The sequence below is a fragment of the Anguilla rostrata genome, chromosome 1, assembly GCF_018555375.3.
Source record: "Anguilla rostrata isolate EN2019 chromosome 1, ASM1855537v3, whole genome shotgun sequence".
Classification (NCBI taxonomy): domain Eukaryota; kingdom Metazoa; phylum Chordata; class Actinopteri; order Anguilliformes; family Anguillidae; genus Anguilla; species Anguilla rostrata.
Window position 1 is genome coordinate 46,653,709 of NC_057933.1, and position 212,127 is coordinate 46,865,835.

General features: G+C 40.7%; 10 protein-coding genes across 19 annotated transcripts; 5 read left to right on the top strand and 5 right to left on the bottom strand.

Moving 5' to 3' along the window:
- Positions 1–4,005: 4,005 nt before the first annotated feature.
- On the top strand, positions 4,006–30,693 carry LOC135256560 (zinc fingers and homeoboxes protein 2-like). Of its 2 annotated transcripts, XM_064338454.1 has the most exons (4): positions 4,006–4,439; positions 11,161–11,271; positions 26,545–29,180; positions 29,768–30,693. In XM_064338454.1, the coding sequence occupies exon 3, from the start codon at positions 26,723–26,725 to the stop codon at positions 29,168–29,170; it is 2,448 nt and encodes an 815-aa protein (XP_064194524.1). In that variant the 5' UTR covers positions 4,006–4,439; positions 11,161–11,271; positions 26,545–26,722; the 3' UTR covers positions 29,171–29,180; positions 29,768–30,693. The 2 variants fall into 2 exon arrangements, with proteins under 2 accessions (XP_064194524.1, XP_064194531.1); XM_064338461.1 differs by lacking the exon at positions 11,161–11,271.
- Positions 30,694–42,619: 11,926 nt separating this feature from the next.
- tbc1d31 (TBC1 domain family, member 31) lies at positions 42,620–60,677 on the top strand. Its single transcript, XM_064338593.1, has 23 exons — positions 42,620–43,073; positions 43,646–43,792; positions 44,675–44,790; positions 45,175–45,353; positions 45,674–45,825; positions 46,684–46,843; positions 47,428–47,550; positions 47,585–47,671; positions 49,317–49,484; positions 49,870–49,949; positions 50,044–50,190; positions 50,549–50,682; positions 50,771–50,904; positions 53,040–53,219; positions 53,866–54,098; positions 55,225–55,377; positions 55,906–56,041; positions 56,711–56,803; positions 57,238–57,378; positions 57,708–57,902; positions 58,528–58,663; positions 58,774–58,929; positions 60,074–60,677. The coding sequence occupies exons 1-23, from the start codon at positions 42,997–42,999 to the stop codon at positions 60,265–60,267; spliced, it is 3,321 nt and encodes a 1,106-aa protein (XP_064194663.1). The 5' UTR covers positions 42,620–42,996; the 3' UTR covers positions 60,268–60,677.
- Positions 60,678–60,825: 148 nt separating this feature from the next.
- Positions 60,826–68,289, top strand: LOC135256642 (protein FAM83A). The gene is made up of 4 exons (XM_064338605.1): positions 60,826–63,267; positions 64,664–64,831; positions 66,028–66,152; positions 67,407–68,289. Exons 1-4 carry the CDS (start codon positions 62,752–62,754, stop codon positions 67,927–67,929), a joined length of 1,332 nt encoding a protein of 443 aa, XP_064194675.1. The 5' UTR covers positions 60,826–62,751; the 3' UTR covers positions 67,930–68,289.
- A 672-nt stretch (positions 68,290–68,961) lies between these two features.
- Positions 68,962–73,853, bottom strand: zgc:101716 (uncharacterized protein LOC492784 homolog). The gene is made up of 6 exons (XM_064338530.1): positions 73,542–73,853; positions 73,220–73,315; positions 72,984–73,127; positions 72,241–72,713; positions 70,503–70,635; positions 68,962–69,663 (listed from the first exon to the last, which is right to left on the bottom strand). The coding sequence occupies exons 1-6, from the start codon at positions 73,644–73,646 to the stop codon at positions 69,466–69,468; spliced, it is 1,149 nt and encodes a 382-aa protein (XP_064194600.1). The 5' UTR covers positions 73,647–73,853; the 3' UTR covers positions 68,962–69,465.
- On the top strand, positions 70,504–185,326 carry LOC135256575 (tumor necrosis factor receptor superfamily member 11B-like). Of its 9 annotated transcripts, XM_064338486.1 has the most exons (5): positions 171,184–171,294; positions 174,955–175,324; positions 182,799–182,999; positions 183,908–184,132; positions 184,801–185,326. In XM_064338486.1, exons 1-5 carry the CDS (start codon positions 171,262–171,264, stop codon positions 185,190–185,192), a joined length of 1,221 nt encoding a protein of 406 aa, XP_064194556.1. In that variant the 5' UTR covers positions 171,184–171,261; the 3' UTR covers positions 185,193–185,326. The 9 variants fall into 9 exon arrangements, 1 of the variants encoding a protein (XP_064194556.1); XR_010330474.1 differs by lacking the exons at positions 171,184–171,294; positions 182,799–182,999; positions 183,908–184,132; positions 184,801–185,326 and adding exons at positions 70,504–70,643; positions 72,498–72,681; positions 77,991–78,097 and having other exon boundaries at positions 174,955–174,980; XR_010330469.1 differs by lacking the exons at positions 171,184–171,294; positions 174,955–175,324; positions 182,799–182,999; positions 183,908–184,132; positions 184,801–185,326 and adding exons at positions 70,504–70,643; positions 72,498–72,681; positions 77,987–78,097; positions 162,659–164,905.
- Positions 75,084–87,768, bottom strand: LOC135256568 (zinc fingers and homeoboxes protein 1-like). Its single transcript, XM_064338472.1, has 3 exons — positions 87,341–87,768; positions 83,495–86,369; positions 75,084–77,248 (listed from the first exon to the last, which is right to left on the bottom strand). Exon 2 carries the CDS (start codon positions 86,236–86,238, stop codon positions 83,515–83,517), a length of 2,724 nt encoding a protein of 907 aa, XP_064194542.1. The 5' UTR covers positions 86,239–86,369; positions 87,341–87,768; the 3' UTR covers positions 75,084–77,248; positions 83,495–83,514.
- Positions 91,423–95,468, bottom strand: LOC135256606 (CCN family member 3-like). The gene is made up of 5 exons (XM_064338542.1): positions 95,310–95,468; positions 94,953–95,181; positions 93,863–94,117; positions 93,326–93,540; positions 91,423–92,893 (listed from the first exon to the last, which is right to left on the bottom strand). The coding sequence occupies exons 1-5, from the start codon at positions 95,364–95,366 to the stop codon at positions 92,600–92,602; spliced, it is 1,050 nt and encodes a 349-aa protein (XP_064194612.1). The 5' UTR covers positions 95,367–95,468; the 3' UTR covers positions 91,423–92,599.
- Positions 113,745–125,054, bottom strand: mal2 (mal, T cell differentiation protein 2). The gene is made up of 4 exons (XM_064338581.1): positions 124,660–125,054; positions 123,502–123,672; positions 116,205–116,390; positions 113,745–115,040 (listed from the first exon to the last, which is right to left on the bottom strand). Exons 1-4 carry the CDS (start codon positions 124,777–124,779, stop codon positions 114,963–114,965), a joined length of 555 nt encoding a protein of 184 aa, XP_064194651.1. The 5' UTR covers positions 124,780–125,054; the 3' UTR covers positions 113,745–114,962.
- Positions 129,104–137,788, bottom strand: colec10 (collectin sub-family member 10 (C-type lectin)). Its single transcript, XM_064338569.1, has 6 exons — positions 137,643–137,788; positions 136,750–136,821; positions 132,579–132,650; positions 131,139–131,192; positions 130,917–131,012; positions 129,104–130,011 (listed from the first exon to the last, which is right to left on the bottom strand). The coding sequence occupies exons 1-6, from the start codon at positions 137,755–137,757 to the stop codon at positions 129,608–129,610; spliced, it is 813 nt and encodes a 270-aa protein (XP_064194639.1). The 5' UTR covers positions 137,758–137,788; the 3' UTR covers positions 129,104–129,607.
- An 11,321-nt stretch (positions 185,327–196,647) lies between the features above and the next one.
- Positions 196,648–198,628, top strand: LOC135256612 (tumor necrosis factor receptor superfamily member 6B-like). The gene is made up of 4 exons (XM_064338556.1): positions 196,648–196,791; positions 197,057–197,438; positions 197,728–197,910; positions 198,136–198,628. The coding sequence occupies exons 1-4, from the start codon at positions 196,789–196,791 to the stop codon at positions 198,474–198,476; spliced, it is 909 nt and encodes a 302-aa protein (XP_064194626.1). The 5' UTR covers positions 196,648–196,788; the 3' UTR covers positions 198,477–198,628.
- Positions 198,629–212,127: the final 13,499 nt, after the last annotated feature.

Here is a 212,127-nt window from a genome sequence, read left to right on the forward strand (position 1 = left end):
TTCGCTTACACCAAGATTAAGCATATTGAGCAACCTTTCTGCCATCTACCAAACTGCTCATCTCTCTCTAAATGTATTTGTTCCTGACAATATTGCAGAGCTCGAGATTCAGGGTGAAGTAGTAATAAACTATTAATTTAATATGCTGCGTGCTTTTCTTCCACGCACCCGTTTCGAAGATCACAGTAAAAACCCCTCAAGATGTGTAGCGTTGCGGAATACATCGTGGCACGTTGCGTGGAGACTTTGATTACACTGTACGGGGCTGACTTAACAAGTGGAGTGAAACAGCCTTCTTGTGTCTTTTAATCGTCTGTGTCAATATGCGAGGTGAGTTATAAATCTATGATCTCACTGGCTCCAACTTCAGATTAATGCAGCCCCGGATGGGGAAACCCTGACCTTGGAGGTACAATAAATATCGCTCCGTTCCAATTTTTTTTTTTTTTGAGCCGGCGATTTGGCACCGCTCATTTTCTAAATTCTCTCAAGAGCGATGCAGAGGCTACCTTAGATGTCTCACAGGAAGGTAGGCTACACGAATGGGCGGAGGAGAGAATGACAGAACGTTATGGAAAGTGGGACTCCTGAGGTCCGCCCCAAATCCTGGGCATTTCGTGATCTCGGCCCATCACGGGGGGTGGGGGTGTTCCCTGTGACCTGGTCGCCTCCGTCCCCTGCCAATCTCAGATCACTTTCTTTCCATGTGACATTTTCCCCTCAATAAAACGATTGTACAGATGACTTTCCATCCTGTGCGTTGCTCAAACGCTGTATATTGATTCATCTTTGTATCTGTTGAAAATGTTGGAAAAAATATTACGTTGAATATGATGTAGCCAGTGCGTGCATGTTCGTCTCTGTTTTTTATTTTTAACGGGAAGGCATTTTTAAATGTTAAAAACCAGTCTACAATGTGTTAGTAACTTACATATAATTGAATGTTGTCACATCGTAGCCTACGTCTTATGTGTCGTTATATTACTGTTACTGCATAACCTTCAAATACATGTTTAAACTATGCTAAATATCAGTAGAGTCAAGTCTTTTTTTTTTTCTTTTTCTTTTTTTAAATCGACTCTAGACATAGCCCACAAATAAATGAGATAGTGGTTTTAAGGTGACTTGCCCTCTGGCACCATCTATGGGAAAAGATATAATACAGCATTTATTCTGTACATCAATTCCAGTTGATCTAAAATTAAAGTATAATTTCCTTAAACTGTCATTTAATCTTTAATTGTCAATTCCTATACAATTGCATAGGTGTTTTGATCGAAATTCCTCAGTGTCTCAACTTTCATTGCAGTTCACCAAATATTGGGGGTCATATACTGTCACATTGTAATATTATAGGAATTAATATAGTAACACACACATGCACATTTATTTGAATGGAACATATATGGAGTAATTTTTTTATGGAACTTTGCTCTCTTTTATTTTCCTTTGATTAGGCTGTATTTAGATTCAGTGTAGCTCACAGCCCATGACTATCATAAATAAGGACCCTCTCCCTTTAAATCACATATTTTCTTTCAGTTTCAGCATTCAAAAATGGGCTTGACTCACTTCAAATAAAAAATAGGGGGACGTTTTCTTAGAAATAACATTTCCTTCTCTTTGCTTTGAGGAACCAGATGTAAAATATTATAGGCTTCAGTGCCCCACTTTGAGATGTTTTTTGCTCATTATCCTGAGCAAAGTCTTTCTCAAATAGTCACCCTTTGAGGAAACAGTCATTTGGCATGAGCAATGTGAGGATTATCAGAACAGAAAATGAGAATTTAGAAGCATGAATAAAGGAGAGTGCATTTCAAACAGAGGACAGAAATGGACAATGCAGATGGCCTGATTTACATACTAAATCTCTGCACTTTTGATGTTTCCAGCATGTGTACTGTGACACATGTCGACTGTTTTAAGCATACAGCATATATGTGTATGAGAGAGAGAGCAATAAATATGTTTTCAAATCAATACATATATTTTAATATTTGTATACTTGTGGCCCTTTTAGTTGGTTAAGGGGAGAGATTTTAAGCATAATTTTTGATTTTAGAATATGTGTCGTCATTGTATGTAGGTCCATGAATGTGCTACTATATATTACTACTATAACTGTCAGATTGAAGTGTTGGTCAAAAAGACAGTACATACTGTAACTGACCCAGTTTATTGATGAGCGGGTAGCAGGGTGAAGGTGTACTATACTACCAGGTGATAATAGTGCAGCTCCTAGAGACATGCCGTACAAACATTAAACTTTGGATGTCAGAAAATACATTCAGGTTAAATGAAGACAAAATGTCTGACTTATTATGACTTATGACTTATGACTTATACTCCACAACACAAAGATAGCTTGCAAAATTACCTTGGACCCCTGGCTTCAAGCAGCAAACCCCATGTCAAGGTGGTTAGGGGTTATTGTTGATACAGAGCAGAACTTCAAAGCCCATTAAAACAATGTGACAAATCTCTCATTAATTTTGGTTGTAGCCACATGTGCACTCATCTGATTGAGAAAATGAGGCCCTTTCTCAATTGACTGTGTGTGAGTGTGTGTGTGTGTGTACAAGTTAGGGTGGATGAAAGATCTGTAAAAAGGCAGCACCACAGTGAAGATAAGAAAAGAATTGTTAATAATGCATTAGCTGCTCATTTGTATGTAAATGTGTCCACACACCGTAGCGGCCCGGTTCCGACTCCTGAATAATGCATGAAGTAAGCCTTCTACCACTGCAGAGAACGATGAGCAAGCAATTATCAAAACCTCACCCAATTAACTTTCTTTTCCTTTGAATGTAATTAAATTCAGAAAACCTTCGTTAAACATTGGTAGTCAGTACAACTAGCTTTTATATTTTTTTTGTGTAGCCTACTTTAGGCTACTTAGGCCTATTGCCACGAGTAAGAACTCGTTAATACCCTTACCCTTGAAAATAGAGGGTCTTTATTTAATTTGCACATCCGCTGTGATGCTGTAGTGTTAGATAGGCTATACAAGATCATCAGCTTACAATACAATTCCACTGATCGAGGCAATATGTCGAAACGTTTAAATATTGTATCCAATTTTTATTTCATTTTAACGCTGAGTGCGGATCTTTCCTGAATGTAATTTATTCAAGTATGCATTATTACAAAATTCCATATTTACTGGACAGTGTTATTGAGACTTTATTTACATAAATTTCTTGAATGTAAATTATAAATGATAGATTTCAACAAAATCGGAGTTTCACAATGATTTTAATCAAATGACTTGTTTTAAATGATATCAAACTTTTAAAAAATAGACCTTCATAAGCATTGAACACAAGAATGCATTTTTCAATTATTTGAACAAGAGAATGCATTTTTCCATTGATATTTATTTATTTATTTATTTATTGCCGTTAGTTTGGGAACAAAAACGACCTAACTATAGTTTACTGTTCTCAGAAATAACCACAGGGTGTCGCTGTTTACCGTATTTTATTTATTTATTTATTATTTTTAATTCATTTATTATTTGTTTGCTTATTCATTTATATATTTGTTTATTTATTTATTTACAAACGTGTAGTTAATATACAGCCTATAACCTATATGTAGAGGGATGCTTCTTATGCATCGTTTTATTGGAGCATCTGTTAGCTTATTTGGAAAAAGTATGGTGTGCCTGGTGTGAATACATATTTATTCCTTTTCTTAACTATATCAAGATTTTCTGCTACCTCTCTTGATATTTTCTAAAAATATATGTTTTATTTTCAAAAGTAACAAATACATTTTACGTTCTGTGGAAAGACAGAAAGCGCCACTTTCCATTTCCAATTTCCATTCATGGCACAGATATAGAACGATCCAGACACCTGCCAAAACTACAAGGAAAGGGGCGAGAGGGGAGGGAGGGAAAGAGAGAGAGAGGGGAGGTGGGTCCGACGTCTCAATGGTATATTAACCTGAAACATTCAAGAATGCAACAGTTCAGAGAAAATACAGAAGGGGTGCCCCTTGCACTGTCTGCAACTCTAGGTTGCGTACTTAATATTCAATTACGTTGTTTACTGGTACAGGGGCCGTCAAAACAACAGCAATTCATTCATTTTCAAGGAGGAAGCTCTGTTGCAGCAACCACTTTCTTTGCACTCTTTGCCAAGGATAATTACTCGGCTACCTGCCCTAATTTACAACTTTTAAGCACAATTATCTGAACTCTAGATTGGAAATGCTTCTGGTATCGTATGCAAATACGTATGCTGACGTAGGTGATCATGTGGTTTTTGGCGTAGATCCCCCAGTGATCGAGGTTTTTTTTCTGCTGTTGTCTTTAGGATTCGGTAGAATCTTTAGAATTAATCCTCGTATTCGGTGTTCACCTGGCCAAGAACCTGTTTTGAAACCCCGGTGTCGTTGTCTCATCATTCCAGCACCTCATTATCTGTGGGCAGGTAAGGATCTGGTAAACTTAATATTTACCGAATGATGAAGGATATTGGCTGAACAAGTCTTAAAGTTAAAAGCCGTGTTGGTCGCTAGCTAGTTAGCATGATATTCCATCACAGTTCTGCACTGTTAATATTTTAACTTAGTCGCTGAACTTTGGTTGTCCCGGCCATATTGTATGAAGTGGACACCTGAATACCCGCGCATAGTTAGGTAGCGACCTAGCAAGCTATTGATTTGATCTCACAATCAGGAAGTTTGACTGAATTGTTATTGCAGACGAGACGAGACGAGACGTCCGAAAACATGTCTACTTTTCACCGATGTCGAAATAACCAGCAAAATATGGCTTCCAATTTCGACATGGCGTTACGTCGTTACGAACGATTATCGTAGTTAGCTATCTAGAGAGAGCCATTTGTACATTGCTGCTGGCCCTCACGGTAATGTGTACTCACTAAGATGTATACCGTTAGTTACATGCCAATAATGCACACGCTGGCATGTGTAGCAACACAGAATGCACGTTATGCAGGCAGCTAACTTTGATTTCGGTTCGTGTCGTATGATGTAGGCAGCGGTGACGCCTTCCACGACCATACTGCATGGCACGCAGCAGCAGCATAACTAGCCCCACTGCAGCAGCCATCATCAGAACGAAAATAGCTGAAGTGCAGTACAGTTAGCTAGATAGCTAGCAAGGTGGTTGACGTTAGTTGTAGACGCAGTAAGGTTCCACCTTGTATTTCTCATAAATCATTGCTAAGTTGACGTGATGGAAAGGTATATCTGAAGGTTCTTGTCTTGGAAAAATCCCTCCGTATTTGTCCAGGTCTAAGAATTCTTAACGTAATCGTTTTCGTATTGATTTTTCCTCATTCAACAACATAACCGCTTCTACGTGCTGCCAGCTTGCAGTCCCCCAAAATCGGTCAGTATTATTGATTGTACCTAGCTAGAGCGAGATGAGGTTTTCTACCTTGACAATAAAGTTTCCTCTTCCTAAGAAATGGCACAGTTTCCTCTATTGCAGTCTTGGTGGCTTGTTTTATTTCCTGTCGTGCCCCTGAAACAGCTCACTAATAGACACCAAACCCGGGCTAGAAACCACCGCTATAAATTTCTCGCATTGACGTCTTGTGCTATTTGAACTTGTCCGCAGGAAGTGAGGCTGCGATTTGTTGAAAAAGTTCCACTTGATTGATTTGGTTCAAAGCCGTGTGGGGTGAAGCAGCGCAGTGACTTGTCTTGACTACCTTATTTACGCTTCATATTATAATTTAAGGAAACCCTTTCTGATTAATTTGTGGCCTTTTGAAGCAATGTGCCGTTTACCCTATATCACGTATCGCATGAAAAGCCGAGGTGTTTCGTCTTTGCCCTTGGCGTATATTGCAGTGTTTCCCCCCGATGCAATTCAGTTCAAGCTAATTTACAATCAAATTAAACTTTCCCAGTTATCTCATAATAATTTACACTGGTAGCTATTATTAACATAATGGAATTCTCATTGTGGGTAGTGTTCATGATGATCACTAGTTATTCAACGTTTCTGATGTTCTTAGTGTTTGTTTATTATTCGTTGTTTATTTGCATACGTGAGTATTTATTATTATGAGCACTTGTGCCCAATATGCAGTTAGAAAGAAAGAAAAACATTTTTGATGTTCAGGAAAGAACCTTGAAGGTCAAGTTAATCCTTGTATTTGAATGTATGAATTGAGTAACCTGGAAGTCAGTTTTAAATACTAACATACGTTGTAGGAGGATGAACTATGTACTGTGTATCATTGTAATTTGTGTGTGCTGTTGTCTTTGAACTAGATGCTTTGTGGTATCTATCACAGCATTATTAGTGTGTGCAATGCATCTTTAATACAATGAACATTGAAGTGTAAACTACGCCAGTCTAATCAGTGTCTCTGATCTTCATAAAATCTGAAGAGAATGAGAAGACATAGCTTAGACTGTGCTGTGCCCACTTTATACCTAGCTGCAGTTCCCCAATTACTTTGAAGTTCACTGTTCTCTGGGACAAACCCCAGTGGCGTAGCAGTGATTCCCCCCTACAACAGGAGGTTAGTCTGTTGAGATGCCGTTGAGTTTGTGGTTAAAGTCACGGTAAAGCTATCAGCAGATTCCTGTAACCAATGGGAATATCTTACTCAAGTATTTTTTTTCACTTTGTGCTAGTGCTATCTCCACTTTGGATTCCTAGTTTCTTTTTTTTTTTGAGTAAAGGACCTGTAATTTACTTGGTTAATTACTTAGTAATTGCTGGCCTAACTCTTACACTGTAATGGATTGTGCAATTCTGTCTGACTTGGTGCTGTTATTCTCATTTACAACATTCCCTGCTCAGAGAATTACCTGAAGACACCTGGCATATGTGCCATGTTTTGCTCTATACTGACAGCTGCTGAGAGAGAGAGAGAGAGATAGACAGACAGAGAGAGAGAGTGAGAGAGACCCATCCACGTAAGAAACACTAATTTATTGTCTCTTCCTTTATTAATTTGTATGTAATCATCTAGTTTGCATGGAACTTCAAAATACTGCTAACAAGGTTTGGGATGTAGTATGTTCTCTAAGTATGCCCGATATATTTTTAGTCTGCTCTATTTTAGATGGGACTGTCTTGAGTTTTGCACTCAAATTCTGCTGCAGGTAGCAGAACAGAGTTTCACCTTTTTTTCGCATTCATTTACAATGCAGTGTGATATTTTTGACCCGGTTCCTAACTTCTTCAAGGCAATGATGTGAAGTGCCATGCTTAGTGATGGAGAAAGTGGCATTTGTGCATTTCTGAAAACCCTTTTTCCCAGGTTGCTTCAGTGTGGGTTTGAGTCATTCTCATGCTTGTGTCGCACTGAAAGGGGGGCAGCGGTTCTGCAGAGGAGCGCGGACAGACAGAGCAGTCCCTCGTCACAGCGGCTGCGTGCTCAGCTCACCCACTCTTGCCCATCCTTGACTCAGGCCTGCTCGACTGCACGACGCAGCGCTGACACATTTTCGTCAAAATTTTCCGGACCGACCGAGTCAGCCTTTTTTTGTGCCTTCGTTCCATCTCCGCTGCCTCCACCGCAGGCCCCATGACATTAAGTCGCCTTTCAAAGCGTGAGCCTGTGGAGATTTATGTCCTGTGATAAGAGTGCAATTTATGTAGCCAAACACTTACATAGGTAAGCCTAAATCCTGCGTGAAAGTCTTTTAAAAAGTGAGAAAACGGAGTGCCCTCTAGCCCTCCCGGGGATGGTGCTGCTTCAGGTGAATCCCAGGACAGTCAGGTTTAGAAGTGTAAAGCGGTTTATAGTACTTTACTGGGAGGAAGCACAGTAACGCCCACAGTCACCAGTAGGCTGTGTTGTTCATGTTTTTTATTGAATTGTTAGGCCCTATGTTATGAATGGCTCCCAGTCCATTCTTAACCTATGTGATTGTTTTCTAGATTTTGTGTGCTGTTGTATTTTATTTATTGCAGTTGGAAGTCAGGCATGTTGATGATTGTATAACATGATAATAAAGAATAATAACAGGAAGCACAGAAAGAGTATCCTTGCTAGCCTCAATTCTTTGTCTTTTGAAGTGGTCATCGGGGCCTCCAGTGGCGTAGCCCATAGAGCGCTTTCCACATGCTCATCGCAAGCTGCGACGTCGGCGGTTCGAGTCCGACCTTTGTCGCATCTCTCTCTCTCTCTCTTTCTCTCCTCCTAGTTCTTCCTGTCCTTCTACACTGTCCTGTCTAATAACGCTGAAAAAATCCCAAAAAAATATTTAAAGAAAGAAAAAGAAGTGGTCATGGATCGAATACTTTAAATGTTTTGGCAAATAAAATGGCAGCCCTTTGGTGCTAGTCAGCTGACTCGTTTACAGCGAGACCTTTCGTCAGATGAACTGGCTGATTTAAGATGGCTGCCTGTGTGGGCTGTGCGTCACAGGGGTCTTTGCGCGGGTTTCTGTTCCTGCCTCTGCTACCTAGACACTGCTGTAGGTGACTAAGCCAGTCAGGGCCGATGATGTCATACCTGTGGGAAGAGTCGCTCTGAAAAGCCTGCTTCTCCCCGGTGGCGGCGGCAGCTATGACTTCATTCAGAATAGAGATGCACTGTACGTCTTCCCACATTCAGGAGCCGTGGTGCGCTTACTCATGCCATAAAGCAAATTTAGATTTTGAGCATGAACAGTGCCCAGGATCTAACCTTTTAATGTTTAAGTATTGGCTAACGAACACAGTAACCACAAAGTCCGAATTTGGTGTTCTGCGTTTTAATGTGGATTCAAATAGGACGTTGAGATGTCTGCATTTGTGGATGCGTGAATCACAATTGTCTCATTGCAATTTAAACATTTTTGTCTTATTTATATACAATTTCTTATTTTTTGGTTCTCACTTCAAATGTCATACACCTTCCTCTAGAATTTTTGTTCACTGTCGACATGTAGTTTTAATTGACTCAGCTTTTTTAATGAGTAAGTTTCAGCAATGAACATAGCACTTTGTGTGTGCGTGTGCGTGTGTGCGTGTGCGCGCACATGTGTGTGTGTGTTTGCACATGCATGTGTGAGCCTGAGACAAGAAACTGCTCAGTGTTTTCTGTCCAGAAAAGATTCCCTTTATTTCCAGTCAGTGGTCTTTCTTTGAAGATGAATATTTGAATATCGATTTCAGTCCCACAAGGGTGGGGTGATTAGTTTCCTGGCATGAGCCATCCACAGGTCAAAGGTCATAGGCCGAACAGCAAAGATCAGGGTTCCAAGTTCAAAATACTGATTACTACCCCTGTTGAATTGGTGTGGCTCTTTCAAATTAAGTCAGGTGTGAAGATCATCTGCAACCCTGGTCCTGGAGAGCCAAAGTGTCTGCTTGTTTTGTTTACTTCCTTAAAACAGCAGCCAGTTCAGACCCAAGAAAGCAGGTGGGGTGAGTGAACTGTGTTATAAGCAGCTCTGATTGATCAGTGAAGTGCTGAGTAACAATAAAACCACCAGAACCTGCGGAACCGAAGGCCTGAGTTGCAGAGGTCTGTGCAAATGGAACAGTAAAATGGGACTGTGCACAGTCCAGTTTTTAAAGGGCAGGGCCCAGCTTTCTCCACTCTCAACAGCATGTCCCTGAAGGACTTCTGAATGTACCAAGTGGTTTTAAAACCACTCTGACAAGATGGGTACCTTGATCTGTACCAGTCTTTTAGCAAAGATATGCTAGATGTTAGTGTAGCACTTAGTTTTGGTATTGGTGTCAGGGAACAGAAATTATTCATGATGTTTTTAAGCCTTTTTTCAGTAATACGATTTCGATCGTGCTGGCTATGACATGGAAATGAGAATGTCGTAACCATGACGTAATACCTGTCATGAAGCGTCATGTGCATACATAACTATGACATACTGGCGTTTTTATAACACAATCTGAGGTTTGCGTTATGACACAACTGACATAACAAATCTGCAAGGAAGGCTCACTATGACGGGTATCATAACATTGATTCACTGTGACCCCCTCCCCCATCCCCTGTGACCATGACCTGGAATAAGCAGTTTAAGAAAACGGATAGATGGATGGAAGCTACTGTATGTCAGCATGTGCTAGCTTGTCAAATATTGTTACTTCATGCAAAGGCACCTTGTCATGAGTTTATATTCTTTTATATGTAGGTTGAGATGAATGTTCATTTGCTGTGAAACATACCTTAACCTCTGGACCTCACAACCACAAAAAGAAAATCACAGCCCAAACCAGGAATCTGGAGTCATAAAAAAGCAACATATTAATCTCATTAATTGTAATCTCATTCACTTGTGTCATTGGCTTGATCTTGTTGATTTGAGTCATCTGTCTTCCAAATTCATTGCTTTTCGGCTGATAGCTACTCATGTTAGTGGTGAGTAGTCTAGTGTTTACAGAGAAGGCCTTTCTATTGGAAACCAATACAAACCAGAAATCTGTACACAGAATAACAAAACATGGCCATGTCATAATTTCTGCCAAAAAATAAGGTGAAGTTGAGCTGGAGTAGCTGCCTCAAAGGTTATTTAGCATTGTGGCACCTGGGATTCAATCCCATGATCCTTAGAGCCAGAGTTCAGGACCCTAGCTATTGCTCCAGACTGCTGTTCTTTTGTATTCCTGCCTCAGAGTGTTCAAATCGCATCCTTATTATTGTGTGACCTGTTCAGCGTGGCTCTTACCTCACTAAGGCAGATAAATGCCTGTTTATCACCATTAAAGGCGTGAGATTCACAATGGAGACAAAATCATAAGCACAGGAGGATCCGCTGATCACTCATTAATAGGCACTGGATGAGCGGTGTCTGAAGAGCTTTCGTCAGAAGGAACGCTTATTATTAAAATGGAGTGCCGTTATAAATCCTGAGTGACATTCCAGAGGAGGAAGAAGCAGTCTTTTATCAGTAGCATAAGTCATGCATACAAACAGAGGCAACAGAAATGACCACAGAATGCATCAGTCCTTGTACCGGTTCTGTAAATTTCAACAACATTTATGACGACCTCAGCTGCTAAGGCAAGAGCTGCCACATGATATGTTTTTGCAGATGGTGTTTGGTAAATATTCATCTGAAGCCGCAAGGCTTTCTTAGCAACATGGGTTTCCTAGGAAACAAACCTTTTTTGGGGGGAATTTTTTTTTCTCCAAAATTAAAGTAGCTAGTGTCTGTCCCTCACAGACTATACCTCTCCCTCCCTTCATGGGTGCTTTTGTTCAGGTTGTGGAGGACACCGCCCCCCTGAGAACTGTTTCACCAGAGACGAAGGGAGGACAAGGGGCGGAGCTCTTCCTCTGGGCCCCGCCCTGCTGCAGGTGCACGACCAATCTGGTGAGTCATTACTGAAGAGCAGTCTTAAGCTGTGGGTGGTTCTAGGTCACTGATGTAATTAAGCTTGATCCTGTAAAACCCAGAATGGTAAATAAGCATCATTCTATGCACTGTTAAAAAATGTTCTATCAAATATTTCATTACATCTTAATGATGCCACACTGTTTCAACATTGGGTCTCAGAATAGCCGTTTATTTGCATAACTCTCTGTTAAAACAGAGGGCATTTTTCTGAATTTATACATCTTTTTTTGACTGTTTTTAATCTGTTCACCTTGCCTTTCATCAGGTAATAACAGTGAACTTTAGCTTTAAGTTTAACTTAAATTTTGGCTTCCTATGTTTCTTGTTGAATTACAGAAATACTTTTTAGTATATCGCGTTACTCATCTTAAAGGCATACTGTGCAGGATTTGTACCTTGGAATTTTTTTTTAAATAACCATGCTAAGGCAGATTTATTATTTATTAATCTCTGTCTTTATGCACTTTTGCCAAATTCGTGTGCAGTTTACCTGTATTTGTGATTCTAAAATGTGTTCGGGACGTGTCTGGGCGTGGCACTCTTTTCTGTGTGGAGAGGGGTGGGTGTGGCTACAGAGCCTGTGGTTTGGGATCATATTTGTGGTTTGTTGCTAGCTCGCTATCCACTGCAATGCAGATACAGCTAAGAAAAATATTGGATAACAATAACCTTGGAATTGCTTCTCCTCTGTGGCAGCAGCAGAAGTTTTCCAGGGGAATGAAAAGCAATGCGGTGTTGGCTTGTTTTCTATTGGACCTGTAAGTAACGGTAGCTATCTGGTTTGGGTTGCCAGACGTCTGTTTTGTAGACCGGATGTCCCATCTTCAAATTATATGCACATGTCAGGTTTGTGACCTGACAATGCACTGTCGGTCCGAGTAATCGATGGGAGAAATTTACCGGTAGTGTCTGATGAATTTGCGTGTCAGTGACTCGGTAGACACTTTAACACAACTGTCATGCGTAAATATTCATAGGTCAGCACTGCTGGGCCCCACGTGGATTTGGGTCCAAAGTTTTACTGCTCTTCAGGTCCACTTTGAATTCAGGCAGAATGCCTGAAGTCTTGCTACGCATTAGAATGCAAGAGACAGAAAATTCCCTGTCTCTTGGTAAATGGACTGCATTTATATAGTGCTTTTATCCAAAGCGCTTTACAATTGATGCCTCTCATTCACCCATTTACACACACACTCACCACACCAATGGTGAAAGGCTGCCATGCAAGGTACCAGTCAGCTCGTTGGGAGCAATTAGGGGTTAGGTGTCTTGCTCAGGGACACTTCGACACGCCCAGGGCGGGGGATCGAACCGGCAACCCTTCGACTGCCAGACAACCGCTCTTACCTCCTGAGCTATGTCGCCCTGTGTCTCTGTCTCTGTGTCTGTGTCCCGCACTCTCTGCTGCTGCTTGCTCTCACTTTAATGCTATGTTAATCAAACTTTTATTTTTCAAAAATCTGATAGTATGTATTTTTAATTCACTAAACTGTATTTTGAGGTCAAGATAGGAATACTTGTGTACACTGCCATGCATTTTATTTTGAAATGGACTGTTGTCAGTGTAGCTAACTATGGTTCGGATCTGTTTCAGTTGTGGTGTCTGGAAGAGCAGGATTACGTCTCGTGTCGCTGAGTGAAATAGAAATGGCAAATAGCTCCTGTTCTAGCTAGAGTTGCGTCAGTGCCACGGCCGGCGGTAGCTATGGGCAGGGGTGGGCTCCAAAAGCAAAAATAGACATGTTATACATCGTTAGAAAGCTTATACTCTCACCTACTGAATAAATGAATTGTCAATCAAGCCAGACCGTACTAAAAAGGGCGACAACGCCGTAATCAACACGTGTGGTATTATGCACAGCTATTTTGGAAGGCACCCAGGCGTCACAAATGCACATATATTTCACAAACGAATTGTCCAATACAATATATGACCACTCAGTCTCAAAAGCGACATCTCTACGCGTAAAACCAATGGTAAGGTTGTATGTTTATTCAATAAAGACTGTAGAATGAACACGTATCTATGGGCGTTAGCTAACAATATTAACGCTGTGTTCACATCACAACATTGTAAAGTTTGCTATCATGTATCAGGCTATAACAAAACTAGTATTGGTTGTCTAATACCGGCAGGAGTATTTTGTAACAAATGCAGCAGTGAAGTCCCCTCTCTTCACCTGCACAAAACGCACACAGGCACGAAAGCTAGCACCGTTCCTTTTCCTGTTAGGAAAATTGTGTGCTCGATGTCCTGACAGGCTGGAGTTTGTGCAAACTGCACAAACACAATAATTTACCATGATGATACATGGTGAAATGCAATATAAAACTACTGAAAAAAAAACCAACTCACTATATCACTACCACTAAGACTCACTACTACTGCACATTGGGCTAATATGACGAAATGTTGAGGAAAAAAAAGGCGTTTTTAGGAGCCCCGAACAGTGTCCAACGGCACCCTGTCCCCCCGTCGAGCGCACTGGGTGACACCATTCCTAGTGACGAAACTGCGCCCAAGTTGCCCACCTATTATTTCTACCAGCCCACCCTAATACAGCAGGCTAAAACCGGCCCTGGTCAGTGCTACTTGTTGATATTGGCTATGTCAATCATGCCTGATTTTCATGATGTGTAAATGGTTCAGCAAAGTGTGCTTTCCCTCTGTGGCTACTACGACACACAAATTGCTTTCTGCACCAACCATTCAGTTGTATCGTCCTATAAAAGATTATGGCCAATATGATGTTGCAGCATACATGTGCCAGAGAGGTGATACATTTGATGCATTGCTGATGGTGTAAATCAAGTGAAAATGTCATTCTCAAAAAATAATCTAATCATAGTCATCTGAAACTTCATGTGTGTGCTCATCTACTTCTTCCATAAATGTGGAACCCATGTCATTATTGTGCCATAATTAAGGCTCATTTATGTTTTTACCTATTTTCACAGCTGATTGGTTTAAACTGATTGGTGTAAACTGCTTTTACCCTAATTTTATGTTTCCACACATCAAAAAATGAGTTGCTGTTTCTACAATAAAGTGTGCATGTGCTGGGCTACGTCCCTGGATCTCAATTTTTTCTATATTGCTTGGCTATGTTGTCTTCCATCTCCTCACATTGAATGCACAATTGAATGAAGACATGATTGTCCTGCGACAGTATAGCTGCAGATTTGAAGCAAATGGAGTAGATGGCTAGCTAGACCATTTTTACCCAAGATGAACACGGAGGTAAAGAACCACCTGTCACTAAGTGAAGTGCATTACAGTCATATAACCACACAAATTCCAATGGGCATACTCAATGGAAAAATCGATATCATGGAAGGCATACCGTTTTTCTGTGAAATGTTCCATAAGAAAATAGGAAGTTCTTTCCACAATGTTGGAAATTTATACAAGTATTTCTTTATCTTTGAACTCTCCATTTCTCTCTGTCAAGTCAGTCACTCATGACAGCAGTGACTTCATGCACATGTAACTATGGAGATGACACGTAGTGTAGCTGTATTGTTGTGCAGGTACAAACAGTAGAATTTTTTTAATTGTGGGGCCTACACGCTGCACAGACAGGTTGTGCGTATCGTGAAATACGGGAGAAATTGTGATCCCAGGAGGACACTGGGTGAGGGCAATTAATTTCTCTCGGGAAAATCAAGAGTATGCCAATACGGCCAATCAAATATCAGTTATTGATATCGGCCGCAAAATTTATTTTATTATGATCCCCTGATAAACCCCCACCCTGGATATATTGCTAGCTAGCTAGCAAAGTAATGTATCTAGTAAAGTGAACCAATTTTGTTAGCTAGCTTGATATCTTGGTATTTAATCTTAATTTCTAATTTTATATTGACTGTAATTGGTTTCCATTGAATGAAAGATATTGATTGTCCCATCATCAGCATCAGATTAATAGGTGTGTTATTCCCAAATCAGCATAATTTCTGTTACATTATGTCTTCTTCACATTGATGCTGTTACTCTGTTCCTGTTTTCAGATCAGCATTCCAGAATGTTTAAACTAACAAAAGTCTGGTTGTTGGCTAACAAACTAACACTATTTAGCTGGTTAATTAGCTAGCTAGCAAGCTTTGTGCAAAGAAATGTGATTCAGATTCAGATCCAGATTCAGATCAACTGTATTATCCCACACAGGGAAATTCATTTGGCCCAGTGCTCCAGACATATAAACACCATAAAATCCACAGTAAAACAATAGAATGCACAGTAAGACCAAAACATAATCGTAATAAAATACATTAAATCACATTGAGACAGAATAAAACCATAAAGTCAAATAAAAACAGTCAATCCAAATCAGTAAAATCAAGTTTGATATAAAAGTGCAAGTGACCAGCTAAAAGACCTGTTGATTAAACCTGCATGTTATACAGGCTGATGGCTTGAGGAATAAAATAATTCTTGTATCTCCTTGTTCTGAGTTTTTTTTTTTTTTTATAGAAGTCTTTTTCACTGGGTCAGGTTGCTGCTGCGACTGAATTTGGAGTGAAGGGGATGGGTACCATCCTGTAAAAATTTTTTTGGAGGTTGAGGTTGAGTTTGGTGTACAGGCTGGTGGCTGTTTCTTGGTCAATGCCTATGATTTTTCCCGCTGTCCTGATTTGTAAAAATCTGCCAGTTTACATTCAAATGGTAAAGTTTGCATAAAAAGTACATTGTCTGCTGCAATTTCCAGATTTTTGAAGTGGCACAGTCCCTGAAGTTCAGTTTATTATCTATTTCAATTCCGAGGTATTTGTATGTTGTGATGTGTGCCAGTAAAGCCCGGATTGTATTATGTTTGGATTGGATTAACTGTAGCGTTAAATCTTATTAATTTATGATAGTTTTAATTGATTGTTGTGTAACTATGTTTATGCTGTATTGAATATGTTCAGTATTTCAATATTACTGAAATTGTCATATTGTCAATATCAATATGAGCTTCATATCGAAAAATATCTATATACACTCTGTGACCAAAAGTATCTGGACATCCCTTTGCCTGCAGCTGTTTTTCATGGTTTGGGCTATGCCCCTTATTTCCGGTGAAGGCAAATTTTAATACTACAGAGTAGTCACATTCTAGACGGTTCTGTGTTTCCCCAACAGTTTGGGGAAGACCCTTTCCTGTTTCAGCATGACAATGCCCCTGGGCACACAGCAAGGTCCATATAGAAATGGTTTTGTCAAGAATGGTGTGGAAGAACTTGACTGGCCTACACAGAGCCCTGACCTCAACCCCATCCAACACCTTTGGGATCAGTTGGAAAGTCAACTGCAAGCCTGGTCTAATTGCCCAATCAGTGTCTGACCTCACTAATACTCTTCTGACTGAATGGAAGCAAATCCCTGCAGCAATACCCCAAGATCTAGTATAAAGCCTTCCCAGAAGAGTGGAGGTTGTTATAGCAGCAAAGGGTTGACAAACTCCATATTAATGCCCATAATTTTGGATGAGATGTTGGATGTCAGGTGTCCACTTACTTTTGGCCATGTAGCGTGTCAAAATATGAACCCTAATTAAAGACTTCAAGAACTCTGCGTTCCCAACTCCCATACCACTGTATGAGGTCAGTTAAAAACTGTGTTGTGCAACAGTTGAGAGCAGTTTCTCCAAACTGTAAATGTCCAACAATTTCAACAGTATCCTAAGCTTCTTTATCTCCATATACCTTGAATAAAACCAGATTTATTTTGAATGGTTCTCTGCAGTAGTATACCCAGTTCCGCATCTAGTTATGATGGTTCAGGGGGACAGTCTTGTTGGTAGAGAACATCCTTTCTGTGTAAATGTAGGTTTCCTGTATCCATTATTTTCAAACTAGGACAATGTTTTACTGTGTTTACCACATACCACATTTAAAAATAAACATTATCTTTGGTGACCCGTGTTGCAGTAGGAGTATTTGTACTGACCAGCGCCATCATTAAATCATAATTTAATTAATGCCACCTGTCACTGCTCTCTTCCACCATATGGGTTTTTTACAGGACAACAGACCATATGCTCTTGGATTTTTCTTTTTTTTTTTTACTTTATTTTGATGGTTGAAACAGAGACGGTAACTAACTGATAGAGAAGGGATCGCAGTGCCGAAAGTGCCATGACAGTGAATCAAACCCCCAGCCACACAGAGGGATTCGTATTTGTTGAGAGTTGGCCGCCATACGGACTGTACCAATGCACAGATGCACAGAATAAATTAAATCTACCAGTGTGCAATGTACCAGCAGGACGTAGGTTTACTCTTATTATTGGTCTTGATGTTGTTTGTGTGCACGTGTCACTTCCTTGACACTTACAGTAGGTATACGTAGCGGCATCCTTTCGTTGTTAGTCCCTAATTGCACTATTAGTCATGTGATGTGTCTGTGCTGATTTCCAAACAGTTGCTGAACTTGGAGTGTATACTGGGACACCTGCAGGGTAATTGCTGAAATTGGAACTGCTGCTTGACAGCCCAGATGGCCATGTGCTCAATTATTTCTCCAGGCCCTAAATATAAATTATGCAAATTAACACAGACACAATTTGTTAATTTGAATTATGGCACCATTTTATTTAAGGGACATCCTGGCCATGTGATAAAACTGTGGTAGAGAATGTTACTAACAGTTCTAATCCATAAATGATTCAAGGTTTAAAAAATAAATTTAAAAAGCCCTCCAGTGCCCTGATATAACTTTCACTCATACTCCAAAGAAAAAAATGTTTGATCATGTGTGGTCTGCATACTTCAAATGGGTATGCATTGAATGTTTTGAAGATTGTTAATTTCTTTTAGTTAAAAAAGTGTTCTTCTGACTGACATAAATGTATTCCGATTGCTAGAATGAAATAAATATTGTGCAAAAGAAATAAGCTCTATAACTTGCCTTCATCAGACAACTAGCTTACAGCTGACTTTCAAGCATTGGCAAAACGTTCAAACTGCAGCCGAACTTTCAACCAAATATTAGCCTACACATTTTTCTGTGGATATCATGAATGGTAACTGAAAACCGACGACTAGTTGCCATTGCAGGCAACGTCACAACCCACAGGTAGGCAGTTGCACCAAAATGTCTGGGCGGAGATTGCCCTCTGCCCTCTGCCTGTGAGACTTGAGAAGACAGGTTACAGTTCTTACTTTTTTTCTGCCCTTAACCTGAAGAAAGCTTTGCATAAGCGGTTCAGCCTCCACATTTTATTCTGTGTATAAGAATTTGAATTGGATCTGTGAGAAAATAAATGTTGCTGTCAAACATAAAAAGAAAAGGAATTCACACCTCAAAAGTGGACTTCATTGGTAGATGTTTTGCTGGAAAAAAAATAAATTTATCCAAAAAATATATCTTTTGGCTTTAAGTGTCTCTTAAAGCCATGCTGTCAGAACTTTGTGAGAATGCTCTCTGCTCTTATAAACAACTGCCCCGGACAGAGGAGGCATTGGTCACATTTTCCCCAGTAATCATTTTACAAGAAAATTCTGGACATCAGTATGTCTTGTAAAAGCCTCATTTTTATTTTTTCAGCACTGTGCGTAATGGTCCCATGTAATCTTCAGTACCTACCCACAATCCTTTCATTTGTGCTTGTTTTACTTGACGTTCCCAGATGGTTGGCAACCATCTCTGCTCAGCCAAAATCTCAATGCTTGGCATGTGAAGACTTCCTTCTCTGAGACAGTAACTTGGGTTTAGTAACATCTCATTGCAGGAAAAGGAGATTACATGATTCAAATAAGATTCTTGGAGAACTGTGCTTTGTTGCAATTTTGAATAGTGCCACAGTGAATACAGGTTTAATTCCATACATGTCATTCTTATGTTTTAATCTTACTAATACCTCTTGTTCCTGTAGTTTATGATGTGAAGACGTGCCCATTATTTTCAGCATTCAGTAATTGACAGCTGCATGATGCACAGTCTCGGGGGGGACACTGCTATTGTAGCCCGCATTGTCTCATAACTATCCTGCTGTGAAAATGGATGATATGTAAAAAATTATTTGTTACGTAAGTGGCCATGCATAAAAACGTCTACTGATGAGCCTAATTATAATAATAATAAAATAATTACGGGAGACCGTTTGTGCTCGGCGGACGCCGTACGGCGAGTCGGTGGAATTCTCGGCCGATTGCCATTTTAAGGGCGAAAAATCTCCCTTTTATGTTTGAGCCGCCTTCGTGTTTAAAGACCTCCCCGGTCGGCAGATCGGTGCACAGATCCATGGGCGGTGTTTGATGGCTCTCCAGGAAGCGGGCCGCGGGGAGCCAGGGAGCCGGGGAGGCAGGGATTCGGTTTCTGCTCCTGCCGGAGAAGCCGCATGCGGCCTGCGGCCCCCCCCCCCCCCCCCCCCGGCAGATGGCTTTAGCAGACGCCACGCCTCCGCCTCCGCCGCGCCGTCCCAAAACGTTCCCTGACCGAGTATCCGGTTTCTGCGGCAAAATGGTTTCTGCAGATCCTAAGTTTTTTTTTTTTGCTTTGTCATCGTTCGCCGTGCGTGTGGACCCCGTCGATTCTCGTCTTGTAAGTCCGTGCTGGATTTTTCTTTGCTTGCGTGCATGAGAAATTTATTGCGAGTCGAAATGTTGCTTCACCACAAAAAAGGCTGCTAAGAATTGATTTATACCCTTGGGGCTTTAGAAAGGGAAGAATTGCTTCCGGTTTTTTCATAACCCAGCCATAAACCAGCAACACACAATGCGCAGCCAAACTGTTTGGCTGCTTTGCCACTCTCTGAAATAAGGCACTTTAATGAGGCTTGCAGAGGACCCGGTCAAGTTAAAGTTAGTATTCCCGCACGGATACAGTCGCTGCAGGGTGTACAGCCCACTGCAGGGCCTCTTTGGCTGACATGACTGTAAAGAGTGAAAAATGATTGTGCTCTAATGACCCGATATTATTGTCCTGTAGTGGCTTGCATAACTGTACTGTAAATCCACCCTCTCTTCTCATCATTTCAATCACAATTTTTTTTGTTTACAAGGGCCGTCTTGTAAAACTGTTATTTGGATGTTATCATCTGCATGGCTTTTGATACTTCACCAAGGCATTGTTGCGTTCTGTTGGTGTGTGGATTTGATTTTGTCTTAATTTAGCTAGAAATGATTAGCCTACATTGGATAAACGGTCACGCTGAAGTTTTATTCGTCCGTCCTCCCTCCCCAGTTGCTGTTTGCTTGTTTCCACGGCAACGCTTTTGTCTGGATTTCCACCGTCGTGTCTCAAGTCGGCTCCCCCAGGTATCGGGAAACAGAGCCACCTGTACGGTTTAATTGTGCCAATCGGAGACGGCGGGAGGTGGTGCCCTGAGGGAAGTCTGGCTCCGGGTCCCACCTGTGAACAGATTCCCCTCCATAAACAACGGGCGTGTTTATGCTCTCCGTCTTTGTGTCAAGGCCTGAAATCAATCGGCCCGCCATGACACTTAAAGCTGTTTGCTGATATGGAGAAACAAATAACTCTTCCAGGCTAAGTGTCTTTGTTCACACACTGTGTCCTCGTGTAGCTTCATTGTCCCTGAAGCAAGAGCTCACACGTTATGTGTTATCCAAGCTCTTGGGTGCCACATGGATTTTATGTACTGTAAATGATTTGTTACTTTATACCTGTAATATTACCGTAATCATTGGCCTGTTGTCACAACCTGATTTTGATAAATATGTACAGAATGAACATTTGTGAACAGAAATATTCCAATAAAAATTTGTATTAGAATAGGTAGATATGTCCAACTAATCTGTGAAAGGTCCCAAGGTCCTCCATCACTCAGAGCAAAGATGGAAGCCTGCTGTCAATCAAGGGCCCTAACCTTGGTCCAAAGATTAGGGGGAATTTTCTCATACAGCTTGTGAGCTCTGAGAATTAGACAAGCATGACTCCAGTGAACTATTGACTAAGGACCGCAAGATTACATTCTTTGTGAGACTGGCTGCAAAGCTGCTTTCTGACAGACTGAACTGAATTTATTTTACATAGCATCACAGTAAGGTTTGCGATCGAGGCTAATGTACACCATTCACAAGAGACTAATTGGCTATTAGCAGGCTTGCTGTTACCCAACTACAGTTTGCAGGCATTTTATGTGCTCTGGATTTCCAAATGTGTGGCTTTTCATGAACAGACTGTGGTACTGAGGCACGCATTAAAACAAAGTTGCTTGTTTTCATTTTAAGTAAATAAATGAACTATCAATTGGTGGGCAATTAACTTTCCAACTCACCTCTGACACTGTCAAGTACTCTCTCACAAAAGCTAAATGCTGTAATCCTTCTGGGATAAGTGGACTGAATGGAGACGGGAAGTATTTCTTGCAAGATGAGGCAGGGAAACCACAACTGATTATTACTCGCTCTCCCTGGTCAAAGAGGAAGCAAGTGTTTGAGCCCAATTCCAAACCTCCAACTCAATAAAATTCACAAGATTTTTTTAAGGAAAATACCTGAAACAAGACCGGGTTAAAACCTTGTATATGGCTGGACCTAACATACATGATCCGGCCGACCAATGGTGTAACTTCATAACTCGGCCGGCCAATGGTGTAACTTCATCACTCAGTCACTCAGTCACAGACATTTGCGTTTGTAGGGCTGGCCCCGCTATTGTGGTCCAGCCAAAAATAGGCACAAGAAAAATGTAGAAATGTTCTCATCCATTGCATCCATTTATTTTTTGTGTCACATTTTCTCTCTGAAATTTGTAAGGCGGACATTTTAATGTTCTCTAGAGTGCAAGCTCACAGGAAGGAGTGGAATGGGCCTTCTACAGTTCCTTAGTGGGTTCCACCCACATGACCTCAATTACAACTTGTTATAAAACATGGAGACAGAAGTCATCACCGTTTTCTGTGCTGAAATGTTAAAGGATTAAGGGCCCATTTGATGAGATTTAAATGAATTATGCATTGATTCCAAATTTAGCCCTCCTGCAGAGAAATGCGGCATAATGTAAGCTCCCTCTCGTCCCTACATGCAGCGGTTGAAGATATTCTTGGGGATGGGGGGGAGGGGGGGTGCGGCAGCAGGACCATGTAAAGGTCGATTGAGTGCATGTTCATTGTTATAATGCAACAGATGCAAAAATGCCTGCCTCTCCCCATCATCAGTTTGTCTTTGATGCACAGTTGTGCCTGTGAATCTCTGCATGTGCACAGATGATTGGATGTAAATGGCATCTGTACATATCAAAGTCTGGGATTAAGTTACCGAACGCTACACTTAAGCCGGGACAACGTCTGTATTGCTGAATTTTGCTCTCCAGACTGAAATCCTCAGATGAACCAGGAAGCAGGTTCTAAGCCTGCATCCTCACCCTGTGGAGATCTTGTATTCTGTCACTGTTCCTCTTTGCGGGGCATCAGTATGTCATGCCCCCCCCCTCCCACAAATGTTTGTTGTCATTGTGAGGACGGAAATCATTTTTTCATTAAGTTTTTGCTACTTGGCCTTAAGTATATTTCAGTATATTTTATCGGCTCTTGCCTATCATCACCGCTGTCCGCTTGTGGAGCGTGTCTGGCTGCTTCCTACAAGAGCATCTGGATTGACGTGTGATCTTATTAGTTTTTAAAGCATGTACTCATTAAGGTTAAGGTTGTTTAATGTTTTTGGTTAATTGATTTATTTATTTATTTTGGTTCGTTTTGCAATTTGCAATCGATTTTTTTTCATTAAAGTCTTTTTTTTCTTATTATTATATTATCGACTGCATGGGCAGGCTGTCATTCTTGGATTCCAGGATTAATTTCAGTATGCAGTTGTGCATGCAAGTAATTTATACACCTACATATCAATCAATATTTAAAGTTTAACTTTTTGACAAGTGCATTTTGAAATTAATGCATATATATTGCACATAAATATTGAGAAAGTTGACATCATCCCCCTTTGCATTTGTTCAGTAGCTTAGGCCATTTTATCCCATTTCTGTTGTGTGTGCATGCACAATAACCATATTCCTTTTGGTTATAAACCATGATAAAGTTCAGATGGTGTTAAGGCCAGGGATGTCAAGTGATGAGGCTGAGAGAGAAGACTCTCTCCTTTGCGGTGCACTCTCTGCACTCTCCCTGCCCATCCATGTGATCACTGTGAGATCAATAGAAGGGGCAAGTGAGTGAAACCGTCTGGGGAAAATCGAGGCTGCTGAAGTATTGACCTGTAACCTTAAGGCTTTCTGAAGTTTTCTAAGCATAACACTTCTACCACACAATGTCTGAGCAAAAACAAAACTGATATTCCAAAACATTTTTGCCCTATAATAATGATATAAAATATGGTATAATATTATAATACCACATTGTTGTTGTTGTTGTAATAGTAATAATGATAATAATAATAATTATTATTATTTGATCATAATAAATAATACATTATAATCATGAGAGGACCAGATATTCCTATGTACAACAGCGACATCTATTATTTACTGCGTTTCACTGTTGAGTTGTGGCTGCAGTGATTGAAGTTGGGTTGCGGAAAGTGCCGGGTCATTCCAGAGCGCAAGGCTCCTCAGACAGGCAATTGGAGAGCGTACGGGGGACTCAGAACAAGACTAGGGCTCATGCATGTTTAATCAGGGACCTACCTCAGTGAGGTCCGCCAAGCAGATGCTTTAGACCGGGACAGAACCATCCCAAAACAGGATGGTTGGATGTACAAATGGGGGGGGGGGGCTTCACGCCAGACCCTCATCGCCACTGCAGCTCTCTTCCCTCCCCCACTGCATTGCGCCTAATTAATACCTGTGAGAAAATCGTTAATATGCAGCAGCGAGGTAACGCAAGGGCATCTCAATGTCTGCCGTTGCCATGGCTACCACATGGAAATGAAGCCCCTCTTAATGTTTAATGAGAAGCCTCTACTGCGACCAAAGTTAGAATCTAGAAATTTCCAGCGACCGGGACAGACATGCAGGCGATGTTTGCAAGTTTTTTTTTCTCCTTGTAGGCGAATAAATTCATAAGCTGTAAGCTTCAGACATTTCTCATTTCTCTACTGTAGTGAATTCCCTCTACATGTTAATGCAAATTAACTGCTGTATGCAGATAACCTACCGCAGTGAACTGTAACCTGCTCACACATTTCAGTTTAACCATCAAAGTACCTGTCTGAGTGATTCACAGACTATGAGTACAGTCTCACTTCTGTCAGTAATAGCTTTGTCATCCAATACTAATTTGATTTCAGTATGTCTCCATAAGCATATTTATGTTGCCTTCCATTTGAGTGTATTTCCCATTCACATATACTCTGTTTTTAAACCACTCCATGCTGGTTATACAGCTGAACTGCAATAAGAAAAAATGGCTCTGGTTGTCATGGTGGACCCTCCATGGAATGAATAGATTGGGTCTTGGCTGATTTGCATTGCTGTGGGCGCATCAGTATTGGGGAGTGATTCATTTTAGGTTCACTGCCTGCTGGGAGATGGAGCTCTGTGGGCTTCGCATATGAAAGGGTTTTATTAGCAGTATTTTATCTGCTATTGAGTGGGCCGCAAAGTGATCCAGTTCCAGTTACAAAAACAACGCGTGCCCTACAGAAATAGGGCAGTCGTGCTTCAATACAAACAGCAAGCGCACATTTCAGCACAGGCGCCAGAGAGAACACATTTGTGCAGTGTGACAGATAGACAGATAAATTGTAACGTATGGCTCTCAGGCCTACACAGGCCCTTTATCAATGGACTGAAGAAAGTCCCACTTTTCTTTCTATTGCTCTTTGGGACCAAGATCATGACATCATGAAATCGGATCCACTTTGGCATTGCCTCATCAGATGTTCTAGAACTTTGATGGCACATACATTTCTAAACTAGGTGGCTGTTTGTCCTTAAAAGCTAAATTACTGGATAATTAAAAGCGCTTTTTTTGATGCCAAATATATAACTGACATAAAGTTTAACGGTAGCCTTGACAGGCAAAATAATAGCTATTAAACGTAACAGTTATTTAGAATATGAATGTGTGGCCTGAAGAATGGAAGCCTATTGCTGGCTTGCAAGCGCATTCATCGGGGAAGTGAACGAGTTTCACTGGCAGTATGCCTTAGGTGGAGTGTGGGTGCCACAGCAGTGACTTGAATTGAGCACAATTTTGATTCCAAATTTGGGTGTAAAATAGTGATTTTTTTTTTCCTTTTTTTTTTTGTTTTAAATATTTTAATCTTGTGATCCACACTGATTCAAGTAGTGCCGTGTTTTTTTTAGTGGTGTCCTATGTCAGATGGTAAAAAAAATCTATTGTCAGTTTCAGACAGCAAGTAATCGAGGGTCAGAAATGTGTGTTGTTCATCTTCCTCTTTCTTCCAAAAAATTGTATTCCATCCCCTATCCTGACAGAAGAACCTTGACTGGACACTTGCAGTTAAAGGCTCTGTACCAAAGATCTGGGAAGTTGCAAGTGTCCTCAAGAGCATGGTCTGCCTATTGGTGGTCTCTTATTGTAATCCATAACATTGTCAGGTCATTGGTCAGCACTTAAATCTCTTGAGCCAAGATGATGCAGCCTTATGCATCCTCTTTTAAGCTTTAAATTAATTTGGAAGGAATTTTGAAATTTAACACTTGAGAACTAGAATATTACAAATTAATATTTTTCACACTTCAGTGTCTTGAATAAAAAAATGCCTGCAGTGATTAAATCCATTTGGAGAGATTATTTGTTTTAAATTCTTTAATAGGGCAAATGTTGCCATTTAATGTATGTAAAATGCTGATGGCCAGAATTTTTCTGCTTTGATGCTGCATAACTTCATATCGTGTTCTATTTTCGATGGCAATTGTGCAACTGCTGAGCTCTTTTATGTAATGTCTGTACTGAAAACTTCCGATCTGGCTTGGCACTCCGAGAGCACAGATTTTGAGACTCAGAAAGATCAGACGTAATCTTTAGTGGATGTGACAAGACTGAAGATTGCTCTGAAAGATTTTTAACAGTTGTTAGCTTTGGATGTGTGCATGCTTCAGTGTAATGTGGGAAGATGACTTGTTATGTGCTGTGAAATAAAAGTTATTGCTGTTTATGAAGCACTTGTTAGTATGTAACTGTATTTTTAGTGCCTGGCTTATTGTCAAAAATATAGATTTTTTGTAGCACAAATGCATGACACATATGCCTTTTTATTAAAGTTACAGGAGGGGCTGCTTTTGATTGTGGGGTTTTCCTGTCATTTGAAGTCTGGCCTTTCAAACCAGTACCTGAGTATTTGAATCGCTGATTGACTGTTATCTTTTTCTCCTTAATTTAGGTCAGGCTGCCTGTGATGAAGTCTGATGAAGTCCCCAACTGGAGCTGACAATTACAGTCAGCAGAAAACTGTGGTGCAGGAGGAAGGGGACAGAGAGCAGGCCCTTCGTCATCCAGCGCAGACTTGTCCCTTCCTCTCTGATTCCCTTCCTCAATAAGGCCAATTTCAGGACCGTGTTATGGCCAGTCGGAGGAAGTCAACGACCCCTTGCATGATCCGAGCTAGTGAGATGGTGGAGCAAGATGACTCAGATGAGATTGACACTTCTGCTGACGGCGTGCTGGAAAACGGGTCTTTGGAGGCGATGGGCAGTGAGGACTGGGCTTTGACAAAGGACTGCGGTAGCGCAGGAAAGGAGCCGACCGATCAGGAGAAATCGGAGGCGGATGTTCGGCCGCAGCGGAAGCTGCAAGGAGGCTATGAATGCAAGTACTGTCCCTTCTCCACGCAAAACCTGAACGAGTTTAAAGAGCACGTGGACTCGAACCACCCCAATGTCATTCTCAACCCACTGTACCTGTGCGCAGTCTGTAATTTTAACACAAAGAAATTTGACTCCTTAACAGAGCACAATGAGAAGTGTCACCCCGGGGAGAGCAACTTCAAGTTCAAACGGATCAAGCTTAACAGTCAGACCATCCTGGAGCAGACAATCGAGGGAGCCAACAGCGCGGTCATCTACGATGCGACCAGCCCCCAGAATGGGGAAGACTTGACCACTTTTCCCTTGAGCAAATCAATAGCTGCGAAGATGGGCAAGCCAAAAACAGACGGCAAACGGATATTCCGCAAAGGGGATGAAGTCGAAAGTCAATTGGATGCTTTTACCGCGGAGCTCCCGAAAAAGCCAATCATTGCCATGAATGTGCCCAGGACAGTGATCATCCCAGAGACCACACTCAAAGAAGGCCTTTCTCACATAATGCCGTCATTACAGCGTCCACCCAACTTCAACTTGGTACCAAAAATTGCAGTCCCTCTGAACACCACTAAATATAATCCTTCATTGGATGGTAATGCAACTCTCATCACCTCCTTTAATAAATTTCCGTACCCGACACAAGCTGAGCTGTCCTGGTTAACTGCAGCCTCCAAGCACCCAGAGGAGCAAATAAAAGTATGGTTCACCACCCAGCGGCTAAAGCAAGGCATCAGTTGGTCCCCTGAGGAAGTAGAAGAGGCTCGTAAGAAAATGTTCAATGGAACCATCCAGCCAGTACAACACACGTTTACTGTTTTGCCCGCCCAGTTGACTCAGTCTGCCAAAGCTTCACAATCTCTTTTTCAGACCCTTCCCTGCCATCTTCTTGGGCAGTCCAGTCTGGTCTTGACTCCTGTTGCCAATGGGTCCCCAGTGACCTGCGCTCCTATTGCTCTGACAATAGCCAACCAGGTGGTGCAGGCTCTCAAACGGCCTCTTGCTGCCCCAGTGGTGGCCCCTGAAGTGAAACGGCCCACCATAATTCAGTCAGTTCAAACTCCGCCCAAGTCTGCTTCGCCCACTCCCAGTTTTTCTCTGGACCGCAAGAAGACCCCGGATCAGATAACGACACTGAAGGCTAGCTACAGTCAGAGCCAGTTTCCGGATGATAAAGAACTTTACCGTCTCATTGAGGTCACTGGCCTTTCCCGGAGTGAGATCAAAAGGTGGTTCAGTGACCAGCGCTACCGTAACCAAAAAGGCATCCTGCAGCCCAGCAATGAGTTTCTGCCTAAAGACGTACTCCAGAAGTCAGTCCCCACTCAGTTCCCTCTTCTCGAGAGGGTGAAGGGGAAAACCACTGAGCAGCTAAAAATGTTGGAAGAAAGTTTCCAGAAGACTAGCTTCCCGACCCAGGCTGAAATCGACCACCTAGTGGCCAACACCAGGCTCTCCAAAACCGAAATAGACAGCTGGTTCTCGGAGCGCCGTGCATTGAGGGACAACTTGGAACAAGCCTTGCTGAACTCCATGGGATCTAAAAAGGTGGATGAGGAGGATCTGCCGCAGCAGCGAGGGTCTCTCAATGGTGTGCAAGAAAAGGAGAGCGTCTCCAGGGCTTCTCCTCTCCCTATCATTGCCCCTGCCTCTTGCCCTGTGCCTATTGACAGCAGATCACTGGAACTTCTCAAAGATGTTTTTGCACAAACTCAGTGGCCATCGCCCGAGGAGTATAATCAGCTGGAGGTTCAAACAGGCCTGGCTCGCACAGAAATAGTCCGGTGGTTCAAGGACAACCGAGCGGCCCTGAAGAATGGGACCCTGGAGTGGATGGACCATCCCCAGAAGCAGAGCAGCAATGGGCGAAACGGGCAGAGCTCGTTGACAAGCGCAGAGCGTGCCCAGAGCGTCCTTCAGCAGTACTTCCGGGAAGTGAAGACCTTGAGCGGGGAGGACGTTGAGAAGCTGTCGGAACGGTCAAAGCTGAGCAGCCAGGAAATCACAGACTGGTTTGCCAGCAAGCTGATACAGAATGCGTCTGAGGCCAACAAGGGTGATGATCAACACAGACAGGCACGAGAGGGTCACGGGAGCTGCTTGAAGGAGAATGAGGGGATGACAAATAGGAACACTGGCCTGGAACAGGAGCTGGTCTCTAATGCTGAGGGAGTGATGGGAGAAATCTCTGGCAGAGTGATGGGATGAAGTGTTCAAAGTAAGTTATTTTTCTTAAGGTGGCATAACTTCCTCTCTTGTGATGAATTTCTGCTCTAAACTGCTTTGTTTCACCCTGACGCTTGAGTGAGTCGAGTGGGTTCTATGTAACAATATAAAACAATCCTCCATTACTTCCTTTAATGTTAAAGCTGATAGCTGAAGAGGGAACAAATATGTCTGTTGTTAGTTCACTTTGCCTGAAAGGGAGACCATTAACAATCCAAGAGAAATGCTATAGCTGTACCCTGGCTACCCAGAATGCTGGCAGGGCACAATTCAGTCGGATTGCACCTTCAGAAAAGCAGCTTGGCAGGGAAATGCCCAGCACAGCCAAGCTCTGTGTGTGAGGATATTGCACATTCTCTTCACGTAGTGGCATTTTCCAGGTGATGAGCAACTCTCCAGTTTTCCAGCTGTTCTGACCTCAGTGGGTGGCTGCTCACCCATGAGCTGGAACTGCTGTAAGCCTCACAGTCTCTGTCATCAGGAACATGTTAACAAGTGTATGTACACATCCCTCAATGGGACTATCAATAATGTGTAGACGGCAGTGTTGAATGTGTGCTGTAATTTTGCCTTTTGCAGGTCTTGAGTGGTGGCTACTCTGTTGACATAGGAGATGAAAAAGGAGGTGGACTATTTTCATATGAGGAACCAATGATTTCACACCAGCATTGTGAAATCAGAGCACGCCTGACACACTGACCAGGAGGTGATCGCGAGTGCCAAAGCTGGACTGCTGCATTATTACACTTTTAGAAAAAAGGGCCCTTGTAAATATTTTTCTGTACTACTACAGATTTGTACCATTTTGGGGGGAATTTTGTTACATTTATAATTGGAGCAACATGTTCCTTTATGTTCTGGTTAGTTCCTACGGTGGAATGTTCTGCATTTTGTAAAAAGACAGTGAACCACTACATATGTTGGCAATACTATATTCAAATTATTTTACAACACAAAAGTCTTTCTGGGTTTCTTTTTTTTTGTATGAAGGACATTTCTTCAGAAAGTGTTGGCTGTACTGAGGCAGAGATCGTCCAAAAGAACAAGCAACCCCTCTTGCTAAGACCACCCCACTTGAGGTGACATGTTTTTGGGACAGCTGACTGACTCATAAATCCTGTCGGGCAGATGCATTCTACTGGGCAACTAGAGTTACAAACAGGACGATAATCACACTGAATTCAACCCAAAACCATACTGCACTAGCCATCTGTCCATTTTTTTCTGTAACTGTCATTTTATTATTTTCTGTTAAACAAGACACATTACCAGTCTTATATGTGTTTTCTAGGTATCCTAGTTCTAGTTCTGTTTCAGCTGCAGATACAAAACCTGCTTTTCCGATAGCTCTTGTGTTTCACTGCCGCTGTACTGTCATGTTCAGACATGTATTGAGAATACTGTACTGCTTCAGAGATCCTGCTTGCTTTTTTTATTTAAAAAAAGAAAGAAAGAAACAGTTGCTGTCTGCTGTAACCCAATAAAATGCAGTCAATTTAAAGTTAGCATTGAGCCACTTGAGTGTTTTAGCACCTGCTGTAGCAGCACAAATCAGCTAGTCCTGCAGATTAGCTGGTTTTCTTTAACTTCTACACTTTCCTAAACTGGGAACATCAGGATTGTAAGGCCTACAATTTGGACAACATTAAGATTGTATGTTTTTTTTCAGCCATTATTCACATCATTTTAACAGATTTAGATTCAACTGTTAAGACCAATGGGACAAACCTGAGTAGAACTCATCAATGCAGGAAGATTATTATTCATATGTAGGTAGTTGGATAAAGTATACCCATGTAACCCATGACTACTGAAGCCCATGAATTTAATACTTTTTTAACAACAAACTTTTCACACCCTGTAGGTCTCACAGTACTACAGGACAGACTTAGCACTGATTGGAGGAGAGGCCGATCACTCACTGATTATCTGAGTGGTATCATATGGACAACTAGTGCTTGTTGAAAGGAACTAATATAGTGGTAATTTAAAAGGCACCTTACTGCTGGTGGGGTGACACCTATCGTAGCCTACTGCTGCAGAATCATTCATAGTCGGCTAATAGTGAGGCAAATGTTGGGCCCAGCCTGCACTCTTGGGGAGTGCCTCTTCTGCCTGAGCCTGTAGAAGGGGATTTCCAATACCTGTTTAAATGCATTATCATTAGAACAATGGGGGGAAAGTGCAATGATGAAGCAAACCACAAGAAACATCCTGGGTTTGGGTAACTGGTGAATTGAGGCTGCACAAATCTTGTGCTTGCTGAATAAATTGGCTGTCTTTTTAAACACAGGTTTTCTATAAGATAAACATTTAATGGTAAAAGCAAACGGAGAGAACAGTAATATTTTAGGACCTAATTAAAAACTGGGGAATTGCAAGATAGACTATATGAAAATATGTGCCATCAATTTAAAGATGTATTCTTGGTATGTTTTTGCAGAGAAATACTATAAGGATTTGAACATAAGACGGCAGAACATAATCAGTCTCCTGTGAAAGCATTTTAAAATTCGTATTGTAGTTTGTATCAAAGATTTATTTAATCTCTTAGAAATGTAGTCACTGCAAGAAAGGTTGTTGAAAACTGCTCTAGACTGTTTTAATATAATATTTAATTTTTTGTAGTGATTTAACAGCAGAGAGTCCTCATATAGGATAATTTACTTATATTCTGTCCAACCACTCATGGATTAAAAAGGGAAAGTGTAAACACACAGTCATTACTAGATAGTTTGCTATAGTTTTAAATTGGGTACCAGTAAGGTAAGTTAAGGATGGCATTTGGTCTTATGTTGCCTTCAACATGGTTTTTTTTTTCAGAAGTGTCACTGTTTTTCAGCACTTGAAATTATTTCAGTGCTTCAGTGTCATTTTTAAACTATTAAGGAATGCCAGTGTATCACTGCTGCAGTCTTTATTAAGCCACTCTTTTCCAGATAGTGGAAAGTCATGTGATGGGCATCATTTGGCAGCTTATTGAGAGCTTGGCTTCCTCTCCTCTGCTCCTGGCAAATTGCATAAAAAGTGCTTTATGTGGGGATCCCAATGGTAATGCACTGGGCTGAGTTCACCCAACTGGACACTGCAAGGGTGAAGTAGATCCAGCTTAGTGCTGACCTTTTACCAATCAGATTCTGTGAAACACGTTTGCCGTTAAATCTTTGGTGGGCTGTATTCACATCATAATTTCTCGATTTCTCCACACTCAGACCAGTGGGAGCTAACCGAAGGATTATGAAACAGCTAATACAATCATACAATGTCAACAAAAGCATTGAACAAGCCTGCAGCTGTGATACTAGTTTAAAAAATCTGCTTCCTGTAAACAGTCCAAGGAAAAAAAATGATACATAAGCCTTGTGCTGCATCATGTCCATTTCAGTTATCCCGTGAAGATTGGAGGAAGAACCAAACTGAACTCCCCCCCATCTCAGTCCTCCCCTAGCTGGAAACTCTGACCCCAGTTTTGCCCCTCCACCCCCCCCCCCCCCCCCCCACACCCCACACCCCCACTCCCTTTTGCTTTTGATTTCTAAACTCCTGCTTGGGAGATAGGACGCCAAAATCTGATACTTTGTCTTGTTTGCTGAGCAAAAGTCATGAGGTGAGACATCACAGAGGTATTTTTATGCTACATAACATCACACGAGTGGATGCTGGAACAGAAACTGTACGGGCTGTCAAAATTCCCAAATGTTGGTTTTTGTGCAGATGTTTCTGGGATCTCCTGAGGTGTTAATTGAGCTGTAGTCTGTATAGGGGGCTGTAATGTGTACACATCTTTACTTTTCTGACATTTAACAGATGGTCTTGTCCAGAGAGATTTACAATGCAAACACAAGTGCAAACAAAGGGATGGACATGCAGCAGTTCCCCAGAGGGGGGGAAATATAGTCCCAGGAGACGCAGAACGTCCAAGAAGTGCTAATTAAATTTACAACTTGTTGCCTATGCAATTGAACATTGAACTAAGTTATACTGTACAAACAAGAACAAAATTACCTGAATGAGCATCAAACCCTGTAGTTACATAAAATTAACAATACACAATTCATTTTGTACTGTGCCATAGTCCATCTCTGCTGAGTCTACTACTCCTTAATTTCTCCTTCCAGGTGACAAGTACAGCAAAAGGAACAGCACCTGCAGTCAACCCTTCTACTCCATTCTACATCTGCTGGCTGCCTTACTCTCCCTTCAGTTAAAGGTCCCTGTAACAATGTATAATGTAATAACTTACAGTGAATTGAACAATACATAATGACGGTGATTTTGCTCAGTAATTACATTTTTCATTTACGTTAATTACATTATTCATCAGAAATGTTTTGCCCACCTGATAATATAACTACCAGATAATGTTATACGTTGTTACATTACCTAGAAAACGTTATGGCATTACCATTCAACATATACAGTATTTAACATTATTTGGCACATTTCTGGTTTTATCAGATGATAAATGCAAAAGTTATCACGTTATGACTATATTTACATTATCCAGTGTCATTACATTGTGTTATTACAGTTCCTCCTCTGTCACAACTTTTCTCTACTGTGGCCCCCAGTGGTGGAATAAGAACTCCATTATAAGCAGGACAGCAGAGTCACTGTCAGTCTTCTGCCATAGACTGAAAACACACTAAATTGCATCTTGGCTCACCTCATTATTTTTTGTGGTTTTACTAGCCCCTCCTATGCTGCATCTAAAACTTTATTCTCAAGCCCAGTTGCTATTTGAAGCACTACATTCCCAGTCTCCTTTCTGTATCTACAATAGAATTTAACTATGTTGTAGATTTATGTATTAATTACTTCTAAAGTATGTATTATTCAAACTGTCTCTGTACTATCATGAGCTCATGGACACTGACACAGGCATGATTTGAAATATACTGATGGAGTGCGTCTGAACTTGAACCTGAACTTCAGAATGTAGTACAGGTGGTCCATCTGTTTTCCAATCAACTCATTCACAAAACTGGTGGGGTAGGGCAGGGGGTGGGGTGATAGGCAAGGTGGGGGAACAGTTCCAGCAAATTGATTTCACATTTCAAAAAAATTGGCAAAATTGGCTTGTGCCGCCGTGGTGCCAAGTCTAAGTCCAAGTATGAAATAGCAAATTGTATATTTAGGCTATAAGATTATGGGCCAGTTTTGCAGACACAGATTAAACCTAGTCCTAGATTAAATTCTATTTTGAATGGATTTTTCATACAAAACTCAATTTAGTCCAGGACTGAGCTTAATCTGTCTCTGGGAAACTGGCTCTATATTTTTTCTGTAGTGTGCCTTGAATCTTGGTGGACTGCTATACTCTATGGTCACAAAACCAGTGGAATTTTGCAGTGCAATAGAACTGTCTTAAACTGAATTGACCTCAAACTTGAAGAGTCTTTAAATGTAGAGAAAGGGAGGGTGGGTGATCAAGACAATGCCCACTGCCCAGCTTACTGTTTCAATATTTTATTAGGCTGAACGGCGTGTTCTTGTCATCATATCTAAGTTTATGGTAAGAACTGCAGTGGGACAGAATTAAATCTATTGTCAGTCCTGTAATATGTGTATGACATCAGGCAAATCGCTTTAAAAAGAATATCACAAGTTGCCCTCAAACTGACTCAGAGGTGGAAGAACTTTGCATGGGGATCAACCCAGCACCACATGAGCAAATCTGTTTACAGATAAAAACTGAGATGTAATTCACTTTCCCGAGCAATTGCTATTGAATACAAAAAGAGAAAGAACGCATCAGACTGTTTGATAGCAGCCAGCAGTAAAATGGACCTTAAATCAGTGACATTTGAGAAGGTTAAAACAGCATGACTGAAATGTCCGCTCAGGAAGTAGGCTTTGATGTCAGCTGCCATCCAGGGAACCCCTTCATAACCCCCTGCGATTCCAGAGAGAGCACACGGCAGTGGCACACTATCTGACTGAAACCACTCTAACACTAGACAGAATAAAGTCAGACAGTGAAGGTTACACACCAGCTTTTCCCGTGGGGTTTTGAGGTACGCCTATGGCATGGTGTGGTAGGGCTGCCATAGGGATGAGCTGGCCTCGGCGGTCACTGCTGCAGGTGTCACCGGCTGGCCACGGCCGGCTTACCACGGGCACAGCTGCTGAAGGGACCGGATTTGCTCACAGGGGTGTGTCAAGCCGGAGAGAGAAAACTAAGCATGATCAATGAGAGAGACTGTTCCAGGAGAGTCACAGGCTGGCATTCAAGTCCCTGACACTAGGAAGGCAACCTAGTGTCTGTCTGATGAGCAGTACGGAGTTTTGGCTTGTCACCAGGCCCATCAATCACATTTTTTACTGCACTGATGGACATCCCCTTCCCAGAAAACATCAGATGTGGTTCCACAGAATGCGTTTTCATTTTGTAGGGGGAATATTAATGTAAAAATCAGGACACCTTACCTAGTCTATGTCACAAACAGTAGACTGATATATTCAAATGTAATTTAATTGCTTGTCTTTCAAATTGACTCTGTTGTGAAATTGAATACTGTGAAAATGACAATGAGAAACAATGCCAAACAATGGCAATATTTTTATCCAAATCTAAATATCGTCATGCAAACCTATAATTTCCAGTTTATTCACCATTTAGACCAGTGGTCACTATTGCGCATTTAGAAAACAACACTATAAATCCAGATAAAGAAGAGGATTAATATGTTCGTGACTGGCCTTCCATCAAAGGCACCTGGAAAAGGCAGAGCATTTTTTGTTTTTTAGAGTTTGAGTGTCTTCTATAAAGTGCGTGTATCTCAATAATGTGATTGCAAATCATTTGTATCTCCATGTTTTGGAATGCTCAATCATATCCCATTGCCCACATGTCCTCCGAAATGCATTCAGTCTGCCAGCCACTTCTTTTCACCTCGACAGTCCTGCAGCTGAGCTTCTGGTGGACTGTGGAGTTGGCAAAGGAAGGCTGCAGGTGGCAGTTCAACCAGAGGAATCATTAGTGAGCTATGTTATTGGCTATTGGCTTTGGCTAATTATTGGTTGCTATGCAGGACTGATAGCTATAGCTGATTCTGGCATGTTCTGCATTCACCCACTGCACCTCATCACATGTGCCTCAGCTGGATGTGCCGAAGGGAAACCCCACAATCTGTTTTTATCAGGAGACTAGAACAGTCAAGGACGATATCTACTCCTTAATACACAATTCAGCATGTGCTAAAGCTTTATTTGAAATGCCACGTGGAAAACAAATATTGCACCCTGCCTGAATGAGGTCTTTGTCTTATCCAGGCACCCAACAGTTCCCTTATTATGTATTCATAATTCATTGTGAGCCTGATTGCTTATTGCATTGTCTCGGTGGGCTTAAGGTCTGACACCAGGATCTTTCAGCCCATAAACTGATCTCTCTTACTCGTTCAGACTAATAACACTGGCACTAATTAAATTATTGTTGGCCTGTGGGTGCAATGTCCAGACTGTTCCCAGGCTGGACGAGTACTGGCATAGAAAATGCAGGTTGGCGAACTATGGAAAAATCCTGTTCAAGAACCTATAGGGAATGCAGAGCTGAAGATACCAGTTGCCATTTTTGCAGATAAAGACAACAGTTGTTGAGGATTGTTTTTATTAATCAGGCCATTTATTCTTTGCATACCAGTGTCATTACAAAACTTTAGTTGAATGCAAATGGAAGTGTTTAACCAGTCATGTATGAAAACCATTCTGAGCGGCAAGAATTGGGAAAAATGTGTTTTTTCTTTTCACCAGAATGTAGGCATTTAGCTGCTGTGACAGATACAGTAGACCTGTGGAGTCAATGCTGCCACAAAAACAAGACATAATAAAATATCAGCATCTAAACTTATGTCACCCAGCTAGTGTCAGACAAGTCTTTTATCACTGTGCACAAGCGTGACTGAGGCGGAGGCTCGATGACAGCACAGACAGGACGTTCAAGAAAAATGGGCGAATGTATCTGCTCCGTCATCCATATCTGCTTCATAACTCCCTCCTTGGCATAGATAACTGGGTCAGTAAGCAGACGTTACCCCCTCCATCAGAGACTCACAGCCAGCCAGCCAGCCACTCGTCTGCATGCCCACTGAACATTAACGCCGGTGGCCGCTCGCCAAGCAGTTGCACCTCGTGTAGTACACGCATGCAAAATATTCCTGACATTTATCAACAGACACAAATCCGAAAACGGACACATTTCCTGCCGTGGGTGGCATGTGTCTACGTTGGAAACCACATGTCGGAAACGGACATAATTTTGTGCACGGAGGTGTTCTTGTCTAGAAACCTGGCATAAATTACCAGACATGACCGTCCACGTCCATGACACGCCGTGACATTTCAGTACAGGCAGAATCCATTAAACGGAAATGTCCGAGTCAATAGCCTACATCCCTTATCGTAAAACTGCCGCGGTAGTGTGCAGAAGTTTCTGGAAATACACGTGTTCACACTGAGAAAATACAGATCACGACCGACACACCCCAAATTACACTGAAATTTAACAGGTCGGATATCTTAGGAACTTCATGCGGTATTCCCAGCGTGACCAAAGTGCCACAGTGGCTGGTGTGACAAATAATGTAGCCTCATTAGCCAATTCTGCAGTTTGTTCAGAAACTGCAAGGAAAGAAATAAGGGCTGGGTGTCTTAGTTGCACTAATGACATTTAAATTCCAAATGTGACATATGAATACTGTTCGGTTCTCAAGAAGAACTGTAAGAATAAAAATCCCTCTGCATTTTTGCGTAGGTCTCGATTCTGTCCCAGACTTCCTGACGTTAATAATGAGACAGAATAAATAATTGTTGTTTTTTTTATTTTATTTAATTTTATTTTATTTTTTAACTTTTCGTCAGTTAATCAGCTAAATACAATACATTATAACGTATTTGCTTAACGGGCAATTTAGTCATGGCTTGCATGGCTTACGTTTTTACTGTATACATGCATCCATTTGTGCATCTGGAGAATTACTGAAGCAGTACAACCAACCCAGTGATCAATTAGTAGCATTGTATCTATACAGTATATTTAGGCTTAATAACTAAATATTTGTATTATTCCTATACAGAAAAATATGAATCTGTCTGTTGTGGCAATTGATTCGGTAGGCTGGGTAGTGTATCGTTTCAAGCACCCACCCCCGGGACTTTTAACCTTGTGGTCCTCCCCCAGACTTGTACGTCCTCTTCTTCATCATGGCTCCCACGAAACATCAGTTATAGTTATCCATTGTTTAATTGTTACAGAGGTGAACTATAAAGGTTGTTGGTCTACAGCGCTACGTGCAAATTATGAAATTTAAGGGTGAGCTGCAATTTGCGATTGTGGACCAGCAGTACTTGCATGGCTGGCTCATTGGAAAGTTAGTTAGGCAATTAGTTTGTGACTGATGTTATAGGCCTACAATGCCTGCTGCAAACTAAATGGCTAATTAGCTTGCAAAGCAATTGTTATATAGTTCTCATTTATATGGTCACCATTATGCTTTCTGCAAGATGGGTATACAGCTAACGAATTTGTCATTTTGTGTCAACTGCTGCAGCACTCCTGTTATGTTTCCTGCTCATCAAATTCCCCAAACCGAAAACTTGAATTTTATTTTGTGAATTAATTAATGCTTAGGCCTATTAGATTCAGGGAACTGGTCACAATGGCCTCTCTTATGATCAGCAGTATGAGAGATAAAGTCGGGAGACGTTCTAGAGTTCTGTATTACTGTGGCAGCCAAAACAGCAATTATCTCTGTACTTGTTTAATCAAGTTTCACAAAGAAGTTACATTTATTGTATCAATGGACACTTTTTAGAATGTCAGGAGTTTGTCACATTGACTCCACTGGCGTTTTGGCCTTTGTGACCTTGAAGTAGGCCTATGTGCACATCGCAAGCAGAGACTAGGGCTTGTCAGTGTGTATGCTACATTATTCATGGGACAAAATGTTCCAGTGTTCTGACAAATAAACCTACCTACCCAGGATGACTCAGGATGATTTTACCCAGTAGCTCAAATTGTGATCCTTACCTTGGCTGTAGTGTACAATAGACCTGTATCATATATCTGACATTATCAAATTATTCTGCACATGACTCTTGAAGTTAAAATGTAATTTTAAAATAAAATGTAAATGATTATTTTATATTTTCTTCATTATATAGAAATATGATCACATTTTCTCAATCATGCCTTTCCTAAATGAACAGGCACTGAATGGCTTAAGTATAAATATTTCACAGAAGCAGTCTGTGTATTTTATCTTAACCTAGACTATTGAGGCATACAAATGTGTGGTGTGCCTAAGGGAATACTCTTGATACCAGCTAGCTAGTTAGTGGTAAGCTAACTAACATTAGCTATGTAACCTGTGCTACATTCCGACAGAAAACTGTAATGTTACATCGTTTCATCATAACTTTAAAACTTAAAAAACAGAAAAGCATACCATTTCACAGATTTTCAGGCAGTTTTCCAAAATGGTTGGTGGCACAGCAGCGCAGAATTATGGGCAGAATAAACTGTAAAAGAGAGCAACGTGAAAGCCTGTGAAGCACCTGCGTAGTTTGCATAGGCAGGTCATCCTGAGGGGTAGATCTGTTTGTCAGGACATCGCCTTTAAATCATTGTACCCCATTAGGAGTCCCTCCCCCCCCCCCCACCCCCCCACCCCACCCCTAAAGGATTAACTTTCCAAGCAAAACACCCCCCCCCCCCCCACCCCTAAAGGATTAACTTTCCAAGCAAACCCCCCCCCCCCTCCAAAGTGGTGTTTTCTTTTCAGGATCTGAAACTGCTAGATCATGGATAATGGTGCCTAGGAGATAAGGATCATTAGCTAGCCAGGCCATCTAGATTTTTGTTGATTTGTGTTGATATTTGTTCCAACCAAGAATATGAGGAACGAGTTATTCTTTCTGCCTACTGGCTGTGGCCCAGAAAGGGATAGCTCATCAGATATGACAGTGCTGTGGGGAATCTATTTTTATTTATACACACTCATTCCATGACATGCATTCACACATAGACTTCACATCAATATCAATTCACATGGCACAACCACAGCACATAATTCACCTCTGAGGTTCTAAGCAAGGCACCTTCATACAGTCCTGGCACGGGGTTGCCAGGGCTGTTCTTTCACATTAATGTACAAGGTGTTATAACGAGAGTTCTGGATGTCCCCACGCCAAGCTCAAACACCAGGGCATGCCAGAGCTGGTCAATGACTCAGTGCTCAGACACTGATGTTGTGGTAATGTGCAAATGCCCGGATAATGCAGGTAATTTAGGCTGCTATTATGACAACATTTCAGGTGAGAAGCTAGGTTTCAGTTATGGCTGTTTGATGTGTTAAGACCAACCTTTGCAAGGTGTAAAATTTCAAATGAATTACTCCTTTTGCTTCTTAATATGTGAATGGAAAGTTCTGAAGCAAGAGCAGAACACCACACTAGTCCTAAAAGCAACTGCTAATACCATTGTTCCTAAGTCTGGTTGCCTCCCAGGGTGTCATGAAGCATTTCCTTAGGTGCTTTTATTGACAGTCCCATACAGAACATTGTACAGCAGGTATCTATTGACCACTGTAAGTATGAAATGGGAGTACCAACAGTACAGTAACAACTGTAATGCCCTGAGTCATTTGTTTTGTCACATTAATTCCAATCTGGAATTCAGTCTGACACCTGAGTGAATCATATTCATATCATATATGGAACCGAAATGACAATTACAATACTGTACAATACAGCAAGCCAGAGGCTTTCTGGTGTAAACCACTGTTCAACACATCCCCAACTTTTAACTTTAGCTGAATTGTCTCAGCTGTAAATCCAGAGATTGCAGAAAATTGGTATGAATGGCTCCACCTTGTGGCCTTTCTGTTACAGCCACGAAAGGGTTCAAACCAGAACTCAAGGCTACTGCCAATGTTCAAGCATCAAAAAATTAAAACTAACTAACCTGTTTATATTGGGCTTTATATAAAAACATATCAGGTATAACAAAATGTGTACTCCTGTAAGGGAAGAGTGCTCTTAATCTGTCATATCAGAGCAATGAAAAGGGCCAAATGTTCGAGCTGTGATTTTGTCAAATTTTATGTGTGCTATATTGTTGCAATGAGGTTGCTGCAAAATACAAAGTCTGTGATGTTATTTTAAAAATATTGTGAAGACACATTTTTTAACAGTGTTTCACATATCTTGAAGATGGACAACTCCAACAAAGTCACATAGCAATTGTATTATTTTTCATTTTTGTTGTTCTTACTACCTATTCATAATCAACACTATTATCAATACTATTACCATTATTTTTTATTATTCAAATAACATTAAATGTATTATTATTATTATTATTGTTATTGTTGTTGTTGTTGTTGTTGTTGTTGTGGTGGTGGTGGTCATAGTGGTTCCCAGTTGCATTTATTCCAACTGAATGCATGTTTCACAGGTAGCTCAGTCTGTTGTTGCTAGAATGATAAATCTAACTCACTGGGTGCAAGCCATGCTCAAAGGATATAATGAAATCAATAATGTTAAAAGTCTTCAAAGTGTAATTTAATATGCTTATATTCTTATTTGTAATCAACTGAACACACTGCACTGATGGGGTAGTGTGTTCAAATTTTGGATTTTGAGTTCCGTGAAAGGACAAAAGGCGAATATTCTTTCACCTCCTAACTTTTAAAAAATCTGTTTAATGCCTACATGTTCTTTTTAAATGTTTGTTTTAACCCTTGCTGCAATCAAATTTCCCTCTGTGGGACAATAAAATGATTTGTTGATTGAACATCATTTTTTGTATGTTCCATTGTGCATTCAACTTGAATTCAACACAATGCCCAGACAAAAGCCATGGAAATCCCTTTTTAAATAAACCTGTCTTTGTGTGAGTTCTCAAATTGTCCCTGATAAGGCACCATAAAAATCCAAAATAATAATTGTGAGTAAAAATGCTGCTATGTGACACAAAACTCTGACAAACAATGTTGTACCAGGTACAGTGCAGGCATACATATTACGTACAATTAAAACCAATAGCTCTAAAGTAAACTTGAGACAATGCAATGTTATATTGGCAGACATGAATATGTGGGTAAGATAATACGAGTTCACTTTAACATTATGTTTTGAGTAGTGAGTGAGTGGTTGTGATTTTTGTGTTTGAGTAATGAGTGGCTGTGGTCTTCATGTTTGACTGATGAGTGGCTGTGGGTTTTATGTTGCCATTCCACAGGTAAGCTGGTTGTTAAGACTGCATAGTAAAAGCACACAACGCTCCGATATTACTGTGTGACTCCGGATCGGAACATATTCCTAAACCAAGCCTAAAATCTACAACACACACGCGACCCTTGCGTCTGACGTTTTGTAGGCTAAAGTGTTACGCACCCACGAAGAATACGACAATACCCACAATGCTCCTGAGTATTTACCTGTTTCGTAACTTCCTTGTAAAACGAAGTGAGATTCACTCAACTGAGATATTAGCAGAAGAAATTTACACTTAACCTTATTACAAGGTAAACTTACTATAGTGAAATTGTTTTGCAGGGCGTTCGTGTTTTATGTTTGTAACTAAAGCAACTTCTACCGCTGTACAATTGTAGCTATAGCTAAATGTAGGTAGCTACAAGTCGGTTCAAATTTCCCGCTGTATTCACCGCCAGCAACACTGGCGTAGCTAAATACAGGTAGCTAACTAGCCGGCTTGCGCCGGTGAAAGGCATAGCGACGGTAACTTTAATCAATTCAGAGTCTCTATATAGCATTAGAGTATTACGTTTGTTTACTACGCCAAAATGCAGACAACAGACGTCGGGAACAAGGAGAGTGGAAAAATATGGTATCGAAACCCAGGAACGTCACCAAGTAACGGGTAATGTTATGCTAAGTCTGATTTTTGTTTACATCTGTTGCATGCCTGCCTGTTAGCTTGTTAGTAAACTTTTACCTGTGCGTCGGCGTTCTCGTCACGGAGAACTGCAAAAAAGTTTACTTATTTGAATAAGTAAAAAATATTAAAGATGTCTTTCTGCCACTTGGTTTGCTACTTTTTAAATCTCACATTTAAAGTGCTTTAATCATCTGTGTTTTATAATATAAAGTGTTCTTACTCCCGAATTTTTCCACAGTGCCGTTTTTAGATCGTTTTATTCAACAGCACATTGTTCGATATGGCTGTCCTTCGTACCGGAGCAAATCTGTAGTTAGTTTATTTCAGATACCGCGGGGTATACTGTATTTAAAGTAAAAGGTGCACGGTTAACGTTAACTGGAAGCAGTGTTCAGCTATGCCGACAACACACGATTAGCTATATACAAACACAACGGTATTAAAATGGAAAGACTTCACATTCAGTGTGATAATGTAAATATAAAGGTCAAATATGTACATAAATTGGTAGACGCTGTCTGTTTTACTCATCTCTCTCTGGTTATTTTCCACAGGGCCATTGTCAACATTATTCGCAGCACGGGTGGTCATCGAAGCAAAACGGTTCGCTTTCTGCACGTGGCCTTTGACACAACGGGAGAGGAATTTCTGGCCGGGGACCACCATGGAAATATCTACGTTTTTGACATCATCAGAAATAGGTAATAACCAGCAGTTCATTGTGGCTTCAGACATGTTAATTATGGAAGCAGAAAACAAGTAGATTAAGTTACTGCACTGTCATATTCTCAGTCTAAAGACCTGCACTTACAGTTCACTCAAGGGGTATGATATACACTACAATAGTCTGAGGGTACCCACAACCCAAATAATGTATGAATACATTTCTTTGATGAACCTCCTAAAATGCAACTACACAAGTTGTGGAATTCAAATGTTTTTAACAGTTAAAAACAATTATATTCACACCCTGACTACTGCAATGGAGTGTTTTGACTGAAGTGTGTGAATGGGAAGTGATTACAAAATTTTTTCATGATTTGTCTCATGACACACTTCAACCCTTCCCATGGCACAAGACTCAGTCCAATCCACTGTTTGGAGATCACTGTGCTGGTGAACGCACTGTCCTCTCATAAAGCTAACTAGGATTTAGCTAAAGTGAACTCTCTTTATCACTTGATACACTTTTGGGAATGATGTCATTTTGTAGCACTTAAAAATTTTGTTTTAGTTTGCTCCCTTGATTTATTTAGTCATACACAGTTTCAGGCATGTTATAAATGGTTTGATTGTCTGAACAACTTTTCATCCAGCTTTTTTAAATATGCAAAAATACTGTATATGCTGCTTCTGCCAATTGAATGAATAATCATAAATCAAAGCAAAATGTAAAAAAAAATTTTGCCTGTCATCAAATCATGAAAATGTGTGAGTTGAGGTCACGCTTGTTCTTTATTCAAACAAATGATTCTTCTTGGTCCATAAGTGTTATTTGTTTGAGCAGGTTAAATAAAGCAGGTTTGCGTTTTGTGCAGCGTATGGAGTTGAACCCCGTACCTCTGGTTTGGGTATTTTGATAGGTTTCGGCTCGTACAGAAAACGGCTCAGGCCTGCACGGCTCTGGCCTTCAACCTGCGGAGGACCTCAGAGTACCTGGTCGCTCTGGCAGACTACTCCATCAAGTGCTTCGACAAAGGTACGCTCCCTGGACGCACAGTTTGCAGCCTTATTGAATGTGGCTTTCCAGCCAATCGTCCTGCTGACTATAGGACGGCCTTTCATTCATCCTCAAGTCTAAGTGCTTTGTGCCAACTGCCAAGCCATTGGATCAAGTGAGTGTCAGTGACAGATTTAGAGAGTGTTAGGTACAGATTGAGATGGATCTGTATTGAATGTGTATGTCAACTCTGCCATTCAGCACAAGAACATTGTTTTTCCTAACAACCCAGAGCAGGAGTTAGTGCTTACAGAATAACGAGAGAAGAGGACTATGTTTCTTTTGAAGGAAACTTGGACTCTTGCAGAGACCTAGCAGTATTTTGTATGGCGTGCTCTCCGACCTGCCCTCTGTTTGTATCAGACACCAAGCAGCTGGTGAGCTGGATGCGTGGGCACGACTGCTCCGTGTCCTCGGTGTCGGTCCACAGCTCTGGCAGGTACGCTATCACCACCTCGGCCGACACCGCCCAGCTGTGGGACCTGGACACCTTCCAGAGGAAGAGGAAGCTGAACGTGCGCCAGTCTGTGGGCATACAGAAGGTGGGGTGCCCAGGGGAATGAGGGCAGGGTGTGAACATGGACCATCCTCTTCAGATACTTTTACATAATGACAGCAGATACCTAATGAATAATTATGCTACTTGATGTTTTGTGTTCTATGAAATTTAGCGAGAAGTCATACTGTGTAATACAAGCAGATCCCCTATGTGAAAGGCTTGATGTGTATTGATGGTTGGGTCAAATTTCAGTATGTATGAAGGTGTGTGTGTGTTTGTGTGTGTGTGTGTGTTTGTGTGTGCATGCATGTGGACAAGCCTGTGTACATACACAAAGATTAATTCTTGGATGTTCTGTTCCAGGTGTTTTTTCTGCCTTTGAGTAACACCATTCTCAGTTGCTTTAATGACGACTCCATCTTTGCCTGGGAGAGCGACACGTTGTGCTGTAAATACCAGTTACCAGTGCCACAGGAGGGGCCCAGGCTATACTACAGGGCTTTCGCTGTCACACGGTGAGCAGAAAGAATCCTAATAGTAACAAGCATAATAACCTCAGTAATGTTAGCATGTTAGACTAATAGTAATTTGTGTTATATAGGCAAATTAAAATATAAGTATTCATGATAATAATAGCAAAAATGCAGTGTTTTCACACAGTGAGTGTAAATAATAATTGGAATAAATATATAGCTGCAAACGGCCATTAAATGGGCCGAGCAAGAATAATCAACTAGAAAAGTTTGTGGAGAGACTTTGGAACTGTTCTCTGTTTGATGCAGCAGTCAGTGAGAGGAGCAGTAGTTTATTTTTGTTTAGTGTTTGTTCAGTACATTTCACTGGTTTCACATGCAGATATTTCAGTTTGTAGGCTTGTGCAGGTTTGTACACCCATACATGTAAAGTGCCTTGCAAAACCCTGGACTGCGTTTACATTTTACTAGAGTACCAATGATATATTCCTGTGTTTATCAATTTAATACTTTTATTCTAACCTCATGCTCAGAAAAAAACCTGGCCTGCATAGTGTGGTGGCAAGAAAGAAGCCATTACTTAAACTCATCTGAAACCTGCAAGAATACACAAGTAACCCACCTAAAAACACAGAAAAACCTTCTTTTTCTTCTGAGGAATTGAACTTTTTAGTCTGGTGCCGACAACAATGCACAAGTCCCACTTACCACTAGTCTTACAGTGGAGCCTAGGCATGGCAGAGTCATAGCATGGGGATGCTACTCTTTGCAATGACCGGGCAACAGAACTGAAGAGAAAATTGACAAAAATTGTGCAAAGAACGGGTAGCAGGTGTGTGCTGAATTGAGGCAGGTGGAGAGAGGCTCGGCAGTAATTGTTTTCCGAAATGTTCTGCACAGGGACGGACGCACTCTGGCCGCGGGGGGCCGGTCCAACCTCCTGCACCTCTGGAGCCTGGACAGCCGGCAGCTCCTGAGGGTCATACAGATGCCGCCCAAAGTGCGCACGGTGCGCCAGCTGGAGTTCCTGCCCGACAACTTCGACGGCGGGTCCAGCCAGGTACGCCAAAGCACGTCAGAGCGCCCACACATCACACAGACACAGCCTGAAGACTTTTATCTGGACCGCAGGGCTATATGCACCTAGACATTGCTCTCTCAATAGAAACACAGTGAGAACTAACAAAGAAATGCATTAATCGTGCCCTCAGTTAAATGAAGGGATTCATTCTGTGCTACAAATTAGGGATTCCCAAACCTATTAATGTCTAAGCCCCTTAAAATGACAGCCCTGTTTCTGCGGGTTGACCCCCTTTATATAATTACCACTTCGGATTGCATTGCTGTAGCTATGTAACCCATAAGTAAATGGGCTCCTCGCTGAATTGTGATAGTCCCAATATGATATATTTATTTAGAACAGTGTCACTATTCAATAAAGACAGATATCATATTACAAAGTATGCATGTATCATAGATTGGTTAGCTCATGTAAAATCAAAAATATATAATTTATGAAATATGGAAATGTTTAAAAAAGCTGAATATTCTCTTAGGAGAATAGTTTTCTGCTCTTTCATGGAGCCCAGTTTGGGAACTGGGTATAAATTATCTGGTGCTTCTTACTGATCTGTATGTCCTCAGACCCTGGGTGTGCTGAGCCAGGACGGCATCATGCGCTTCATCAACATCCAGACGTGCAAGCTCCTTTTCGACATCGGCACCCTCGAGAGCCATCAAACTGGGCCTTCCCGATGCCCGACCTGGGTGTTGGCACGGTGCCTCACATCCAGCGTGCAAGCCCGACCGGACTGCGATCACCGGTGGATGGACCAGCGGGGGCCTCAGCATCTTCAGCGTGCAAGCCCTGACCCAGGAATTCAACAAGGTAATGACCCGTGTCCGCAAGCCCCAAGCCAGCCTCCCGCCCCGCACTCACACACAAAGACCATCTGTTCCAGGAACCCCCTCCCAAAATGACACTCAGTGTTATTTTAATTTTGGTTATGGAGGCACAAAAATATTGGTTGCCATCACTTTGTTGGGTAAGGAGGTTTTCTTACCGTCCACCCACAGGGGGTGGTAAAGTCAGTCTCTCAGTTCAAAGTTTCTTTAGCTGGTTTAGCAGTCCCACTGTTTTAACCAGGCACAAATATGATATAAAAAGGTTATGTTGACTTGATTAAGCAGATGGCTACAGTTGTTAGCCAAAGCACTGCTACCGTGAATATCACCTCTGTTTCAATAAAGAGTTCAAATAGTATTCTAAACGGAGAAAAAGGATGCTTTATGAGAACGTTTTGGCGCAGTTGTTTTAGTTGGAAACAAAGTTCTCCCGTTTGAGGAGTCGTGGGTAAAACAAGAGGCATTGAGAGCTACTCAGCCACGGTGGTGCCAAGCCCTTCACCTTTGTGAGACACAGCGCAGATGGGCGATTTGGCTTCTGGCGCCGCGCTGGAAAGGCGTCGCCTGTTCGGCCGTGCCAGCTGGCTTCGCCCGGCACACATGGCGGAGCGAGCCCGGGCTTGGCACGCCGAGCGGCTGGAGGCCCGCTCGAGTGCCGGAGAAGTTCTGCTCCTTAACTCTCTTCCACTTTCGCTAATTCTGTCAGAAATGATCACATTATTAAAGTACTTCAAAGAAGTTGTTGCCTCCATTTTGATTTTATTGTTTCCCATTTTGCTAAGTTATTTGCTACTTCTGACAGTGTAAGAATTAGTGTGTCTTGTTGAAGGAAGGCACGCTAAAAGTTTCACATTTAAGTGAAGAATGCAATACTTAAATTGTGTATGTAAAAATACAAGTGACCTATTGCAGTCTATAATATTACAAAATATTTTGAGATGGCAACAATAACAGACACACATTTTTGGAATTCTGATAAGTGGCTATCATAGCAAGACACCAGAATGGTTTGTATAATCTCTCTGGGGAAAGGAACCACAGAGTCACCCGGAACGTTTTAGGCAGTAAAGCACAAATCGCCCCCCTCCCCAGGGTCTGGGAGGGCACTGCAGGAGGGCGGTTAGAAGCAGTGGAGTGAAAGGTGAAGAAGCAGGGAAACGCAGCCAGCAGGCAGTTTGGTTTGAGAGCGCAGGCCTCAGCTCTGACGGCCTGGGTTGGGCTGGCAGGCACACAGCGGCTGTTGTTTATTTGCAGCCAAGCACAAAATGGGCTTGGGGGAAGGGGGGGGGGGGGGCGTCGAACCTCCTTGTCTTCCAAAACTAACATTCACAGCGCACATGATTAGCTCTTGGACATTACATTTGAAGTATACGTATATTCGGGGCAGCTGACTAAGCATTGCAGCTTGAAAGCCAATGTGTTACATATCCTCAAATCTTTCTCTGGAAAGCCTTTTTATTTTCCTTCTTTTTTTAAAAGATCGGTTTTTGACGTTTTAAATGAAGCTGTTCATGGGTCGGACATTCAGAGCAGTATAATGAAATGGATTTGTGTATGTCCCGTGCGTGGCGTGGAACGGTTTGTGCGATGCTGCGCCCTGTAAATGAGTCGGCCTTGTCTCCGCCCAGCCTCCCCCATCCCTGGTGAAGGTCGTGACGGGCGTGAACGGGGAAGAGCCGGGTCCGAGGGTGAAGGTGCGCGCGGGAGCGGTCCAGAGGCCAGCCAAGACATCCGGCCGCAGGGTCAAGGCCAAAGTCCTGAGGCCTCGGGACCTCCCCTCTCCAGATGACAAAGAGGTAATTTATACCCCCCCCCCCACATTTACACATCCCACATGCACGCTGTTTATTCTCTGAAAGCCACATCCGTATTACTAACATAATAAATAGGTATCTGATACCTGCAGTGTAAGCACCTGCAATGTGTATGTAATTAACTTCTGTACATTGTTATAGCAATTTTATATGTAACTGTCAAAGGCATATTTGAATTCTGCCCTCCCAGTGTTTTTTTCTCATAGCTGGAACAAGCAGCTGATCGAGTGCCACAGTGTTTTTAGTCCTTGTGATGTATTCCCACTCATAACATTCCCTTTGAAAAGGAGAGTGGCTCAGTTTGTCTTGGCGGAACACGCCACGGAGAGAATTTTTGTTTTTGACAGAATAAGCTTTTGCCTTGCAGAACGAATTGCCCGACGGATTAAACAAGAGGAGGCTTCAGGGTTTGCTGAAGTCTTTTGGGGAATACCCAGCCAAATACAGGTAGCAGGTCTTAAGCAGTCATTGTAAGCTAGGATTTTTATAAATGTGGCCAGGAAGTGCAGGCTGAACACTTCCTGTCGGCCCTTACTTCCAGGATGTTTGTGTGGCGTTCCCTGTTGCGCCTGCCAGAGAACCACTCCGCCTTCAACAGCCTGATGGACAAGGGCGTACACTCCGCCTTCCTCACCCTGCACGAGCGCTATCCAATCAAGAGCCAGAAGCTGCACCGAGGCCTACAGAGGTACCACGCCCACCAGTCGCCCCCTGGGGACACATCTGGCACTACGCCCAACCATTATTGCCCCTAGCAACTCAAAATGGACAGCGTTCACCACGCCCACCCTGTTGTTGCCCCTGGCGACGACAGGCCAGTTTCAAAACATCCACCCATAACTGCCTGAGGATACAGCAGGCACCAGACCTGTCCTGCCCTTGGCAACACAGGGGGACAGCTTTTCTCCCACCCTCATTCCCTCAAATCTGCTGCACCAAATTGAATTGAATTTTGCTACATTTTTCTTCCTTTTTTTGAAATCTATCTGTCCACCTATGTCTCTCTATCTCTCCCGCTCCCTCCTTCCCCCCCACCCCCCGTACAGGTTGTTGTCAGCTCTGACTTACTGGTCTGCCATTTTCGGAGAGACAGACTACCTACCTCTGATGGCATTCCCATTTGTCAAGCTCTTCCAGAACAATCCGCTCATCTGTTTTGAAGTGGTCGCCACCTTGTTAGGTAAATGCCCAGTGGACCAAAATATTTGAAACGGGTGCCTGTGTAGATTGTGGGATTTTAACAGTATGGACTCCCCCCATATTTACAGTGAACTGGTGCCAGCACTGGTTTGAGTATTTCCCCAACCCGCCCCTGAACGTGCTGAGCATGGTGGAGAATGCCCTGGCCCACCATGACAAGGAGCTGCTGCAGCATCTCATGAACTGCGGCATCACATCACAGGTGGGCCTCCTGCTTCCTATCATTAAACTACTGCTTCTGCTTTGACTTCTGTTACTGCTTCTACTGCTACTCTTCTGCTATTGCTTCTACTACTGCTACTACTACTAATACTACTATTACTACTACTGCTACATTATAATAGGATTCTAAGGCAGGCGTTAGGAACAAATGATTTTTAATTTCTTTCTATAATCAGACCTTGGTCAAATACGTGTTTGTTTTGGATTCAAATACTTTTCTACACTTTACTGATCTTCTGTGGTGTATTGGAACCAATTAAATACTCTCAAAAGCCGCGTTTCCACCAAAATTACCCGGAACTTTCAGTCCCAGGAACTACTTTACCAGGAACTAAAAGGTTCCTTCAGCCAATGGTTGTCTGCGTTTCCACCGGGGTCTAAAGTACCGCGAAGATTAGGCAAATTAGCCCACTGACGTTGTCGTCGGTCCATCTGTCATATGATTTCTTCTGTAACCCCATACTACCACCGAAGTAGCCTACATTATTTTCTAATAACCGGGACAGCCCGGAGGGGTTTATTCCACTTATATACAACGGGTTACCAACAATGACTATATATGGTTACTTTTGTATTTATTGATTTTCATATATCCTCTCAAACACATTCATTAACAGCAGAAAACATGCACACGTTGTAAACAATTTGCTGTTTTATTACTTTCTCGTCGTCAATTCCATATAGGCTAATCGCAAAATGACAAGAATAGAACGAAAACTCGGACTTGCGTGAAAATGTAAATTAGTAGTGGTACAGCCACCGTTTGCTTTCCTTCGAAGTTACTGCTAGCCGAGCAGCGAAGTGTGCCCTCCAGATGCGAACCATGCACCATAAATGAGTCCATAGTCTTCCTGGTCTTTTCGTGGAATTGAAAAATGGCAGTAAAATTGAGTAAAATTACGGCAGTCTGAAAAAGCTAAAGCGAAGATTACTAGAATTAACCTGTTATTTTACCCGGATAAAAAGTGCGGAAGGTGATTTCCAGTTTGCTTGTACTGTATCACCAATGTTAATGAGTTTTGAGTCAGTTACAACGGGCTAACAAAGAAAATCCGGAAGAAAATATTCAGCAACCGAATTAATCCGTTTGAATGTTTTGGTAGCCTACGTAATATGCTGTCCCAGCACGAATGCTTAGCATTTTATAAAACGAATACTAAAGCAAGAAAAGAACAGAAGAGCACACGTTATAATTCCAAGACGTTGACAGGCTATAACCAAAAGTAGGCTACTGCGCCGCATAACATACAAGTTTGATTTGAAGTTATTATGAAAATAAATTGGTTTGCCGCTGCATATTTTCAAACAAGGCGGGTAATGGCGGAAAATAAATACAACACAAATGCTACGAATACTCGACCAATCAGAAATGTTCAGCGCTGCAAGCTCCACCCAAAAGGTTCCTGTACTTTCGGAAAGTACTACCCCCCGAGCAGGAACGTTTTGGGGGGTAAAACAAAGCCCCCAGAACTAAATTTAGACCCTAGTTCCTGCGGTGGAAACGCACCGAGTTCCTCAAAAGGTTCCTAGTTCCGGGGTATAGTTCCTGCGGTGGAAACGCGGCTAAAAAGTACAAACCCCACCTTCTGGTCATATTGGCAGGCTCAATTACACCAGGCAAGATCAACAGAGCACAGAAATGTATTTGAATCCAAAACAAATATGTATTTGACCCAGGCCTAGGTGTAATTATGTTTCTGTTCACCATTCACATAAATTAATGGAATAGCTGATATAAAAAAATAAAATAAAAACCAGTTAACAACTTTCTCATGATCCAAACAAGGAAAGTGCAACAATCTGTGAAAGTGTTGTCATAGCAACAGTAAATAAGTCCCAAATTCAGAACTTCTAATTATTGCTGGAAGGTGCTTTCTGTGGAGACCGCAGGCCTAAAGCCGACACTGCTGAACATTTAGGTCCTCTATCAGTCCGTGCTAGTCGTTCAGTAAATTCTTTGGATTTTATATGAATTAATTTTCCTTTTTGGCAGCATACAGTAAGGAACTATTTCCATATAGTCACACTGTTTGTGTTCATTAATCCCAAACTGTTTGTGTAAACATCTGTCTCAGTCACGTTCCCTCTAACTCTTCCTGTTCGTCTGTCTGGCAGCTGTACGTCTGGCCGCTCCTGGAGACCCTGTTCTCGGAGGTCCTCACCCGGGAGGAGTGGCTGAAGCTCTTCGACAACGTCTTCTCCAATCACCCGGCCTTCCTGCTGATGGCGGTGGTGTCGTACGTCACCTGCTGCCGGGCGCCCCTCCTGCTCTGCACCCAGAGGGAGGACTTTGAGGTGGGGCCATACGCGCGTATACACAAGCATATGATTTAGGGGGAAAGTGGGATGGATGTAAGTGTTCACTTTCACTAGGCTGTGCCCCATATTACAGAGATTAACTATGTTGTTAGTACAATCAACTGTATGTGCATTCATGTTGGCTACCATGTGGTATTGAAGAAGTTTGAGAACTGAGAATGATCCTATAAAGCGAAACTTGTATCTAAAATGCAATCAGTGTGGAAAGACTTGCCATGCTAAATTACAATGACCAAGTTCCTATAAAGCGGTATTTTTTTAGTGGTCTGATCTTGAAATTATGTATTTTTCAAAAGACATATGAAAGTGAACACAGTAAGGCGTAAGAACACATAATAAGCTGTATTTGAATTGAGGTTGGATTCATATCAAAGCGGGGGGGACAACTGTAATGTTGGTGAATTGATGTACAAGGACTTGTATTTGGATCGCTCTGCCTTTTCAACTTCCATGAACCTGAGTAAAATAAAGTCATGGAATTCTGACGCACAAAGTGGTCAGCAGCGAAGCTACGTATTTCAGATGCCCGGCTAAACAGAGGCGTCCCGTTCTGTACCAGCAACCAGCTACTGTGGAAAAGCTACTGGAAAAACCCCTCTGTCCCCTGTCCCCTGTCCCACAGTACTTCTTCCACCACCGCAACCACCTGGACGTGGCCGCCGTGATCAAGGAGACGTACCGGCTGATGGACACCACCCCGGCGGAGCTCCACCCGCGCTCCATGCTGAGCGACTTCGAGCCCCTGACCAAGGGCCAGTACCCCGTCTTCAACAAGTACCCCACCTTCATCGTGGAGCACCAGTCGCGGGAGCGCGAGAGGATCCGGCAGCAGGAAATGGAGTACCTGAGAGAGAGGTAGGGATGGCGCTCTTCCACACGTCAGCGTATGCAGAACGATAATCTGAATGTCATGACACAGACCAGTCTCTTCATCCATATGTCGCCATTCACATGGCCTGTGCTTGGCTCCTGAGTATCTCAGTGGGTAAAGGCGCAGTGCAGGGTAGGGCCTAGAGTCGCAGGTTCATTCAGGCTGTGTCCTTAACTCAGGGGTGTAGGAAGCAGAGGGGATAGGGGGAATGTAGAGTAGCTCTTCTTCAACCTTGTTCAGATGGCACCCCACACTGTGTAAGACACACTTATAGCACATTTATTATGTATGCATTTAGTCATGTGTCTAAAAACAGAACGTTTGTGATGTATTTAATTCAGGAATTTCAGTATTTGAGTGTTAAATCAGTTTAATTAAGTTGCTTTAACTTAATACTTTAATTCTGGTGCCCTCTTGAGAGTGTCTGTTGTTAGCCTATTACTGACTATGAGGTATCTCACATACTGTACATACAGAGCAATAAAGAGACAACAAAGCTAGCCAGCTCTTGCAGGTGGGAATGGATGAGCCTAGCATGTGTCTTCATCTTTAATACTTTAATTGGCTCTAGTGGAACCAATTAAGTTTTCCACTAACTATTATATGTATTGTGGCGACGAGCAGGTAGGGGCTGGGGAGAAAATGTCCCCCCCCCAATGTCAGACTCACTCAAACGCCCCTACTTTAACTGGATATGATTTCTGTCTGGGGATGGGGGAGGAATTGGGGGGGGGGGGTTCTGCCAGGGGCATACCGGGTTTAAGTTGACCTTGGCAACAGCCTGTAAGGTGTAAAATTGTCAGGTGCATTGGTGGAGTCTAACAAAGGCTTAAAATAATTGTGTTGTTTGTGCAGTTTAAATTATGAATGTGCGGTTTTCAGTGTGAGAAACAGCTGCTGGTTCCTGCTTCAGGGGAGAGCACACACAGCTGCAGTGGTACTAGCATGGGGGGAAGGTGGAACAGACCCAAGTAACATAGCAAATCCTAAGAAAAAAAGAAGTCAAAAAAGTAATAAAGTCATTTCAATAAATGTATAGATATGAGTTATGTAATCACCTGTATGAGTTTGTGATGGAGGCGAGCGCGTGTCTGTGTGGGCGGGCTGCAGGCAGATGGTGCAGGAGATGCAGGCGGAGACGGTGCGGAGGCAGGCGGCCGACCAGGCCTGGCACGCCCAGCAGGAGCTGCTGCAGCAGGCCGAGGAGCAGCGCCAGGGCATCCTCCTGGAGGAGGAGAACAAGCTGGCCGAGCAGAGAGCCAGGTCAGCGCGCCGCTGCCGCCCCCCCTCTCCGAAATCACTCCCCTCCGCTAGGGTGCCGCCCGGCGAGGACGTAACGCTGAAAGAGAGCCAGAGACCCGATCGGGTCACTGAAGATCCGGGGCCGTATTAATAAATTCCCCCCGAGTAGCAGTGCTGATTTCTTATTGGCTCATGACAGTTGGGATATTGACAAGGGAAACCTAATCCAGGATCAGCATTCCTACTTGAGTGCCTTTCGAATCCAGACTTTATGTAGCGGCTGTAACGTTTGCTTCGCACTGCAGAACCAATATGGCTGTTGTTCTCCTAGTACTTGAAATTGAAGATTTCATAAATTAGAAGGTATGTTTTTCTGCAATAAGTTAGGAAAGGATAGAACAAGCTGCATATGTTATTTTAAAGAATAACATATGCAGCTCGGTGGAGCCAAACTGTACCGTGTTTGTGTTGACTGGTTCGGGCCCCAGCCTTCCCCTGTACTGGCAGCCCCGCTCCCCTGGGGTAAAGTCCTTCTGCTGCTCTGCTCAGGTTGGCTGCCATGAAGCGTGAGCTGAAGCTGAAGGAGCTGAACCTGATCGACGCGGCCAGGAGGCGCTTCCTCAAGCACCAGCACGACCAGAAGAGGGTGGAGCTCCGCCGGCTGGACGATGAGATTCGGAGAAAGGTGCGCGCCTGGTGTGTGTGCGCAGAGGCGTGCACACACTCGCGTACGCACACACACACACACACACGCACTCAGTCTCGCACACTCATACATGCACGCACACACAGTCTCTCACACGCAAGGATTTCCAACAGTCCTGTATTAGCCAGGACGTTATGCATTTCAACCAAGAATGGTTTGTACAGGGTGTTCAAGCATTTCTCATGTCCTGTCATCCATAAATGACTATGATTTAGCTTTATAATAGAAATGATGATTGTTTTTTTTTCATTCCGTGTCATATAACCGAATAAATTTTGGTTGCTATGTGGTACCCCCCAATATTTGAGCAAAATAGGTTTGGCAACCATAACACGCTCAAGTTTGTGCTTATGTACACACGCATTCACACACACACACACACACACACTCTTTTTGTTTCTGTCATTGAAATATTTGACTTTGTCCCGAATTCCTCTCAGAAAATGTGTGGTATGTATAAAACAGTCTTTTCCTCAACCAGATTGTTGCTTATTTTACACAAACCGTCTGATCACTATTTGCAGTTTTATTTCAGCACCGTTGGCAGACAACAGAGTGAAATTTTGGTCCTGCCTCCCAGTTAGCGCATCACGCTTTGTCTTACACAATCTCCTTGGAAATCCAGCAACGGTGTGCCTTTGCCCGTAGATGACCCTCAGAGACCAGGAGACCGCGATCACCATGCAGGACCTGGAGCTGCGGCAGATGGAGCTGGAAGCACAGAGAGGGCTGTTTGAGCAGGTCTGCATCTCAGTGCTGGAGAAACAGGCTCAGAATACCACAATGTAATCTTGGGTGTCTGCGCTTTCAAAAGTGCATTAAGAGTGCAAGTACACTAGCCTGTGTGATTGTCAAGTAACCATAAGCTTTGCGCATTCAAATATTTCCAGTTACCTTACTTGGAAGTTCACAGCATGAATTTTAAAAATATAATACTTTCTGAAAGACCGTGCATCAAGGATCAGGTTGTCAGGTTGGAGTTTTCCTAGTTTTTTTTCCTCCAGTTTTCCTGTTTGCTTCTGTGATGTTAGACATCGGTTTGGTGTTTGACGGTTCACAGAGGACTTCTCCCCCATCGCCTTATTTTACTGTGCTTGAATTCTGTGCATAAGAGCAGCTGATCAGGCAGGTGACACAGCGTGAATTTACCCCCCCCCCCCCCCCCTTTCCGGCAGCAACTGGCCAAAGAGCAGGACAGAGTGACGCAGGAGGTGAGGGCGGAGGTGGCGGCGCGCAGGCACGTGGCCGAGCTGGAGGATTCGGCCTTTCAGCAGGCGCTGGACGCAGACTCCGCCCACAACGTGAAGTCCAAGAAGGTGCGCCGCTGTCGCTCGGTGTCAAGCCTTTCATCCTCAAACGATACATTTTGAAAAGGGTGTATCATACACTTTGGATTGCATGTTTTTTTTTTGTGTGTGTTTTTTCACCCGTTTCCTCTGGGATTCTGTCTGATTTTTGAATAGGGTGTATTTTACATTTAATGTTTATGTGTTTTTTATGTGCGTGTTGGCTAAAGAAATTTCATTCATGTCATGCAGAAAGTGCCTGGAATGGTTGTATGGTTAGTGGGAGGAAGCTAAACCCTTAAACCCTTGTGGCTCCCTCCCCAGCATGACTTCAGTTAGACTTTTTTCCCACCCCCCAGCTGCTGGAGGAGTCCCTGGCCGAGGCTGAGCAGCTGAGCTCGGACGCAGACTGGAAAGCGGGGGTCTTGAGGCGCCTGGACTGGGTGGGAGGCGAGCAGGAGAGGCACCAGCAGGAGCTCTCCCGCCTCAGCAAGCAGATGCTCGACAAGGAGGAGCAGCTCATCCTCGCCATGAAGGAGGTGGAGGGCAAGAAGGTGAAGCTCCCTGTACTCAAGCACTCTTCAGAGAGTCACTGGAGTGAAGATTTCCTCATTTATCTGTAATGTTTTACTAGGACGTTGCATAGGAGATACTGAACCTCTTTTGCAAGTGAGACCTTGCTAAGATGGGGCAAAAGCACAAGAACAGGAGTACAAAGGAGATAAAAGCAGTAAGGCAAAGATCAGGAGTGCCATTGGATTGATTATTGGTTAACTTATACTATAGTTTATAGCTAGAAAATTATAGTAACATTAAGGTAAATGATAACTACAATAAAATAATTCAAATCCTTAACATTGTATCACTTCCAAAGTGATTAAGGCTCTCCATTATTTAGAAGACATCCAGCAGTCTGTGAGCTTGTCCAGTAGCTTGTTTGAAATGTCCGTGGTATAAAAGACTATCCTTCATTTTGTTGGCTGATCATTCAGCTTTGAAATGAAACCAAGAAAAGAGTTTCAGTAATCCCTATAGAAGGGACCTGACTCTTGTGTTTCTGGTCCAATCTTTGGCTGTGTGGTTGGGAAACCGCGGGGTCCAGCCTGCGCTTTGACCGTGCGGTCAGAGAGACCGGCCGTGGGCCGCTGTGTGTCTGAAGCCTTCCTCTGTCCCGCGCAGTGGGAGGACGTGCTGGAGAAGAGGGCGCGGCTGGCAGAGCAGAGGGAGGCCAGCCAGGGCGACGGCCCGGCCTGGGAGGCCGAGGAGAGGGGGGAGCACCTGGACCGGCTGCGGAGGAGCCAGGAGGAGCCGCCACGTGAGTCCGGCCTGGGCGAGGGGAGGGAGAGGAGAGCCGGTAACGCTCTGACTGTGTCCTCTGTGTGGAGAGGGGGATAACGAGCCTGTGTGTGTGTGTGTGTTTTGCAGAAGGGAACTGGAAGCTGGATCTAAGGTCTCCCTGCTCTGTCAGAGGACTTCTGCAGAAACCTACCCCAGCCCACTCGCAGTCCAAGAACATCTGTCTGAACAGCACGTCCCCGCCTGTTTCCCCTTCCTCGTCCATTTCCTCCAGTTCAGCACAGTGTGAGTGCCGCCTGTGGCCAGTTCACATGATGACCATTTAGCACGTGCTCTTATTCAGAGCCATTTACACTGCTTATTCTTCTTATACATAATCCATGTATATACAGTAGCTTGATATTCACAGAAACAATTCATGTTAAGTTTCTTGTTCAAGGGTACACTGGCAGTGCCCAACCTGGTATTCAAACATATAACCCTGGAGTTGCAACCCTGGTTAACTATTGTGCTACACTTATACCCCAGGGAAATTCCATCAAATGGTTTTATTCAGTCTCAAATTCAGTGTGCATAGGTTTTCCCTTCAATCGCTTAAAGCAACGGATTACAGTTAACGCCTGACCTCATCCCTTGGGTCTGATCTGGTTGCTGGTTTCGGTTTAAAACCAAAACCAGCCATCCTGTGGGGCTCAAAGGATAAGAGTGGAGACCAGGGCAGCTTCTGGGTGGCATGTTGTGTTAAGGCATCCTCCAGTAGGAATATTAGAATGGATGAACTAACTGATTGAGTTCCTGCGGACAACATGTAGCATTGTGGTGGATGTTCTTGGGTTGATTTGATTGCTCAGGACCTGGCCATTGAGTCAATCAATGAGGCCACCACGTATTTCTCACCGTACCAGAATATTCTGGAGCAGAATGCTTTGCAGAGCTGTACATGCAAGTGAGCTAGTGTTGAAACAATTCTGTAAGATGGGGTGGTCCTGAATTTCTCCCAACCAGTGTGAGAGACTGAACAACACTTAACAACACAGTAAATGTTTACTTAATATTATTGTTGCTAAAGGAAGTTTTTTTAGGGGTAGGACCAAAAAACAAGAAATGTACCAAAAAACAAGAGATTAGCAGAGAGGCACTTATGTTTTCCACAGTCCTGAATAATCACAGCATATATATTTCAATAATCCTACTAGTCCACTTTTATCCCTTCAAAGACATTCAGGATTCCGCTAGCTTCCCATAATCTTGTCGAATGGAGGGCAGAGCAGACCTCTTCAGCTGACAGTTCATAGAGCTCTCACTCTCGTCTGACACTGATTGCCTGTAACCCCTCATTCCTGTCTATACAGCCGTAAATTGCTCCTGCGACCCCCTTCCCGTTCTCTCTCTGTCTGACCCCGATTTACCTTGCGACCCCTCCACTCAGTTTCCCTGGACCGTGGCAGAAGGGAGCTGGAAAGCAAGGAGCGTGAGCTGATGCGGGACGTCCGGGAACTCCGACGGAGGCTCGCCGACCGCTCCAGAAACGCCAATTCCGTCACGTGCTCGGCCAGCATTCAGCCCTCGATCACATGTGGGAGCTTAGCCTCGGAGGACACCATCACAAACACTCTGGCGTAGCTTACGGACCTCAACTCCATATTTCAGACTGGAGAACGATGGACATCAGTGGACATCTAGTCAACAGGCACCCAATATGTACAGCCGTTGTTATTCAAAAATAGATGTAATTAAGTTGTAGCATCAATGTGTGACTGTTAGCTCATTCTGGTTTCTTTTTTCTGTTGACGTTTTTAATCAGTAACGGTCATTACTGAAATTCCTTACGTTTTGAGTGTTCACTAGTGGTTATTGCTAGTGGTAGCCGCACAGAAAAAGGCTATCAATCAGCATTCAGGGAGTTGGAATTTTAAATATTAAATGTGATTGGTTTAAGGTGTCAATGTATTGGTGTTTTTCTGTGTCCATTTTACACTGTACAGAGGAATGCATGAATGCACTTTAAATACAGCCAATCTGTTCATTTCTTATTATGCTTTGTTTTTGCTTTTTTCCATAATCCTCTCTTCACCTTTTCACTGTTTTGTACTCTATGGCTTAGGTTGCCTCAGGTACGTTATATAAGAAAATATGCAACTAATATACTGCAAGCGCCATAAAACATTTTTTTCTTGATTTGGCTGTGTACTCAACAATTTTAGTTATAATCGAACAATTCACATGTGGTTAAGGTGCACATTCTCAGCTTTTATTTAAGGGCATTCTTTATACATTTTGGTTTCACCATGTAGAAATTACAGCACTTTTTATAAATAGTCCCCCCATTTTGGGGCGTGATAATGTTTAGGACAAATGGCGTCACAGGTGTTTCTGATTAGTCAGGTGTGGTAAATTGTTCCTTTAGTGCAGGTATAAGTGAGTTTTCAGTATCTAGTTTTTATTATAGCATTTCGATTATTTTTGGAGTCTCTTCTTGGTGTTTGTCAACATGAGGACTGGAGCTGTGCCAATGAAAGTCAAGGAGGCCATTAGGAAGCTGAGAAATAAACAGTCAGAGACATAGGCTAAACTTTAGACTTACCAAAACCAACTGTTTGGAACATAATTGAGAAGAAAGATGACACTGGTGAGCTCAGTAATCACAAAGGGCCTGCTAGGCCAAGGAAGACCTCTACAATTGATGGCTGAAGTATTCTCACCATGATGAAGAAAAACGCCTGTCCGAACAATTGGAAACACTGTTCCGGGGAATGTAAATGACTGGATCTGTCAGTGACTACTGTCAACAGTAGACTTCACAAACAGAAATACAGTGGCTACGATGTACCTAAAAAAGCCTGCAGAGTTCTGGAAAAAGTGGATAAATTAGACCAATATTCACTTGTGAATATTGGTCTAATTCAGAGTGATGGCAAGAGCGAAGTGTGGAGGCCAAAAGGAACTGCCCAAGACCCCCCCGCCCCACCCTTATCTGTGAAATGTGGCGTTATGGTTTGGACATGTATGGCTGCCACAGGTGCTGGCTCACTTGACTTCACTGGTGATGTAACTGCAGATAACCGTAGCAGAATTAATTCTGAAGTGTACAGAAGCATCTTGTCTGCTCAAGTTCAACCAAATGCCTCCATATTTATTGTATTCTATTCACCATAGAAGTCTTGGCTTACCAGTCTCTTTGTATACTCACCAGTGCTCTCTTAATGATGTTCCAAACAGTTGGTTTTGGTAAGCCTAAGGTTTGTCCTCTATCTCTGACTCTTCTTATTTCTCAGCCTCATAATAGCTTCCTTGACATTCATCAGCACAACTCTGGTCCTCATGTTAACAAACACCAATAACAGACTCCCAAGGCAATCAAAAGGCTAGAATCAAAACAAGGTACTGAAAGCTCTCTTTCCTGCACTAAGGAAGCAATTGAACACACCTGACTAATCAAATACCTGTGATGCCATTTGTCCCAAACATCATGGTGCCCTGAAATGGGACCATTTATAAAAAGTGTGGTTTGGTTACATGCTCAAACCAAAATTTATTAAAATATCCTTAAATAAAAGCTGAGTGTGCATTTTAACTGTATGTGAATTGTTTGATTATAAATCCAAAACTGTAGAGAACAGAGCCCAATAAAATATATGTCTTTGTCCCAATCATGGCATTCACTGTATATTGAATGTTTTGACATATTTTACCATAAATTAACAAATGCCCAACTGATATTTGCATTGTAATTGTAATGTAGAAATGTAGATAATGTAGAATACTTCTACTGTGTTTATCATTCAAGTAGTCCTATTTATTGTGTTGCCGTCACCCAACCGATGTGCAAGCATGAGTGATGAATGAAGTCTTTTCAGTAATTGCACAGGCGAGTGTAAATGTGTGCGCTCAGATGATGCTGATCTCATCTGGCAGCCCTGTTTTCACTCGTCCCTCACCTGCCTTCACCTCCCAGGCAGGGTGGGGCTAGCAACCAGGACTCTGCCTGTTGCTCCTCGGTTTCTCACAGAGCGAGAGAGAGAGAGAGAGAGCGCATCACTCGCGACCAGTGCTCTACATGCACTCTCATAGCAGACTTTTCAGACTTCGCTGAAGCCCCAACCGGTCATGAACCTGGAAAGCGGTGGCCTCATGGTGGAGTGGTACCTGAGGTCCAGACAGGTAGGCAAGGTGAGGCGACGGGTGCAGGAGATGCGGTACCCCTCGGCCACGACGGCGAAAATGGACCTGAGCCACAACGAGAGCGCCAGGCTGGCCACCGACGCCCTGCTGGACCGAGGCCTCGCAGCCTATCGGGAAGCGCTGGCCGGCGAAGGGGAGGTGGACTTCCTGTCTGAGGAGGAGAAAGCTTACATCCTGGGGAACGCCAGGGACCTGACGGACAGCGGCCGCCGCTGTGAGGTCGAGGAAGAGCAGGAGACCGTGTCCTCCCCTTCGGGGTCCTCCGAGATGTACCTCCCGTTCCACTCGGAGAGCGAGCCGCCGGGCCTGGACTACGGATGGCCTGTGGCCGACTGGGGCTATCACCTGCAGGGCAAGCCCAGAGTAGATGTGTACTTTCAGTCTGACAGATCCTCCAGATTTAAAGATCTGCTGAGAGAGTACATCAACAAAGCCACTACGGTAAGAGCTTATCCCCTCTTGGGTAGTTATGGGAGAGAGTGTGCACTACTTCAGGCATGGGTCTAGCTCCAGTACAAGTTGACACAGTTTAATCAGAAAATTAATACACAGAAATCCTTTGGCAAGCAATAGGGTTGTCCCTAATATGGACAAAACGTTTTTGTGGTTTAATACATGGATAATGAACATCTCTGCAACAAGAACAGTTAGGGATCAAACTCATTTTCTGACTGGATTTTTATTTATACAAAAACAGTAGGCCTATTAGAAGGCAAACATTCTTCAAAAAATAAAGTACTCTGAAACAGTCTGCTTGGCATAACTTACCGCAATACTAAAACTGTAACCTGCCAGATAATAAAAAGGCATGTGAAGCCTATTCCAGAAACGTAAATTAAAGGCATACTATGCAGGATTTCTTTCTTTGCTGCACTCCTGTGTTTACAATCAAGAATGTCTTCTCTGTTCTCAACCTTGCCTACCCCCCCAAAATGATGAAACACAACAAAACTAGATATTTTGCATTGGCTAGCAATATTGGTAGCTTTGTAACATTGTGTTGCAAACCGTTGGAACCACATTTCCTTCAAAAATATAGCAGTAGCTGCATCCATACCAGTCAGGAAGTCACAAGTATGTATCTGATAGTAAAAGCTCCTGCTTCACTTTCATATGCAGCAAAGTTGTGGTAACTAGCTTTAGCTTCTTGGTGAAAGCTCTCTAGGGGCCTGCCCTTACCACTGCTAGCTCTGCACCAGTGGGTTTTAGACTGCTCCACCCTGCCTGGAAGCACAGCAAAATCCTGTAGACATAAGCACGCAAAAACCCTAACAAAAAAAATTTCATCCTTGATGAAGTGGACATATTTCTATTTTTTCATGTGATCGAACCCCCCTATTTTCTCCCCAAATTTATGCGCAGGAAAATTTATGCACAACCTTTTAAATGTAGTTTGTATGAGATTAAATTTTACACACATTTTTTAACCTGCTATATTGTGTGTATTTAACTATGCATTGCATATTAAGATTTCTCCCATCTACAGGAATATAAAAATCCCAAATTCTTATGTTAATTTTCTCAGGAGACCAGACTGCAAATGACCCCAGGTCCCAAGATCCAACCCTAGAATAACACAAAAGGATGGGGCAAATTTGTGGATACCAAATTATTCATGCTTTACATAAACAAAAAAGTCCTTCAGATATCCTTTGCTAATGTGATGTCAGGCTTTAAATCTGTTGGGCATATCATAGGTCAATTAAGAATATACTGTTCACATTTATTTATTGTTGGCAACTGTATTATAGGGCAGTCACTATTTTATCATTAAAGTACATGTATTTCCTGACTGAGTTTGAGGATTAACGCAAAGATGATGTGTTTGATGCTGCAGCTTCTGGCAATTGTGATGGATACCTTCACGGACGTGGAGATCCTCTGTGACATCCTGGAGGCCACGAGGAAGCGCAGAGTGTCCGTATACCTCCTGCTGGACCACGTCAACCTGCACCTCTTTGTGGAGATGTGCGAGAGCCTGCGCATAAGCAGCTCTCATCTTAATGTGAGTGACCGTCTCTGACGTTTTTACATTAACACGGGGCTCTCCTGGGGCCTCCCCATGTATGCTAAGGTTTTCATGCCAGCCAAACTCTGGATCAGTTCAGGTTATTGAGAATTGAGAATATCTGTCCACAAATGTTTCAGTGCCTAGATGTTCACACTTTAAGCACTTGATTGATTGAGAAAGAGCCGACAACCCCCAGAAGCATGTCATTTTTAGGCGCCATTTTAACCTCTCCCTAAATTCTTCATTCCTTTCCCTTCCAACTTCCATAGAAAGCTCATATTATAACCCTCAGGGCCCATTAGTTAATTAACAAATTACCATAATTAATTAATTGATCGACCAATCAAACACTGGCCACATTCTGATGCCTATTCCCACCATTCAACCGATCAAATATGCTTTGTGATACCTTGATAAGCAACCAATCCTAACTATGCTACATGGTACATTTAAAATACCAATCACATGCGATCAGACAGGAATTCATAGCAGATTACAGGATGTGAAAGTCTGAGTACTACTCTTGAATCTGAGTTAAATGTGGGATATTCATTGTGCATTAACATTCATCCAATTTCTGGCATAAATTGGCCTAAAGAGGTTAAATTGTTCCCCATTAGACATTGTGTCAACTTAAGAGCAATTAACAGCTTGTCACAATTATGGTTGAAACAAAAACCAGCATGGAGGCCCCCGGGCCAAGTTTGAGAACCCCTGCTTTCATGCAAGTTCACAAGAACTAATGAGCCTTTTTTGTTTGTCTTGCAAGTAATAAAAAAGGCAACTGCATGAATCCAGTCAGTTGTTGAGCAAGCAAACAAACTGGGAAGCACTCAAAAGTAAAAATAACTTTGCCAGAAAGATACATAATTATACTATAGGGATCCTGTAGTAACTCTGGCAGTCATGGGTCACAGGACATGCTGTATTTTGTTTTCATATTAAAATCTGCAACCAATTCAGACCCAAGACCCTTTCGTGAGGTGAGTTAGCTATGTAATTAATCGCTAACAAAAACCTGCATCTGTCCTGCAGGGTTGAGGATCTCTGTACTTTAATATTAATGAAATACAACTTGAGATGATACTCAGAAAAATACTTTACAATACAATAATTACAATTACAATAGCTGCTTTTCAGTGTTTAAAATTTGGGGCTTTCTTACTACATCCCCAATACTCTTTTTGCAGAAGATGTCAATTCGTAGTGTTCAAGGAGCGACGTACTGTGCGAAATCTGGGAGGAAATTCACCGGTCAGATTAAAGAGAAGTTTGTCATCATCGACTGTACTCACGCCCTTACGGGTTCATTCAGGTAAATTGTGTTGGGTGACATTTCCTTCTCTCGGATCTCCAGAATATGACATGCTTGCAAACTATGAACAGTAAATTTCTGTAAAACATTTTTTTAGGGTAACATTGTTTTTTTGTTTTGTTCAACTACCTTTAGTGCAACATAAGGACTACTGTAGCATGCCAGTGTCATAAAAACAAAAACTCATGCACATTTTTTCTTAGCAAAAGGCATCATCCATTATTATGGACTGTAAATGTCTCAAAACTCCGCTAGTTGGTTGACAACCCCATGGGTCAATTGCAGTGTACTTCCATTTCTATAGAACACGGCAGTTTTCCAAAGTACATGATTAACAAGGGTTTAGCAGTGTGTCAAGTTTAAGAAAATCTGATTACAGTTTACAATAAGAGTTATACGTCAGCTAATTTACCTGCACTAGATACTAAAATAATGCTTCTGTCAGCCAGTACAACAGGGGCGCTGAACTCTGTTCAGGGGGTTTGTGTGTACCCTAGTTGTTTTTCCTTGCTTAATTTCCTAAAAATCAGTTTACCATAGTTGGCTCACCCCTATGTTGGACCACAGCAAAATGTTTTAACCAAAGATATATTTGTGGTCTGAAGCTGCAGCCCATGACATTATCTGAACAGTCTGACCAAATAAATGATTGAGATAATATAATTATTCTCATATCAAAAAGGCACTGGCACTGAAACTATGAACAAAGACATTTAAATAGTAGACTTGGCTAATACAAAAAGTGAAAGTGCAAAAAGGTAAAAAAAAAAAAAAAAAAAGAATGTTTTGGCTTATGCCTTCAACAGTGCTATAGAAACAATGAAGAGGCATACACTAAAAGAGGACAAAAAAAGGAACACAAAAATGGCCTACTGGCATAAGACCAATAGAGGGGTGAGTCTGCATCTGAATATATTTGAGATATCTGAACTGCAGTAGTGCTCTTGAGAAATTGGTTTTAGCTACAGCAGTTATTCATTTAATTAAATGAAGAGGTGAGATGAGGGTCTTCACCTAGAAAATGAAAAGTAGCTGATGCAGTTACCATCTGCTACATCATTATGTGTTTCGTTATGCAATTAGTCTCCTATAACTGGGAGCCTGGAGATATACCAACCGACCCCACAATCTACTTTGGACTTATTGCCTAGTTGCAGACCCTCATCTCACACCTTTTCCTCTAATTAAAGAGCAGTAGCAAGCTAACTGGCACACACCTACTGCAGACACCTCTCATTCCGCCCTGTTCCCCAGCTTCACCTGGCTGTCCTGGCAGGTCCACAGGAGCATGCTCGTGCTCATCAAGGGCAGCGGCATCAAGCCCTTCGACCTGGAGTTCCGCCGGCTCTACGCCACCTCCAAGCCCGTGCCAGAGTTCCCCAACAGGGTTCCCCCGCCGGACGTCGTCCAGCCCCCGGGCCGCAGAGCGCAGCCACGCCCAGTGCACCCGCCCCCTGCTGCAGCTACCCCCGTGCAGGCTGACCATACCTTACCTCAGCACGTAGCCCCACCCAGGCCGCGCGACGCCAGACCCACACCCGTGCCTGCGCCCCAGAAGAGCTACACGCAAGCAGCCAGAGCGCAGTACATCCGCCGAATGCAGCCCGTAAGCCAGCCCGTCGTCCATCTGAGGTCTCTAAATGACAACACTGCTGGGAACCTGGGCTGGCGCTTGAGGAACATCTACGGAGGGGCACTTGGAAGGTCGAATGGCCAGTTTCTGAGATCAACCATTGGTTACTCCTCCTTCAATAAACCGGACACCAAACCACAGTGACCATGTTCATGATTGAAACTAAGCAACCCATGAGTTTCCAGCCTTTCACTTAGTGCCAAATGCAAATGTTAATTTTACTAAATTAAAAATTAAGTGTTTTACAAACAAAGATGTGTTCATTTTAGAAATTAAGGAAGGTATCAAAATTATTGCTTATGTCTAGACTGACCATTTTGGTTCAATGAAACCTTCAAAGCACTGAAGTTTCACTCAAATTCTTTTACTTATTTTAGATGTCATGAAGAGAATGTTTTTGGATATTATCTGTATATTAATGTGAAAGCAAAAAAGGGATATAGCATTAAAAGAATTAAGATTTTGACATTCATCTGAACTGGAATAAAAATGATTTAAACCTCAGTTCTGTTTAGTTGACCATCCATTTAGGAGTTACAATCCTTTCCATTTCAAACAAACCCTCTCAGAACTTCAGCAAAAAAAGTCTTTCAGCACTTTTATATAGGAATAACCCACAGTAATATAGAAGGTATTGTCTTTTGACTTGACTTTGAAAATAAGCGACTTTTAGCTATATGCATTACAGCATGCATGACTGCTGCTGAAGAAAACAGTTTGGCCTAGCCCTGCAGCACAAAGGCAGATTTTCTATCAGCCCAATTAACTCTGGAGAGGTTAACTGTGACTGACATCTAGCATGTTCAACACTACTTAGAAGGCTCAATGGGGAAAACATGACACTCCTCATCACTACTCACGCTAGTCATCCATAACACTGTAAAGCGCACCTGCTTCCCAGACACATTCCCAAAACCCAGATTTCAATATTATCACCTTATTATGCGACTCCTTAACTGAAACGATTCGAATCAAAGAAGTAATTCAATCTGATAAATTGTTTCTTCTACTGCAGATCCTGTGCGTGTTTGTGAAAGTTGAATTATTGCAATGTGTTCCTTAGCTTGTTTGCTGGTTAGCTCATTAAAGTGAAAACGACTAAAATATGGTACAGATTCAGATTCTTTGTTTTCATAGTTCGGAATCTAGCCATTTTTACAGGTCGAACAAACGGAGTGATTTCAAAATTTTTATTTAATTTGTTACATTTTCCAGGTACAGTACAAGATGCCAAACAAACAAAGAGTGTAAAATAAATTAACTATAAAGACTCTAAACCTCATCTTTTGTTCAGCAGCTGTAGGAGTGCTGCAACCAACCTGAGGAACCCCACTGGCCACAGGTCAGGCTTATAATCGAAGAGTACAATTAGCCTGACCAAGTGGACACTGATGTGAGATCAGTCTGTCCAAATTCGAGGATTGTGCTTTCCCAAGAAACCAACAGTCAGTTACTTATCCTGCAACTCATGATCTTTTATAGGTGGGACTCCAGTTGGAGGCAGTGGTTCAAGCTGATTCAACCACTCACCTGTGATGTAATTTGGGCTAATACATGTTAGAATCAGCAAGATTCCAAGAAACTAATCTCACAAAGTAACTGCTCTGTCCAGATGTTTTAGAGAGGAACTCTTTGGTTGAACTCCACCGAAGTCTTCTCTGGGGAGACATGCTGACTCGGTTACTCCACGAGGGGCGCGGTGACCTTCAGCATCTTTAGATGAGCTGCTCTACTCAATGAGTCATCAATCAGCAGGACGGTCTGTTTAACTTTGTTAAACCACTTCTCCTCAAAGTCTGAGATGCACAGACCAGCCAAACTCTCGCCGTCCTGGTTATCCTCTCTCATCTTCTCTGCAACCAGATCCTTCCCCATGACCTGCAAGCACAAAGAATAGACCCGCTCCTTAACTGGACAAGGCCAAGACTTTGGGGGAAAAAAAGCCAAAGGAACAGTGTGTAGAGCCTGGAGCGGATTTTCTAAGTGACTGGATTGTAATCCCAGGCAGCAACTAAATTGTAGTTTAGTGCCTGGATGGTTATTTCCATACAGTTATTGGTTCGAAGCCCAGATGGGCACTGCTGGCGAATCATAATACTACACTTCAGGAAGAAATGTGAGTTTCTCATATCTTGATTAAACTGCCTCGGAGCGAAACTGACAAGCAGCACCTTGACTGTGGAAACAGAGTCAATCCCTAATCATAGACTACACAACTAACAAAAGGTTTCCCCTCCCAACATGGAAGACAACAAATTAAAATAGGTCCAACCTGTTTAACTCAGGGGTTATTTGTTCATTTATAATTAAATAATCCAACAAATAATAAAATTGTGACTCCTGTTCCTCAGTTCAAAATTTTACCTGTAATGATTTTCTACTGTGCTACATCACACAAGTTTCATAGACTGGGTTTTCATTGCCTAGCTCTAGACAAGGGTTCTGCAACTCTGGTCCTGGAGAGCCACAGTCTCCGCTGGTTTTTGTTTTCACCTTAGTCAGCAATCAGTTCAGAGCCAATTTACCAGGTGATGATAGTTAACTTTGTAATCAACTGTTTTAATTGGTTATGTGCATAGTAGCAACAACCTAGCAGCAAGGACCGAGAACTAAGGTTGCAGACCCCATGCTCTAGACAATAGTCATCTTGTAGTCAGGCCCAATACCACCATTACAAGGCCTTAACCCACACCCTACAGCTGAATTAGTTTCCTGACCTCGGTGATGAGCTGATGTGTGCTCTCCTGTGGGTCCAACCACTGCAGTGTCTCTTCAGCCGCCAGCACAGCCTTCTCGCTGCTCTTCAGCACAAAGGAAGACTGCTGGAAGCGCAGCATCCGGAGGAGAAGCCTGAGGAGGTGGGAAATTAGTTTTACACACATTTCTTAGCTCATGGCAGGTCACATAGTAGAATCAGAAACCGTTGGGGTGTTGCAATAACAAGCTTCCCACAGAGCTGGATGCTCTCTAGGGAAACCAAAAGGCTAAGCCTAGTTGGGCTGAACAGCCTGGTTTCATTACCATTAACGTCTTATGTAAAACGCGTGCTGAATCTTCAACTGGCAGCTCTCCAAAATACCACATAGGTTGCAAGAATACATAGTATGGACATATTTAATGGTCATGGCTGAGACAGGCAAAGTAAAACCCAAAGCAGATGAGGAGTAGATGGATGATTTGGACTCAGTGCAAGTCATTATCTAATGTTAGCTTCCTGCAATTGTTGAGATGGGCTACACTGATTGCTTCATAGTTATGAATAATGTTACTGTGATAGCAGCAGTTGCATGGTACATTGATAGTGAATTGCATGGCAAGCTTTCAAAAGTGAACACTATGCGTATTTACCTGTGCATATTTTAATTGGTAAATGGTAAATGGATGGATAATTGATGTAGGATTGCAATTTGCATTAGGGTGCCCTCGTTAGGTGGCTACCTAATTGGTGTGCATCACCACACATGCCAAACGATGAAGTGGGCTTCAATCCTAGTCCTGGAAGAGCTGCAGGGTCTGCTGGCTTTCATTGTTACTTGGTGCATGAGAAGTACAGATATTAATCAGTTAAGCAGTTGATTACAAGGCTAACTCGGGTCACCTGGTTTCCTGAATCGGCTGCAGATCTTTAGGCAAAAATAAAAACCAGCCGACTCTGTGGCTCTCCAGGACCAGGATTAAGGATAACTGGTTGAGATAAGGGATGTTCAGTCTTATCTGAAAATGGCTGGTGTGGATGTAGGTTTTTTTGTTTTAGCTCAGCACTATGACACCAGATTAAGCCACTTATTAATCAATCAAGACCTTGTAAGTAGAATCAGGTGTCTTAGTGCTGGGCTAAAACAAAAACCTGCACCCACATCAGCCTTTCCACATAAAATTGGATTAGCAGTTATCATCAAACCTGGTCCTGAAGAGTCAGCAGGTTTTTGTCTTTACCTTAAGATCAGCAGCAGTTTAAGGCCCAAGTAACCAGGTGACCTGAGTTAGCCTTGTAATAAATCAACTGCATTAACTGATCCGATGCTGTGCTACTTAAGTACAGAGTAACAGCATAAGGCAGCAGACCCCGCAGCTCTCCAGGACCAGGATTAACGGCCACTGATGTAAACCACGCTTAAAAAAAATAAATTAACAAAATTCCCAGGGAGAAAAATGCCAATGCACATCTCAGTTGACAAAGGCCACATTTTAGTTCCGTTGATCTTCTGGTTGTACTGCACCGTTTCCAAAGTGTGGCCAAGTCCTATCCTAATCCATGATACCTGGGTATCCTGACACAAACGGTCCCAGTACTGGGAAGTTTTATTTCAGCCAAGGTTTGTGCTTTCTGTCTTTAAAATTTAATGTACTTTCACTTACAATTAGATTTTAGGACCAACAATGACATATTAATCTATGAAAATAAGTTTTAAACTGAAAATGTGAATGGAGTTGCTCTTTAAAAACTGCAGTCACCTGGTTCTGATGAAGCACATGCATGCCTTTAGCCACACACTTTCACACTCTTCCTTGTGTTGATCCTGCGTTCTGGTGCTGATCTGGCCTGCCACACAGTGGGCTCCAGCGCTGTCCCTCTGTGTACAGCCCAGCCCAACACATCTTCCCCTTCCCTCTGTATGCTCCCCAGGACCCATCTTTGAGTTTTGATGGTTCCTCTCTGGCAGGTTTGAGGACCCCTCACAGTCTGTTCTTTCTTCTTGTCCATCTCCAAGGAAGTGCACGCCAGAGCTGGAGGCAGCTAAGAGGGACTGCAGAAGCCTGAGAGATGCCTCTGCCAGCTTCTTCCACTCCCAGGGGTTGTAGGGATGGAGGGAAATGAGGTGCTGCAGCACTGATATCTCCTCCCGGAGTTCCCCGAAGTGTTGACTGATAGCCAGCTCCAGGTTTAAAACGCAGGTCAGGTGGCAAGTGTTGGTTGCTTCTTTTTTCTGTCCATGAAAGAAATTATAGGTCATGTAAATCTGGGTCATTCCTCATTAAATCCAACCTATTATGACATGGCCCTTTTGGGTTTTCTCCCCCCAAAGTTGCCAGATATAGCTACAACTGGGGCCACAGGTAACCAGGTCTGTAAATGTGGTTACCTTCATATGAGTGGTTCACTAAAAACGGTTTAAAATACGTATCAGCTGCACATATATTTTAAAATTCATATCCCACATTAGAGTAAGCAACCGATAATGGCACGGGTTCCTCACTAGTTTGTCGATTATCTCCAATGCCTCTTCCCGTCTGCCAAGGTAGCAGCAGCATCGCGCCTGGCCCTCCAAAACGTCGCGTCTGATGGTGAGGTTGCCCTCTGGCACCAAGGCGAGACATCTGGAGTAATCTCCCAGTGCTGTCTGAACACAGAGACCAATAAGGTTGCATCCGAATTCCGAAAGCAGATAAATCAAACTGACCGGCCTGAACTCTAAACCATGCAAGTTTATACCTGATAGTCTTTTCGACTGTAAGCCAGCTCTGCCCGAAATTTGAAGCCTTTCTGTTTCTCCAACTCATCCTCTGTGGTAATGCTTTCACAAAACCACTGAATGAAAATTAAAGATAGAAATAGTCGTTACAGCACATAATTACGGCTCCACGTAAACTCTTATCTGATAAATTCATCTTTTGACACAGCCACAACGTTACAGAATACGTTACAGGTTTATATCTTATAATGTTACAAAGCAATGTTGTCACACGACAGCGAATTATTGCTAGTGGTTGCAATGCACAGCCATATAAGAATAGCGCAAATTCCCCAGACTCACCTCTGGTTCACATAATTTTGCGTTATAAGATGGAAGAGAAATGGAGATCTTATTTCTGGATTCTTCAAAAACAGAATCATCAAACGTGCTCCCTAATATTTCCATTGCAGTTTCCTAACTCGCTAATTTAAGTTTGAATTGCTTTCTGTGACCAGCGCATGCAAGCTTCTCAAAGATTATTCACAAACGGATTTTGGATTGTTTTTTAAACGTTCTCTCTTCAAAATGCTTCTAATTCAATAATCCATTGTCGGAACTTTTTTTATTAGAACGAATATTACTACAGACCGGAACTCTATACAGACGAGGCAAATTTCTGGCTATGCAGTCAGCGCAGTAAAAAAAGGTATCTTTGTGTGACACAATAAAAAGACCGACAAGAAAGAGGCCTTCATGCACAATGTTCCGCATCATCAAAGCCAAATGGCTTTATACATAGCTTTAGATTAGAGTTAATAAGAATGTTGCTCGCTACAGCTGGCAATGAACTGATGTGCTGTTGAAATTCTGTCAACAAAAATCTAATTTTGGTAAAGAACAAGGGTCTACATATTGTTGATGCCGGTGCAGTGTTTACCAGTTCTCTGTATCTTGTAATCTTTATTTAAAGGGTTAACAAACACTAAATCACGTTTTTTGAGTTCTAAAGCCAACTATCTTGTCTCCATTCAATACATCACTTTAATGGTATTGCAAAGAAAAACTAAAATATAATAAGCCGTAACAGTGCATTCTGTGCTTAAAAACAGCCAGGCACTGCAAAGCTGAAAAGATTTGTTTGGGCCCAGCCACTGAACTGTATTTCATTGGGCCCAGCCAGCCCACATTCATGATGTACAAGTGATCTACTCAATTTGGAACAGATATGTGGTGTTGCAAATAGCAAATTAAAACTCATAACCGTATACATCTTAAAGAAAGACAAATGCATATACTATAGCACTTGCAATATAATTTTAGGAGTGTTCAAGGTGCACAAATTAAATGCTGTTACTTATGTCATTCAATTTGGAGACTGTAGTTATGTGACAGGCAATGGTCCAGCCTTGAACAGTATGCCAGGCACACACCTCTCAGTTATAAGTCTGGCTAAAATGGAGCAGTTTTGAGTGCTAAACCTGCTCATTTTTTCAGAACATAACCCAGTACCTTTTAACCAATTACATCAGTTTAGGGAAGGCAGGTGAGGGGCACATATCAGCTTAGAATCTGACCTGTTACAGTCTGAGCTGTTCCTACCCAAGTTGAGTGCCATGAGATCGCCTGTGAGCTGACTGCAGTCTGAGAATACCAAGTGTGTGCATAGTTTTGAAGGGGACACAGGCCACTACTATCCACTTGCAACCAACAGAGGGAGATGTAGATTGCTGGGCTCAAAGTGCAGGATGCTGGGACAAAGGATAACTCTTCAGTCTTCATGCAACATTTTAAGGTGAAAATGTTAGCATGTGAGCATTACAGCCCAAATTTCTGATATGCCTGTGAAAAGCTTTGAGAGCCCCACACTCAGGTCAAATTTTAAACAAAAACAGAAAACACAAATGTTTCCTTGCATTTTATTAGATACGATTTTCAAACACAAGTATATAAATATATATTTTATCCCTAGGCTACACCTTAAATCATTACTCAAACTTAAATTAACTGTGTTACACAATGCCTATTCTACGGAATAAAGCTCTTGCCACAGATGAAGTGCATTCAAGGGTCCACAGTATATCCCTATATTATATACAAGCATGTGTGTTTGGGTATACATATACAGCACGTAATTCATATACCGTGTTATATGTGTATACCTCATTTACATGCATAATTCACAATCATCACATGACTGTTTGCTTAAATTACTACAGTAATGGCAAACACCTTTTTTAATTGCCAGAAACAATTACAAGATTTGCTATTGATGCAACCCCATAAAATAATACAATTTAGCTTTTTAATGATTTTGAACAACCATTTTAGAGGATCCATGTTTAAAGAAATTCAGGCTTGTGTAACCACTATTTGAAGTAAGTCCACGATAAAGAAATGATTGACACATCCTCCCGATTGACACATGATATGGCACATGGAACAAGGCTGAGCTGTAATCTCTTAAAAGATAAAAATGCCAGTTTAAAAAAAAAAAAAAACCTTCATTCCAGCAATCACCACATTTCTATCAAATTACAATACAGGTGTAGCTCCACTGTGTAGTGAATACCTAAGCTACAAGCTAAAGTCACCTTATGCAGGCAGAAGCGACTGACACCTAGTTCACAGGAAGACAAACAGATGCTGTATCGGTTTACATCTTCATGCCTTCCAATTTCCCGACATTGCTTATCGGGGAAAAATAAACACTGTATTCGTTAAATGTCTATGAACACCACAGGAGCAAAGCGTGGAAGCTAAGGCTAGATCAATCACAACCTTAAATATAAAAAAGTATAAAACCGTTAAAAACTACTACTGTAAAATACGACCGAGAGAAATACTTTATGTACAAAGTAAGGTTCTCTTCTGCCTTCCCTCGTGGGCTACTGTAAGTGGGGGCACTGAAGGTACGCACACAGAACATTTGAGGGGTGCATTTTTAGAGTACCCCTAACCTCTGCACTGCACCGCAGTGTCAATAATGAGTGGCACATGCTCTCAGTGGTACAGAAGGGCATTCTCCATACTCTCTCCAGGCTACATCCAAGCAAAGTGCATTGCTTTACATGCATTTAAATTTTATTTGTCCATCACTGGACATGCCAAGTCCTTTCGAAATTAAATGTTATTGCTCTACAGTTTAGTTCCTTTTCTTTTTTTTCTTAAAAAAAAAAAAAAAAACAAACATATCAAACAATAAATAATTGTATATACTACTTTAAAACATTACAGACCCTGTAATTAAAGATGCTTGAAAGACTTGTTTCACTGTATTGTATGCATGTCAAATTCTTTTTCAGGCAAGGCCTATGTACATGTAGTTCTGCTTCCTTCTTGCCACCTGATTTCCTTCTGCATACCAGAAAACTTGGGGTTTAATATAGTCCAACTTGACTGAACCAGGGAGTGTTTTTTTTTTTATTTATTATTATTTTTTTTTTAAACACTTGCAGGGCAAAAAAATGGCTCCTCCTCTTCACATCTCAGGAAACTGCCTGCTCTCTGTGCTTTAAAGAGACTTCCAACAGCTGTGTAAAAACATTTTAAAAATCTGACCCTTTGAAATTAATATAACCGCAGTTAAGCACCGATCTACAGGGAGACTAAAATCAAAAGCACAGGTTACTCCTTTGTGTGTGTGTGTGTGTGTTTTTAAAAAATAAAAAAAATTTTTTAATCTAAATGTAGTCAATTCCTTCTGATTAACAGAATGGAGAAGAGAAAGGAAAACAATCAGGGGGCTGTCATCTTTAACACACAGTTCAAGATGACCAAACCGACATGACAGATGTTCTCATTTTGATCAAATTACTGAACGCATTATTTGCTGAGAGAATAAATCTGCTGGATCTTAAAGGTGCAAACATGATTCGCGATGGGGAACCGGGCTAACAGCACAGGAAACCAAAGCCAGCACTGTTGCTTTGGCACCGCAGATCCACTGCGGTCTTGAACCGTTCCTTCGCATCCAGGCACTTTACTGTTAGACACAGTAATGGAATCTTCCTCACTCCATTCGCACGTCATAGTCTTCCAGCTTCACTCTTCTTAAAACACAGATCATTCTAAAAGAGGGACACAAAAACAGAACATCAATATGTAACATGAGAAGTATTCAAATGTCTTGCTTTTATCCACTGAATTCTAGAGCATAGGTTCTGTCCTGGTTTGAATCCCGCATACACGTTTCTATACTGTGTGAGACTGAGAGGCTGAAGTCTCTGTGGGCCCACTGATGTATATCATCAATTGGAGGTAACCTGCCTGTTCTCTAGAGTAAGTGACATTGAAGCAGATGTTCTTCCTGCACACCATTGTTTTGCTACAGAAAAGTGTATTTTCAATATATTAATGCAATCTGGAAGTGAACTGCTATTGAAACACCTTATTTTTTATCTGGGATCAGAGGAAAAAATGAATGCATGCCTACAACACAGGGAAAAAAACCTGGCATTAACTTGCAGTGTCAGAATCATTTTTCGGTAGGTACTTCATTATAACTACTTCAAAATAACAGTGGTAATCTTACACATTCCTTTCATTTCATATAGCTACCAATTTCATTGAAATTGAAGCTAGTGAATGTAAACTACAGCACTATGGTCTTGCTAGCTATCTGGAAGCTAGTTCATTTCTTTGTGACGCTAGTTAGCTTGTTAGGATTCATTGTTTGTTTGTCAATGTCATGCCTATTTTATTTCTTATGAGTTTCATATGTCATTATGATGCTAATGAGTTACTCAGATAACTAATTTAATGTTTGCTTGAAAGCTTGTAATGTTAGCTAATCTGTTTGCTTCCAGCTAGTTGGCTCATCCACTCAGTACAGCAGTCCAGAGCAGAAGCATAGTTGCAGCATCTCATCTTTCAAGCCCACAGCCCATTTGGAAACTCGTGCCATATTGTACTCTCAGGTAACGACTTTATTTTTTAAATTTCTCCTGTTTTAGTAGCCAAGCAACACAGCAGCTGCACGCCCAATACTTTAATTGGTTCCCAGTTTATTTTGTGGTATAGCCTATTACTTTTCTCCTCTATTACACTTAATTAGCACTTTTTGCAGACACTGTACTAAATAATGTTTCCATTGGTGGAAGGTAGCTGGCAGTGAAGAGTGACGGCACATACAATACCCTCTAGCCTTATTTTAAGGTGGAATTTCTGAAAATTATCGTTGCCAGATCTCTAAAGACTTAAAGCCACATGTGTCCACAAAAGATGACAAGTGGCAAAGAAAGCAGAAACAATAAAATGAAGTCAAACAAAACCACTACAACGCCAAAGTAAAATGTAAGAAGTAAAATTTATCCCCGCAAAAGTTTCCTCCAGAAATGAGCCTAATATTTCATGGAGTACAATAACTGGGACCTAATGTCAAAGAGAACAACATTAAAATGCTTGTTTTTTGGTTTTTTTTCCCCTAATCCCTCATAGGAAAAGGGATCACAGCACATTATGAAAGACAAAAAAACAACATTACAGAAATCCTTTAACTGATTAATTTCTTTTCAAATGAAAGCTCCATTCTGTCACAAAACTAATGAAAATGTTATCTTGACCTAGGAAACGAGATATAAAATAAACGTCCACTCAAAGTGTAAAATCAAATATTTTCATTTGTGCCACTTCATTTTCAAATGTATATTTATAATAAAAAATTTTAAATCAAATTAAAAAATTTTTAAAACCAAAGTTTCACTGTCACAAATAAATTACAAATGTTCAGCAATTTTTTTATTTTTTTTATTTTAGCTTTAGTAAGATGACATCTGATCATTATCCATTACATTACTGTACTGTGTGTCTGAACTCAAAGCACTGTTCTCTTGCGGGTCATTTGCTCCATATATCTGATCGGCACTGAAAAGCTGCAGTGCTCTTTTGCTGACTTGCCAACATTTACCTTGGAACTGCAACACAGAGTGCACCCCCACAAGTAAATTAACCAAAAGTAATCCACAGATTACACAGTTTGGTTTTCACTGAACTGACTCCTGAGAACATTCTCTCCAGAAATGCACTGCCCACAAGAGATGACTAACGGTCAGTTTTAAAAGGAAGCACTGTTCCCTTGTGCTCATCCTCGGGGGACAATACCTCGAAAAGAGGCTTGATGACACAAGACAGTGCTCCTTAAAAACCACTTTGGGATTTGAGCAAATAGAACACCCAGATTAGAAGGGAGGTGGTTGAAGATATTCCAGATGCAGAAAGCTAGGGAATGGCGAATATACTTAATCTGTTCATCTGAATGCAATTTGGGAATTCAGAGTCTGGACAAAACGGAATTGTGTTCTCCCCATGACTGATGCACTATCATTTCCAAAACCTTGGAATAGCTTGAACTTGACAGCTTGAGGCCTATACTCTCTACTCAGGTCTTCAATGTGTTGAATAAATCCTCCCCGGTTCCCTGTACTCTCACTGAAGAATCTTACAACCACACAGGGATTCTTTTCAGAAGACACATCATTCCAGTCTTCAATAAGCAGTGAAAATGGCTTACCATTGACATCATACTAGGTTTGCCGTGGTGTTCAGTTTAACCAGTGGCATACAGTGCATGAGCCTACACTGGTCTTATCTCCACACTGCCAATACCAGTATTTTGTAATCGCATTATTAAAATAAAATTAAAGTACAAAATAGAAGTGCATCTGCAGAGTTTCAAAATTGGTGTTATCAGATGAATAGAAGCACATTACATAGCCTACGTGTCCTTACCACTGATCAATGACAGCATTAGAAAAGTAAGAGTTGGAAACACTTGAATAAACCTGCACTGAGCACTGATGTTGCAGGTAGTTTTCAGTTCAGTCCACCCAAGAATTTGGCTGGCACAGTTGTAAAATAGATTGCAGGCCTATTTTATAGTAATTATTTTGCACTGCCATAGATAGGTTACAGTTTTGTACCTTGTTTTCATTCATTTTATAGGCCTAGTTGTTGCGTCTTTGCAATGTTGATGCTACTTTATTTACTTTTGTTAGGTCTGTAACAGGGAAATTAAATTTAGGCTATTTATTAGCAAAGTTAATTCATCTTGTATGTTTAACATGTCTTAATCACCTCTCTAGGTTTATAAGTGTATCCACCAAGCTAGCTAATGTTAGCTATCTGTGTAATTCACAACTGCTAGCTAGCTAGGTAGCCTTCTTAGCTACAAACTCACAGGCTAGTGAGGCTACTAAGTTAAATAGCATACAAGTAGCTATACATCTGCAAGCGCAAAACTAAATGTGAAAGTGTACAATCATGTGATACAGTTGTATCAAATAAGGGGTTGCTATGTGAGAATGACACAGAAGCTGGAAATAAGGTGCAGACTTCATAGGTGTTGCGGTCTTCGCAGTTGCACTGTCAGCAAGCCCCCCCCCAGCGACAAAGGTCGGTAATACTGGTATCAACTGTGTTTTAGATGGAAGTAACACTGGTGTCAAATATAGTAACTCTGTGACAAGCCTACATCACAGATTAGATCTTTTAAGGCAGGCGAAGAATGCTGTGCACTCTGAACAGTGAATATGGACCTCGTCCAGGGTACCTCCTTTAGCATTCTTGTTAGCATTCCTCTTGGTGGTCCACTGTTGCTAAAGACAATGACAAGACACTGTAACTGCCAACTCAATCTCTGCGCTCTTCACAGCTTCGTTTACCTACTGCTTTACTGCTAGGGGCCTTGATTCATTTGCTGCATTTATTTTTCTCTCTCTCTCACTCACTCCTATCATGATCAGTCAGGCTTGACACCCTTGGCTGGACAGCTGAATTACACACTTTTTGAGGGAATTTTCAGTGCCACCTGAGGCCTTATTTTATCAAGATATACAGTGGCTGGAAAGTTTTTACCCCCCCCCCCCCCCCCATTGATCATTTCTCATTTTGTTGTGTTGCAAAGTCAAATGAAGTTATAATTGAACTGGATTTTTTTCCTCCCATGCGCATAACTTTCAATAATGCCAAAATTAAGTATTTAGGATTAAGATGTCTTCAGAATTATACAAAAAATAAGAACATGTATTGATTATTTAATATGTATTAAAACAGAATTAATACCTTTAACCATGAAAATGGCAGAAATATACTAAAATGGCAGTGCTTCTTCCCCACACTAACCAGTCAATGCAAAAAGCTGAATTCTAGCAACCCTGATTGTTTCCTACCTGTCAACATTCTGAAGCAACCACTGCATGGATACATGCTTGCTAATGTCCAAGACCAACCCACTGATGTATCTCAACCTCCAAACAGTGCTCAGAGCGTATCACAGAACAGCCTTGTATAGCAAACAAACAATTGGCCAAATATGTTTTCTCATCAAAATCTTTAAGTGTATAATACTACTAGCAATTGCAAAATGAGGCCTAAATGTATTTTTTCTTAAGTTCACTAAAGAAGCTAGTTATCTATAGCAACTAGAAAATCAATCAGAGGTGTTCTTTACTAGCTAACATTATCTAGTTAGCATGCTAAAATGCTAATGTCACAATCGTCAGCTGAAAAAATAAGGAAAACATTTCAGTGCTGGATCAGAAATAACAATGCTTTAATTTTCTAATGCATGTTTAAACTAGCTTCCTAGCTTCTGTCAGTGTTCCAAGAGACAGCCATGGAATCAACCCTCCTAGCCAGTAGCCAGAGCAAGTCAAATGTTGCAAGATTTCACAAAACCTTTGCAAAAGTCTATGATATTGTCTAACCGATATTGCTACGGCAAGCATCAAAGCAGACTGTTAGTTGATAGACCTAGCTGGTTAGTTTCATATACAGAGCAGTCCATAAGCATTTGCACAGTGACACATTTTTTTTTTTTTTTTAATGAACCTAAATTTATTGGAAAAATGGCTGCCCAGCTGTTTCTTGGCCAGCTGTGTGTGGACGCACTGTACTGCTAAAGCAATCAAAGAGTTTTTCAGAGCAAAAACGTGGAATGTTCTTGACTGGCGAAACAGAATCCAATTAAACATGTGTTTCACTTGCTGAAGACGTGACTGAAGGAAAAAATCCCACAAAACAAATAGGAACTGAAAATGGCAGCAATACAGGCCTGGCAGAGCATCACCAGGGAAGATACTCTCACTCTGGTGATGTCTGGGTCACAAACTTCAGGCAGTCATCGATTGCAATGGAATGCTAAATATGATGACTTTCTTCAAGATTGTTAATTTGTCCAATTACTTTTGGTCGCCAAAAATGGGGGGCTTTGTATAGAAAGGGCTGTAATTCGTAGATGGATCACCCAGAATGGATGTAGGCCTAAATATCCTCAAATTTAAGCTGACAGTCTGGGCTTTAACCTTATATTCACTGTTTCATTTCAAATCCAAAGTTCTGGAGCACAGAGCCAAAACAACAAAAATTGCGTCACTGTCCAAATACAGACACCACTGTATCCGACTCAAAATGGTGACTTACAAATGGCAGCAGAAAATAAATATGCATTGCTGCAATACTTAAGTGGCTTAACTTTGATGGTCAATATCAAAAAAGCAGTATCTCCCAAAGAATTCAGATTTAGGGAACGTCTACTTTATGTAGTTCTCTAGTGTTTGAAGTTTTCAGAAGTTTTATAAGGCTCCTCAATTGGTGGGAAGCACTTTAGGTCTATCTAAAGCCACATTAGCTAGCTAAAAACACCTGGCGCACATCAGGTTACTCCTCTGTTCATCCACATTATACAAGGCTGCATATTGGAATCAGGGCAATTAAATCCAAAAAGACATTAATTCTCTGATGCTTCTACTAGTACTTTAAATGGGTCATTCATTTTCTGTTTTTATGTTATTGTAGTTCTTGTTTTACCTTGGCTTAGATATTTTTTGTGTGTGAAAAAGGATATTTAGACATTTACAGATGTTTCGGATTTTACGGTGGCAGGCAGCCTACATGGCATTCGGGTTTGTGGTCTAAAGCAAGAAAATGCATTTGAAGTAGTAACTATTTTAACTATTTTACTATAGATTATCAGACCTTCATCATAGAATTGTGAATGACTCTGACTAAAGTCTTCTGACCAAAAGATCTGCTATATTAAAAGGATCTGCAATTATTTCTAGTGTGCCAAAGTTTCAATCATTGATACAGTTTTTCCTCGGGCACCTAGGCTACAAGTAGTAGCCTATAAGATGTAGCTATAAGATGCGCAGATTCTCCCTTTATTCGGTATGTTTTGTTAAACATTTCCCACAGCCGATAAAATAATTCTTTAATATTATGAAAATCAGTAGGAAGACTACCAGGTTTGGCTCATGAATCAGTCATTCGAAGTAGAGCCCCCAGTAATCTTTAAAACATATAGGCGAGTGCTTTACCTTTTGTCCATTATCAAGCCTCAAGCCTCAGATACAGCCAGCGTTCTTCTGACACTCTGTGGTGGCTCCCAACTGTCACTGTCATCAGATTCACCTTCCTCATCATCTTCATCACCAATGCCATCTCCCTGCTCTTCAGCTACCATCTCACTCTCACCTGGGGATTCCTCCTCTTCCTCCTCGTTTTCTGCAGTATCGTCAAACAGGGTCACACCAGCGTCCTCCCTACGATGGACCTCAGCAAACCACTCTCTCACCTGCTCATAGCCCATATTGGACTTCGCCACAAGCTCATCCAGGTCCTGCTCATTCAGAAACTTGTACTTCAGGTAGTATTCCTTCAGGATCTCTTTCCCCGATTTGAACTTCATTGTCGGGGGCGACTTGCCTCTGCCTAGGGCAGACTTCTTGGCCCTCCTCCCCCAAGACCTTCCTCGGCCTTTGCTCCGAGTTCGGGCCCGCCCTCTCTTCTTGTTCCCACTTCCGTTCATGGCTCCCGCATTTCCACTTTGGTAGTAGAAGAACCACTTCAGATTGCCGTTCTTCCATGCGTAGCGGCTGTCTCCAAACCAATTGACGATGTATGACCTGGGTAGGCCACTCTCCTCAGCCAGCTGGTCATACTCCTCAGTTGAGGGCCACTGTGTGCGCACAAAAGCATTCTTCAAGACATGGAGCTGCTCAGGGGTTTTCTTCCCAAACTTATCCTTGCTTCCCCGTCGCCCGCCAGGTGGGGTCTGAGCCCGGGCCCCCTGTCTGGAGGTTGAAGGCGATTTAGTCGCCTCATTGTACATACGTTCTGATCGGAGTTCAGCCAGCTCTGCCATTGATTTCCGCTTTTCTGTGAACCAGGCATCAGTCTCTCGCCTGGTGAGCTTAGTCTCTGTTCTCAGCCGATTCAACTCTTCATCTGTGGGTGTATCACACTTCTGGAAGCTCTCCTCCAAGACCACCAGCTGCTCTGGGGTCTTTTCCTTGAACTTCTGGAGCGTAAAGTCAGGGAACGGGTTCCAGGATTTGTTTCGAGTTTCTTTCTCTTTCATGGGTACAGGTGCTTGTGGGACAGGCTCCGCTGTTTCGTCACTGGAGTCAATCACAATGGTGCTGCTGTTACCAGAAGAGGGGCCTTCGTTGAAGACAATGATGTGGCTGTTCTTGGAGTTGCGCTGGTTGTAACGTGTGTCACTGAACCACTTCTTGATCTCGCCCTTGGTGAGGTTGGTCAGTTTCATCAGCCGGGCAATCTCAGCATCACTAGCAAAGTGGTTCTTCAGGTAGCTGGCCTTCAGCTCCGCCAGCTGCTCCTTGGACTTCTTGGGCCGCAAGCCGAAGTGGTCAGCGCTGAGCGCAGAGTTCTCCTGCGGGGTCAATGTAGGGGGCTGGATAGTGGTGGCTCTTTTGGTCTCTACAGTAGCTGAGGCTGGCTGGCTGGCAGCAGGCTTAGGTGGCGCCACCTGGCCAGGGACCCCTGCCACAGCTAGGGTGATGGGCGTGGTCACAGGGAAGCTGCTGGGGCTCCCCACTTGTGTCAGCACCAGGCCTGGCTGCCCCATGATCTGACAGGTCTGTAGTATAGACTGCAGGCCATTGGCCTCAGCAGAGAGGTGGGCTGGAATCACTGTGATAGTCTGTGGCACAGTGTGCACTGTTCCATTAAACTGCTTCCTCCTGGCGTCCTCAACCTCCTCGGGAGTCCAGCTCACGCCGTGCTTCAGCCGCTGGGCAGAGAACCAGATCTTAATCTGCTCCTCCCCATACTTAGTCTGGGCTGCCAGTCCGGAAATCTCCGATGCGGATGGATAAGGGAACTTGTTGTAGGTGCTGATCAGCAGAGCGTTGTTATCCATGGCCCCATTGTACGTGGGGATGCTGCTAACTGGAATGAGGAGCTGCGTCTGGGCGTTCTGGTGGGCCTGAAGGGCAGACAGGATCTGGGCCAGACCCGCGGGAAGCATGGTGGCGGGGTTTACAGTGGCCTTCTTTGATTCTGCCAGGACAGGGTTAGGGTTGCTGACGATTACACTGGGTTTTGCTGGCTCAACAGGGAGCGAAGCTACTGCCGCCTCAGCGGGGGTGGGCATGGCCAAGGGGACCGCCTCCTCACCCTCCGCCCTCGCCTCACCTTCATCGGCTACTTTGTGGGACACGGCGATCCTCTTAGCCTCAGCTCTGCTCTTCATTTTCATGATGGGCGTCTTGCTTAGTGAGATTCCGTGGACTGCCACATCCTCAGAAGCTCCAGCCTCCTGCTGCACCGAATCACCATTGAAGGGGGCATCACTGGCTTGATCGGAGACCGTTCGGCCGCCGTGCCTCGCTATAACCCGTGCAAAGCCATCTTCCCCTGGGTGGTGGTGGGCATTGTGCTCCAACAGTGCATCATACTGCTTGGTGAGAAAGTTGCACTCCACGCAAATGTAGGATGAGTTCAAGGCCACGTTTGGGTGCTCAGAGTCAACGTGGAATGTGAACGCGTTGAGCTCTGGGGTCTGGTAGCTGCAGTGAGCGCATTTGTACTCGCCTTCCACCATTCTCGATGCCATGGATTTGACGTAGCGCTCAACGTCTCGCGTGTCGTCGTCATCTGGCTCATTTTCAGCGGGGATCGTGGCGCTTTCTAAAGGGGCTTCAGCTGCATTCTCTGCACCATCCTCCCCCTCTGTCACCTCCATATCTGGGTCCTGTTCCATAGTGTCTGAAGGAATGACCATGCAAGGTGTTGTTGACTTCCTCCTGCTTGCCATTGCATCAACTGGCACCCAGAGAGAGGTGTCTTTAGAGAACAGTGCTGTGTTATCTCCCTTGCTTGTGCTTCCTCAGACAGTTAATGATCACATGTTAGCCACTTGTCAGAGTACGTCATTTCACTCTTACCCTGTAATACAAAGAGAAAATAAGAGACTAAATTTAAGAGGAATATGTTTATGAAACTTTACAAAAATGTATTGTATCATCCAGTCAGAAAAGTCCCATTTAGATTCAATATCACTGTCAACACTTTAGACTGGCATCTCTTTGTCCAGATTTGAAATTAAACGTTTGCATTGGCGTAGCCAATGGACCAAAATAACCACGTTTTCCCTTTGTCCTGGTACTAGTTTTATTCACTGGCGTTGCGTCAAGATGTTTTCATTTTCCTTTGCAAGCACAAGCTTCCAAACATTCGAACGACTCGTATACTTTCTGAATTAAGCCCGTTACACGTTTGTGTTCGCTCCGTCACATTTGCTAAACACATTTCGCTGCCACAATATCAATAATATAAGTGTAAAAATAATAGATACTGTAATCTAACAAACCCATATTGTACCTGTATAGGCAACTAACTAGGGTAATTGCAACTTTGAGAAGATAAAGCAAGTGCAAATTATTGCTAGTCAATAATGAGTGCACAAAAGTGGGTGTGGTTCTAATTTACATATATAGTATTATAAATATCCCATTCCCGTCTATAGGATTTCATATAATCCAACTGATCATTGTTCATATAACGATAGCTAGCCAGCTAACAACATTGAGGTAGGTACAGTCGCTGGTAAGCAAACTTTTCTCAATACGTCACGAGCTCATCCTTAAATTCCAAAAAGTCAACAATCCAAAAAATGTAATCAACGTTTATTTCCTTCCCTGTAAAGCGGGGTAACTAGCAAGCTAGTTTGTTCTATGCGAGCTGGCAACTGAGGCATTGCTTCAAGATTATATCGGGTTACTACGGTAGCTTGCCATCAGCACCGTTAGTTGTGCCAATGGGATGTGTGTAGCGGCAGATAATGCCCTTTCTAGGTCGACATGCAACACTTCAGTGCTGAGCAGCTAGCTAGCTATGTAACTAGCCGACAAACTCACCTGGAAGAACACTAGCCTCTCCGTTGCAGCACAAACACAGACTTCACCGTTTTCTACTGCGCACAGTCTTCTGTTCTGGTCGTTAGCTAGCTGCCTGGGGTTAATGCTGCGAACAGGTTAAAAGATTGCAGCAGTTTCGTTAAGTGGACTCCCCAGTACTAGAAGCAAACGAAAATGATTCCACTACTTGCCTTTAGCCAACGCAGATGGACAACAAAAATACTGAACGGTTTTCGCAACTGCGCACCTTTTGTTATGACAGGTAAAAATACATTTATTTTAAAGATCGATTCAACTCATAAAAGAAATAAAGCTTCTGTAAGTTATCCATTAATGAAATGCAATAATATTTAGTCTTAATATTAGCAGTTTTTTATTTACTGGGCGTCACCACCGATGGAGCACACCCTGACGTCATTGCTAGGCGACTCCACCTCATGAACTATGATGGGCTGAGTATGGAGGGTAATATATGCCAAAATTAAAAAAGACTTAAGTGATGAAATAAATTTTCCATGGGGAATAGATTCCAAATTGGCGAAAATAAATTAGGAACAGAAAAGCTAAATGTTTGTTTTCATAGGTTTACCTGGCAACATTATTGTCCTTGTTTGGCATTCATCTTTCTCAGTTTAGAAGTTTGCCATTGATTTTCTTCCACTGAAATTCCACTGATTTGTTTATTTTTAACTGTGTTCAATGGTATCCAAATTAATTCTGTAACTGAGATAAGCAGATCAGTGTAAGGTGGTTGTCATTTGCGCCTGTGTATTTTGAGAATGAAATACCATCATTATAACCCAGATCATTTGGTTGAAGGACCCCAACACACACTGCATGCATTCTTTTCTGGAAAAAAAGTTATATTGTTATATGCAATAACTGAAACATGGTATACAGGATAAGCTAAGAGTTTTATCACCATGTCATCTGGTGCAATTCATTACTTGTGTACGTCTCAACTTTGGCCATGCAGTTCTGGTATCCAAGTTTCATATCATGTCATTCAATCTGTCTACCTTTTTCTAGAGCCACGCTAGTTCAACATGTCACAACTTTTTATGACTAATTTGTGAATCATTATATAGAGAGACCAAAACTAATGTATGAGCAGTCCAACAATGTATTGTGTTATCTAAATTTATTTTAATACCTTGGGCAGGGGTACGCATATGGACATTTTTATTTTTCACAAGCTGCAAAATTTCACAATGCTAAATACATGACACTTGCTCCTTGCAATCAAACTTTTAATCATACTGTATCTTCAAATTCCATGGTAGAACAGTCATATCTGCTTTTAAAAACTGGCAGTTTGTGAGAATCTTTAAGAATATTGTGAATGACAGTAACACATGTTTTTTTCAGTTGCTCTCCATGCATTTTGAAGGTTTGAGCTGCAATATTATTTGTCATTATTTTATAATTATTCCATAGTATGAGACTGATTAATATTACATAAACACATCAATGGTGTTTATAATTCAGTATGTCTTTTGTCATAATTAAAAGATCAAATCAAAAGTCATATTCTACTTGTATACATTCATGTATTAAAATCAAAAGGCACTTAAATTATTTTGGTTTGTGTCCAGTCCTTATGTGGAACTTAATACTCACTCAGCTGATTAAGTTTATCAATTTAATAACCAGCAGAGAACCAATGATATATTCTTGTCCCAGAAAATGTTTTAAAAATACAAAATTTTACAAAACCAAAAACATAGTGTAATAAAGGGTTATAGGCAGTACAAAATAAATTGTTGCAAAGTAGAACATAGAGGAAGGCAAAATCACAGATTCGTGTGATTAGAATAGAATAATTCAACCAAAATAGTAATTTTACTATTTTCAAATAACACAAACACTCAGTCATGACACAATGCATTTTATAAATGTTTATATTTATATTATGAAGAAAAGTATTTACTGTTATTGTTTTGCAATGTGAATAAATGTCTAATATTTTTTCTTACAATTCTTATTTGTTAAAATAAGACATTGTTTAAGTTTGTGATTTTCTTGTACAGCTTGATGTAGGTGTGCACAATTAGATGTACAGCTTGATGTAAGTGTGCACAATTAGACTAATTTCTTCAAGATACAAAAATTCCAGTGACTTTATTTTAAATTGTGGAATGAACTTCTTAAAGATCTCTAACGAAGAGGGGTTTCTTGTAATGCAGGTATGTATGGGACAGTATTTGAACTCTTTAATTGATGGAGTGATAGAGAACCTGACACCATTGTAATTGAAATTTTTTGTAGTTAAACCCTAACAGTTTTTTCTAAATTTAGGCATGTAATCGACGTTTGAACTCTTACTCTCAAGGTGTCACTGTTGACACTGTAAACTCGGAAATGGTTCTATTTAACATCACAGAAGCCACTAATGAATTACCATCAACAAGTAATTAGACAAACATTGTCAGGATCAGTGCACATTATGATGCAATTAAAGGAAAGTGACACCAAAGTGTAACATTGATGCACCAAGGACATCTCGAAAAATGACAAGACAGACTGTAGCAATATTCACCTGGTTCATTACACACCGGCAGAGATAATAAACAAGTGCAAATCCGCAATAGCTGCGACCGCACACGTGCATGCATCCATGTGTGCATGCATCCACGCACACACCCTCACACCAACACGTGACCTCTTCTTTGGCTCATGAATAACCTTTCCACAAAATCTTGTGCAGATCTGTGAATCCATTCGGGAGTTATGCACCTTTTTGTGATAGGCCACGCCCATCACCACGCTCCCTTTTGGTCAATCAGCCTTGAGAGTTACTCAGCTCTACCCTTGGGTCATGACCAATGTCCATGCCAAATTGCAGCCTCCTGGGGCGAAAATTGTGGCTGCTACGGGGTGGGACACTTTTTGTGGACCGACCGACAAACAGAGCTATACAGCTGTGGAACTCAAGGATTCTCTAATTAATAAAAATGGATACCACAGCTCAGAGTGCTGCACTGATTAAGGATTGTTTCTGTGAGTGTGTCCATTGAGGTTGAACTGCAAGTTATGCTATATCTTAATATTGATGTCATCAAATATATATACAGAAGTTTGTGGACAATTGTGGTGTTCTAGTGGAAGTACTAAATTTTCTGAGAATACAATTTCCTTCCATTGAAAGGAAAGTTCCTAAACATGCCACAAGGTGACACTGTTTACTTGAAGGCCTTGAGTTGGTATAACTGCCTTTTCAAACAAGCAAAATTGTGTATGGTCTAAATTCTGTGGCCTCATGTGTAGGCAGGCTTTTAATACAGCCACTTTCTTGATCCAATAGAATTCTTCCATATTTTTATTTTACTTACACTTATTAACACAATACAAGTTTGAATTGTTGCAATTTGCTTTTTGCTTGTTGATATGAGCTCTTCCTTTTCCACATTTTAATTTCATTTAAGTGACCCTTCAGCCCTTAGGACCCTGCTGGTTTCACCTATCAGTCTATAATCAGTTAAAGGATCCATGTGCCATATAGCACACTAAATGAAAGCATTAGTGGATCTGATGGATAAAAATCCTGGGATATGTGAATATTGAACATTAATTCATGAAATATTAAGTATTTGACCTTAAGAGGGCAAGTCATCACACGGACATAACAGATTTAAACTGTCCAAGTATAACAAACAGCTCTACAATTCCGTTGTTACAACTGTTGGTAAAACAGGCCCCCAGAACTGATTTTGAGAACCCCTGGTTTATGCAAAGGAATTCAAAAATGGCATTTACTGCCAATATCAACAGTAAATTTTTTTTAAAATCACTACGTCATTTGTTACAATTCATGCTTTGTTTTTTTACATAATGCAGTGCATGGAATAATGGTTACCCAGCAGGAATCTGACCCATTCTGGGACTGAATCCTGTGTGAGACTATTGTACACAGGAACATGACAACTCTCCCTGGATAAGGTTGTCCACTAAACAAATAAGTAATAAACTAGCAGTTAATGGAAACATCACTTTCCAGTGTATACTTCATAGTGCAATAAGTGTTCATGAATGGATGACTTCATATCAAAACATGAATGTTTGAAGAAACTTGGAGACGTAGCTTATATAGAAAAAAATACAAATTTAATACCAATGCATTAATGCATATTTAAGTAGCACAACATCATTAATCATTGCTGGAAAAGCTGAGTATGACAGATGTAATTAAAACAATATATATACAACTCATATATACATAAGCTTACAATACAAAAAAATATGCATTAGATAAACACAGGGACAAAATATACAATGTATTTACATGTGTTTTCCCCGGCATATTCAGCATAAGTCTTTTAGAATAAAAGGTATTTTAGTGTACTAAAATAGTTCCACTAGTTTAGATGTCCAGCGTAGTTGGCCTGCTTTTGACACGGGTCACTATGAAGGAATCAAATCTTATCTTAGGTTGCATGATTTACCTTTTGCATAGCCAGGGGAAAAGTGACAGTCTTGGGAAGACTCAGTGCCGTCAAGTCAACATTTTGGACTCCAGAGGTCCACTCAATGGAACATTGGTCAGGATTCAGTAAGACATGCCCCCATTTTAAGAATAAGGCCTATATCTCATTTTAAAAAGCAGAGATCAGGGTTGTCCAACCCTAGACCTTCAGGGGTCAACCAGCTTATAGCAGCCCCTTGGCAAAGATGCCAATATATTTAATGAGGCAGAAAATGAAATTCCATTTCCTTTGTTTTAACAAAAATATCAAGAAAACTATTCAATCTGTAGCAATATCAAATGCCAAAAACTTGCATGTTATCACATGCAATTGGGGTGCATGAAGGAAGCTGAGTGTCACAGGACAGCGTAATGGGTGGTGGGGCGGCAGTGTAGCACAGTGGGTAAGGGACTAGGCTTGTAACCAAAAGGTCACAGGTTCGATTCCTGGATAGGACACTGCCATTGTACCTTTGAGCAAGGCACTTAATTTGTGTAAGTCGCTCTGGATAAGAGCGTCTGCTAAATGCCTGTAATGTAATGTAATGTGTGGTCTGTAGTGTGATATTTCTGCAACATACCAACTTGCTCCAGGCTTCAAACCCATTTGCTTAAATTCAGAGAACATAATGGGTCTGGTGTTTGAGATTTTGAAGCATGTCCAAGGCAAGCTCAAGACTCCACCTCCCATCAACCCATTTGTGAATTTCCTGCAGCACTTTGCCCCCCTGGAGTCACCCCTAGCACACAAGTGCAGTTAGCATCTGATTTGATAGGGGGCAGCAGAGAGCCAAAGGTTACATCGTCAGTCCACTATACGCCAGGTCTCTCAGGTGGAAGACGGCGTTGTCGCGTGGGCAGTGGTGGTGGCAAGCACAGGAGTTGATGAACATCATGGGCTTCTTGATCGCCTTGCCCTGGGCGCACCGGAACTCCACCTGCACGGTCTTGGTGCTGTGGGGGGTGCAGCAGCGCCCGGCGTTGCATGTGCCGCAGTACCGTGGCTTGTAGGTCTGGACACTGGTGCAGTTCTTGAAGGTGAAGTGGATAGGCTTCCGGCTCTTCCTTGTTCTCAGGCACTTGCTAACTTTCTAATAGAAAGTAGATAATTTAAAAAATGTTAGAAATATATAGTCTGTCTCATAATGTACACGCCAAGTTTTGGATTTCCCACATTTATCATCAGTCCCCCCCCCCATCCCTTCACCATCTAACAGTTAGTGTGACATTGCAATATGGTTAGGGTACTGCTCAAGTAACCTAGAAGCTGCATGTTTGTGACCCAGGAGAGCCACTGTCATTGCACCTTTAAGCAAGATACTAAGCAGCAATGAACCTAAATTTCTTCAGGTTTATTGCTACTTACAGTTAGCATGTCTGTTAAATAAGTAATGCAGTAAAAATAAAGATATCTTTGAAGTGAGAAACACAGGAGCCACATTAGAATACATTTTCATATATTCATAGTGATATACTCTCGTACTTTCAGCACAGCAGTTGTTGTCCACGATCTCGGGCCATACCTTTGGTGTCCGTCGAGGCTGCTGTTTTTCGCATGGCCTGACGATGCACAGTCGGCTCTGTTTGACCAGCTCGCAGCGCGCGTTCCTGTTAGTGACTCGTGTGGACGTGCCCATCCCGCAGGAACGCGAGCATGCCCCCCACTCGGTCGTCTGCTCAATACAGTTCAGGCTGGAGTCCCAGGTGTTAAATCCTACGGTCTCCTCCTGTCTATATGCTGGGGACCAAGAATGAAAAAGCATGTTATTGTGTATAAATCTGGGTTACTTATGCTTCTACTGTAGTCCGTGATTGTGCATTTAAACATTAGGCTTTTCTAAATCCATGCAGCTTTTACACTCAGAAACCATGAGTGCTTTGAGGCAGTGTTGCTTATATACTTATTTTACCTTTATCTGGTTTGTCATTGATCAACAGTACTCTGTGCTTTGTGCACAGTGACTACTCTCACTGGTCAAACGAGCTTCCACAAGCAATGTTGGTTTAGCACGCTCGCGCAAGGGTGCCAGTGACGTCAAAGCAGGGGTCGGGGCGCTCACCGGCCATGGCGAGGCCACCCAGGGGGCTAACTTCCGCCTCGGTGTCACACACCCACTTCTCGCAGCACTCCCCCGGCACCTGCACCTTTCGTGGGAAAGGGCAATCGGGTCCCGGCAGCATGACATCGAGGTTGCAGCGCGGTATACAACCGATCTGGCCATCTCGGCACGTGCACTGATACTTGCAGCTGGGATAAAAAGTCTCGCCGTTCTGGTAGACGGCGCCGTCGAACAGGCAGATGTCTCCCTCACGAGCTGCCAGTGAAGGGGAAAAAACAAGATAATTAGCCCTTTTCTCTGCTGAAAAAATAGAAATTTATTGGCTGCTAAAATTGCATGCATCTTATTAAACTTGATGACAAACCGTTATCTCTAGTCTAATCATGGCAGTAACATCAGGCATGGAAAGGACAATGTTTCAAGGTTGTTGAACAGGCATGTGTGACCAATTGCCATTTTTATTATGAACATTTTGCCTTAAGAACCTCAAACCTCATAGGCAATGTTGCACTGTTCACTCATCAGAATGCACAGTGATGCAGTGAACAAAACTGTAAGGTCGGAGTCATACAAGAGATTCCGCTGTTTTATCCCTGAGCAAGAAATAAGTATTGCCTCAATAACTAATAATTTGTTACTGCTTCAGAAGCACAGTTTCGATAACATGTATTGGAATAGCCTGCACGAATTGTGTATTAGGACTCGGAACCTAGTACTGTGGAAAAATAATGCCAATCAAGGGTTTGCGTTAAAATTCAGTATTCTGGCAGGGCAAATATTTCTCTTTTAGCATAACATTATGTACATGTCGTGAAATGTTGGTACAGGGAGACCTGTTAAATCGACAATAATAAATTATACGGTGGGTAAACAAGTTAGTTAACAGTAATAAATCCGTTTAAACCAAATCAAGTTATTCAGTTCGACCCTGGAATAGGAAGACAGATAGACTGTAGGAAAGCAGACCCTGGACTGTTATCTTCTTACAGTCTAAAGACTTTATCTTTTCACCTCGCGGTAAAAGCAAATAAGTCTCCGTTCTCCACCGTTCTTCCCAACAGATAAATTACGCATGAGAACCGCTACTCACCCATACAGACACCTGTCCTCTTGTTAACATCAGCCGCATAATCGCAGTGTAGACCCTTCCGAATATCACACGGGTTCATATCTGAGCAAACCTCCCCATTCTGTCGAGCGCACACGAGACAGCACGCGCAGTCATCCAACACGAGCTGCACACCAGGTGTACACATCGGTGGTTCTTGCGGACAGCTGCATCGAGATGGACATGACTGCGCCCATGCCAGGGAACACAACTGCAACCGTGACAAGAGAGAGATTTGTATTACTGCGTTTATGCTGCCATATGTATCCTCTCGTGCAAAGCAAAGGCTTGTGTAAAACGGGGTTGGAGAAGTTGTAACCTTTGCGCAGAATAACTTACCTGAGCTGAAGCACAAAAAAGAAAAACGCGCACAACTCTCTCCACAAAATTAGCCATCTTTCACAGACTCGCGACCTAGCTTCGCGTTTCCACTTTTGCGCTTCTTAAAATTCTGTTGCTCGCTGTAAGCAGAACAATTTATAAAGCCATCTAAGCAGGCAGTGCTATGATTGGGTAGGGTAAAAATAGGAGGCGAAGCCCTGGACTCTTGGCTGACTTACTGGATGACAGAGAGAACTTCCAATCACATGACTGTTAAAACACCCAGTTCTACGTTGATCCTCAATAAATGTATTATAGATGGCAAAGAAAACTTTACGGGCATAGTTAATCCCGTTGTTGTATCGTCATAATGGATTACAAAACACAACTGGGATATATTACAAAGTTTCATATGCTGAGTAATGGGATATTCAGTGTGCTGTATCCAAACTAATAACACAAAAACAACAATGCATTGTGACTAATTGTGTGATATAGCTGCACTAGCTCATGCTTCTTAAGATCTTATTTATTGATGTGATCTTTTTAGAACAAACATTTCTGTCCCAAACTGAAAACCTGTTAACCCCACCAAGTTCTTACCTCATGATTTGTTTGCATTTTGGCAAACAGCAGACCCTCTAATCCAGAGCAACTTCTTTGCATCCATTTATGAAGGTGGATATTTACAGAAACAATTCTGTGCCATGCTCAAGGGAACAACAGCAGTACCCCAGCAGGAAGTCAAACTCAATGTTTGCGCTACAAGCCCAGTTCATTGCCACATGTATTGGGGGCCAACATTTCTTGTCTCTGATGTAAAATCATATTTGTTCCTAATGTTCTTTGGCATTAAGCTTTATGTAATGTATGTACTGGCTCATTCAGTACATGGGGATTTACCTGTGAGAACAAAACCAGGAGGAAAAGGACTAAAGATTACTTGGCCCAAGTTCTAGAGAACCGCAATGACTACAGACTTTTGGCCCAGCTGGGAACCTAATGATTTGATTCAGCAATATTTCTGTCTTACTGGAACATTTGTCTTGCCTCCATGGTTCTGAGAGTGTCTGTGTTTGAAGAAAACTAAAATAATATTGGAGCCCTTCAGGACTGGATCTGACTAGCCCTGCCATAAATGTCGAGAAAATAAATATTCTGAGAAGAATGTTACCAGGGTGAAGAGTCTGTAACCATGTTACCATGACATCACACCTAGGTTTTCCTGTGCTCCAGAATGTCCCAGTCTTTCGGCACCTCCATTTCCATGACTTTGATCACTGGGACAGGTGTATGTCAGTGTCTGGGTTTGTTGGGAATTATTTTGCTCTAGAGAAAGGGACTGAACAGGCAATCTACCTCATTCTCAAGGAAGGACTGCTACTGTATGAGGCTGGTATTGTATCATGGGGGTGATTGGCTGTTATTGTATGGTTATGAAAATGTGTCATGACTAACGCTGGAAACCTCTGCTGATTATAAAATACTTTGCCCTATATGCACTCAGTACTTCCCTTTGAGTTTGTAAGTAAACACAGGCAAAGTTGTTAAACTGTGTTTGTGAAGAAAAATTCTTGATTGAATACCGGCATTGTTTCATCAACAAGTTTGGTGTTCAGTTTTCCCCCCCACATACCATAAACAGGTGGCAAAAAAATGATCCTAGTGATTAGCAGGGAGGTCGGTTATCACTAATTATCCCACACAGCTGCTTACTGACTGCACTATTCAGTTTTGTTAATATGTTTGTGAATATGTAACTATTAAGCAATGTGCAGTTCCCATTCCTATCACTCCAGGGCGCACACTTGCTGCACCTGAAATGCCTTCAGCTCGGGGAGTTTATCTCCTCTGCAGCATTCCTTTCATTCTTCCTGCATTTCCCTTTAAGAATCAATGAAATATTTACTTCCTGAAGTCCACAAACAACGCTTTGCTCGCCCAGCCCCAATTAACTTTCTTGGTCGTGGATCAGATGATGGAATGAGCTCTATAAACGACCTGTGTGTTGGCACCATTTTATGCTGCGACATGATTCACAACTGGTCAAATAGTTTTACTCTGGAAGTTGAAAAATGTTAGACTTCACAGTTCTCTGTTTGCCGACTGTGTCTGAGACGCTGTTCCAGACTGGGAGCTTGCAAATCATACGTCAAAGCCGCACGTAGGAAGACTCATTTTGGAATTCCACCTTTGTCCGCGGACTTTTCACAGCTATATACTTTTATCATCTGCAAAGAAATAACAGGGTTGGATGTTTCCACATTTCCATAAGCCCTGGAAACTTGTCCATTTTTAATACTGCTTATGTTCCATGATTAGGAACTCAAACATTGGTCTTCTGCAAGACATACATTTTTTTTTTTAATCATAAGAAAATTATGAGGTGGGAGCGAAACAAAATTATTTTACCTGGTTTATTTAAGTTGTTTTTATGTGTAAGGTGTTTTATGAGAGAAGTAGCAATAAAATTAGATAAGGAATTTTATATGCACTGCTGTTGTTGTGTATGTAGTTAACCTGAATAATAATTCAGAGGGAAATGTTGGCATGTAATGTCCCCTAAAATACCATAAAAATATATCTTGTTTCAATGAACTGAAGCATTGCATTGAAAATGAAAAGTGAGGTGATGCCCAGACCAGTGGTTGAAGTTATCCGTTTGTCCCTGTACTTTCTCCTTGAAACATTTTTTGAAGGGTCCAAATCAGCAGGATTTTCTTTCAACATTTCTTTTGTTTTTATTGCACTCACTCCAGTACAATAATAAAGCACTATATATTTATATACAGTGAGCTTCGTAAAGTTTGAGACAAAGACATTTTCTTTATTTGGCTCTGTACTCTAAACAATGCTATTCTTTGGTCATCATTGTCTTCCTTGGCCTACCAGGCCCTTTTTGCAATTACTGAGCTCACCAGTGCTCTCATTCTTCCTAATGATGTTCCAAACAGTTGATCTTGGTAAGCCTAAGATTTGGCCTATGTCTCTGGCTGTTTTTTAAATATTTCTTAGCCTCATAATTGCTTCCTTGACTTTCATTAGCACAACTCTGGTCCTTATGGTGTCATGCCAAAAACAGATCGCAATCAAAAGCCTAGACTCAAGACTAGATATTGAAAGCTCTTTTACTTTCACCAAAGAAGCAACTGAACACACCTGACTAATCAGAGACACCTGTACAGCCATTTGTCCCAAATATTATGGTGCCCTAAAAACCTCTCCTATTTATACACGATGAAACCAAAATGTAAAAGAATACCCTTTAATAAAAGCTGAGAAGCTGCAATTTAACCACATTATTTGATTAGAAATCTAAAATTATAGAGCCAAATCAAGAAAAAAACATTATGGTGTTCACTGTGCATACATACAAATATTGAATTTTCATGGTGTGAAAATCGCGAAAATATCTCTCCCAAGAAATACTGTGAACTGTTTTTCTATTAGCTTATGTATTTAGTGCATGACACAAATATTTTCAAGTAGGCAAAGGATGGAGCAAAATTATGTATTTCATAGATGATGTAAGCTGTTCTCGGTACATGATAGAAGGAGGGCTACCAACGCACATTATTGTGACCTGTGCATTACTTCTGCTGTACTCTGTATGTCATCATGGACAGGAGCCAACCTGGGTGGAGGAAGCAATGATTAGCCAGACTTTTAGACTATATTACCCTGTCACCCAATGTGAGACACATCAGGGGGTGTAGCAGGGGGTCTGTGGGCATAGGGGAGGCAGTCACAAAAGAATGAGAACATCAGACAGGAAGTAGCATTGTATTGAGTGTTGAAAGGAAAATTTAATGGCAGCCTTCTGTCCTGAATTAGTTCTCTGGACAGAGTCTAGGCCTTACATGCATTTTTGTTGAACAGCTGAATGCTTCACAAGTTCTGTGGGTTCATATTAAAGAGAGAAATCAGGGTTGTTCACAGTTGTGCAATGACACATGCTGCCATTGCATGTTATCATAAAATTCTTGCAAATGTCTAAATAATTTTAAAATTGCCCACGGGGAAATTTCATACAGAATCTCTGAATAAAAAAGGCCTACACACCACCTACTGCCTGGCCTTCGTAATCATGGAGCAAGGAGACATTAATAAAATGTAACTTCTCTTCTGTACCTTAAATTCACAAAACAGTGATGTTTCAGTCAGTTTGCCCTCAAAATTGAACAAAAATGAAATTTTGTTCATTTTGTGAATTACATCATTTCCTTCCCGTTGACATTGTTTATATTTTATTCCAAGCCTTGGTTGTGCTGAAACTGAAAGACCCTTCTATGGAACAAGTTAAAATGGATGATGAAATCGGTAAAAATAAACTAACAAACAAATTAGATTCAGCCCGCTAGGACACAGTCTTTTCTAGGTACTCCCTAGTGTTGCTTTGTACAAGTGGTAAAGTTCACAAAGACTTGCTAAAGAAACCTGTAGATTTGCACTGTAACAGACATTCTCAAACATACAGAATGGTTCAGCCCGTAAAAACAATGAAATGGCTTTTTCTGCTACACTCGAGTTCAGCATAGAATCTGAGCTATAGTGTTTAATTTTTTTTGGGGGGGGGGGGGGCTTTTTTAAGCTTTTATTAGACAGGATAGTGTAGAGAGACAGGAAGAACCAGAAGGAGACGTGACAAAGATCAGCGGTCGGACTCGAACCGCCGACGTCGTGGCTCGCAATGAGCATGTGGAAAGTACTCTATGGGCTACGCCACTGGAGGCCCCCTGAACTATAGTGTTTAATGACCGTAACTATTACAAGGATGGAGCGGTATCATTGTTAATAAAATGGAACGTTCCCTTTTTTAGGTTCCATGTGCAGTTCACACAGTTGTTCAAAATGATTTTAGTCAATGAAGTGCACTCCGTGACTCGCAATATTGGTTAATGCAGCATGAGAGCCTGTTCCAGCTTTGCCAAATGACTGTCTCAGGATGAAATGTATCAAATTAACCAAATATATTTAGCCTTGCAGGGTATATCATGGGCAACTACAATTTCCAAACACTTAATTCTGGTGTAAATGGCATCCCCGAGAGTGTCTCAGGAGCTGGATCATTTTTGGAAGACAGCCACAGTGAGAGAAACAAAACCGTTTTAGAGGTTGATTTTTTTTTCCACAGTCATTTTTATAGGTTGTAAGGGTAAACCTAGCATGACAGTAGGAAACATGAATCAACATTAGAATAAACTTGTAATTTGAAGGGGATTCCTCATGAAGTATAATGCCTGTACTGACCTATGTGGTTTTCTGCTGCAAGCTTGTATGGGTGATTAACGGTGAAATCAAAAGGGCCCAAATCACAGCAACCACATTCTGAAGGGAATGCAGGAGCTGAGCATGTTTGTTTAGACACATTCCAGGCCAATCTCCAGAGCCACACCAAACTCAAACAAACACCGCAGTGTTTACCTTTTCACATTAAGTAGTTCACTCAGCTGCACTTCTGACGCCATAGAGCCGAGCCTTGCTCTGCCATAAAACACCAGTTTGGCCCATTGTTACAACAAATATGGTGTGCCAGATTTGCCTAAAAATTTGAGCCTGCTTTTACAGCCCAACTAGTTGGATTTCACATATGGAGTGGACATAATAAAGGGAGAGTGCTTATTTTGTTTTTGTTTAAGTAACATAGCTTTGAAGAGAACTTGGATACTGAAAATGAAAACTTTCAGAGTGTGCTCAGATTTCAATGAACAGTGAGGGGAAAACACTGGTGCTCCTGTTGAGTGTGAGGCCTTCATTGTACTCAGTTTCAGATTAAGTTCAAGTAAGGACAACTGGTCAATATTATGGAGTAATGCGAATTCCATCGTGACGAAGAACCAGTGACATAATGCAGGTGGCGCATGCATGCAACAGTGCTTGCTTGCACAATGCAAAATTAATGTGAGGTTTTTAATGTTACGGAATCCAATGAAGTCTCTGTGGCCCTGCACAGTATGTCGGGGGACATTAGCATGGCAGATGTATTACAGTTTTGCTGCCAGACGTAGTCAGAGAATCGGTATGCTTAGCACATATTCTACCGGGGGAAATAATAGTATGGATCTCTTGTGCATTTTCCACATGCACTCTGACTGGCAACCTGCCAAACTGGACATTTAAAATTTTGCACACATGTAGATAGGCCTACATTCTGCTTCTGACTCCAGTTCAGAAAGCATGTGGAAGGGATCACTGCTACTATACTTTATTGCTGATCTACGTTTAGGTATTTAGCAGATGCTCTTATCCAGAGCATAAATTCCTATGGGTTTAGGCAACAGCGCTGATGCTAAGTCATCAGGGTCACACCCATAGTAGGGTTCAATATATAATCTTACAAAATAAAGTCAGATGCAATAATAGAAGCAAGAGGGAAATAGAGAATGTAGAAAGATTAGAGGGAAAATGGGTTTGGGGTATTGGGTTAAATTTAGCATAGGTAGCCCACGTGAAATGTTCAGCATTAGGTGAGCCAAGGCACAGCTTAAATAGGTGCATTTTCAGTCTGCGGTGGAAGATGTGCAATGACTTTGGTGTCCCAGATTACAGTGGGGAGCTCATTCCACCACTGGAGGACCAGGACAGAGAAGAGATGCGATTGAAAGGAGGCGGTAGGCACTATGCCAGGGTGCATACAGGCTATGCTGACACATGATGACCCATTGACCCATTAAGTGACTTTACATTGATGTTTCTTAGTTTTGTTCATTATCTGCATAGCTGATTAAAAGAGTTTAGCCTTTAAGGGTGCTTACGTATCTATTGTCAAGAAAATATAATGCACTGTGTAAAGTAGTTACTGGCTCTCAGGCCAGTGCGTCAGGAGAGCATGCTCTTTATGTATCGTGCCTCTAGTGCAGGAGGATTGTGGTGACTTCAGACAAAATTGACTGTCCTAAAAGGATCTGTGCTATAAACTGTGTACAAGCTATAAAGAAACGGTATAAACTGACATCTTAACAAGTGCAGTTTCAATCGTTTTCAGGCATTGAATTAGATCCACCCATGGAAACTCTGCAATTAAATGCAGTATTTTAAAAGTAAAGAAAAGAGAGGCTATTTTTACCCTAGTATACTTAAAAGGTGGGGATTGTATTGCTTTAACTCATGATATACTAGTGATAATGTCTAACAACAGTTTACAAGATGGCACTCGAGCCCAGAAATGGCACAATTCACACAATATGCTAACTCAGAGATCACAAGTTCATATTTTGACACGGTACCTATTTAGTCATTCAAACCACCTCTGCCTGGCTTTCTCCATTTTCAGTCTTCTGTTTGCTTATTTTGTGTGATTATTCCATATTTTACCATCTGTAAAAAAGCCATCTGGCATAGGTGTAGCATGGAACGAAGGCACTTTGAAGCTTGTACAATTTTCAAAACATGTTTCTCATCCAACAAAGGACTGGATGTGTTTATTGCAAATATGAGTATGCCCCTGGCACACAAACCTAAAGCACTAGGTGGATTTAAAGCTCTGTCATAGTGCATTATTGTGAAGCTCTCCATGTCACAAAATGTCTGATACAGACTTTAATTTACCAATGAACACAAGCTGTTTGGAGAATGATGTCATGATGCCATTGGGATTTGATGAAAAGTTAAATTAAATCATATACCTACTTGCTTTGTGTTCTTTTTTGATTACATCAGTGGATATGTAATAAACAAAATAACAAACAATTAAAGAATTGGAGTTTATATGACTTATGTATTAGACATTATGAAATATTATGTTTTTTGTTATTGTATAATGCCATTTTTCAGGCAGCAGGGAATGGTGTATGGGGGAACCAGACTCCTTTTTTATTAAATATGATTCTAAAACCACTCGGTTGACATTTTGGAGGAGGTCCATGGTGAAAGCAGGGCTCTGTTCTGGCACACCCACAGCTCATAGCCCATGTCAAAGAGAAAGGCATTCAACCACATTTGGATTCATATAGCACACTCAACAAGCCCGGCTTCCTTTAAAGAGCAATCTTTAGAGGTGTGAAAATTGAAATTGGAACCTGTTGGTTCAGACATGAACAAAAGGTGTTTTTAAAAAAACCCAACACAAGCTGATACACAATGTGTGCTTGAGTCTCTGGGTATTTGGCCCAGAATAACTGGTTTAGCATCATCACCAAAACAAATAAGGCACCTTTTTGCAGAGTGTGGGCTTGCCACCTAAAATAATACTAAACCTCTAATAATACACACAGAATCCCCCTATTGTTTTGTGGTCATCCCATAGTCCTCAGTTAACCCCCATGTACCACCGCAAACTCTTATATCCCTCAATATTTGTATTATCATTCATGAAATTTAACATTCAGTATGCTCTGTGGATTTAAGGGCAAATGAGCAGCAACAGTTTGGTGCTATCATCCCAGCTGACTGAAAAACTATTTTCCTTGAGTAACTTCTAACCAATCAAGTACCGCCCTATGGGGCTGTCAGGTACTGGCACAGTTGGTACTGGCACAGTCCAGATTTGATCATCCCATCAGCAAACTAAATTAGTGACTTAATACTGTAAGATGAGCCTACCGGTTGCATGTCCTTTGCATGCAATAACTGATTGAATTCTGTGACTCATAGACATCACCAGGTGCTGTGTATCTTCTCTGGTGATGCTCTGCCAGGCCTATACTGCATGCAGCCATCTTCAGCTCCTGCTTGTTTCTGGGGATAGTTGAAGTTTTCACTTCAGCATATGAAATGCGCATGTTCAGTTGGATTCAGATCTGGTGAATGACTTGACCAGTCAAGAATTTTCCAGCTTTTGGATAAACTCCTGTGTTACTTTAGAAGTACGTTTGGGATCATTGTCTTGCTGTTGAATGAAGCACCGTCCAATGAGTTTGGAGGCATTTGGTTGAACTTCTGCAGATAAGATGCTTCTGTACACTTCAAAATTCATTCTGTTGCTGCTATAAGCAGTGGCATCATCAATGGAGACATGTGGGCCACTACCTGTAGCAGGCAAACGTGCTGAAACCATAACAACTGCAGGAGGGCACTTGGGCACTTCCCTTCGTCCTCCTCACTTTGCTCTTGCCATCACTCTGATACAGTGAATCTTGGTCTCATCTGTCCACAAGACCACCAGATCTCCGTAGGTTCTTTTAGGCTCTTCATATCAACTGTAATCTGGCCATCCTGCTTTTACAGCAAACTAGTTGTTTGCATCTTGCAGTGTAGCCTCCGTAATTCAGTTTGTGAAGTCTTCGGCAGACAGTGGTCACTGATACATCCACACCTGCCTCCTGTTTCTAATCTGTCTGTTGTTTGGGGGGTTTTTCTTCATTGTGAGAATTCTTCGGTCATAAACTATAGAGGTCTTCCTTGGCCTACCAGGCCCTTTGAAATTACTGAGCTCACCAGTGCTCTCTTTCATCTTAATGATGTTCAAAACAGTTGACTTTGCTAAGGCTAAGGTTTCACCTATGTCTCTGACAGTTATTTTCTGATAGTTCTTTTTCTCAGTCTCATAATGGCTTCCTTGTATTTCATTGGCACAACTCTGGTCCTCATATTGACAAATACCCAATAACAGACTCCAAAGGCAATCAAAAACTGAGAATCAAGACTAGATACTAGATAGGTAAATGTTCTTATACCTGCACTTGATGCAGTTGAACACATCAGACTAATCAGAAACTCCCGTGAAGCCATTTGTCCCAAACATTATGGTGCCCTGAACTGGGGGGTCTATGTATAAAAAGTGCTCAAATTTCTTCATGGTGAAGCCAAAATGTATAAAAATACCCTTAAATAAAAGCTGAGAATGAGCACTTTAACCACATAAAGGCTTTTACACACAGGAATGCTTTTGACAGTAGAACAAATAGGGTTAGGAATTAAGGAGAGGTTTGACTGATTCTGGGATTCCTAACAGAAGAATATTTAATTTCAGAATTCTTTTAAATCTCACCCTTGGAACGAGTGACTGTCAGGCACTGCTTTTTTTCATGAGAATTGTTTTTAAAGAAATTAGAAAAACGAGAAAAAAAAAATGTTTTGGAATAGGTTTACTTGCCTGTCAGTTCAAATGGAACTGTAACTTGAATTACCTGAAGGTTTATCATGGAACTGTTTCTCATGAAAATATTTTCTGTAATGAGGCATAAGTGCAGCTTGTAGCCCTGAAAGAATGAGCAGTACAAAGCCCTCCCCAGACATTGCTATTGCCTTCCATTATGTGTCCAGTTAGGAATGTTGGACACAGTTGAAACCCCTTGAAAGATACACAGAGGACCTCTCAGCTTTAGGCAGTGTGGACATCTTAAAAGCCACGGCTTTCTGAAGGGGAAGCTAATAATCGCTGCAGTGACCATGGACAAGACCACAGATGCAGACATTTGCACAGGCATGCACATACACCCAGGTACACACGTGCATACATGTAGATGCAGATGTACATACACATAATGTAACAACGTAGACACTCATGGTCCGTGCACACGAAAGCGCACACACAGAGTGATTGATTCTCATGAGGCTAAAAATGCAGACCAAATGGCCTTGTTTTAACCGTCTGCTCTTTTCCATAATGTTATAGAAAAGGAAGTGTGATTGTGCTTAACTACATGGCACCAAAATGCTACATGAGCCTGGAATCTTTTACTTCAGTCTGTAGGTCCCTCAAATAAATAGTGATTGAGATTTGTGGAGGTCGAAGCTCCTAAACTACTAGTAAAATATCAATGTGTTGGCACTGATTTACGAGGGAACTGTTCTTTATATCATTCTCCAGAGAAGTAAATATACAAATGTGTGGGAGGCACAGGACCATGCTGTCCATTGCAGCCTGCTACCCTGTCTCCCCGAGGGAACTCCCTTTGGGCCAATAAACCTTAGACTCAACTAACCATCATCTTATGCAATAGGCATTCACCCACTGTTTGTGTGTGTGTGTGTGTGTGTGTGTGTGTGTGAACAGTTATGTGTGTGTGCATGTGTAAATGTAATTGTACTGTACCTGTGTGTGTATGTGTGTGTTCTGTGTCAGTCTGTATCAGTGAGAGTGAGTTTGTGCATATCCATGGTTTCCATTCTGTGTGAATTTTTGAGTGTACTGAATTTGGCCCTCTTGTTAATCATGCATGTCATCAGAGTTCATTTTTAGAAGTTACATATGTGGATGTGTAGGCTCCCAGTTTCTTGACTAGATTGGTACCCATTGCTGGGTCAGGGGATCTCTGCTAAATATTTGGAGTTGGTCCATTGTACATATTAACCTTCTGCTAAATGAATACATTAAAACAGCTGAGTATATACTGTGGACCATGTCTACTTTAACAGTTATTACTACTGAATCCTGTTTTTTCCTTTGGATAGTAATATAAAATGCATATAAATGATGATGTTATGACAACTAGTTGTTTTTTGAAAATAATTACCAGCTAGCTGAGACTAATTGTGTCCCTGAATAAAATTGCTCTTTATGTGGGTTATAGGACTGGGCAGAAAGTTTGGGAATCCTCCTAAATCATATTTTTTATATAATTTCCACCTCTACATAAAAAGGAATTTCGGCACCAAGCCCTGGAAGCAAAACAGGTTATATAGAACAGCCACACTGATGAGATGAATATTCTGTTCTCTGTTTAAATTAAAGCAATTTTGAAAAATAGCTCACAATTTAGACTTGCAGTTGTATCAGCTTTGACCATTGAAAACTGGACACAAGCTAAATGTTTTGTAAACCTTACTGTGGTATGAAACATTTCAGAGTAGAAGCTTGTTTATGTGGTTCCTTAGCTGAATTATTCTATCCCTCATGGTGTTGTCTTCTTTTAATTTTCTCGCATTTTTTCTTGTCTATGCTGAAAAAATTCTAAAGTAAATAACTCACAGCCCTTGGGTCCCTGGTGCATGAGAGCATCTCGTGTTTGTCTTCTGTGCGTGCGGTGTGCAGCAACACACGGGTTTCTGGAAATGTTTCATTAAAGAAATAAAACAAATTTTATGAGCAAACTTTACAGACATTATTTTTAGCCTTGTGCTTGACTACAAAAACAGAGGAGCCCCTACAGGTGGTTTGGCCTTTCTCTGGAAAAAAATGTGGGCTAATAATTCTTCACAGACGAGCAATCAAAGCGTCTTCTGAACCCTTTCCCTTTGCAAAGCACATCTGAGTTTCTTTGAAAATGACTCAGCTGCCCATTAAGGGCAGAAAACAATATAATCATAACAAATTGTTATGAGGGTCGTGCTTCTGCTCTGTGCTTTTCACATTAATTGTATTTCCCCTTAAAATGCAAGTGCCACATGTATTTGGCAATTCATTGAACACATATTGAGAAATGATTATCTGCACCAACTGTTGAATGATGTCATGCCAACAAATGCTTTCACAAAGATGGGTGTTACTTGTTGAAAAGTGAAGTCACATTTTACTCTTTTACTACAAGTGACTTTTTGACCTATTCCTTGAAGTGAGTGAGATCACCCAATCAGGCAGTGATGTTCTCCATTAATTCTCGGTGCCTACAAATGAGCAATGTTTTCACCAGAGAGTGCTGGACTGCCAAGAAAAGCCTGTAAGCCAGGCCACGTGATCCCTGTCTTTATAATCAAGTTGTTGATGACTAAGTGATCTCATTTTCACGTCATTGCCATTTCTCCTAACGATTCCTCATGCAGAACCTGGCACCCTCTCTCATGCACAATGCGAGAAGCTACATTTTTATATACGTTGTGCACAAAGACATCTGCTTCTGGTTCTTGGACTTACAAGGCAAACTGTATTTGTGTGTGTGTGTGTGTGTGTGTGTGTGTGTGTGTGTCTGTGTGTGTATGCCAGACCATTCTACCCCTCACATTTTGGTATAATCTGTGGCCATTTACTTGTTTATGTTGGTTATTGGTCACATTTTTACATTATAACCACATTTATGCAAGTGTTTTAATTAAGTGAAATAGGAGAAGGGAACAGCAGCGAAAAACATGCTATATGTACTGTAGGTATTTCTGATGTATGGCTAGTGGAGCACATTTAATGTGAATGTGGCAGACTGCCCTCCCCCTTTCCTTTGCATTATTGTTTTCTCACGTTTATGAATTGATTGTGATTAAATTTTCATTATTTTCCCGACTGGTCGCTGTACTTTCTTGACTTGGTGTCCAGTTATTCCAGCCTGATAGTCAGACTGAAATTTACAACTATTATTCAAGTGAGGCCCATCTTTCTGGGCCCTCATAACTTGGCACCATGAATGGGATAGTGCTCTGGGTTGTTATTCAAAAAACAACATGGACTTACTGCCCACAAGGAGCATAGAGATCTACTTCTAAACACCTTTGTGGGAAACATATTAAGCGGGACTAGGAAACGGAGGAGGTGGTAATGGCAAGAAATATTTGCCTCTTGTGAAAGGGACATACATTTGAGCAGTGAGTTGAGTCAACTAGGCGATGAACTAAACAGATATCAGTTCATGACTGTGGGACCAGTGGTTATCAGGGTTCTGAATCACTTGATGGGAATCTGTCCTTCAGGCAGGGCTTTTCAAGTTGGCCGCAACATTGGAGGCTGACACGTGTGACCCCATGACCCAGACAAAAGCGGAGCAGTGGTTGATAGATAAGACTGTAGTGGAGGTTGGTATATGGCACATACAACAATGGATGAGCAAGGAGGGCGGGACAGTGGCCTTAAACATCCAGTTATAGCAAAGTCCTTTTACAGAAGAACAGTGTAGTAAGACTGTCTACTTTGGTATCAAATATGAGGATGTTTTTCTAAGCTTGAAGAAGATTGAGTACACACACACACAAAATCTTAAATGTAATCCCAACTGGTGATGCAGCTCCTGTTAGATGTTTATGGTTCGATAAACACAGTATTTGACTATGGAATAATCTGGGAAAGTTATTGAACTTGATCAGCTCCAATAGTCTTTCTCAGAAAGGGTGATAGCCTTTAGGTATTTTTGTATGGACTATAGGAAGCTAAATAAGAGAGCACTGCAGTATGCTTACCTATTACCATGCAGAGGAATTCAAGAGTCTTTCCCACACTTGCAAATAGACCAAGTAGCTATTGGCAAGTTTTTATGCTGACTGAAAAAAAACTGCTATTTTCCTGCCAATGGGTTTTTTGTTTATTTTATCTTATACCTTTTAGGTTGTGCAATGCCCCTGGAACTTTTCAGCTGTCGGTAGAAGCTTGTCAAGCTGACCAGAACTAAAACACAGTTGTACCTAGATGATATAATCGGCTACTCCCCTTCATTCCACCCATTGCAAATCTTTCCATCAGTGCCCAGCCTACTTTCACCGGCAGAAATTAATACTGGGTGTTGTAGGTGGAAATTGCAGAACCTTCCACCATTTTGCATTTCATTGCAAAACCAATGTAGGTCCTGTCCTGTATATGTCTGATGGAAAAAGATGACTTTGGACATCAGTTTTCAATGTGCCTTCATCAATCATCTGCTGCACTTAAGCAAGTACCACATATGTGCAGAGAGGCCCTTGGCTAGGTGAACAGGTAACACCAGTCTGTCTGTAATGACTACAGTGAATACTTTGTTCAATACTGAACTATATAGCTTCAACCGTACCCTAAAACACTTTTGCGTATTGTTGCACACTGAAAAGTCTTTCACATTTCAGTTCATATTTTTATTAACTGAAAACACTTCAAATCTAGAATTACATGAATTGTGTCATTTCAGCTTCTGGCTCTCACTTTAATATGAAAGCTTGGAGAAAAGCCAATATGCCTCAGCTTTTTGCATTTCAGAAACCACTAAAAATAAGAATGTGTGTATCAGTGAAATGTGACTGTAAGGACATCTGTGGAGCCAGCTGCTAATGCATTTCTGCTTATCCATATCAGAGGATTAAAAAAGAAAATGACTGCTATAATATTTACCTCGGCCAAGGAAGTTATGTAATGCCGTCTTTCCATCCATGACTGGCTGCCTGGAAATGTAATGGAAATCGCCATGATATTTGCTGTGTGCATTCATGTTCCCATTCATGTAGGAAGAAACCTATTGATTTCCTCTAGTGCCACCATCAGATCAAACATATCTTGAGAAGTAGACTGGATTTGCAAAGACATTTGCTGTGCACATTCATGCAAGGGGAGCCTTGGCAGAGGTCTGTACTGTACTGAGTGTATTCTTTTTAGTTTCATCTTTCTTAAGCTTAGATTTTCTCACCATGCTTTGGTTCATCTTAGGCCAGTAATGTGGCTAGCGCCTTGGCTGTCTTGGAAGCATGGACTCAGATCCAAGGATTTATTTTCTTAAACAGCCCAGTCAGTTCAAGCAGGATACTTGAAGATGATATGATTGATTTAATAAATTTACACATCTCAATCCTCCCCCCACCCATAAGGAATTACATTGCCTTTGAGCTCTCAGACATGATGTGGTAATTGTAATTGTAGCCATGTGTATTGAACAGTTTTGTCATGTAAACAAATAGTACATGGTAGGTTTAGACAGGATTTGTCTCTGTTACAAATACTCATGACCAGAATATTTCATAACTTATTTAATCATGAACATATACTGTAACATGATCACGCCATTAGCACCCATGCGATTCTGGCAATTTTATGTATATGATGTTTGTATATGAACTGAAGCTTAACATTAGCTCATGAAAGCCACATGTTTAAAGACAGCAGTGGGTGGACGCCTGTTTATGGGAAACAACTTTTCCAAAAAAAAAAAAAAAAAACTCCCTGGGATGTCCACTTTTGCTGTCAGTGGATTTATTGTCAGAACATTTTTTGGTCATCGCCTTTTTGTTTGAGGGATCGGAAAAATGCACTGTGACACGCCCAAGCCGTATTTCATGGTCGAGCCAAACGGGGCGGCGGAAAATGAAAGGTCAGGGGGGGCCTTTGATGTAGCGGGCCTGTGGAAACCGTGCTCGGTAACCACAAGCAGCCGAGCGCGCCCGGCGCAACGGCGGTAATCGTCGGCATTCAGAACGGCTCATCTGTGTTTCTGCTCATTGGAAACTGACCTGGAATGCGCAGCTTCTCCAAGGAGAAGGGCAGAAATGCTCCTCGCAAAGTCAGTGTGTTTTTTGTGCCCGACAATTTACAGCACCCGCTTATTTGCTGTTTACTCTGCGTCCTCTCGAGGCGGAGAAATGAGAAAAAGAGGTCCTTGAGATTTACTGAGACTTCGTCTGCCCGGGGGAAAGTGTCTGGTGCCACGTCCTCCGTAAATCAACCGGTACAGACCAGCGTGGCTGATGTTCTTGGCGATTCGGCAGAGTTTGGAAAGAAATACGTTGCGGCGGTGCTCGACCAGGAATGGGGGACGCCGTGCCAAGAACAACGTTTGGGGTCCTTTAAAAAAAAAGTAGCATGCTAAATTATTTAAATATATGTCTGCCGTAACACCACCCATGAAGACCCTATCATAATATTAGTCAGGGGACTGGGCATGAAAAACACTGGATATGCCGTAAAGGAGATCGAATAAAGGGTGTTCCAAACTGCGAGTAGGCGGTCAGCAATGTTCCCGCTCATCCTGGAACCAAAGGCATCTGCCTTTCCAGAAAGGACCTTTCTAGAGCACCCTCCAGCCGCATACTCACCATTCCCAATCAGTTATCTTCCGTCTGGATACACTTAAACCATGAAGCCTTGCCAAACTCCATTCTACTGCAGTTCAGAGCAGCCTTTAAAGGAATGTCATGAATGAGGACTATTCTGCTATTAAACATATTTTTATTTATGCTTTGCCAGCAACTTGTCTACTTCTTCATCTGTGCATTCTTAGTTGCTGTGGTGAGATGTCCACACTGAGGGATTTATCTGTAAGGAATGAATATGTTTTGATTTCTAAGTAAGTCACAAAATTAATGCATTACAATATTCCAACATGAAAAGCATCAATGGAAAGTAATGTCTATTTGAGTTACATTATTTTGCAGAGCTCTTCGAAGTAGGCTGACTGAAGAAACAATTTATTATTTCATCAATAGCTTCGAAACATTGGTTCATAAAGCATCTAACCACATAGAAAAGATTGTTTCCAGAATCAGCTATCAATTTTTGTTGTATTTTTTATTCTTGCAAAGGAAGACCACTACATTTTATCTTTTCTGAAGTTCTGCTGAGCGCAAAGCAGGAGTGACCAAGACTTGTGGGTGAGAGAAACCAGGGGGTCAGAAAGATCAGGTGTGTTAAAACTGACAGCACACTGCTAACACCACAGGTTCCACATGCTTAGGAGGTTCTCAAGGTTTTTTTTTTTTTGTTTTTTTTGTTTTTTGTTTTCAAGGGACCCTCACTATTTTTAAAGTTACCTGAATTTAGATGACTGGACTTTCATACGTTTTGTATAAAGATTTGATAAATAATGATGAGCAAACATTGAAAACTGTGTATTCTATTTAGTATTTTCTATGTGTATGTTATTAAACAATTCCTTTAAATATGAAATTTCCATTCTTGTGCAGTAGAGTTACATATACAGCCATTTGAAACATGAGTCTTACTTTGTCTGGTCCCATTTGTATTGCTTATACATGTATCTGGGTTGTTGGTTCAGCATGCAGACTTGGGGGCCCTTGTGAAATAAGTGCCATTTCATGCCAGCATGTGAATTGCGTATTCAGTGTGAGACACCACTGACCTGGAGAGGGAAGACTCAAACAGGGTGACCTCGGAACGAGAACTCTAACCACAATCTAGATAAATGCACAGCCATTATCATAGCCCATATATCAAAGCACTGAAACACTCTAAATACAGCCGTAAACCCAATTTGTGTAGAGCCATCAGCGCTGTAATGCTGTAACCTGACATACAAACACATATATTTGCACCAACCAGTACCTTAATTAAAACCGTACTTGTAGCCTGTATAAATGTACAGCAACCATCAACATTAACTTTAACCCTGGTCATGACCCATATTAATACAGAGCGCAAGAAGCTTGTCATACCCTGTCAATCTTAACCCATATACATGTGGGGTTCACAGATTTTCATTGTGCAGACAATGCAGTCGCTGTTTAGTCGCAGTTGCTGACACTGTACTGGATTAACATGGACTACTGCAACGAAAAGCTTACATGGCACTGAAATTATCACTTGCAATCTTCTGAATGCAAATACAGATATCATCCATGATGTATTTTGTTTTGTCTTCAGTGTATTTGCTATGAATTGGAAAATGCATTTCGTTTATAGCAAATTTACTGGAAACAGTGAAATGTTCAAAAAGGCTTGACAGTAGATTCAGCAAATGTCTATAGACAGCACTTTTCTCACTGAGAAGACTGCTCTCTGGTGGCTAAGATACCACTCAGCATGGCTAACTGTATTTCACAAGAGTTGTGATCTGCTTGGCAAAACAATCATCTGGCCTGAAATGTGGAATGGAACACTGAGTATTGTAGCCAATAACAAAATTACTAACAAGCATTTCCTTTTCAGGTCATAGAAATAAAATATGCACATAGCTACTTACATATTGGCAGTATTTCATTCTTAGTTTTTATTTAAAATATTCAAACAAAACAAAAAACAGTAAAAGGTTCCCCTGACCATGACCACTATAAAAATGAGAAAAACAGGGTAAGGATTACAAAAGAGATGGGATTTCGAATAGAATTATAATTACAGATAAATGTTCCTGAAAAAAAAAAAAAATTAATGGAGGAAATAAACAGCACAACATTCCACTCAGTTGCACTACAACTTAAAGTTGCATTCGGGTGACAAGTGATTTTTCAATGCATATTGATACTAATCATTATTTAGGCATATTAAATATACTTCTAATTTTATTGATCCTTATTTGGTGCAAAGAGACTACTTTGGATGGGTTGTGAGATCCGTTTTTTCTGATGATAAATGAGAGCTAAGGTAAGAGACTATACTGAGAAATAGACAATGGACAGGGTTCAGTACCTTCAGTTTATTTTCTATGAAGTTCCCTTTTTACCACCACCTAATTAATCCTGTGATTAGTAACTGTAACCTTTTTCATTGGTTATCATATGTGAAAGCTTAGCCTTGGTCCAAGCTTAAAAACAAATTTCAGTGCATTGAACAAGTTTTTCTTATAAAGCAGGATTCCAAGTACCAAAATGTTTTATCCTCAAGCACAATGTTAAAAACACACTGAAAAATAACAAAAAATGGCACACACAAATATAATTTAACACAGCTACACAGACCAAAATTCTTAACCAAACAGGAATGATATGGTCGGTGATTTTCTGTTAACCAGGAAAACAACATTCAACATCAAGTGTAGCAGCACAATCACATAAATCAAATGGCCTTACTTTTGACTATAATCCTAATAAATATGATGGCAAGTTCACGGGAAATGTTAGAGCTGTACACACTATAGAGGTTATAAGGGAATTCTATATGGAAATGTTTAAACCTTTCTCCCCCAACAAAGCAAGACTACAGTCTCCACATAATCAAATACCTGTAGTCTCCTTACATTTTTTCTGTGCACAAGTTCTAATTCAAAGAATAGCAGATGATATACATTCAGTGCTACAAATAAAAGCTAGTGACTACTCTAAATAAAAAATATATTTTCTGAATTTTAATCGTGTTAACAGCAAATAAAAACTAATGATTATAAACATGTTTGTTCAATACAGTACGGCTCCAATTCTATACGTAATAACACCATTTCCATAGCTTATGTTCATTCCCATAATGCATCAACGGTACATTCTCCATCTTTTGAAGCCCATGAACATGCTGCAACCATAGCATAGTGTCACCACAAATGCAAATATCTAGAAAAGTAAGAAAAATATCAACGTTAACATTACACAGTTGTCCCAACTGTAAGGTCATGCTGATAGAACACTCCCTGACTGTGATTAACAAATAAACAAATTAGTTTTCCAGCCACAGAACCTGGAGCATTACTTCATAAAAACTAACTGTGGAACTGAAGCACATTAAATATTGACATTTCCTGGAAGTTTGAAGTAAGTGTTCCATAGGTTGTGTTTCCTTTAAACAAAGGCAATATATGCCCAGCTCATGTATTTAAGAAAATTTGCCTAAGTAAAGTACTTTTTTTAAATTAAAAAGTACCTAAAGAATAAAAAACCTGCCAGCACTTACAGTTTTGTTTTATTTTTTTTTTGTACCAGTCTACACACAGGAATTAATCTGGAATCTGCCTTTCCCTGTGTGCATATCACACAGGAGAGAAAATGCATTTGCCTGCCATTAGCCTTTGGTATTTGCTCCTTGATGTGACACACACGCTGAGGAAGGCAAACACTTAAGCTAAATATCCATGTACACACTGCTACTGAAAAGGTCAAATGAATCTTTGAAAGTGCAGGCTAATTTTATTAGGTTTTTAAAAAATTTCATAAATACATTTTTTTACTTGAATGTTGTTTACTTAATGGATTCCTGCACCCCTGGTATTCAGACAACACAAATGACACATGCTAGTATGCTAAAAATAACAAATCTTCAAAACAAAAAACAGCTTTGTGTATGTTGGTTACACTAGTCAAAAACATTCAAACATGTTTCAATCATTATTCAAATGTCCAAGGTAAATGAGAGTATAACTGATGGCTCATCCTGGAGGGAAAAGTATTTTTTCCTTACCTGACACAAAGCCTAAAGACTACATCTAGGTCTTAAGTAAAACCTGGTTTTTCAGTATTTCACCAACAATGCCTTTGCTTCTTAAACATAATAACAAATAGAAAGCCTGTAAAGCCTCTCATATGTCCATAACTAGTTTGGCTATCTTCACTGAATAGTAGTGGGCTTGTACTTGTTTTTATCTTACTTTGGCATGCTGTACTTTGAGTCTAAAGGTTATCTATCGGCGTCTAAGGCAGTCTGAAAAACGTGTGTGATTACAGTTTCTTGAATGCAACTCAACAACATCTCTTGCTAGGGGAGAATTGGGGATAAATACTTACTGTGGCCGCTACATTAATACTGTACTGGCGACCATCCATGAAGGTGACGATATTCCCGCTTGAGAAAGACACACACACGGACACGTTGGTGTAGGTGAACGAGCGGCCATTCGCTGCAGTGGCCGCCGCCTCGAGGACGAAGGCTCCAAAATAGAAGAGCAGTGCGACGAAGTGGTAGACCAAATCCTTTCATTGAGACACAAGCAACAACCACAGCAATATCAATCGACTGATTACCAAATTTAACAGAATCATTGTAGGATGAAGACCTCATTCCTATGTGAAGAGTGAAGACTGATACAAGGTTTTTGATACCGAAAGACGTTGTTACCCTCATGTCTTAATTCATAATTCAAGAGTTTGAAATAAATTTTAAATGGCTACTTGCTAGCATAACATGATGCACTTAATCCGGGCAACACACACTTAACAGGCAACAGTCATGTAAACAACTGGATATTAACAAAATATTTGCCTCCCTCTTTGCACTGGCTGATAGATACATGGTAAGCGTTCTGCCTCAAAAAGGCTGCTGTGCATCACCCAGATAGACACATTAGTGATGGTTCTGTTTCTCCACCTTTTTAAAGTGTTACATAAATGCATTATTATTATCCATCATCTATACCTGCTTATTCCTGGCAGGGGTCACAGGAGGTGCTGGAGCCTATCCCAGCATGCATTGGGTGACAGGCAGAAATACACCCTGGACAGGACACCAGTCTGTCGCAAGTCCCACACACCATTCACTCACCATTCACTCACACACTTAAACTCTCCACTTAACCTAACCTGCATGTCTTTGGACTGTGGGAGGAAACCCACGTGGACACAGGGAGAACATGCAAACTCCACAAAGAAAGGCCCCAGCTAGTTTTCAAACCAAGGACATTCTTGCAGTGCCACCCACTATATAAATGCAATTATTATTATTATTATTATTATTATTATTATTATTATTAAGAATATTTTCTGATAGTTATATCAGAAACAATCCCTGCCAATCCAACCCCATTAACAGCAGTTACCCAAACCAATCCACAAACTGACCCCACATAAATCTCAAACAAGCTTCAGCTAGGAGCATGTCATACACCAGGCAGGAAGTATGCCAAGGTGACAGAGTGTACCTTACATGGCAGGTTTCATGTGTTTTAGTTCCATTCTACCTTGATGAGGTCAGCCTTTTTTTTCACAGAAAGCAGGAGCAATTTGCTTGGCCACTTTTGTTATCTGCATTGGAGAGCAACTGATGGCATAATTCAGGCTGCCTGGCACACAGTGAACCCGGGAGGTCCAATCAGAGTCAAGCCAGTAGCCAATGTAATTTGATACAAGGCAGGAAGTAGTTCCACCCCCCACCCCCCCATGTTTATACACATTACAGGCCTGGCCCATCAGGTCACCGTGAGTTAGGCTATACTTTCATTACTGTGAACAAACTGAAATACCGTTTGGTCTTGTAAAAAATTAATTTTCCCCTACAAGTTGCCCTCCGTTTAACATCTGCAATGCTAATGTGAACAATGATAGCATTGTTAAATACAAAGACCCACAGATTAAGGTGGAGCTACTAATCAGACACCACAGCTTTGTCTGTGGAAACAGCCATTTAGTAGTGAATAACATACATTTTCAATCTGAAAACTAGCTGATTCACAGGTGGCATTTTAACTTGTCACTAACATTTAGTTGAAAAGCATAATTTAGAATTTAGAATCTGAACAATGCTGTAAAATAATGCTATAGTTCTACATGCTTGCAATTGAACATTCTACCTTAATAATCCAGTCACATTACATGGGTGGAAATAACAACACTATATATATATATATATATATATTGTTCATTGGTTCAACAACAAGAAGAAACCCCCACTATGAAAGCTAATCTTGCCAGTTTCTCACCTCTAGAATTTTTCCATAGCACTGTTTTGGAAAAGTGCGTGCAATGTGAAAGCACTCTGAATGGCAAAAACACACATTGATAGAGACAATGGAGACTCAGACAAACAGACAGACCATTGTGTAGAGGGCACTGACACGTGTTTACTGAACCTGGAAAAGCAGTGGCTTTATCACCAGCAATCCTCTAAGGTCATTTCTAACTGCTCAAACTATTGGTGTCATTTCTGCAGGGAGGTTCTTATAAAACTAAGAGACCCCCCCGAAAACATGACAATTATTAATTAAAATGAATGACAGGCAAACAAAAAAAATAAAACCACTTCATTAAGTGAATTTATCTAAGAGCTATGCGCTTCTGTTGTGCACATGAACCGTTACACCAGTATAAATCTTTTCTTTGAGCGTTCTGTGCGATGCATTCACTAAGAAGTTTGCATAAACAGAAAATGGTGGCACCAAGCTGTAAACGCTAGCCGGTGGCACGAAATGGCAAACACCTTAGCGAGCGGTGCTGGACGTTCTGTACATTGGTTATTTCATGTGTGCAACTGATGTTATGTTCTCCACATGTTCTTCCAAATAAATGACACGATGGCAAGTCTAAAGTATTGTATGAATATGCAAGCATATAAGTTTTCATTCATGGGAAAAACCTGAACATTAATTGCAGTCACAAAGCAAACATCATGCAGCCATGATTTGGGAATTGAGCCAAGGCTGCAATAGCTGGCCTGGAAAGGTGTTCTACATTATATGGCCAAAAAGTCCACTCCATGCAAGCTTAGCTGTTGTCTGCAGTGTGAAAAGAAGCAGGGTGACTACGCTACGTATTTGGGAGGGGAACCACGCATGTCTCCCCGATAGTTGCATATTTGAAAATGGAGTGAAAATCGGACATGTTCAGCCCTGTGTTGAGAGACAAATTTATATTTAGAAATAATAATAATTAAAAAGTGTGGTTGTTGGGGGGTGTATCCACCTAAGGCACAAGCCCTAAGTGGAATGACGTGCACCACAGTTCAGAATGACAGCAGCATGGACTGTGACCAGTAGCCTTTTGCCCTTGTACATAGCATTGACCAGGGAGGACAGGATTCAATCGATAGTGGATTCCTTATCTCACCCTACAAGACTGACTGTTCTTGCCAACCAGAGGAATCTCCCTGTCCCAGCTTGTAAACCTCTTGCTTGATGGTTGCTCAGCTAAGCTCCGCTTAGGTGGACTGGAAAGCATAGATAGAGGCTTGATCTTATGGGCTTGGGAAGACCTCTTAAAACCACATAAATATGGTCTTGGTCTGGATCTTGGTTTCAACCCACAAAGTTTGGTCTGGGTTTTGGTCCGGGCATGTGGTCTTGGGGCAAGACCAACGTTTCTATTCAGCATGCTCAAGATAGTAATCACTCCACTCCATCAGTAGTCTGTACCATAGAGTTGCCACTGTAAAGAATTGCAAGTTTCCTTTGTTGCATGTACTGAATTGGAATTGCCTACCACCTGCATGGCTGGAAACCCAGCTGACAAGGCATGCAATAAAAGAGAAATCAGACACTTGCATCCCCACTAAATGCAATGTATTAATAATATTAAATTTATTTGTTCTATATATATCGAAACTCCTGAATCCAATCAAGAAAACCATCCCAAATGAATATCTCAAACAACTTGACATTCATAAGCAAGTCCAAGGTGACAGAGGCTTAATGGACATGTTTTTAGTCCATCTAACATTGATGAGTCAGCCTTAAGAAGCGGGAGCAATTTTTTCCAAATGTCTTTGATGTAAAATCAGCTGTGGCACAGTGAACCAGGTCAATTCACATAGCCATTAATTTATGGAGGTGTACTGTTATTTCACTGAAAGTGAGTTACTATCCTTTCATTCTGTGAACAACTGAAACTGGCTTGTAAATTAACCCTACTTCTCTTGATTGCAAGTAACTGGAAAATTAGCTTGTGACACTTAGTACTACTAATCAGACAACGCTTGTCTGAGCAAACACATTTACTGTATAGAATACATTTCATTGTAACTGCTGATTACAGGCATTTTGACTTGTCACTGAACATTTGAGTTAAAGCAAATTGATTTGGGCTAAATCTGTAAATAGTGCATGTCTAACTGCAGACATCTACCTCTATAATCCAGTCACATTACTGTGGAAATAACACACTTCAGACTATTTAGTTATAAACATATAAATCATAACTATATATAGTTCATTTTCACATACTAGAAGAACCCCTATGAAGCTAATACTATCAGTTTCTCACTTAGAATAACAGTTATGACCTTGAAAGCCTCATTGCAAAAACACATTGATAGAATAATCGACAAATAGACCATTGTGTGATGCTTATTTTGGCATTTTATGTAAAATACTAACTGCTCAAACTTTGGTGTTTCTGTTCTATAATAACTATGACTAAAATATTTATTTGATTAAAAAATGTCCAAAATTTTTAGGGAATTATAAAGCATGTGTGTGACATATCCTATCACAATATCTTTTCTTTGACTTTGTGCATGTTCACAAAGTTTGCCTCAACGAAATGGTGGCACAGTCTTGTAAACGTCTAGGCTGCATCTAACAACCTTAAGTCTGTTTCTAGTCTGTCTTGGAGTTTCCAGTGGAAACCTGATGTATGTTCTCCACATGAGGGGGCTGGTCTTTGTCTGGGTATTGGTCTTGAAGATCTGGTCTTGGTCTTAGTTTGGGTTGTGAGGGGTCAGGTCTTGGCCTGAGTACTGATCTTGGGGGATCTGCACTTGGTCTTAGTCTTTGGCTTGAGGGGTCTGATCTTGGTCTGGGTATTGGTCTTGAGGGACCGAGTCTTGGTCTTAGTCTGTGTCTTCAGGAGGCTTGTCTTGGTCTTGGCCTGTGTCTTGATGTGTCTGGTCTTGGTCTGGGTATTGGTCTTAAGGGATCTGGTCTTTTTCTGGGTCTGGGTCTTGAGGGGTCTGTTCTTGACTCCAACTCTGCTGTAAAGTGAAACGTGGCCACTGGCTACATGCATTTCAGAATGTCCAAGTCAGTGCTCCCCTAACAGATTTTAGATGCTACAGTGCTGGTACAGGCCTGCAGATATTATACAGAGCTGCAAATTGGGGGAAAAGAGCATAAAAAGATCATTTTTAGAAGCACGTTTTCAGAATAGTCTCTACAATTATGTTTAATAGAAAACTCAGTTTTGAACATGATATACTGTTCCATGCCAACTGGCGCTGGGCGCTATGTTGGACAGTATACTTTCAAAGAGCAGCCTTTAGCACTGCACAATAACTTGTGAACCCAATGTCTCCCATGATTCCCATTTGCATCATCTGCAGAGTGTGTAGTCACAAATTAGATACTTCTCTGGTATGTAACAGTACCCATAATGCCGTGGAGAACACCTTTTGCATGATTAACATCACTGTTTTTGCATTAACCAGCCCACTACAATATTTACTGATAGGTTTGGTTCACTGGTGCTTTCGAGTTCCATGGCACCCTCTACTTATACAAATGCTAAGGGATGTATGAACGGTATTTCTTGCTGTCAGGTCAAATAAATTAGTTATTTGTATTGTTATTAATTAGGCCTACATCATGGTGATTTTGAAATGTATGTCCAGACTGGTTGAATATACATACAGTAACTCAGTAATCCAACGAACTTGGAAATTAAGTAACACCTGTAATAATAATTAATGCTAACAATCCCAATAACAATCCCTAAGTGAAAAATGTTCATATGCTATAATCCCTGCTATAATGTAAAAACTGATAACAATTTTTGTAGCTTGAGAATGCACATAAATATTGGCACTTATATAATATAGCCTAAGTACTTATAATCACTTTAATGTATAGTTGTGATATTTAACATTGGCCAGGCCTCTTAACATCTACAGTCTGTAATATGTGGCACATATGTGCCCCTGATGATGACTTGTTCTCATTATGTAGCACCTGCCCCAGCCTATCAGCTTTAGGCAAAACAAGGGCATCCATTACATTCAATTTACTCTGTGATGCTGGCATGCCAGGGACTTACACTTGTTTGATGCTATTTTATGCATAAGTTATAATTGCATTAAATCAGTAAAAGGTGAGTTGTGGCTTGTGGCAGTGCTATAAACAGAAAATGGATGGCAAACCTCCTGGGATTCTATTTTTATGAAACACAAATTGGCAGTATCTGCAGTCCCCACAGGTTTCACAGGCCTCACAATAAACCTTTCTCTCTCTCTCACACACACACACACACACACACACACACACAAATCTCTTCATTTTGCTTGTTCCAAGAGGACCCACTGTTCTTAAAGTGCACCCTAATGATAATTAACATTGTTGACGCCATCTTACTGTAGTTACAGTGACAGGCTAAACTGGAGTGTGCCAATGCATACATTTAAAATGACCTATTTCAGTAAAGGTGTCAAAGCCCCCACTAAAACACTCTGGAGTCTAGTACTAAGTGAGACTTCTATACACAGCAGTTTTTAATCATTATGACAAAGTCTCAGGTGGCTAAGAAATTTTGTTTTGTGCTATTTAAATGCTGTACTGAATAATATTTAAATGTGAGACTAAGGTGTCACAATATAATCAAGCTATTTTTCTGTTGAAATACAGCCTGGCTTGCTCAAGACAGTGCATTATATAGTATACTGTATGTCATAAGATACTAGATTTCTTCACTAGCTAGTAAAACAACCTTTGTGCTGCCGGACTACACTTCAGTGCCAACACCTGCATGAAGAAATGAGCTTTCAGATGACTGATTGAGAAGGCGGCTTTACCCAATCATTTTGCGCTATTTTATTCCAATATTATATTAAGTTTGGCCTCCTGACATACAATTGATATATGTCCCCTACAGACCATGAGCATTACAAAGCCATTTCCTCACAAAGAGACATATAAGCAATGTGATATTTCACTCTTAAAATAAATTTTGCCATAAATTAGAAGAGCTCAAGAAGTCCAACATACACTGAGTTCTATCTGACAGTAAATTAAGTTGGAAATGAATATTAGTCTAACTATATTCCTGTACAATGGCAATCAGGAGATATTGGTAGATCCCACCTATGTCAATAACAGCCTGCATGGTTAATAATGCTCCACACACATTTAGCAGATTTAACAAGTATGTGACCTCAGTATCTGAAAGCATTCATGACTAGATTAAAAACTGAACAAGCAAACAGGACGTGTCTAGCAGCACATAATGAATGCATTATTTACAATGGATAGACCCAATACAAAATACTCAAAACAAATGAGAATGTACCATTGAAAATGTAGGTCTACCTTGAGGTGAAAAACCTTTGACATGAAATGAAAAGCTAGTTACAGCAATTGTCTTCAGAGATAACTGTATGGAGATAACTTACCAGGAAATTCCAGTCAGTATTGATCCTATCAGCCAAGCCCAGGAGGAAAACAATGAGGTACACCGTGGAGAAGACAAACATGCTAACGGACACAAACATCACCCAGCCCTGCAACAATGGCACTGGTACGTTGGAAGATGCCACCAGAATCCATACTAGTCCTCCAAACAGCTGAAATAAATAAGACATTGGTCAGGAGAATTTTCTTAGGGATGTTGCTACATCATTAGTCCACACAGTGCTGGGTCCTCAACTTTTTTTAAATTTTAAATGTCAGTAAAACCAAAGGGTTTTGGAACAGTAACACCTTTGACATTAGCCTATTTGTTAACGTGTCCTCCGAAAAAAAGATATGTAACAAGATAATATTTAAACTCCTACTACAATACCAAAATATAGGGCCAAATGTTTATCCCCAAAAACATGTTTCTCTCAGAATTAGCTAACGATTGTAATGGAGAACAGTACTGTGGTCTAATGTTAAAGAACTGTGCTTATTAAAGCAGAATATCTGCTTACTCGAATCATTAAAATGCGAAACATATATAGGCTACCAAAATTCCTATGTTTTCTTTGCCAACCAGTCAAGAGAAAAAGCCAAATGTAACTTAAGGATGCCATTCTGGCAACCCTGCATAATACACCTATCCACACGTGCCCATGTTGGCAAGGTGGCAAATATTTCTGTAGTTGTAAAATACAGGCTATGTAATCAATGAAAGCTGTAACTGAGGACAGGATTTTTTCTTCGTTGGCAACACTGGTGAATGTGCTAACGAAACTAGGCTAGGACTGGGTAATAAAATAGCCTAGAGAAAAGTAAGTAGGCTAGGCAACGAACGTTATAATTCCACCTGTCAGAGCGTGTATCAAAGGATTAGGCTTCATATTCACAATATTCTTTTATTCAAATGTTTTACACAGGTTGCTAGGCTACATAATGTAAATCATAGATCGACTCAACGGAAGAAAACGCAAGCAAACGTTAGCTACTTTCACAGTACATCACTCTAGTCGATCTAACAGCCTACTTGGGCACACGTTTAGATTCTCAAACTTTTAAAAGTGGGGCTTGGAAAATGGGCTATCTAATATGTGGCGCTTTGTTCAGGCTTCGCTAATATTAGGCTACCAGACGCGTGCAAATAGGCTACTCACGATTTCCAAGCAGACAAGGGCCCCCGAGTATGTTCGCAATATGTCAAGTCCAACAGGTAAAGAAATTGCTGGAGAGGGGAACGTCGTGGCAGCCGCCGCCGGATCAGCAGGAGCAGACATTGTTGTCGGGATTTAGAGCTGCGGCGATTGTTCAACCGTGGGGCGAGATCGGAGGAAAAATTCCTTGTGGCCCAAACAGGTCGAACAGGTGTACGGCCACTCCCTTTGGTTCTCAAATCCTGCGACAACGCCACAGCTCCTTCTTGACAAACAGGGTAAAGATTAATTGACCGTGAAAGAGCTCCACCAATGTAGGCCTATGTGAGATTGAGAAAATGGTGACACGCCATTAGAAAGCCGACTTTCATATTTTAAACAATGAGAATAAGACAAAAGGGTTTTGCAGCAGGAGCGCTTATGTGTCCTCAAACAGATAAAAAACGAAACCCCTACAATACCACAGTGAAATGACTAATTATGTATCCCCAAAAACATTTTTCTTTTGGAATGACTACATTGTCATGTTGAACAATGTTTTTAAAAGATGTACATTCAGAAGTAGGCTAAATATTTAAAATATAGCTATAGTCATATAAGGAGCAGTGAATAAAAAACAATAGCCTATAGGCCTACATGTTTTTCACTTCGGTTTAAATGCTCATTGGCGAGCAGCAACTCCAAAAATAATTTTTTTTTTTAAATTGTAGACTACAATTTTGTTTATTGTTCAGTTAGTTTGCCAGTTGCAATCATGACATGTTGACCTTATTGAAAAACAGGCATAGTCCGAAAAGAGTAAGAAGAAAATATATTTAAAAGGCAAAACCCTAGCAGAACTAGATGGACCATTTCATGAATTAGAAAATTATAGTAAATTACAGAAAAATAATACAGCAAACAGTTGGGACTGAGCAGAAACATGCTTAAGTAGTTTAAAGTCTTTGGAATTAGAGCCTTACCATATCTCTCAATACTGGCAACTGTTCTGTTGGACACAAGAAAGTTAATTATTACATACTTATGTAAACAGAAGTGAGTTCATCTCTAGATCCCAAGTGTACATTTACCTGCCCACTTACAGAATTTTGTCAGCAGAATGTAGGCCTATTCATTTAGTGAACCACATTGTTTTTGTGGCCTTAAATAAAATGAGACTGTGAAATGCAGTTGCTGCCAAATTCCAGAAATCCATGGAGACAAATGGACTAATCATTTACTTCTGGAGCTGTGACGTTCTAGGGGAAAAGAATAACATTTAGTTAGCAATCAAGAAAGACAGTCCTGTAAGTTCAGGACAAACCCCAGATTGGTAATTCCATCCAGAGCTTTCTGCCATCGTACTCAACAAATAACAATGTCAGCCTTACTGCCTCTGGTGATTCTTTTTCTGATCCAGAGACCAAACCAGTTTTAAGTAGACAAGGACTGCATGTTCTGTGATAATGGGCCAGTGATAATATTAACTATAAAGAACCCAGAAGAATAATGAAGGGCTAAAATCTGTGCTGCAGGAGTAGACAACTTTCATCCTTGGATGCCTATAATGTTTCTGGTTTTTGCTACATCTGAACCCCTAACTACATAATTTGATTACTAGGCTTAATGAAGGTGAGTGACCATGCACTGGAGGTACTGTACTTGGTATTTTACCATTCAGAATCTTTTAGCTCAGTCTCTTTCTGATTGGTGAAAATATGCAGAGGGAAGATCCCCTACTTCTGCTGTAGTGTATATTTGCTTGAAAGTGTTCTGAGTTTGAAGTATAACAAATCAATTCTGGGGCACAATTTTGGCATTTATTTCTAACATAAGCATAGCTAACATTAGTGAACGTCTTGGGCTACTGTTTTGCAAACCTTGCATAGTATTGTTATTCCAACCAACTATTCTCTAACTTAGGAAATGGCAGATAATATTTTCTAGCACTTTATCAATGGAAGACCAAACACTGCCTTCCTTTTCAATATTTCCACAGTTTGATGTATTTCCTATTTATACAGTATTTTTGATATTCTATAAAGCCAAACTACTTAACAAAGATACTGGATTATGCTTCCAAAAGCCATCTGTAATTCATGTGGTAAAGTTAATGCACTCAAGTAGATGACTCCAACTTCTTTTATCATACATAGCAACAGTCACTAAGGAGGGCGGGACTTTTAAGGAGGGTGGGATATTTTGCAAACAGTCAACTGTTTCCAGATATACTCATTCATAGAAAATGACCATTCACATTTAAATTCTGGAACCCTGATATGCTTTAAAAATAAAGACCAAAATTGTGCCCCAGAATTGATTCACCCATTTTGACATACTCATCTCTTTGTCCTTAATGCATATTAACAAGGTTTATGACCAATTCATAGTGTGTGCAGTTTTTTATCACTTAAAAATGTATAAGGTGTTGCAAACTGTGCATGTCATTTTGGGGTGCCGTGTAAATTAAGATTATTTACAGGGGTGCCTTGGGTCTGAATAGTTTGTGAAGCACTGGTCTATATGGTATAGACATGAAGTTGCAAGTGTCACGTAGTTTTATCGACAACCGACACTTTTCAGAGTTTGTCTTTGACTTGAGGAATGGAATAAAAATAACTACTTTCCCTATTATTCCTCCATTTTCTGTGAGTTGTAGTGTATTCTATGCTTGTGCCATTATTGTGTAAGGTAGTTGGAGGGTGTGACCAACACAACAACCGCCCCCCCCATCGCCACCGTCACCGCCCTTTCTAAATACGGGAATGATAGTACTAGCCCTCAATCTTGAGTTACAGTGAATATCTTATGACTGTGTCATTGTTGTTTTCAGTTGGCCAGGCACTAGACCACTTACCTTCCCCCTACCTGCCAATCAAGAATCATAGCCCTATTGCCCTACATATCTCATGTGCTCCAATGAATATCTTATTATTGTGTCACCATTCTGTGTTGAGAACAATAGTCTCACAGACTCGTGCGTGCTGGCATGCGAGACAACATAGAACTCAGCATGAGGTCAGACACTGCCCATTGAATACAATATGAGGACATTGCAGCATGGGATATACAAATAATACCTACAAATGTGTTGTATGCCTCTGTTATACAGATAATAAAAAACACTTCTGTATCACACTGAATAGGGAGACATGGAGTCATATGAAGAGAGACAATATGATTATTTGAGGAGTTAAAGAGTAAAATAAGAATAAAAGTTCAGCATGTGTTTCTTGTTGTCATCACAACTAAATAGTTTTAAAACTAGCACAACTTTGAGTGTCTTTGAGTATTCTTACTGGAAAGCATATTGACCATTTCTGATACCACTGAAGCCCAATTTTTTCAACATGTTGAGAAATTTTCTCCAAAACATAAAAATTCTCATTTTTCAACATATTCGTCATCAGAGGCGTCATACAACAATGTTTTAAGGGTTACATTTTTTTTCCTGGGGTCTCACAGGGTTAAATGGCCTTAGTACATACTGGATTGTAAGTGACAGAATGAAATGAGGAAATAATTATTTAACAAAAAAGCCAGTTCTATTTAATAAATGTTTAACTTATGACCAAGATCTCCTTGGTTGTTACATCAATTCCTTATTGAATGGTGTTTTATAATATGTTGTTTCATAATGTACCTTTTAATATGAACCTTTAATCTGAGTTTCACACATTGCAACACTTCACTACACATCAGTCCAAAGGGACATTTCCCAGGCCAGTTTAAATGTCACCGTTCCACTTTGCATATATATCACACTAATGCATATGCCAAATATGTGTCCCAAAGTAGAGGACAATAGATTATAGGACAGAATAAATTCATTACACAATCCCAAATGTTGTTCTGTAGGGTATTTTGGAGCAGGCTGGTGCAAGTCATTAGGACTTAATAGCATGTTAACACTTGTAAAATCCTTATTACAATTTATTTTTATAACCGCTTTTTACCCATGTGTGTAGCTTGTGAGGTTAAAAGGATTTCAGTGGTTAAGTGTTAATTGAGCCTGGCCCACCCTTGAGTTGGACACAAGAAATGCTTGTGAAAAGAAACAGCTGGATTTTCTATGGCTGCATTTAAACAACAACCATGGATTTTTCACCTTTCATTGCCAATCAACTGTTGAATCATGAAATGAAAACAGAAGTGTGGCATTCAAGCTTTATATTTGAAAGAGGGTGCTGTGAGAATGTATATGCATCTGTGTGCACACATGCACATGCATCCATGAGTCCTTGCATGTGCTCTTATTTTCTTTGTTTCTTCTGTTCCATTTCTACTCCCTTTTCCCTGTTTTTGGTCCTCAAGAACTATTATCCACCTATTCTGGGAAATTATGTAGGGCATAATTTCGTCCACTAGGTGGCGGTGCCAGATACATTTTCTTTTAACGTTTTTTGGTTTCAGATCAAAGAGCTACAAAGCAAGTCTAACGGTCGAGTGCATGTAAGTCTGTCTTGGGTTCAGTATGACCTTTTTATTGAATTTTACCCAGTACAGATTTTGCCATTCAGAATGTCAATGAGTATCAAATCAATAAAACAAAACTTTGCAAATGTGGAATACTGTTTTTAGCATACACAACACACCATGTTATGCTTTTTCAAAAACTGTAATATTCACCAACCATGTAGTAAGGGGTACAGGCATGTCTCGGACAATGTGACAGTATAGCACATTTCATTTATATGTTGCAATTCTGCCTCACTAGTTCCTACCATCACAATGTGTGTATATTTTTAGGGACATTTTTTCATTATTAGACACCCTTGCCTTAAAATCGCTTCTATTCTAAATGCTATTTGATTATACGGTTGGGTATTTACTCAAAAAATTAGGTTTTCCTCTCTGAAAAGGGAGAAACGGCAGTGGCCCCACCACTCTGCTTTTGGGTACCGCTGAAGTCCGCTAACTAATGCACCACACTGTCACCTGTAGTAACAGTACGTGCTGTTGTGCGATGACCTCACAGTACGCTGGGAGGACCCCTCTTCCTCTTTAGGAACTCACAGACGTAGAACATGGTGACGTCACACTCCGACTGGCTCCAGGCCCCCGTGCTGCTCATCTGCACGCAGCCATCTTTGGTGGGAGGTTCCTTAGGCTCGCCCGGGGCCCAGGCCGTGTAGTTCTGCGGCTGAGAGTCATCTAGGTCCGCGCCCTCCTGACCTTGACCACGCTGCCCGATGAACACATGGGTGAGGCCGGCCTGGGCAATGTATTTGCCGATCAGGGAGTTGGTGTCCTCTGTTTCGGGGGCGGCTAAGGCACCTCCCCTGAGCTTGCAGTTCATCTGGGCCTCTTTGAACTTCCGAGCCTCCTTCACTATCAGGTAGAACTTCTCCTCTGTCTCTTTGATGCCTAAAATAACTTGAAAGATACAGAATACCAAGTAAAGGAGGAGACCAGAATGAAATATGTTTAATGCAAGATCTATGTGTAAATAGGTTTATCTGTCTTTGCGTCTAAGCAATCTTTCTCCTGTTCTGACCTTACTTTGTATTCTACATGAGGTGTCATATGGTACTTGTTCAATGCTCTGAGATTAAACTGTGGCTCCAGGAAACTCTCATTCCCAAAGGACATCCTTGTTATCCACACAGAGCCTGATTGTTTGTGATCCAGATTTTACACGTTTGTTGCTGGGCCTTCAGCCGTTGTTTGACATTTCCTCCTCTAGAGAAGAGATATTGGGCCAGAAGATTACTGCTTTAAACAAATGGCCAGACTCTATCATAGCCTCTAATCACTTAGTATGACTTGGAACCAACGGATTATTGATGTATTTGGAGGTGCTCACAGGAAGTCGCACTATTATTTGCAAGGAGTTTGCATTTCTGATTAGCAGGTGGGTTAATGTTCTATGACGACTCTGTCACTCTCTACCTCTGTGGGTAATAAGTGGAAGTACACCAAGGGGAAACCAGTGTGTTGGCACAGACGGAGGGCAAATTATATGCAAATATTCACATTCAAAGTTGAATGTGACAATCCCTGATTCCACATAATAGCAAAAAATGTGCAATCATAGGAAAGGTCAAATTTGTTCTGAATATTATAAAAAATATTATTTTTGTTGGAATTTTCAGTTAGAAGCGCAGATGCCGTAACCAGGGCAGGTATGGGGGGGGGGGGTGGTTCCTGGGGTGTTGTGACCCAATGTGAGATCTTTTCATGGGGCCCAAAGTCCCTGGCAGCGCCCCCTGTTTGTAAACGTATTTCAGACACACATTTCAGACTCAGTTCTCCTGGAGGGCAAGTGTGGAGGTCCTTACCATTCTTCATGAACTTAACTGCATTCTTCAGCTTGCTAATGTTGATATCCAGCTGTCCGACAAATTTCCGGTACCTTCCACAGTCGCATGTCGAGCCTGTCAGTGTGGACATCTCATGATACAAGCTTTCCAGGAATATTCATACAGTTTTGCATTTAGCTAGGCAGAGAATAAAATATAAATTACCGGTTTGTATTGGATTGATATTTTCTAATACTGTACCAGGTTTTCCTTTGAGTCCACCGGGTCCATGAGCACCCTCTAATCCTCTGTCTCCTGAAAAAATGTACAAGTGGAACTTTTGAACAAATAATAATCCATGGGCCTTTTTTGGATAAATGACTTTCATTTATGATTATTGTCATTTGTAACATGGTTTCCCATTTGTTAAAAATGTAATTGCTCCTTTTTGAGACAACATTCATTCCCTTACTTTTTAACGACATAACATTGTTTTGAAATGTCATTTGTCCTTTAAAATAATATTATGCTTTCTGATGACTCATAATGTGCACACAGCTTAAATGTGTGTGGCTAATTCCAGTCCATTGAAAGTTCCCATCACAGCATTAGATTACAGGTCATATTGTGTTGTTAATCAGGCATGCCACCCTACTCACTTACATATGGCTTCAGCAATGGCCTCGCAAGCACCACATGGACATGGTTTAGTCGAGTAAACATGCACATTAAAGACCTTCCTGCCTCCCCCATACAATCAGAGGACCTCAGCAATGTTGATGAAAAGGTAGAGATGCAGAGTTAATACAAGGTATCCGGCTAACTCTGATAACTTCCTGGACTCAGAATTCAGTGTCCTATTTAAGCTAAATTACCATGACAGCAAGCAACTCACTGACATTTCTGGTCAAACAAAAAAGAGTGGTTTACAATAGTTTGGCTTGTGAGCTTGGGAGGCCTTTAATAATGTAATTGTCAAAATGGCTATATGGGTGATTTGTCAGTTGGTACAACAATCCAGCCACATCTATTCAGCTCATTGACTCACACATCCTTCCAGTTGCTATCTCACAGACACATTTTTTTTTGTCTGCAGGCTGCACTAATAGATCCATTAACAAACAACCAAAATTAACCAATAGCAGATTTCTTTAACACTTTTGTTGATATTATTCTTTTCAACAATATATTTCTTATAACATCCTGTTCTAATCCCCATGATTTCCTCCTTATTTAGAATACCCAGTCTTAACGGTAGGCCTGTCCCATCCACTATCAATTAAGCAGGGTGCACACAGCTTCTCTGGGCAATGTAATGGCCAATCAGGTTTATCCTGCAGTACTCTGGCCCACAAATGGTACTGGCATGGTAATGATCGAATCCAGTCTGTAGAGCATATCTCTCTGAATCCCTGAATCTCTTACTGAGTACCTCAGCTGGATAGGTCAGTCAGGATCCTACTATGGAAACTCTTATATTTATTTTTATTTAGAAGCTCTTATCATAGTGGTCTACAACACAGTGCTCAAGGTAACGGTAGATGAACACGTGTACAGAGAAAACATTGATTGTAACACGACTGAAACAGAGTCATCATAAAACAACGCTGTAATAAATATGTTTTTATGAATACGCGCCATCCTGAAGTAGAAATATTAATGCAAGCACCACTTAAGATGTCTCCCCAAAGTTGCCGGTACCTTTTGCTCCAGCAGGGCCAACCTTCCCCACCTGTCCCATGTCTCCCTGACTCCCGAGTTCCCCTCGCGATCCTGCAAGGAGAAGATGTGTCCTTGTGAATGAAAAAACACTGTCAAAGTAAAGGGCAGGTTTTTGAAACACCAGTGACTTTGTCTAATGCTCCACTGGATAATTTTACATTATCTTACTATCATTCAGTTTTCATTTAAAATACATGTGAGGTTTCCATTTGTTCACACGACACAAACGCTGAGGCCTGCATCCATCCTGCAAAGTAGGTTCAGTCATTCATTATTGAATGTTGTTATTCAAAAATTTGAATAATAACATGCACAATACTATTTTGAAGTGGGGTAATATATTGACAAGAGAGCACATGAATAGACCTAAAATAGGTGTGTGGTGCATTATTTATGTCTTCATTAATATTTATTATATTTATGAAAACCTCATCCCCAGCACTGTATGATGAATAATATTCAGCTGTATGCAATTTGCAGAACGAATTAAATTATGAAAGACCATTGGATAGTTACTTTTATGCTGTCAAATAGCATGCATGTTCAAAAAAAAATATATATATATATATGAACCAGACTGAGTTAAAAATCTGAGTTAAAATTTCAGTTTTAAAAGCAACAATTATCCATAGTAATACATACTGGGATGTGTCTATTTTAAAGTCATGTGAGTGTATGGTCCCAATTTGGCTACCCATGCACCAAAAATCGAATTAGTTTGGCAAGACTAGTATGACCGATTTATTAGAATTCAGAATTTACTATTCTGAAACTACACTTTTAGCATTTCAGAAAATTTTATATACTTTCTTTAACAGAATGAGCTAGCTGATGTGAGTGGTGATTGTACCGGCAGTGGTAGCAGCTAACTACAGTATAGTGCATTGGCATTGGAATTTCACTTTACAACACTTCTGGGGTCATTTTCACACCTACCCGGGCTTTTGTGTGCACCCCTGACAGTTTTTAGGTTGCTTGCTTCAATATTTAGATATTAGATGCCCGTGTGAGCAACCACCCCCCATCAAATAGAAGCCCGTCAAACTCCATATTAGACTCATTGTAAACACACGTCCCTGCTTCTCATGACTGATGTTGTCCTTCTAATGAATGTGTCGAACTTCATTTTTAGATTAGTTATTTAATTTTAAATGTCTAATGTTAGAAACAAAGACCTTTTTTAGCGGAAGTCCACATAGTAGTACGGTTTTCGTTTTTTTTCTTCTTCGATTTCGTTTCGCGGCAAAATCGAGAAGCGAAGCAAAACATTCCGTTAACTTAGCGTTGAAATCGAACAAACTGACGTCTGCTAGCTTTTGTTTGATGCGATATCGGTGTAATAATGAGGTGCATTGTACTCAGTTATTATAATGCCCCCGTTAAACCCGCCTTGAAAACACATTTTCATAGTTTTCTAAGCGATGCAACTTTGTACCAGACATGGCTGGGTGTAATCAGACACCACAACATAACAGCCGAAGAAGTTCGCAAACGAGGACCACTTTGCAGCCACCAACTAGGCCTACCAAGGCGACCGTCTGAAACCTGGAGCTGTACCCACCGTTTTCCCATCGTTGGTCGAAACACTCAAGGTAGGTACTAAGCGGGCTGGCTATCGTGTCTCTCTGTGATACATAGAATGTCTATGGTAACAGTTGGACAGCTTTCTGGCTGTTATAGGGTTGCCACCATCCATTGATTTGACTCCCCATCAGTAATGTTATTATTGAGTTGTCCAAGTGTAATCCCATGATCAAAAAAAAAATCTCCTTCATCATCAGACAACCTAAAAACTACTTGAAGGAAGCAACCTAAAAACTGTCTGGGGTGCACACAAAAGCCCGGGTAGGTGTGAAAATGACCCCAGAAGTGTTATAAAGTGAAATTCTCCTTTAACTTCAGTTTTACATGAACTTACTGATGTTGAGTAGCTGAAAAGTTTCAGGAGAAATTGACTTGCAATTTCAGTATTATAGAGAAACTGGACAGTCCTGCCTGCCATGCTATGGCCTGAACTTCAGAAAAGACAGAGAAATGTCACGGACAGCTAGAGGATATAACCTACAGTTAACAGTCAAGCACCACACTACTAGGCAGCCATTGAAAGGTAGGCTATTGCATATTCCCAGAAATCACCCCTTCATAGCAGACAGAACAACTTGACTGCACAGAGTAAACAGACAGGTAGAATTGGGGGGGGGGGGGGGTTCTGAATGGCAAAACTTTAACTTTCTCAAACTGAAACTTTTTTTGCTTTTACTTCATTTTTTCACCATGCCGTGTGTATGTATGGTACCTGCGGTATATTTTAAAAACTAGCGAAGGAACCGCAACCTGTGGCGTAGATTTTTTTAAACCACTAGTTCATCTTAAAAGCCCAACCGCGGACCTGGCAGCACTGGGTCGGCTACTGTATGCAAATATATGTTTACAGTTGGACTGAACCATCTGCCATTTGTCTCTTCTTGACGCACTTGGAAAAAAAGGCAGCGCAGTTCACTGGTAAGTAGATAACTTTTGTTTACTGTTGCTGTTTTTGTTCCCAGCCAAACAAACATTAAATATTCCCCACAGCTCCCAGGTCAGACGAAAGAAGCCTGTGTTTGTGAATGAAGGCGCCTCGCTGAGAGGAGTGAACCAGTCGTACGGAAAGTGTAAACCGTAAAACAAAACTGTTGCCTGGAAGGTGTTGTCAGAAACAACGGCAGTTCTGACTTGTGAGCTCACTCAGCCAAATACAGCGGCAATTAGCGAGTCTGCTTCCGCAGCTGACTCCCCTTAAGGAAAAGCCCGTGGTACCGTCTGTGCCGTGCTAACTTTGGTCTCAGCCTGTGTCCAATTAGCGTCGGAACAGGGGCACAGTAAATGATTGTTTCACGATTAAATGGTGAAGACTAATACAGTAGCCAAGTTTTCCTGATAGGCCTTTTCAGAATGTAGTTGCAGATTAAATTATGAAACCTCCCACATTTACACTTTAAATGAATAAATCCGCCGCAGTGTATAGGCTATGGACTATGAAAATGAACATCGTCTTTTAAAATTTTAAAGTTAATATTCTATTCTGTGTCATGCATTGGGTCATTTCCACAGTACCATTACACACATTACCATGGGAGTACTGCTCTCCAATGTTATAATAGTGAGTTCAACTACTTAAGAACCATGTGCATATGAACTCAGCCTTTACAATATTCGCTGTCTGTTTCTGCAAATGCCCATTTTCAGCATCCTGTAGCCTACCTACATGACCTAGCCTTAATCTGACAACTAATCTAATAACACGTAACCCCACTTCAAACATGGGCCTCATTCACGAGAAATGGGTACTAACCGTTTTGATAGTTAACTGTGCTTATGAATGTTTCCATGAGCATTTCAGCATTCATATTTTTTTTTTATCATTACATTACATTACAGGCATTTAGCAGACGCTCTTATCCAGAGCGACTTACACAACTTTTTTTTTTTTTTTTTTTTTTTTAACATAGCATTTTACATTGTATCCATTTATACAGCTGGATATATACTGAAGCAATTTCGGTTAAGTACCTTGCTCAAGGGTACAACGGCAGTGTCCTACCCGGGAATCGAACCTGTGACCTTTCGGTTACAAGCCCAGTTCCTTACCCACTGTGCTACACTCCGTCCTGAATTTGTCAGAATTTGCTATTTGGTAAGATCAAAATTTACTTGTTTGGAAACGGGCATAAAGGCATACGCATAAAATGTTTTTATTTATAATGCTTTATTATTCAGGTTAAATAATTTTAAGCAGTTATCAAGTAGTTGTTTTTCAATACAATTATATTAATATTTAATTGCACACAACCCTGAAGGCAGCATTACGAGATTGTTGGAGTGTTTCCTTATGCAAATCAACATGAACAGGCGCAGCATTCAATTTACTAACAGCTGCCATTCATCTTCTGACACACTCGGAATACGCAAAAAACTGAAGATTTGTGCATGTTTCATGAACCCCACTTGGGTTTTTCGTAAGAACCTTTATTAAGAACAAAAGTAAGAATAATTTGAGAAGTTTTGAGAACATGTATTTAGGCCTCAACTAAATACCAAACTATTCGATAACAGATTTTTTTTTTTTTAAACCTATGGACGATGTACATTTACAATCCAGCACATTAACCTCTTAGTCCTGGTGGGCCTGCCTTCCCCAGCCTTCCTTGGTCCCCGTCATCTCCCCTCTCACCTTGATCGCCTGTTGGCAAAAGAGACAATGGTCCAGACTTTCCCGTCATGCTGAGTCCATATGGACAGCGCTAGCCTGGACTTCTCTTAACCAAATAAGCGGCTTTATCGCCTAGCAGCTGAACAAACAAAGATGCTGGTTCAGCGGCAGCGGCATTAGGTGTTTGAAAAAGCGTGAAAACTGAAAGGGGGAGTTGGTTTGCCAGTGATTCTTAGAATTATTCATCTCTCTATTCCCAGCAGAAGTTGCACAAATTTTGTGAAAACCCGGTGTCATTTCCTCCTCCAGTCAACCAGAGCAGTTCTGTTTGAGTTTAAACTGCAGGCACCAATGTATTAATACCGCAGAATCGCCCACTGCTTGGGAATTTCACGAAGCCCTGACAAATGCGGCATCAATTTTACACATGGTTTTTGTTTGTTTAACAGCAGGAGCTGTGTTATGAGACAAGCTACCATTTTCAGTAAAAATTAGAACCGGGGCATGGACTATTATCTCATTAAACAGCCTCTAGAGTGCTACATGCCACTGTGCATTACTTGTACTTCCCTTGTCAGTTCTGGTTTTAATATGTCAACTAGGCTGAATAATGAAATATACAATGTTTAATAGCGTCACAGTGTGGCATGAACACTTAATACAATAGCCTCCCCTAATACTTAGCTCTACAATTAATTTTTCACAAATATTGTAGTTTATTAGTGTCTGCCGAAAAAATTGTAAACAATTAGTATCGTATTTTAATTTGGCTTACATACTGTGGAAGAAGAAAGGTACTATATAGCATTAAAAAATCATGCTATTCAAATAAAAAAAAAAGTTGTTTTTACCTTTAGATCCTGGCAGTATTGTGTTTGAGCAGACTTCTGTGGCACAGATTAAATTAAATGTTTTCAATAGCACCAAGAGCGCGAGGACCCTTCGGCTGCCTTGTGGGCTCCCCATGTCCTTTACTCTTGGAGCAGACTATATGTGCAGTCTTTGGGAATAGGAATTTTAAACTGTTTACTGTATCTTATCACTTTGCTTTCATGCTGTCAAACAACATTGTCCAGAGCGCGAATTCCATTATCGAGCACATTAGCTTCTGGTATTTTTGTGTTTCTTTCAATTTTCAATTTTCTGTGATATATTCAGTTATTTTGATGATGTTGCACTGACATAATATAAAAATGGTACTCCATAAATTAATAATAACCAAGAAATACATTTTATTCTAACTGGAGTAATTAACTACAATGATTTAGCTGTCTATAGGAGCTATCCATTGCCTGTGAGCACTGCTGGTGGAATTTTCCAGAAGTCTAATCTGGAATGTGTTTTGTGTGTGCTGCATGTTTGAATGGGAATTTGAACACAACACTGTGGCATGATTAGATCATTGTGAAAATGCCCTAGGTCGATGGGGCAGAGCTGATACTCAAGCTCTTACAAAGATTCCAGTGAATCTCATGTTTTTTCCCTGCCCTACCCTTCTGTTGTAAGGGTGGCTCCTTACTACAGAATGGTTGGTAACACAATATAGAACCAACATAGATGAACAACTGGTGTTCTGATCAGAGCTAAGTAGATGGACTAGAATCCCAGGGCCATAGCATGGGAAGGGTGATGGATTGTGGACAAGTGTTGGAGGACTGAGGCTGGGCTCCCTGCTGTTACGAGAACTTAAGGTCTGCTAGTACCAAGGTCTCCTAGTAGAGAGGCTGTCACTGAATGCATTAGCACTCTGATAGCCAGCATGAATCTACCTTGTCCTGGGAAAGGCATTTCTATATAATGGAGGCCTTCTAGGCCTTAATTTTACAGGACGAGAAATCTGCATTTTTCCAAGGGGTTGTATGCAGATTCTGCACTCCCTCAGTGAAAAACGATCTGCAGCATGTCTTGGCAACCTTTGGTTTCCTCTCCTCGTCCTCCAATCGATGGAAAATGTCGTCTCATCCATCTTGTGTGGTAATGGTATTGTAAAAGGGGACTGTGGGGTGTGGAAAACCACCCAGAATGCTCTAATCCGAAGGAAGCATTAAAAGCCCTCTCTGCTAATCAAGTTGCCGCATTCTTTCTTTAAATATTTACACTGCCGGGGTCTGGGAAATTGCCACTTTCTTCTCCTCTATCCATCCTGACACATAAATAGTGCTGGACACTGAACTACACTTTATCATGAGGGCTAATAGCTTACATGTGTCTTAATAGGAACCCTCTCATTAACTGAGAAAGGGAGACGGAATGATTCACACTAGTGAACTAGTGAGTATAGATGCTTTACACCGCAAATCATTCACAGAGCAAAAAAAACTGTAACTCTGCAAAGGAAAGTTATGCTCTCTGATTTACTGGTGTGGGAAATGGGAAATAGGACTTCCCGCTGTATCGCTTTAGGACACGCAACGCAGAAATGACTGTGTTCATGCTTGATCTCTGCTTTAAGATGACTTGCATTCATGGACGTGTGCCCCATACCGCAGTCAGTCCACCTTCTCGTTGCCGTGCAGTTCGGTTTTCTGATTGCAGCTATAAAAATCTGCATGCAGATTTGTGACATGCACTGGTGGGACTTGCATATGTATTTTTTAGAAGTTATATTTTAAGCATACCATTTATTCCCCAATTAGGAACACTCAGTCTCAAAAATTTGCACATCAAAAATGTATTTTTATAAATATGTATTTGAACTATTTCAAGAAGTTGTTTCAGTTAGCCTATATAAAAGGTCCCATATCTTAGAAATTGGTATTTACCTAGTATTGATGTTGATTGTGCAGTGTGACATGATGCTTGTGTGCTGGTGTTATGAACTCTCTTTTACAGAATATTTTTTGCATAAACCCACCCTTGGTCATCCTCTGCTAAGAAAAGGTAATGGCTGCTTTTTTGTGATTTAGCATTTGAGACCACAGAGTATAATGAACGAGCAAGCAAGATTTCAAGCATGACTACCAAAATTAGATTAGATATCAAAATTACATATCAAAAGCTTACCATTTGGACAGTTCTTGCGGGGCCCTTGGTTCTTGAACCGGCTCCTGCTTTTCCTCCATAGCTCTAAATCTGAGATCCGACTCCTGCTCTTTGAGCTGACCTGTAGTGTTTTATACATTCAAAAACACTTCAACCATAGTTTGCCCTGTGAAACTGCAGGTGCCCTAGAGGAGTCACTCTTTTGTAGCAGAAACCCAGGTAAACCCGCACCCCCCCCGGGCTATCTTAAGGTCAATTACATGTTCCATGGGATCTCCTGACTCAGTTGATTGCTCAGGATTGCTCAGGATTCCACACCAGGACACACATTATTGCACTGATAGTGGTCCATGTGCCACATTAGCCAGGTCTCTTTATACAGGTGACCCCAGGCATGCTCCCTCTTTTCTTCAGATGTCCTCAAGTGACACCACGTCATGTAATGTTGTCTAAACCAGTCCTGGTCTGTGTCACAGCTAGTAGTTCTACACATCTGGTGGATTTGGTTTGTAAAGGGCAGAATTTTTTTACCATTTCTAAATAAATGATAAATTCAGATGTTTATGTAACGAAGCTATTTCAAAAATTTACCACTGCAAATAAAGCTTGACTCACCACATGAAGTCACTGTCTGGCTTGTCCAGAACCGTATTGATCGTAACCACTGACGTTTCACTCACTGAAGACCAATTAGCCATTTCTAAATTTGCTCTACCAGACGCATTACTGCTCTCCTACTCCACCTCCCACTTGGCTGCTTTCCTGGTGGTGGCATTTGGTCAAAATCTAACCAGAGCACTCTGTTAGCTTCTTGAAATGCTCATACATAGTCTGGGGACAGGGACAAAATGAGGTAGTTGTGTTTATCTGTTTAAGACATAAACTCATGAACATGTTTCATGAACTGCAGGTAAAATGGAATTTCTCTTATTCCTCCATTAAAAAAATGGAAATGGAAGAATATGAAACAGCAAAATCACACCAAGATATGAGTTTACAAAAAAAACAGTTTTTTCTACTTTTGAGTCTTTATTTATTGCGCAATATATTCAAATACATGCAGTGTATGCAAATGCTACCATGAGACCATCAATTGGTTTGATTCCATGATTCCATAGAATGCGGGTGGATGTTTATGAGAGATTGTGTGGGGGTGCCAGAATGCAGTCTATCATCACAGGTATCTGGTGACAACCCGACGCCACCATTGCTCGCCAAAACAGCAAGGTGGAGACTTCCCACACCGCTCTGGTAAACCAGACGGCCTGTCTCTTCTGACTGTCCCAGACTCCCTGCTTGACAAACCGCTCCTGCTTTTGGCTAGCACACTTTTCCCACAGGCTCAGGGTGTTGAAGTACTGCAGCCTCCAAAGGTCATTTTTGGCCAGTGTTGAATGACACAGTAGGAATTTTGTAAAATAATATATTGTGTGAACCTCTTTATGCTGCTGCTTCCCTGAGTCCAGTTCCTAATTCAATTTTTAAGTTATTCCTTTGGTTAACTATTCTTTGTTGAATGCAAGCTCTGATGTTCACGTTGTTAGCTTTGTTTGACATTTGTTTAATGTTAACATGAGCTAACAGGTTGGGGAGTGGTGGTGGTGGAGGTAAGAATAGGCAAGGGGTTAGGGTTAACAATGGGCAGGCCTCTGAGCCCTCCTAACAGTCATTTGCCCTTTTCTACATTCTTTTTTTGTCCACCCACTGTTTTTTCTCCAATGTTTGCGCTTCTGAATTCCAGAAATTAATTTCTGTCAAAAATACACCTCCAAATCCTGCGGTAATTAGTGGTCTTTGTGAATCTCGCCATGTCTCGATCAAGCTAGTTCAGGCAGGATACTGGGTTGCTAGGCAATTGTAAACATCACTGTCAGTCTGCTTCCAGTCATCAAAACTCAAGTACTGTGGTTATGTGCAGTGTTTCATGCAAACCTATATTACCCAGCTTGTAAGGAAGCTTATTTTCTGTGCTTGTACTTTCTTTCTAAGAGTACAGTCAGTTATAGCAGGATTTACAAAAAAATTTTGTCAGACAGTGCTTCACAGGTTACTACTGTAGCGTACAGGCTACAGTTTAAACAAAAAATTGTATGATTTTTACCCAATTTTCTCCCAGTTTAGAATGCATTTAGTCATTCTCATGCTGGGGTCTCCACAGCCAATGCAGGAAGGCATAGACAAGCACACACTCTTCTCTGAAGCATGATATTACCAGATGTTTTTTTTATTTTTGTTTTTTTTTACACCACTGCCCACAAGCCAAGCTTGTACAGACAAGAGTCAGAGGATGACAGGTAGATCATGGGCACCTGATTGACCAACAGGGGTCACTAGAGAGACGATATGCAGGTACAGGCATGAGCAACACTTCCACAAATTATGCATCACCCTGTGCGGCTACCGACCATTCAGCACTGCTATGGTGAGGATTTGGTCTTCACAGTTAACAATTTCAGCTATGATAACATTTTCATATCAGGATATTTTTATCAGTGTAGTGCAGGATTTTGTCATGATATTGAATTAAAATTACAGTAAGACTGCAAAGTGTTATGGCTGCTGGGTGGCTAGTCTGGTTAAGGCACTGTTCTAGTGCATAGATGGGCCTTATGGTCTGGTGTCTGGTATCTGGTGTGGTATGTGCCAGTGCTCACTGTGGCTGGTAGCCCTACAAGACAGCACACAGTTAGCATCACCCAGGGAAGGGAAGGCTCTCAGTTGATTGGGATGACAGTATTTTGCACATTGTGCACTTTGAAAACTATGGTGAGGTCATGCTTGTCTGTGCGCGATTAAATCAGTTGGAGGTTACAACAATGCGTCTTGGTCATTATAATTAATTAAAATTCCAACTGTATAGCACTTTTCTCCATTAAGTTTAAAAAAAAATTATTATTTATGATCTCTCACTTCTATACATGACACAGTATGTATTTTAATAACCATTTTGATTATTCTATGGTAATCGAAGTCTCACAGTATCAATGAGTAACAAAACTGCACTCTATGAATTAATTGAATAAATCAATATTAGCAGGTACACTCACCTTTGAAGTCATGCGCCCCCAATCTTTACAAAGAATAATGTTAGTTATACAAGCGAAGGTCTTAGGTTAACCTAACTCAGATTAATTTTTTTAGAGAATCAGAAAAATTGATGACAATTTAAGACACATTAGCAAAAAACCTTTCTTTATCCTTATGACCCAACGCTATGTCAGTCACTCAGGAGGGTGTGAGCGGTGCAACAGATCAACACACTCTCAGAGTCTGTATGGTTCTGGCACAGAAATGCGGAGACTTTTATTTTGGAAATATTGGTCAGTGAGACAAAGAAAAGGAAAACAAAAGCCTAGCTCTAAGTTTAGCCTTTTTACTTCACACTGGACAGCCTTGACGTTTCTGTCTAACACCAGGCAGGTACACAAACAGCCAAAAGTAATAAAGTTAAACCCTTAAACTAACCAATCTGTAGTTTTCTTCCGTTGGACCGCATTGTCAGGAGATGAGTTGAAGGGTCAGGTGGAGGTGCTACTCCCAGTCTGATAGCACACATAGTTCTTCCTCTTCCACTAACTCTACCGCACCTTCTCTTATACCCATCCCTGCTGATTAGCAACATTGTTCGGGAGTTCACAACGAGGGGCGGGACTGTCCACGAGGGTAGTATCTGCCTTCCAAGACCACGCCCCTTGCTGTGTCACATCAATTTAAAAGGATTAATTAGTATATTAACCGTGTTAAAATACCTTTAAGTATCATGCTCAAATGTCTAAAAAAATGTATTTGTGAAGTTATATTTTGGCCGTTTAGCCCACCTCTACGGCTGAATGTCATTTTTAACTTTTGTTCCCCGAAAACAGCCATATCATCCTTGCCCCTCCTCATGGCAAACTGCTGAGGCTAAGCAGGTGTGGGCTGATTTGATACTTGGACAGAAGACCTTGAAAAATAAGTTGCTGCTGAAAGAGGTATTCCTGAACCAGTAGGGGGCATGCTTTCTTTTGGACCAAAATAAAAATCTAGTGCCCCAGCACAATGATGGGATACTGTGTTGTAGGAGGTGACACCCTTTGATGAGGTGTTAAAAGCTCCTGATACACTCATTAAAGATCCCACAGCACTTCTTAAAATACTTTTTACAGCAATGTCCAGGTTAAATTCCAAGAAAAACTGTTGGATATGAAATGCCTTGCATTAATTTCCTGCTTTGATTCCCCAGGTCATCACTGTAAAAGAGAATGGAAGTCTTAAGTGACCTACCGGTTAAAATAGATTTAACTTTGCAGACGGAAAAACAGTTTCTGCTTCCCATTTGATCTTTCTGGCTAATGTATCCTGTGGATTAGGGTCTTATTTCAGAGATAAAGAGAAATGATGTGAACTGCTATATAAATAACTGTTCTTCACTCTCCTGCTGTTTGCATTATGGCCAGATTAGATTTATTGGTGGTGTCATGCCAATGTGATTTTAAGCATCACTTTAATGGCATTCCCATGTTGGTGTCTGATGAGAACTACCCAAAGTCACTGAGAAAACCTCTCAGTGTACCGTTGTGTGTATCACTGGAATTTCTATCTGTGTCTTAATCACTTCATTGACTTGTATTTGAGTGATGGCAGGAGCAAAGTGTGGTGGCCAAAAGGAACTGCCCAAAATCCAAAGCACCCATGGTGGAAACATGGTGGTGGTGGTGTTATGCTTTGGGCATGTATGGCTGCTGCAGGTACTGGCTCACTTGTATATATTAATGGTGTAACTGCTGATAGCAGCAGCAGAACTAATTATGTACAGAAACATCTTATCTGCTGAAGTTCAACCAAATGCCCCCCAACTCAGTGGACAGCACTTCATCCTACAGTATGACAATGATCTCAAGCATGCTGCCAAAGCAACAAAAAACTGAAAAATTTGACTGGCCAAATCATCTATTCTGAATCCAATTGAACATGCGTTTCATATTTTGAAGAGAAAGCTTAGGCGACTAGCCCCCAAAACAAGCAAAAATGTGGACTGAATCCAGGCCTAAGTTTTAAAGAATGATTTCACATCTGCATGTAAGGCCTAGTTCGTTCGTTGTCTGCTCTGATTTAATGACATATGATTAAGCAATAGGCAGATGCCATTTCTGGCCTTACAGGAGACTCCTCTGTGAGTTGTCAGACTCCTCAGATCAAGGCTTAAAGCTAGCTTTTCATCTGGAGGACCGTTTTGATGAAACGTAGGATTTAAAGGTTTGTAAAAATCTGTCAGTCAGTGGCAACAGAATGTGTGAGTCAGAACAGAGAGGGAGAAAGCAAGTCACCCTAAAATAAGGAAATGGTTTTGGTGGAGCAAACTCCCTTTTAAAGATTCTCCTCAAAATATCCTCAGGAGAGCGCTGAGCTTTTCTGTATATTATTTTAAAATACAGGATATTATGCCATTAGCCAGATCATAACACTTTTCAGTTAAGTTGTACTCAGTTGGGTTAGCAAGGGGCCTACTGCACTTATCTATGGAGTATAGTACTTCCTAGCTCAGGAATGCATGGGTGGTCTTGTGGATGAAACACAGGGTCTGTGCACTTACTGTGTTTTTCTTAAGTTCTGTTGGCATTACCAAACCAAACCAATGAAAAAAAAGAATCCCCACTTAACATGACTGGTTGTGAAATACAGACTCCAACTCCCATGTGTTTTTCTTCTTGCTGAAAGCTGTGGCTGTGGCTGTTAGAAATGGCTACCCTTCAGACAGAAGATTCTGAAATGCAGGCATTATGATCTCCGGCTGAGCTGCGCTGCTCAATAACAGAAGTATTATAGTGAGTTTAATAACGTATCATTAGCCACCATATTCTTCTTATTGTGTACTTATCTTTGATTTGTATTAAAGGTCATGAAATATAATGAATGAGTGTATCCCTTAATGCAGATTCTAAATATTAAAAAGCAGCAAAAGAAATTAACCAGAAGACATATTTATCTTCTTAGATAGTGTATAATGATGCATTTCAACCATTTTTTTTCAGGAATGTATGATCAGGTTTTGAGAAAATTAATTTCAGCTGGTGTAAAATTGCCTAACCTCCAGTGAAAAGTTTTTGAAGATATTGTCCCAGTTTGTGTGGAACACTAAGGTCTTTATGTTAAACAGGCTTTTTAAACTAGCTTCTAGTATAAAGGCACTGTAGAATGATAACGCTATGCGACAACATGGAACAGAGACCTCTGGAATTATTTCTTTGTTCTAGAATTTCTAAGGAAAAAATAATTATTAGCAAATTCCACATGTGATCAACAGGGTCCAGGTGTAACTCACATGTGATATATATACAAATGCATGTACTCTACTGGTGAAGTAGATCATCTCAGAAATGGAATTTGTGGCATATGATTTATTAAATTGCTAACATTTTTATGGAATCCCAACTGATTTCGGCCATTCAAATGTTGCTTTAGGCAGGTCAATCTAGGACTGACAAGGAGCAGACTTTCTTAAGTCTAACTTAGGCAATCCTGTTTTAAAAAAATAAAAATAAATTACGGTTCTGAGCTGTGAAAATGGCGGGGGGATTCTGTATTGCAAATGTGCCACGGTGCTGCTAGATTTTATTTTTGCTTATGCGAGGGGAAAATTCTCGCTCTCCACGAACTGGCAAGATTACAGCATAAAATCATGGGGACAGGGTAGGATGACACAGTATCGAATGCAGTCAAAGATCAGCTACTCTTGACTTTGGATCAATCATGGGGCAGGACTGAGTAAACAGCCTATGAAAGCAGTGCACACAATCACAAATTGAGCACAACTCTGGGTAAAAGCTCAAGTCATACTTTGGTATGGGTGATTTTAATTAATGGTATCATAACGTGATTCAGTCTAGTACTGTTTACACACCCCAGCACTCAGCAAATGTACTAGAACTTACTGTACCCCCAAAGACACGGCCTGTTTAACAGACCCATATCATACTCAGATAAATTAAGGTAAATATGTAAAATTATTTTGCATCTTGGCCACATTAATTTAACGATTTACATTCACATATGTAAGTCATATATTGTATATAATTTTGAGTCAATAGAGGCATACACTTTTGTGATAATATCAGTGAATCTGGAGCTTGGCAAGAACTTCAAAGAAAATACAGTGATTGCAGTTATCGTAAATTCTGGTTGGTTTTAAATGATATTCCCTTAACCAAGGACCAATGTAATGCAGCTGTACTCACTTGCTATATTTTTTTTCCACAGTACTGGCCTCCATAATGTCAAACAACATTTACAGTATTCTCTCCAATGAAAACTGATGTCACCTGGGCCAACTGCCCGTTCACCACCTTGTATTAATTTAGCTTCATTGCTCAAAGGAACTGTTGTGCACATTATTAGTTTGTTTTGATTCAGTTTCAGGGCTGCTAAGTCCATTGCTATGTAAGTGACACAGTCTCTTTGGAAGCATTCAGTTGTTCATGAACCGACTTGGAGTGCCATAGTCCTGGAGCTGTCAGCGTATGCTTAATAAATTAATCTGAATGCTGTTACTTTGTCATTATTTTAGTCATTTAATGTAGTGTTGGCTGTGCAACGGTTGGAAAAATATCACACTGACAGTCCAGAATGCATTTCTTTGTTTTCACTACGTTAAGATCTCGAAGGAAGCAAGTGTACTAATGTGAGTTTAGAAGCTGAAGCTATTTGAAGTTTCTGCATTCAAATCTGTGCCATTCAAGATGAAGGGCTCATTTCCTCTCTCAAGTCAAGCAGCAAAGTTCAAACCATAGTTTTATATTTGTATTTACACAGGGCTAGGGAATTGTGGTATTCCACTTATACCCCAAGAATTGGACATTCCACATGCCCTTTCATTCATGTTAATTTTTCTCTTAAATCTATAGCCTTTATAAAGCTCCTGAGCACATGTTGGTTGTACTGAGTCACCAGAGTAGATTTGTGGTGTGATGACGAACAACATTATAATTTCCTAAACATGAAGAGACGAGGACTTGGTCTATTACCGGAAAAAGTTTAGTAGTATACACTGTTTATTTGATTTGAAAGCTTTGGATCGCAGTAGTGAATCTATACAGTTGTGTATAATCCAACCATTTGGCACTGATATATGGAGTAATTTCTCAGGCCATTTAAAATTAATAAGCCGTTGAAAAAACAAACAAACAGAAAAATCATGTTTCCAATATATTATGGGAAAAAAAGTTTTTGCATTCACTTATGCAAAAATTATATTCAATCATGGTTTTACTTCATTTTTAGGATATTTCAAATTTATGAATTTATACTTATTAATATTTTCAAAATAAGGTAGATTTATAACATAGACTCATGATTTTCATGACACTGTGAGCTCAGTAAACGTTAGTTGCAATACATAATGTTTTCATGTGTTATTGTCTGTTCGTGCATACGCATTTGTTAAGTGGTGATAACAACTGAAGAGATAAAAGGCAGGTGATTGGCAGTTAAAAAGGCACAAAGAACCTATTCATCGTGTGCTGTAGAAGTATGGAAACTCCCACAGCACAGTCAGACTGTATTCATAACTCACCATTACCTTTTTTTACATTGCATAAAATTAAGTGATATCTATTGAACAAACAAACGAATAATTACAGACGGGATTCTGCCATTTCAGAAAAGGCTGCTCTATAACACTTGCCATGATAAAAGACCTGCATTCCCTAAGAATTGTAAGCATTTACCTTCATTGTTTCATATCTGATGAACACAAGTTCGTTATTTCTGTACTCACTTCTCCTATGCTTTGCAGCCAAAGCTTGACATCATTGGTGTGTGCATACTAGAGTGTTTGTGGGAGGGTGTACTGTTCCACGGTGAAAAACATAAGTGTCCTGACAGCATACTGTACATTAGGATCTATCACATCCAAATGGTAAAGATCCTTTGTATAAACTGAGTATAAACATAATTGGTCGAGTGTTGTCTTACCCTTAGAGAGCCAAAGTGTGTCCAGGGTCTGTTTGTCTCTGGAGTTGACTCCCTCACCTGCTTTTTTGGGTGTGAATGTGTTGCTGATTTTAAGTTATTACAAAAACTAGCTACCCTGTGATTGGTGATGAAACTCCTCTTCTTTTTTCGGAAGCAAATGAACATTGGTGTAGCCATTACTAAGAAATATGGCACTGCAACAGAGGTTTTCATCTTTATTGTTTAAAATAGATAGCGGGCAGTATAGTTATCAGAGAAATGGTCTGCAGGCTTCTGAATCAGAGATGTAAATAAGAATGACTGACTGCATCATCTATCTACCTAGTCTTTTCATTCAGGGCAGCCTCTATCCTGTAAATCCTGTGTCACATTATAGTAATGCTGTCAGTTTAAAGGACTTGTGGAGAGTCTCCACTCACAACAATCCCCACATGAAGGATTTGAACCAGTAGTCTGCCAGTGAGCAGCCAAGTGTGTTAACCTCGACTCATCAGGGCAGCTGAGTGGCTCATTGTGTTAAGGCTCTGTTCTAACGTGTGGTTTAGCGCCACACAGTCTGGTATCAGTTGGCATTGCATAACTTGCAGTACACACATACACACAAGTGTATGTTGAGACATGCAATTTGGCATTCCATGTTGGAGAAAAAATAAAAATCCATCCTCATCCTTAGATTCAGACCATGTATTAGCCCATGGGTGGGCAATTCTGGTCCTGGAGGGCTGGTGTGTATGCCGGTTTTTGTTTCCACCAATAAATAAGCTGATTGTCCCAAGCACTAACACTGATTCACTAATAGATTGGATCACAACAGTAAAACATTTCATGTAAGGACACAAACAGTCTTCAGCAATCATTAGTGCACTTATCAAGAAATAATATACCTAAAATGTTATATGGTGTAAATGTTCAGGCTAATTAAGTAATTAAGACCAGAAGCTGGCATGAAGTTCAGAAACAGATATGGCCCTCCTTGCCTACTTCTGTATTAGCTGCTTAATTCTGTTGTTTGGTGTCCTTGCTATAACCCCATGTGTCTCTTTTTTTTGAAAGAAGGTGAAGAAACAAAAGGGTTGGCTGTGTGCTGGCTGGGCTATCTGAAGCAAGTTAAAGGTTTGGCACATCAACTGTCATCACTCATTGTTTATGGATATTCCTTCAGTGATGCATAATCGTCAAGGGTGGGTGTTTATCACGAAAGTTCCTGGCGTCATGGACTTTGCCATTTTTGGCAGTTCTGTGGCTTTCCCCACTTTTGCTATTTCTGCAGTTCCCTCCATTTTTGTGCTTTCTGTGATTTTTCGGCAGTTTTGGATGATAACTGTCAACCTTAACATAGCCTACAGTGTTATTTGTATAGGCATATACATTTTAGCAATATTGCCAAATGCTGGGAGAAACAAAGTGCAACAATGTTTAAGATTCTGGAATGCGCTGGATCAAGATTCCTGTTCTTGTCAGTTGCAATCAGATGTTTGATGGCCCCTGTCAACAATGTTGATGCCCAGTGCTCCTTCCCCCATTATGGTAACATTCAGTGACAGGTGGCACTCCATAAAAGACAAAACCTAGCAATGTGCAACATGTTGTACCAAAACTGACTTGAAAGAAATAAAAATTGATCCATGGTAACCATGTTTTATTTTAGTAATGCAATTTGAGCATGATCTATTTCTAACAACATTCTGTTAAATTAAAGGCAAAACAGCATGTTCTTTCTTTCCACGATTAAATGCAATGGCCTATAAATGTACTTCACGCATGGACTATTTGTACCCAGAAACCAGTTACTGCAGTTAATATTTTGACACTTCAAGCACTTGTTACTGTTGCTACATTTGTACCTGTCATTTCAATCTTTCTCACCGCTGTGCATGAAATCTATTAATTTAATAAATAAATTTGTTTTTTAAACTCTGATTTTTTCCGCTTTTTTCAGTTTTCTGTGATTTTCAACAACTTTGTTGTCACTGTTCCATGACTCCAGTCAATATTTTTCATGACAAACAACCAGCCTTAATATATTGTGCATTCAGATGTTACTCTAAATTCCAAGGTATGCACACCTAGATATATGATATATTTTGAAAGTTTGAAAGTTCTTGCTCAAACACAGTATCACTTTTCCTATAATTTCCTATAAGTGTGTCTCATCCAAGATATTCAGTACGGTACGGGTTTTATACTTAAATGATGACTTCACTCAGACTTCAGACATTCAATTTGGCGGTCCCTTTGTACGGCTGCAAAAAAAAAGGGAAAAAGGGGAAATTGGAACAATATGTGACCACAGAAAGGCCATGGATTTAATACAGAGTAGTAAAAAGGAAAAGCCAGAAAAACAAAGACTCGGCGTGCTACTTGATGTAGCATCTCTTTCGCAATGGCCCAGAGACAGCTGCAGGCTGGTGCTGGGTGTGTCTGTGGCTGCAGTGACATGAGCTCTCTTCAGAACTGCCCCGTTCCGAAATGCCGGAGGAAGCCCTTTGCGGCCTTCCAGCTTCCAGGCAGCTGGGATTCTTGGAACCCATCTGCCGTTCTTACTGCTGAGCAGCAGCCCATGGGTTTCACCAGCTACCAACAGAGCTTCTTTAAGATTTGGCACAATAAGATCTTAGAAGGCAGCCGTATGGTCGGCAGATTGACGTTTAATAACGGGTGGTCTCTGTGAGTATTGGTCTCCCCATTGGAAGCATTGGTTATCTGTTTTTTCCCCCTGACTTTTCTGTATAGGAGTGGGGTGCTCTCTCTTGTCAGCTTGATCCCTCTGTTTTAGGACTTCTTTTCTTAGATGAGATTCAGTTTTTGCCAAAACTTGTAAAACAGCGGTGGATGTGGCTATTTGAACCTGTATGGTTACAAAACGACAGCTGGCCATATTTGAGTCATCCAGAATGACCGTTTTCTCACCGGACCGCAAATATAGGCAAATGAGAAATGAGCACGATAACACGCTCCGTTTTAGCCCAGGGGACTCTTTGAAACACAGAGGGTTTGGAGGACCTTTTGAGCTTTATTCATACTCTGGTTACCCACAGCACACCACACACTGTGCTCTGAAGTTGCCTTTGAGAACCAGATGTTAATCCCTTTGGTCCATGTTGTACACCAAATGGACAAATCTGAGGGCTAAACAACCAAAAACCAAATGATAAAATTCTAAAAACTCTAACTTGTAGCAAAGAAACAGGTGGAAAATAAGTGATTTTCTTGTGCGAAGTTCTTAAAAATTCACTCAATAAATCACTACAACTTTCGCCAAACTCAGGAAATAATCTGGACTTGCAGCATCATTCTCTTATGCTTCTGGCAGGATGGGGGTTGTTGGCACTAAGAGCAGCAAGATATAAATAACATGCACACAAAAAATCCAATTTACAAATTGGCAGGCAGTAATTTCTTTAAAATCAACAAGTCAGGTTGAGACAATGGGCCTTTGTGATGCGTGATACTGTCCACTTTAGAATAAGTACACCTTTCCCATTTACTCTGGCCTGCTGACCTTGGGCAACAAAATTGTTTATTTTTCTCTATCTCCAAGGTACTTATTATCGTTCAGTCAAGGCCTTCATCATTGTTCTTCCAAGGACTCATCCAGACCCATGTCCATATTAGCAGGGGGACACGTGACCAGTGTGAGTTATTTTCGGAGGCCATTCCCACCGCTTCTTCTCCAGGTTCCCCCTCACCTGCCTTTAAAGCCTTGGGCCAGCCCTCACGACACCAAAAGCCATGAGTGAGTCAAAACGTGGCAAACTTTTGAGTCACCCAGCCGCGGGATTCCTCCCCCAATTCCACACGAGACACCCTGACAAGTGTGAACTTTAGACTCGCTGTGGTTTCTGGGTTCTTGGCAGAGGTTTGCTGCCAGCCCGCATTAGCATGGAGAGGTGGTGGCGTCACAAGTTTCAAGCCTTTGGGCTGATCCCTGCACAGGAGCCGACGGGCATAAAGGGCCGCTTGAGCACACTTTTGACCACTTGCCGAAAACACCTCTGCGGACCTGGCCACGGCACTCTCATGTGGAGCAGCTCCACCACCACCACCCCCTCCCCCAGTCCTGTCCAACAGGTACTACACTGAACTACTATGCTGTTTCCAGTGCATTTGTTATTTTACACATGCTAATGTACCCCGTGTGGGAACATTTATGTTCCAGTGTGGAAGAAACTGAAAAGTTTTGCCGTCTCGCTCCCTGAATCACTCTCCTTGGCAGTTCGAACTGCTAAGATGTCATTATAAGGGCACACTAATGAGCACCAACCATAAAGCTTGGAGCAGTGGGAAAATGGAAGAGGTATTATCTGTTATATGTTCATAAACTATGTGTTATTGCATTGAATACCATAGAGGTCAATCATATCCTGCGGTGTGAGTCAATGCCCACAGCAGCAGTGTTTCCCTTCACAGGGAATCACCACGGAGGTGGAAGTACGGTCATATGACAGAGGTCTGACCAGTGCGATTCCAAAGGTTTCCCTGAGTGGCTTATGGGTAACCGTTTTTAGCCTTTTTTTTTCCCTCAAAAACATCACAAATGTAACAATTACTGTACTTTGAAGAAATTCACTGTTGCTATAATAGTATTTGACAAATAAATATTTAGCTTTTAAAATTATTATTCAATGAAGATCAAATCTGACATGATATAGTTGCTAATAAGCACTTATTTTCAAATGTACTATTTTATATCTCACAGTCATGAAATTCTAAATTTCAGTAAAATGTTACTCCTGTAGTTACTCCTTTTTACAGAGACACATTAACATACAAAAATAAATGAAATGGCACTTTGACCTGGGGTTGGGGAAGGGGTACTGTCTATCTTGTGCTAAATCTATCAGTGCACATTTTTGAGGAACCTTCTGTCTAATTTGCAAATCCAGTGTCAGAAACAGCAAGCCAAATAATTGGGACAACAACTGGGCCAGGCATTGAAAAATGCCACAAACACAGATAGCTTAACCCTTCCTATATGTCCAGTGTTTTCACCTTTTCTGTATGTGAAAAACTTCTGCCTACTGCTGTCCCCCACATCCAACATCCATGGAATCAGTTCTATGTATGAGCAGGCCTAAATATATCTCATTTTGTGGAGCAGTCATTCATGTGCTCCGGAGATGTCTGGAGAAGCCCAGGTTATCCCCCCAGACAAGTCATCATCATTGGAGCCTATTTCAAAAGGTTGCAAAACACTTGGGTTCCCTGAAGCCTATTATGTGGTTGGCAAGACAGCTTCCAAAAAAGACGAACGGGTACATAATGCAACCACAGGATGACCGTCAGTGTACCACCAGTGGTTTCTGAAGAAGTCCCAGTGAAAAAGTCTCGGGACGGAAGAGTTTAAGAAACCTCCTCTCGACAGCCCCCTTAAATAAATAGGGCATGGTGAAAAAAAACCCAAGGAGCGCATTCACTGATATTTATTTTTTTTCTTTCCAAACTGGGTCTCTCGTCTTGAATGAGAGACTTATTTCCATTCTGCACCTATCAATTTCTACCAAAGGATTAAACAGTTTCTTCTGTTCTCTTTCCAGTCACAAAACCTCGGCAGACAAATATAGTTTTCAACGCCCTTTTACTGGCAATGAATTCATTTTATTTAGCCCTCCTTGTTTGGCATTCTGGCGCAGTCAAAGCATCCTTGTGCTTAACCTTGAGTCTGGAATAATCTACATTCTGTGTATTCTAAGACTCATGACTGTAAAATTAGCTTGAGCTCTTAAATCATTAGAAAGACAAACATGACTAATTGATTAACCAAGCAGATGAGGTAAAAAAGAAAGCTGAATAAAAATTAACAATAGTTATCCCTGTTTGATTTAATTACCTGTGTGTGAATAAATTATTTGTATCCATTGCTCTGCACAGGTAATGGCTTATGTACCATATTCAAAAGGACATTGGAGACAAAATCTATTGTACACAATATGCACAATTTCATCTACTGTGACACATAGAAGTACTGTAGATTTGGGTTTAGAAATGAATAAATTTTTCTTTGTATTATACCTACTGAAATTGTACCTGAATTGCTTGGATATGGTATTAATTAGTTTTTTTTTTTTGACCAGACAGAAAATTCCACTTTAACCTAGCCTGCGGCATTTGCCCACCCACTTTGGGCACCCTATTCCATTTTGAGCACAAAATGATTTAGCAGACATGCGTATATTTACAGGACTACTAATGTCACTACTGGGAAGTTAAGTAATTTTCCAGCATATGTTTTTATGGGTGAGTCACGATCACATCTAATTGAAAACCGTTCCCTTGTTTGTTTTTATTTGTACCTGAAGGATACAGAAAATGTTCCTAGCCATGTTAATGCCTCCGTTTTCTTCAGTAATGACAAATCCATTGCTTTTTGTCCTAATGTCATGTGCTCAGCATTTACTTCTAACACCAGGTGTTAGATTTGGTGATCACATGGGCTGTGTTTTACGTGTAATTATGGAGTGTTAGCTGGCACAGTTTATTATGACCAGTCAAAAACCACCAGGTTCCAAAGTATGGAATGCAAGTCCTGAAGTGAAATAAGTGAATAGATCAGACTAATTTTAGACTGACTACAAACAAAAAGTAACTTTTTTTGTTATAAAACTTACAATTAAGCAAATGTCCATGTAGGTTTAGCCTCCACTAGGTCTACTGCCATTATTGCACTGCTACTGCTTATCTAAGTTGCCCTGTAGCCTGTACATAGCATAAATTGAGTGCGATAATGTTGAGGTTAATGGAAGCATCACATGAGACATTCCAATTAGTGGCATACCTATCTGCCTGCCTTGAGCTCCCTACATGTACAAGGCTACTTGCTCACCTGTGATGCTTCACTGAAAGACACATTTTGGGCCCTATTTTAACAGTCAAGGGGCAATATTGACTAATGCTAACCCTAACACAAGGCGCTGACAGGTCCAACTCAGTTTTGATCATTTAGTGGTGGCAGACTGTAGCAACAACAACTAACTAACTGTGGGTGTGGTGGAGGTTTTTAAAATAAACAAAAATGGCCACTTCAACTGAGATTCATTATTTTCAAACATGTACTTGATACAGTATGCTATGAGTGTTTGATAACTTCTTTCCTTAAATAAATGAAATAATAATTAATAAAATGTGTTGTGTGTTTACTCAGGTTCCCTTTGTCTAATATTACATTTTGTCTAAAGATCTGAAACCATTCAATGCGACAAATATGCAATAATAGAGAAATCAGGAAGGGGGCGTATCGTTTTTTACGGCACTGTACGTGTGGTGCATCACTACCAAAATAGCACAATGCGGCATTGTTTCAGTTTTAACATGGTCTGGGTTGATTTCAAACTCACACACATTATTGACCACCAAATTAGCACAGCGGCAAATGTTTTCATTGACACACGCCCTATTGCATTGACAAAATCATGTTGATGCAAACAAGTTTACTGCCGACCACAAAACTGCCAAACCTGGCACAGGTGACAAATATTCTGTTAGCCGGAGACAAAACTAGTGACAGACTTACATTGTCACAAAATCAAACGTCATGTTCTCTTCAAAAGAGGAAGGAATTATATCTGGATGAGAAGTTGCTCGGTCTGCTGAAAGAAATTATTTTTTCCAGTGCAATTGGAGAACTGCTGGAGGATTACTGTATGGAAAATGCTTACTAAGATATCACTGGATAAGAAAACAATGCTGAAAAAAATCAGAAATACCAAGAAGGAAACATCATCTGTCTTGATGGCCTCTGAGGCTTCGTATGCTCCTATTTCTTTTGATGCTATATGGCTATATATATTCATTATTTTTCAGTACTCTATATGAAGTCAGGGTGTAATTTAAATATGATCGATGTATACTTCCTACATCACATTAAAACATGTTCAGATACACTGCACTCTGCCAGATGCACACTGCCATTAACCCATTGGTAACTTAATGATGATGTGAGCTCTGATCTTTGCTGACGAAATACCATGAATAGTTTGACTGCCTAAAAAGTAGCCAATTAATTGAAGGGCCTCAGGCCTGCTTTCAGTGAGAGATTAAAAATAGCTTCCAAGGGCTGTGCAACTACACGGAGGCCTGTGGCCACAGTTGCTTCCAAATCTGCGAGTCTCATCAAAAGGGCCCTTCTCTTCTGCTTTGAAGCTGCTGTCTCTGAAGTTAAGGCCTTACAGTATGTGTGCAGTACATGCAGCTTTGTGTTGGTACACATCCATGGTATATTGTGGCTTCTGTGAAGGAACTGCTAACCACGTTCTGAAACTTGACTTCAACTGCCGTTTTGGCCCTGCAAACACGGAGCACAGGGAAGACATTCATCCCAATTACCACAAAACAGATAAAACAAACAAAAAGCAAGCAGTTTCCCCTGGGTGTTTACTTTTGCTCAATCTTATCCTCTTGGTGGCTCACACTTTTACTCTTGGTGGCTCAGACTTGAATGTGCAAATGGGTAGTTTTGAGCATCACCGTAATGCACATTACTGTAGCCCCCAAAAGATTTAGTGAAGAAACTGATTGTTGCAATCAGCACTACATAAAAAAATATGCTCTCCTATGAGATTGCCCACTGCTTGACCTTGCAGACCTTGCATGCCTGTGAACACCATATTCAAAATGTACCTTTTTGTAAATAAATAAATAAATAAAATAAAAATCGTGGAACTTGTGAAGGCCATTCCCCTTTAGCATTTTTATTTTTTTTCAATGCAGTAATCATTCTCTAGAAAGCCATAAATCATGCAAAGCAATTTATTGATGTGTCTTATGGGCAACACCCTCTCTTGCCAAATACTAAATCCATCAACCACAGAATGGACCACAGGAACACACCCAGTGCACATTCACTGAAAAGCAGCAAACACACCCAGCTATGCAAATGCAACTAGCATAACCTAGCTGTAATAATTACCTGGCTGGTAATGATTTAATCTGTCTCCCCTGAAAATCTACTTTACTGTTCCAAGAATCTGCCTTAAATATCTCTATTGTAAAAAAGAAAAGCATGTGTAATGTATTTTTGGGTACTATTATTTAATTAAACTATTATTTTATGAAACAAAACATTTTAGAGCCTTTTTAAGAGGAACTTAAATCATGTGTAATGTATTTTTATGTTTTGTGCTGCAGCATATATATAAATAAGTTAAAAACAAATCACGTAAATGAAGGCCTAATTCTGGTAAATTTGATTTATAATGTACAGAGTTTTGCCTCTCTTTATTTGAAAGATTATTAAAGTGCTGAATGGTCTTCTGCAGAATAAATGCTTATTGCTAGCTTGATAAAGCTTTGTGGATTATCCAGGAATGCTGGTTCCCATCTATAATTTAATTGCTTGTAAATCATGAAGAAACAACTCATCCGTTGTCATCGGTCAGAATGCATAATGCATGTGTCTTTAGACATGTTTCTGGCATGATATAAAGTTTTAAAGACACACATGTTAATTTTGGCAATAATCTGTATGTCACTATATGGTTTCAGTTTTTTAACAGATCAGATATTACAATCTTATGTTTTGTATCATCATCACATATTTTAAAATGACCACCATTCTTGAGAAAATGGGCTGCTCTTGCCCCAGGGTGAAATTTACAGTCAACTTATCTGGACTTGCTTTTCTGCTTTGCTTTGGGATTTCTATGTATGGAAAAACACGATCCCCCAGTATGCATGTCTGACCAATACTTCCCTTTGTTGATATTTTTCCCTCAGAGTTCCATATTGATGTATCCTTTCACACAGCAGCTCAACATCAGCAAGTGCAGCTGTTTCAGTCACTGACACTCCTGTCAACAGTCAGCACTCTTTCAAAGTCACTGAGGAGTCCTCTCACTGCAACGCTAGCTAAAATTAAGGGCATCAAGGACAAAGGCTGATCCACAGCCCTCACTGGCCACTTTGTCCAGCAAGCGATAGGATTAGCTCACTTAGCTAAAGACTGGGGTCCCATGCTAAAGGGGGTTTCACATTCATCAGAGAAGCCAGTATCTCTGAACTCCTCTCCATTTTTCCCCTATAAACCCCCACAGCAACCTCAGCCATCTAATAGGCATTGGTCATATTATCCAAGTCATGGAAGCACTGTAACGGACGTAGGTCTGCAGCAGGATTAAAACCACAGCCCACTCCAGCCACATCACAGTATGAGAGATACAATTTTCCAACTGAACAAAAGACCAAGGTCTCCAGCCAAGGGAGCTAATTGCACTCTTATCGCTAATGTTGCAGTGGTCACTGGTGAGACAAGGCCAACTGTGTCCCTAATGACATGCCCCAAAACCAACAAACTTTTACTTACTGAGCCAATCTGATGTCCATTCAGCTTCATTTTTCGTTTAAGTTTGAGGTTCTTTTTGCTGGCTGTTTTCCACTTTTAGAATTGTATAGTATGGCGGAACTCACCAACATTAAATTCCTACTTTGCATTTCTACCCAGACACACATTAATTCTGTAACATTTTTCTGGCTCTATGGTATACATTTTCATTCACGTGAGAAATTCAGTCTTGCTGACTATCTGCAAGCCACTGTAGTAATTTAAGACTATTTTGTGAATTCCCTACATTGATGTAATCAGCATGTAATTCTTCTCTTTTATATATATATATACTATACAGCTGGCCCTTCATTCCTATGATAAGGAAATTTCTGTATGTGCATGTGTCCTGACACTACAAGTGGATTGAGTAGCCCTCTAAAAAATGTGCGATGCACTTGCGTGGGTAAAATGAGCAACTCAAGAAAGAAATCAATGGGGAAAAGCACTTTAAGAAGAATGGTAGCTATAACGGGGCAAACATCCCTGAAATTCTGTTTCATGGGGGCGACATAGCTCAGGAGGTAAGAGCAGTTGTCTGGCAGTCGGAGGGTTGCCGGTTCGAACCCCGCCCTGGGCGTGTCGAAGTGTCCCTGAGCAAGACACCTAACCCCTAACTGCTCTGGTGAATGAGAGGCATCAATTGTAAAGCGCTTTGGATAAAAGCACTATATAAATGCAGTCCATTTACCATTTACCATGTATATCAAAAGCACGGCCGGATCTAGAAGTGGGCATGTGTTTGCAATGCCCACCCAAATTTCTGCTGTGCCCACCCAATTGGTCAACTTTATTCTGCGCCATTTGAATCTGTCAATCACGTTTATTTCATTCGCCCCGTCAGAATTTCCTGATTTCTGATTTGCTGGTTGGACAAAATAATTAGATTGTGTTAATTACATTAGCTAACTAGCTAACGCAACGTTACCTGATATGAGAGATGGATACTGTGCGCAACGTTGTCTAAACTAATGTTGTCTTTCATGACATGGTCCGGTAGCTAGTGTTAGCTGTGCAAATAGCTATGTAATTTAGTAAAGTTACATTGTCATTAAATGTAATACAAAATCTACATCAACAAATAGTATGATCTCTCATGTTGCACAAAAACTTTTTAGGGCTCCATAACTCCCCCAACCCCCCCTTTCTCTGTTATTGTAACGCATGCAGACATCGGAAAAAAACAGTATGCTGCTCACACACAAGTGAGTTGAAGAGCGAGCCTGTTGCGTTAGTTCCGCCTACCCTCTCTGGCGGACCAACCACTGATGGGTGATGAAAAACACGTCACTAAATGTCGCCACAGACACCAAGTTTTTTAATCATGAATTATGATAATAATAATAGTATAAATTAATATAAAAATAGGCTCAATCACCATTGTGTTACCCAATGCAGCGATAGATAATGACTTAAAAGACATTTATTTTAATGAAAATCTTCGAGATTATTACTTTAAATTAACATTCTGCGGAGCATTGTAGAGCCTGTGACAGTGGAGGAGGAATATCAGTTCATTCTTATTGAAGCTTATTCTTGTTAAAATTTATCTTGTTGCTGTAGTTTGTTGTTGTGTTGAATAAGGATCTTTACTGGTAGTGGTTTAGTTTACTAGATAAATAGCTAGCTAGCTAGCTAACGTTACTGTTAGCTAGCAAGCACACTATAACAGTATTTCACATTTGACAGTTTGCTAATGTTTATATCAGCGCTCAGTATAAACAAAGTTACCTGGTTAGATAGATTACGTGCTAGACTTCACTTAAAGTAGTCATACACAGCCATAAACACCATGCAATGATTTTTGGTTGCCAAATCAAGGCTTGCTACCAGCAATTCAGTTACAGCTGCTCTTAGCTCGAACTCCCAGGCTTCGGAACCGGCGCCTTTGGATCAAGTGTAATGTTCAAGCAGTAATGTTACATCTTCCCTGCCCACTTCGCACCAACACAGTGCAGTCAGCGGTGTAGTTCCTGCTGCTGAAAATCATCTAAGTGATCTGAATAATAGTGCACCATCCCAACCAATACTAAAAGTAATTCCTAAACGAATGTTTAGTCTGACATCTCGTTCGTTTAATCCGAGCTGGTACCGATCACAGCCGTGGTTGTAATACTCAACCAAACTAGATGCATGCTTCTGCTTCCCCTGTCGTCAGTTTGCTGGCGTGGCTGACAGAGACGCGGTCCTGATTAAAGGGATGACTATGAGAACATAATGTAGAGTTCACAAATATAGTTCAAACAGTTCAAATAGTTCAAACTTGAAATATGTCCATGTGCGAAATTGTTCTAGCCCCAGAAGTCAGTAAGTGCTAGTGCTCACACCTGATACTTCTCTATTACAATCTTAGCCTATTCCTCATGTGCAAATAATTTTGAGTGCAACTGTAGAGTGGTAATGTTTAAGAATAGACACATCAGTCGTATATTAAAACTAGGAAAACAGCTCAACAATGTAGTATAGCCCACTGTGTGAAAAAGTGCCCACCCCAAATTTCTAATAGCCCCCCCAATCTGAGCAGTCTAGATCCGGGCCTGATCAAAAGTATTCTTTCAAACCAACGATATTTTGTTATAACTATTTAAAGTTTCACCTAGCATGTGTCAGTGCATTCCGCTTGCTTGCTATCACAGTGTAATTTTTATTTATTTGTGAGAGGCCATATTGATAAAGGCCAACATTTTGCTTTGCATTTCGAGCCTCACTGTACATCTTCCTGAGATTTGCCTCAGAAAGTGTTGCACACTTGATTTAATTACCCAAAAATGAGAGGCAAAATACAAACCAAAATGGGAGCATTCAGAGAGACCACAGGGCACAGTGAGGATAACTTGAGAAGGTCACATACCTCGTGCAGATTTCCAATGGTCGGCAGAGGCCTCGTCCTCCACATGAATTGGTCTCAAGTCTTTCATCCTATCCAAGCATTTTTTGGCAAATTTCATTGCTGCCACGCAGACCATTTACCAACGGAGGTTATGCAGCATTTGGCAATTTAGTTACCCTATATTTCATTTGCTGTATACTCAGATGTCATTTTCGTGCAGAGCAAAGGGCAACAGGTCTATAATTTTGTCCAGGCTTTGATTTCAAAGGTAGGCTATATAGGGTTCTGTTTAATTTAGATTACGGCAATTACTCTTTACTGTTAAAGATCAACAAAAAGTGCATTTCATAAAATTTACGTATGTATGTATGTATGTATGTCACAGATAAACTAAATGTGCATTTCATAAAATGTATGTATGTATAGTAGACATGCATGTACTGTATGTACTGTATCTATGCATGGATTTTCAGGATGTATGTCACAGATTAACAAATTGTGCATTTCATAAAATGAATGTATGTATGTATGTATCCATGAATGTTTGTATGTATGTATATATGTACAGACTACACATATGCATGTATGTACAGACTACAGTTGGCTGCCTGAATACAGTTCCATATCTATAAGATTAACAGAGATACTCTGGGAAGCTTGGTGAGGTCTTCCCCCAATTAAGGCTGCAAATAAATATTGCACTATCTGAGCGAGAGACCCGCCTTTAAAATAAAAAAATAGATCTGACAGCCTGCCCACCTTATGCATTTTTTTACTCATTACTCATACAGGGGTATGCAGAAAGGATTACAGACCGAGATGATGTTGCTGCACGGGACGTGCCATGTCGATGATTGAACCCCTGGCCATACAGGAAAATTCTCACATGGACTGGGAGTCATCCCACCCTACAGATTGCACCACCACAGTCTCCCTCAAGAAACTTCTTTTGAAAACTGATTCAGTGTATTACTTTGAAAAACAGTTTAAATTTCTTCAGAAATTTCCCTGTGACACATAAAGGGCTTCCAAAACACCATAATCTTCTTTATGTTTCATCTCAACCTTGTGACATTAAGTGCTGTATTTTGTTATCTCAGTATAATGTTATATTGCCCGTGGCCTGGAGTGAGATTCCTGTCCATACGCTTATCTGTTGTGAGATAAGTAAGTAAATGAGTAAATAAGTAATATTTTAAGTCTCCCCAGGTACCAGAAAAATGTGAATTAACTGTTAGCAGATAAGGCGAGATAGCAAAAGTCAAGTAAAATACGGAGAAGCAGGTAGCATGGTTCGTATACTCTCTTACAGTTTTGGATGATCTTTTATCTATTTCACAGAACAATATCAGGAATGATCTTTTTTTTATCTCTTGACTTCTCTGTGTAGAACTGGAGGCATCCAGCACAGAAATTGTCTGCCCAAATGGGACTGATTTTGACTTTTTAGACACTTTACACTTGGGAAACTTTATACAAATTACACAACAGCAAATCCACATTCACCTATTAATCACCACTTAACACACACTTATATATGTATATGTAGTGAGCTCCATAATGTTTGGGGAAAATTTCTTGATTTAGCTCTGTACACCACAATTTTAGATTTTTTTAAATCAAACAATTCACCTGTGGTTAAAGTGCACATTCCCAGCTTTTATTTAAGGATATTTTTTCACCCTGTAGAAATTACAGCACTTTTTATACATAGCCCCCCTATTTCAGATCAGAATAATATTTGGGACATATTAATGTCATGTGAGTACTTAAGTTTAGTACTTTGTCGCATATCCTTTGAATGCAATGACAGCTTGAAGTCTTTGACCCATCACCAAGTGCTGAATATCTCTGGTGATACTCTGTCAGGCCTATACTGCAGCCACCTTCAGCTCCTGTTAGTTTTGGGGGCTAGTTGCCTTAGGTTTCCTGTTCAGCATGTGACATGCATGTTCAACTGGATTCAATTCGGGTGACTGACTTGGCCAGTCAAACATTTTTCAGTTTTTGGTTTTGAAAAACTCCTTTGTTGCTATAGCAGTACGTTTGGGATCATTGTCTTGCTGTAGGATGAAGTGTCATCCTATGCATTTGGTGGCATTTGGTTGAACTTAAGTAATAAGATGTTTCTGTGCACTTCAAAATTCTGTTGCTCTCAGCAGTTACATCATCAGTGAAGACAAGTGAGCCAGTACCTGTGCTAGCCATACAAGCCCAAACCATAACAACCCCACCACCATGTTTCAGAGATGCTTTCACGTTGCCCTTGCCATCACTCTGATACAAGGGAATCTTGGACTCATCTGTCCACAAGACCTTTTTCCAGAACTCTGCAGGCTCTTTTAGGTACATATTAGCAAACTGTAACCTGGCCATCTCATTTTTGCAGTGAACTAATGGTTTTCATCTCACAGTGTAGCCTCTATAGTTCTGTTCCTGAAGTCTTCTGCAGACAGTAGTCACTGACAGATCTGCAGTCATCTACATCCTCCTAAACAGTGTTTCTGATCTGTTGGACAGGTGTTTGGGGGTTTTTCTTCATTATGTTGAGAACTCTGCGGTCATCAACTGTAATGGTCTTCCTTGACTTACCAGGCCCTTTGAGATTACTGTGCTCACCAGAGCTCTATTTCTTCTTAATAATGTTCCAAACAGTTGATTTTGGTAGGCCTAAGGTTTGGCCAGTGTTTTCGACTTTTTAAAAAAATTTCTCCCTCATAATGGCCTTCTTGGCACAACTCTTGTCCCCATGTTGACAAACAGCAATAACATACTGAGAATCAAGACTAGATACTGAAAGTTGTCTTATACCTGCACTACAGAAGAAATTGAACACACCTGGCAAATCAGAAACACTGGTGAATTTGTCCCAAACATTATGTTGTGCGGAAATGGGGGGATTGCGTATTAAAAAACTGCTGTCATTTCTACATGTTCAAACCAAAATGTATAAAATATGCTCTTCAATAAAAGTCGAGAATCTGCACTTTAACAGCATTTAACCCTTTTTTGTTCACACCCCTGATAAACATGTGAAAAAACTGTACAAAATAAAGAATACAAGTACATTTTATGCTCACAAGATTAATAAAATTCTAAACCTACAGTGTGAATATTATTTTACAGTAAAACATATTTGTTTTAATAATATTTTATTTCCAGAAAACACCTGGATCACCATTATTCACACTCCTATCTACTCTTTTAAATACAATCCAACAACAAAAAAAAACCTTCGCAAATATACAACTTACTTGATGTTCATTGGAAAGTTAGGAAATTGTGTAGTGGCCTACAATGGTCTCATGTTACTTCAGGTTATAAAAAGGAGGGAGCACACATTTGAAATACTTTAGTCTTCATGGTGAAATGCCAAGAACTCCCTGAAAGCATCGGGTAAATGCATTGACTTCTAAAGATCCGGAGATGGCTACAAACATGTTTATCTTGCTCATACATGGATGGTTCAAAAGGCAAAAAAGGCCAAGGGGCACAGTTCATTATCTTCAAAAGGCAAAAAAGGCCAAGGGGCACAGTTCATTATCTTCAAATTAACCCAGCATCATGGCGTTACAAGGTATCCAAAGCTACGATTCCATGACGCCTCCATGACAATGGCTTTTATGTTGCATGAAGCAAGCCTCTTTTGAAGACAGTTCAATGAAAATGGCATCTTGAATTTGCTAAACTACATCTGAACTACAATTGGAACTGTGTCTTGTGGTCAGATAAAACAAAAATCAAGCTTTTTGGACAAGTATATCAGTATTGTGTTTGGCATCCAAATAATGCAAGTAATGTTGAAAAGCACCTCATGGTGGATGTTTAATGCTTTGGGGTTGTTTCACATCCACACACCCTGGGGCCCTTGTTAAAATAGATGAAACCAAGACATTTTGTCCAAAAACCTTGATTCCTCTGCCAGAAACCCACACCTTATCACTTCCAACCAGATAGAATCTTTAAAATACTTCCAAAGCAACAAAAAATGGTTGACAGAGTACAAGATCAATGTCCTGAAGTGGCCATCTCCATTTCAAGACCAGAATCCGGTTGAACGTTGGTGGTTTAAACTCCGTGTCCGTGGACATCAACCGAAGTATCTGAAGGACTAGAGCAATTCTGCGCACAAATGAATGGTTGAGGACCCCACCCCTAAAAATGTATAACCTTATAAACCACAACCGAAGGTAACTACTTGCTGTTATAATGGCCACGGCAGGAACCACAAATAAGAACAGGGGTGTGATTATTTGTGATTCTTGATCGTTTTTTTGTCATTTTGTAAAACATTTGATTGTGGTCTGTGTAATGCATTATAATTAAAAAATATATAATTTTCTGCATTTCTGAGAAAAATATATACCTCTGTACTTGTATATTTTATATTATTTTTTGTTGAGTTTACTGTATGTACTCTATATGCATGTACACACAGACACACACACAAATCATTCATTGATATTGGGATTTTTATTTCTTCATAAGTTCAGGCCGTGAGCCTGGAAAACAGTAGCGACCACTAGGCATGGCATTTGTCGTTTGTTATTAGTGGGTGGATTTAAGTTTGGATTTGGTCGAGTTTCTGGTTTGTGCTACGCAGTAGCTGGTTTACCTCCTGACACCCACGTCACCCTCCCAGTACGTGGAGTAACACACAACTCCAAACCACAGCTCAGCTGACCCCTGTTTGCTTTCTCACTGATAGCTTCCCTCCGTGTGCACTACGTGTCCACCTACCCTTCTTCCGTTGTTGTGGTTTAGTCCGCCTTGTAATTTGCCCAGAGGACTCCGCCACGGCCCTCAAAAAACCATGGTTGTAGTTTCAGCCTCCAAGAAACCCCAGCCACGTCTTGGAACGTCAGTACTGTTTGTGTAACGACTGCAGAGGTCTCTGGTCTTGTGAGGGATTGTTCCAAGTCGTACCTTCCTTCAGCAGGGGAGAAAAGGGCGACTGCAAAAGCAAGAGCTGGTCTTGCTAAGTGCTTAATGTCACCATGAGAGATTGAATTTGATATGCTACCAAAATCCAGGATCTTTAAGGCAGTAGAGGACAAAGGCCTGGATGTAATGAACATATGTTCTTTACTTGTACTTGCAAGCAAATCTAAGTGTTAGGCTCTTTTTTCCCAAAAAATGTGGCGAGTTAATTTTGATGAATAATGAACTTGTCAAACTGTTTATGAAGAAGAACACTTAACTCTTATATTCATTTGTAAGTCAGTCTTAATGAAAATGTTGATTGAATTGTGCACAAATCTTATCACATCTTATTCATAATCAGCAAATTCTAATCATTCTGCATTTGTCTGTCATTACTGTACTTCCACCAAGGGCATAACTTCAGTTTGAATATTAGGTAGATTGGAATAAAGGGGGTCCTGGGGCATGCCTCCCTGTAAGATTTTTGTTTAAAGAACATCATTTCTGGTCAAATCAAAGAGGAAATTACTACAGAGTAAATACTACAAATCACGGATCAGTAAGGGTATTTGTCGCAGAAAATGTGAAATCGCGGAGCTGTCATGGCAAAGTTGTTGATAATCACGAAAAACTTAACAAAAAATGGAAGACATCACAGAAATCAAGAGTTCAAATAACGTAAATTTGTTAAATTAATGAATAGATCTCATGTGTAGCAGTGGGAAACGAATGAAATGACATGCACAACTGTCACAGCAGTAACAAGTGCTTGAAGTTTATAAAAAATCAATGGGCTGTTGCTGGCTGCAAAAGAACCACCTACAAGTCAGGGGCGTGTCCAGGAGAGGGGGCTGTGGTGGCACCTGCCGCCCAAAAAATTTGATTGGCCACCCCAAGTGCCACCCTACACACTCTGGGAAATTATACGTCATTAGGTTGTCAATCACACTGACTCGGAGCGGCTACAGTCTGGGTTGTTCTTTTAAACACCTGTGTTTAAAAGCAAAGCGCAAATATAAAGCCCCAGCTTTCGCACACATGCATTTTAGTCCTTAAATGTTCCCACAGTTTTCATTGTCAGCATCCTGTGAGAACAGAGCCGGAGTTGATTTTCCATGTAAGCAGCAGGGGCGGCAGGATTGAATTAGTGGGTGGGCCAAGGTAATAATGAGTGGGCCAAATTATTTAAGATATTCTTAATCAGCAAAGGCAGTATTTAATTTAAATAGGACAATACGCTGGTAAAGTTAAAGTCATAACGTCATTGTCAGAGTGCAGAGACACCCTTTTCTTAATTTGTCAAATAAAGGCTTATCATCACTGCATGTAAGACCTTACATCACTACATGTAAGACCTTCCTCCAATTATTCAGGTCAGTACCTGGAAGCAATGCTTATGGATAAAGCATATAGAAGGTGATGACATTCTTGCTTAAGACCTCATTTCTAGCACAATTTGTTTATTAAATATTTTAGGCTACTGAATCTGCCCTTTCAGTAATTCTTGCACAAAGCATTGCTAATAGAAAATGTTGGAGCTGCGTTGTGATTTTATGAGGTACATTTGAACATTTAACCTACTGTAGAAATGGAACAAACAGCACCACTGTCTTTGCTTGGCATGGCTTTGTCTTGTAAAAAACACCATTACGAAATTGCTTGTGTGCTATTTAGGCCTAATTTTCCCTGGTAAACATCTTTGCCAGTTGCTTTTTTCACACACCATGTCACCTGAAACTTCTGTGACAAACACCTAGCCTTACTGATCAGTATATCCCAGTTACATCATGAAATCCCCATCTTTATTATTAGGAGGTCAAGCACCAAGGGCTTGCTAGCCAAGCCCCAAGGGTGTGTAGGACCCCTATTGTTTTTGCTAGGATTCTTCTTCTACCTATTTTTCTTCTCTCTCGCTACATTTTCTCCCCTTTCCCATGCTGACAGGCAGGCACGCTTCACTTGCATATCACATTGCATGAGCTCTTGTGGGAGAGAAAAGGATAGGCAGAAAGGAAAGGATGTACAGCAGGCTATGGGGGAAAAATCGACAGCTCAAAGGAGTACTTTCACTCCAGAGGGAAAATGGCCTGATGCTCCACCACCATAAGTACCATATGTGTGCATGTGCCAGGCTGGGAAGAATGAACGACTGGACCTTGCACACTGCTCGTCTCCCTCTCCCATTGAAGTATGCAGTGCACCCAAGCAGCGCAACTGTGGTATGAAGGCAACTAAATCGTTACAAAGTTTTGTTTATGTTTTTGCAGAAATTTCAGAAAGACACAAATTGCACGCAATGATCTGCGGCTCACCCTTGGTGCTTGGCCCCCAACATCGCTGCTTGCAGCTATATTTTGAAATTATTTTTCTCGTCATCATGCTATATTATTGAGGGGTTATTTGGTCTGTTTTGTATATAGGGAAGGGGTATAACCCCCATGTCCCCCCACAACTTGCACCCTTGACTGTCGCTGTGTTCTTCAGATTCATTGCACTGTCCTCTGCCACAAATATGAAGCACATTTTTTTTACACATTTTAACTGCAATATCTCTGATGTTGACAACAAAAATCTGATATGCCAATTACTCAGATTTGACTGGAACATGTATATCATGAAATTTTGATAATCATCATGTAAAGTTAACATCATATAACTTATTATAGGTTCCAAATAAATATTGCACAAAATGTGAAAATTTAGATTTTATAGCAGCCATGTTCCACAAGCCTTTAAAAGTTCTACTTAGGTTGTTGGTCTAAGTTTGACCTAGAGCACTTTGACTTTGATATAAATTATCTTGAAAAATGCATTAGCTGAGATCAGAATATGCACTTCAATTAGAAGCATTAGAAGCATAACATATTTCATACATTCTAAATATCATTGAATGCAAAATAGATGGAGCAATGGAAGTGGGAGGAATCTCACTGCAGGCATGTATCATGGGTAATATCTCAGGGCAGGGAAATGGAATGAACATGCGAACCGCACAGCCATATACTTTATGCAGTGTAAAAACAAACCTAAAATATAGTTTATTTTATGTATTTCTTCCTTCAGCCAATGATATGGTCTGATCCACGTAAGACCATAAACTAAGCCTACACTGACCACACACTTACCGATTAAATATATGCCTTTCCAGACACCTACTGTGAACTTGGTGGCTGATATGCAGTCCCAAGTGACCTGGGTCATGTCACTAAAGCCAGCTTTTCCCCAATGTGCAATGGCCTTCGAGTGCAGCGTGTTACACTCTCTTGTTTCAGCATTTGCTTGACTTTGACCAGAGAATCAAGACCTGGGAACTGTTGCAACTACTCTCTCCAGATTGTCACAATGTATTGTACACAAAGTATATCCCTTTGGTGTTACAGCTGTCCCCACCAGCTGAAATATCTAATCTAGCTTGAATGAGGATGGACCTCAAACCACTTGCCGGCAGCACGCCATGTCCTAGGTGTCCTTACCACACCCAGTTTTTAACTGGTGCACCCAACAATTGGAGGTTCCCCCTGGTTTGCAGTCTCGATCTATCTCCCTCCAGCCTCCAGCTCCATGATCACAATGTCCCCCCAGTCCACCTGAAAATTTCTGTTACACCTGTGATTGTAACTCTGGCACTGCTACTGCCTCGAAGTCAAAGTGCTCTTGGTTAGGTTTAGACCAACAACCTCGGTGTATTGTGCCTTACGGAGAATTAAGACTCTGGTTGTGGAAACATTCTAAACAGAATGACCCTGTACCAAAGTAATCTGTAAAATCTCTCAGGTATGGATGCTACAACTTGACATATCAGTTGCCACAAGAGATTGAAGAACTCACTGTATATTACACTATTTAATTAAGCTTGGCACTGAAAAAGGAGTCCTGCATCACTTGCTTTTCCAAGAAAGCAGTGAGCTCAAAATGTTCAAGCAAACAGCTGATGTGGAATGTATCAGCATATATAAATCAATATCTGTCTTTCAAGAGAATGATAGTTACAGAGAAATTTATCAAGAATAAGGTCAAGTTTACTGTTAAATGTGGAATATATTTAAAGGGCAGGAATGTTTTAATTTATACGTTTTCAAAAATCAAATACTTAAATGTAGTTATTTTCTTTTGTTAGAACTTCTGTAGTCAAGAAAGTATCTGCAAATTAGTTGACAATAAACTTACTAAACATGTGCTCAGTAGTAAATTGCAATGCTGCCCTATGTATGCTCCAAAAACTCCCACCTTTTGTATGGAAACTTGATTTTAAAACATGTTAAATGTATAACATGGTGGTATTTTTATCACTTACAATTGAAACAATGCAGAAGCAAATCAACAATGTGGTTTGAACTTATTTGTGAAGTTACACCTAGAGCGTGCAGGAAATGCCATGAAGTGGGCTGGGCAGTATCCCTTACTATAAATATGGGATAAGAACTTGTACAAACGTATTTCACTTGGATAGAGAGAGGTCAGTGTTGGTAATATGAGATCACAGTCAGCAATGAAATTACACGTGGTGAGTTATGGCAAGCGCTTTCTTTTCTCTTCGAGCTACATGATAGGCAAATATTTTTATTTGTTAACGCCGTTTTCCATTGTAATTTGTTGATCGCAGCATCAGTGGCATCGTTGAGCATCGTTACACTAGAGACAGGCGCGCATGCTGTGACGAGAGCGGATAATGCTAGTTTAGGCTATCATACATGATGGATTTTTGTCGTGAATAATTATTTTACATAGGGACCTTTCTTGACATTATCATTCCTGTCAAAGGGCTTAAGACACCGTTGTTTCAGAGTTTTGCTAGAATTTAAATTGAGAAAAGAATGGAATAGGAAAAAGAAAGATTTTTGGAATGTTGTTTCATTTATGGAATTGTTCGACTTTTTAATGAAAATGTTTTATAACAAGGGATATTCGATTTAGGTTACTGATGCCGATTTTAAGAAATTCGAAGTACCTCGAACTGCTGTATGTCGGTTTTTGTCGTAACAGGCTACACGAGGATGAATAAGTAACGTTCTCCAGTTTTTCGAACGAATCTACGTCGGTAGATGTATGAATGGGAAACGCTATACAACATTCACTTAATTTTATAGATTTGTTCATTCAGAGTAATTCTGCAAATTGGTTTACATATTTGTGTGAAAAATGTAAGTTGTAAATAAATATTATAGATACGTTTGTTTGTCTTCCGTATGCCTACAGACGAGTTCGTATGGAGTAGTAATAAAATTATGTCACAGAGTGAATTAGCATTTTAAACAGCCTGTCACGAGAACATCGTGAATGCGCTGTTTTCCACCCAGAACAGCAGTAGCCTGTAAATCCTCCCCGATCTCGCGCACACATGTAAGACTGTGGTTTCTACTTAGTAACCGCAGAGTTGAGAAATGTACAGCTTCACGAAGATTCACGGAGACTATGTAGCTAATTACTGGCCCGTGCATTCGTGCTGGAGCGCATTTTTTGAGAATAAATTGTGAAAAGATAGATTTAATCTTGCACAATTATGGGGACTTGGCATCAAGAGAATGTACATATAACCCATAAAGAAAATAAGGAAGAGGCGTAGGCCTACAGTTGGCAAGGTGCTATGGCTGAAATACATTTAAACATCGATTGTAATATAAATGATCACAAAGATTGCTCATTCTCACGTTAATGGATAAGTATTATGCACCGTCGGTGCGTTGTTTTGTGCCATAACATAATCTGTTTTAAACAAGTACATTGCTGTCTGCGCTGTGTTTTGCATGGTCAGCTGTATTTGTACAATATCATTATTTGCATATGTTCCTGTTTGATGTTTATCTATGGCAGTATATATACTCAAACTGGTTTATTATAGATGTGTTTTGTGTAAAAACATTTAAGTTGATATTTGATGTTCGGCGTTTTTCTATGGAGCTATCAAGCCATTGTACACATATTTTCGCATTTAAAGGCATGGCTACAGATTATAAAATTGGCAACGTGAAGTGTCAAATATCATGTTGTAGGTTTGTGCTGATAATTTGTTGAGTGTGATATCACCTGGATTCTTACCAGTATATGTACCTGGAACCTCACAGACCTTTAAAAAGAACAGGTGGTATTTTGAACTTCCTCCAAATTAGTTATTTAAAGTCAGTTAAGAGAGCCTGGGGGCTGTAGATTTCTTAAGGTAATGACATTTATTTTGGCACCGTCCTTTTTACATAAGCAGAACCTGTTCACCACTGAATTCTGTTGGATAACTGAAAGTAGAACTAGCTTCACACCCATCAAACGTATATTCAAAAAGGAACAACAGAATGAAAGGAGGCTCAGAATGATAACTTCCTCATTCAGGTGTGTTCAAGGGATAGAAACGTTAAAGTCCACTGTTCCTTTTATTAGCACAAAACAGTCCCCTTTACTCATTGTTATCATGGCCTTATGACCGATATTATTCAAAATAGCATACGAAACAAGGAAAACAAGCTGATAACAAATGGGCTTTTCTCTTGTATCCTTTGTGGAGGACAGCTGCAGGTTTATTGCTGAAAAATTAATATTTTAATAGCATAAAGTGACATACACAAAGTATGAAAGCCATATGGTTTTCAGGCACATTCATATGAGCACCCACCATCACGGCCGAAGATATGAAAGGATACATAAACACATAATATTGATAGTATAAACAGGCATTTAAGACTCTCATATTTAACCAAATCACAAACAGTTAAGAAAATTGTTTGTGGTGTTTGGGAGGACCACAAAACATTGGGGAGAATGTTTCAGATTATGTAACACACGTATTACAGTTAATGGGAAAAATAAGCAGACTTCATCATGCTTGATCTGTCATCCATCTGTAAGGATGTTTCTTAGTCTATGATAAACAGGAAAAAAATATTGTGAATTGTAGGTGGGCTCGGGAACATATAATATCCTGTCCTTTGAAATCTGAAGAACTGTATGGACCTCTCTCATTTGTTAGAAACGTTGATGGTTTATGATGATGTACAAAGGCTGTGGTGCTGTAGAAGGCTAGGGTTCCAAGGGGGGGGGGGCGGGTGGACACTGCTACTCAGAATAGTGTGCCACAAACTTCTCTATGTGAGTTGTGTATACTTGGAACAGATTTTGATGCACTCGTTCCTTCACAAGGTGCTTTCTAATCTTACGGAAGACCAATGGCACCACACAAAACTGGAATGATCAAGATAATTGATCATTCAACTTTGTTGGAGCCTCAAGAGCATTTATCAGCCAAACTCGAACGGTGTGATTTCCATTTAAATTTGTATCTAAATGCAAAATTAAATTTGTAACCGGATGAGTCGCGTGCTGTTGATTGTATTGTCAGGTCCTAGTGCAGAGCTCTTAAGCTCACTTTACTTGTGGTTTGGACTTGGTGTCCAAGACCCAGAGCTTGGAAGAGAATGAAGACTGGGAAGTTTCCAATTTTGTTGTGGGTGGCTGGAAAAACAATATTTACAGTGTGGAAAAAACTTGAAAACTTTTGTGATTTTCTTGCTGTCAGTTATAGGGCTATATAGGATACCTTTAAATCAAGCGTTTACATTTTGAGCTGGCTGTAGGCTACAAGTGTAATTTTTTGTGAGTTTCTTTCAGATCATTTCAACGATGTAATTATGGTCGTCAGAGGCCCTGTACTACCATGTAATTTTGGTTTTGAGTGCTGCGTGTCGTCAAATGGCAATTTCCCACTGAAAGGGGGAAAGGTTAAGAGTTCAGGTCCTTTTGCTTTGCTGAATTCCAATACTTATGATGCTCTCCCACAATAAATGGTGCTTAAATACTTAAAATATTTCTCTAACAAATGCACTTGATGAGAGAAGTGGACTTGTTTGATGCTCAGGCCTAGTGTAGAGTCTGCTGAGGCAGTCCAGGACTGTCCTATGTGTGACGCCAGCATCCTTTGAATAGGAGCCCGCAAAAGTCACACCAGGGCAGCGGATTGCGCGCGCGTTGAGCTTTTTATGGCAGCTGGGTGGGGGGGAAGTCCGCTGAGAAAATTGCTTTGTGATGCAGCCTGTGACTTCTGGGCCACACGCGGCCTCTGACGAGTAGAGCCTCGCTGTGCCGTTGGCACAGCAACGTCGGGGGAAATCCAGTGACAAGTTCACGCGCCTCTCTCCCTCCCGCTCTCCCCCACCCCACCCCTCCCCCCCCTCCCCTGCAGCTGTTTGCCGTCTCCTTCACCTGGGCGTTCCACGAGGTGCCCCCACCCAAGTACCAGCACCGTGACCCCGTGACCTCCGAGGTGCACCTGTGCGACCAGTGCCCCCCCGGAACGGCCGTCCAGCAGCACTGCTCTGCTGGCACGCCCACCATGTGCGCACCCTGCCCGGAGCGCCACTTCTCGGAGCAGTGGCACTGGGGAGACTCCTGCCAGTACTGCACCTCCGTCTGCAAGGAGAGGCAGCTGGTGCGCCGCGAGTGCAACAGCACGCACGACCGGCTCTGCGAGTGCATCCAGGGCTACTACCTGGTGGTGGAGTTCTGCGTCAGGCACTCGACCTGCCCGCCTGGCTACGGAGCCACCGAGCTCGGTAGGTGATTTTAGCCGCGACGCCTGCTAACAGCGGTACTTCCATCAGAAACCGTGCTCCTTTCTCAACCAGACACCAAAACTGCTCTTTTCTTTCTTTTATAATAGTTTGCTATGGAAGATGCTCAAATCTTTCTAATTTCCGGAATCCACGCCCTTCTGATTTAACAAATGAGAAGAAAAGAAGCATGACTGCAAAGTGTAATCACTTGTAGCCATGTAACACCCAAGGCAGATGTTTTTAATTTTAGCCATGTTGAAATGTGTTTAGTTAGTGAAACACAGCTGCTTTGTCGTACCGTTCAATTTTATAGCAGGAGCTGAGCCTTACCAAAGTTGTGGGCTTGGCAGGGGTGTAGTGTTGACAGTGAAAGACAGGGTATTAATCAGTGAGAATAACGTTGTTATCTTTAGGAGCTTCATCCTGTCAGCGTATGAAGCTAAATTGCAGTAACTGCCTTGATTCTTTGTAATTTGTACGTTATCGAGTTCCTGTCCTCTTTTAATCACATGTCTGGCTCTGTACTTCAATCCTCATTTACCAATCGGAAGTCTCCCTGCCCAACCCGGTGATTTCCCTAGAGAGAAATCTCATGCCAAACCTCTTCGCATTGACAGCCATGGAAAAAAAGGCTTCTCAGAAACAGATGATGAATGTGGGCGCACTAAATTCTGTGTAGGTTTCATAAAAACATTGCTTTCATGCTTTTTAAAAAGTCGTCCACTGGTGTGACATGTCCTGGTATCTGAGGATAAAGCATAGCATGTGTTACAGTAAATGGGATTGGTTTTCTGATTGGACAGTTTAAAGCTCTAATTTTAGGACAAGACCCTCTGGTGCTATAGTAGTGTGTTGTGTAAATGGATATCTTTTGTCTAGGGTGGAGCAGACTATTGACTTTAGGTCAGTTATGGCCCAGTTGTCCCCCTTATATTCGTGTATGAGTTGTGCATTGCAAATTCCATCTCACAGCAGTCTGTCTATAGTGTGTAAAGGTTTGCATTGCATCAGGTGCGTAGAAGGCATGCATAAATTATCAGGTGCTGAAAGAAAATACAGTATAAAAAGATTATCGCTTATGAGTAGACAGATTATGACACAAAGCAGAGAATCTGGATCAGCCTTAGCTTTTAGACATGAAGTGGGTGGGATCTGAATAAGAAATGAGTTCTTCAGGCAGGAAAAAGTCCTAGGAGCTCTTATTGCTTGCCAGAGGTGAAAAAGAAGTGTTTGCTCATTCGCTCATCCTGTTGAGGTACTGTTGTAGTGCATAGATGAGCCCCACGGTCTGGTTTTGAATCCTGACTGTGGCCTCCAGCCCAGTAGGATAACCATCAGTTGCTTCTAAGGTCACCCAAAAAGATGAAAGGGTTTGAGCCAGCTGGAATGACAGCGTCTCGTCATGCGCTAGGGCCTCGCATTGGCCAGTCGGGCACTGGGAGCCTGCCTGTCAAAGTGTCTTCCTCCAGCTTCCTTCCTCACAACAATGGTGTTATCAGAAGGCTGACATTGCATGCTTTAAAGGAGAGCACTTTCCCGCCTGCACTCTCCCAAATATAGTGGTTTCAGCAGTTAGAGCTAATGAATATGATTGGGAATATCAAATTTGGAGGAAAAGGGAAAAAAATCATAAAAAAAGAAAAAGTAATGTCCCTTGTCATCCAGCAGATGGAGACATATATCTAAAAACTGATATACATAGTTTCCTTTAAAGTGTACATCTTGTGTGACTACACAAAATACCTACATTTTGTTAAAAAGGTTCATACAATATTAATTGTATTTTGTTTAATTCATATTTACTCACCAAATATCGTGCATTTCTTGCAGCACATACTTTTCAATAAGTTGCATTGTGAAGGTTTGAATTTATGACATAAATAAATGTGAGTATGAGAGCCTGTGCTTACTGCACATATTTATGTCATTTTCTATAACCATGAACATCAAATGATAACTCATTCTGCAATTACAGTAATGATATGAGGAGCAGAGTAGGTAGGGAATACATGAACTCATGTGGCCTGTCCAAATGTAAGGGGGTGATTACAAGTATTCATGGTGTCACTGTTACACCACAAAGGCCACTTAATTGAAGACTACCTTGTACGGACCAATTAGTGGTACTTCAAGCAGAAACCTGTTTTTACAACTATTTTCAAAACCCAGTCCCCCAAAACAGGGGAAAGCTACAGAGTAGCATGGCTGTCCGCAGGTGCTATGGTTACCAATGTGTGTGCTAATGGATCAGACTTATCACCCTGTAATCAATTTCACAACTTATCAACTTCACAATGTTTCTGATTAGTCAGGTGTGTGCAGTTGCTTCCTTAGTACAGGTATAAGATAACTGGTATGGATGCCATTATGAGCCTGAGAAATAAGACATAGGCCAAACATTAGGCTTACCAAAATCAACTTCTTGGAACATCATTAAGAAGAAAGAGAGCACTGGTGAGCTCAGTAATCACACAGGGCCTGGTAGGCCAAGCAAGACCTCTACAGTTGATGGCTGAAGAATTCTCGCCATAATGAAGAAAAACCCCAAAACACCTGTTTGGCCAATCCGAAACAGGAGGATGTGGATGACTGTGGATCTGTCAGTGACTACTGTCCACAGAAAAATACAAACAGAAATACAGAGGCTACATTACAAGATTCAAACCAGTAGTTTGCTGCAAAAAAGGATGCCCAGGCCTAAAAAACCCTGCAGACTTTTGGAAAAATGGCCTTGTGGATAAATGAGACCAAGATTCACTTGTAGATTGCCAAAGTGATGGTAAGAGCAAAGTGTGGAGGCCAAAAGGAACTGCCCAAGATACAAAGCAGCCCCCCAATCTGTGAAATGTGGTGGGGAGTGTTATAGTTTGGACATGTATGGCTGCCACTGGTACTGGCTCACTTGTTTTCATTGATGATGTAACTGATAGCAACAGCAGGATGAATTCTGTACAGAAGCATCTTATCTGCTCAAGTTAAAGCAAATGTCTCCAAACTCATTGGATGGCACTTCATCCTACAGCAAGACATTGATCCCAAATATACTGCTAAAGCAAAAAAGGAGTTTTTCGAGTTTTTCAATAACAAAAACTGGAATATTATTGACTGGCTAAGTCAATGTGAATCCAATTTAATGTGCATTTCATAAGCTGAAGAGGAAACATAAGGCAACTAGCCCCGAAAACAACCTTGAGCTGAAGATGGCTGCAGTACAAATGATGAGTTTGTGGTTACAAGCAAGAAAATGCACTTTAGCTTGAACATTGAGGTTATGTTTCCAGAGGCTATACATATGAACATGTTAATTTAAGTTTTTGTGCACAATTATAAACAAAATTATAAATATAAGTTTTTATATTGTGCTGGTACTTCCTTACCAGCTCATAAGTGGCACTCTTGCCTCTGTTCTTGCATGTCTAACATGGACAATGAATGGTCAAAGATGCAATTAAAAACATCCACATGTACAACCTCTGGAAGTATAGCAGAGCTGTGGTGTGTGCTTTGGAGTTACCTGAAGTTTGTTTTCAAACTTATCACTGCCCCCTATACCAGCCATTGTGAAGCCAGCAGGTTATGATAAATTGTCTGGGCCAATCAAAAACATGCATAAAAATTGAATCAAACAACTCCAGTGACTGAACTCTCTTTAATCTCTTTAATTTGTCCCTTTAAATATGGCCAGCTGCACTGAAGTGCACAGGGTTGTGCAGGGAGGACTGAATCAGGAAGCTGCTTCACTGGCCTGATTGTCACACGGGAAAGGATCCTCATTAACTTGACTCTAGCAGAGTACAATATGCCCCTGTTGCATTAACAAAAACTCTGTTCTCTAGATTTAACCGTAGTGTAATTGCTGTGTGCAATTCAGAGCAAATAACAGGTTTAGAGTATCTTTCATGTAACTTCTTACACATGTCAGACTCTGCCACAGCAGATGTATTGGTGATGCCACAGAAGATCAAGTGATGCCAGATCACTGCTCCTTTCCCTTGGTTTTCTAATATGAATACTGAAAGCGCCGCATGCTCTGTTTCTTCCTCAAAGTAGTTTTTTGTCTTACCCCATTTCTGCAAAGGCTTTTTATCAGCAGATTCCACAAAGAGAACTGAGAGATGCGGCTCCAGTCTGCAGCCATCTATGACCAGCTTGTGTGAGGCCTCGGGCAGATACTCAGTGCCAGCCGTGGTGCAGTAGGGCCATCTGTACAAGCACGGCATTCCGTGGCTGAAGTAGGAACTGCCAAGAATGTTTTGGGAAGTCAGGCTAGTGCTGAATTTCTCATTTGGTGCCACTCGGTAAATATTTAGGTAGCCTTTCCCCCTATTTTTCGGAATTCCAGTTGTACACTGCGCTCATGAAACTCCTGTGTGGCCTGCACTACGCTGGAACTCATGCAGCTACATATATTCACACCTCCAGTATGCTCACCCAAAGGCCTGTGGCTATTTTCAACACAGTAAGAAATATTGAATGCAAATACATCTGGGATACAACTGGGGTCTGGGATACACCTGTAGGTGCCTGATAAGGAGTTAGGTGCTTATTTGGCACTACCAGGAGGAGGCTGGGCTGTCTTAAACCTATGGGACTGTTATTGTCTCTGTATTAGTATTATTGTCTAAATAAATAAATATATCTGATCCACAAATGACTGTAACTGAACCACAAATAAATGTAGCTGATCCTCAAATAAATGTAGCCAACCCACAAATAAATGCAACTGGTTCACATTTGAGACAATCCTTCTGACATGATTAGCAAAAATAAATAAATAAATAAATAAAGTGACAGGTGATGCGTAAATATGAACCAGCTGCATTTTTTGTGGATTTGCTACATTTATTTGTGGATCAGTTATGTTTATTTGTGGATCAGCTGCATTTATTTGTGGATCCACTGCATTTATTTGTACATCAGCTACATTTATTTGTAGATGAGCTGCATTTATTTATGGCTCTGCTATGTTTATTTGTGGATCAGTTACATTAATTTATTTATTTTTGATTCCACCCTACCCCTAGCAAAGATCAACTTTTAAAATCTTACTAAATAGCCACAGAAAAAAGTGTATTCAGTAGCCAGAAACAGGTTAATTAATTACCATAGGCAGATATTTTAAAGACAAACAGCAGCATACCAATTACCTGGAAACTGCACTATAGAACAGTAAATAAAGGAAGTCAAAGAACAACACTCTTATTTGAATGACTAAATCAGTCTTCATTGTATGAATATCAAAGACCATGTCTTTCACAATTAGTGATCCATTGTGGTCTGCATGCTCATTGTTCCTGTTGGGAAAGTCACACTGGCCAATGCAAACAATGGCAGTCGTCTGGACAACATAAGTCATGTGGTCTGGGGGAGGGTGTCACCTGACATGACCAAAAACATGAAGCACACCATCACACTTTCGCACCTTTAGTATCGTTTCTGAAGGAGAAGGAATTGGTTGTAATGCTGGGATTTGTCTTTAGCAAACAGGTACTTCTGCAGACAAGTCTCACCTTTAGAGACCTAAGGTCCAGGCAACTGGATTCAAATTGTGATTATATTCCACAGAAGTGAGAATTGATTGTCTTCTTAATATTTCTTTCAAGTTTGTAACCCAGTTATAACCATTAAATTGAAATAGACAGTACTAGATTATTGTGACCTGTTCAACAGACAAGGAAAGGGTGGGCATGTATCCTCCACTCATTAGCATTCATATCCGTAAGAAACGTCATATGCAAACCATTCCTCATTGCTAGCTTGGTTAGAGCCATAACCTTACACTACAAGACAAAACAAAAGAAAGCAACATAAACTAAGCTTTACCATAGTTATAGTTAAACCTGAAGATTATTCAATATGTAATAACATTGTAACACTGAGCTGCTGTACACTAACACGTCTCTATAGCAGTCTCAAACTCCAGACATGACACCCGAATACAGGCTATTTAATTGTTGCTAGCTAACAGTAGGCCTACTTACCGATCCACTGCATTCTGCAACAAGTTGAAAAGCTAAGTGTTATAAGTGCAGAAAATGGGCACTGCATATCCTAACTGTGTGAGTTATTGTAATATCGCAGTACCTGTGGGCTCCAGAAATAAAACCCATTTCTTGTAGGTCTCTTGATTTTTGGGAAAAGAAAAAAGCGGATTGCTTTCTCCTTTTACATATCGTTTACATACTACATGCAGAAAAGATTTCACTTGAATTAAGGTTTTGGTTACGTAATTTATACCCAGTTAACCCCGCCTGGCGTTTGGCCAAGGGGGAAAGCAAGCCAATTTTGGCACCAGCTTTCATACGTTTATTTGGTTTTTGCAAGAATCATTTTAAAATACCCCACGGCCCTCTGTGAATGCAAAAAAGTATTAAAACAATATATCAACAAAGATTGGCAGATTTCAGTTTCGTGAACTTTAAAGGTCATTTTGGTTTCAAGGGCAAGGATTCCCGAGAAAAGTGAATGGAGTGGAAAATCTTGTGCCAGTTAAAAACTGACATTCTGTCTGACTTGCCTCTACGTGGTAGCTTCTTGTTCATTTTATTGGCTGCAGGCAGTCTTTTAATTCTTGGAATTCCCCCTACGAATTGTGTGTCTTCCACAGTGCATCCGGAGTGCTATTCACGCAGGTATTCACTTGAAATGTAGTTTCCAGAAATTTAATCTATATGAATATCTTACAACTTGCATGCAGATTCAAACATGTATTTCTTTTTTGTCAGCAATATTTATCTCAAATTTTTCTCCCCAATTTGGAATTGCCAGTTGTATTCATGGGCCCAACCCATTGCTGCAGCATCTTCTGTCAATTACAGAGGGCAATAACAAGGGTGAGCAGCCACTGAAATGCGTTGTCTTAACACTGCGGTCCACCAACCAAACAGATACAGTTATTCTGCAGGAGGAACGTTCAATTGATGTAGATACTGCAAGCAGATTGCTGGCACCCCTTCTACCAAAGGAGTTGCTATTGTGCAATGAGGTGGGCAGAAACTTCCCTACATGGCCGGCGCTATGGCCAATTTAAAGTCACCCAGACAGTTACAGAGGCTCGGTCTGGATCCAGCCCAGACCACTGGGTGGATCACTGCAGTGGTTCCCAAACAGTGCAGCTACAAAGGGGCCAAGGAGGGTCATGAGATACAGTTTAGCACATATTGTACACTTTACAAAGACAAACCAAGCAATTAAATCGAAAGCTGTGCAGTTTACATCCCCTACAATGTACATTTAATTGTTTTGACATAATTAAAATTCTATATTTGAAAACATGTTTGGGTGTCTTTTAAATAAAGTCTAGGTCACAGATAATGTATTTATTTGTTGAGGGGGTCATGGCCTCTAAAAATGGGGGAACCACTGCATGCTGTGCTTGACACCTCAACAAAATATGCTGCTTGGGAAAGGATTTATTTAGCTAAATTGCTACATGTTTATTCTGTCATTTGGATTGTTTTCATGTTTTACTCAGGCACGCCAGTAAGTGACACACTTTGTGAGAAATGTCCGGAGGGCTACTTCTCCAGTGCGGAGTCTGCAACAGAAAAGTGCGTCACCCACAGGAAGTGCAGCGAGCTGGGCCTGCGCACACTCCATCCCGGGACGGCCACTCAGGATGCAGCGTGCGAAGGCGAAGCCACGTGTTCTACCCAGCACCTGCAGTGCCACACAGGTAAATACACCAACATGGTCAACTAGACCACACCAGGACCTCACCCTGGTGTGGTCTAAAGGCACTTTAATACCTAATGTTCCAAGATCCAAGACTGACACTAACATCAGCGGAGTGCGGTGAGCCAGGTCAATTGAGTGCAGACAGTCAGCCCCAAACTGGGCCGTAAACCACCTTAACAAGGTGCATTTGAAGATCTTCTGTCAGGACTATCAATAACCTCAACCAGATGGGGGAAAATAATTTAAGGAGGACTGCCTATCACTTAACTCAGTGACTAAACAAGGCTGTAAATAAGTTTTGATTTTGAAATTGTCTGGGGCCAGGACATTCAGTCCTCAATATAGGAGGCCAACCTGCCAAATCAGGGGCAGTCAACTGCCTCAATTGTGCTATTCTTCTTGGGTGACAGTTGCGTGAGAGAGAACTTCCCGGGGTTGAAACATTGAATTATTTACGTCAATGTATTAGTCAGTTATAATGGTGTATTACTCAGTACCTGTAGCAGAATCATAGCCTGAGGGTAATTCACCCGATGTTGTCTGATTAAGTGTGTTGACTGAGTGTCACAACTTGTTAGAGAAATTCATCGAGAAAATATTTTGAGAACAGGGAGAAGGTTGAATGTTGTGAATTGTTAAGCAGCCTAGCATAAGCTAAGGATGCCAATGAATAACCAAATCTGAAAATGAAGTCATAGTTAGTCACACTGAAATGAAAACCAACAGACCTTTTAGATAGTGAGTTTCTATATGACTGCAAAAGCTGGATGAACTTCACAGCAGAGGATTAGCTATTAATACAGTTTGTTTTTGTTTCATATACAGTGCACCATATTCTCAGTCATGATAACTGTCTCCTCAGGGCAGTGACACATTGACGGCAAATTTTCTTGGTCTCTCTTCCAGATGTTACCCTCTGTGAGGAGGCGATTTTCCAGTTCCTGGTCTCTCAGAGGATGTCTGCAGCACAGATGGACCGGCTGATGGAGAACCTGCCAGGCAGGAAGGTGGACCGTAAGAACGTAGAGCGTGTGAAGAAGGCCTGCAGCCCCCAGCAACAAATCCTGCAGCTGCTTAGGCTGTGGAGGGAGCAGAACAAAGACCAGGATAAGCTTTCCAGCATTATTCGAGGTTAGGCGCCCCCTGGTGGACACACACACATTGCACCCATGGTCTCATCACGTTATTGGCTCAGTGCTGGGTCGCAGCTTTAAGTACAGGTCCACGGTGCAGTGGCGGGCCAACTCAACTGGAATCAAATTCTCCCTGTGCCAGTGCTGATTGTGGCCGGGAGTCTCTCGAGGCAACACACAATTGGCTGTGGATTTGCCCGTAGATTGAGGGTTTGAGTTGGCTGATTATTGCATGCCCAGTCTCTGGCTGGATTGCTGGTCTGTGTTTTCCCAAACTGGTGGAAAACACTACAGTTATAGGATAGGCCTGCACATTTGATAATTTTATTGTCAATTCCAAATAGATAAACCAATTTAAAATAGCAGATAAAAATTGGCTATAAAAAAATGATCTTATAATATAGTAATATGCAGATGTATCGTAAATGACTTTGAAATGGAATTTCTGAGCAGGGTTAATGAAATATTGACACATTAGTACCAAACTGGAGGTAAACTTGAAAACAAATGGTGTGACTTAGGTGGACACTTAAGCATGCCTTGGCATATTTGTTTCTTGTAGCTAGCTAGCTAGCTTGTTAGTCTCTGCCAACAGGCCTGTGGTAGTTTGTCTCTTGAGTTGGTTGCATTAGATAGGCTAAATGCATGCCTATCTGTGTCCCACAGGTGTGGATCACTGTGAGAGGAAAGTGTCCAAGTGCACCAGCCTGAAGAATCTGACCCTCAGTGACCTGGTTGCTATGACAGAGAGCCTGCCAGGGGTGAAGGTGAGGGAGGAGGATGTCCAGGAGGTGGTGAAATCCTGCCAATCACAGCAGTACATCCTGCAGCTCCTGCGGATTTGGAAGGCCCGGAACAGCGAGCAGGACATCGCCAAAGGCCTGGCCCTCAGCTTGCGAAGGCTGCGTACCCGTGATGTTTCACGAGAGCTCCTCAGGAGCATCCGCCGGATTGGCCGGATCTTCAGCTCTGCCTCCATACACAAGATGCACGAGAAAATGTTCCTCCACATGATTCAGGACAGCAAGTGTTTTAAATCAAAATCCTACAATGACTAGCCCCCCGCCTCTGTACCATCTACCCTAACCCCCAACCTTACCCCACCTCACCCCATCTTCAAGGGAAATTCGACCTAAACGTAAAACTATTTAAATTAAAAAAAGTTGTACATAATCCGCAATCTCAGAGAAACCTGAACTGTTTGAATTTTTGGAAGAGCATGTTCAGTTCTGTCACTGGTTAGATGTAATAGATGGAGTTTGATTTCACACTGAAACATTACTCCATCCATTCAAGTTGGACTGCTGAAAAAAAAACCCCAAAAAAAAAACGAAGCTCCCTTTAGCTGAATGTACACAGGAGTGCAATCTTTTTATATTTTATAGTAATGTTTCTTATGAAAATTATGCTTGGATTTGGACTCTTAAAAGTCAGGTTCTTATTATGAGTGTTGTGTAAATTGTGTGTTTTGTATTACATTAATTTTCTTTGGCTTTTATTTTTTCAATAAATATTTGGCAGTTTGACAGAAATTTCCAGTTATTTTTAGCAACATTTAACGTTATTTTAGTATTGAAATATTGATGAGCCAGGCTGATGTGATATTTCAGTGCTCAGAAATATTCTGTCGAGTGAAAGTCATGGAGGTGTATTCAGAATTTTTCCTGTGATATTAGCTCATAAACTGTTTCTTACACACCACAGCACACAAACAGGGCTTAAATCCAGTTTTTTTACTGCACCCCAATATGGAATTGCCAATAGCGTCTCTGCTGTACCACCCACGCAAATACTGTGGAAATTGAAGAACGGAAGAGTCCTGCATATGCCTGCAAGCCAGTAACTATAGTATTTCATATACCACCAGCCACGTACTGTAGTACTACAGGACAGTGAGAGCTGACTCGAGGAGTTTTTCTTGCTAATGAAAGCTGGCAGTCTGTGAACACCTGGGGTGCATTTAGGAGAATCTAATGTAGTGATAAGCCAAGGAAGCCAGGCTGAATTAAACCCATCCAATATTTAGGAAGAGGCCTATTTCGTGGATGATGGTTGAAGATGGTTGCTGTGCCATTTTTTTTTTTTGCAGGTAACATATTGACCTAATAAGTTGGTGACCCAGATTCAAGACAGTGCTTTACCTATTCAGCAGAATGCTTTAGCAAAGCAATGCATGCTAGTTGACTAAAAACAACTCAAAAGCACTTATAACACTTAGCTTTCAAATTTAGAACCTACCGGTTAGAATTGAAGTCTTTTAACCACTACCCCACCCTGCTGTTCCGCAATTTGCCCAGCAAACTGAGCTAATGCATTCAAACCTGTTTCCTGGAACATGGTAGTCTATAGCAGTGCCATAAAGAAAACATATAATTAACATTATATTTGTGCAGAGATGCGCAGTCATCTCGAATGTGTGTAATGGCTCCGTTTCAACAGGATCACATGACAGATTGTCCTTGAACAAGCAAGACAGTGTTATATTAGTCACAAGAACAAATATAGGGGCTTTTAAATCAGGAACTGCGCAGTTTCAGTGTAATAAAATTAAACTGGAAAGTAAGAAGTTTGGCAAAACGGAAGCAGCTTACACTCCTTTTGTTTGCTCTTGAACTTAACAACCAGCTCAGACCCAAGCAACTAATTTCAGTGAATTAACTGTAATAAATTGCTTTAACTGAGTTTACCTCATGGCTGTCTAGAAAGACAATTAATGGGAGAGAAAGCAGGTTGACAAATATGTTGGTTGGGACTGATGACTTTTTGGCCATTCTGCTAGTAATTGTCTATGAGTCCTCATATTGGTTTCTGAAGGTTATTATTATTCCCTGCACCACCAAGTTGGTGTTAGTTACAGGCATTCTCCACAGGAATGATAAAATGGGGACAAGACCATGGTGATTACATTACATCATTTTGCAGCCAATCTTATCCAAAAAAGCAATTTACCCAGACTACATCATTGCATACAAATAATTTGTACTGCTGGTCATTTTTATTGAAGTGATCCAGGGTAAGAACCTTCCTCAGAGGTATAACAGTAACACAACAGCTAGGAATCAAACCCAGAAACATTATACTACATTGTCACCCAATCCAGGTCAGTGATGTAACCTTACGAGTAGAAATGAGGTACTATGCCGAAATCAGGTATGAAATCAGGTACTGTCTTGAGTGAACCAACCTACAATAGCTTCCCTCCTGACCTCTGCAGTGTTGAAAGATTCAAAGAGGGGTGAGTAACCTTCCTCGTAGAATGCCAGGGATACCTGTGGCATCTTCCAGTACAATCATCAATAATTTTATTTGACAAATTTTTAGGCTAAAGAAATGTATTACTACACTACAGTGTTACTAGAAATGAAAGTGTTCACACTCCACTGTGGCAAGTTTAGCTGTGCCTTGGTACGTAATCAAGTGCCAATAATGCAGGAAACAAATATGCCAAGGCATGCTTAAGTGTCCACCTAAGTCACACCATTTGTTTTCAAGTTTACCTCCAGTTTGGTACTAATGTGTCAATATTTCATTAACCCTGCTCTATTCCAGGAATTCCATTTCAAAGTCATTGATGATACATCTGCATATTACTATATTATAAGATCATTTTTGTAGCCAATTTGTATCTGCTATTTTAAATTGGTTTATCTATTTAGAATTGACAATAAAATTATCAAATTTGCAGGCCTATCCTATAACTGCAGTGTTTTCCACCAGTTTGGGAAAACACAGACCAGCAATCCAGCCAGAGACTGGTGTCTTTATACAGGTGTCTGCATGCTGAATATTAATTTCAGGTTTAGATAAATATATTATTAATGTGTTCTGATTTATCATTTTCCCACTCTCCATCATTATGAAAATTCACAGGTGAAATTAGCCCCTGGTTATTAATCTTAATAAAGCATAAACACCTTCCTTGTGATCTTTACGCAAGTACCCCTGCTCTACCAGGTTGGCCAACAGAGGATGGGCTCTCCCACTATAGCTGAGTTCCTCTTGAGATTTCTTCCCATCGGGGCCTCGATTTCAATTTGCTTGGGTGGGGAATTTCATCCCTGATATGGCACTTTCTCAGCAGTGGTCCCTTTTCTTTCTGATGCCCTCTATGATTGTGGCTGTCTGAATAAAGCCTAAAACATGACAGGAAGTTGGGGTGACCTTACATTTCTGCCCTGTTATTCACAACATTAAATAGGATGTCCTCGGGAAGTAGCCAAACATCCTCATTGTGGTATCGACAAGCTCTCAGTGAGCACACACATGAGAACTTCCTCACCCTACAGTCAATTAACACTTCCAGATGCCTGACATTTAGATAATAGCTAAACAGTACTGTGACCTTTATCTGTTGTCCATGTATCTAGGTTACACAGTAAACTTTATACCATGCAGTTTCTGTTCTGTTTTTTATTATTATTATGGGTATTGAAACATGACAGATTTGTAGATGCATATTGCACATGTATGAGTGTGGGTTTATTAGGTGAGATGTGAGGTCTATTTTCTTGTTTCTAACAAGAAAGGCTCTGTATTTTTATTAGTAAGACTAATTCCTTGTCTTTTTTGGGAAATAGGGGTGAAAGGGAGTCAGAACTGCTTTAGAAAGGTATGACACAATACTGAGTCCGCACTGAGTGGATTGTGTGTGGTAACACCATTGGCATTAAAAAGGCATTCCACATGATAATGACCTGACAATAGTGGCAAAAATAATAATGTGATGAAAATGCCTAAATTCCATGATGGGAAGGACTATTGCATTTTGGATTTCATATAGCAAAAATATGACAAGACAGAATGTCCTGGAAAATGTGTGGTAAAAATATCTCCAATTAAGAATTTCCAACATCCTGACCAATCTTCTATTAAAATTAGTTCCTAATAGTAAGATACAGAATCTGGGTTATTTGAAAGTGGTGCCATTATTTGATGAAACTCATTGAAACTCATTGGCTCCTTTTTTCCCCACCTGGATTCAATTCTCCATAGATTAAATGATCAATTTTGTTCACACGCTGTTAACTGTCGATTGAAATGATGTCCCTGATCGGTACTGGGAGGAAGAAAACTCACATTTGACAATATTTTAAATATAATGATCAAAACCCACTGCACACTTAGCTTGAGCTCAGGGAACAATGATGTTACCTGTAATTACATAATGCCTGGGGGAAAAAACATGACCTGAAGAAGAACATTTGCCATCCCAACATCTTTGAAGTGGTAAGTGGGGAATTATCTTTGTGAGTTAACTTAACTAGCTATATAACGCTAGATAGTTTATACCTACACAGTAGCCATTGGAGTAACATTAGTTAAGTAGTTAAGTTGTCTAACAACTGTGTCTTTTCCGTTTTTCTTAATCCACAGTGGTGAAAGGTGTTGGAGCATATGTAGATTATTAGATAGCTTACAAAAAAATGTTCTCCCCGTGTCTGCACGGGTTTCCTCCGGGTACTCCGGGTTCCTCCCCCAGTCCAAAGATATGCAGGTAGGCTAACTGCCTATTGCCCATAGCTATGAGTGTGTGAGTGAATGGAGAGTGAATTGTGTGTGTCCTGTGATAGATTGGCAGCCTGTCCACGGTGTATTCCTGCCTCTCTCCCAGCGCATGCTGCGATAGGCTGCCCAGACCCTGCACAGAATATGCGGGAACAGATAATGGATGGATGTACAACTATTCTCCTTTTATTAAATTTGTCATACAGTCAACTATATAAAAAGGAAGAAAGAAATTAAAATAGAGGATATTTCTTTATCTAATATGAATAATGCATATATATATTTTGAAATACATGTTTTGATTGCAATTATGCTTTTTGTTGGTGAGCCGTCGTATAAGCGGGATAATGTCAGAGTGGCTGAACGTCCAGTGCAGAAGGAAATTGCCTGACCAGTGCAGAAGGAAATTGCCTGACCAGTGCAGAAGGAAATTGCCTGACCAGTGCCGAGGGAAATTGCCTGACCAGTGCAGAGGTAAATTTCCTTAGGCAAATACCTCTGTGAACTGTAATGAAAACACGAGCTTCAAAATAGGTGATTCCACTGCAAAGGACACGTTTGTAATATCACTACAGTGGTATTACAAACTCGGTCCTGGGGATCCTCTGTGTATGCTGGTTTTCATTCGAACCACAACTGCAATCCCAGAATTTTAACAAGCTGTTCATTTTCCTTAATTAGGTGCTTTACATGTTTAGAGGGATTTTTTTACAACCATAAACCACATTATGTCAGAAATAGCTGTGCAGGCCATGAAGAATAAAAGTCCCATGTTCACATTATGCTTGTTGAGCTATAAATGATAAGGAGCCAAACTTGCATTGTGTTTGTGTATACTTAAACACGTGACTGAGAATGTAATCAGGAGCATATTGATTCCCCTCAATCCTAAATTTGTTCAGTTTAAAATTTTTGTTACCGCCTCCTATGCAGTTGCAAATATAGCACACAGCAATCTTCCGCATGAAGTTAATTAACCCGCAGCTCAATATCCATCTAAACAGAAGCTACTGCTCAGCACACTTCACTAAAATAGCACCTGAACATTTTTAATAATTGAATATCAATAACAACTGCCCATTTTCTACAATGTCTGAATGTGGCTATGCCAGATCTGGCTAGGATCCTGGGAGTGTGGGTGGAGCTAACTCTTGAACAGGGGCAGTTGCTAAATATAAATTTTGTTGAGATATAACCAGGCTAGCTGATCTCTATACAGGCATTCATGGACATCACGCTGACACTGTTGCAAGTATGACAATGTAACTGTTGGCTTGCTCGCTCTTACAAATTTCCTCTTAATTTATATATTCAGACCATTGCTCATTGCAGGCGTTACCACGTCCACACTGCATTTGCTTCTGGTGTAGATAACCTCTTCCACTGCTAATATTTTGGGTACACTTCACTGATAGACAGTTAATTTGAGCCCGCACATCTGCTACGTGTGGGGTGTAGATGAGCCTGAAGTTCCGATGTGTGTCATAGTATGATCCAATAATCTGTAGACTGACTCATAAAATTATCAAATTAATATCTAGATAACATAATAAAACACTACAAATCTAAATGCTCATGTAAGGCAATGTAAACAGCATGCCTTACCAAACATTAGATTTTCAACACCACGGTAAATCACTGATAACCGAGAATGTCTCAGTCAACATATATATATATTTTTTTCAAAAATATTTATTAACAAAATATCTGACAAACAAAATCAGAAAGAAAGTTCCTCAAGACTTGAGCACCTTGTGAACAATAGCAATACATTTGTTAAACCATAAAAATACCTTAAACGCCTGTTATGTACCTGTCATCATACCTGAAGTGCAGTAATTCCCTGGTGGAGGTAAAGTAGTCCCAGGGGAGATGGCAAGGCAAAAACTATGTTACACCAACAAGAACAAAACTACACCAATGAGCACTAAACTACATTACACAAACAACAGCAAAGAATCATAGGCTCTGAAAACAAAAAAAAAAGAAAAGAAAAAAGTCACATCAAATTTTTGGTGGTCAGACTAAGTAAATGGATTAGAGTGGGTCAAGTTGGAGGAGCTGAGATGCCATCTGAAAAAGTGGGTATTCAGTCTGTCTGGTAAATTGGCCAATGTCTCTGCTATTCTGACAGCTGTGGTTAAAATTTTTATGAGAGCAGTGAAGAGTAGCCAGTGGAGGCCACTGAGGAAGAGGCTTGCATTGGATTGCTTTGGGAGGTTACAATCCAGTCAAGCAGCAATATCATTGTGTGGTGTGGAATCATCCACTATGAGAACAGTGTCTACTGGACTAACATTTCTTCTTGGGTGAGACCACCATTAACACATTTGTAACTAAGATACTGTAATTATTATTTTGTTCATTTGCAGAACAAGTCAGTCTGAACTTGACACTATCTGTGAAAGGAATAAAGCTAGTGATTTACAGACACCAGGTACCATTAATGGCTTAACAACAGTGTCTTTAACAATAGCAAGTTCTTTGGGGTAAGAGCTTCTAAATCGTTGGGCTCATTGAAAGCCTTGTTGATGGGTCTGTCCTTGATAACAACTTTGAATTCACAAAATAGTCTAAAAAGCCTTCTTTGTCTGCTATTGCACAACAGAGTTAAGCACCTTCTGTGCAGTCCTTAATTCTCTTTTCCAGAGTCTTCCTTGATGTGATCCAGTCGGAGGATTGAACACCCACCCACAACATGCTAGCACTCAGTGCAGCCTTGAAGTCTCTCATTTGCTTTTTATTATTATCTCCGCCAGGCGAGAGCCCGTTTGGTCAAGTGTGTGTGTGTGTGTGTGTGTTTCTGCATGTGTTTGTGTATCTGTCCGCAGCTAATCTCGCAAACTACTGGGCCGATCAGCCTAATACGTGTTGTGCATGCTGGCAGCAGGCCAAGGACCTGAATTCTCAAATATTTTGCAAATCGGTCAACGACAAGTATTTTATTTGAATTATTTTCCATCATTGTCCTTTGAAATACATTGAGTTCTAACTCCTCACTCCTCCTAACTGGCCGGCAGGGGCCACAAGTGATCAACAACGGCTTGCATTTGGAATGAAAGACCAGTGATGTAAAATGTCTATTTCGACGTTAAAATGCCACCAAAATAATCTGCCAACTAACGGGGTACGTTAATGTTTGAATCTGTGGCAATTATTTTATTGCCATTTTCACACTGAAATTGATATTTTACATCGCTGGTCTTTTGGAATTGTTCCTGTCCAGATTATTCCTGTCCAGATTTGAAACGAAAGTGCCAGACTATAACGTCAACATTAGTTCTGTCTGACACATCGTGGTTGATATGAATGACATTAGCTAACATGTCTCCACCTTTAGTGTTATTTCACTGAATCAGCGTTTTTGGGCTTTTCAGTCACATGGTAAAAACGTGTACTATTGTATTTGTCTCGTTGCATTGATTGTGTAGCCTCTATTGTTGCATCAGCAAAGCTAACACGGCTGGCGGAGATCTGCACTCTACTGAGTGCACTCTTCTAGTCTTTATAATTATTTTGGTTTATGTCACAAACCTGTGAGTTAGCTCAGGGGTGTCAAACTCCAGTCCTGGAGGACTGGCATGTTTAAGCGCAAGAGATTAAGTCACTGACTAGCTAAAGAGTCCACACACCTTGTTCTCAAAGGCTTAACTGGCTACTGATTGAAAGGAAACCACAATAAATACCTGCAAACACGCAGCAGCCTCCAGGACTGGAGCTTGACACCCTTGAGTTGGCTTATGCAGCTGTCAGTTTACTTCTCTCCTAAGTAGGAAGTCCTAGTGCAACACTACTCAACTTCAGGTCCTGTGGGCCATAGTGTCTGCAAGTATTTTAGGTTACTTTATTATTTTAGTATATTACTAAGTTCCTCATTAACCGAGACCCATGAGGGCAATGAACAAATACCGTTTTGTTTAGCCAAACTCATACAGCAAAAGACAAGATAATTAGTATTAAACATGATTTTGTCAGCATAGTATCAATCCTTCACTAAACCCTGAACAGACTGACACAAATACAATAAAATCTGAGACAACTGCGAAGCTAGCTGCTGAAATCATCAATGAAGTTGGAGAAAGTTGTCTAGAGAATATACACCACTGCTCAAACAATACAAAACATAATTTAGTGCAGTTTAAGACAGTTGATAGGCTTCATTACTCTAAGGTTAGAATAAACAAAATATTTCCTAATTTCTCAGCTGTCTGCAAAAACTGGAACAGTGAAGAAGGTATCCACTCACACCACATGTGCCAGCCTTTTATATTGAATATCCATTTCTGACTTTTTTTCAAAAGCATTTGGAAAGAAACGGGAACCGCATCTGCTGTATGTTCAACAAACAATCCTGAACTTAATGTTGGTAGGGACAAATGGGTTGTGTATTTGGACATGATACTAGCCAAGAAAATTATATTACAAAAGTGGAAAACAGATTCAATCCCCACATTTGAAATGTGGCTCAGAGGGTTGGGTGAAGTCCTTTATCTTGAGAGGCTGCCATATAAGATGTGTGACAGATAGTAAAGTGTGTGAAAAAGCATGGACTCCTGTGTCAAAATGTTTGGGGTATATAAGGTGTGGCTTAGATGTATTGTAAACCATGGTATTTTTGGATGATCTACAGCCTTTGTTTCATGTATCTAAAAGATATTTATGTCAGAGTATATCATCTGTGCTCAACTATGTTCCATAATCCATTTTAAAATATGACAAACATGTTTAGGGCAGCATGGTGGTGCAGTGGGTAGCGCTGTCGCCACACAGCAAGAAGGTTGTTGGGTTCAAAACTTGGCCTGGGCCTTTCTGTGGGTAGTTTGCATGTTATCCCTGTGTCTGCGTGAGTTTCCTCCTACAGTCCAAAGACATGCAGGTAGGCTAATTGGCGACTCTCAATTGCCAATAGGTGTGAATGGTGTGATAGGTTGGCAACCTGTGCAGGGTGTGTTCCTGCCTCTTGCCCAATGCATGCTGGGATAGGCTCCAGCACTACACCTGACCAGGATAAGATGGAAAAAAACTTTGGGAAAATGACCAAATCCACACCTATTACAACAAAAACATGTTTTCAACATTCAAAAATTCTAGGCCTTAGAAAAATTGAGGTCAAAATGAGGCCAAATTACAACAAACAATGTTGGCTATCTTAACTAAACAAATTAAACAACCAATGTTCTAAAGCAATGACACCCAATGTTTCTTTAATTATTTCATGTAAATTGGCCCTGTGTTTTTTCATCTTACCATCTGAAGAGAATGTGGTCATTAAAACTTTTTTACTATTTACTAGTGCAATTTGGGTCAAGTATCTTGGACAAGGTACAATAACAGTGTCCCACCTACAACCTCAGAGCTACAAGACTAGCTCTCTAACCATTATGCTACACTGCCACCCTTACAGGATTCAGAGTGTGCCGAGCCAAGCTGTAGTTTTCTGTTATTGGAGGTGACACGTTATTTATACAAGAGGAGGGGACTGTAGTATATTGGGAATTTACAGTATAATTATACTTGCCTTAGGTAACCTCTAGGTGGCACCAATGCCTTAGGTCATTTAAAATCATGGTTATCAAGTAGCCTAATCTGTGGTAAAACAAAATTTATTGTGGTGTCAGTCCTAGCATAAAGATGCTAGGTCTGACACCACAATAAAGATCTTTGTGTTGTAAGCTCCTGCAAATTCTTCATTATTAAACACTGAATGCTATCCGGACTCGTGTGTGTTGTAACGCAGGCCCCATAACACTACGATAACATAGAGCTAAGCAAGTTAGAAATGTATTTGCTCTGTTTATTACTTGATACACAACTGAGCGTACTGAAACCAAATTAAATAATGTAAAAAAAATTTTTTTTTTAAGTCAATCAAATAGGCTGTATTGTATAACTTTTGTAATAAAATATAAGTGAATCACTGCACATTTAATCAATGCTATCCCAGTCTGATGTTAACCACCATCTCATTTTCCAACTCCGGATCCAAGTAATATGCTAAGTGAAAAACCACAGAAATAGTTTTTAAAATACCGAGATTAAAAAATGGAGAGCTCCATCACAGATTATCAGATCATTAAACTAATTTTTACAAATTTTGCTGTTAATCCAGAGTAATGCAGACTTCCAAATTGTGCTATTAAAACAGAGTCTCCAGATTCCCCCTCCACATCCTCAGTCCATATTTGCACATGCTGCTGTGCTTGTTGCACCCTATTTCCATTACACACCTTTTGGATGTCCATGCATTCATTCTATACAAGTGAATATAAAATTAAATTACAATGCCTATGCAATGATGATAAAACACGCTTCTTAAAAATGAATAAATTATGTTCAGATTAAAGAACTGTACTTTCATATTCCCTTTGTTCACACTCTTTGCCATCAGCAAAAAAAGAGGAAAAATGTTCCTCTATTTTAAAAAAGATAACCCCTGAAATCCTTTGATAAATATCTATTTTAACATTTACCATAATATGTTGAAAAAAATGTAAAGCAGTACCATGGCTAGATCGTCCTTATCATAGACTTCATTCATTTTTGAATTAGTACTTGTGGAATATTTCTGATTGTCTATGCAATTCGATGTATGGGATATGTGCATATAGTATCAACACATATTCATTCGAATGGGTGGTTTTTTGTCACTTAATTTTATGCTATGCAAGATTATAGGAGCTGTTTAGCTATGTTAGTCAGTAGTCATCTTGCCAGACGTCGGATCCTGCGCAAATATCACAAAAGGATTAGTTACGGGTTTCCTTTGTAATAGTCGTATTTATCCGCGTTCAGACAATTAGCTATGTCCTTAAGATATATATTTTTTTATTTCAGTCACAGCTCTGTGTCTCACACATTTCCTCGAGCACAATTCCTGTTCAAAATTCACAATGAAACGACAAATTTCCCGAAATAACCTAACAGTCTAAATTTAATCCTGTACAATGACGCACCCGTTGAATGACTGGATGCGATGCTTATAGGACGAGGTAGCGTGTGGGCGTAGTAGTCTTTCTGTTCAAACCCACGCACATATCAATAGTTTCTAGCTTTCACTCTCTTTTCCCGCCTACAAACGTTTGCAATATAAACCCGTAAAATTACTTACTCAACCTCACAAGCGGCAGGACAGGAGTAAAGTGCAATAAAATGGTAAGTTAAGGCAGCAAGATTGACTGACTGATCAGGAGGTACAAAAGTGTTTCTCAGCTTTGGCATATAACAGGTATTATTTGGAACGTTTTTGGCAGTCAAATGTTAGATTAACTAACAATGAAGTGCGTAAAAGAGAATTGGCATAATAGAGAAGTTTATATAATGAATCCTCTGTAGGCTACATCCTCTCATACCGTTAGCTGTAAAGGGAAATGCGGACCCTTGATGCTGTTTAACACGCACCCTCTTCCTTGATTTGCAGTTGCTCTTAGTGGTGATGTTTCTAGCTGTGGTCACCGATGCCACGACAATATCAGTACCTACCTACGAGCGCCATGATCCCGTCACCGGCGTCACACTCACCTGTAACCGCTGTCCTCCAGGATACCATAAGCATGCGGACTGCACGGCGACACGTGAGACCCAGTGCGTCCCGTGTAAACCGAGACACTTCACCCAGCACTGGAACTACCTGTCGAAATGCCTATACTGCAACAACTTCTGTGGGGAGAACGAATTCGTCAAACAGGAGTGCTCTCCTCTCACTAACAGGGTCTGCGAGTGCAAAGAGGGCTATTATCATAACCATGGCTTTTGCATTAGACACACGAGATGTCCTTCCGGGCAAGGAGTGGAATTGAAAGGTAATGTAGGATATTTTCTCAACAACATTTGACTTGAAATGCAATATTTACGCACGTGCGTTTGCACGCATCATTAAAAATGTATTCCATAAATTGATGGTTATTTCATGGGAAAGCACTTTAATGAGTAGGCCTATGTATTTTAAAACGGAATACGCTTTTTAATCGTTCTTAGGTGATTATGATGCAGCCTCGCGCCTTGCGCACACATATGTGTGTGCGTGTGTGTGTGTGGACCACAGCATCGATATTAAATTAGCTGGTAATCAATTACTCTTTAATTTCTCAGGGACTGCACACAGGGACACGGCTTGTGTGAAGTGTTCGTCCGGCACGTACTCCGCCAGCAGCTCAGCGTACGAGACCTGCATTAATCACACTGACTGCGCGGCTCTAGGTCTCCAGACTGTCGTCAAAGGCACAACCTGGCACGACAATATCTGCGCCTCTTGTGAAGACCTTGAAGTTCGAGGTGACGTACCATATTGTCGTTGAATAATCGATTTTAGTATTCAGCATATGACAACGTCAGTTTGATTGGTTCTATAACTTTTAGAGTAAATTTTCCCCTTATTGTGAGAAGTTTATGTAATTAATGAGAAAAAAAAAAACTGCTAATTGTTCAGTGTTTTTTGTGATTTGGAAACACTTTAAAGTGAAGTCATGGTGATTTTACTGATAACCTATTCTTTTGCAGGTGTGTTAGATTATTTGAAGGAAATCCTTCCAGCTTTCATTGCTCACCAGAGGATAAAGCCAAAGAAAGTGCATAGATTTATGAGAAGGCTTCTAATAAAGAGCAACAACGAGAGACTACCAGAGTACACTGGAGATTTTGATACCTCAAACATTTTGGAGAATCACTTCAGGAAGTGGGTCAAAGAGGCCAGCAAAAATAGTCTCAAGGAGCTCCCTGAATTTCTCCGGAAATTCAGACTGTATAATGCTGCCGATAAACTAGAGAGAAAAATTAATAAAGTTGAGAATGGTGCTAAACTGTGCAGCATGCCACCTTGTCCGTTCCTCTGCAGCATATAGTAACTATATACCTCACCAACGTACCCAATGTTTTGTGAAAATCATGTTGCTTCCCTTCATTATCCATTTCCTATGTGTAAATTTCATGACTGAATACATTTCACATACTGTTTCTGACCCAAATAAAAAAAATAAAAATAGCCTTGAATTGATTGCCAGATTTATTTAGTTTTTCCACAGAACTATTTCACTGTCACTGAGTTAAACTTGCATGAGTCATACATTCAAGACTGAGTAAGAAAGAAGTACTACATATAGTACACAATAGCCTTGGACAGAGGTGGCTGTATATAACTGTCGTGCTCAGCCAAAAAATCAGTTTTTGGACAAACTGAGAAGTGGGCCTGGTTTAAATTGGAAGTTTTGTCAGGACTCGTGGGGGGTACGGACCCAAAAGCAGAGGGACAAAACTCACAACTCCAAAATGGGAGGAGAACAAAAGACTTTACTAACAAAAAGGCAAACAAGCAGGGAACAGAAAAGGCCTAGATGGGCAAAAACACAAACTCAAAAAATATCTAATAAAACAGAAAACTAGAGGAACTCAAAAACACGGGTAGGGCAGAACACAGGCAGGCAGGCAGAGTATAAGGGCAGGTACATATGGTCAGAGCAAACACAAGTAGGAAGCAAACACAAGGAACCAGCACCTGAGTCAAGGGGACAAAGAACTTAAATAGACAGGGGGTAACAAGACACAGGTGAACTCAAAAAACAATCAAACCAGAAAAGGAGGGGATAACAAGACACAGGTGGGAACAATGATAGAATAACGAGACAACAATAATACAATTAACAGGGGGGAGCAGGACACAAAACAGATGTGCCGCCATCTGGCGGCCCAACAAGGGAAACACAGACAGGAAAACACAGAACCATGACAAGTTTTGTAAAGTTTTGTTCTAGCCTAATGTCCTTTGGTATTACAATTACTGTGGTTTCACAGCACCAGACTCTACCTTATCATCACAGAAAAGTACCATTACATATGGGTATAACAACAGACTGTTTCTTTTTAAAGGTGTATTTTACAAATTACACTAACCTAGATGTTTTAAGTGATTGGTCTACATCAGTGATCTTCATTCCTGGTCCTGGAGAGCTACAGGGTCTACTGATTTTCATTGTTACTCAGCACTAAATTGATCAGCTAAAGCACATGATTACACAGTTAACTCACCTCATCTGGTTACTTGGGTCTGAATTGGTTGCTTATATTAAGGCAAAAGCAAAAACCTGCAGACCCAGTGGCTCTCCAGAACCAGGAATGAGGATCACTGGCCTACATGATCGCCAGTACACTGAAGACTGCCAACACATCACTACAGGTTCCATGGGAGCAGGCAGCTCTATCAATTTTCTATTGACTGCAACTACTATGCCATTAAAAAGATTTCCTGATTTTCTCTATTATTGCATATTTGTCACAGAATGGTTTCAGATCTTTAGACAAAATGCAGTATTAGACAAAGGGAACCTGAGTAAACACAAAACACTTCATAAAATGATTATTTTATTTATTTAATGAAAAATTTATCAAACACCCATGTCACCAGTGGAAGTGAAGACAAAAAGAACATGATGTTTTAGTGTGTCAGAGAGTGGGAAATTATAAAAAGAGATGATTTGCACATATACTGTTTAACATATTTCATAATCATGTGAGTAACAGACAAACAAAAACATAGACACAAAGAGTTTAAAATTGTGCAGATAATTGTATTTTAGAAACTGGATTATGTACCCTGTTTTGGAACTTTTTGAACACCTTGTATGACCCTTACATGTAGGATCATGTGCATTTGACTATACAGTATATTGAAGAGATTTTACCCTGATTGGCAGAGTGGCAGCTGATCTCCTTCGGGGGCTGTACCTTTCCATGCTGCATGAATAAACATAGCAGATTTACAAACTACACTAAACTCATAGTGGTCATTTTCCCAGACATCCCATGTGAAAATGTATTTGTATTTGAACAGGAATTGTGCTCCCTTACCTACTCAGTCAACTAATTAACTAAATTTAATTGATAATTAGATTCACCTGTTTAACACAGCCAGACTTGATTGCAGCCAGCCCTGTTAATCTAAACCTCAATCATATTGAACCATGAGTGAAGTAGTCACCACAAAGTTTCTACAAGCAAACTATGCCACGATCAAAGGAAATTCCAGCAGAAATGATTTTTAAAAATTGCTGAAATATATCAGGCTGGAAAGGGTTACAAAGTCATTTCTAAGGTTCTGGGACTCCACTAAACCACAGTGAGCACCATTATCCACAAATGGAGAACACTTGGAACAGTGGTGAATCTTCCCAGATGTGGTCGGCCTGCCAATATTTCTCCAAGGGTGCAGAGCACTCATCCAGGAAATCACAAAAGATCCCAGAAGAACATCCGAAGAACTGCAGGTGTCTCTAGCCTGAGCTAAGGTCAGTGTTCATGACTCTACAACATGGTGGTAGTAGTGTGATTGGTGGGGATGCTTTGCTGCCTCTGTACTGTATCTGGACAACTTGCCATTGTTGCAGGAACCATGAATTCTGCTCTGCATCAAAATATTCTTAAGGAAAGTGACCGGTCATTTATACATGAGCTGAAGTTAAAGCGTAATTGGGTTGTGCAGCAAGACAATGATCCAAAACACAAAAGAAATTCCACATCTGAATCGCTGAAAAATAACAAAATTATAGTTTTGGAGTGGCCTATTCAAAGTCCTGACTTGAATCTTATAGAGATGCTGAGGCATGACCTGAAATGAGCAGTTCTACAAAGAAGAGTGGACTAAAATTCCCCCACAGCAATGTGAAAGACTGATATCAAATTATAGGAAGCATTTTAGTTGCAATTATTGCTGCTAAAGTTGAGGAAACCAGTTATTAAGTTTAATTTACTTAAGTTACCCTAGTTATTTTTTTCACATGATTGATAGGGGTGATTGGTATCTTTTTTCATTAAATAAATGAAAAAATAATTTTAAAATGAATTTTGCATTTGCTCAGTTTCCCTTTGTCTATTACATTTTGTCTAATGATCGGAAACCATTCAGTGTGGAAAAATATGCAATAATAGAAGAAATCAGGAAGGGAGCAAACCTTCTCACAGCACTATATGTTGTCCTCCATTACGGGGGGAAAAAGAACAATATTGGACTGTTGACAGCTAGGTACTGTAGCAGGTCACATTTGGCTATAACTGAGCAGGCTAGCTGCTACTTCTAGCACGAGCACATGTTCCTTCTTACAAATTATGGTCTTGCTTGATGTGAATGGTTCAAAGACAAGACATAGATATATAGACAATGAAAGTGACAGCAACGCTCGTTAGTGCAGTTAAAGCTAGCAGATCTCTCTCCCTCTGGTTGTGTGTGTACCTCTTAGGAGCAATGGCTCTACCATGAGGTCCTCCTGGACAACTGAGTTCTTCACTCTATCAAGGTAAGCCCCCCCCCCATTTTGGCTGCTTGTATTTGCAATCTCACTCTTTCAGCCACTACCCATAGCTTGTGACCATAGATGAGAGTAGGGATGAAGATCGATTGGTAAATTGAAAGCTTTGCCTTTTGGCTCATCTCCTTCTTTACTACTACCATCCAATACAATGACTGCATTACTGCAGCACCTGCACCTACATGCTGGTCAATTTCCCAATCCCTTTTATCCTCACTCATGAATAAGACCCCAAGATACATGAACTCCTCCATGTGGGGCAGTTTCCACCCACTCACTTGAAGGGGACAAGCCATGTTTTTTCCAGGAGAGGACCATAGCCACAGACTTGGAGAAAACCATGGCTACACACTCAGCTGCACACTGTTCTAGTGCGCAACAAGGGTCACAGTATGATGGCTACCTCATCATACTGTGACCAAAAGGACTACCTCATTCGCAAACAGCAGATCTTAATCATGAATTCCAGGAACATAGGAGGAGACAAGGACAAGGCGCAAAATTAGCGGAGTCGACAACAACATTGAAAAAGCTGTGTTCACATTTTTGGCATTAACTCAAGCTTTTTCAATGTTGTTGTCGACTCCGCTAATTTTGCACCTTGTCCTTGTCTCCTCCTATGTTCCTGGAATTCATGATTAAGATCTCCAGGCGCAGCAGAAGTCTGGAGTGTGTCCGGTTTGATTACATGGGGGTGGCTGTTTATGAATGAGGTAGTCCAAGACAAGGACAAGGCGCAAAATTAGTGGAGTTGACAACAACATTGAAAAAGCTTGAGTTAATGCCAAAAAGTTCGAACACAGCTCTCGCTCCAAGTGTACAGGGACTGAATGGCTTAGTACTGACCTCGGCACCCCATACTCCCACCGCACCTCCCTCAAGGTACCCCGAGGAACATGGTCATATGCCTTCTCCAGATCCATAACACACATGCAGACTGGATAAGCAAATTCTCATGCCCCCTCCAATATCTGCAAGAGAGCAAAAGGCTGAACAGACAGAGCTATTAGAGCCGCGGTCGTACCTACAATGACTATACATTACTACAGCATTAATGGAATATGTAGCTAGCTAACTGTCAGTGACAGCAAACAGAGAGGCTATTTTTACTTAAAGTCAAATGGAATTTTCATACTCAGTAACATGTGTGACATCCCTTTTGTGTACCCTAACCTAGGACCAGATAGGCTTGCCATAAGGCCAGTTTTTGACCACAATATCATGCAAATGATTTGTATTGGTCCAGTTTGTGGTCCTGAGTAATTGATTGAAATGTACCACTAGTTTGTAATGAATTTGAGTCTCAACCACTGTGATCTGGTCTATCATCAATACTGACAGCACATACACCCCACCCCTCACCCTCAAAGTCTACAATCTGTTTTGAAAGCTACCCACCTGGTTTGCAGTTAAGCTCCCAGCTGTGCATTTTGTCTGGTTTTGACAAATTTATAATTAGTATCAGGGTCTATGTAGACCCGCTATTATACATAATCATAAAAATTTTCTTATATTATATGCATAATTCCCTAATTTCCATAAGTCAAACGATATAATAGAATGACTATAAGTCACCATTATCCTGTCGTGTACCCTTTGTGTCTTATGTATAGGAGGTGGACAACACCCAATGTGCGAGGGGCCTATGATGTCATATTGAAGGCACTGAAGGGGGAATTTAATGTCCCGATAGCAGAACAAACAACAGCTTTAGTTAGGATGTGAAGAAACAGAGATGTCCGTTCCCTCAGTGAAGATGGCCGGACATTAACGTGTGCAGGAAAACAAGTAGCATCTTGGTGGTGCAAACTAGTTAAGAGGAACAGGGCTGTGAATGAGATTCACTGGTATTTAAGTTTTTTAAGGTTAACTGGCTTTTTCCGTACTGAAAGTTAGCTAGAATTATCATAAGTATCACAAGTGAAAAGGTCAGTGACACACAAATACCAAGTAAAGATACCAAAAAAACATTAGATAACACTGAATTAAGGGAATAAAATGTACTGGAAAAATCTACAAACATTTAACATCAACAACACACCATAGAGGATCATAGTTAAGGGTTCAAACTAAATGTTTTATGCTAGATAAATCACATAAAACAGGAAACATGGTAATATAATACCAGTTGTATAAAAAATGGATTACCATAAACCCAGAAAGTACAGACCAGTTGGTTTAACATGTACCGCATATAAAATCTTGCCAACACAAAAAGCATTATGATAAATCTGTCTTGCAAAAGAAAACTCAGGATATGTAAAAAAATAACAATAAAACCATCTTCCCTCACACGCATTCACAATATGAGCATTCATCATACACAAATGAGATTTTAACAAGCACTGTCAACTGTAACATGTTTTCATCAGTGGTGTTTTGCATTCTGTTCCCTCTCTAATACTAACTCTTCCTGTTAGTTTAAATATTGACTCAATTTTACTTGGAAAGTACACGGAAGTACTCTTCCTATGAACAGAAAATACATGTCCTGTGATGGAAAAAATAATTCAAATTTAACACACACCAACACTTCCCAGAAGTCCCTCCATAAACGTTCCCTTAGAAAATATAACATTAAAATGTGAGCTTCATAATGTTTGGGACATATTTTTTTCCTTGATTTGGCTCTGTACTCCACAATTTTAAATTTGCATCAAACACTGACATGTGGTTAAAGTGCAAAGTATATGCTTTTATTTAATGGTATTCTTACATTTACATTTTGGTTTTGCCATAGAAATAACATCATTTGTTATAAACAGTCACCCTCCTCCCCCCCATTTCAGGGCATTATTGGTCAGGCTTGTTAAATTGCTTCGTTAGAGCAAGTGTAAGAGAGCTTTCAGTATCTAGTCTTGATTCTAGGATTATAATTGCCTATGGAGCCTGTTATTGGTGTTTGTCAGCATAATAATCAGAGTTATGCCACAGAAAATCAAGGAAGCCATTATGCTGAAAAATAAAAAAATAAAGAAACTGAAATTGTACAGAAACCTGTATTGGCATAAAACTGAAATCATTAGATCAGTATCATATCAGGATTAAATTCCAGCTTTAGATTAACACCATTACCCATCGGATATCCATTCATCCATTATCTATACGTGCTTATCCTGGTCAGGGTTGCCGGGAGTGCTGGAGCCTATCCCAGCATGCATTGGGCGAGAGGAAGAATTACACCCTGGATAGGTCGCCAATCTATCACACATTATCCAGTCACACACTCATACCAATTTAGAGTCTCCATACATTACCTGCATGTCTTCGGACTGTGGAAAGAAGTCAGAGTACCCAGAGAAAAATGTAAACTCTATACAGAAAATGCATTGGTAAAGTTATCGTGTTACCATCGCGTAATACCACACAATTTTGAGTGCACAATCGACTCTAGGTATCAGGCATGGGCATGCTTAATGTAACAAACATTTCAGCGGCAGTAGATTGGCCACATTTCATGTCAATCAAGTGTAAATGACTGTCAGGCAGTAGTGGTCTGGAAAAGGAATAAAAACAGGAAGAATTTCAATTTTAATTCTACCAGCATGCCCTCGTTGATGCACGTATTAGGCACTACTACACATAATGCCTCCCATTGGTCATCAAATTGCCAACCAGCTAAATAAAGGAACGTACCAAACTGAGATGCCACCACATGTCTAAAACTGTGGGGCAAAAATTGTATTCTACAGACCCACCGAAACATAATTAGACTAGACCTATTAACAGTCCATGGCATATACATTTACCACCTGTGAATGAATTTAATATACTGTTTTTCTTTTGAGGAAAATTACAAAAAAGACTTGTTTCAAGTGTGTATCTTTATGTCTGGTGCCTTGTCTTAGTTTATGAGCTGCCCAACATATAGTTTGGGTAGGTAGTCAAGTATGTAACCTCCCATTTTTACTTAGTTCCCTTAGAGAAAGATTTAGTGTTGTTCCTTATCTGTTGAAGAACTATACATCTCTCTGCCTGTCTAGAAAGTGTAAAGCCTGTTGAGAGGACTACGCAGAACCCAGACAATGTATTTCTCTCCATGACATCATGTACTAAAGCTTATCAACCTTGATTGAAGTCTCCTTGAGTTATTCCTCAACACCACCATTTATAACCACAATCATTATGTATGTATATGAACTTTGGTGGAGAACTACAGTTCACTAATAAAGTAGCATTAGAAAAACAAACTTCGTTAAGCACAATTGTTTCATTTACTTATAAAGGTTTTCATGTCATATGTGTTTCAGTCAAGTCTGTTGAGCAAAAGGTGAAAAAGGAATAGACGTTGCTCAACAGTGTCTGTGACTGAAAAATACAAGTCAAACCTATGCCGACTTGTACCAGGAGATATGACCTAACTGTAACCTAACTGCTTCAGATGCACAGGATAGTTGGGTAGCTACCAGTATATTCATTACAGAGCAAATGGAGAGTGTTTTGGAGATGTGTTGCAGGTCAGTTCAATCACAGGCCGCATATGTGTTACCTTTCCAGAGAAGCGGTCTCTGGTTGCAGTGTCGCCGAACTGTGGGCTTACGTGCGCTCTAGTGGACATACACCGAAGCACAGCTGGTCTTTGTTCTGAATTCTAATGAAATAAAAAACGTTTTCAGTGAACTACCGTGGCTTTAGCTGAAGATGGACTTTTCCACAATATGGAAATTTCCAAAGCATAGTTGCTAGTTTTTTTCAGGGACTACTTTCGCGCACTTGCACGATTAATTGTTTGGATTAAGTATTATACCATAGTAGCCTATACGATTTCACTATACGATTGAAGGATTTAGCGAGGTAATTTCTGAAGTGACAGATCTCACCTATTCTCATTAAAGATGTGTGATGTTAGTAGAATTACTCGTTTTACACTGGTCTCTTTTTCAGAGAACGATTGTTAAAAATAAATTAAAAAAGTCCATCCACAGGGTTAACAAGCTGACGGTGGAAAAATATAAATTTAAACGACAAATGACATTATTATTCAGCAATTTGACACTGCTGCTTGGTTAAACAGACATCAACGGCAATATCATGTACCTAGAGTAGCCTAAACAGCTTATTCATGGTATCATCATCAAACGTAGGTTTCACAACAGAAATACTCAGACATCCCGACAAAAATTATCACAGCCAAAGTGCTTTTAATACATATGTATATACCATTACATACTTATATTTCGCCTACATGTTAGTCTATTACGTTAATCCCACGCTGAAAACGCCCGTTCTCGTCGGTTCTCAAAAGTCGGACCTGGTTAGTATTTCGATGGGACCGGCTGAGGTTACCCGCCCCATTCTTTTCGAACGGCATTCAGAGGGCCGTAGGCTATGTCTTCATACAGAGTGTGCTGTTCCCTACAAACTTACACTGCAGGCTAGTTTTACTTTTGCTCGCTCTTGGTTTATAATGATGGATTGCGTTGTGATGCTATTATAAGTAAAGCGAAGAAGTTGACTTTCCTTTGAATATTGGTAGAATGGGACTGAATTTTTCAATAGGCAAATGAACGTGGCAAATGATGACCCACTTTAAGCTCTAGTTTAAATGTATAAGCTACTGCTTTGTTGAATATTCAAGTACAATAATACAGGTAGCCCTATAATTCACTTAAACTAGCTTAGGCTACTTTACACTTGTCGAGAAGATAATCATAATAATCATTGCACACACTGCAACACAAACTGCATTTGTTACTTTGCTGCGTAATGTTAGTAAAGTTATTTACATTTCTTTTCTTTTTTCAGAGAGAGATGGGCACAATATTGGCAAAGAAAACATATAAAGGAAAAGAAAACATACCAGGATGGGGTTTTACAACCATGGTCCTGGAAAGGGTGAGTTGATTGTTGTTGACTCAGTTAAAGCAGTTTTTTACACAGCTCATAGCACCTGATTTACCAATGTCAAAACTGATTTTTTTTTCAATTTATTGGTAAATAGCTAGGAAGGCAATTTTACACTATTTCCATAATATAAATTAGTGCACAGATTCACAATTCTCCAATAGTCCAATTACACTCTTAATGTGTAGTGCAATTAATCATTAATTGTAAATCTGCATATACAGACATCTGGATTAACTATGAATTATTGATTAATTGGTGGGAGACTACCAGGAAATACCTGGTTCTGTAAGACTTTTGAACTGCCTTTGTACAGGAGTTGCTGTTTCACACCAAATTAAAACTTAGTCTGCAGTGTTCAATCTAATTTCCTTTTATGGGTGATTGTTAGCAAAATTTTGCATGTGGAGGTACCAACATAAGCAATAACATGAGCGATATATTCTACTACACCTAATACCTAAACTGTGACATGCAGAGAGCTGTGCTAGTTGATGTGCAATCTGCCAAAGAGCTCATGCCAAGGAGTGCAAAACAGTGCTGAGTGAGCGGGTGTTTCTTTAACCCCTTAGCGCACAAATCTTGCCAATCCTTGCCCATTTAGGGGGTACCCTATTTAAAGCTTTATAACTCCAGATGTGAACACCACAAAGACTTGAAAAATGGCTTAAAGGAAGCAAGACATTTGTACAATTTATAATACTAACGCAGATTAGTTTATATTCATAATTTTGGAAGAAATAAAGTGCCACAAATGCAATTGTTTTGACAAAAAATAAATTTGCACTTTTTAAGTTTGCAATGAAATACTGAGAGATTGCATATATACAGCAGGTTAAACTATACATGTGCTAGATCAAAAACTTCTTGACCACAAGTTCATAAAATATAAGGGTGGATATGTAGAACTACTATAGCAAAAACTAAGCAGTGTACCCAGCGTCTCCAAATCTACCCAAAATGTCTAAATTATGCATTGCTGTAAATCACAACATATTCACGTATTTCACTACAAATCAACTATTCTGACTCAAGAAAATCACTGTTGCATAATTTTCTAATGGGAATTACAAGCTTTCAGTCAGTACAGTGGTCTAAAATAGCTAGATGTCCAGAAACACCCAAAATCTCTCCAAAATTGAATAAAATGCTTGTTGTCCATTAAAGCATATAAACGAGCCCCTTATGAAGGTTTAAGATGAAACATTGCTATCAGATTAAAAAAATAATGCAAAACTATTGTCACACAATGCGGTACAGCACCTAAATGTGTAATAATTAACTTGTGTGTATTTCTATACTCTGTACTATCGTATGTTTTCTTGTATGGGGATGGGACAAGATGAGAACAATTTTCAACCGTCCACCACGTTTTGGCAATGTTCCAACTCTCATGTCATCGCTGTTGCATGCTTCACAAAAACTATTACACTACCATCTAACGCTTACATTACAGTGTGAAATATTCACATTATATAACACCACTAACCTATTTAAAGATACTCAATTTCAAAAATAACGTATATAACCGAAATATTTTGAACAGTAATACTTACATAGCAATGATGAAATCTCCTCTATGTTCAGTAGATGTTGACAGAGACAGTATCAATGATACTGTTCTATTCGCTTCTGTTTTGCTCAGGAAAACGATGTCAGCTAGGTCTATCAGCAAACATATGGCTTAGCTATGTTCATAAGTACTCAATAATAATAGTATTTTCCAAGAAATTACGAAATATCGTTGACCACGTTTCGTTAGATGAATGCGTGAATGCGTAAGTGAATGCGATGATAAGAATATTTTCTGTTACGCTGACCTATAAAACGTTATTCCAAAAGCAGAATTAGACATGTTATACATCATTAGAAAGCTTATACTCTCGCTTACTGAATAAATTAATTTTCAATCAAGCCCGATTGTACTAAAAAGGCGACGACGCCGTTAACAACAGGTGTGGTATTAGCACAGCTATTTTGGAAGATACCTAGGCGTCACAAATGCGCGTATATTTCCCAAACGGATTGTCCAAGACAATATATGACCACGCAGTCTCAAAAGGGACATCTCTACACGTAAAACCAACAGTAAGGATGTATATTTATTCAATATTTAGTCCCAGATATTGACTGTAGAATGACATGGTATCATTTTAAAAAACCTTTTCTCGTTTATTTCGTTATTCAGTGAGCAGCGTTTTCACTGCGGTATAGGCATATCTTAGGGCTATTGTCGGGTTTATCTTGTTGCTGTGAAGGAATATGATTTTTTAGTGGTGAAAGAATATTTTTATGAATGTCGAGATAGACAATATTGTATATTATGTCAAGGGTGGGGGGTGTTTTTTAGATGAGACTGCAGGGAGGGGGTGCGTGTTAAATGAACGACCAGAGAGACAGTGGTGGGGCTGCGAAATTCCGTTTTCGGCATAGTTGTCGTGTATCCTCTACTAATGAAACTAAAACAACGCGTTTCTGTTTTTATCTCACACTTTGGTTGCAGTAGCACCGAGTGTTTGAGTTTAGTAATCTCAGTTAGCATAATAGTTTCTACTCATGGATCCCAACTTTTGTTTTCCTTACCATGCTCCATTTTCTTTGTTCCTTCTGAACATGAGTAAAGTTTTCATAAGAATTTGGACATCGTCATTCACTACAGTGTCATTTCGTGGCATCATCGTTCGGGAGTGACGTTGAAACCCCCCAGGATGTATTTGTTTTAATTCATGGATGGATTCAGCAAAATGTGGGACATCAGCAGAAGTGGGACACTTAATCTTTGCATTACTCTGCTATGTACGAATCAACAGCCAATAAAAAAACATTCTTGAATTGTTGCTACAATAGTTACTGTCATTCAACAATTGTTTTTTTTTTTGGACTGACATCTTTAAACATCACTGGTGCAAGTAGAAAAGTTTTCGATAGTCTCCTACTGAATCTACCAAAAAGTGTCCCACATTTGCTGAATCCACCTTATTTTAACATGCCTTATATCATAAATAGTGTTATGTAACAATTTTGTTATGTATATGATATTTCAAAAGTGGCAGTACAAATAAAATTTTGTTTGTTTGATTTAGTTCCTTTTTTTTATTTGCAGTCTTACCATTGCCACAAACTATTAGTTAATGATATCACATTTCTGTAGAGTTTGCTCTTGTAACTTGTCACTGTGATTTAAATACAGTACATCTGCAAAATATATCATTCCTTCATTTCTTTCCTCCTTAGTTGTGCTTCAGCTTTTCTGTCACGCTTTCGATTACCTGAGGACAGATGATGTTTCCTTCCTTTGTTCATTAAACAAGTGGAATGTTCCCTGTCATTGTAGCCAGTTAGCCCATTCCAGGTCATAAGGAGACAAGGGGAAGGTAGGATGCATTTGTTGCAGGACACAGTCAGAGTTCTGAATAAGTACCGTGAGTGAAGTGCCACTGGAATTTTAATTACCACAGTGAGTCATGACCTTGGTTTAACGCAGTGATCTTCATTCCTGGTCGTGGAGAGCCACAGGGTCTGCTGATTTTTGTTGTTACTCAGCACTTAATTGATCGATTAAAGCAGTTGATTACCCTGATTTCTTGGGTCTGAATTGGTTTCTGATATATTAAGACAAAACCAAAAACTAGCAGACCCAGTGGCTCTACAGGACCAGGAAAGAAGATAGCTGGTTTAGCGTCTCATCCGCAGGATTGCACATTGTACAGGTCCCTGTTTCACAAAGCAGGATTACTGAGTTAGCTGGATAACTGCACTAAAACCCAGAACCCTCCCAAATCTGGAACATGGACTGAAGTAAAAAGAGCTGTTCCAGGTTTTACTCAGCATGGTAATCCAGCTAACTCAGTAATCTTGCTTCGTGAAATACTTACCAGACCACTGCCCCCTTCCCTGTGCTGAGGCATGGGATTTTCTGTTTTGTCCAGAGGGACGAGTGCCCCATACTGGACCACTGAGAACTTTTCCAGCAAAGACTTTGTTTCCCTCAGATGTCTCCCTGCCAAGTTGTAACCAAATGTACAGTAAATGCTTGTGTAGCCCTTCCCTACAACTCCATACGTTATTTAATTCAGTTAAGCATGTGATGGATGTTTAATTAAGTAAATCAATAAACAACGTTTTTAAACTATATTGTTTACACAATAAAAATTGACTAGACCTTTCTTATATGGAAGTATCTCTTTTTGTCTGTGTTCGTAGCCAGAGGCAAGTTTGGACCCCGAGGCAAGAATCGGCCACGCTCTGTTTTTATTGTTTTGAAGACACATTATAAGTATAATGTGGTAGTCAGGTTGGGATATATAATTTGCCTTTTGAAAAGAGGGTATTTGGACGTTACTTGCGAGGTAGC

Coding starts and splice junctions, on each gene's coding strand:
- LOC135256560 (XM_064338454.1), top strand. CDS start 26,723: ATGGCCAGTCGGAGGAAGTCAACGACCCCTTGCATGATCCGAGCTAGT.
- tbc1d31 (XM_064338593.1), top strand. CDS start 42,997: ATGCAGACAACAGACGTCGGGAACAAGGAGAGTGGAAAAATATGGTAT. Junction 43,793..44,674: donor TTTGACATCATCAGAAATAG/GTAATAACCAGC, acceptor GTATTTTGATAG/GTTTCGGCTCGTACAGAAAA. Junction 44,791..45,174: donor CATCAAGTGCTTCGACAAAG/GTACGCTCCCTG, acceptor TGTTTGTATCAG/ACACCAAGCAGCTGGTGAGC.
- LOC135256642 (XM_064338605.1), top strand. CDS start 62,752: ATGAACCTGGAAAGCGGTGGCCTCATGGTGGAGTGGTACCTGAGGTCC. Junction 64,832..66,027: donor TAAGCAGCTCTCATCTTAAT/GTGAGTGACCGT, acceptor CTCTTTTTGCAG/AAGATGTCAATTCGTAGTGT. Junction 66,153..67,406: donor GCCCTTACGGGTTCATTCAG/GTAAATTGTGTT, acceptor CCTGTTCCCCAG/CTTCACCTGGCTGTCCTGGC.
- zgc:101716 (XM_064338530.1), bottom strand. CDS start 73,646: ATGGAAATATTAGGGAGCACGTTTGATGATTCTGTTTTTGAAGAATCC. Junction 73,316..73,541: donor CAAAATTATGTGAACCAGAG/GTGAGTCTGGGG, acceptor ATTTTCATTCAG/TGGTTTTGTGAAAGCATTAC. Junction 72,714..72,983: donor TGGAGATAATCGACAAACTA/GTGAGGAACCCG, acceptor TTTCATGGACAG/AAAAAAGAAGCAACCAACAC.
- LOC135256568 (XM_064338472.1), bottom strand. CDS start 86,238: ATGGCAAGCAGGAGGAAGTCAACAACACCTTGCATGGTCATTCCTTCA.
- LOC135256606 (XM_064338542.1), bottom strand. CDS start 95,366: ATGGCTAATTTTGTGGAGAGAGTTGTGCGCGTTTTTCTTTTTTGTGCT. Junction 95,182..95,309: donor TTTTTTGTGCTTCAGCTCAG/GTAAGTTATTCT, acceptor TCACGGTTGCAG/TTGTGTTCCCTGGCATGGGC. Junction 94,118..94,952: donor GAGGACAGGTGTCTGTATGG/GTGAGTAGCGGT, acceptor CTTCACTGGCAG/CTCGTGAGGGAGACATCTGC.
- mal2 (XM_064338581.1), bottom strand. CDS start 124,779: ATGTCTGCTCCTGCTGATCCGGCGGCGGCTGCCACGACGTTCCCCTCT. Junction 123,673..124,659: donor CCCTTGTCTGCTTGGAAATC/GTGAGTAGCCTA, acceptor TATTTATTTCAG/CTGTTTGGAGGACTAGTATG. Junction 116,391..123,501: donor ATACTGACTGGAATTTCCTG/GTAAGTTATCTC, acceptor TCTCAATGAAAG/GATTTGGTCTACCACTTCGT.
- colec10 (XM_064338569.1), bottom strand. CDS start 137,757: ATGGGGAGCCCACAAGGCAGCCGAAGGGTCCTCGCGCTCTTGGTGCTA. Junction 131,193..132,578: donor TGGCCCTGCTGGAGCAAAAG/GTACCGGCAACT, acceptor ACATTTTTTCAG/GAGACAGAGGATTAGAGGGT. Junction 131,013..131,138: donor TGGACTCAAAGGAAAACCTG/GTACAGTATTAG, acceptor CCACACTGACAG/GCTCGACATGCGACTGTGGA.
- LOC135256575 (XM_064338486.1), top strand. CDS start 171,262: ATGAGATCACAGTCAGCAATGAAATTACACGTG. Junction 171,295..174,954: donor CAGCAATGAAATTACACGTG/GTGAGTTATGGC, acceptor CCTCCCCTGCAG/CTGTTTGCCGTCTCCTTCAC. Junction 183,000..183,907: donor GCACCTGCAGTGCCACACAG/GTAAATACACCA, acceptor TCTCTCTTCCAG/ATGTTACCCTCTGTGAGGAG.
- LOC135256612 (XM_064338556.1), top strand. Junction 197,439..197,727: donor GCAAGGAGTGGAATTGAAAG/GTAATGTAGGAT, acceptor TTAATTTCTCAG/GGACTGCACACAGGGACACG. Junction 197,911..198,135: donor TGAAGACCTTGAAGTTCGAG/GTGACGTACCAT, acceptor ATTCTTTTGCAG/GTGTGTTAGATTATTTGAAG.